The 219,451-nt window shown below is 41.7% G+C and overlaps 2 protein-coding genes across 11 annotated transcripts in view; one reads left to right on the top strand and one right to left on the bottom strand.

Annotated features, from left to right (window-relative positions):
* Positions 1-32,142: 32,142 nt before the first annotated feature.
* On the bottom strand, positions 32,143-170,557 carry magi1b (membrane associated guanylate kinase, WW and PDZ domain containing 1b). 8 transcript variants are annotated; one of them, XM_087840606.1, is made up of 38 exons: positions 169,750-170,557; positions 114,416-114,532; positions 89,286-89,405; positions 87,488-87,730; positions 84,414-84,639; positions 83,452-83,534; positions 82,843-82,878; positions 79,541-79,598; positions 78,490-78,623; positions 77,280-77,399; positions 74,722-74,907; positions 73,933-74,592; positions 63,460-63,491; positions 62,300-62,344; positions 61,824-61,868; positions 60,751-60,795; positions 60,301-60,345; positions 59,935-59,979; positions 59,684-59,728; positions 58,326-58,370; positions 57,127-57,171; positions 56,743-56,787; positions 56,377-56,421; positions 56,126-56,170; positions 55,682-55,726; positions 55,222-55,266; positions 54,940-54,984; positions 54,414-54,458; positions 52,139-52,385; positions 48,094-48,185; positions 47,149-47,341; positions 45,225-45,602; positions 43,371-43,574; positions 40,753-40,846; positions 40,570-40,654; positions 39,572-39,715; positions 37,376-37,514; positions 32,143-34,239 (listed from the first exon to the last, which is right to left on the bottom strand). In XM_087840606.1, exons 1-38 carry the CDS (start codon positions 170,057-170,059, stop codon positions 32,933-32,935), a joined length of 5,883 nt encoding a protein of 1,960 aa, XP_087696732.1. In that variant the 5' UTR covers positions 170,060-170,557; the 3' UTR covers positions 32,143-32,932. The 8 variants fall into 8 exon arrangements, with proteins under 8 accessions (XP_087696732.1, XP_087696725.1, XP_087696731.1 ...); XM_087840599.1 differs by lacking the exons at positions 54,414-54,458; positions 54,940-54,984; positions 55,222-55,266; ... (10 more) ...; positions 61,824-61,868; positions 62,300-62,344; XM_087840605.1 differs by lacking the exons at positions 54,414-54,458; positions 54,940-54,984; positions 55,222-55,266; ... (10 more) ...; positions 61,824-61,868; positions 62,300-62,344 and having other exon boundaries at positions 43,371-43,538.
* Positions 170,558-204,877: 34,320 nt separating this feature from the next.
* Positions 204,878-219,451, top strand: part of slc25a26 (solute carrier family 25 member 26) — a 60,235-nt gene continuing 45,661 nt past the window's right edge. Inside the window, exons 1-5 of one of the 3 annotated variants that reach the window (XM_006784608.3) lie at positions 204,878-205,031; positions 205,539-205,695; positions 210,091-210,209; positions 217,467-217,571; positions 218,303-218,350. In XM_006784608.3, coding sequence (XP_006784671.2) covers positions 204,999-205,031; positions 205,539-205,695; positions 210,091-210,209; positions 217,467-217,571; positions 218,303-218,350 — 462 coding nt within the window. In that variant the 5' untranslated portion in view covers positions 204,878-204,998. Of the gene's footprint in view, positions 205,032-205,538; positions 205,696-210,090; positions 210,210-217,466; positions 217,572-218,302; positions 218,355-219,451 lie in introns of all 3 variants that reach the window. The other 2 variants (XM_035905159.2, XM_087840598.1) reach the window with 2 other exon arrangements.

Here is a 219,451-nt window from a genome sequence, read left to right as displayed (position 1 = left end):
GTGTTATGATAAGAGTATTAGTAGTTTGGTCTTATTCACGTTTGAGAATGCTTTTTCTCACGTGAAAGTGACTCTGCATATTAGTACACATAACAAATGTTTCAGTCATGTGAAAAAGTCGGAACATCAGATGGAAATTGTTGGCTTTCAGGCCACCACTTCAACCTCTTTGAAGCCGAGTCTAAAAATAAAGACGGTATATCGAGACAAATTACATGTAAAACTGACATTTTATGGTGACTTTTTTATTTGACATGACACCAACTATGAATCGCACCGACTATGAATCTTGGTGGTGGAAAAGTCTTGGTTTGAGGTTGTTTTGCTGCCTCTGAAACTGCAGCTTGGAGTCACTGGTTTAACTATGAAATCTGCATTATATCAGACAGCAATTTAAGAAAACAAGACACTCCGATACTAACTGATAGTTAGTTTTGCCAGACATTTGGGTTAGATACTCATTTGCAACACCATACCAACACTCCTGTTTTAACTTAACTAGTTGATACACAGTTTCATACATCACAGTTGCAGACAGGCAGGCGCACAGCCCCACTAGCAGCTGAACACACGAAGGCAGCACAACAAACTTGGAATCTTAAAGATTGACAACCAGTATTGATGAGGAACTTTGCAAGGTTAGTAAAGCTCCTGTTTCAGCAGCATTTAAGTATTCCATAGTTATAATACATGTTAACCTGGCCAGCACACATGCTAATGTTAGCTGTTTAACTATTAGCACTTACCTGATAGTCATTATTAAGATAGTTGGTAGTAACTAGTAATAAAATGATAATATTAACATGGGAGCTAGGCAGCAAATATTTTCCTGTCCATCTGTAACATCAAGAGATAGCTTTTAGACAGATATCAACACATGATCTTAAATAGTATATAGTAGCATACGTTGAGATGTTTGCACAGACCAATATTGTTCTTTAATCGTTCTTTTTTTTAAATGCATGCCTCTTTATTTTGTCATTGTTATTTTTGTCATTAATTTTGATATGTTTCCTTGAGTTGTGATATAGCTGTGGCTCGAGTGGTAGAGCAGGTCATTTACTAAACAGAGGGGCCACAGATTGACCCTGGACGCATTCGTCGGAGTGTATGATTGGATGAATGAGACTTGTTGTAGAAAGTGCATTGAGTGCTTAAAATTTGTAGAAAGGTGCTATATAATTCTTGGTATCAATGGTACTTAGTATAAAATCTAGTATTGTGACAACTGTATTAAAGATAATGTGCAGATAATTATCTGTCTAAAAGTTGTGGTTAAATCGGAAGATTAAGGCGGTGTAAAGAAAATCCATGGATCACCTTGTTTTTGTTTTTTTTCACACAGAAGAGGACATCTTAAGCACATTAGCATATCCACCCTCCATTTCACCAGAAAGTAGAAATGTGGAGGTAAAGTCAAACACTTTTCAGTGAGGTGTTATTTGTCTGTGAGCCTTGTTCAAAGGGGGATTCCTTGTCTAATTTTTCCACATGACTGTATGTCAGAAACTTGTAATTGTGTTTAAAGACACTGACACTAAAATCTGCATACTCTGCATCACTGTATGGTTGTGGGATATATATGGGTTGTCACGTTTTCTTTTTTTCTTTTTTTTTCATTAACAAGCCACTCATCAGTCTGCAGTGAGATCTATTTCTCCTCTGCTTCATCTCCTTCTTTGTCATATTGGATATAGTTTAGTGTTCTGGGTCAAGGATTCTATTTTGTGCCTGTCAGAGCTTGTAGAATAGGCTAGCCTAGGTCCTGCTGGCAAGGCCACCGTATAAGTGGGTCATCTGGGACCTAGAGGAGCCAGCAGGCTCACTATAGCTGACAGGCACACAGCAGTGTGCACCAGTATGCAGCCAGATGTCAGGGGCAGTGCTTTACCACAGAGAAAATTTGCAATAATACAAAGAAATTTTCAATGAAAAGTGTATGAAAAAGGTGTGTGTGTGTGTGTGTGTGTGTGTGTGTGTGTGTGTGTGTGTGTGTATATAAAAATTCTCTCAACTTGTCACCTGAAATGTTTCCATCGCGGGGCCATAAATCCTGGTCTGCCTTAATCTAATCTTTCAGAAGCCATTCAGGATTAGCTTCATCAGCTAACAAAGAAATCTTTTTTTTGCCAAATCAGATTTCATCAATCAATAATCGCATCATGGAATTAACACAGAGAGGTGAATGGCACCAAGGCCACAGTGACTTTGACTGACAGCATGAAAGTGGAAAATATGAGCACACACACACACACACGCACACACAGAAATATCTCACTTGCATTACATCATGCTACACACAAAAGATTCATAATGCTTATAAATGGAAGCAAAACTTTAGTAAAACAAAAATGTAGTATTTTATTTGCAAAAATAAAAAAAGAACTGGTGGAGTTAAGATATGAAATCCAACTCAAAGAATGTAGTTAAACATATTTCTCACAATACAGTAGAACCACAAAAACCTTGTTCTACCACTTTTAAACAATCCAACATGATGTATGCTACACTGTAATTATGAAGCATTAAAAAATGGTAAACAAAAAGGCAAATTTGGTATAAACAACCAACCAGCAATGCAGCTTTTCAAGTGCGAACTGTAACGTTCAATCTAAAAGAATGAAGGAACAACCAATTTGTTGTTGTCAGCTTTGTCTTGGCTGCTCTTATTGGCTCCATATGCAGAAGCTGTGAGTCACCTCTGTAACGATTTCATGTTTTTCTGTTTTGCTTTTTTCAAACAGGATGTAAAGCAGAATATTCATGGGATATACACAAAAGCCAGCCATCTTTAAAATTAAATTAGAGCAGTCGCAGCAGGCTGATTCTGATTATATCTGGGATCAAAACTATAGAAAAAAACCCAAAAATCTCTGTGGCCAGAGGGTGCTGGATTAGATCTGGGCTTTGCTGTAATGTCATTAAAAGTCATAAATCTGCAGCTCTAACACAAATGTCTCTATATGTTGTTGTACGTGTCACTTTAATTTTGACTCTTGTTCGACACCTGGCCGTGCCATTTTGACAAATGAAGATCTGTGCTGAAAAAACTGTTGTAGAAAAATTGGTCGTCTTCTATACTGTGCCTTTGTTTTGTGTATCTTTCTGTTTAAGACGTCAGAGGTACAGGTAATATCCCATTTCAGAGATCTAGAATTCCTTTAGATTAAATCCTAAGGAAACAGCCATTCCAGACAGACACAAAGGTAAGAGCATCAGTCTATGGAGGAAATTGGGCACGGCAGACAGGGATGCTCTGCTGTGAGGTTGTAATAGAGATTTAAGAAGTTATTGGTACACTACAAACCCCACAGATTTCTACTTTCAAGCCATTGGATTTTTATGAAGCTATTCTGCGGTCAATAGCCCTTTTAAAAAGCACTGCACTGCAGCCAAATAAAAAAATATGTCACATGGACAGGCTATGACAGCTTGGCTCTTCGCGCAGTTCAAGTGAAACGTCCAAAATCTGCAAATGAAATCGCAGACGTTTCATATTTCATTGCTTCTTATTGCCTCCAGATACACAGGGGAAGGCAATCGATCCAACGAGATCAGGACTGCCTACACTTGCTCTGCTCTCTCCGTCTTCTTTGTCATGTTTTTTGCATTTACTCCTACCCGGATCACCCTGAGGTTCAGTTTCTATCCTGTTTAAGCGTTGGCGTCTCATAGCTGAGGTCACATCATCACACATTAGTTTGAAACTAGTTGTCATCTTATTCGAGCCTCACGGGTGACTTTTAATTCTAGTCGGTCTCGTTGTAAAATGCCTCTGGTTTTTGTTGTTGAGTAAATCCAGACATTCTGAAAGTGTGACTCATCGCAAACAACATACTCTATTATGGTACTCTCTTATTATGTGTAAGTGTGTTTTGTTGTGGGGGCCGTGAACATCAGCGAGCCAAAGTAAGGTAAAAATTCTTCATATCAATCTCATTGTGGCACCTGTTTCTTCATTTTTGAATGTCTTATTATGACAGGTATGACAAGTTAGACACAAAGCTAAAAGTTAAAAGGCAGCGTGTGGAGTTAAGAGAGATGGAAAGCTCCTCTGTTAATGGCTGTGTAGGCGGAGCAGGCCTCTGTTTTTGACATCAGACAGTGCAAATGTAACCATTTTCATAAGGAATTCACAAATATCAAGGAGTAGGGATGAAAGTTTTGGCTAAACCAAAGAAGTGTGCCACAATCGGCTTATGGTGGTCACATTTGGGCTGGCTTTTAATCTGCACTGCTGGGATTCCACAACATTTCCCATATGAACGAGCAACACTGATGGGTTTTTGGCAAACAAAGAGAAGTGAATTTGAACATATTCATGAGCAGCACTGTGGACGCAAACCAATTTACACTCCATTTAATGTGAAACCATATGAGAGGTAAGCCATTTCAGAACATAAGACTTATATTAAGCCATACACTCAGTGTTGACAGGAGCCAGTCCACAAGAAAATAACTTTGGGAAGTGAAAGATGGAGACGCTTTGCCTGCCTCTGTCCCAAACCAAAAGTTTGTTCAGCTGTTATTAGAATTAGAATAGTGTTTCAGGTTTTTCTACTCTATTTTATATATTTGGGTTGCTATTTTATCAGCCGTTCTTTATTAGAATTGGAGAAACTTTTTCAGAGCGCTGAAAAGCACGTGTGGCATCATCCCAAAGTAAAATCTGTGACCTGAGCGGGAAAGCATGGGCCAGTGTTAGAAACACAAATGCACGTCTGCAGTGAACCATACAAAGCAAAAGAAAACCTCAAAGCCAGATTTTTTTTACCACTTAAGTGCTTAGTGAGCAATTTTTCAGTAATTTCAATTGATCAGATGATTACTGGAGTGGTTTTTCAGATCATACTTTATTGTTATAACAGAAGCTCAAGCAACTGTGGGGAGAAAGCCTTGCTCCTCTGTCCTTCTCATGCAGGTTTCTGCTCTCTCCATCACTTGCTTGCCATCTGTTGGGCATCCTGCTGACACTATTTTAGCCCATTTCACAAGGGTGTGCTGACCACAGCCTTTGTAGTTTGTATACTAAATGCACAGCAGAGAGGGAGCCCTTTTGGACGCGTGGTTTTCTGAAACAAGCCATCTGCAACTGCTCTGCTCTCTGTGCATAGCCTGAGGAAAGAGGACAGACACAAACAAAGCAGATTCATATACTGTATGGCCCTCCACAAGGAATTCATTCTTTTTCTAGTCCTTACTTTGGCTCATAAAAACGCTTTTGTTTTGGGTTTTTTCCTCATCTCAATTAGAATCTCTGTTAGAAAAGTCCTTTACCTCAATATGAATATCTGCTTTAAAAAGAAAAGCTGAGGCACATGAATGGTCAAGGCCATCTCTCAGCTTTCACTTTGTTCCTTTTTCAGTACTTATTTCTTTATTCTTTTCTCTGTATGAGCCCAGTTTTAGTATTGATGATGAATGATGGTCCGTTATTGGTATAATTAAAGTCGTAGAATGGTGAGCAGTAGCACCAGGGAAACGCAATTAATGTTTGACCTCCTGGAATCAGCAGCCTCATATCTATAGTTCTAAAATATTTCAGGAGCTTGCAGTCTGGATTCAGATGTGCTGCGGGAAAACAGGGAAAAGTGCCCAAGTGACAAAGTGAGTGCACTATGGGAGGTGATGAGAAAAGAGTCACTGCTTCACTATTTATCCAGGAAAAAAACATCCACAGAGAACAGAAAATTACAAACCCTTTCATTTTGCAGCTGGGGCTTAAATTGAGTATCACTTGAAAACCACAGCAAGAAAAGATGTCATGCAGTCATTCCAATTGAGGACTTCTTGGTAAAACCAGCAAATAATTGTTTTATACGACAATAGCAGATGCATAAACATGTCAAAAGTCACTGTGGAAAATCATTTTTATTGTAACACTGTCTCCCCAAAGACTTTGGCCTCTGGGGGAAACGGTGCTCTGTCTCAGAGTCAAAGCAACTACAAAGACCTTCTCAGGTCATTTTAATTCTAAAGTTGCTGATATCAGCTGTTAACTCTGTAAAAGTTGGTATTTCAAAACCAAACAGAAAACTTGAGCTCCACAAAACTTCAGCCCACACTGAGTGAAGCAGCCACAGCTGGCTGCAGCTTTTTCTCTCTCATCAGTGTTTGCAAACTTCACTCAGAACACCCCACAGAGCCCAAGTGGCTACACGAGGACCGGTCCATCAAATGAACAACAGATGAACCTAATTATACAATTTCCATCTCAATAGCAGAAAGCTCTTAACCTGGTTATTCCTCTAGTTTTGTTTTGTATCTGATAAGACAGTCACTGAGTGCCCTGCAGGGTAAAGGGCAGATATGTGCCAGGCCAACTTCCCCTAGCACGATTACTAAGCTTCCCTCCGACATTAAGGCATCCCCAAAGAGTCAGTTAAATAAGCTTTAACAGATTTATTCGCAGGTTTTCACATTTGTCCATGTAGCTACGGATACCGAGGGGAAAACCTGTACGTGGCAGCACAGTGTTGACACAGAAACGGGTCTTGTTACAGTTTGCCAGTATTCATCTAAGTCTTCATTTGTTTCCCCACACTTCTGATGAAACGGCTTTGGAAAAACATTTACTGCTCTCAACATGAAAGCATGGATTTATCAAACACCCACATGTTTTAGGTCTCTCTGTTGTGGAATTTTCACAGCAGTTATCACACAAATGTCCAGCAGTTAATTCTAAAACACTATCTTTGTGTCATTTCCATTACTTCACCCTGCAAGTATGAAATTCAGTCATCATCTCTAAGTAAGAAAGTAGGAGAGGTGCTGCCAGATGAAGCTGCACTTTCATACTTATGTTACTGTGTGTCATAAACACCATCAGAGAACTTTCCATACGGGCTCCATGCGGGGCTCCAGATACTGACATCAGCCACCTTCTTTCAGTCTCTGGTTTCAATAAAAGTGCAGAAATCAACTCAGAATTCCCCCTTGAATCCGCGACATCTGTTTTTCAATGCTGAGATAGGCACAGTCGTGCTCTGCATGCTTTGATGTTGTTAGCGATACATGACATGTCGTTCTCTTTTACAGGTTTAAACACCATCCAATAAACAGGAGAGATGACAGAGATAATTAGGGAGAAAAAACACAACTGAATTTCTGCTCAACATTTAGATATAAAGGAAATGGGGAAATGAACACTCACATAAAAGGAGTAAAAATGTATCTGTAGTTAAAGATATACAGAATATACATAATGGAGTTTAATTTCATTAGAGTTAGTCTTTCATAGGCTCAGTGTTGTTGGATCTTTGTAGTGTCTTTTAGCCAGGCTGTCATTTCCAGCCTTTTAATCAGTGTTTATATGAGAATCTGCCTGTGCCTGATAAGGGTTGGATGTAGTAGCCCAGGGGAGCATCCTCCCCTCCCATCCTGCTCGCTGAATGGAAATCAATGAGATTACATCTTCAAACACAAAAAACGGACCATATTACTCTACAACCAAATCGCGTGGTCAGAGGAACTATGGATACTACTCATCATAATTTTTCACAGGAGTCATCATCCACTGCCACCCACCCCAAACACCAGCATCCCTCAACACACCCCTTCGTAATTTGGCAGGAGTGGCGGCCCCGCTCTGCCGGGTGAACAAATCGTTTCCAGCTCAGGTCCCATTCGGGATGTTTTAATCTGAGAATGACGGGGGGTCCAGATGTGCTTTCAAAACACATTGTAAGCCTCTTTGTTTATGGAAATCGCAATCTTCTTTGAAAAATGCTGATGCAGGGTTTTTCTTTCTTGAAAATAATACACAGAATCAGTGACTGTTATCAAAACCTCCTTGGTTTAGCAGCAGAAACATCAAAATGTGCATCTGAGCAAAACACAAAGTGTTCCAACTCCACGTTTCACTGCAGTCTCACCAGTGAGTGAAACATTTTATCGCTGAGTTTACAAACTGTATTTTTAAACGCTGTTAATTATGCTTTGCAAGTACCCTTCATCTCCTTAAGCTAACTCGACCCCATAAGGAGGAAAAAAAAATCAGAAACTCCCCCCCAGAAACGATACTTTTCCCTGTTAAGGAATGAAAAAACAAACAGAAAAAAATCCTGGGAACCTGGGTTTAGTCTTCAAAGAGCTGGACTGTTAATCCTTGCTCATAAAATGTATAATATTGCAGTGTTTTCATTCTAAGCTAGATTGTGTGTTAGTCTCCTTCTAAAACGGGTGTGCTTGCGAAATGCTACCATATGGCAGTGTTTCTAGGAAAGTTGAATGAAGGGACATGAGATGAGCTCACAAGTGGAGAGGAGCTGAGCCATATGGTCTGTCACACTAAAAAAAAAAAAGAAAGATGATATGATGGAAGTTAACATTTATAGTATCCACTGAAATGCAAGTGCAGATAGATGCGAGTGTATGTGTTAGGACTCATCACATTACATGTGTGCCAACACATGGAGGAAAACAAAGACGAAATCACTGGGTCAGAACAACTACTATTTAACATCCTTTTTCTCTTCAGAACATAGACTCTTGACTAAAGATTGATATTGTTTTTCTGGTTTAAAGCCTTAACATTAACTTCATGGCTGCTACACCCTTGGAGTTTTGGGGCTACGAATAAACATATTGGAGGAGGAGGTGTATATAACATCTATATTCTTTTGGCTTGTAACATATGGAGCTTTTAAAGAGTAGTTGCATGCCAGTCTGGTGAAATCTATATCCTTGAGACTGTCATTGAATCCTCCATTAGTTACACTCCAATGGACCCACAATGCATTGGGTGTTTCTTCTCCACTCACCTTTTTTCTCTGTCTATGTGTTTATACACCACTCTGCCTTTAATCATTTGTTTTTAATAATGTCTGGCTCTCTTCCACACTTCGCTTTGATCCCAACCAGTCGCTGCAGGTGGCTGCTCCTCCCTGACCCTGGTTCTGTGGAGGTTTCTTCCTGTTAAAAGGGAGTTTTTCCTTCCCACTGTTGCCAAGTGCTCGTTCAAAGGAGGTCATGATTGATGGGTTTTCTCTGTGTTATTGTACAGAGGTCTTATTATTATTGTGGTCTTTACCTTACAATATGAAGCACCTTGAGGTGACTGCTGTTGCAATGTGGCGCTATATAAATACAACTGAATTGAATTGAACAAGTGAACTGCAAATACATCAGAATGTAATAAGTGCTTTCAGTTGCTCGTTTATTCCCCAAGGCCACCACTGCAGATGGATCCACATGCTGATTTGGCCAGATTTTACAGATGTCCCCCCTTGACACAACTCCCCCATTTATCTGGGCTGCGGACCAGTAACAGGAGTACGCTGGGTTATGACCTGTGAGGCTGAGTTTATGTCTCCTCCTGGTTTCAAACCAGGGATCTTTTCCATGTAAGGCACATGTGTTAATCACTACAATACAAAGCCTCTGGAAAGAGTTTTTTTTTTTTTGTTGCTTATGGTGCAATCATGATCAACTGATCAGGCCTTTGGTGGAAAAAAAATGTCTCTGTTTATTGTTATATTTTCTCTTTTAAAGAAATATTGAGGTTTTGGAACTGACTCACTCACACAAGTACAGAGCGTATACACACATATCCACAAAGAGGTGTCCACCTGTGATGCCATTACCTACATGCTTCTTTAGCTGTAACTCAAAAATCCTATTCTATACAGCCTTGGAAAAAAAATCATTAGGGCAAATATGGGGTTAAGATTGTTGTGCTGACAGATCTTTATTTTTCAGTCAGATACATTTGACTGAGATTAACAATTGCTGGGTGTCATTTCTACAGCGTAGCCACCACTGGTGAACACCTGACAGCATATGACATCTAGTGCTACAGCACCTGGGGTGTGAAATAATTTATAGGATTTTCAAGTTTAAAGTCCTATAGGTAGAAATGGCAGGATCACTTGGGACCCGCCGTCTCTGCCTACGCCTACGCCTCCTCTGACACGCAGGAGAAGCTAAACAGAAAAAAGTATCTCCAAGAACACAAGTTTGTGGATTTCCGTCATGACTGCCATACAGCCTGTGGATTTATTGCCCAATTACTTTACTTATTTATTGTGGATTTTTAGATCTAGTTTGGGTATGAAGATTGATGAGGGTGTAATGCTTTTTTTTGTAAAGCTGTTTATTTACAGCTGCCTTCTCGTCTCCCACTGTTTTGGAGCTCAGCATAATAATAATGTGCCCTAAAGTTAGAATGACAGTACGTGTGTAAATCCAGTAAACAGGATCAGTTGACAACGAACGGAAGAAAAGGGGGAGAAAAATGGGAGGATAGCAAGTAGGAGGCAATGAAAGAAAATAGGAGGGAGAAAAGGAAGGCAAAGAAGAATATTCCAACTTCAGATGTGACAATAATCGATTTAATATAGTTATTTAAAACCAATACATTCACTTTGAAATAGGTAATTTATTCAATCAGTAACTAGGAAACAAAGTGGATGAATGACAGACTGTATCCAGACGTTTCAAATGTCTAACATGAAATAAAAACAAGGACTTTTTCTTGTCTTTTCTGTTTCTTGTTGCCAGTAAGTAAAGATGACTTTATCAAGCTGTAACCTCCAGGATTGAAAAATGCCACTAATGCCGAAGTGTGAAAAACTTCATTTCCGTAATGGCTGCTGGTCAGATGAATTTCAGTCAGATTTCAATTAGAAAGCAAACATTTTGTAGCACTGGAAACAACAAATCTTACAACATATTTTAAGACACACAAACATGGAGCAGGAACAGAAAAATAGAAATGTCCAAAACGGGAACACGACTGAATAAACTTCCACTAAACTGGCACTGAGAGCCAGATGAAAGCCAATACTGAAAGGACACCATGGACCCATGTTTGGCATCACCTGGTATCAATCTGCAAGTCCATGTTTTAGACTGAACCCCGTTGCTCCAGACTCCAGAAGATGGTTTGTTTATTATATGCAAGAAATGCTGTAGAACTTCATGTGTTTACAACTTCAAAATGAATCTGGGCTGCTATTCTGTCATTACAAAAACCTTCTGCCACACACTGAATTCCCTCAGATTTAAAACGGGATCTCCAGCTTCCTGACAAATACATCAGAACATATGTGCTCTGAAGATTGTTTGACCACAGCGTTGCTTGCGTGTCTGGGAATATTACAAAAACTACAAAAATGGTTCAAATGCAAAACTCGTTTGTAATTACACTGTTGAAAGGAATACAAGCATTTTTTTCTTTGCTTGTTTTTGGTTTTGCTTTTTGTCAGCACTTCCAACATTGCCCATGTGGAATCTGTGAATCTCCATTGTGGTCATTTCCATTTTTAGCACTGCTGTAGTTAGTTATATAATGAAATCGTTTTAATCAGGCATATTCTTTCATGTTGCGAGGGAGAATAGCCACATATGTGCCTCTCTCTGTGAGAACACAGAAGACTCACAGGACTGAAATTGTGCATAACGAGCCGTGATCATCGAACCACAAACCACCAATGGATTTTATCTGTCTGCTGCATCCATCAAGAAAACCCCGAACGAGGTCAAAAGACTGCCAAACACTACTACACTACTACACACTAAACCTTCTTTTTTTTGCCATCATACAATTAATTCCCTTCACCTTTTGCAGGAGCCGAGTCTCCTTATCTGTCAGTGCTGGTGGACCGTGCGAACAACATGCCCAAATATTAGCGAGCAAGAGAGTGTGGAAAAGCAAATGGAGCCAGCTGACTGACGGTAACACATTAACCAGGCTTAAATGAATAAGCGGATGTGTTATGTGTGACGATATGATGAACGGGGCCAGGGCTTTCTTTGGAGGATGTGTGGCTAATTCTTCCTTCCTGGTCTCACTACGGGCTGCTGCATTGTGTTAAGGCAGTTTTCATCAGCAGAATCTGGCTTCCACCACCATAAGTGGAGGTATGAGACGCATTTTTGACCTGAAGTTCAAGGTTAGCTGACACAAATCTTTAAAGCATGTACTTAAGGAAAAATAAGATAGGTAAAAGCTTCACACAAAGTACAGATAACCTTTAGGTAACCTTTATCGCTATCGAAACACCTACATATGGATGTGACCGCAAAGTTCTGTAAAATGATGAATTCTTTTTTTCAGTCACAGGTACAAGCGGAGGAGTGACGTTTTCAGCTTTTTACTTCTGTATTTTTGTAGTGCACACCCCAAAATATTTTTGCATTAGTCATCTACAAGCCACCTAACATCCTTGTTTCATTTCATCTCAGTGACAGCCACCTCTAAAGTGTGTTAGAACAGCATTCTCCGGGCCTGCTGACAGCATGTCAGACAAATCAGCAACCAAGGGAGAAAGATGAGTTCCTTGAGGAAAGGTTGAACTGATAAGAGCGACAAAAGCACAAAGATGGAGTTGGGATGTGCAAGGGAGAGGACAGAGAAAGTTTATTTACACTTTGCTGGAGCAGGGATGAGCTCACAGACCAGCTGCATCTTACGGGGTGTGCTTGAACATGAGTGAAAAGAGTGAGGGAGGAATGAGAGGGGTGGGGTGGGATGGGAAGTGGAGGGAGGGTCGCCAGATCAAAGATCATCCCTCATTCCCCAGACTTGGTCCTGCAAATGCAGCAGGGAAGTGAAGCCACAAATATGGCATCCAAAGCCATGGGGTGAAATATATCTAGTCTGTGAGCTTCTTCAACAAGACCATAAACACAAAAATGGAAATGATGTGAACATGTGCAAACATGGCTTGGGGTCACAGACAAAACCAAAACTGGAACGGTTTTGTCAAGTCTATGAAATGAGCACAAGCAGCAGTCTTTCTGCACTTCTAAATCTGTTTGAGAATACCCGATGAAAGAGTTCACCTGCATACAACTGCAAAACAGTGCATGGTGATAGTAGCAGACAGAAAGAGGTGACAGCAAGTGTTTGTGGCCAGTTATAGTACCGGCCATTTTTCTGCACAGGCAGACAGGACATGGTTATTCGTAATGAGCAGTTCTCCATTCTCAGGCCCTGTGTGATATTCCCACAGTGCAATGTTGTTATTTCACATTCCACAAAGGTATTGTCCCATTTTTGTGCCGAGGTATACACCAGAGATTTCCCAGTAAGTGGTGTAATGAGCAGGGGTTGACAGGGTTTAACAGGAGAATTAGTGCCTGCAGAGTCAGTCAGTTGGAGGCAGATGAGGTCCAAAGCTGTGGCCTTTTGTCTCCATCAGCAGCTCCCGGTTACCCAGTCGAGGCACTACAGGGAACTACTGAGCCCCAAGCATTTGGTATTTGCTCTAGCGCCAGTATTACCAAGAGGTCTTTTTTTCCCCTTTTTCTTTTTTTACATTTCCTCAACAGAAACTGGCTTCAAATCCGCTTAACCTTGTCTAAAATCTGGATCTCACCATAAACACTTCCTTCTGAAACCCAGTGGAGTGGGTGCAACACAGTTAAGCTAACCTCAACCCTTTGCACAAACACAAACACACTGAGAGCAGCCACGAAGATGTGGAAAGTCCGGTTATTTGAAAATCAGCTAATCCTATACACTGCCCGATGGGGAGAGCGGGGCTTCAAACCAAAGTCTCCCACAACTTCTCAGTCCAAATAGTCCAACGTACACTAAACTAACCTACACATCGTTTCCACCCTGATCTAAACGTCCGCCCACAAAGATGAAAGATAATTTGTCTAAATAGCTTCACTCCCGGGGTGGGAGGCTAAACTGAACCTGGTGGTGTGGCAGAGGACCAGAGAGTCAGATGAAAAGCTCCGTAGGCTGATAAGGAAGCCTGGCAGACTGCATGATGAGAAACCTGGCCTGTAATGGAGTATTGGCGATTTACCGGGTCTGCATGTGTGCAAATGGCTGCGGCAAGATTGAGCAACAAGACAAGGCCACCTACAGAGAGACAGCAATAGAGAGAGCGAGCAAGAGAGAAAATCAGAGGAAGGGGCTGTGCAGATAAGACGGGATTAGATTGTGAGAGCAGAGAGAGAAATTGGTCAGCTCAAGCAGTAGTCTTTTCCGCTTTGTAAACAGCTCTCAGAAAATACACAATATCCTGACTGTGCCTTCTTAATCAAGAGTGTTAAGCATACAGTACGAGCAGGTATGAATTTAAGGAGCAAACGTGAGTGAAGGCGTGAATATAAAAACAGCTTTTTTGATCCCTGAGACGTTGGAAGATTGGAAGTACGGTGAACACGGAACAAAAACGTGCCGAGCAGGAGGAGGAAGAGAGGAAAACTAAAAGTGGAATAACATAATAATGTTGCCGCGTCTTCGCCGCCAGTTTATCCAGTGTTCTCAGCCTGATCGTACCCGCCTCACTGTTCCTCTGTTTACGATCGGGCCCCATAAATTCACACATAGCACAGACTCACACAAGCTCCCACTCACCCGCTGTTTGTGCTGCTGGCATCCTTTTACAGTACTGATAGTTTGAACACCCAGGGATTATGCCTTCATAAAACACTCCTTGTCTAATTAACAGCCTGAGAGACTACGGAAGCGTAGAGCTGCCACCCAGGCAAAAGAAAAATACAAGTGTATCACGTTATAACGTGAAAAGTTTATTGTTCTAACAAGATAATTTTCCTGTTTGTACAATATACTATCATGTTTGTACAATATACTTTTGACGTTTGAACAACATAATATCACGTTATTACAATATACATAATTATCACGTTCGTACAATATATTTATATTGTACGAACGTGATAATTATATTGTACGAACGTGATAATTATATTGTACGAACGTGATAATTATATTGTACGAACGTGATAATTATATTGTACGAACGTGATAATTATGTATATTGTACGAACGTGATATTATGTTGTTCAAACGTGAAAAGTATATTGTACAAACATGATAGTATATTGTACAAACAGGAAAAGTATCTTGTTAGAACAATAAACTTTTCACGTTATAACGTGATACACTTGTATTTTTCTTTTGCCTGGGTGGCAGCTCTACGCTTCCGTAGAGAGACAGATGAAAGGAAAAGGATTTTTTTCCCCTGCCTCTCCTTCCCTTTTTTCTTTTTTTTGCTCCTCAGGCCTACCTTTTCTGGCAAATTTGGAAAATACAAAATGATAAAAGACAAAAAAGAGAAACAGCTATCATGTTAGGATACAACATAGGAGATGTCCATCAATTGCAATGTACACTTGTAATGTACACTTGTAGTGTACATTGCATGTTTTGTCACACTGTTGTACTCTGTAATCGATCCTCTCATTCACTTACTCAAACATTCATCTGCAGAGTCAGCCATATTATGTGCACTAGCTAAAGCTGCCTGTGTCAGCATCCGTGTGCAAAGTCAAGAATTCAAATGCATAACTTTAATACAATTAAAAACAGGTCACAAAGGGCGCCTGGCTCTACAGGCCAAAATTGTGTTTAGCCAGGCTAAACACAATTTCCACATAAAAAAAAAAGAAAAAGTTGTGTATTTTAACCTTCTCTGAGGATCTACTTGGTATTCACAGTTACCCTTGAATGGTCATAGAAGAAACTGTGGTTCTTGGCACCTCTACTGTATGTTTGCTTAATTTTTAAGCCCCCAGATATTGATACGTGGCTGCACTCCGTAACCTCAACCCACTCCATGTCATAAATAAGAAACTACAAAAGTGGATGAGACTTTGTTCCTCAGCATCCTCCAAAATGAAACAATGCTAAATGAAAAGATGAAAAATATATTTAGAAAGATAGACTGCAGACACTCTGTAGAGCCACACTCCAGACTCTTTTCATCTGGTAAATGATGGCTTTCCTCACTTCAAAGGGTAAACGCAACAAAACTCGATGACCCTTAGAAGCTCGACTCATCATCCACGCGGGCGCTCTGCAAGTTTACCAAGCTGTATGGGTGTTAAACATCTGAGGGCTCCTGGCAAACATCATCAGCTCCATAGAGAACTCACTTACGCCCAGGGCCTCTCACGAGTCACACCTAATTAAGATCAAAGGTCAAACGAAAAAGCCTTGTAGACCTTGAGAAGTAAAGTAGCGTACAGAATCACCACACAGACACACACAGAAAACATCCAGGGTTAAGTCTAGAGACTCCAAATCAGGAGGTCTGCTAGTGCTCAAGGGCCACTTCATCCCTCGTGTGTGTGTGTGTGTCTGTGCTTGAGAACGGGGGACGCTGACTCAGCGTGGAGCGGCTTATTTGACCGCAGTCAGTCTCGTGGGAGCGTTCAGAACATCAGGGGCCAAACTGCTCTGAGAGTCATGCGATAACCTCTGGTGACCTCTTTGTCTGACATCATCACTGACAGATAGATGTAAGCGGGGCGCTGGAGTGACTTCCCTTATATACACAAAAGGGAGATTTAGGGTGTTTGAAGGAAAAGAAGGACCTTGTGTCAGCTCGTGCAGTCAGGCAGTTTTCGCTCTAGTGTTTTTAGCGGTTTTTATGTTTCTTTCACACAAGTGGATATAGAGCATTTTCACAGTGGCAGTGACAGCTCTAATAAAAAATAGATGGGAGAACAACCTCTAACTTGCTGCCAAAGTCAAACCCCAGAGTAGGAAGCAAAGCCAAAACAACAAGTGCAACAGAATGTCTAATAATAACAAGGCCTAGCTACCGTAAACGCGTTGACATCACACTGCTGCTGTTCTGGGTGACTCTGTACCAGTGACACAAATCAGACCCCACTCCTTCACTCAGCAGACGTCACAGTGCTATTAGTCCCACAGTGCTTTCGCAGGCTTGTGACATCAGCAGGGTGAAGTACGGGCGGGGAAATTCTGGGTTGGGTACACTCTTTAAGAAGATACGATCTTCTGAGAAGCATCTCTGCGCTCTGTACTTTCTGTCCACACACAGAGGGCCGGACAAATACACAAAATACACAGCGATTAGAAGAAATGATGCACATAGCGAGCGTCAACATAAGCAGAAATTCTGGCTTTCTCTTAAATAAACGTATCCTTTCTGAGAGAACTGCTGTGTAAAAACATGCAGAGAGAAAAGCAAAAGAGGGGTTTTTTTCTGCACAGCAGGCAGAGCAGAGAAATGTCCTCTGGGGTTCTTCCTCTTGAGAAGTCCCCATCAGAAAGTGGACAAGCTGGTCAATGGGGGTCACGGAGCATGCTCAGTGCTTCTTTCCCACAGAACTGCCTCAGTTTATGTCCTGGCTCCTACATACCGTGTAATGCTGCCCAGAGAACTGCCACTTCCTTGAAACCACTGGTCAGCACAGGCCCTGCCAAGTCAGCGATTTTATAACACATTGTTGGCCCGAGTTTGCCTTGAGAATATTGCCAAAACACAAAACCTGTGATAAGTTGATAGCAGTGTCTTTCTATTTTCGGGGGGGGGGGGTCAGTAGTTATAAATAACCCCTTCCCGTGCGCCATTTACTCCCTCCGTCTCAAACTTGTGGCTCCGTGAGTCGCTCCAGGATGTATGTCCCCAGTCAGACATGCATGGGGAAGTACACGTTTGAGCTCACAGGCGTTTCACACAACGCATCCGGCTCCGCCAGGTATGACACAGACCACGTTCTCGTCCAGCCACAGCCCTGTCCTGTTAATCACCAGCCCACCACCCTTGCATTGTCCAACACAGGGTGGGATGTGTGTATTGGCAGTTACCTTTGACCCACTGGAGCAACTTATACACACACCTTTCAAGGTCTTCATTCATCCGTTGACTGCCGGGCGTCAGATCCTGGACACACACGTGCTTACTCACACTTACCCTCAGAGGATACCCTGGAGAACGGAGAAGAATTCATGGAAGGAACACGGACTCTCTCTCCTTTACACACACACACACACACACGCACACACACACACGCACAGAAACTTGTCCAATGCTCGTACAACATGAGAAGCATGCGATATCATCACTCAATAACTTTTATTGCTCAAGAAAATATCCTATGAATCAGAGTTTGCTGGCTTAAGATGCGGATTTCTAAACAGAAGCAGGAAGCGCTCCTGTTTGTTCTTCTGATCTTAGTACATGAAGTTTTTATGATTTCCCAACTGAAAGAGATCAGTCAGGATTTCTGGTACAAAACAGAGAAAAAAAATCCCCACCCCCTTTCCCAGCTTTCTTACACCCCTTTAAAAACTATTGAGACATCCTGTGGAGGATAACCATACTCACACAAAAATGCACTACAGTCACACGGTTGCCAATAACAACATTAAATCCACAAAGAAATCGAAAATATTAAATGCAGTTTCTTTTTCTCCATAGCTGTGGCCTCTGTGATTCGCTGCCATGCCTCTACAACTGCACTGCAAGGATTTCCCGTGTAAGGTCAGTAACGGGTACCAGGGAGATATTTTCTGTTTGAGCATCAGGTGAACTGATTCCTGAGAATGGCAAACTTAACAGTAAATGTGGACTTTCTCAGTCATTGACGGGCTATTGCCTTCTGTATTTTTACTGTAAATGTGGGCCTCTTACAATGGCAGTGATAATAAAACCACTTTTCACTCCAGAGATGAATAAACAAAGACTGTCTTCTCACTGCTTTAATTTGCTAATCGCTGTTATCAAATACAGAATTAAAAGGCACACATAATGCCCTCAAGGATATTTGTCACAGAGATGCATTCTTATAAACATTGCCCCCTCTCCCAAATCACAGCGACAGACGATGTTCTCTGTGTTCGTAGAAATCGGAAAAGAAGGGAAGATTAATGAAGAGCGTCTGGTAACTCCTGTATTTTACCTGTAAGCCTCCTTGATTTATCTCCTCTCGCTTGAGGACTCAAACCGGCCTCTGTCTTTCAAATTGAAACTGAAGTTATTTCTTTTGGGCTGCAGCTGCCATAAAAGGGTGCACAGATCACCGGTCCTTTTAGATTTAGGGCCAGGACAACTCCTGAGATGTGAAACCAGCTTTTTAGCTGTTAAGTTTTGAATTCAGCAGCAACTTTGACTCCTGTGTGGTTCTGGTAGGCAGTCAGTCTATCAGATGTGATGTCAATGTGTTTATGGTAACTATATTTGATTTTCTGAAAATATCGGAAGATGGAAAAAAACACTGAACTGAAAGATGAATAAATATTTTGTAGAGCTGAGGGAATCTACGAAGTGTTGTGACTTTTTTGTTCCGGGTCAAACCTTTTTCATGCTTGGAATTTTACTGGAGAAATATGAATCATTGTTCTGAAAGAATACAGTAATCTCTACATTTTAATGTTGCTGCCATTGATAATAGAAAAGTCATCTCTTTGCTCCAGGATCTTCCATAGGTATAACTTTACTAACCTTAGTGAGTTTGATTCACAGTTGTTGCTACTCAGTAATTAGCCAGTCATTCAGTTGCATATATAACTTAAGCTGACAGAGATCCGACTGGGATCAAAATGTTAAAGCTGTAAGTAATAATGCAATTTTTTCACAGGGAGTGATCCAGACCATGATGTTTAAAGCTCCCTATTTTAACTCTTTTTCACCGTTGGATGTGTATTAGAGGTAACGTTTGTCATATTCCACCCATGCTTCCTGAGCTAAATGACTGGTTGTGCATCAGAAGTTAGTGAAGATCATCTCTGGGCTACTCTTGGAAAAACCCAGAACCTCTTCCTGTGCCAAAATGTGTCACTAAGGGTACAGCGGAGCTTGTCTACTGTCATCTTTATGGGGTAAAGAGTCAACAGTTCAAAAAATTATTCATCTTCTACTGGGCCGCTGTGCTGTCCATTTATTCTACCTTCAGTTCGATGTTTAGTTCAGATCTGTTCTAAGGCCGCCCTCTCTTTAAGCCAGCTTTCTCCCAATTGGGTGTCCCTCAAATTTGTCAGCATTTAAGGCTAAGTCACCTTTCACAATTAATGTTTTTTGATCATAGCTAACCCAATGTATTTCAAATATACGCACAGCTGTAGCTCAGGGGTCTCTACCAATCACAAGGTCGGTGGTTCAGCCTTGGATGCTCCAGTCTGGTTGTCTAAGGAATTTTACTTGGACCTCAAGTTGCTCTCCGGTGCATTCATCAGCAGTGTGTATTAATATGTGTTAGATAAGTAAGCATTTGTGTGAATAGGTTAATGAGGCATGTTTTATGGAGCACTTTGAGTGCTCAAAAACAGTAGAAAAGCACTATATAAGAGCTAGTCCATTTACCATTTAAAAATTCTATAGTTAGGTATATATGCTGACACAACAGCTTCCTTTCTACAGTTAAAAAGAAAAGAAAAAAATAATAACTTACTAGTTTACCACTAGATCTTCCCAGCTCTAAATATCTACCTACTAGTTGGGATGCAGCCTGGTTTTCTGAAAGGACCGCCTTTGCGTGCCCACTCCAAAGAACCCAGTTTCCTCTGGTCAGCCACTTTACACCAGTAGAGCACACTCAGTAGGAAGTTTACAGCCACCACAGTCAACCCAAAGCATGCCTATCTTTGTTCAAGCAACCAAACAGTCTTTGTTCTGCGCAACAAAGAAGAAGCCCTAAAAACAGAGAGCACAGAGTGTCTCAGGACTGTTTGGTGCCATGATACAACTCAATACTGCGCAGAAAACAACTACAGTCTCCAGATCTCCACAGCCTCAGGCACACTGACAATAATCAGGCCACACTAACTCTATCATTTGTGGAAATGTTTATTCCAAACGTATCTTTCATTATTTCTGCTTTGTATTATGCAGCAAGCCATTCGAGGTCAGAACGCAGATGTATATCTGATTTGTGTTTTTCTTGGCCGACTGCAGCCTTATTAGCATGCTGTGGAACTTCTTGCAATTCCCTCTGTGGTGGAGATCAACTGTGTGTATGTATGTTGCACTGCAAAAGCAATTTAATTTGTGTACACAGTGTATATATATATATATATATATATATATATATATATATATATATATATATATATATATATATATATACTGTATGTGTGTTGTATATGTTAATGCATTCCCAGATTTGCAGCTTTAAGTCAGTTATTGCCTTATGTTCTCTTAACTTTGTGTGGATTATGCATTCCAACTTTATCTCATTGTGTTTATGGGGCTCTCTAATACCAGCTGTCACTCCACATGAATCTTTGCTCTTAACCATAGCCTGTGAACTCCCTACAAAATGGTCCTTACAGTGGAGCTGCTGTTATAATGGGAATAAAAACTCTGAAAGGGCCCATGAGAAATCACTTGTGTTGGCTCAGCATAATTTTGTAGTGGGTTCTGCTGATGACTGTGTGTCCGGTCCTCACAGCCTGTCGTTAACTCTGCCGTGTTAAAGATGAACTAGCACTTTGATGTAGTGATGCATAAAGGGCCATGGAAAACGCACCGTGCAGCGGTCGGGTCATAACTCAACTTGAAAGCAAACCATGTGTTAATTGTCCGTGAGTGTGTTTGCTGGATAGACGCACAGTGTATATAGGGAGGCATGCAATCATTCTTTTTCATGTGGTAAACACTGAATCGACCCACGCAGGCTTTCCAGCCCTCTTTGCAGCCTAAGCTAGAAGACTTTTATATCACTCATTAAAGGAAACCGTCTAAGAGGCCTTATACAACCTTTGGCATTTGGCAATCTGTGATTTGAGTGTGCAGAGCTTCCAAAAAAAAGAACATGTAGTGTGCTCAACTCCACTGATAAGATTCATCATCTTACCCTTTGTGCAGTGAGACCAGTGTATTGCCAGACGGTGTGTGTTCTTTAAAATCCAAACAGGTCAACGGAAAATGGGAAACCCTGACCCACCGAGAACTATGTGTACTTCAAGAAGCGCTTGAATATCCAAACACAAGCAACAGTAGAGGGCGTCTCACCACAATATCACTGACCCAGAGTCAGCATTTGCCCCAGTGGAATCTGCTCACACTCTGTTAGACTGAATCAATACTGTGAACAAAGAAGCTTCAGACGGTCATCTCCTCTCCAACCCTGGCTTTGATGAATACAGTCAAACACACATACATGCACAGAAATTCCTTCGGTGACATATTGATCCGTTTCTCTGATGGAGTCCTTGGCCTCAGATGTGTGACACACTGGCAGGGAAGCCAAGGTTTTTATAATGGAGAATGGGGGCGGGAAACGCAGATTGCTCTTCTTTTCGAGCATCAGTCACACTCAGCTTGGTGAGTTATGGTTGGCGAGGTGACGGCATGTTTACAGCATTTGCCACAAATCTGAAAACAGTCTGTTCACACAGCTTTGAGGGCATAAGACTGTGATGTCTTAAACTGGCCACAAGATGCCACTGTGGGACACAAACCTTAACTGATGATTTTCCCTATCGACGCTGTGCTGCTGAGACAGCATTTTATAATCACGCTTATGTTTATGTTTGTAAAATCTTTTCATTTATAAATCTGATATAAAGTAATCTGTCTTTTTTCAAGACAAGTGGTGGTTTAATTCTTTTTAACAAGTGCAATGTAACCACAGTCTTCTCTAGCAACTACAGTATTTAAATGAAAGTCTTTTTTGGCATATCCCACATTAGAAACCAAAGAAAGTTGTAGTTTTCACTTTATTTTTTTCAATTGTTACCAATACATAAACTGTCCAAATTGATTTTCAAGAAAGCTGATGCACAATAGGATCAATAATTTATTGCCTGTCTATTTTACCTTCAGAAATCTGAGTTTCATGTCATATTTTTCTTTTTTGGTTTTCCAAAAACCGTCTGATGTAACTCTCGGCTAAGAGTTTGTGAAAGTCTAATCTATTTTTATTAAAGTTTAAAATATTCCAAAGGAAACGTCTTAAATTTCCCGTATTGCAGCGGCTGTTTTTGTTTCCTATTTTAATTACTGTTATGCTTTCAAACCCTAACATACTTAACCAAAGAACGGGTTGCCAACCCAAAATTGCAACAACCCTGATGAACAACAATAGTTTTACCTCTGCCAAGAAAGCTTTGTGATTGATATGTCCATCTTTTAGCTAGAAGTGATTCATTTTTTGAGTTTATCTGAAGCCTTGAATTTAATTTTTATCATTGTGGATTATGGCAACTTTGTACATTTTGGATCGTATCTTTACAAATACAAACAGTGTATGTACTTGTAGTGCTGGCCTTGATTGTCTGAAGAAAATGTAAAAACTAATCTGCAGCTGGATATCCTTTTATGCCATTCATGGATAGTATGAGAGGAATCTTCAGTCTTGTTGGAGGTATGCTGCGCTTCTTTAATAATGTCAAGTTACCAGTCATAATATAATAATTGTACCAATTTAAATTACATGAGTCATTTCACAGAAGAATTAGTGGAAATGATTAACAAGTGTGGGATATGAGGATATTATTATTTGTTGCTCTCTAGGCCCGGATTTTATAACGGAAACCATAGCAACGTTGTGCAGGTTATACAGTTACAAACACTGAGTCGTTGCAGCTCAACTCCTTATGAAAATGTGTGTAAGTAATTAATTTATTCAGCTAATCAGCCAAGCTCAGATAAGCAGCCTTTTTGACTTGTAATAAAACACCTGCATTAAAGATAAATTGCAGCTTAATAACAGCTCGTTTAAATACATTTGTTTTTTTACAACATTTTTGCATTTTTTATGCATTTTCTAGAAGATATTGGGATTATTTTAGTGTTGTGCCTTTAAAACAAATATCCCTTTTTTCAAATGTTAGACTAGAATTTCAGCTAAATTATTAAATACAACCTGATTTATGACAGACTAAGTTAGGTGGCAGTGCAAAATTTTTCACACTGCCAGAACATTGTGATTTTGTGTCCTCAGCTGCTTCTTCTACTAAACCTGCTTCTCTTCAGCACTGTCTTTGAAGTGTCACAGGAGTGTTCTGGGAGTTTTCTGCCATCTCATCAGCAAAAAGGAAAACCAGCACTCATCCACTCAGAATAACAATAATGAAGCCACTTCAGCTGGATCCTCCACATCACCCAGGTCAAACTGTAGAGCTCTTACTCCCTCTACTTATGTGGCAAACCGGTGTTGTTTTTCTCAGCCGAGGGACAAATTACACTCTGTGAGAGCTCATTTGAAGACATGATTGTAAATCAAGGAGATTTTTTTTTTCTTAAACAAAAACCCAACATCACCGAGACACCTAGTGGCCAGCTAGTGAAACGGTTTAGTGTCTATCAAGACCCTGACATAGTTTATCACAACCTCATATAGCCTGAAGGAGCAGCAGCTGTTTGCAGGAGTTCTTATTAGGAATAACACGAGTTAGTCTTCAAACACCTGCAAGCCCATTTAAACACGCCTGTCATAGCCTAATTACAAAAAAGCAGTCAGCCAGTAGGAGATCCAGATAATTTTAAAGATTACAAATTCAAAACTTTGTGTGTTATATACAGTCCAAAAACGACTCCTAACCTAAAATACATTTTTTTGAACTTTGGACTCCAGTGCTGTTCTTAGTGCATTGGTTTGATGTACAGTAAGTATTAGAATATTTGATTACAATGTAAAAATGTCAGCTGAAGAAATTTTTGCTTTTGCTGGAATATATTGCAGCCCATTGTCCAAAGACAATTGGACCCTATACAAAAATTTACAAATTTTATAAACTCATATTTTATTAAGGAGAACATTAGAAAAAACATGAAATGTTTAAACGTAGAAAATATCCCAGTTTACAAAAACATTAAACATTCTTTAATTTAATAGCAGTAATGTGATTCTCAACTTTTTTGAGATGAAGTCACTAAAAAAAGAAAAAAGAGCAAGAAAAGTGAGCGGTACAAAAAAGAAACAGCTGGAGGGAAATTAGGTTAACAGGAAACAGGTCAATAACATGCTTGGTTGTAAAAAAGAGCATCTTTGAGAGGCAGCATTTCTCAGAAGTGAAAATTGGCAGCGGTTCAAGAATCTGCAAAAAATAAAAAGTAAACAAAAACAAACAAACATATCTTCAAATTTCAGAATAATGTTCCTCAATGTACAATTTCAAAGAATTTGAATATATCATCATCTACATTACAAAATATCATGAAAGATTATGAAAATCTGAAGAAATCTCTGTGCATGCAAAAAATCCATATTGGATGCCCAATATGGGAATGTACCAAATGTCCACAGTGACCTCTGAACATTGGCTCAGAAATCACTGTCCGTGAACACAATTTTCTATGCGATCCAAAACGCAGGTTAGAACTCAAAGATGCTATGATGTGAAAATGGTTCAGGAGAAAACCTCTGCAGTCAGTCAAATCCACACTCACTTTTGGTCCTCATAAACATAAAGCAACCACAACTGAAATATATAAAATCAAAAATTAATTACGTGGAAAATGTACATGTAATCAGATTACTTAAAGTCAACATTTAGGACATAAATGTAGAATTAGTTTTGGAAAATATGGATGCCCCATCCTTCCAACTAAAGAGGAGAATGACCATCTGGCCATCAAAATGACTATTTTTTCTTAAAATTGTAAATCTTTTCCTTTTCCTACTCTTTTTTTTTTTTGTGCCTGATCTAAAAACGTTGCATATCACATTTTTGGCATCCAATTCATAAATGTGTTAACATGTGTTTTAGGTACATTTTCCCAGGTTAAACATTTGATATGGTTTCAGTTTTCTATTGTGAATAAAATATGGGTTTTAGATATTTAATTGCATTGCATTCAGTTTTCAGCAATTTTTTTTTTCCTGCTACCCCGTAGTCTAGTGTCCTCCTCCACCTCTGGTGAAATATGCCTGCTGTCCATTTGGTATCATCTGCATGCCGAGTAATGGAATACAGGTGTTTGGTACTTGAATAAGCCTTGAGAAGTAGTCTCATCCAAAAGATGTTTAAGAACAAGCCCGGGTGTAGTTGTGAATTCAGTTCACATCATTAGAACTGCGAGCACTATTATCCAAGGACCACAACCTCCTGTGTCTATGAATTTGTATAATACTCAGAACTAATAAATCCAATGTAAAATGAATTACTAGAACTTGTTCAGCTCTATGTGTACGAATGAGAATAGTCTATCTCAGGTCTTTTTGTTTCCTCCTTTTCCAAATTCCTCACCCAGTTAGCAAAACTCTCAGTACTCCTTTTGTACGTTGCCAAAGTAACGCTCACTCCCTCTCTCCTCAGCTCCTTTGAAGCAACTTCAGAGCATCAATATTTAACCTGACATTGTCAAAACTAAAAAAAGAAATGATGCTGAAGGGAAGGCAGCGCTTTGAAGCATGTTTGCCTGTAGACCTGCGCCGAACATGACTGATTTCCTCTCAGAGTTTGTTGACAACACAGGCAGGCAGTGTGGATCATACAGTCGTAACACACACATTACAGTCATTACTGAGGGAGCGCTTGATTACATAGCAACTAATGGGATTTGGTGTTAACCTGATGGATTGCTCACAATGGCACAGAACAGGAAGGCTACATCACATGCGGGATGGACTGTTCATGTGTCCTCCTTCTGCTGACAGGACAGGGCGGCCAATCTCACATGTAATACTGACAGAAGGAGGCTTGACCACGATAAACAAGCAAGTTGCGTCCCGTGAGCCCATTGCAAAGTAAAACTCAAAGGTACCATGAACAGAAGTGGCAGATTTGACTCATACAAATGAGTGCGAATAGTGCGGCGCAGAGTAGAGGAGGAAATCTCGAATGAGTTTGCCGCTCGCTCTAGCTTCGCTCATTAAAGTTGAAAAATTAATGACCACCGACTATGTTGTAGTGCATATTCACCCCCCCCAACTAAGATGTTACATTAACTTTCAAACAAAATATTTCACAGTGAGCATCAGTAGCTGTGCACATCACCATTCAAATGCACTTCCCTGCACGTCAGCACTTTCAAAAGCACCAGACTTTCATACTAGATACTGTGGATCTGTTCAGAGTGCAAACGTGTGGGCGTGAATGCGTGTCAGCACCGCATCTGGATGAGGACATGAGTGAAGGTTACATGTAGGGCTACTGGTTCGAGCTTTGGTCTTGTGTGTGGTTTTAATCAGTATTGTCTAGTATTAATATTTCAGTATGCATTTCTCTTTTTTTTGTACAGTTGTTTGGGGTCTATGACACACCCAGATGTGACCCCATAAACCTTTGAAAACAAATGCATAAGACATAAATCACGTGCATCTTTTGAATGAGAGAACTACATTTTCATGTGTGACAACTGATATCTGGAACATGAAGGTCCCAGACCTAATTTGACAAGGGCCAAATTGTGGGCAACGTTCTGCTAGGAAACGTTGGGTCCTGCCATCCACGTGGATGTTACTTTAACCCATCCCACCAACTTTATCTTAGCCTTTTTGCAGACCATGTACACACTTTTCATACTCCATATGCATACTGTGCATACTCAAAATATGGTGTAGAAGAAAGTCTTTCTGAAGTAACCATGACCAAATGGCCTCACACAAAGTTTTTCAAATGAATCATTCAACAGTGCAACAGGAAAGCTGACATCTCCACATGCATTTCTTATGAAAGTATAACTATTTCATTGCCTCAGCTCAGAGCACCTTTCAGTGGGCCACTTCTCTTCTGAAAGGGAACAAGACAATCTGAAAATTCTATTATTCTTTCCATGAGGCGTTAGCCATACCTCTGATCGGGGGAACTGCTTGCATTCAAGGGGACACAGACCTGTAAAGGACTTGACTTTACGCACGCTAACTGCGCAAAGTGAGAGATTTATTCATTAGACACTCACGCATGGACACATTTGAGCAAAGGAAAGCCAGAGATGATGCCTCAGGGGCAGGCAAACGTTCAGTGTCTTGGCATTGCTGAAGGAGTGGTCATTCAGGGGACACGAACCCTCCACTTATGAAGTCACATATGGGACTTCAAGATCAAATCACAAGTGATATTTTGTCAACTTAAACAGTCAAGACTTCCTTTGGATGAGCCCTGATTCTGATGCATGCCTCAGCTCTCGCGTGCTATTACTGGAGTCCACTGATCCTCTTTTTAAGAAAACAAATAAACAAGTTTCAATATAATCACACGCCTCACCCACAGCAGCAACACTTGCACATAAATGAGTACTTACAGTGCTGTGCAAAAGTCTTTACATTTTGCTTTAATGGAGTCAGACTTTCTTGTACTTTTTAAAGCTGTCTTGAGCAACAGTTCTCCAGGCTTTCAGATCGTCTTTCAAAGTGTTTACAGCCATCTGTAAAACATGCTGTGTAATGGTTTGGGGCTGTATTTTGGGGAATTATCTTTGGACTATTTAAAACATTTTGGCCTTTTTAAAAGTATTGAGATAGTTTAGTCTGGAATAAAGTAGAAAATGGAGCAGGTCACCAACAATGCAACCTCAAATACCTAAAGTTCTACCAATGGGAAAGGCAGTTGCCACAGATGTTAATATCCAGGTCTGCATTCAAAATGTAGACCACAGAAACCACTGGGCAATGCCACGGTGGATATATCCATCTTTTATATACAGTCTATGTATTAGTGAGCATTTTAAAACACGTGGAAGAATATACACACCCTCAATTACAGAACTACTTCTTGTACTCAAAGACAGTCCGGCATGCAAAAATGAGCATATATAATGATTCAAAACACAGCTAGTAAACAGTTTTTTTGGCATATAAAATATTAATTTTGAAATTTTTTAAATGTCAAGTTCTATCTACAAATTAGCAAGTGTTAAATATCCCAATTCTTTGATTTTTGGGCTGAAGGAAGAACAACACTCGGTGTATAAATGCTCAATCAACAATCTCTTAATTCCATACAACACTTTGAGGATTACAAACGTCCAGACGGGAGACGTGGACAGGAGGGTGTCCTTCAGATCTCAAAGTGTCTAACCGTTTCTCACATTCTTATAGCTTCAGCCCCCCTCCAAAGTCATAAAACCTAAACATCCACATTCTTTCTCTCTTAGTGAGCCTAAGTTATGACCTTGGCTTCCTGTGCAGTATGTTCTGTTCTTTCTAATCAGACAAATAAGGCCATGATTCTCTGAAAACAGTATTTCTTATAAATCAGCAGTCATCATAAAACAGTGTAATGATTTCACAATCTTTATTCCAAGGCATAATGTGGCCTGTAGCCATATAATGATTCAACAATTCTTTGATTGGAAGTATAAGGTGGTATATGATAGTAGAATAATCTCACACAAGAAAACAGGACTGTTCAGGAAAAGGAAAGAAAACACCAATTATGTATAAACTAGCTCTACGCTGCTGATTATTTGACACAATGCTTGTGGATCTATTTTTTAACTGACTGATTACTGATCACAGCTGGGACCAGGCTCCTCACACTTTGCTTTTGAATAGATCCATCCCCACAATAGCCTCAACTCTTTGAAAAAGATAAATAAATACAATTGTGAAACTTTTTCTTTCTTCTAAGTGAAATCATCTTGATCCTGAGCACACAGCCAAAAATAACCCAGTGCTGTTGTTTTCTCTTCTCCCCCCCAGCCTTCGTATGTGCACGTCTACAATTCTTGTCTGCTCCTGTCAGCTTAAGGGAAGAGCCCGTTGCATTAGTGTTGCCATGGCAACAGGGCAGTAGAGGATCTCTAAGGTCAGAGCAAGAGCACCTGAAGCTTAGCTGATGGGAGAAAAGAGGCTGTCAGTGAACACTCATGTTGTTATTGGACATTTTATTACTGCTGCTTCCTCCTGCCTGACACTGACATGATAAATTGTCCCAAGACACGTGTTGTTAATCATTTCTGGGATAACACAAGAAATAAAACCAGGGGTTCTGCTCCTGCATCAGATGATGGAGAGTGGAATAGGTCTTGATAAAGAGGGGGCAGAGATATTTAAAGAGAAGGGAGAAGAGATTTTCGATGCTGGAAAGTGGATTACATCCATTATTTAGCAATGGTTTCCTCTTCTGTGAGGGGACAGGGAAGAGAAATGTGTTTGCAGGATACAAACTCCAGCCCTCTGTATTCTGTAGAAATACTAAATAACACATGCTTCTCTAATAGGGAAAAATGTCGGCATCCAATGAAAACAATGCAAATCATATCTAATAGCCTGCATTAAATATACTCAAATGGATATTTGCAACTTGGATTTTTGCACTTACTAAAAAGTGAGCTGAAGAATTTCCATGTAATGCTTCCACACTAGTGCACATCCCATAAATGTAGCTATGCAAAAACAGTTTCAGATCATTGCATCAAAAGGAGTGGAATGCATTGAGGCTCCCTTGAATTGCACAGAAACTGGGCCAGAAAAAAGCTCTGATATGTTACCGTTTGATCACGATGCTTTAACTCTGTTTCACATTTCCTCTTATGAGCTGCACAGATTGTGTCCACAGGGTAATCTTGAATGCACATTTTTGAACATATGGCATTAAGTACCTTGGCATGTGCTGCAGGAAAAAGCACAAACTTCATATGATGCAAGCTCAGAAAATCTTAAATTCTCCCCATATTTGTGTAAACATACAGTTGGCTCCATAACATTTCTTTTTCCTGGCCCATCTGTTTTTTTCAACAGCAAAGTGGGCTTAAAAGCAAACGATCAATGCGACTGAAGTGCAGACTTTTAGCTTGAGTTCAAGGGGCTTGCAAACAAACTGGAACGACAGCCATTTCAAAAGTGAGCTCTAAAGCGATGGGACGATTGACTGACAAGGGGTTTCATAGACAGGTGAGGCCTGCTGCTGCCATTTCATTTCATAGAGTTAATTCCAAGTCTTACATTTTGTAACTCTCAAAACGAGATTCAAAGTGAGGCTGACGCAAGAGACCGAATAAAGATAAATTTGGAATCGCAAAAATGAACGACAGAAGACAACTGAAGCAGATGACTGCAAATTCTTTCCTCGGTAAAGAAAATCATTCATAACTTTTGGAACACTCAGAGAGGCATATCACTGTAAAAGAGACACCTTCGGAAATTGGAATACAGAGTTTCATCTAAAAACAAGCTTTGGACAGATGAAACCACATGATGGGAAATAGTGGGAGGAAAACCGTATGGAGAAGGAAAAGAACACATCATGATCTGAAACATATCACATTATCTGTCAAACAAGGTGGAGGCTGTGCGGGCATGTGTGCCTGCCAGTGGAGCCGGGTGACTAGTGTTTTTTCCTGACTGTTGACAGCAGCAAGTAGCAGGAGGAATTCTGAAGTTGCTCAGATTCATCCAAATGCTGTGAAAAAGAACAACGGACGTTGCTTCACAGTGCAGATGGGTAGTAATCCAAAGCATACTGCAAAAACAATCCAAGACTTTCTCAAGGCAAAGAAACGGGATATTATTCAACTGCCAAGTCTGCCTTTACTACAGCCACCTTCAGCCTGAGGGAGGAAACACTTGGTGACATCTATGAGTTTTAGACTTGAAGGATTTATCATTAAAAACAATCAGATTTATTTTCTGTTTATTACCACAATTACCTTTGAGGCCTTTGAAAAGTTGGTGAAAATTCCTTTTTTCTTTTCTTTTTGTAAATTAAAGCTGAAGTCAGTTCAAATTAAAACCACTGTGGTGCGACACAAATTTACAAAAGAAAAAAAAAAAAAGGTGTCATTGTCCTAATGTGTAGGGACAAAACTGTATGACCATCTCATGCCTTAAATTAGATTATGAAGAAGGTAGATATGAGAGGTCGTCCCAATTTCTTATTGCTGAATGTTAGGAAATGTTAAAGAGGTTAAAATGCACTTGTGTATCTTTCAGGGTTTTTTTTTTTTTTTTTTTTTAATTGCTGTGGTGAAATATATTGTGCATTGGTATTTACCGCTCACCCAGGGTGACTACTTGGTTTTATCTAATCTCCACATTGTTTGTCCCAGCATCACCACCTTCCTTCTGCCGTCACCGTCCTGAAATAGACACGCAGCATCCCCGCTGTTTGTTCTGTATCAAATGACGAATCTTGCAACCACAAGAGTGGATGGAGGAGGAAGGGGAAGGACCGTAGAGGGCGATGGGAGAAAGAGGGCACTAAAAAGGCACAAATCAAAGTAAGCTGTGAAGAGGAGTGAAGGAACATTTTTAAGATCGTCCTTTTGGGCTTTGATGTTGGGGAAAGGACAGAAGCTCTTTGCTTTACTTTTCTTCAAAGGCTTTATCTATATGCATGCACTTTTGGCAGGGCTGAGATAACAATGTTAGTCTCCCCACTGTTTTGTTTTCTGCTTGGCAAAATGAGAGCTCAAAAGAAACAAAAAAACAAACAAAAAAAAGCTGTTAGTGTACATCTTTCTTCCCATCCAATATCTGCATTTTTTTGTATTACTTAAGCAGGTCAATCCATCCCAGAATGACTCCAATGGCAATAACAAAGGAGAAAGAAGCTAAAACAACTGTTCATTTGTTGAATATATTATTTTATTTTAACATCATCATCATAGTTTAACTTTTTCATTTTCCCTTCCTTCATTTAAAATGATCACCTCTGAATGTACACATACTGCAAACTGTCAAAAATATACAAACAAATGCAGGCTTGTGCTATAGTCTGGTCAAATGTCTAAAAAACAGTGGCACTGGAAGGAGAGAGAGTACGAAGGCAACAGAGAGAGAGAGACGGAGAGAGAGAGAGCGAGAGAGAGAGAGAGACAGACATTGAAACCGGTAAAGACATGCACAGCATCATTGTGAGCACCTGTTATGGTGACCCAGGTGCGCAGTACTTCCAAGGGATCTTTGTGGAAAAGTACATACATTTCATCATCTGACAGTGGGGCACACAAACTGCCCTCCACATATCAAACCCGAAACAAAAATGTTGTTTGTTAATGGAACTGTTGTTAGGCACATCATTGTTTTTTATGGTTTTATATTTTCTGGAAAAGTCTGAGTATCTGTAAATGTAGAATACTTTAACAAAACAAAGAAACAAACAAAAAAAAACCCCAAAAACAAAATGAGAAAACAAAGAAAATCAAATATACCATTTTTTTAAAAAAAAGAGGAAAAAAAAAACAGCTTTCAAAACTACGACCTTGTTAGTAACTCAGTGTTGTTACAGTGTGTGTGTGTGTGTGTGTGTGTGTGTGTCAGCATGTCTACACAAGTTGGGTGCGTTTCTGTAGAACAAAGTGGTAGTGATGGTGAGTATTTGAGGTGTTTTGTGGATGGTTGCTGTGATCAGCTGGCAGCTGTCCAATCAGATGCTCAGGTCTTTGGGATTCTCCTTGTAGGTCTTCTTGGGCTCAGGGAGCGTGGGCTTGGATGAGCGACTGGTGTTGGTCTTGTTCTTGAGCGTGCTGTAGTATTGCGTCACTTGAGCCGCCACAAAATTGTCATCGTCCTCTTCATCCTCCGAGTCGTCCCTTCTGAAGCTCCTGATCGGGGATATGTCTCGTCCGAGACTGCGGGAGCGGTACAAAGGTTCAGGGGTGGTGTCTCGGCTGGGGTAGCGCTCATCCCTGTCAAACCTCTCAGTCGAACGACCGCTCAGCTGTGTGCTGTCAAACCTCTCGGTCGAACGACCGCTCAGCTGTGTGCTGTCAAACCTCTCAGTCGAACGACCCCTCAGCAGCGAGCTGTACTTCTTGTAAGCTGAATCTGAATCTGGAGTGCGTACTCTGGGCAGGGTGATGTCTCTCTGGTTGCGAGACGCCATGTCCTTCAGCAGGTTATCGCCCCCTCTGTAGGACCTGTCCAAGGTAGAGGCTTTCATCAGCAGGCTATCTTCTCCATAGAGGCGGTCTTCCCTGCGCAGTGGCGGTGTGACCTCCCTGTTTAAGCGGTCTAGGGCTGGGGACTCTCGCAAGATGCTGTCTTCCAGACGGAAGGTGGATTCAGGAGTTTTGATTGGCTCCTTCAATACAGGCTCATCCACAATAGGCTTCTCGGTGCTGCGGGTCTGTCTCTCTGGGGAGCGATACCGGCGGTAGGGGTCTGAGGATTGGGCCCGGCGTCTGGTGGGGGACTGCTGCCGAGTGCGGTAGGGGGACCGATGGCGGTGAGGGGAACGGCGAGGAGAGCGGTAGGGCGAGCGACGGGGTGAGCGGTGGGGCGAGCGGTTGGGTGAACGGTGGCGGCGGTGGCGCCTGTCTGGAGAACGGCCTCGGCGCTGACCCCCATATCGGTCGTCCAGGACGTTATCTGCACTGCGCGACCGGGTGTGCCCCTTATGAGGTGACCGATGGCGGCTACGGTGGCGATGGCGGCCATCACTTTTCTTGTCATCTTTCTTCTTGGGAGTGTTCTTCCCTGTCGACTTTTTGCCCTTGTGTTTTCCCGTGCTGGTTTTCTTGCTGGGGGAGTGGTGGCGGTGGTTGGAATGTGTGTGCCTGCCAGTGCCGTGGGAGCGGCGGCCTGGCTCCTTCTTGCTGCGGGATGATTGTTGGGGTTCTGGTGGGTCGCTTGACTCTGATGGTGCACCGTTCGGGGGAAGAGTGTTCACTTCCGCAGCGTTTTGTACCCCTGAGGCTGGGTTGGCTGCGCTGATGTCGTTGGTGCTGTCGTCTGCAACACATTGGGACATACAAACGAGGGCAGGGGGATCAAACATGCATCGACACACTAAAAGCTTCTATCTGCTTTCACATTTATCATGCTGAGTCACTCAGACATGAAGCCGAGAACACTTTCAATGGAAGCCATTCTGATGTTAATACCAGCAAAGATGGCAAGTTGTTAGATGGCACAGCAGCAGCCAATGGTAAAACAGTGTAGCTTACACAGATTAAAAAAGGCAGTGACTGAGTTATGAAGCAGCCATTTCTTGAAGAAACCCACAACAAACCTGCTCCTTGGTCTAAAGGGGGAAGTCACCTCTGTGAAGCAGAACGGGACGGCTTCTCTGGTGGCTGGACCGGAGGCTGGTTACAGTCAGTGTAACTGCTGCTTCATACTGATGATGCTGCTAGATTTGACTCATTAGCCATGCTCTTTCATGTACTGTCAGGACACGTTGTAAATCTTTAGAACAAATTAAATGGTCGTGATGAGATCCAGAGACTAGAAGTTGCTCTAAGTGCATTGCAGTTGCAGCGGGTGAAGTTTAGCATTTTGCTAAGAAAAAACAGAACTGTATGGAGTGCTTCCTCTTGCTAAATCTTCAACAAAAGCTGCGACAACAATGCTTTGATCAATATGGCATTTTTAAGACAAAACTTTACAAGTGCTGAGATGGCAGAAGAACCATTCGCTGTTCTAAATACTTCACATCGTCGGCCCTGAGATATAGTGAGTGGGAGTAAAACTCTGGCTCCTGTCAATTGAGTAAATAGTCTCCACCTGTAGATATACACTTTTTAACATTATAGCTTAGTTTGAAAATGTACTGCAAATGATTCTGGAGACCTTCAACAATGGATCATGGACAACTCGAGGAGAAGAGTTGACTCCCAAAGAGAACCACTGGTCTGAAAGTAAAACTAATTCCCAAAGATAAAATAATCTCCATTTTCACTTTTGACTTGTTTCCAACAGGTTGACTGCAACTAGGACATGAATGAAGTATCCAAAAGAACGGCTATGGCAGCGGTGACACTGGAGATGTAGTTGGGTGAATGGATTTGTATGCATGAAGCAGCGCACAGGCACGGTTGAACTGAAGCGACACCACGCACATCAGGACATAGAAGAAGAGAGAGAGGAAGACAGGAAGTGGGAGAGAGAGCCGAGATGAGAGGGGAGGACAGCTACAAACCGTGGTCTGATTTTGGAGGACAGAGGCCTCCCCCATCTTGTCATTTCTCATACATGCAGTGAGATGGGGAGCGACCATCCCTGAAGGAAGACAAGAGCCCAGCAGAATACGAGAGGAAAGGGAAGATACACAGAAACAGAAAGGAAAGAAAAAAGGAAGAGCACAGTAGTTTAGAAAAATATGGAACCAACTAGAAGGAAGAAAAGGAGAATTATTCAGTGTTGATTCTTAATGAAAAAAAATGTGTTTATTTGATCATCGACTCATTCAGAATAAAGAGACAGTCCAGGAAGTTGCCAAAAACCCAGTGAAGACCATCAGTTACAGAGTAAAGTCCCCCGGAAACAAGCGTACACACATCGGACATAAGAGTTGCCACACCCACCCACACACAAGCGCACTCACACGCCTAGACACGTTAATGAAGAAGCAGCAGAAAATCAAAAAAATGAAACAGTGAGACTGGTGCACACACACACACACACACAGACGCGCACACACACCAGCAAATTAAGCAGTTTTACAGTGCTGATAGAAATCAAAAGAAATACTGGCGAGACTGTCAAAGGTTGTGCCAACTAAAAAAAATAAAATAATAAAAATAAAGATTTTTCAAAAGTACAAACAATGATCCAAAATATACAAGTTCACATGATGTCACATCGGTGCAGGTTTTGACAGCACATTCTCAGCTCAAATAAACTTTACATTGATGAACTTTTCAAAACAGGCAAATGTATCCACTCAAAAAAAAAAGCAACAAAATGAAAAAGAAAACATTTAAAATGACTTGTGACTATCAAAACTAATCAATACGATTAGAAAAACAAAAGGAAAACAGAAAAGAAAGAAATGTTCCATAAATATTATGGAAAGTAGACAATAGAAGGGGAAAAAAACCAAAAAACAATTTACACTTTTGACATGTTCATGCAGCAATAAACTTTTATCCATTAATATGTGGCTTTGATTCATGGCTCTGTACACTGAACAAAAATACTTGTAAAAATGCCTCTTTTTTTTTTTAAAATCATCACTATAAAAAGTTAATATAACTGGAACGAATCAACGTCTTTTTAAACGGGGATGGGTGGAGTCCCTATCTTCACAGCTTTTCCATAACACTGACAGTGGGTGCAAAAAAAAAGTCCATGGATGAGTGAGTAATGTCAAGCACAGTACAGTGAGATTTACTGAAAATGGCAAAGTGGGGAAAAAAAAGCCTTAGACTGTCTTTTTCTTCGCAACACAGTTCTCACTTAGAAAGGAGTTCAGTAGCTTACATTCACCTTCAATAAATATCATAAATATGTTTGTCACATCCTATCCAAAGCTGTGAAAGGTCCCATTTTATCACGGGATGCCACGGATCAAGTTTTCTCTTCCTTTTAATGCTAAATTAGCATGTAATGAGAAATGAGAGACATCCATATTACTTCTCACCCACAAGAAACATTGATTTTCTTTCCTTTTTCTTTACTACTCAGGTCAAACCCTGTAAACAGTTTCCTTTTTTTTTTTCCATGTAGCACTGAAAATCAGACCCACCACCTTCCTGTAAAGTCCCAGCAGAGTGCTTTTGCTCAGTGCCCAGAAGGTGAAAAGTGACAGCGAGATGACATGACAAAACTGAGAGCAGGTGACAGCAGGAGGGGGTGAGAGCACCCACAGGAGCAGCCTCGACCCCCCCGCTCTCCCACGAAATCCCAAAAAAGCCCAGGAGTGACCGCCACCACAAAGACACCAAAAGCGCAGAGCAACACCCCCAACCCCCCTGACTCCCCTCTCCCATCCCTGGTAGGTTTGCTCCAGGGAGGGGTGAAGGATCCTTGGGGAGGGGGAGCGATTTAGTTCCTTCACCTTCAACCCACCACCATCCGCTTGAGTGTCCCCTGGCTCAGGGTGTGAAGATGGGCGAGAAGGGAATGTTTTCGTAGATTGACCCACCATATTCAGGCACAGAGCCGTCACCCCTCTTGAGCACCAGATGGACTCGCCGGCCTCCATTCTTGATGAGCTCGATGGCTCGCGCGTGCTTCATGCCCTTGGTGCTCTCGCCGTTGATCTCCAAGATTTCGTCGCCGACCTAGTGGGAAGGAGACCGGGGGGGGGGGGGGACAAGAGTGACAGATGAAAATGGAAAAGAGAAGAGGTGAATCAGAGGGAAAGGTGAGAGACAGCAGGAGCCCAAATAAGGAGAGGAGACCGCAGAGCCAGACGCGGTGCAAAAGAAAACAAGTGAGAGGAGGGAAGAAGGTACACAAGGAGAAAGAGAAGGTTCAAAGGGAAACAATGACACGAAGGGAAGGGTGGAGGGGGTGAGGAGGAGTTAATTATCAAATCTGCTGAATGGTAATCTGCACAATAAGAAAACAAGAGTATATATGGAGGGCAAACTGCATCAAAAAGCAGCAACCGTGACACGGAGAGTCAGAGAGGGAGAACGACAGAAAAAAAAAAAAAACGAGAACTAGAAGAAACATTTTTGCTTCCTGATTCTTTGAATCCACTCCTCAGGTTATCTGTCAGTGCTGACTGCGTTAAGGGAATACTTCTCTGGCAGAATACAGATCTCTCGCTGACACCTCTCCCTGCCTCACAGAGCTGCGACTATTAATATCTCTGCTAACAAGGTGCACAAACACCAACGGCCGGGTCCATATATGCATATACTAATGTGCTAACGAATGTGCGCGCGCGCACACACACACACACACACACACACACACACACACACACACACACACACACACACACACACGCTCCCACACACTCCCTAACTGCAGCATATTAATATATATGAAAAACTATATCTCAGATTCAAACAGTGTCTGCCAACAGGCTCCCTGCGTGCAAACGCACAGTGAGAGAATAAATAAAAAACACCTCACACTTCATCAAGCACTCCGGGGAAAGTGCTATTATTTATGTACAATTAATCAGACGGAAAGGTTAAATATTGCAGTTTCATCACAGCTTTTGTGGCATGTATGAATGCCACTTTACAAGCTTGTCGTGAAACATAAATTAAAATGTGCATATTCTGTTTGTGTGTCTTAATATTACAATCAGTGAACCGTCTGCATGGCCGAGCCCGGAGGTGACTGTTTGCGAGTCAGTGAAGCATGGCTTGCAGTAATTGGGGGTACATTATGCAAAAGCAATTATACTGATAAATAATATTATTGTGATGGCTGTAAGGTCTACAAGGCTGCCATCAACCCCCCCAGCTAATCAATAAAGTCAACTGGCTTGTGCTGCACCTGAAGGCAAGGATTTATAAAATTATAATTGGTATTTATAACAACTGTTACAATCAGCAGTCGTTTTTCAGATATGCTGTTATGTGCACCCCCGTCCAAAGATAATTTTATAGCGTTCAGGCAAGCTGACGGATTAAGGGATGAGAAAATTTGACAAATAGTTAAATTAAACATTCATTTTAAAAACACTCTGGATTACTAAGGAAAAAAAAACCCGGAAAGAGACGTAATTTTTCATAGCTAAATTGCAGAGCTAATGTCTCGCACAGCTCCACCAAAAATAATGAAGTCCGACCATTTCTCATTAACATTACAATTATTCCACTAGAACGCTTTTTTCAGATGATTTCAAACTATGCTGACAAATGCCAAGACGACTATATTACAGAAAATTAACTAAAACAACCGAGGGAACTGTCCGCCGTTATTTCCAGACAATCTGTTGGGTGTTTCCAAAGAAAGTAGGCTGTTAAAAAATAAAACTTATTTGGAGGTATTCTAGCTACTGAGGGAATATTGGCATCCCTGTTGACACAGCTGCATATAACCTTAAATTGATCAAATTACATCACAGTTTTCCATAATTAAGTATAATATTAAAGGGGTACAAGCAGTGGTTACATTTCAATAGGCTGTCCAACATTTCCTGTAAAACAGCTCCATGTTATGTGGCTGCAAAAAAGGCTGTCTGTCATAAATTTGTGTGGTCTAAATATGAGCACAGACGACGAGATTGCAGTGTTACTTGGGTAAGTGCTGTTTTTCCAGCACTAGTTCTTATGATGGTCAAACTAAACTTCAGTGTTTGGTGGCGTGACCCTTTCAAGACCCCTAGAAAACAACCTCTGAGCTTCTGTGTTTCCCATTTGTGTGTCCATACCATCATCTTTCCGTTGCGAACAGCTGCTCCGTCCTCGGCTAACCTCAGCACGTACAGGTCCATGTTGTACTCGCGGCCTCCTCGCAGGCTGAAGCCGAAGCCTTTGTTGTCTCGCTCCAGGTCCACGGAGTAGAACTCAGAATCCTGATGGAGACAGACGCCATGTGTGGAGGGAGAGGGAGGGAGAGGAGAAAGGAGATGTTTGCATCAAAGTCACCTTTGTGATTCAGGTTTCAAGTGTGCGCGTGTGTCTGCGTTTGTGCGCGCTTGTGTGTGCGTGTCTCCTTTGAAGGGGGATCCTATTTCAGAAGCAAGGGACAATTGCCACCTTCAGGCAAGTCTCACCTTAACAGTTTGTGCTACGCTTTTCCCCTTCGTGTGTGCGTGCGTGTGTGTGTGTGTGACTGTGTGTGGACATGCATATGCTCAGGTGTAAGGACGCTGAATTATTGATGCCGTGGGCCCTGGCCTGAAAAAGTAGAGAGGGCGCAGACGAAGAGAGAGAAGGAGGTCTGGGAACCACACAAGGACGGGCAGACAGCCTCAGCAGCTCCTGTCTTTACGCCCTCCTAATCTCCTCTGCTGGAGGATCAATGCTATCTGTGAAAGCCATCTCCACACCAGCAGATTAATTCAGCGGTGAACAGAGTGGACTGAGGGGCTACTTTGAAAGCAAACAGGCTTTCCTTAATATGCACACTCAGATAACGCCAGAAGGTCGGCGTAAAGAGATAAATAAATAAAAATGCACTTGGTTTGTCCTTGGAAAGGTAAGTGGGTATATTAGTTGATAGATGGAGGGACAGGGGAGGGGATGAATGACTGTTTAGATATGGCGAAACAGCTGAATGGATGTATGAAGAGACAAATGTAGATTAGATGTGGGTAGAAAAGTTGATGGAGTGTAGAGGATCGGCGTGTTTTGATGGAGACATGAAATGGATGGGTGTCCGCATGACTGATGTAACTGCTAAGACTGCGGCGCCTCTCTTCCTCACCTGAGTGCTTGGGGGTTGCTGCGTGGGGGGCTGGGGAGGGGCGGCTTGCGGGGCAAATGACTCCTGTTTTGGTTTAGTGTTGGTCCTGAAATAGAAAAAGCGTGAAATATGAGGCCTAAGCGAGGGGTCGCTTGAAAAGACATTTCATTATTAGGCAAGTCTGTTTTCTGCCGTGCTCCTCACCTGGCCTCCGGTGCGGCCTGCTGCTGAGCGGTGTGGGTAGTGGTTATAGTGGCGATCTTCTCTGCATTCGTCAACAGAGATGCGTTCGATGATTCTGCGGAGGGCGGAAGAAGAGCAAGTATATTGTCACATGAGATAACACACAAAACAAAAACAAAGAACAAGAATGATTGTGTTTTTCAACCAATGAGGAGACAGGGGGGGGAAAGGCTTGTAATTGAATATGCTGTCATTTTGTATAGACATGCTCTAACAGAAGCCTCTCCAGTTTCCTTGAAAGCCTGGGCGACATAATTAAATTTCACATTGTTTTCCTTGTGTCATTTGTGCCCAAATGCACTAGAGGGTCCACCACGAGGCTCGAAACCAGTTTCCAGGCTTCTTTCACCACTTAGCCATGTTCCCGGACACTTGGGTAATACTGCGGTTTGTGCCATCAATCATTTGGTAAACGTCCAAAGGCTGTACATCACATTTAGGACTGAAACTAATCCTTTCTGCCTCTGAATTGTCAAGTAGGGAACATCTACGCCAGTGGCATTAGAGCTCGTGCTTACTCTGTCTTTTATCTCTGCACTGATCCACTCATTTTCAGTTATCAGTGAAAAACACCAGACAGGCGGTCATCACGCGACACCTGCTGCATAAAGAAACCTTTGTTTTATCTAACGACCTCATCCTTCTTGGCCATCTACAGGCATCCTACATTCGATTACAACTCTGCACCTCCCCTTCCCCAGTCTGCTACTCGCCATTCTTCTCATGGTCACTTCCCTTCTCACCTATTAATCTCCTTTCCCTCCGGCGCTCTCCTGGAGCCTGGTGGCTCAACCATTCCTTTGCCCGCTGCTCAAGATCTACAGTGTCGACCACTCGAGCGGGAGTGCGGGTGAGGTGAGCTTCGCTTGAGACGGCAAAGAGGGGAACCACAAGGAAAACCTTTGACCACTCTTCCAGTTTTGCAGTCTCACGTTTAACTCCTGTAAAAACACTATCACCATCTTTCCCTCTGCCTGATTTGCATGAATCACTTCCTTTTTTTGTCGCCTCTCGACTGCTTTCTCTCCGGATATTACTTCTATTCTGCGTGCGACCTACTGCCTGCTTTCCCCTTTCTCGCTTAACTAAATAAATAAGTAAATAAAACGTGCACAGAAAAGGAACTGAAGCGTTTCTGTAATTCGTCTGTGGCTTTGACCACACATTTGCCCTCCAGCCCTGAAAGGCGTGAGCTGGGAAGGACAGCGGGTACAATCAATTCAAGGGAGGTAAAGAAAACGAGCACTACAGAGGGTAAAAGGATACAACAGCTACAGATTACACGTAAAATACAATATGTGCTAACAATAAAAATCATATCACATACAGCATGTCTAGCTCTCTTTTCTCACACAGTGGAAAGAATGAGGGCTTTGTTTGCGCTCCAAATTTATGCTGCAGAGACATCAGCTCTGATGAAGGTATTAGTTTCTTGTACACGTATTACTGAGCAGCAGCAGGAAGACTCCCATGCTCGTTTCCTCGACACTGCAGGCGTACCGAGCATCAGCTACTACAAAACTCCATCTGTGCTCTCACACGGTGGGAGAGTTGAGCTGAATCAGACTTCACCTTTAGAGGAAGCTCTCGCTATGGCGCTTGTTTCCATCAGAAAGCTTAAAGATTGGACTGATCCACAAAGAAATTGGCGATGCTCAGCCATTTGTAAACGGAGGCAGCCAGAACAGTCATTCAGAGGCACAAGTTTAGAAACACAAGCCACCATCTCTGTCCGACACTCTTTCTGTCTCTGTGTCAGACGGCGTCTGGTTGTTTGACACATGCACATAAAAGCATATCCAGTTATTCCTCGCCAGCGCCTTCTCTCTTGCTTTATCTGTGTCTTCTTGGCAGAGCAATTTTGGCTCACTGTTCTCATCAACTGCTCTGAAGGGAGAAACAAAAAAGCCTCTCCATCCATAAGAAGCGAGGCGGAAAGCAACGAGCGGCGGACAAATAGCTCCTATTCCTACCAGTGTGCAGGTTGTCGGGGAGTATTGCCTTTCCATGTGCACACACGCACACACGCTTAATTAAATAGCATTTGTGAAGCACGCCAGGGTGATATGTCAGCACAAAGCACAGACAGTTCTCAGCTGCACAGCGCAACATACAATGCACACAAACTTTTCCTTAAGTCCACTTTGACAGAGGAGACACACCCACATGCACAGAGGAAATTCAGCATCTCTCGGTGCCTGTCTCGCTCACCCTCTCTCCACTCACGCACACATACACACCAAAACCTAAATGGCTCTTGCATGTTTTAAAAATGCGGGCACGCCAAAGGCAGGAATGCAAAAGCTAAAAAATACCAAAAAAAAAAACCAAAAACCCAGCAACCTCCCAAATATCCCCAAAGAATCACTCCTGTCAACACTGCGGAGGCGTTATAGTCACTTTGAAAGCCACTGAAGAAAGTGCAGACTTTACATAACGCTGAAGGAATACTTAATAACAACAACAACAACCCAGGAAAGTGAGAACAAGTCTCCTCAAACATAATCAGGCTATCTAATAATAGCTGATATGGGGAAAAAAATTCGGACCTGGTTTTGGATTCGCTTTTCTCTACTCACCATCTCCAGGAATGATGCGTAGTGTAACTGTGTTTCCAGCCTCCTTGATGAGGTTGACGATGTCCGAGTGGGACTTGTTGGTGATCGAGCATCCATTCACAGCCAGGATGCGGTCGCCGACTTTCAACTTCCCGCAGCGGTCTGCTGGGCTTCCCTCAATGATGCGTCCTATTTTGTGGGGCATGGCCACACAAGCATTTCCAGCTATGGTCAGCATCGATGTGGATGTGTAATGCATGCGTGATTGAGTGTGTGTTTGCGCGTGTAAATGTTGGGGGATTGTGTTTGGTGAGAGGAGGGAAACGGGAGGGAAAAGTGGGGAAGGAGCAGAAGAAGAGGACCAAGAAGGGTTAAGGTTAATTGACCCGCAGCCAACAGTCAGCCAAGCAAAAGTCACTGAGAAGAAGAAGAGGATAATATGCAAGCACTGGAAAAGAAGGGTCAATTTAAATGTGCACTGCAAAGAAATAGGAGGATTTGTTTTACTATTTTCTCTAAATAGTTTTTCCGAACGATTCTCAACATCTAAAAAACTCTTGTTAAGTTAGAGCTCTGTTTCATCTACATCCCAAACACCTGCAACTGCAGAAAGTTAGACTCTGCAAACATACATCAGAGCTGACATCTCACCAGCTACCCTGAAGTCTCTCTGTTTGTTTCACTCTGCAGGCCGACATCAGTCACTACAGACTGACGCCCCCAATCACTCATTACTCTCGCCACCCTCTCCCCTCCTTACTTTTCATTATTATTCTTCCATCCTTCCCGCTGCATTCACACTTTTAATACACAACAAACTCATCTGATCCCAACCCGTTTCTGTCCCCCTGAATAAACCTAACCATCTAGGACTGTGAAATATCAAGAGCAGCAGAGAGATAAATCTTCCTTTACACGTTAACTGAAATGAAAGCTCATCTACTAGCCTATGCTTTCTGCTTTGGCCTGTGAAAAGGAGCTTCACTTTAAAAAAAGAAGAAGAAAAAAAGCCAATCTGTAAAGCTAAGCGTTCACAGACCTTTCCAGTGCTGTACACCCACACAGGGAGAGAAGAGCATGGTGCAATGTCCTTCTAGTGTAGGTAGGAAGCCATAGCAGCTGGCAAAAAAACGTACATGGAGTACGAGTAGAAAAGATGCAGTGCTACGAGTTTGTAAAAGCAACGCTGAATCTGATTTACTTGCGTTGCTGTGCAATATCAAACGGAGAAAAACGACACCATTCACCAGCTAAGCAATGAAAAAGAACCTCACAAAAAAGAAGAGAAAAGAAGATAAAGTTTGAGTAAGCGAATATCTCTAATCATACGCTGGAAAATAAATAGAACCCATTCACGTTGATCATTTCCCCTATTTATCTTTCTTGCAGTGCTCATTCTCATTAAACTGCTATTAGGATTTTAGTGCCAACCTGCTCCGCACAAGCCATTTAAGTTCAGCTGAATAATACAAGTGGCTTTATGTAAGACCTACTTCACTTGTGATCAATTATGAAAGCCTTATGTGAGTGTGAGCAGCAGCTGCAGGCAAAGAAAGGGTTTCAGTGTCTTGGTTTGACAGGCTCAGATGAAAATGAGAAAGAAGAACCACTTCTTTGAAGAGTGTTGATATTGATCTGGTGGGACTGTAAATAGCCAGACTGTGCACTGGCTGTCAGGCTATTTAGCGTTCAGTGGTTTTTATAGAGGATTCAAAGGATTCCCGTAGTGCAGACGAGAAGATAAAAGGCCCGGTGATGAGGCAAAAGCCAAAGTGTGATTCGGGTTTTTGCTGAGTAGAAGTGATTTTTGAAAAAACAGCATGTGCCGCCATCAACTGTGCGCTGGTGGTGGCGTTTGCGGGTGCTCGCGCTTACCGAAGGTGGTGCCAGCTTCCGGCCTCGACACCGACGAGACGATGACGAAACCGAATCCTTCGTTCTCGCCGCGGCGGATCTCTACGTCGTAGGGCTGCAAAGCGGACGAGACGACAGCGGGGGTGGCGATGGGCGGCTGAGAGGAGGTGGTGGCGGCCGCAGCGGCGACCACGGCGCTGCCGCCGCCCCCGCCGCCCACTCCGCCTCCTCCACCGCTGCCGATGCCAGAGGTGGAGCCGCTGCCGGAGCTCACTGTGTTGAGGGAGTTCTGGCTGCCCTGTGGGGTGCGCTTCCCAATATCTTCTGTGAGACTGGGCGCCTGGGTGCTGCTGTGGTGCGAAGACGCCGGCGATGGAGGCATGTCTCCCTCTGCTTTAACTAAAAACGGCAGGAGGAGGAGGATATGGTGAGAAAGATGCATAGATGAGGTGCAAAGTGCAAACAGGAGGGTAAGAAAAACACAGATATAGAAGATTAACAGTAAAAGATCACAAGGGAAGTGAAACCAATGGTGAGACATCAGGAGACAATCATGTACAAAACAGAGTGAGAACCTAATGTAATGAAAGCAAAGCTGTACAAAAACATATGAGAACATCCCTAAACGTTACGTGAGCAGTACAATATTAAAGGAGGCAAATAACAGATATTTAGCTCCTCTAGCACACCTAGTTTATCTTATGATTAAAAAAAAAGGACAGCTTTGGAAGAAGGCCTCTTCACCAATCTCTCCTCTCATCTGTTTCCAACAAAAGATGAACCGAGGACGTGGTCTGCCTGCTCTATCTGGACATTTCATTCCACATTTCATTTCCTGTACAGCTGCTCAAGGAAGGCGCCTCATATTCTCGACGCTCTGAGGCAGACAGTGAGCAGCAATGCACTAATGTCTGGCTGCTGTCATTGGGCCGAAGGTTGGCCACCCTCTCCATCATATTTATGGGCCTTTTTTTTTTTTTTAAAGGAGCAGAGCTATGTTGACCGGAGTGAAGTCAGCAGTGGGGCGTGGGCGTTAGCTCGTGGTAGCGGCTGACCACTTCCACACCCACACTAAATTCTAGAAGGGCGAAAGGCTGACCTTAGATATATATTAAGAAGGCCTCTGGGCTCCTGATGGAAGTATGACTGACATAAACGTGGCTGTTGGTAAAGCAGGGAGTGCATTTCTAAAACTGAACAATGTTTTACTGTAAGCAAAGCTGCAAAAATCGAATATAAATGAAGCCATCTCAGACTGCTCTCAAAACTGATTCAATACACATTAAAATTCACTGACATGTTATCAGTGAATACACTATATGTAAACAAACTGATCAGTTAGAGATATTTATACTTTTTGCAATTTATAAAACAAAACAAAAAATTATGGTTCTGCTAATTCTGAATCCTGCATAAAGGAATCTAAATAGAGAAACAAATGATGGTCATTTTTGGACTATTGGTCAACAAAGCTACTAGCTTAACTTGAAACTACTTGAAATTGGATCCTGACTGTTTATAATAGGATGAAATTAACTGACTTAATAAAACATGTTCTGATTGGTTGCACTGTGGACGGATATACCTGGTTGTGTTTTGCAGTACACTTTAAAAGTTCTGCAGTATTATTTGTCACTGTTATTTGAAGTAAAATCAGTAGAATTCAATAATAAATGGACTGCCACATTCTTACGGTGCTATTTTCTATCCATCTGTGTATTTTCACAGAACCACATATTGGTGGATGATGTATCAGAATCAGTTTTCCTTTCAGCATCTTACAGACACTTTGCTATGTGGACTGGAGTAAATGACCTACTCTACGTCCTGAGCCACAATAACCTGAGTGTATTCTTGGACTTCAGTAAAAACCTTCTCTTGGACCTCTTAGGAGGTCTTTAAAAAGCTTAAACTACTCCTCCATCTCGAGCTGCTTGCTTCTTACCAGCGTAAGTGGTTTTGCGCCGCACTGTGAGGTTGACATGGCCCTGCTTGGCAGCCTGCTGCATCAGCTGGACCACCAGTTGGTGCGACTTTCCCACCACCGCCGTTCCATCCACGCATATCAGCTCATCACCGGATCGCAGGCGTCCATCTTCATCTGCAGCCCCGTACTTGACTATGTGGCCAATGTAGATCTGAAACGCACCAGACGAATGAGGTTGCCGTGCATTCGAAAGCACGCGTCGACAAAGACTGCGCGGCTATACGTTACGCCGCACCGTTGCGAAATAAATGCATGGAAAGCGATCAAGCGGTATTCTAAAAAGAAAAAGTATGACATTAAAGTGCATGACATATAAAAATGTGTCGATTTTCTCAGCGGCCATAAACTTGGCATGCTGCACAGCTACAATTTAAACTTCAGCATTAAATCTTTATTATTCTCTCAAGCCTGTAACAGTAGTAACCCAAGCCAAGCTCTAAAGTAAATCATTATTTTTTTCCCCCCTTCAAGAAAAGCAGGAAGGGGGCGCAGTGCAGGCTAGTGTAAACAAGAACAAACAACTTTGACTCTTTAAAGGAAAAGAAAAAAAGAAATGGTGTGTGTGCAGGGGTTTTTTTTTCTTCCCTGACTGGTTAAGGCTACATTGGTCAGATCAGAGAGAAGCAATCACAGATATGAAATTGCTGAATTCCAATACACAAGCATGGAAACGCACACAAGGGGAAGATAAGAACTGTTGTGTTGAGACTGTCGAAAGAAAATCCTATAGCTGCTGCTCCCACTAGTGCTGGGAATATAGCATCCTTTTCATCATTCAAGCTACACAATCTTGTCAGTTTATCCATTTCTTTGGAGATGTACGGTGAAAAGTGAGGAAATTGAAACGCAAACTGGAGAGATTTCAGCCGTGAGATTGAAAAAGATTGAGGGAGAGAGACTCACAGGCTCTCCTGGCTCGTTGCCTCCGAGGATCCTGAAGCCGAACCCCGTGTCCTTCCTCCACAGGAAAATGTCCTGCTCCTGGAAGTCTGGAACTGTGAAATCGACAAGCTGCCATAAACACTTATGCACAAGCACAGTCGGCCTTGTGGGATCTCTATTCCTGCACCGTGATGCCTTCAGACATTTCATTTAATACCCCAAGGTACACAATAAGCCAACCACAGTGGGATCATAATGGATACACCTGCTGTTCTGAGACAATCAGATATGTTTATTTATGTCAGCATGTAAATACTGTCATCATTTGTGCTCAAAGCTTTGTCACTGTGGTAGCACGCTGCACAAAGACAGTAAAAACAAACAAAACAAAACAAAAAAACGAGCCATCAACAGATAAAAAGGATCTATTTTGGGCCAAGAGTATAATTTTAGAGCTGAAACAAACTGAAAAGACAGGCTGAGAAAAAAAGATATCGGTGTCCATTGTTCCCATAATTAGAAACGATCAGACTATAATTCCCTTCTGATCGTTTCAGAGCATAGTTTCACTTTCTCGCAGCTTTTTGAGACAACCTTAGAGATGTTCAAATGGGCTACAGTGTTTCTCTTGTGAGGTGATGTGTGACACGCGATGCATCATTTGGCTATGCTGGAGTGCACCTTCCACCTGACCCCCCACCCTGAGTATGGCTAGTCACAGCACACTCGTAGCCACGAGGCAACCGTGTGCGTACGCTAGTAACTCGAAAGGTGTCGCGATACAAAAGAGGCATCGCACCGCAGCGAGTGACAGCTCATGGTTAATGTAGCAGGGGAGACTGAAGCGAGCTCAGAGCCCAGAGGACAGGAGGAGATGATTTGCATGCGTGTGGCCTTATCCCATTGTACATAGGAGCTTCTTTGCTTTAAATACGCGGCTTTGAATCCCCATATGAGTACGTGTGCATGCATTTCCATGGGCGCAGATGTGCTATGTGTGCAGACAAACATCTCTCAGGGAGATTTCCTTTTTTGCTCCAGCTGAAGCTGCTGCTGCCAAGGCCGCTAAAACCACTAAGAGAGGGTGGGGTGGCAGAAAGCATAAGCAGTGTGCTTCCAATCTGCTCCTTCAGTCAACACTTAAAATCCCCACGGAGCGCAGCTATCTCTTCCAATCTATCACAGGGTTACTGTGGAGGAACCGGAGGAGGAAAGAGTCAAAGGCTAACTGTCGCAATCTGCACCCGCACTCAGGAAGGTCAACTGCACACGCTGCTCCTGCCCATTAATAGACCCATAAGTGATCCCCACTGTGAGGCAACTGGGCATGAACGGATCAATATTTTCCCAAGATAGACGGCCCTATTCAAAGCTGTGAGTGATGATGTTACAAAAAAGGAGATAATATTTTTTAAAAAAACCCCAAAATAATCATAATGAAGCCCAACAAAAGCACGAGCAAGCTTCCTCCGCTTTTACAGCAGGCTAATGCTGTGCGAGATTTTGGGACGTTTTCTTCCTGCAAATGGAAATCACTCCCTGCACGGTAAGTTTAAAGACCTTGATCTCGACAGAGTTTTTCATTATAGTGAATGCTGCGTGGAAAAATGTCTCTGCCCAATTCAAGGCCTGAGCCCTATGGAGAGAGCTCAATGAAGCGTGAGGAAGTGGAGGTTTTACACCTGCTGTTCCTCCCGTGCTGTTCAAGGTGTTTCTCCTTGTGACGCTATACCTCAGAATGCTCAGCTTTCTCTTATATTTCTCTTTACATCCCCTTCAAATGTTTTGATCAACTGTCCTATTATTATTCTTTGTTTTTGCTTTTCTAACTTTTTACCAGATCAAACTGGCTGGGCAATTTAGAAATCCCCAATTGGGATGTCATCATATGAGGGCGGGTATGTAGACAACATCCCTCCCGCCCTTGGTTGTGGATTCTTTCACTCCATTTCTATTATTGTTATTCATTTATTTATTACAAAATCAAATACTATTGACTCTCAACTAATCATGGCAGCTTTCCAACAGGTGTCTGAACCACTGCCTACACTCAGCCCGTCATTTTTAATTCTTCTTCATAGCCATCTAAATAATGAAAATCCTCAACAAGTGCGCCTGGAAAACGGATTAGATCTTTAAAAAAATAAATAAATGAAAGAATAAAAAGCCTTTGCAGATTTCTCTCTTTCTGCTATTTATTCTTTTCTCTCTCTCTCTCTCTCTCTCTCTCTCTTTTTTAAACTTGACAATGAATATGATGGTTATTCTTTTTAATTAGTGCAATCCCCTTGCTTTGCCAAGGCGGGGGGTGGGGAGATTTACAATCTGCCAACATCTACTCCACTCTTGTACTAATTATACACCATGTGCCTCTTAAGGGAAGTCTAAAATAAAAGTGTGTCAGTGGTGCTGTTGTCTGGCACTGGGTGAAAGCGGCAACTAGTAATTTTAAAAGGACACAATCAACAACACACTGGAGGCCTATATGTCTACAGCTAGTAACAAAGTAACAACGTAGCATGCTAGCTCTTTTGGGAAATACTATTACTATTCAGTTTCTTGTGGAGTCTCAATTTCAAAGATTGACACCACTTTGATAGCTGAATGCTAAATGTAAAAGAAAAGCCAATTAGCTTAGCTTGGGAAAAAAAACCAAGAAGATGCTTGCCATGGCTATGCCAGAAAAAAAAAATACATGTACCTGTAGCCATAAAGCTAGATTCTAGTAATTTTACAAGACAGCCTATATACAAACAAATGTAAACGGCTTTCTTTATTAGCTAGGCTCCTCATCTACCATCACTGACATCTATCTGCAGTTTTCCTTCAAGGCAGTGACGGAGTACATGTGAAAATATGTAGGTGAATTTATTTTACATTCGACAATGTCCTCCCAATGTAAGGTTTATGCCCTAAATTAACAGTACTGATGAATATAAATAAAGATTTTGGAAGTTTTATTTATTTTGCTGTAATGGTAAATCCACCACCATACACAAGCTCTTTTATCTAAACCAGCAGTGGAGAACTCCAGGCCTCAAGGACCGGTGTCTTGCAGGTTTTAGATCTCGCCCTGGGTCAGCACACCTGAATCAAATGATTAGTTCATTACCAGGCCTCGGGAGAACTTCAAGACATGTTGAGGAGGTAATTTAGCCATTTAAATTATTTGCGTTGGATCAAGGACAGGTCTAAAACCTGCAGGACACAGGCCCTCGAGGCCTGGAGTTTGACACCCCTGATCTAAACCATATATTTAACCTCCTAGGACCTGGCATCCACATATGTGGACATCACATTTTGGGTTATTTAGACCAAAATACTCAATTTTGCTCTACAAGGGCCTGATATCCACTTACGAGGACATTATACTGCTACTGCTCTATCGAAATTTTAAACGAATATCCTCATATGTGGATCTCATTTTACTTAGAAACAAAAATTAGGTATAAAAAAAAATCTGGTAATTCTTTGTTTTTACATTCATCAGGTCCCAATCAGCCCAAATATCAAAGAGAAATTAAAAATGCATGCTGTGGAAGAGTTCGGGTCTCAGGAGGTTAATGCCAAGTGCTTTAAATTCAATATTTTACATTAAAAAAAAGCTGAAAAAAATAGCAAAGCTCAATTATGGTCATTAATTTGCATCCCTGAACAGAAGATCAGACTTTTAAAAAAAATGTATATATCATTTCTGACTTCTCTGTGAAGTCCAGTGTGCCAGCTCAAATTTGGGTATAAGAATATGAATTCAATTTGTCATTTGCCTAATAAATAACAACAACAAACAAATTTATTTGACAGACTCCTACAATATTTATGTTTTATTGTTTTATCACAGGCGGTATAATATATTTGTTAATCACTCTATGTGTAGTGAGGCATTTGAGTGCAAGCCAGTCTTTAGTAAAACATAGATCAATAAATATAAATATCTGACCCAGCTTACTTACAAGCACAAAACGTTCCCCAAAATGAGCAGTACCACCAAGACACCAAGGGTCTGCACCGAGCCAATACCCCATGCTGCCCTCATCCAACCGCCACCAGAAATGAATATACTTACGCCTACTTTCATACATGCTCCTGGACTGGGCCCAAATCTTAAAGGGGTCCGGTTTTCTCTGGATGGTCCCGTCTCCTGGGGAGTCCTGGATTGGGAGTCCCGGCAAAGGCTGTGAGGGAGGTGGGGGCGCGTTGCTCTCACTGAGAGCGGGTGCCAGGGAAGAGTGCACAGGCGAGTCTGTGTGCGCGCTCCGGTGGCTGGAAACACTATGCTGGGAGCTGTTCTGGCTGTCCTTTCTTGACAACTGCTGTTGGAGAAGCAGATCAATATCATTTGACTGTTTCAAATCTTCTGCACAGGAGCATGGAAGCTGAACTCAAAAATGACTGACATCGTCAACAGCGGAATAGAAAATATGAATCTGGGTTGTGGTTTGTGAGAGGAGGAACAGGGACAGCGGAGACGTGAATACAGAGCAATTCTGATTTAGAGTTCAAAAAGATTAAACATGGCTTCTCCTTGGGGTGAAAGGAAACACACTCTAAGAGTATAATGTCAACCATTGTCATGTTGCTCCCTTATTTAACACAAAGAATAATCAAGCTGTTTTATGCAGAGAATTCTTTTAAAGCTAACAAAGAAGGAGAGAAAAAAAAAAAAAGAGGACCTCAATGGTTTCTCATGATTAAGTCATTCAGCTATGGGAGAAAACACTGTGGAACTTACAAGAGTACATTGCCTATTCCTTTTGTTTAACAGAGTGGAATGTATTAACAAGGAGCTGCATTCCCTGCTGTATATGGAGGGATAGTCACAATGAATAAAGCACTCCAGGGGTTTAAAAAGAAGAGAGGACTTTACTGGTGAAGGTAGAAATGTAAAACTGCTTATAAATTGCCACTCGCCCCTCAATAACGTGCGCACTTAAGCATCTGTTCGAGGATTCAAGCTGAGTAAACCTCACAATCCCGAGCTCAGGCACAAGTGCGCTGCGAGTATCGGTAAAGATCCCGTTTGTCATCCTTGTCACAGCATCTCTCCTTTGCAAGCACCACATCGTCACCATTGGTCTGCAAAATCTCCACTGCTGCGAAGAAGCCAGAGACGTGAAAGGGTTACGGGGCAGAGCTCGGGAAAGAAAGGCCGATATTTAAGACGGTAAGCGAAAATGACAGCAGTTCAGTCTCTTCACGTCACGTGACTGCACATTACTTTGGACGGCGAGGACAAAAATATACCAGGAAAGGGTGGAGGCAAGTGGCTCGTCTGTTCTCAAATATCAAAGTGTTTGGCCTTCAAAGTGCAGTCATGTCTTCACACTCATTACTCGCTGAATCACTCTCCTACACCTCTGCAATTCATGTTTATATTCATCATCCTTGTTAGACATAAAATAAGCTTGATGCTTTAGCAAATATTAAGTCGGGGCTGTGGCTCCAGCTGGAATGCTTACTCTGCTGGTGCTGCAAAGAACCTCGCTGGGTTTTGTGGTGTACTTTAAAAAAAAGAAAAATCAATAGAGTCATATACTTAATCAGAAATGCGGGTCGTGTTGATGCTAAAGTCAGACCTGAGGACTGATGCTCAAAAAAAACAAACAAACAAAAAAAAAAAACCCCAGGCCAACCAATCTGTATTTTGTTCTTGTTGTTTGATGCACAGAAAGTCCAAATGCGATCCCCCTCTTAAATGAAAACAAATCTCCTATACTTGATGAATCTATTAGATTTTGACCTTCTGCAGTCATTGCGTGGTTCCTCGGTGGCCTGCGAGTAGTTTAATACATGAGTTTGTGCTGCTCCAATAACTTATTAAAGAGACAGAAGATGGGAAGCGAGAGGCATTGGTAGGTGGGGCAATGAAAGCAAATCCTCGCTGCTTCCCAAGACTCAGCTCAGTCCTGCTTAACGTGACGCATCACTGGTTTAGCACACATACAACTTCTTAACATAACATGCATTTAAAAAGCATACCCATCACCTCGATTATCTGCTATAGAAATCCCATTATAATCATATACCCAGCATTAATATCATCACACATCCCAACTATTTTCTTCCCTAGCTAACTGAAATCACATAGGGTGGTCTCTATATGTAGAAGCCAGTGGAAAATCATCCTGCAAAACTATTCTATATTATACTATACTATTACTGTACTACTGTACTTTCACTCAGACACAGCTAATAGTGACTTGATGTTTTGGCACTGGCAACTTTTCCATCACCTCTGTTACGCTTTCAAGAACACCATCACCATTACCTAATTGGCACCACCATACATGACATCAATCTCCCACCAAAATTCTGTACTGTATCTAAATTATATCACATACCCTTCTAGAGTAATCGTTGTATGGAGGAGCCATCGCAAAATCATCCTGGAAAAAAAAATAATGATAAAAAAAAATGAAAATTGCAAAAAGCTCCTGAAATATGTGCAGAAAGTGGTTTAGGCATTGTCTCAACAAGACATCAGATGGATAGCAGCTTCTTGGGTCGACAATCTGTTTATATTATACTCTACCCCGATATAAGGGCAAATTCTGGCTTTTAAAACAGCACACTTATAACTTGAATGATGGTCCCTATCTTATTAAGCCTTAAGGACAAGGCATCTAAAACAAATTGAACATTTTAGCTCTGTCCTGCTATGGCACCAATAGTTTTTCTGCAGCACCCAATCAGCCTCAGATATCCAAACATGTTAAAAACATTATGATTTTTCACATTTATCAGTGGGAAGTTGTTCATCAGCTCTATTATCTGCTGTAAGAATTCAATCACTGTTATCAACCCATCACCGTTATCCAAACCGGTCATTCCCAAAACCTTCACCTTCTCTAAACAAAGATCACATACCCTCCTTCCATAAGCTCTGTACCGAGGATCCATCTCAAAATCATCCTGCAAAACAAAATTGGCAATCACAGATTGAGTCTACAAAGTGCTTTAATAATCAAAGTTCTAAACTTCGAGCATTTTAGCCTCATACACTAAACGCAATATTAAACATTATGTAATGCTAAAATGATCATTGGCACCTTTTTCATTGTGTCATTTATCAGCCTAGGCTTATCAAACCAACACCAATATCACAACTTATTTCTAAAGCCTTCACCCCATCTGAACAATATCACATACCCTCCTACTGTTATCTGTGTATGAAGATTCCACATCAAAATCATCCTGCAAAACAAAACAAAGTTTAGCTCCTTGACTCTTTATTGAAACCTCTTGATCTTGTAATATGTGCAGAATTTGGTTTAGCATTTGAAGGGCATCATAAAACGCAATGTTAAATATTATGCTAAATATTATGTAAGGTGGGACGCTAAAATCTACATATGTCATTCAGTATTAGTAGTGCTGTCACAGATATACACTATATCTGTCCATATGTACTACTAAATTAAGAGCAATAACTATATTGCAGGGCCTCACATAAATAACATCTTGCATTAAAATATTCTATTGAAACTTCATGCATTAAACCCATGATCTTTGGCACCATGCCCATTCCCTCTATTGTTTTTATGAGCACCATCTACGTACACGAGGTTATTCGCAAAAAGTTTCAATGTATCTAAATGACATCACGTACCCTTTTTCTGTTATCTCTGTATGGAGGAGCCATCGCAAAATTATCCTGAAAAATATATATTTTTAAATGAATACAAATGAATACCAAAGAAGCTCCTGAAATACATGCAGAATGTGGTTTGGCAATAACTTGCTGAAATAAGCTATCTGGGTAGTAGCATTGGTTGCTTCCAAAAAAAAAAAAAAATGCATTATTGTGTACAATACAATCATGAACACTTATTTTTAAATTGTGTGCTTGTAGTGAGATAAATGTTCCTCTCTGTTATTGAACCTAAAGGATGCAATATCCCCCCAAAAATTCAAAGATTAGCTGTGTCATGCTAAGCTGCCAACATCATCACAAAACCAAAGAGTAAATACAGTAAAAACATTATGCATTAACACAGTTATCATTGGGAGCTTAATCCTAAAATCTTCACGTCATGTAAACAGCATCACATACCCTCCTAATGTTCTCTCTATATCGAGGACCTGGCTCAAAATCATCCTGCAAAACAATATTAGCAAACACATTTTCAGTTACATACAGTCTGCAAAATCCCTCTATTAATAAAGGCATTACATCATGGAGCATTTACACTGCTCTCCCAGGCACCTTATCCATCACCTCTCTTATGAGCTAAGAATTATAGAACCACCACCAATCACGGCTCATTCCTAAAACCGTCACCCCATCTAAACAATAACACATACCCTCCTAGTGCTATCTGCGTATGAAGATGCCACCTCAAAATCATCCTGCAAAAGAAATTGGCAAACATGTCCAGTCTGATAATGCCTGAATGACACTTCTAAACTGCAACAAGGCCAGTGTAGCACCCGAGCTCCATGCTATGGCTCCATGCTCATGTAATATGTACATTTATGTAGCACAGCATTAACAGTCATAAGTAGTTTGTTGAGTCACACATAATATCTTTCTGTGTGAGACAATTTAAGCCTGAATGCATTAAAATATGATCACTTTGTATTAACATTATAAGAATACCATCTCTATCATTTGCCCAGCACCAGTATGATTACACCTCACTCTCAAAAACTTTAAATGACATCACGTACCCTTCTTCTATAATCTCTGTTTGGAGGAGCCATTGCAAAATTATCCTGGAAAATAATAATAATATAAAAAATTAATACAAAAAAAGCTCCTGAAATACGTGCAGAATGTGGTTTGGCAATAACTTGCTGAAATAAGCAAGACTGTCATTATGTGCTTGTAGTGAGATAAATGTTCCTCTCTGTTATTGAGCCTGAAGGATGCAATATCTCCCCAAAATTCAAAGATTAGCTGTGTCATGCTAAGCTGGCATCAGGCCTGACTATCGCACACAGACAACATCACACAAGTAACCAGTAAATAAAGTAAGAACATAATGCATTAACACATTTATCATTGGCAGCTTAGTCCAAAAATCTTCACGCCATGTAAACAGCATCACATACCCTCCTAATGTTCTCTCTATATCGAGGATCCGGCTCAAAATCATCCTGCGAAGCAAAATTAGCAAACACATGTTTAGAATATAGGACCCTTTTATATTATCAAGAGGAGGGTTCTATTTTAGTTTAGCAACTAGCCTTTTTGCAATGTATTCATGATTGTGTAACATAGGCAGATTGTAGTTTGCTAACATCTTGCTAAAATAAGCAAGGTCTTCCATTAAAAAGCATCATCTCAATGATGGCATGCATTGCCACAACTGAGAAGCTAGCATTTGAACTCTAAATGGCTCCTTCCTTTTTAACATGATGGTATCGGCCTCAAACAGGAATGTTAAAGTTTAACTCTGTCAGCAGCAGGAATGACTCATGCTCACTGTCTTTATGCACTGTAACATAAGGAGCCATAATTTCTTTGAGGTGTGACACATAAATAGCCTCATACACTAAAGGCAATGTTAACCTCCTAAGACCCGAAGTCTTTCATGGCATGCATTTAAATTTTTTCTTTGCTATTCGGGGATAATTGGGACCTGATGAATGTAAAAACAAAGAATTACCAGATTTTTTTTTTTTACCTAATTTTTATTTCTGAGAAAAATTAGATCCACATATGAGGACATTGGTTTTAAATTTCAATAGAACAGTGGCAGTATAATGTCCTTGTAAGTGCATATCAGGCCCTTGTAGAGGTAAAATTAAGTATTTTGGTCTAGACCAGCGGTCCTCAACCCCCGGGCCTCGGACCGGTACCGGGCCGCGAGAGTTGAGGCTTAGGTGTGAAATGTATAGTTTTCAGGGTTTTTATCGGTTTTCAGCATTATTTTGTTATCGTTTACTCGGTTTTCCTGGGTCTTTTCACGTGTGTTATGAATAAATTTTCTTTTTTTCGGTACCGGTACTAGTTTTATTTTGTTGTATTTATCCGCAAAACCTTAAAGGCCGGTCCATGAAAATATTGTCGGGCATAAACCGGTCCGTGGTGCAAAAAAGGTTGGGGACCGCTGGTCTAGACATCCCAAAATGTGATGTCCACATATGTGGACGCCAGGTCCTAGGAGATTAAACATTATGTAATGCTAAAATGATCATTGGCACCTTTTTCCATTGTGTCTTTTGTCAGCTCAGGATTATGAAACCACCATCAATATCCCAATAACTCATTGCTAAAACCTTCACCCCATCTGAAGAATATCACATACCCTCCTACTGTTATCTGTGTATGAAGATTCCACATCGAAATCATTCTGCAAAACAAAAATTGGCAAAGACATGGTCTGTTAGACACAGTCTACAGGGTCCTTCTAATAATATCAGAAAGAAAGATCTGCACTGGAACCAGCCCAGTTTAGCACTTGGCATTTTTGATATAGAGTCATGCTTGTGTCCTTTGTTATTTCAGCATTGTCTTGCTGAAATAATTTAAGACTTTCTTAAACCCGCCTTGAATATTATCTGTGAGAAGAATCCATATCAAAACCATCCTGCAAAAACAAATTGGCAGCCATGTTTTGTCAGACAAAGTTCAAGCAGGCAAAGTTTAGCTCCTGGACTCTTTATTTAAGGCCTCTTGATCTTGTAATATGTGCAGAATTTGGTTTAGCATTTAATGGGCATCATCATGATGGTGGGATATGTTCCTCTAAAACCTAGATATGTTATTCAGCATTGGTGGGGCCGTCACAGATATACACTTATACATTGCAATACCATCATGAATGATAACTTGAACTGTATGCCGATAACAAGATGGAAGGTTTCCGTTTCATTTAGCCTGAAGTTACAGCAACCAAAGGGAGTCTTAGTGCTGTTCTGAAAAATCAGCAGCAGGCCTAAATTGGGTTCACTGTCCTTATGTACTACTAAATTAACAGCAATAACTAGAATGCAGGGCCTCACATAAACAGCATCTTGCATTAAAATATTCTATTGAAACCTCATCCATTAAACCCATGATCTTTGACACCATGCCCATCCCCTCTATTATCTTTATAAGAGGACCACACCGTACCATCTACGCACACGAGGTCATTCCCGAAAAGTTTCAATTTGTCTAAATGACATCACGTACCCTTATTCTGTTATCTCTGTATGGAGGAGCCATCGCAAAATTATCCTGAAAAATAAGAATGTGCAGAATGTGGTTTGACATCGTCTTGCTGAAATAAGCAAGTCCCTCCTTTAAAAGGAATGATGTGGATTGCTCTAAAACTTATACATATTATATTGTAATCCAATGCTGTCACAGAAACAGCTTTTTAAAACGATTTGTTTTTAATGAGATTGATAGTTCCTCTCTTAATTAACCTTGAAAAACATTCAAACTTCAAAGTTTACCATTGTCCTACTAAGCTAACAGCCAGCTTGACTTTGGTTAACCGCCTTTGTGTACTACAGAATTAACAGTCATATTTACTTTTTCTGACAACCAGACAGTTAGTAAAACCAGTATGGATGAACATGATTATCACTGGCAGCTTATTCATTGCTTTCATCTGTTATAAGAACACCATAACCATTGTCATTCATACTTCCACCACCTCTGAATAATATCACATACCCTCCGAGTGTTATCTCTGTATGGAGGACCCGGCTCAAAATCATCCTGCAAAACAATATTAGCAAACACATTTTCACTTACATACAGTCTGCAGAATCCCTCTATTAATAAAGGCATTACATCATGGAGCATTTACACTGCTCTCCCAGGCACCTTATCCATCACCTCTCTTATGAGCTAAGAATTATAGAACCACCACCAATCACGGCTCATTCCTAAAACCGTCACCCCATCTAAACAATAACACATACCCTCCTAGTGCTATCTGCGTATGAAGATGCCACCTCAAAATCATCCTGCAAAAGAAATTGGCAAACATGTCCAGTCTAATAATGCCTGAATGACACTTCTAAACTGCAACAAGGCAATTGTAGCACCCGAGCTCCATGCTATGGCTCCATGCTCATGTAATATGTACATTTATGTAGCACAGCATTAACAGTCATAAGTAGTTTGTTGAGTCACACATAATATCTTTCTGTGTGAGACAATTTAAGCCTGAATGAATTAAAATATGATCACTTTGTATTAACATTATAAGAATACCATCTCTATCATCTGCCCAGCACCAGCATGATTACACCTCACTCTCAAAAACTTTAAATGACATCACGTACCCTTCTTCTATAATCTCTGTTTGGAGGAGCCATTGCAAAATTATCCTGAAAAACATTTTTTTAAAACATGAATACAAAAAAGCTCCAAAATACATGCACAATGTGGTTTGGCAATAACTTGCTGAAATAAGCAAGGCTGTCTTTTAAAGCACATTATCTGGGTTTGGCATTGGTCGCTTCACAAGAAAATCATAATTTTTGTGTACAATACAATCATGAACACTGACTGTTACATTATGTGCTTGTAGTGAGATAAATGTTCCTCTCTGTTATTGAACCTAAAGGATGCAATATCCCCCCCAAAATTCAAAGATTAGCTGTGTCATGCCAAGCTGCCAACATCATCACACAACCAAAGAGTAAATACAGTAAAAACATTATGCATTAACACAGTTATCATTGGGAGCTTAATCCTTAAAATCTTCACGGCATGTAAACAGCATCACATACCCTCCTAATGTTCTCTCTATATCGAGGATCCGGCTCAAATTCATCCTGCGAAGCAAAATTGGCAAACACACATTATCCTGGTCAGTTTAGCTCCTGGTCTCTGATGACAGAGCCATGGTTATGTAACATTTACAGAGTGTAGCGTGCTATCAACTTGCTTTAATAACAAGAGGCTTTCTTTAAAAGTCATGATCGGGATGGTTGCTCCAAAACTTGCATATATAATGTATCATTGAATCTGCTCTCACAGATGTGTGGATCAACCATACTGCATGTAATAGCACCATCATGAGTGCTGGCTTTTCAACAGCGCACTGATAATGAGATCAATGGTTCATTTCATATTCAGCAAGAAGGACCCAGCATTCAGAAGGTCCAAAGCATGTTGTGTCACACCTAAGCAGCCTCGTAGAGCTGAAATGTATCATGCAATAACACCAGCACTACTGACAGTTTATCCATAACCTTTACTATTTGCTAAGGACACCAGAACCATCATAAACCCACCACAGCCTAAACCCGTTCTAAACATGATCACATACCCTACTAGTGTATTTTCTGTAAGGCTGATCCAGCTCAAAATCATCCAGCAAAACACCCCCCCCCCCCCCAAAAAAAACAAAAAAAACAAAAACATGCTCAGTTTACAGACTCCTTCTCACAATGCTGCAAGCAGGTCAGCACCTGGACTCTTTAAAAAGAGAGTCCTGCTCATATAATATGTGAGGAATGCTGTGCATTATTTTGCTGAAATAAGCAAGGGCTTTCTAAAAAAAAAAAAAAAAAAAAAAAAGGGGGGGGGGGGGGGCATCATCAAGATTGTCTCATGTGTTGCTCTGAAATTCTGAAATATGTTTTTGTTCTTCAGCATTACTGGTGCTTTGAAAGACGTGGGGATTACTCCTGCACTAATGCACTCCATAATGATTGTAAGCTTTTGAACTGTGTGCTGATAACAAGATGGATGGTTTCTCTCTTATTTAGCCCGAAGGTACAGCACCCAAAAGGAATTTTAAGTTTTACCAGTTTAGCTCAGTCAAACCTTCTCCCCATCTTAAAAAAACATCACATACCCTCCTAGTGTTAACTCCGTATGGAGGATCCAGCTCAAAATCATCCTGCAAAATGAAATTGGCAAACACATTTTGTTAGACACTCTCTACAGGGTCTTTCTGGTAATACCTGAAATAAAGACTTTTGAACTGTACGCTGATAAAACGATGGATGGTTCCCATCTCATCTAGCCTGAAGGTACGGCACCCAAAAGGAATTTTAAAGTTTAGCTCTGTACTGCTCTGTCACCTGCAGACTCGTGTCTTTATGCACTGCATTATGTAGTGACATAAGAGTCATGATTTGATTTGTCACACATAAATAGCCTCGTACGCCTAAACACAATGTTAATGTTAAACATTACGTAATGCTATAATTATCACTGGCAGCTTATCCGCCATCTCTTTTATCAGCTAAGGATTATCAAACCAACACCAATAATATCATAACACCTCATTTCTAAAAACCTTCCCACCAACTAAACAATATCACATACCCTCCTACTGTTATCTGTGTATGAAGATTCCACCTCAGAATCATCCTGCAAAACAAAATTGGCAAATACATGGTCTGTCAGACACAGTCTACAGGGTCCTTTGAATAGTGCCACCAAGTAAAATTACTGAAAACATTCTGGTAGCTCACTGCCCAGACTGTCCTGTATTTATAAAACAAAGTTTTGGTTATTCATAGATTTTTCTAAAAGTTGGTTATAGATATATATTTAAAAAAGAAAGAAATTAGTAGTAGATAGAAAAGCTCCTCTTTTTTTTTTTTACTAACATTTAACGGTTTATGTCTTACGTAACTGCTTTGGTGTAGTGAGAATGGCAATGGTGAAAGTCTTTAAGCTGTAAAACTTATGAAAATACAATTAAAAGTTTCATTCACATTTTCCCTTCCAGTGGGCTAGATTGGAGTCTTTGCTAGGCCATTTCTGCCCCCCTCGCCTTATGTTTAACATCGCTTCTCTATAAAACTGTATAATATCCTGCACCTTTAGTGGTGCCTACACAGTGGGGGGGCTTACCCATGCTGTGCGCACTAATACACTCCAATACCATCATGAGTGACGCTTGAACTGTACCACTTATGCACAGCTATGAGAATACCATTAACTACCCAGCGCTAATACTACAGCACCATCATTTCAAAAGCACCACTGCATATCCTCCTAGTGTAATCTCTGTGTGGAGAGTCAAAATCATCCTGCAAAACAATATTGGCAAACATGTCCTCAGTTGCAAAGTCTACAGGGGTCTCTCTTTTAATAAAGACATTACAGGATGGAGCAGTCTCTCAGCTGTGATCATACATCAATGCTCACACTGCAAACTTAGCACTCAGTGCGATGCGATCATCGGCGTGTTAGCAACCCAGCTCACGCGGTGCATCAAAGCTCCTCGTCCCATCCCCCGTCAGAAGGGGGGGGCTAATGTGAAGCTACAGGAATCCACCCCCACACGGTACAGTATCCCATGTCCACAAACCGACCCACAACATGAGCACAAGTTGCAGTTAGAGTTAGTGATGAGGTGGGAAAGGGAGAGATGATGATATTGAGACATCCCTCAGAAAGACGCACGCATGTGGTTAGAGGACTGAGGTGGACAGAGGTGGATGGATGTAAAAATTAAGATTAAAACAACTACTTACCAGTTTAGGGCTCTTCTTTGCAGGTGCCACTCCTGTGAAGCCAGACAGAGAAACGGAAGGGGAAAAAAAGAGAAAGAGAAAAATGTTACCAAAGGAGTTAGAACATTTATTTCACATTAAAATAAAGGGGAAATTAAAAAAAACATGGGTGGGGAAAAAAAGATTAACGCAGACTCCCCAACATTGTCACAACAGAGCAAATCTAGCTCTCGTCTCATTCTCTTTCCTTTCCTCTCTTTCCCTGCTTGATTTCATTCGCTCGCCCATCCGTGGCTTACGTTTTGGAGGAGGGGGGTGTGGGGGAGGTGGGGAGCAGGCAGCGCGATCTATCTGCATCGCTGCCGCGGCCAGCGTTTTGGCTTGACTGGTGCGGCAGAAGAGCGCGGCCAGCGCCGGGGGGGATAAGCCAGCGCTCTCGAGACCCTGGCTACCCAACGGAGGCGCGCACAAGTGAGCGTGTGTTTGAGGGAGGACGAGTGAGAGTTAAGGGGAAAGACAGGATCCTGGAAAGCACCTAAAGCCGGCGAATAAAAAGAAGATTGTCAAAGAGGAGAAAAGCAAGCTTTGCTCTGGAGTTCCTGGCCGTAGCATTACCCATGGAGAAGGAGTCCAAGATATTGAACATTAAATTATAGGCAACCGTCAGTTCCCCTCTTACTGAGACCATCTTCCTGTGTCCGCTGAGCACCACGCTCCGCTGTCAAAGGCTCCAACATCTATAGGCAGTTGGCGCGTCCTCCCAGTCTTTCCCTTCCCTGCTGCCTTTTCCTTTTTTTCCTGTCCCTGTTCCTTTCTCTCTCTCTCCCTCTCTCTCTCTCTTACTTCACTGCACACTGTCCTCCCTCCCTCCCTTTTCTTCCCTCAGCATCATCACCCTCCCTCCCTCCCTCTTCTTCTTCTGTACGCTCCATCCCAGCCTCCCCTCCCACCCCCACATGCTGGTAAACATCTATGCAGCTACACATGCACTCTCACAGGCAGGCGTCCGACACAAATCAAGGTGTGCTTAAAGTATGACAGCCACGCTGCTTCTGCCCAAGTGAGCAGTGACCAGAAAATATCGTTTGCAGCAAGATCGTTGACAAAGCGCGCACACAGACGGAAAAGACTGACAGATTACTGAAATACCAACACAGCTCGGCTCCGACCAGGTAAACGCGCTCCTTAGACACATCGCTCCCTCCCTCGGCTCCGCGTGAAAAAAGCGGCAGCACGGATATGAGAACGCGTGGAGGAGTGCGCGAAAGAAAGAAAATACAAGAAGTGTGGTTTTATTTCCATCTACAACGTTACAGTTCAGCAGCGAGTGGAGTGCTGGCCAAACACACGCTCCTCTGACATACAAAAGATGTGTTAAAGCACGCACAAGAGTAGGCTGTGCTTCATCTGCGAAAATGGGCCACTACTGTGTGTCAATCCTTTAGGGAAGCTGAGAGGATAACATCTTACATACACACACGCACACACACGCGCTCGTCTTCTTTATCTCTCAGACATCTGGGTTCATTCACAACTGACAGCTCCAGCTGTGTTGCGTCTGCAGTTCTTCCTTCTTTCCCCGCTACTCCCCTTTTCAAATCGATAGGAATCATTCATTCAGAAGTGCGAAACAATCTGATAAAAAAAAAAAAAAAAAGGATGCATACTAGACATAATCCCACTGAATCCCAAGGTTTTCTCTTTGGACCGAGGAGGCTGTCAGTCAAGGACTCAGGACAGTGTTTTACTATCCTTCATCTGTCCACTGCAATTGATCTGCCGCTGCTCCCTCTCAGTGCCTCTTAGCGGCTCTGCAGCCACACAAAATTCAGAATTTCATAATGTGCAGCACATGTTTTTTGCTTGCTTTTTTGGATTAACAGCTTTAAAAATTGAAAGACGAACTGAATATGTTTGTTATTTAAACAATAACAACATGAGAGGCGTTCTTTTTTGTGCTTGCAAGCTGCATAGCGATATTTCTAGTCTTTTAGTGATGCTGTACTCTAATTAGTTGCAAGATACTCTACTAGATGTTTTGACAAGCGTGCCACAACTTCCTCAGTCTTTTGTTGCCTTCGTCTCAAAACTCACTTAAACATCAAATTCCAGTTTAATAGAATGAAATCTGCAAGTGCATGAATTCCATTTAGAGTTTATGCTTTTGTTTCATATTCCAACTTTTTGGAGAAACTACATCGGATAGGAAAAACTGAGATAAATCAATTATTGAAATAAATGTCGGTTTCAATCATAAAGCAAATAAAAACAGGGAAAACACAACTGTGCAAAGGTTAGCTTTACATCTGTGGGCGTCTCTCAGATCAAAAGGGATTGTGGATGTTTGGGCCAACCTCCGGTCCTAATTACACACACGAGGAGAGAAAGAGCATTTTTAGACAGGTGGGCAATTTGGCCTGGCCGGCAGACTGACAGCCTGAGTGAGAGAGCTCAGCTAAATCCTCAGCGCCTCCAGCTCTCAAATAATGGACCAGAACCACTGTGGGCGCTTTTTCATTTCATTTTACTCTGCTTACCAAATCTTAAACACGAGTGGCACGAGACTCTTTTGTAAGAGCCAATAATCCAACTACTAGGATTTTTCTTTTTTATGATTGAAGATATCAACAGAGCGGCGTGAATTTCAAAGACAGGAAAGTAATGAACTCTACTGCATCTTTGAGGACTGTGACAGATTAATTTAAGTGGCTTGAAGTAATACTTTTGTTTGACTGCCAGAGGAAATAAAACACATGAAGTTGAGGGAAGATGACTTGGTTTTCTTTTCATATGAACACCCTGAGTTTACCATGGCAAAGAATTTTAGGCGAAAACTAGCACAGTTTAAAGTAAGAACTGTTACCAACAGAATCAATACATACAAATCGAAGCACTGACACACCAAGTCAAAATCTGTGTGCGAAAAATTCAGCAAAACAAGCTGCCAAAGGTGGGTACAGTCTGACAAAAAGCAGTACACCTTGTACACTACCCTGCAACAGATAGGAACTGTTGCACCAACCTGGCAACCCAGCAGTTACTAAACGGAAACCATTACTAAGCAGATTATGTTGTCTGTCCACGGTGCGTGTCTGTGTGTATGTGCTACTAGGTCTCGGCGAGGAGTGATGGCTTCCAACAGGCAGGTCCATCTGTCACCGTGGCGACAGTGCCTGGTGACCGTGGGGAACTGACAGATGGTCTCTAAGCAACGCTTGTTGTGGTGAGCTGCTTTCTGCTGTACAGTGAAGGAGTGAAAAGCTCATATCAGCCGTGTCCATCGGCATCCTGAGTGTGACAGTCATGCTATGTGCAGCGTTACTGAGGATCCTTCTATGTGTGCAAGTGCCAGTGTGGCTAAATAGCAAAGATGACCAGGTTGAACAGGTTAAAAAAAGAAAAAGAAAACACAGTGGAAGGTAACAGGTTTCCTTATGGGGAAAGAAACTGTCCTTTTTTCCCTCTTTAAATTAAAAATGGTGAACTGGGGAGTGTTTCTCTTCTAGAACTTTAAATCTGGGGTGAAATCCCCTCCTCCCCCAAATGCACACATCCGCCCAGGGGAGACGCCAGCGCAAATTATCTGCGGAGCATTGTCATGGAAACAAAAAGATGGTGCAATGTTGGAGATTTACGACTCGCCCAGTGGCTACAGAGGTGTGAAGACATGGGAGATTGGTAGGGGCTCAGGGAGCGAGAAAGGCTCACTTCGTCCCCGCCGCGCAACAAGCAATGATTCACCAACTCGAGCCCCTAGCGAGCCAAAAAAAACGAGCAGAGGTGAATCGTGGGCACCCGGTGGGCAGGCTGCTCCCGCGATCATTGCTTTTCTGAACTGCAATGCTGTTCGTTATGGTGCCACTGGAACGTTCAGTCAGCAGAATTTTTAATGCGAAGTGGGCAAAAATACAACACTTCCTGCCCATACAGTGAATTGATTTCCTGCTTTAGTCTGTGCAGGGAGCCATCATCAGCGTTTATCTCTTTCTAATGGCTGTGTAGAAGACTGGAGACACTAAACGAGTCTTATGAATGTGCGTGCCGGTAACTCTGAGTTTGTTTATGTAGGTTATGCAGTTTCACATAATTGTGTTCCCGTCTATCAGTGTGCGCCCTTAAAGAAAACAGATCCGTGGAGTGCTTTTTGACAGGAGGCACTTACAAGCCATCAGTGCACTTGCCCACCATTACGCCAATAAGAGCCATCTACTGTGACAAGGACCCACTTGGTGTTTTTACCTTCATACCTTCCTTAATCCTAAGGTTACCCTCCTTACGTTCCTTGCATGCTGATGGACAACACATAGGGAAACTTGTATTTAAACTGTGAGTGTCTTTAAGGGTACATGAAGTCACCTGCATGCTGCGTAGAGATAAATAAGGGGATTTTGCCCTCTTGCTATAACACCAAGGCATCGATTACAGTCTTTTGTGGACCCGGACATGCTGGAGTCACTCCTGTGACTTCTCTGACGTCCGTTACCCGGTTGGCAGGCACGCGGATGTTTTCACTGACCCTTGTGCTCGCTTTCAGATGAGGAAATTTACATCACTCGGTCCCAAGTGAACTCTAGTGGACTTGTGAATGCTGTTTCTAGGATGATTTGTAAGTGAATGCTAATAGAGTTTTCCAAGGAGCCATGCAGTTAATCTAAAGTCTTGGACACGTCTTTGGGCCCCTCATTTATTCAAAGGAAATAAAAGAAAGTAACTTTACAGGCAGCGGGGGGTTCATCAAATACTTTGACACATGAAATAATTTAAACCTCTTGGCTGTTTCACTCCTGTAACCCGTTGCTTGCTACGGAGAGAAAGGGTCCATATCTCACTTTGAGAGCAGAGACGCAAGAGGCCTGATTGCCAAGCAGGGACTGTTGTGTCACTGATGATTGATGAGTCATGAAGCAGAGGGAAAGAGAGGAAAAGACAGAGAGCAGAGCATCATGGGGGTTTCTACACTGCTCTTTCATCATCTCTCTGATCTTCTGACATCGTTCCTGCCACCATTTTTTTTCCCCCTTCTCCCCTCATCCACTGCGGCTCCAGTTAATTAAAGGAAAAGCCTAAAGCCTTGCCCCTACGGTAAGGGACTCCATGGGCTCTGTTATGCTTTACGGGTTTTTTGCTGGTTTGTTTTTAGGCCTTTTGTCCCCTTAGAGGAAATGGTCGCAGCAAATCAATACAAAGTTGTTTTCACTGATTAGATTTATCCTATAATTAAACCTTTCCACAGTGATTTAAGTGGTGTCTTTCAGCATGACAATGTCCTCATCCATAGAGCTCGAGGAGGTTACTGAATAGTTTGCAGACTATGATGTAAATGCTGGTAATCACATGATATACCTTTTACAGTCACCTGATCTCAATTCAATTAAATACCATTGAGTGACTTAACACGTGTTGCACAGCACTGTCCACCACCATCAAAACACCAAATGAGGGAATTGATTGATACACTGTATAAGTGGTTATTTAATGCTTTAAAAATAAGTAATTCAATAACCTATTTTGTTCTGGACATAAACTGCTGTGGATGCTGGGAGGAGGCGGCACTGAGACAAGAGCACGCAGAGCAGAAGGGAGAGAATTTTCTCCTCTAATGGTAATTTAATTGGAATACCAGAGGAAAGCGCCATCAGAACTTATCAACAGCCAAGGCATGTTGTTTTTAAATTTGTTGGAAGAAATTTTTTAATTTGTTGAAGCTTCCGAATCAAGAACGTCACAAAAGCCACTGTATCCAAACCTTTATTATTAACCTTATGATATTTTTGTCCTCCTTCTTATTTCTAGGACATCAAGAGCTTTAATAATCCCTCTCAAAGAAAAAAACTACCAAGAAATACATGAAACTGTCAGCTTAACAACATTCAAATGACCATTTTCATGATTTCATTGTAATTAGTATAACAGATTTCCACATTTCCAAAACTGTCCCTTGTATCTGGGCTTCTCCACTGTTCATACAGTCACTTTAGCATTCGCCTTGACCACAGTGGTGTTGAGAACTCCCTTTTTATGAGCCAGTTTAAAGTATTGTTTTCCAAAGTCGTTCCTCTATTAACACCTCCGGTTTTTCCACCATTCTTCCGCCTCCCCCTGGCCTGTGCTGCCAAGCTGCTTCCTGAGCGAAATGTGGGTAAAACCTACGCTTACATTATGTTGTCAGATTACAAGTAACAAGCTGTGTCTGTGCTGTTAGTCGATTACTCACACCCTCATCGGGCCTGCTTGTTTGCAACCCTATGCTCATTTGCGCTGCCATTAGTAAACTACATTAGGTTATTATTGAGCTGAAGTGGCTGCGCCTGTGTTTATAAATTTACACTCTGTTAATAGATTACCCGGAGGACTTTCCACTCCCATTGCTTCCATTTGCCCTGCTTAGTGAATCAGGCCCTTAATGTAAGTTGATTTTTCCATTAATTTGTCATCCAGAGGTACGTATCCTTCCCCCTTCATGTACATTGGTATGACCAGTTTGCTGCTAGCCCAGCGCGCATTACCGTGCATTCCTGCCTGGATTTTCAAACAGGTAAAAAAATGAAAGAAAATAATGCAACTCTGCATCCATGCTGAGACAAATAGACGTAATTTTTTTTTCCCTGAGCTGACTAATGACACGAGCTGCCGGAGCTGCTAGGAAGCTATGTTTCAGAAAAACTGCACCGAAACTAGTTTTCACTGACAAACAGCTATACAACAGGTGTATGCACTCCTATGGACAAAAGAGAGTGGGGTAATGGAAATTAGCATCTATGCAACGGCAAGACATCAGGGGCCAAAATGAATTATGCTGGTGCATCAGTGAGGGCAGGAGAAGACAGGCAGGGGAAAATGAGCCCATTACAGGAGTGTAATTAGACAAATGAAAGCACAATGGATTACAAAACCTGACTGAGGTAATAAATCATTCCTGCGCGCTTATAGGAAGTACATGACAGAGTGTCAAGTGTCTAAAACCCACTATTTAACCTACGAAGCACTGTTAAAGTGTCTCCACGCTGACCCGTTGCATGGCTCTTCCTCCAAATCTTTTAAATGAGGGAGAGAGGCAAGTGAGAGGAGGGGCATACTGTTGCACGCAGCGGCTTTAACGAGTTTGCTTCTTCGCGCGCTAGTCCTCAGGGATTGGCTCCCATCTTTACGTGGGCGAGCAGGTGTGAATCTCCATCCTGGCAGTGGGGGAACAGAAACGGAAAAGGAGGGATGGAGGGGCGGAGGAGAGGTGGATTTCCACCAATTAAGGCTGAACCAGAGTCTTTCTGCCTTTAATCTATAATTGGATGCATGACTGTTCATGTTCATGAGACTGGCTGAGTGAATGCCTGTAAGCAAGCAGCGTTTGGTTGGAAGGAGAGAGACACAGAGAGAGAGAGGGAAGCAAAGAAAAGACGTATGTGTATTATAAGCAAAGCTGACATCAGGACCCCAATTAGAGGCCGGTGTGCTTTGCTGCTACTGGTGGAGTGATCCTGATTGAGACAGCAGTGAAGAGAGTGTGAGCAGGACAGTAATTAAGGCACCATGACTAGAGCCTTAGATGATGTGCTCCCCAGAGTGTAAATGTAAAAAAGAAAAAAAGAAAGAAAAAAGAAAGAAATACACATGACAAGCGAATGATGAACAGCAGCACAAACACAAACACACACACACAAAATGTGCAGCCTAAACATGCTTAAAGACTCTAAAGGATGGGAAACGTGTGGGAGGAAGGGATACACAGTGGGACACAGTGTATATCAATAAGCTTTGATGGAGAAAAAGGGACCCAGGTATTCGCTCATTCTCTTAAACTGATTTAGTCAGCCATAATATCTAAACAAAGTCTACTCATCTATCCTGCCACAAAAAGGCCATAGGAAAAAATTATTTGTCCAGTGAGAACACATTGGAGATGTGATCAAAAATGGTGCTAAAGCAAACATTCAGCGAATCAGTTAGCGGAGAATTAATTAGGGAAAAATGAATTGTCAACGATTTTGTTAACTTCAAAGTGTCATTGCTTAAGTTATTTATCAAGACAATAAACATTAATAATCTGGGTCTTCCAGTATTGCAAAGGTCAGAATTTGATCAGAATTTGATTAAAAGCAAGTTACACCTCCCATCACGATACTAGATTGGCGCTACATCATGCTCACATACCAGTATCCCCTAAAAGAGCTGGAATTTAGTTTTTGGGTTTCATGTGGTTTATTCTTGACTAGCTAGCACCCAGGAGAGAACCACTGCTGTGCACCGGGTATTTTTAGTTGTCTTTGTGAGTTTATTCTGCAGGCTGCTGTCTGTTTAAATGAAAACTCATTATATATTGATTTCAGATTCACGGCCAGAATTCCAGGAAACTTAAACTTACATTTTTTTTCCTTCTTTTTTTTTTTTGATGACTTTTATTCTTGGATAGACTTCATAGCTTCACAGCTCTCAGAATTCAATTGTTGGAAAGACATGAGATTTCTCAGTACTAATGTCAACATGACTGGAGTATTGTCATTTCTGATGTCTTGCTTTTAGGAACAGAAACATGAAAATCAACATAAAATGCAGTCCAAAGTCACAAAGACTGATTTCATTTAAAAAAAAAAAAAAGTTTAGACGAAGAAGGTGAAGAACATGCACTAATCTAATTTGTACCTCTGCTGTCCTATTTCTACATTAAAAGTTAGATATCTGATGTTGGAGCCATCAAGTCAGCGGATCACTTTCTAATAATAATCTGAAGGAAATGTGTTAGTTTCCTGCTTTTGTATCCACCCCTTTGTACAAACTCTAGTGCAATAAAAGCCACCATAAAGAGCAATCAGTAATGTTGGTTCGCTTAAAATGCTCCTCATACTTTATCCATACCATCCTTGGGTTTCCTCCAGTATCATTCTACTGTCATAGTCTGTCTGTGTCGATCGCAGCCAGCCAATGCATTTACAGAAGCCCAATTAAACTGACGTCTGTTTCCTTGACAGCCCATTAAGCTCCTGCCTGAGATGAGATGAGGCCGAATCGCTTTACGCACTTGTGTACACAAGCGTGATGAGGAAATACTACTCATTACCAAAAGCCAGAGAGGAGGGTAGAGAAGCCGTTTGGTCTGTGCAGTTTTTGGAAGGTTTAGCCATTTGTTGAGAAGTCAGACAAACAGACTGTGGCAGAAAAAGATTGAGATACAACTTCAGAAAGAGAAAAAGAAAAAAGATTCCATGCGAGATTACAGTGCGAGCTGCCTGCCATTCATCTGACCAATTTCCCTTGGCAGTTCTGAGCACTTAACCTTATGACGGAGATAAACTGCATGCGTGTACACAAGACACACACAAAACCTTTTAGTAACTAGAATTAATAAGCCCTAAAGCAAGCAAAAGGAGAGTCTGGCAGAGAAAATGGTCCAATTACTTGTATCACACAGGGCGTTTAGAGCGGCGGAGGTCTGCGCGTCTGAGGGGGGATTGGAGGGAAAATACCGAAATTCAATCATTTCAGTTTTATCCTATTCACAGTTGCTTTGTTTTCATTTAGTGCCCCTGTGCTACCGTGATTTTCAATCAGAAGCCATGACAAAGGCTGAGTGGCGCACGGCGAATTACAGGCATTTACACGCGGCTGCACCATTTTCACAGCGCTAACGTTAACCGGCTAGCACCGGATCTTTTTTACGTTAAGGGCAAAATGTCGCGGGCTTATATCGAGGCGGAGAGCCAGGTGGGTGGATAAAAGGCATGCCGGCACAATTGGTGGCATCTTCAAAGTGATGAGCTTGAACGTGGGACTACACTAAAACCCCAAAATACACTAGACATTCTCTCTCCCAGCAAACACAGCAAACAGAAACAGAGCAGACTGCAAATGAACATGAGCAGAGACATTCTCGCCCCTTTTCTTTTTGAAAAGGGGCGAGAATATTCATACTCTGACCTCAAAACACCAACTAAACCTGAATTTCTCTCCTCTGTTTATCGCTCTTTCCATACTTCTCCCATCTAACCTTTTAGTCTTCTTTCTCCACTTCCGCCTGCCTTCCATTTCAGGAAAGCAGCTATAACTGGCTTGTCAGAGCCGATAACTGTAAACACCTCGGTCTCTCTTCACACTACACTACACCACATCCTCAAATGTTATTTCAACTTCCTCTGCGGCTCCTTCCTTACCGTAATTATCCTTCTATCTTTCCTCCTTTGCAATCCCTTGTATGCTTCCACCCTCTATTTGCATGAATAAATAAATGTGTGTCAATAAAAGAGCTCTGTGAGCGGGAACAGCCCGTAAGGCAGAAGCCTATTTTTTTTTTTTGTCAACAGCATCAAGCAGATGCATGCAAAAGGTTTGTTTTGTTTTGCGCTGCTTCAACATATGGGCACATAACTCAGAAACTGCTGCATTTCTACTTGACACCTGCTCCCAACACGTTCATCATCTCCATCTGCTGTCACAATTTACTAGACGAGTGACAAATTTACCGACACGGCGAGTGAACGCAAGGAGAAGTTAGCCTTCACTCACCTCTTTGCACCAGCATGGTGACCTCACTGCCTTTGGGACACTTGCTGAGCAGGTCAACCACCTGGTTGTGGGACATGCTCTGCACATTTCTCTTGTTCACCTCCACGATGATGTCGCCCTCCCTCAGGCCGCGGCAGCGTGGGTAGTCCACGATCTGTTTCACTCTTTGCCCCCCACCCCCGGGACTGTCAGCAATGGTGAATCCGAAGCCCTTGTCTCCTTTCTCCATGTGTACGGTGATGAGCTCTGGCTGCGTTGCGATGGATGAGGCCAGGGTGACTACATCACTAGGGTAGCCATGCTGGGAAGAGGTATCAGAAGCCACCTCTGTGGAGGGGCTGTGGGGTCGGGGGAGGCCGTTGACGGGGACCCCGCTGTTGGTTGGACCATTGTTGTTGTTCTGACTGCCGTGGCTGGACGGCGAATCGTAGCTGTTAGAGGTCTCCTGGCCGTTAACGATGATGGGCTCCTTGTTGTCAAGGATAGCCACTGAGGTAACCAGGCTGGTGTTTGGGTCGTCGGGGTCAAAAGGCAACGGGTAGCCACGGCACAGCTCCAAGTTGACCATGGAACCAATTGGAATCGATTGGAAGATCTTCACAACTTGAGCATGGGTGTAGCCGAGCACACAGGTGTCGTTGACGCTCACAATCACATCACCTTAAAGGGGTGAGAAAGCATGAAGTCCATTTATTTTTGTCAAGTAGAAAATCCATCCATCCATCAGTATCCAATTCAGGGTCACCTGATGCAGCTACCCTTTGTTAATAATAAATACAGGATACTTACCAGTCTCCATCTTGCCATCAAGGGCGGCAGGGCCATCTAGGACTAGGCTCTTTATCTGCAGGAACTCATCTGGCTCATCCCCTCCCACAACAGTAAAACCAAACCCCCTACGACTCTTCTTCAGTTTGGTATTTATGAATGTCCCCTTCAGCTCAGATCGGTTCCTGGTAAAGAAAGGCTTCCCTCCTAAAAACACAGACACAGATAGCTCAGCTTTCACCACACTGGATGCCACAACAGATACTCAAGAACTGGGTTTAGCAGTAGTTGAATTCAGTTTGCAAAGCCCTGGGGCTACTAAACCTCCTCAGGTAAAGAATTATTGCTACAGTGAAGAGCCTTTGCTCGCTTGTGTCAAACCATCTCTGCGCAACCATCGCAGCAGGTATCATTAAATGCACAACAAATCTTCTGATTGGTGTTTGTCTTGAACAGGCAAGGACAACTGTCACTGCTTGACGATTGCTCACATGGTGCAAACAGGTCAAAACAGACCTATTACAATAAAATGATTAATTAGGTTCAAGGGAATGAACAGAATCATAAGCATCAAGTAAAACTGACGGCTTAACTGATCCCATTTGGCAACTACATTAAAGGTTCATATAGAAAAGACTGAGTATGGTTGAATGACTTTCTTCAGCACATGCAACTCAGTGAAACATTGAGTAAGACCGGAAATAAGAAGCCCGAGTATAGACATGCAAAGCCTTTAAATCTGAACTCATCTACTGTCATCGCCACTGGAATCAGTCCATATTATCTTTTTGATAATAACGATCATTTATTACTTATAATTTTAATTTACAACGTGATGATGTGATGGGACAAAAACAGTTTAGACAGGAACTTATTTCAAAATAGTATGACACTTCAGCTCTTTGTATGTCTAATATGCAGGCTGCTGTTTGCTTTCACTGGCGGTTTGGCATTTGAAGACACAACAGGCGCACCAGATATCTGTAGCCTGAATAGCAATGACATTGCTTCAGATGAAGGTCACATGACAGTCGTGTTCGCATAAGCGATGTCTCCGGCTTGTTTCAATCAGCTGCTGAAATCTCATCTGAGAAGACATCTGTATCACTCCACACTGGTTGTGAGGGTTTAACTGAGACACATCTAAATGAAAAAAATTTGACAGTGATCTTGTGAAAGAACAACTGCTCAAACGACATCTAAACTCGACTCTCTTTTTCTTGACTTTGCTATCTAAATATACGGCATTAAGGATAAAATGTATCCTTTCTATCAGGAATGAAAAACAAACATATGAATACACAGGCACAGGCTGAGCTCCGCTTCTCTATTAAAGGACACGATGCATGCCAAACGCACAATACTTCGGATACACAAATGATTGAGAAGATGTTGGCAGAAAAGAAAATAAGAAGAGAGAGGATGATGAAGACTAAAGGAACGTCTGTGTGGTGACCTGCAGCACCACATTAGGTTATGGCAGCGCTACAGCTTACGCATTCAATGAAAAATGCATTACCCTTGGAGTCGGTCTGTGCCCTTGTGTTTTATTGTCTACGTGCATGTGTGTTTTCATGCTCAGTGCCTTTTGAATTGGATTTTTTTCCCCTAGACTAGGGAAAATGTAACTAAACTGTGTGCTGATATGGGTGGCTTTATCCACCAGGGATCTAGAGATGTAAGAACAGACCAGGAAGCGGGAGGAACATAAAAAGCAAGTGTGTTAGATTAAAAGATTTCAAAAGTGATGTCTTTCTATGGAGTAATATGGAGTGCCGGCACAGTCGAGCTAGCAGGAGTTTGAGACTGGGGGTGTGGGGGGAGGGGTAAGACAAAAAGATGGACAGCACCAAGCACCTAAACCAAAGCAGAAAGCTGGGTGGGACCAGACAAAAGGCAGCGAGACGGCAAATGTGCGCTATAAAATAAAGAGATCGATGAGGGAGAAGGAAAAGGCTGCCGACAAAGCAGCGAGAGAGAGTAAGAGGGAGAGACAGGGTGAGGCAGTTAATTCTCTGCCATGGCTGTGCTAATTAGACAAGCTGCTAGTGGGAGGCCGGTATAAAAGGAACTGGCAACCAGGAGAAGGAAACCCACTGTAACGGCGAGACTCTCTATTTGTGTGTGTGTGTCACTAAATGATGGGTGAAATCAGGCCATTATGTGGAACAACACAGCAGAGGTTTCCTGAGAATCAACACGTTGCCACGATAAACACAGGCAGAGGGACATTTATGGAAGGGCACTCGGCAGAGCGTGTCTTCGTAAAAGTATGCAGACTGGACGAAATTTTGTTCAGTGCACGTGTCACGCGAGTTCAATTTGACTTATAAAAAATGCACGATGTGATTTATACAGAGAGAAGCTTTATGGTGTCAGTTCAGTTCTGGTCCTCCATCACGACAACTCAAACAGGGCCCGAGGCGCTGGCACAGGAAAACAAACTAAGCTGTAAAAGATGAATTTTGTTTAACTTATAATAAGTCGCTCTGGGTAACGCCGCCTGGAAACAAAAAAGTTATGCATAATCCTCATTTCGCTTGGTTGCGGGCTTTAGCTCTCTGAGGATGACAACTTACGTTTTTGTCCCATCGCGTTGGGCACTGCGGGCCCTGTCTGAGGGTCCCTGTAGGTCTCCTGGTGGTTGGCAGCATAGCTAGCCAACGGAGCCCCTGCCATCGTCGAGTCTTCGATCCATTCTGCAACAGCGAGAGGCACATATTCTCGAGATGGAGTCTAGACAGGTGCAAAGTTGTCCTACCTGAACGAAACTGAGGCTAAGACAACACGTCCTGCTGTGCTGTGTGCTTGCAACAAAGCAAACGCAGCTCCGATGAAGCCGACAGAACTACTGTGCAGCGTGTTAATTACAGCGGATGAAAGATTGATGTGAAGCCTTCTACCCACTACAGATTCATGTTTCACTACTGAGCTCAGTATGAACACAAGCATTAATATGGTTTCGCATCTCTCTTCTCAATAAAACTGGTGGTGTGGGAAACCAGAACAACTGATTCCCTTTCTCTTGACTGCCTACCACCTTTGATTAATCACCTTGCTAGACTGCAGTTTGTCATAATATTCATAACAGATAGATGAAGTAAACACGTGTTTTTTTTTTTCATTTTTATCTTTTGCAGAGAGATTCATCCTTCAATTGGGGGAAAAAAAATCAGCAGGTGAATCTAATGTTTTATGCTGAATGAGCAGAATGTGGAGTGCAATAGGAGAATTCCCTCTTGAGTTGACCTGCATTTGCAATTAATTTCACTGTAGGGTGTCCTGTGAATATGCAAAGAAAGGAGGGTAAGAGCATCACTGAGCTACCCGTTGCTTGGTTTTGGGCAGCTGTCTCAGAAGAAGTGTTTGGGAAGAGTTCTTATTAGTGTTACAACTGGCAGCAATTTATTAAGTAACACAAAATTAAGGGTCTCCACTCCAGCTCTTAAGCAGGCAGGTGGGAGCCAAACTTACCTGTCGCTACCTTCGTCCAATTTATAACAAGCAAACAAGAATCAAAAGGTAGCACAGAAAACTGAAATTAACTTCAAAAAGGCTGCGTGGTGCAGCCGCAAATAATAGTTATGCCTTTATGGGAGGGCACTTAGCAAATCATAAGGCAGGAGCTGGCAGCAAAAATAAAACTGTAGCAGTAATAGGCATTGGCAGATAAAGTCACACTCGCTCATACTCACACAGACAGACACGCAGAGCATGCAGGCAACTCATTTATACACATGAATAAGAAAGAAAGAAAATGACGCCCCCGGTGGGGGCTTGTGAACGAACCTCGGATGTAGCGCTCACCTTCAGGTGGCTGCTGGCTCTGGGGCTGAGGCTGCTGAGGCTGCTGCTGTTCCAGCTGCCTGCGCTTCTTAGCCTCTAGCACCGGATTTTCATACTGGGTCTTCCTGTTGATATGACTTTGGGACGGTGGACGGAGTGGATGAAAAGAACATAAGAATACAGAACAAGATGTAAGGGGAGGGGGTAAAGATCAGCAGGAGAGCACAGCAGGGACACGGAGAAGAGGATAAGGTAACAGCGGAGCGGGAGAGGGTCAACAAAGGGCGAGGGGATTGGGGTGGGGAGTGGAGAAACATGGCGATAAGCTTTGATTAATACATGGTGGCACAATGCACACACACCCACGCTTACACAGAAACCTCTCTTTGAGATGCACATGACACAGCCGTGCCTACAAATCACATCAAATAAATCCTTTTGTGCTGATGGCTTAATTTCGCTGAAACCACAAATATCTTTCACATTACAGCCTGGGAGGTTTCCTACTAACCTAACTAGCACTGAAAAATGGAACCTGAAAGCGCCACATTATACAGCAAATGAAGGAAACTGTGAATAATGTATATTAGAAAAAATATTGCAGAAACAAAGAGAGAGGGGGTGGGGGGTGGGGGGGGAGAAATGCCACAGCCTTGGGCCCACAGGTGCTGCTTTGAACAACAAAAAAAAAAAACAAACTAAAAAAACCTGCATGAAACATATTTGTATTAATGCTGAGGCCCCAGGGCGTCACACAATATGAGATACGCACATATGTGCTCGCACAAACACGCTCGCTGCGTATTTTTGTTCATTTTTTTACGAATGTTAATGACACAAACAATGGCCTACATTTTCCAGGACACAAAAGGACTGAAATAGCTGAAGCAAGAATCTGGCTGTGATCTCTTCCATTAGCAGTCAGGTTAAGAGTTTTTGTTGCTTGAAAGAAAAAAAAAAAAAGAAATGTGTGGATGTACTTCTATTTATGCACACGAAGAAGAAGCTGGGAGCTATTTCTAGATTTTTCTGCGACGTCAGCCTGTGCACTTACTCAACATAGTAGACTCCATACACTGGATCATCTATTTTCTCCCATCCTGGAGGAAGTTCTGTAAAGAAAAAAAAAAAAGATAATGAGACAAAGGAAGTAAGTAAATCTTGACTCGCAGGAAGCCGTGTATTGAGCCATTTGAGGCAAAGCCAGGAGAGACCTTTTGCCACGTCATTGTAATCGGCCCGTCAGTCAGTCTCCGAGGCCAGAGCAACTCAACAGCTTCACAGGCTGTCTGGCTGTTCTCACCTCTGTCCCACTCACAATGCTGACATTTCCACCCATCAGATAAGAACAGAGCAAGACCCCCATGGGCACAGGTGGATGTATGAATGCGGGAAGGGGGGTAGAGAGATGAAAGGCACATGAGAAGGAAATCATGAGAAGGCAGTGGACAGGAGCACGGGAAGTGGGAAGAAATACAGGGAAAAAACGGCAATGAAGAAGAGGCGGGTAAAGTTATAAATGACAGGAAGCAGGTGGAAAATTCCAGGCTTAGAAAGCTTTGTGCAAAATACATTGAAGCTAAAAAGACATGTACTAAATTCTGTGAGATGATTGGTTGGTTTCTGAATGAACGACTTCTCTTCTTTTCTTTCCCCTCATACAGAAGAAAAACAACATTGTACAGAATATCACACAGAAACACACGTCTCTAATCAGTGCGCTGGAAAGGTATGGTCGAAAAGTACCTGTCCTTGGCTAAACAAAGGCACCGAGGCTCTTTAGTTTTCACATGGATCGCTAAGTGTCTGGTAGAGATTGTTGCAGATTTTACTTCACATTGGTCTCTTTGTGGGCAGAATTAAAACCGGCTTGAGTAGAACTGAAAGGGACACTGTTCACACTGATGTAAGCACACATGTGCGAGCGCTAAAACACGTGAAAAGGTGAAACTCAAAAAGATGACCATAGAAAGACATGAATATGGTGCCAATGTGCAATCATCCAGTGGTGCAAACTTGCTGCAGCGCAAAGCTGTTATCTTCAACAGAGCCATCTGATTCACTTCTCCAGCCTGATTACAGCAGCATTGATTACTGGCCATCCTCCACACAGATAATGTCACAGGCTTCTAATTGGCTACAAACGGAGATTGTCCGGTAATCCTCTCCTTTGACCAATAAGTTCTACATATTATTATTATTATTATTATTATTATTATTGTATATATATATTTATATTTATTCATACATTCTTATATATTTCTATACTGTGTATTTTGTTGTACAGTTATTTTATTTTCAACTTTAATTTATATATTTTATCTTATTCCTTCCCAGTTAAATTTACCCTTTTTAATTTTCATATTTATTTCCCATCTTATTCATAGCCTTTTTTTCTTTAGGTCACGAGCAGTTGTGTAAGCATTTCACTGCATATCGTACTGTGTATGTGACAAATAAAATTGGAATTTGAATTTGAATTACCCCCAGCCAATTTCTGCTCTGCCCTGCGTGCAAGTAGATGGTAATTACAATCATCCAACTTGGAGAGCTTCCCTCTGCTTTTTAATAAGGAGGACCTCGGCTAGAGTGGAATCAGCTGCAGATGCAGACACACAGAAACACGCCGCCGCGGTCTACATATTAATTTATCACTTGTTAGTAAAACCAGAGCCAACAGCTCCGTGCGTGTGAGCGGCTCGGGCTTCTGTGGGTTCCGTCTTTTTCTACACCTGCTGAAGTGCATCTAAAAGCACAAGCGGCAAAGAAGAAATGCAAGGTTACGGGAAAGAGATGTCGCGAGGGTGAACGCGCAAGGCGAGCACGGTAAATTATCATTTAGATGTTTTGAACTGGAACGTTAAATGGAATGCGGTCCCGCCTGGCGTCACGCAAAAATTCTAATCACCCACGTTATTTCACACTGCACTAGTTCCACTCCGGGAGGACCACCTGTGTGTGTGTGTATAAGCGCAGAGAGAGGACGTTCTGTGCTGCAAACCTACTAAAAGCCTGGCATTGGTTTCGCTGTGTTTGCAAACACAGATGACAACAGCAAAGACAAAGGGAGAGAAAGTCGTCGCTCATTAAGCCGTGTTTTGCTCTCACCCCGTGTCCCTCTTCCCACTTTCTAGAACACATTGTGATTTCGAGGGGGAGACGAGCGTGATGAGTTACGCGTTTAACTGTTCGCATCTCATTCTGTTGATATAGAGCTGCGATTGATTTCTCCGGAGGAAGAGTCTGCCACAGAGAGGCACTTCTTGTGCACGTGGGTGTACGTGAGAATTTGGGCATGCGTGCCGGCGTTCATAAAAAGGCTTTCGTCTGCTCGTCTCCTTCGAGAGCAGGATTTAATTGCGGTTTCTGTGCCCACCTGCATCGGAGGGCGCCGATCGATAATTATTGAGCACGTTCATCCAGTTGAGGATGTCTTGTGGACAGGGTTGGGGGGGCTTGTCTGACCTGAAGATTTAAGCGCTGTTGATGCTTAGCAATTGGAGTGGGTTTAAAAATAAAGAAATAAAAGGGTGATAGATTCTCCGTTTTCCTTGGCAGCATCTCATCAACCTGTTTGGATCTGGTGTGCTCTCTTTTTCCTGCTTTTATTGCTTTTTGCTGGAAACACCTTCTGCTGCTCGGGGGAAAAAAAAAAAAGAGCTGGAGAGACTAAAACGAAGCAGTTTCTCTGTAGTTGAACCCTTTCATATTACATTTAACCATTTTAAACAGTGCTAATATAGAATATATATTTACTAAAGCAGTAATGACGATGATGAAAACATACTAAGTTCATCCAGATTTTCATCACAGTATTAGATGTGGGCGTTTATATTTTCCCCCCCTTGTATTGCACCATGCACCCCATGACCACATGTCAATCATTATTCTGATATATTTCCTCTAATGGAATAATTCATTACAGGTGCATAACAGTGCGGGGCATCATCTCCAGACACCATTTATCCTGCACAGGTGGCCTCACCGCTCTGTCTGAGAGGCTAGTTAGTCTGCTGATGGGCATCAGAACAAAGAGCCTGTAGCTGTCTGGCTCAGACAGGCACATTAGGAAACCATCATTACAACAATCTTCTCTGGATCAGCTTTTTGCCTCTTATGTCTGATATGATGGCCTTCTGATGTGGGACTGTTTTGTAAGGCTGTGTAGTGTGCACCTGCATGGCTGGTGGCATGTGGGTTTGATGACAATTATGTTCAAGGCCGCATACGAATGCACATTTAAAAATCCCACGTACTAATGGAAGGGCAGACAATTGTCATGATGTGTCATTTCTGAATGATTAAAGTCACAGTCACCTAAGTGATACATGTCAAAAAGATGAGAGAAGTTCCTACCTAGGTCATTATCCAGCTCCTCTGTATGTACCCCTTCTACTCAGTCGAGTGGACGGCACAGCAGCGCCACAGGATTGTTGTTGGGAAGGCAAAGGCAGGAGGGGTGGATTGAAGCAGAAAGACAAACATCTGTGAGTTAGGCGGCTGTAATAACAACATCTGGACACTGGGTGGCAAGATTTAACCAAAACCAGAGCAACAACCTCTGAAAAACCATGTTTACTAAAATCAGGCGGCACTAAAGACTGGATCTCTGAATGTGGTTTGACACCATAATGGAGTTGAGCTTGTGACCTTTTCTTTTTCTGTATACTGTAACAATAGACTACAAAATTGGGGAAGGCAATTAATGGAAGGTGTAGGTCTTGTTGCTCCAAGAACCAGCTGGAAGAAGAGCAAAGGTGGCACCAGCCAGTGGACTGCACACCTTTTTCTGTGACCCAATACTGACACCTAAAGACTAAAAGGGTGAACCTCTCAGATGTGTTATGAGAGTATGAGGTTTTGGGTACGGTGTAGAAAAACATGCTCTAAACAACGGAACAAAACAAATGAAAAAATTTTAGCTTACAGAAGATTTTGCACAAACATTGACAGACAGACACATACCATCATCTTCAGATTCTTCCAGGGGTTTCTGAGGTTTGTCCAGGCACCGAGGGTCTATCCAGGAGGTCGTCCTTGTATTGTGGCTAAACAGAACACACAAGACAGGCCAGACAAGACAAATTATTAGAGGGTAGCTAATAGACGTCGGAAATTTGACCCTGAAACAGGTGGAATGAATGATTTATAAAAAAGGAAAACGTGACACACGGCACTTGATCATTAACTGAAAGCCCTGAAAGTCAGGTCAATATTGCTGAGATTAAACAGGAAACATTTAAATCTGAGCAAAGTGGAATGCTTTTACCATGTTAATAATAGTAAAAAAGAACATTATGATTGTTCATTTTAATGGGTGTAGAGAAGAATAACACAGCTGGAAGAATCCTAAAAAGAAGAACAATATAAACATAAGTAAGTTACACTGGATATTTAAAGTTTTATGCCTAATATTAAGGAATTTCAAATCTATTAGAATCTGTTTGGCAAGTAACAACAGCAAGGAGTAAGGCATCATAGATGGAAAGCATGACCAGGTAATCTGTAATAAATTTCTCTCTAATTCTCTATCTTGCAGACTTTAAATTGGTTAAAGGTTCATGGCTGCAGGAGCGATGCAGGAGGAACTCTTTGGTATCCTGAATTATGCTTCATGCAGCCGCTGGTAATGTACGCTGCATTCGTTAAACTTTCATGCTTCCTAAAGCCTTCGAGTACTCTCCACAGCGACACACGTCTGTCACATTAAGATGAAACCTGGATCTGGTTTAGACGGTGCAGACGACGGTTAATACAGAAAGAGAGTCAGCCATGAGAAAATGTGTCGCGTTAGATAAAGTCATGTCCCATTTTAAACAGAGTTTAATCAAAATGAAAGGAAGCTTCATTCAGCCACATTGACAGTGAACACTGATAATATCTGATTTAAGAGTAAGCACTACTGGAATCCGACCTTTGGTACTTACTCTATAAAATAGACCTCTCCGTTCTCGGTATAGGCCATCTCCCAGTTGTCGGGCAGAGGTCCCAGCGGATCCTCTGGGGGAGGATGGCTCAGGTGAGTGTGTGTCTGCTGTGTGCTCTCCGTGGTGGCCGGTGGTGAGGGGGTTGTCCCAGCGTAGGACAGGTCACTCTGGCGGGGGGCGAAAGGGAGCACCGAGTGATGAATCTCGTCTAATTCACTAGAGTCTCCTGGAGGGACAAAAAACCCAGAACACACACACAGCCTGGTGTCAAAAATCTTTCAACTAAAGGACGCCAGTAACACTTTCAAGGAGCAACAAGTAGCTGTGAAAACAATGAGTTAACCTTGGGACAATGGTGCGCTGCATTTCAAGCTTGGATTTCCAAGCTACCAGTTGTCAACCGGAAAGCTCCCACCAAACCCAACTCAGCAATCCAACATGGCAGCAGTGCACGTAAACATGAGTGAAACTGTAAAACTTGCAATCTGCTGCACTACTGTTGTGTATCTGTGACTCGCTGAATGAGCCACACACAGAGCACTGACCGGACTTTACTAGGATGTACTCAATTAGGAAATTCCATTTGCTCTGGAAGATGGGTGACGCAAATGGAACGCATCACGAAATCAACTAAAGAAAAGACAACTGTCTTCAAACAAACAAGTGCTCCTGTTGATTACACCGTTTTTTTTTAAGTATCGTCACAAGATACAGTCTATTATGTAACCTTAAAGTCTGTTCGCTAATAGAAAAAAAACATTTCCTAATACATTAAGAATTACTGAAACATAATTTAAATGGGAGTTTGGAAGAATTCCAGTCATTTAGTGTATTTCTATAATGTTTTAAATTTCAATAGGAATAAAAACATCGCCTGCCTGAGCAGTCTGAATAATTTAAAGACTAAAAAAAATTTGAAAAAAGTTTCATGAGGCTGTAAAAATCCACAACTAGATGACAAGAAAGCCTCATGTCAGTGAGTTTTTGCACCTATTTATTGAATGAAATCAGTTAAGTTGCTATAGCATGTTTCCATTTAGCCCAATAACTTCCTACAGACAGAAGTACTTTGGGCTTGTTTCTTTCCTCCTTCAGTAAAGAATGCTGAGTGGGCAGTTCACGCCTTGAAAGTGCTAGCACCTTGCTTCCTGCCGGTTCATTTCCACACTCACACTTGAGTGGCACTTGTCACACAATCACAGAGAGTTAAACAACTTCTGGTGCCACATTTGAAAAACACATGTCAGCCACAGCTTTAAGGCTGAAACTCCTTAAATTTCCTACTCGCCGACTAACAAGGAAATCCCAGAAATTACTCCAGTTCATTTCTTTAAATGTCAAACAAGCAGCACTGCTGTCATTTTACCAACTTAAACTTAATTTAATGGACTATTTTCCCCCAAAATCAATTTCACATATGGAATCTGCTCAGGTGTCTAATGCTCGCAGCCAGATGGCACTATTTTACATGTGTGAATGCAGATACGCAGGCAGCAGATGCAGTCAGAGCCAGAGACCACTTACTCACCAATCAAAGAAGTTCTTGTATTCTGCAGCCCCTCTCCACAGCAAAGGGCTCTTTCTCTCTCCACTTCTTTTGTGCTTTCTCCTACTTCTTTTCTGAGCTTATCCTTTTTCACAGTATAAAAACCTCCCCTGCTTGTTTCTTTCTCCCTTTTCAGTCGTTTCTTTTTTAGACTTGCCCTCTTTCTCAGTCACCTCCTCTTTCTATTTAATTTCCTGCTACCTTCTCTCCACTTGCATTCGCCTCCCACTTTATCCATCAGCTCTCAAATGATTTTTCTCCCCCGCTTCTCCTCTCCCAAAAACTAAAAGAGTGAAAGAAAGTGATTCTCAGGCTGATCTGCAGGGTCTGTTTGCTTTGGTGTCCAAATCAGCTGAAGGAGCGGTGAGTCCCGTGAAACAAGGAGGAGTTAAAAACAACCACAGCTGCTAGCTGGTTACAGGCAAAGTGTGAGAAAGAGGAAAGATCTCTTTGAAAATGCAGATAAGCATTTAGAAGTGTCAGATGTGATGTATCACTTTGGGTCTTCTCTGTGAAAAGAAGGCAAATTTAATTTAGCTTTGGGTCTGCTGCCAGCCTTCTGGGTCCATTCTTTTATCTTCTGTCCAAAGTTGTATTAAAATGAATGTGAGACAAAAAAAAATGCTGCTCTTAACACCTGGCTTCAAAACATGGCTTACACGCATCTTGAGTGACCATTTGCTTTTTGATTTCAGGTGCCAAGCTCACACCCTGCTTGAGAGAAGGACACACACATCTGTGCTGAGCTGGCCAGAGAAGATGAGTGCACTGTGTGGTGCCACAGCTTGTGTACACAGCTACCAAGGCGTTAGTGCGGGCAAATCAACAGGTTTGGTATTCACATTATTTTATTTAGTATTTGCTTTTCTGGCTCCACTCTTATAGTATTCAATACTATATTGGATAGAAATCAATTATCAGTTCCTCCAGGAAACACTTTTCAGATTAATAATTTTTTATGGAGTTAAAATGAAATAAAAATGAACAGAAAATCTTTTGAGATGCTGATCTTATTTTGTCAGATCACTTATCTGAAGTCTAACGCCAATTTATGTAAAGGAGCGTTATCAGCAAGCAATCAAGTATTAATGTACTCAGTGTACACGCAAAAACAGTGCTCTGTCAGTGTTCCCTTCATGACTCGATAATGAAATATTCTCGTCTCATCAGTTGAAAATTTTAACCAACTATAGTTGTTATTCATTTAGAGTTATTCACTTCAGTCTCCCTCATGTCTTGCTAATCTGACTTGAGTAAATGGAACTTTGCAGATGGTTTAAACCGTGGCTCTTATTATACATTTGTGTCATAGCAGAGGGTTATTTTCTTCAACATGGCAGCGTCCTGACAGAGCCATACATGGTCATTTATACACGTGCTGTTGTACTCTTCACTAAAAGCAAACAGCAGAGCGCTTCTTCAATGCACAAAATCATGGAGATACAACGCTCAGTGTTACTCGAGTGTCAATCTAAACTTATAAGAGACTCTCCACCCATCCGATTTCCTCTCCTTCCTCCGCACGTACCTGTAAAGCTGCTGTTCATGTCATGGAGGTCCTCGTCGTCCTCCTGCTGCTGCTCTCCAGGCACTAATCCAGCATTGTGCATGTCATTGTAGGACTTGGAGCGTCGGGGAGTGGAGTGCTGTGAGCCCGGCAGGCTACTCCTGAGCCCGTCTGGCAGTGGGGCATCACCGCTGTTACCACTACTGCTAATCACTTTCCCACTGGGGGGCTGCACTGGTGGCTTGGGTGTCCCATAATAGTTACCTAGGTGATGAAGGAGGCAGAAGGGAAGATGGGCGGGGATCAGAAAGACACAGAAAAGAGTAGTGGGAGGGCATAAGAGGAGGGGTCAAAGGGCCTATAGTGTGTGAGTGAAGTGTGTGTTGAAGGGGGTTTAGTCACAGTCTTTGTATGCAAATTGTCAAGTTGTGTTTGTCTGTGGGAGAATGCTAATCTCCAAAGCAAAACTGCTTTTGTTCTTTTTTTGTGTTTAATCTCAAAAAAGTTTCACAAGCATCACCCCCCCCCCCCCTTTTTTTATTTTTTATAACTAAACAGTTACTCTATTTCTCAAATCACTTTTTACTGCTATAGCTTAATTAGACTGATATTTTCTAAGTCAACCTTAAACACCAGTTTCTCAGATAATAGATACTCTGACACAGCACAGCACCTGCTTTCCTCCATAAAAATCCATTTCTTCAGTGCCAGCGAAACATTTTGGTTCAACTAAAAAATTCAAATTCAAACATACAGAAAATCACTCATGCTCGTCCAAAGAGTAACCAGGCAGAGGTAAAGAGACTGTACCATCTGCAGACCAGCATCTAAAGCCACAGTCTTAATGAGCGAATGGTGTTTGCTCCAAAATATAAGTAAGCTATACTGAGCTAGTCTAATTATTTTGCATTGGCTTGAGTACAATTAATCAACCGTGCTCACAGACCTAAAGGATAAAATAATTAAATTCTAGAAGCCGATAGAGTTACAGATGATTCATAGTTTGAACTTTACATTATCAGACGTGAAGATATAATAACAGCGAAAAACCTGCAGTCAAACATGATGGAATTATCCAAGATGATAATGTTTCTGCTTTTCTGTAAGAGCAAAACACCCAGGTTTACACCATGCATAGACTGAAGAAGGTGGACGGATGTTTACATACTGTAGTTTCAGTTGTCAGTTCTTATACGCAGTCTCGAACCACATTTTAGATCCTAACCAAGCTTCAGACTTTATTCTCACACACGTCAGACCTGTCTGAGGTCCATAACTGTATTTTGACAGGCATTTCAAAACATTACGTAATAGATATGATGGGAAAAGCAAACTACATGACAGTTGACTTGTCATGTTGCAGAGCTCTGTGTGTGCCCTCTGCTTAGTAGAGACACAGAGGCTTTTGTGCTCTCCGCAAGTTTCATTATGGGCGTATCTTTGTGTGGAAATAAATAAAGTTTAAAAACTCACTCAGAATAAGAGTAAAAGCTGTCTGAGATTTGTAAAATGGGTCCGTGTTGAACAAATGTGCTGTGTAGCACGCCTGTGCCTTTGTATCTCTTCCAGGAAACTGTTAGCTCAGTACGGTATCTAAATGTTATTCAGTTAATCTCACACCTTTACACTGTGTCGCTTATTCAGAAAAATAGCAAAAGCTCAAACAAACTACAAAATGAGTCTTCTAATACAATACAAGCAGCAGGTTTTAAAGTGATTTAAACCCTGTTTGTGTTATATTGTTGTTGGTAGAGATGGGAGGCTCGATCTGCTGGTTCTACTTCTAAGATTCACCTGTCCAGCAACCTTTCTAATTTACCATCATATGTTCCTATCTCCAAGAGGGTCCCACTTTTCTCCAATTCCAGGAATTGCTCTACTGAGAGGAAGTCGTAGTCCACGCCAGGAACTTCTCCTTCGCGTGGGGCACGGGTAGTACCTAGACAGAAAAACAGAGAGAAACGTAAAGTTAGACGACTTCTTTTTTTCCCATTTCATTATGTGACATTTCATCACCTTGGGAATCTGAATGCTATGATGTCAAATGAACTGCCATGTGCACCCTTTGGGATTTCCCACACACACTTGTTCCACCTTCCTCCCCATAATCCTAATCTTTCTGTTCCTATATCCTCTCGTTTAAGTTGTGCATATATATCCACATGCATTAGAAGCCTCCATCGCAATTGGTGCAGAGCGAGTTGCAAACAGCAGAGCCTAAAAGAATGATTATCAATTGTCTGCTATGATGTTATTTCTCGGGTGGGGTGTGAAGTATTGTAGTGGCACCTCAGTGAGAGCCTGCCATATGTGCCGGGGTGGAATGGGAGTGTGTGTGTCTGTTTCTGAATTGGCATGCAGCCTGTGAAATTCTAGCACTTGCCTTTAATGGCTGCAGACAGTTGGCCGGTGTGGCACCAGCGGTAAACAGCTTTACACATGAAACGCTGTGTTTCTATTTAACCATTCAATGTTTGCCTGACTAATGTGATTTCCACGCTATTGTACACGCCGCTCTGAAGTTCTCTTTAGCGTTATCTCACTCTCTACCTAATTGATTTTATCCTACTCCAAAAATCGAATTATTCTGGCACAAATAAAAGCATCCAGTGCCCATGGCAAAATATCTTTGTCTTCTATTTAGTGACAGCAGAGGGCTTTCCCTGCTTTGCCTACTTCCCTTGAAACCCCTTTCTTCCATCTCCCGATCTGTCTTATCTTGCAATCATTTTGTCTCCAGTGGGCTGCTAAGCAATAAGCTGGTAAAAATAGATGTGTGAGAATACGGGGAGAGGCTCCCACTGCAGCCACGTTCGGTGACACTGGTGATAAATCACAGATGCGCACATCCTAACTCGAGCAAGCGTACAATGCACACAGAGTTTCCACGTCTGAAGATAATGAATCTCTTATACAAATATTCTTGACATGCATCAACTCAATCATCTATTACAGTATATCGCCTATTCTATCACGGTTATATGCCATTGTATGAAGGACACAGACAGGGATAATCTTCTTGTGCATTACCAGAATTCGCAAGTAGCGCCCGCAAACATCTAATCGCTTGCGCACCAAGAGGAAATTGATTTAAAGTCAATCAGATACCAGTCGCTCTTTGCGCGTTCCCAGGCAGAATTTCTTTTTGCCGAATGTCAACCGTAAAGAGTGCTCAGACAAGCCGGAGTGTCCAGCCGACTGTCAGTTCACTTCGCATACAAAAGCGGCCATTGATTCGACTCCATTTAGACGGTGCTGCTCTTAGAAAACTAAATAGGAAGAATTGTGACCAGTGTTTCAAAGGAGGTGTTTAAAAAAAGGGAGAGAAAAAAAGCAGAGCCTTGGCTTATACCCAGGGTTAAGACACTGTTATCGCTATAGGCCTAATTAATTCAATATCCCCTCCCCACAAAAGCTCCATTGACCAAACTGTGGAATGGTACGAGCAAGAAAGACAGGTTGAGAGCCGAGCATAGAGACTCCTGCGACTGTGCTAAGAGTTAATGTAATCCAGCTACTGGTGCACACAACGAAGCCTCCGAGATTTGTTGTGAGGGTGTTCATCTAAAGCTGGCTGCCTTGGGGCTTAATGGTTTCAGCGTATTCACGAGTTGAGTTGGGTAGGCGGGTGTTATGTAGAAAGAAAAAAAAAAAAATCATCGTTAGCATTTCAGGAAGATGATCAAGGGAAAATGGTAAGACACTGGCAGTAACACTATAATGCTGGTAGTTCAGAGCTGCTGCCGCTGCATCAAAAACATCCCTCCAAGAAACTTAAAGCATTGCAGCCTGCAACTGTATGACACACACAGCAATGAAATACTGTTTTTTATAAGGAAAGAATAGAAACATTTAAGTCATTTATGCTTCTACAAGCATCCCGGGCCTGAGTTTCTGCTAATGAGAGGAATAATACAATGTGGGCAGGAAAGTTGCTAACTTGTGAGAGAAAGAAGTTTGTTTTCCAGTGACGACTCCTTTAGCTTCACAACTTCCTTGTCAAAAATAGGACCACATAGTTATGGCTCCATTAGAGAAAGCATGCACGATGTAAGGCTGATACTGAGCACTACCCATTAACGCGTTGCATCCCACTTCAAGATACTGCCACACTTGCCTTGAATACTGAACTTACCACTAACTGTGTGCAAATTCAGCAAAACACTACATTTCAAGCAATGTCAAGTTTCTTTTTCTGAAGTATGCAGTGGCTGTGACTAGTCAATCCCAAACACCTTACCTAATATCAATAGCTTCAAAACATATGTATACAACAGCCATCATAGAGGTTGTACACAACAAAATGAAGGAACTGAAGTCTTTTTAAGAGAACAGAATTCATCAGCAATCCATTTATAAAATTAGTGAGAATAAAAAGGTCTAAAAGCAAACACATAACCTCAACCTCCAAACACAATCTCGACAGAGCGAGTAGAAGGTTGTTAATTTTATATTAGATTAGTGTGTTAACTACCTTAATCTCCCACAGCTGAGCTAACACTTATTTTAGGTGAAGCTGCAAAAAAGCCAATAAGCCTGTGTTGGAGGGTCAGCGCGGAGGCTTGGGACTAGTTTTATTCAGCAAGGGGCTCTCTGCTGTGATTGGTGAAAATATAATAATACATGTCTGACTGAAAACCCAGACAACCATCTAAAGATAATGTTAAACCTTTCTACATTAACAAGTACGCAAGGGTATTCAGACCTGTCCTCACAGACACTTCACTACAAGGGCAACTATCACTGCTACTACTGCAAATGGAGTCAAAGAAGCGGTACTATAATAAGAAAAAACACTTGCCCATAATGAGAGCAGGGGTCCGTGTGCATGTCTGCACACAGAGCAGGTCAACAGCCTCAAAAATACTGTCACTGTCATAAGTGGGGTTTTTTTGTTTTTTTTTAAAAAAGTGTGGCTTTAAAGCTCTGCTGGTTTTTAATTTCTCCATTACCTGAAAGTGCTTTCACTAGAGCTTATATTTGTGTGTTAATATGTGTATGATTGTTGTTTAGAAATATGTACACAAATTTTATTAATTACACTTGTTCAATTGCTCTTTAATTCACATTTCTAATCAACCAATCACATGGCAGTGCATTCGGGTGTGTAGATATAATCAAAGCAACCTGCCTGAGTTGAAACGGAGTGTCAGAATGGGGGAATAGAGGTGATTTAAGTGGTTGGTGCTGCCAGATAAACTCTTGTGAGCATTTTAGGAACTGCTGATCTACTGGGAGTTTCATACACACAACAATCTATAGGATTTAAAGAAAATAGTCTACAAAAGAAAAGATTTAATGAGCAGTGATTCCCTGGGTGAAAAGTCTTTCTTGGTGTCAGAAGAGAAAAACACAGAATGAAGCAGATGGTCTAAAAGCAGGAAACCGAGGCTACATATTCACATGGGCTAGGACATGAGAAGACGGGAAAAACGTTGACTGGTCTGATGAGTCTTGATTTCTCCTGCAACATTGCTGGGGTCAGAATTTGGCATAAACAACACTGAAGCAACCGGTTCATACTGCTGGTGCAATCGGGTGGGAGATATTTTTTTTTTAAGCACACGTTGGGCCCCTTAGTACCAACTGACCCATCTTCTGATGGCTGCTTCCAGCAGAATAACACACCATGTCACACAGCGCAAATCATTGGAAAGTGCTTTCTTGAACATGACAGTGAGTTCACGGCACTCAAATGGCCTCCACAGTCACTGATTTCAATCAAACGGGGCTCCTTTGGGATGTGATGGAACGAGAGATTCACTTCGTGGATGTGCAGCCGACAAATCTGCAGCAGCTGTGTGATGCTGTCATGTCAATATGGATCAAAATCTCTGAGGAGCATTTCCAGCATCTTGTTGAATCTCTGCCATGAAGAATTAAAGCAGTTGTGAAAGCAAAACTGGGTCCAAACATGTACTTGCAAGATGTAACTAATAAAGTGGCCATTAAGTTATATGCAGTATTTTTTTTAACTTGGGGCCCAGTTGCAAGCAAGATCTTGATCGCAATTAAACTTCTTAATTAAATAAATAAAATAAAAATACATTTGCATATCCTCCTGGTAAAACAAACCACTTTGTGTAGGATCAAGACTTTTTGCGCATGTTTGTGTGAACATATGGAGCTGTGCGTAACCTTTATTCCTTCCTGTCCGTCTGACTATCCGATTGTCTGTTCCTTCCCACAGATAAGAAACCAGCAAGCTGAGCCCAGCAGAAGGTTGACTCAGATACCCACAGTCGCAAGCAGTCTTCTGGCTCATATGTGAATGGCAAACATGCACACACACACACACCTTTTGGCCTGTAATAGTATAAACAGGTTTGAGAAGGAGACACTTCCTACTCAGTGTCCTTGTCATAATCAGCAGCTGTTCCCCCTCTGCCAGCCAAAACATACATATGTAAGTGCCCGCACACAGACAGTGGGGAGGGAGGTGTCACCAAATGGCATGGTCTACGGATAACGGGGGTGTGGGTGGAGGGTAATCACCTAATGGAGCTTTATGCAACGATCTCCTTTGCAGCACACACATACACTCATAAACACCGCTTCATTATCATAACAGCTACAGAGGGGGCGCTGCCCTGTCTAAGCCGTGTACCACCTATGGTGACCGGATCAGACTCTACGAGGAGAGCAACTTAAATTCAGCACATCTGTACTTATTGGGTGCGGGGTGGAATGGATATTGGCCACCTTTCCTAAAAAATGTTTTTTGAAAAGTCAATGATCATATTGCTTCGATGCCCCTTAACTTACTGGCCAAATAATTAAGAAAAGTAAAAGCAGAAGGTAGACAAGAAGCAAAAAGGGAGACAGAAAAGATATACTGAAAGCATTCAGATGAGGCAAATAGTCAACATAGCACCCAAACTACAACAGGTATTTCCACCCAAAAAATTTGATAAATTAAATAAACAAAAGTGTAAGGCATGGTACTAATGATTTTAACTAATATTGGATCAAGACATGGCTTATGGCAACTTAACTGTGTGAGAGCACAACAAGATGAAAATCTTTTGAAAAGGAAGTTCTAAGGCTTTTGAAACATGAACACATTTATTATCGGCTTACCTTAAGTATTTCAAAGCATTCCAGCAAGGCCTTTAAAACACCCTCAACAGTTGGCAACATCATGTCCACTATCAAACATGGCCATGGCTGGCTTTATCAACTGTGAACCTAATTGTAACCAAGTGACAAACTTCACTTTGTACGTTGAGCTTAAAAAAAAAAGGTTAAATACCATTTTCAGGTATACAATTGTTCCTGGCTAACAGAAGGCCCCTTCAGACTGAATTTCTCAATCATTTCAAAGTGAGGACATTCTGTCAATCAGACATGTGTCACTTTCACTATAACAATCTTCAGTAGTGTCATCTGTTGTTTGTGAGATTTCATAGGACTCCGTCTGACCTATAACGCACGAGGTCAGATTTGTCAAACCTCGGCACCTTAATTCTGATACCAAATTTATGACTGAATGAATTTTGTACTTTTTGATGGAAATGGATCCATAAACTTTAGTAAATGGATTAGTCAACTATAACTGACAGCTCAACTGTCTGTAGTCAAATATATAATCAGTCATTTTCTGTTAGATATGAATTGATGCTGTCTTCATGACGGGATTAATTTAACCTACACAGGGATGCTGCTCAGGGAGTGCAATTATTTCCCTGTTGTTTGGTTTTCTCTGTTTGGTGCAGCAGGTATGGAATACAGTGGTTCCTCGCTGTTTCGATTGCCTTTGGTGCAATTTTGCACTTTTTTGGTGGTGGTGGTGGGGGGGTTGTTTGGGTTTTTTTTTTTTACAGCACATTAGGGCTGCCACGATTAGTCGACTAGTCACGATTACGTCGACTATCAAAATCGTCGACAACTGATTTAATAGTCGACGCGTCGTTTGAAGCTTTGTAAGATCCCAAAAGACGCAGGAATAAGTAGTAGGATTTAAGAGTGTAATAACGGACTGAAACAGAAGATGGCAGCACTGCATGTACAAGGATGCCAGCTGCCGTTAAACACCGAAGAAGAAGAAGTAGCTCTGTCCCAGAATTCATAGCGCAGCCCTGCTCAGTTTCCAACAATGGTGGCAGCTAGTTAGTTTTAATATTACTCTTATTATTCTTTCTGGGTCACAAAATAAACGTTTAACATATTTTCAGGCGAGAATGTAGCTGTGTAAACCTCAAATATCTGCTCAGTTTATCAAGACACCACATATTTTCTAAAGCGCTCCGACGTTTTCGGAGACGTCTGTTACCCACTAGCTCGATAGCTAGCCGGGGGCAAGGCTCACTAGAGCCCGTGAGAACACCGGACTCCCGGAAAATCGTTTTCAAACCCACCGCCATCTTTCGCTACTCAGGTTAAACATATAAGTCACTTAGATAACTTCAAAATGTTATTGTTTGGCTTTTTTTAGTATTTTATTTGTTCCTGAGTAAATCTGTTTGGCTGAGATTAAAGTTATAGTTTTTACCCAGCTGAATAAACGTCAAGCAGACAACTGATTATCAGAAGTGTGAGATGCTCGAGAATATTCTGGTGTCCCGTTATATTTTAGATAGCAAGGAGTTTATTAAACTTCACCAAAACAATCTGCAAATTTCATTAAAATTTAATAAACTATCATCTTGTCTTTATTTTTAGTTAGCACATACCTTAAACACTTAAAGCTGTAAGCTAATGATAGTTATATAAGAGCAGATGCTGCTGGTGCAATAATCTATACGTTTTACGTCCAATGCATGCATGATCTGATTAGTCGACTAATCGCAAAAATAATCGGTGACTAGTCGACTATCAAAATAATCGTTTGTGGCAGCCCTACAGCACATTGTGTTCTGCGTCCTGATCGGCTGTAGACCATTTTCAATCAATCTCGTGCCGTGTCTCCTGTACAGAACAGAATCCGTCCAGCTTGTCAAATTTACATAAATCTTTGCTAGCAGAAGACAACAAACACAACAGTGTTGACGTCAAAGGATTATAAGGCGCATTAAGTTAAACCAAACAGTCAGATAAGTCAAACTTTACTCATTCTTCTTGCTTCCTCAACTTCCGTACCATTGATTCATTAATGTTGAATTCTCTCACAGCTGCTCTATTCCCATGTTCTGGACCTGAAATCAGGGCTTGATCTTTGGTTTCATTCTATAATACTGGACTTGGATTGAATTTTGAGAGCTTTTAAACAAGAAACGTGTGAAAATGTCAACGCCTGTCTGAGAAAAGTGTAGAAAGTGTGTAGTGAGGGGTTTTACAGCCTTAAAACATCTATAATAATTGTAAAAAATAAAGTTTGCTACTTTGCGGATTTCACGTATTGTGGGTTATTTTTAGAACGTAACACCCGCGAAGGACCGCTGTAAACCCAGAGGAACTATTTCTGGAAACAAGTGTCAATATGGCTTTGTCAAAACTCAGATTGAACGTCATTATTCTGAACTGTTGTAATGTGTGGAAGTTCCTTCCAGGAAGTTTGTTTTTCGGGGGGATTTTTTTGTCAGTGAGTGAGCAAAAGCAACATACAAAAGGTATATGGTGAGGTCAGTGTGTGCCTCCGTCAACTAAAAGTGCACAACGTTTGTATTCAGTTGCATTTAGGCACCAGCGTTTATAACATGTTCATCTTTGCCGTCTGAACAAAAATTAGATTTGTCTCTAAAGAAGGCAGTTTGGACAAAGTGAGACTGTGAGAGAGGTTAGAAAGCAGTCATTTCTTTATTTTGCTGCGCTCTAAATCAATCATTTCTGTCAGTGAGCTGCGAATATCAAGACAAGACACACGAGCACAGCTGCTATCTTGTGCACGCCAAGTTCTTAATGAGATAGTGTTCAGATGTGCCGTGCTGAAAGTGATGTGTAAATGTTCGTAACATACTCTTCCAGAAATGTATTTAGGGTGTGCATCCAGCGAAGAAGCAAGAAGTGTTCAGATAGTGTCAAATTAACCGAAATGACTGCACGTTCTTACAGCAAAAACATTGAAGTCCTCTGACTTTGAACTTTACTACATTCTAATAGGCACGATCAAAAACGTATTCACTCACTACAACAGTATCTGCTTCAGGGTCTACACAGCCCATCACCAACGAAACTAGATCACTCCGCTCTTCATTCAAGAAACACTCCCTGTAATTCTTTCCATTTTCTCCATGTTCCTCTTGCATTACAGTTAGAGGTTTCACAGGCAGATAAGCTCATGAACTCGGTGACCTCCCAGTCATCATCCTGAAATGTTTAATATCCCTCTTCCACTATAGCCTCAGACTCCACATTCCTCCCTGCAGCAACTCCCCCAGCTCCTGACTCCAAAACCAGCCCATTGCCATTTTCTCGTAGCATTGCAACACTCAACATTAGTCAGCGTTCCTTGCAAACACTTGGGAAGATATTTGCACTGACAATTTTGTTGTCAGTGCTTTGAATTGAATTGAATATTGAATTGAATTAAGTGCTGTCATGTTTCCAGTGTTGTCCACCTTACGGCTGCACTGAAAACTACTGATACTAGCCTAAGTTTTGTATAAGCCCCCCCTAGTTTCACTATGTTAAAGTTGCTAAAACCTTAGCGATGAATTCCTAACTTGGTAAGCAGATAACATTTCAGGGCTTCTTATTTGAGTTGCTCTTGAACCTTTTCGTGAATGATGCAGTGTTCAAAAGTTGTTTATAAAGCTTTTAAATCAGCTATTCAGCTATGGATTGCACATGTATGTTTCTGTTGGCAAGTAAAAGTAAAAGAAACCTTCATAATTCTTGAACATCTGAAGTTTAATGCATTTACAAAACAAGTGAATGATGACTACTTTAGTGACCTTAGTAATAATCAGAATTTCACAGAATCGGGTTTATCAGCAATCAAGGGCATAATGTTGCACGTGCACGTCTTTCAAACCACAATCAATAGATGACGGCAACTAGCCACGACCCTCACTGTGACCTTGGCCTGCCCACTTTGTCTAAACTGTCACTCGGCTTACAGCAGATCAATATCAGACTGCCTCCTTTTGTGCCAATGTCCCATTATCCAAACTGAACCGGGGTGTTCAGGGTTCATATTTTGGTTCAACGACGAGGAGAACAATAATATGATGTGTAATGGTGACACATATTACATACCAAAGAAAAAAAAAATCAAGACTTCACACAAGATGACTAACAATAACTGTCTCTTTCACAAATACACGGCCTAAGAATTTACATGGAATCTCATTACTTATCAAACAAAACATGCATGCAGTACACCTTATGATTTTCTGCTCTAAAACAAAAAACTGATATAATGATCTTTACAAACTAACTTCAAGCACAGCTGACACTAGTGCCAGAGAAATCCAAGCAGCTCATCTATATTTAATTGATGGTAGACTATTTTGAGGGATCGTCTCCCCAAAGCAACCAAGTTGCCAAATAAGTTGGGACGCTGTGTGGAGACTGAATCAAATGTTTTATAATAGTTTATAAATCACTCGTGTATTAATTGGGAAAAAAAAAAAAAATTTAAACCACCTCCTTGAGAATATGCATGGTAGACTTAACTGTTGACGAGCATGGTGAACACTTCCACACCTTCACCTCTAAAAAGCTCAACCTTCTATAAGACACTAACCAATTATTGTTACTGACCTGTTGCTTATTAATGTCATCAGCTGTAAAATGTCCAAATAGCTGCCGTTTTGATCATTTGTCTCCATCTCACCCTATCCCTAATATCCTTTCTCACACCAGCCCTCTGCATGTCCTCCTTCACCGCCTCTCTAACTTTATCTTCAAACTGCTCAACCTGAGCTGTCCCTCTGATGTACTCATTTCTAATCCTCTCCCTCCATCACCTCCAGCTCGGCATCCTGTCCAAACCACACATCATAGCAGGTCTCACGACCATCATGTGAACCTTCTTTTTCGCTCTTGCTGCCATCCTTCTGTCGCAAATCGGCACTTGCACTCATCTCCACCCACTCCACCCCGCCTGCACTCTCTTCTTTACGCCCCTTGTGGACTGTCCATTGCTTTGGATGCTTGACCCCAGGTATTTAAACTCTTCTACCCTCACCACCTCTGCTTGTTGCAGCTTCACTGTTCCCCCCATCTCCCTCTCATTCACACTCACAGCTACATGTATTCTGCCGACGTTCATTCCTCTTCTCTCTAGTCCATGTCTCCATCTCTCCAGGCTCTCATCCACCTGCTCTCTCCTCTCACTACAGATCACAGTGTCGTCTGTGAGCATCATAGTCCATGGAGACTCCTGCCTGGCCTCATCTGTCAACTTGTCCATCACCACTGCAAACAAGAAGGGGCTCAGAGACGATCCCTGACGTAATCCCACCCCACCTTGAATCCATCCGTCACTGCTGCCCCAGACCTCACCAATGTCTCGGTGTCCTTGTACATGTGAAGTGTCATCTTTGGGGTATTTTTATAAACCACTACATTCAGTTTTAATTATATTTAATGTAGTTTTTTTCTAACTTTACTGGATACAAGGTTGGACACTAGGTTTAGCAACATTTGAGAAGTCAGTGCATGATATCTCCGTTAGATTTGACAGTACAATGACACAAGAGCATGACAACACTGTTTAATTATTCTTCACTGAAACATATTCCACAACACTATGAAGGACAAAAGTCTATGAGGACTTGAACCTTGATGGATTATATACGAGACAGAAGACCTAACATAGGAGATGTTCTAGTAGTCAGTAGCTGGGCAACAACTGAGTCAAATGATAGTCCGTGACAAAGTAAAAGACAAAAGTAATCTTAGCCATATTTCCTTAACACAATGGCATTAAGGCAGATGAAAAAGAAGTAGAAGGAGGCTCTACAGGCATGCACACAGCTTCTAAAAATAGCCACGTGTGATAAATCTGTTTATTTCCTACACTTGCATTCCCCCAGAGCAACAGAGGACCCTGGGCACATATCCCCCCAGGCCGAGGCCGGGCCTTTCATTTTGGTGGTGACCTACATTTAATTCCTTCCACAAGGACAACGCAGGGCTTGACTCCATGGATGACTTTGTCATCATAGCTGGGAGCTGGGAAGTCGCCCTCCTTGACATCTTTATTTGATCCAGTTTGAAGCTTTAGTTTGGCAAAAATCATTAGGGCATCTTCAGCCCGCTTAAATCTTTAAGCTGTCATGGTTTAAAAAGAGGCAAAAGAACAAGGCTGAAATATACTTCTTTGATATTACTATCAGCTGGTCTTTTAACTCTTAACCCCTTGGACGCTAACTTGGAGTAACCCTTGAGCTTTTTTCCAAAAGCAGTTTCAGTCATATTTCAGGCCTATGGTCTCTGCCTCTGCAGCTACCCTTGGAAAAACTCTGAAACTATTCTAATGATCATTAAATCATGTCTTTACTGATATAGCAATAAAGGGTATGGAAGAGTCTTCAAATGTTGTCCTTAAAGGGGAAAGATTTATAGCAAGAAGGTTCTTAGTGCGAATCTCAGGGTTTGAGCCTTTCTAGATGATGGTGATGATGAAGGTCACCATGGAAACATAAGGTTCAACTTAAAAAAAAGCAGTGACCCAGGTCAGGATATCCAAATAACACGATTATAATAGTTCTAACCTCGAAAAACTGTTCCAAACAATTACTGTGTACCTGATATTTGAATTAAAAGACTTATCGGTCAAGCCTGTCCAAACGGCATTTCTTTATAAATTCTTTCACAACGACATCCAAGACAAATTACTGCCGCACACGTGCCGACTTTTTAAACATGTTTTTGCACGTGATCAATACCTGCCTAATCTGCAACAGCCACACCAGAAAGCAGAAGTTATTTTGTCACTGCTGATGACGCAACAGTATTGTTAAAAAAGCAACATGAACTGGGTTAATGCACACATGTCACACTGTATGGTTATAATTAGCAATAGTGTGCACACCGCAGCAATTTCTGTATAAAAAGTTTGCAGCATCTATGTAAAACTATGATGTATTTGATTACACACACGCACCCTTTCAAAATAAAATGATTTTTGATCAATCACAACAATAAAGACATCTTTTTTTTATTCAGTGCAATTGTTTAGATATCAGACATATCAATAAAGGATACCGTGCCACAGACAGGCACAAAGGAGTGTATTTGCAGGCTGTAGCAGTTCAGGTGAGTGGTTTAGGAAGCATGCAGAGGGTTCTTTCACGTAGAGATAGCATGAAAAAATACATTTAATGAATTTTTTCGTATGGAGTCATTTTAAAAACTGACAGCATGATTTTTGTATTTTTGGTTGTTGTTTTGTTTTTTTGTTTTTTTACTGGAAACTGTCAAATTGACTCCAACTAATCTGTATTGGTGCTGAAAATAACTTATCAGTTTTGTAATGGGGCACTTCAGGGTATGCCCACACTATATCAACAGAATGACCAGTATGACCTAAAAAACAAATGTCATTCAAACATCGAGGTTCAGAGAAACAACATACAAGGTGAGGTAGAAAACACTGCAATTCATAGATTAGTGGTTTTCTGGATTTAGGAATAAAAGCAGCATATTAAAACAATCACTGTTTGTTTCAACACTTTCACCACTGAAGTGATCAGTGCTGTGAGTGAAAAGTAGGCCATCATAAATGTGTTTGGCAATGATTCATTATCATAATTGTTCTATTAATAGAGCCAGCTGTTCTTATTCGGCTTCTGTGCTGCCATTCAGGTCACTCAGGACACGAGTTATTTGAAACGGTGCATTTTAAGTGGTCTGTGACTGACACGGAGACAACGGCGCCACTCCTAAACTCTGACAGCATATTTGGACAAAATGTTGTTTTTCTACACGTGATAAGACACACACACAGACACAATACAAGGCACAATGTATGCCAGGTTATATGTATGAGCTAGGGTAGAGCAGAAGCGGTTATCTGCTTAAGTTGGTTAAAACTTTCATGACACGACTCAGTGGATAGTCCACAGGGACTTGTGATGTTCACTCCCTCTGCTTCCATTCCCTCCATCACTCCTTTCTGCTTCCATCACTTCTCCAGTTCATTGATTAAGACCACAGGCTCCACCCAGTCTCTGATCTGCTCATTTGTGATTTCTCTGTCTCCACTACGCTTGGCAGTTATAACAGCAGCTTGTGTGGTCGGGCAAAACTCTTCCTGTTTCGGGTTTGAATGGTGGAGAACTGTGGTTCTCCTCAAGTCTCACACCGGGTCCCACTGTGGGCCCAAATCTGTTTTGCTGCTCTAATGTTGCTGATGTCATACAATCCAGAAGTATAATTACAGCTTAATTCCTTTTGGCTACAGCACTTATGTAAATGACCAGTGATACCGAAATCCAGATGTGAAGGATAAAGAGGATTCGCTTACGGTTTGCGTCAAGTAAAAGAGAAGACATTGTTTGTGCCTGGCTACTGAGATTAATACACTGCATGCTACCAATATTAACTCTTTTCCTATCAGATGCCTGCTAGATGTAACCTTTGTCCCTTTTCTCAACAGAGTGTTCCTATTTCATGGCTGCTTCACAAGTTAGTATAGTCCAGGGGTGGGCAATTCCACTGATCTTATGTGGTTATGTGAATGAGCAGCAGGAGTTATTCTCCATTAAATGTTTTATGTCTTTCTAAAAAAGAAGATTCAAAGAACTGTAACTGTGAAATCACAAATTATTACTGCCAAAAACTGCAGTTCCTCTTAGGTCCACTATAGTCTAACCACAAAAGTGAGACAATTCACACATCGTTCGATGCTAGAAGGCCCAGTATTTGTGAAAAAACGATTTTGGTCTCCATGGATAGTCTCCCTGTGAAGAGGTCCTCTGATTGTTGGGATTTGGTGCTATATAAAGAAAACTGAAATGAATCGACATTAATAGATTTTTATTTTTTTTTAAATCAGGTTATTATCGTTACAATGCTTATTTTATTGTGTCTTACTTTGTCTTTGTCTTTGCTTTCATAGCACTTAATGTTCTTATTTCTTTTACTCTTTTTGTGTACAGTATTTTGTGACTGTTTGTGAAAAGCACTTAATAAATAAACTTTACTTATTTTATTTACTTACTTGCTTACAGCTACAACCAGTGGACAAGGGTCTGGAAAGTTCGTCATAGAGCCTACAAATGGCCAATGCACTTTAAGAACCTGTAGTTTTTTTTTTTTTTTTCCTGTTTTTTTTTTTTACAGTTAACATGAATATGTGGAAGCAAATAGCCCACCGGTAGAAGTGTCTTGAATCTTCTGCAGCCAGAGTCTCATTAATGGTCTAGTGCAGGGGTGGGCAACTCCAGGCCTCGAGGGCCGGTGTCCTGCAGGTTGTAGATCTCACCCTGGGTCAGCACACCTGAATCACATGATTAGTTCGTTACCAGGCCTCTGCAGAACTTCAGGACATGTCGAGGAGCTAATTTAGCCATTTAAATCAGCTGTGTTGGTTCAAGGACACATCTATAACCTGCAGGGACACCGGCCCTCGAGGCCTGGAGTTGCCCACCCCTGGTATAGTCAAACCACAACTTTATTGATATATATCAGGGGTGGGAGAACTCCAGGCCTCAACGGTCAGTGTCCTGCAGGTTTTAGATATGTCCCTGATCCAACACAGCTGACTTAAATGGCTAAATAACCTTCTCAACATGTCTTGAAGTTCTCGACAGGCCTGGTAATGAACTAATCATTTGATTCAGGTGTGTTGGCCCAGGGTGCGATCTAAAACCTTCACGACACCAGCTCTCGAGGCCTGGAGTTCCCCACCCCTGATATATAGTTATGTGCCAAAACTTGGGGGAGGTTGCCAGATGTCATCTTCATGGGGGTAACAGTTAACACTAAAAGGCATTCTGGTTAAAAATCTACACCAAACATTTCAGATTTTGGTCATTTTTTTAGTCATAGGATGCTAGCAGCTGCAAATGAACTCTTGACCAGCTATCTTCTAGCAGCAATAAATAGCAGGCTAGAGAGGTCATGCAAGTTCATGTCCTTAAAACTCGATACACCGGGATCTTTTTAAAACATGTTCATAGTCAAATATCATTGTCTTGAGGTCACATGAGGCTGATTTTATGTAGCCTCTTTAGAGACAAAAGCCTTTATACCAGGGATGGGCAACTCCAGGCCTCGAGGGCCGGTGCCCTGCAGGTTTTAGATCTCACCCTGGGTTAACACACTTGAATCAAATGATTAGTTCATCACAATTCCTCTGGAGAACTACAAGACATGTTGAGGAGGTAATTTAGCCATTTGAATCAGCTGTGTTGGATCAAGGACACATCTAAAACCTGCAGGACACCGGCCCTCGAGGCCTGGAGTTGCCTACCCCTGCTTTATATGTAGACCTTTTTACTTTTTTTTTTTTCCTTCAAACGGGCCATTTTGTTGATTCACTGTGGTTTATTAGAGCATCTGCTTTGATTAAATAGGTGCCAATTTAAAGAATACTGTATGTAGCTGGTGGAAAATGACAAGGAAGCAGCACGGATTATGGGCCTGCCTCAGAAATCTGGCTACAGTCTTAGACCCAACTGTTGTGCAGAAGCTATTACAAAAGCATTTCCCTCAGTCTCCACAATAAACATGCTCTCATGTCAAAGCTAGCCGGCTAGTCCACATTTTCCAAGAAGATACTGAGGCATGTCTTCATGGATAATTTTCAAGACGCGCACAACCGCATGCACAAGCACACACGCACACACACACACACACACACACACACAAGTGGGGGGGTAGCAGACTGTCGCTATAGTCCAAAACCAAAACAGAGCCATCCACCATCTTGGCCAGAGCAAGCCTGCCAGTGTTTTTTTTTCCCTTCTTTTTTCTCTTCCCCTTTTGGTGTAAGAATACACACACACACACACACACACACACACACACACACAAATGCAGGAGGGGTCACAAGCTGACTGGGGTTTGTCACCACGGCAGGGGGATAAGGCCATCTGTCTCAGTAAAGGGTTAATCCAACCAAAGGCACAAGCCACAAATTCCAGCATTTTCCAATCCTCACGTTTCGGTTTACATTACATCTTTTTTGTTTGTTTGTTTGTTTGTTTTGTTTTGCTTTATGTTTTTTGGCTTTTTTTAGGTTTGAGGAGAGGAGCAGTTGCAGCCCATTGTCCAGGCTTTCAAACAGCCCCAACACCCCAAACAATCTCCCTTATGTGGTGATGATGGGCAAACAAATATTAAAAGGGGACATTTTTGTTGGGGTTTTCCAGACCTATAGTTGCTTTTCATTTGCGATTGACTGCTTTGAGTCAGGGGAGGTAGTTTTCGCCACTCTGGTCGGCTGAAAGAGGTATGCAAATAAGAGACAACGCACACGTAAACATACAAATACACACACCACAATCAGATCAAAGCAGGATTTCTCTTGACCCGCTATGTTCTCCATTCTTTCCCTTTATAAGAAATTCATTCAGCCCCATATGATTCCCATACAGATAGATGAGGACCAGGTTAAAAGGAGAGAGCTAATAAAATCCACTGCCAGTAGTGCAGTGTGAAGCTAAATCAGGCAGAAACCTGCCTGAAAATGCCCCTGCGCACACACTCACAGCCGGCCTTTGTCTTTTTTATTCCACCCATAAAGGAAAAAAGCACCATGGGCTAGCTACTACCTACAGCAACATGAAAATGGAAAAGAAAGGCTCTAAAACGATCCATTTAGAGGGGCGGGGTGGGAGCTGGGATGGGGATGGGGAGGGGGTCATCCAGACATGAGATCGAAGAAAAGGAAAGAAAAGAAAGGTTTGGGGGGGGGGGGGGGGGGGGGGGGGGGGCAGAGAAAGAGGAAGGATGAAAGAAAGGCAAAAGCTAACCGTAGCATCCCAGAAGCTCCAGACAGACAAACATACAGGCAGTTTGCTGCTGGAGGCAATGGCTTCCAATGTGATCACACATGTCAACAGATCACACAGCCTTAACAGAGCCATCACAGGGCTGAAGAGCTTCCACCACAAACACACATACTGTACATTCACAAACAGGAAGTGACACTTTGCACAAACACACACACACGGGTGCAGCGAGTCCATCCACAGACAAAAATACACACAGACACGAGCATACCTGAGACAGACAGACACAGACACACACAGCTTCCGTTTGACCACAACACATCAGCCTCCATTACTGCCAGCGATGTGCCTCCGTCTCCCTCGCTCTGCTCCTCATACCTTCCGCCTGATGCACAGCCATCCCCATCGCCTGCCTCTCCATCCCAACCCCCAACCATTAAATCACAGCAACCCTAGGTGTCTCTTCTGCAAAGAAAACACAAATCAAAATACCTCAATCAAGGAGCCTTTGAGGGGGGGTGGGGGGGCTTCTGCTCCTTCCACTACAGTCCACAGAACAACACCACGTCAACAGGAGACAGGAGGAAAAAAAAAATCCAATCAGGTGTAGATGAGGAATGAGGAGGGGGGGGGGGAGAAACAACCCAAAAAACAAACAGTGCAGCTCCACCGTTCCTTCTCCTTTCCACCTTCTCCTTCCTTCTCCTGTGTGTCTGTCCTCTGTCCAGCTTTGGCTTTGTGATGCTAAGCTAACGAGAGCTAAGCTAAGCAGCATCCACACACTGGCTTATAATGCGCTCCCGTCTCATACCCACACACACCAGCGCTGAGCTGAGCTTCAGTCTCTCTCTCGCTGACTGAGCCCCGCTGTTTCCCGTCTCGCAGGCACCCACATGCACCCGCCCACTTCCCCCTGCTCCCTCCCCTTCTCTTGGCTATTCACCCCTATTCTTTCTTGTTCTCATAGATCCCATCGGATCCCAACGACACCTCTAGTTTCACTGCTCCTCTCAGGACACTGATGTTCTACACACAAACGTGTACGCTTGCTCTGGCTGTTGAACAAGTTCCTGGCAAGTCATCCTTGACCGACATGTGACGAGGAACCTTTTGCAGCAAATAAGGATGTGGAGTTAGGAGGTGAGATGAGAGCTGGCCACAGAGGAATGGACTGAAGTGAGACTGAAGCTGCATAAATTTATATGTCAAACGCAAAAGCAGGAGCTAAATAGCCCGATTCCTACACTGCTGCTATTTATAGAGGTTACAAGTCTGCTAGATAGATAAGCAAACTATAACACAACTAATCAACCGGGATAACTGCAGAACAATCCCAAAAGAACGAGTTCAAAGGTCCTTCATGTGAGAGTCAAGCTGAAATATGGACAAACAAGAAAAAACATATTTAAACTTTCCAAGTTGAAGAAGCTGTTATGTTGTGCTTTGCTGTTAAGGAAGGGGGCTGGGAAATGCAGTGCAAAGACATACAATGGAGTAAGGTCAAAGGTCAATAAAATTTGCATGCATGGAAATCTCACTTTATTTTGAGTGTGGTGTTGATGGACTGCAGAGCTCAAAAGTTAAATTTTAAAATGTAATGAAGGAGCAACTGCCATCAGGAAAAAAACAAACAAAGTAAATCACTGCTGGACACTTGCATTGGTGCGAGTTTTAGCAATAATATTAGCATTTAATCTACAAGGTGTGCTGCTTCTTATGCTCCAAGAGACTTCATCTATCACAAATCCCCTTTATGGCAGCAATCCTTTGATCCTGATAATGGTTTTGTACCCCGGAGAAAAAAAAAACTAAAAACCATTTTGCCTATTCGGCAGTTACTGTTTCCTGCACAGTTGGCTTCATCTACCTGCAGCATGCTGGGAACCCCCCATTTTAAGTGTGCTCCAACTAATACAGAGATGCTGTTTTGTGACCTAGAGCCCTACCCCTGTGGTTTAAAAAAACAAAAGTCAGCAAAAACAGAAAATAAATCTGTACAACAACAATGTTCCTATGTCTGCATGAAGCTACACCCAGCAGCTGGTTAGCTAAGCCTTGCAGCCGTATTTGAAATGAGCAGACACAAATACTGTTTTGGCTACCGTTTCCTCCTCCTCCCAGTTGTCGGGCTAAGCTAACTGTCCCCTGGTTCTATAGCTTAACTTCTGACATAAAGAGATAAATGTATTTCAGAAGATTCTTTTAATTTGCAGATGTCAGCAGGTGTGGTGTGGATGGACTACTGAGATAATGCCAATGTATAGTTCTGTGTCAGTACAAAAGTTGCACTCAAGTATGGCCATGGTGTAAGGTGTTTGGAGAAGTCCAGCGCGTGGCAAACTTGGCTTTGAGAGATGAATTCAACAAAGAACTGGTTTAACAGGAAGGATCGAATACACTTAGGAAAGCTTTCCTTACATAGTGCGTGACAGATACCAGACACATGGATTATTTGACTGACATGCATCCTCTTCTCAGAAAAAAAAAATAGCCTCAAGTTTAGATCTAGATCTTGTTTTTACCTTGTAGTGCCTTTACTTGACTTCGTGTGCTGCTTAGAAAGGGCACCACCACTCTCAGAGCTTTGTGCATTTCTTTTGCGTTGTTGAGGTACCACTGTGTGATTGCATCTCCGACTGCAATTTTTAAAGCATGACTAGAGAGGTGGCTTGTGTGTCCGTTGTTGACACAGACGAAAACCCGCTCGTATTGGACAGGACAGTGAGCTCTGATCCAATCACAGGTTATACATCTAAATGCTTATTCATGTTTCTGTTAGCTTGACTAGCTAGCTAGAATCCACACTGATATGAGTGTGTTTGTCCCCCAATCTCTCCATCCCCTCTCTCTTTTCTCCTCTCTGCCCATCCCCCCCCCCACTTCTTGCCCTCCTCCCACACCCAAACTCCACCCTACCCCCATCTCGATCCCCACAGCTTCAGCCCACACCTCCCTCCAAGCCGTCCTCTTAGCCTATATACGGGTCGTCCAATTGTCTGCACTGCCAGTCCCGCAATTCATCATCACACACACTCGCACAGACAGACACACGCACGCACGTGAACACAGACTTGTGCAAACCCTGTCCATTTGAGGAGCGATCCCCAAGCCATCAGCATCACAACAACTACAGCAGACAATACTGCTTACTTGCCTTGATGCAGGCGAGATCAGAGCTCCCTTTTCAAGGCTTGTCGACACAGAACGGCGAGATTTAAATATCAGGTATTAAACCCACAGAGCAACCGTCTTCTTCTTGCTACTGCTCCGATCGTTGTAACTGGCAGGGAGGAAAAAAAGAAGAGGAAGACAAAGACTGATACAGAGGGAGAACGGGAGCAGCAGTGGCAGCGGGAGGACGAGAGGCAGTGGTGTCATGAGTTGGGGGGGTCAGGAATGAAGAGGAGGAGGATAGAGGGAGTGGAGGGTCGGTGGGGATAATGGGAGACTGGGAATGTTTGACGTACAGATGGGATGACCACAAGGGAAGCAGATAAATGCCTCGGCAGATGGGGGAGGGTGGGAGTGCTGTGCCTCAAATATTAACAGGGTAATAGGGAGAGCTGACTTTTTTGGACATGCGAGTGAGGAAACTAGTTTATGAACAAATGACAACAACAACACAACAAAGTTCATTTTTATCTGGTTTTTACCCCTTAACTATATAATTAGTCCAATTCCACTGTGCCTTTTTAAAACTGCTGGTTGGATGGTAAAATAGCCTCCAATCATTTTTCTATGAAGCGAGTGTGTCTAACAGTTTTTTCTGAAACTGAACATTAGGATATTTACACCAGCTGCTTTTGGTTTTTTTAATAAAGCTATACTGAGGTTTAAGATATAGTGAAGTGGCGTATGGACAGCAGACAGCAAACACGCACTGAAAAATGTTACAAAATACTGTTTAATCCCTCCGTTGTTGCGTAGTTGTTTAGGGAACCAGTGTGTGTGATATTCTTGCTGATATCCAGAATAAATCTTAAATTAATTTTTTTACCTTGCTAAGAACCAAAGCAAAACCTGTTTTTTCATGTTTTTTCTAGAATGCACTGACTTTGGAACGACGTCACTTCGACGAGAACGACGGTTCTCTCTCCATTTATTGTACAGTGTACCTTACAATGTAAAGAACCTTGAGGCGACTGTTGCTGTGATTTGGTGCTATATAAAGAAAATTGAACTGAGCTAAATGTCAAGCAGCTCACAGGTAATACATGGATTTTGACCTATAGTGCTCTGACAGTGACAGGAGGACTATAAAAGTGTAGAAAGGTTGATTAAGCTGCGATACAATTTTTGCCAAATTACACCAGACCTCTCTCTCCTTCTGTTTCTCCACCTGCTGCTTGCTTAAAAATCACACGAGCACAGTAACATGTGAAAGCACCTTGATCAAGGATTCGACCATTATAAACAAAGATAAACACTGACCTCACCCAACTGCAGGTCAAATGCAAACACGCCCATTTCACAAACACATGCTTTTTGCTCTGACTGTGATGGGCATAAGGATACATTTAGTCACTGCCCCATGCAACATGACCTCAAATAACACAAAGAAATCATTAAGCTGTTGCAAAGCATCTCTGAATTCAATATTCTGGTAAAAGATGGACTCTCCACTACGAGCCATGACAATGAAAACTTTAGAGTCCTATTAAACATGTGGCCCGGAGAACACCTTCATGCACCGTTTGCTGCCAACAGCAGCGAGGTTTTTACTGGTGTGCCTCGGACCCACTCCGTAATTAAAACGGCCGGCCCCTCCCACCATCTACCAGTGTCTAGCTGACATATGGCAGTGGAGGTAATGCAGACAAAGTCAGATAGTAATTTGTGTGAGAGACCATGAATAAACTAATTAAAGAAAGCCAGCTGATAAGAACCATGAACATTTTCATCCTTCGGCAGATCCTTTTCAAATCCAATTCCAAAAGAATGAACTTAAAATCCAATATGGCGAGGACATGGAAACCATTTAGCTGTTGAATAACGCTGATGAACGCTTTAATTGCAATTTGCATACTGTGGATTTTAATTTATACTAAAAAACAAAACAAAAAAACAAGCAAAGTTTTTATTGTGGAGATTGTGAAATTATGTAATATTGCTATTGTGAGACTGATGGATATTACTAAAGATCACTATATCACCGCACCACAGATGCAAATGTTAAAATGCTGAGTAGAGACATTTGCAGACAAGCCAATCATTTATGCAGTTTTGCTCTTTTCCCCTCGCTTATTATAAGTCAGGCATTCTGTAACCACAATAAGTAGGGATTTCCAACTCGAGCAGCAGGATAATGATTCACTATCCTCTGATTGGTCCAACTGGACCACTTTCAATGTCATGTGCAATTCAAGGTTAAGTCAAAATTGGCATCAGGCATCAATCTACTCTAGGAATATCATCTGTCTATAAGAATGCTATTATGTTGTTTATACAGTAACGCCACATCATTAGCACCAACACTGTATTCAAGTGTTTTTTTTCCTGGAGCAGAGAATGAAACTTCAAATGTCTAATTCCACTTTGAAGCAGTAGATATGAGAGAAATATGCGGCATTAGAAAATAAATGTGCTTTCAAATAGCCGCTGCTACATCAACACTAAGAAAAAAACACATCAAAGACACCAAGGCCTATTCCTGGATTATCCAACCAGAGAAGATACTGGTTAGTGATAGAGGGATGCTGATGAAGCTACAGGTACTATATTTACTGCCTTTATTGATCCAGTGGTCATGAGATACTACTAGGCTATTCATCGTCTTATATGCTGGTATAAAGAAGGCAAATCTACTTTTTGAGGTTTGCAAAGACATGTTATCTCTCATCCAAGAGGCTTCTTAAGTAAAAAACAAAAAGGTGAATAGAGGTGGTGGCTTATGATACCAGCTATCAGCCACTTACAATGCAGTCTTAAGACCTCCTCCCAGGTTCTTTAACTCCAACACTCACACCTCACCTAAATGAATCTCAATAGGCAATATCATAGAGTGGGGCAAGGCCCTACATTGGTTTCACCTTTAACCCCTGGTTATGCTAATGACACGCCTTTCTTCACACCGTGGCTTATGTGATGACTCACATGATCGATAGGTCAAGACCACCTCCAAAGACCGCAATCCCCACTAGGGGTTAACGCTGCATTCCAGAAACCACAGAACTCGGGAGTGACGCCACTCCTGAGTTAGCATGTTCCCAAAAACACGAAAAACAAGGTAGAGCAATCCAGGCATTACTAGCAGTTCAGCAAAACACTTGTTTTTTGCACTTAAAAGCACATTCATGGATAGGGATGGGTACCGGTATGGCACCGGTTCTGACATAAACGGTAGTAACCAGACCGAAAAGCAGAGCACATTTCGGTGCTTTATTTCGGTGCTTTTTTTTCCTGAGATGTCATACACTTTTCCAAGGATAGTAGGCGTGCCCAGGTACGTACGTACTTTTAGAGCAGAGCTACAGATTAAAAATGCCCAAGACGAAGCGGTCAAAAGTCTGGCTGTACGCATAGCGTTTTTTTAAAAGCAGAAAAATGCGCCGTATTTGATAGCTTGCTGCAAGACCTCACACCGAGCGCATCTACTGCAGGTGTGGTGGTGACGGATGATGATGGCAGCAGCAGCCGTTCTTCTCTGCGTGAGTAGCTTAATGTTGTTCGTGTGTAATTTACGTTGAGTAGGCTCACCACGTTATTACATTAATGCATGTAAGGTGAACTAGCAAACACCGTCGTAGTTACATGCAGCTGTCTTCTTGTTTGATGGCAGATACTCCCTTCACCCTGGCCAAAAACGCTAAAATGACCAAAGAAAAAGTGGAAAACAGTTAAACATGAGAGGTTTTTGGACAAAGTTTGTTTTTTCCATTGTTTAAGCACTGCTTCCAGCCAAGAGTGATATCATATATGCCCTATAGCTGCAGAAAAGGCTAACATTGTTATCTTTTTACAAAAAAAAACAGCTGAACATGAGAGGTTTTTGGACCAATTTTGTGTTCTCCATTCTTTAAGCACCGGTTTGAGCACCGTTTAAGCACCGGCACCATTTCAAAAGTACCAGTTTGGCACCGGTATCGGATAAAACCTAAACGATACCCATCCCTATTCATGGATATGGCCTGGTCAGTGCTCTGAGTATGGCTTATTTAGTGAGTCACAAACACACAACAGTGCCATTACAGAGAAGTTTCAAAGTTCTGTTCAATGCCGCCATCATGGACTGTTAACTCTGGGCTGCTCAAACTTTGTGAGTAGGACATCCGAGTTGAGAGGGTGTTCCTACTGGGAGCAGGAAAAATCCAACTTTCAACTTATTCAGGAACCATAAATGTGCAAATAAGTGAAGAATATTCTTGGATGAGCAGTAAAACGTCTTCACAAACTTGACCCCACACAGACTACACTCTCCATTGTGGAAACGGCAGATATTGTTTCCCTTGATCTAACTGGACGTTACTTGACAGGATGGGTGGTGCGTGCAGCATGCCTAACTTTGTGTCAACTAGTCGATGATTAGTTTGGAAAGAAGGCAGAAGAGCGGGATGAACAGAAACGTTGTGTGATTAAACAAATGAAGCCATGATTAAGGTTTTTCAGGAAGAGGATATGAAGCAATCAGTCCCGCTAATTGCACGGCCAATAATGGTCTAAAGACAAACAATCAGGCTTAATTAGAAACAGCGGTAAAGGGTCTGTGTGAGGCAAGCAAACTCATTCATACATGGATCTAAAACTAATGAAGCCTGGATGTGAGACGGTGGTTTGCAATGACCTAAACAAAGAGTTTTCTGATTTTGTTTGGATGCTTACACAACACTGTCTCCTAGTAATGGTAAAACGCTACTGCTTAAACAGTATTTAGGGATGGTTAATCATGTGCATAAGACTGATCAATAGCGATGTTCTTTAAGAATATCGTTGCTGATGTGAGGAAGAGGAAGAGCACTGGATAAATGACTGATGGTCACGTACCCTAGAATCTTCTGAAGATGTATACTGTACTTGGACAGACTTTGATGTATGCGTTTGTATGATTTGTTTAATTATGTGTTTTGATGCAAGTCTCATACATTTCTTGAATGCATACTTATTAAAAAGAACGGACTGTGAAAGACACAAGAAGGATTTAGCAAAAGACATGTCATGGACTCACAAGGCACGGCGTGACGGTAGAGGTTGTCTCTGATGGTCTGCTGCAGTTCGTGGTCAGGCGAGGACTTCTGGAAGCGCTGGCTCAGATACTGCTTCAGGTCCTTGGTCAGCTTGCTTCCTGTGATTGTGAACACAAATGTATCAAAACAACTGAAGTAAAAACCAGGCCAGCACACAAAAACATCACAAGAGCCAACATGACACTGTTAATCCACAGCGGAGCGTCAAATGACCACACCGCTTGGCTCCAGTGAAAAGAAATACACAGGTTTATCCTGCAACTACAGTAAAGCTCGATGCTGAGCGAGTGCACAGCCGTGAATTGTACACTTGCCATCGTCACTGAGAGGGGGTAGCTGGCCGCTCACTCTCGCTCCAGCAGGCCAGGACCAGCCAAATCTAAGACTGCTAGCACCATGGCTAACACAGAAGCAGCCCTCCTACCGATTAGCCATCTGCACCTCAGACACACATTAGGCAACTAAAGGGCAGCATGGGGGGAAAGTGTCCATATGTGTGTGTGTTTGCTCCCGAATCTGTGCCTGTGTGTGGTTATTACAGATACTGTCCACGTTAGTGGCAGTTCCACGCCTGTTCAAACGTATCACATGCAGTCTGAGAGCATAACAGAAAAAAAGAGAGCCGAGATGTCTGCCGTCACCCTAAACAGACTGAAAAACTGAGTTTTATACTCAATTTATACTCAATGACAATTTCATGATCGAATTTCGTGACAAGACTTCTTCAGGCAACAACAAACATCTTATTTTCTTCATTAGTGTATGTCCCATTACTCATTATACAAATGATGTATCTCCCATCTTTGCATGGCTGCCGAGACCATTTTTGGTTGTCTTGGGCAAACAACCAATCATAAAAGGCCCTGGTTTCTGTTTCCATGGAAACTGTGTGTACGTGCGTGTATGTGTGTGTACATGCGTGCCGGTGTGTGTGTTTAATAAGATGATTGAGATTGTTACCAAAGTACAGAAGAGCATTCTGCATTGGTTAGCAGAAAATATTGTTTTTGTTTTTAATGATATGAACCTACAATGGAAGCACAACATGCACAGGCCCACCTATGGTGCGTCTGCCTTTTATTTGATTGTGACCAAATATGTTGTCTGTGATGCATGACAATATACATGAAGGAGCACAAAGTAGATGCAGAAACATATGGGCAAATTATTAAATTGTGGTTTGGAAGCAGTCGGGTAATTAAAATGTCAGCATAGAACACATTTAACTGTTGTTCCTCTGAATTCGTCGTTTTTTTCTCATCTTCATTTTTCTATTTTAGATAAAAAGTTCACATTTAATATTTCTCTTGATTTCTAAAAAAAAAAAAAAAAGCGTCTGTAGATCACACTTTTTATAGCAAGGTTGCTTACTAGGAGTTAATCCAGCTTTGTGTATTGAAATGTAATTGACTCAGTTATAAATAAACTGGGGTCTTCAACCACCGCAAACGTGTACCGTTATAAATCAGTTTTACTAATCGATGATGCGTAAGCTGTCTATAAAAAGAGGTCAAGTCTTCCATCACTATCTGAGCTTGCTGTTGGGAGGGTACGCTGCTCCTGGCACCGTCCCATACAGACATATCACTCAGTTGTAATCCTCACAACAGGTCACAAGCTAACTCTCACGCCAACAGAGAGCCTAACGCACTCTCTGATGTGCTCATGCACACAATTACTAGAGAGCTGTGGGTACTCCTTAATGCCAGACTTCAGACTGATTGTGTGACCCAGTGTGAAATTCGGACTGGGCTCCCTGCAATATCACTAAAAGGTCACCCAAAGTGAATGATGGCACAACATAGTACAATTTAGGTTTTTCCTAGTAATGTTAACTCAATATTGTGGCATATTTTTAGCCATAAAGAGGTGTAGCCACTAATATGAATCAAGATCCAAAAATGCTGAATTCTACAGTTCCAATCAGGCTCGAAACCAAGTGCTCATCAAACTCAGCAGCAGCTTTTGTGCATCATCAGTACACATTATTTTGGCTGATTAAAAGATGAGTCACTCTTTCAGATGAAGCAGGCAGGCTTAAGAAAGCTAGCACAATCCTTTTACGTGGTTGGTGATGGGTGTGCCATCAACAGCACCTCAAGGAACTATTGCATAAGAGCTAATCCAGTTACGTTGAGTCTGTCCTCCCCCAACTCTCTCTTTGTGTGCCATTATCTTGATGGAACAACGATGCTTTCGTAAAAATGAGCAGCCATCCTTCAAAGTCACAAAAGTATGAATAACAAGACCCTAAAGGACTGCCAGAGTAGTAAATGATAAGAATATAATTACATTGGGACATGTTGATTAAGTAGATAGCGCTATCTGTCATCCTTCTGCTCCTGTACAGAGCTGACAATTAAGGCTATCCACTGATCCTCACCTGGTGTCAAAATATGGCATTTAACAGTAAGCATTTAGGGAAAAGTCTGACCCAATTTCAACTACCTGCATAGACCAGGCTGGTACTAAAGCTCACCATTACAAGGAAGCTGCTTAAGCCTTTTTTCCCTTAAAAATTAAATTACCTGCTAGAGCTCCATATTAGGACTATATGCCAAAGCTCAAGTCCTAATATATTTCATCTGGCACATCTGCTCTTGACTTTCATTTAAAATCAAAAAGAATGTCGAGTATGTAAACACAATAAAACAAAGCAAAATAAAAATACAATTAGGATTTGTTCAGGATACAAGATCCAGATGTGAGAAGCAAATCAAGTCAACTTAGATGTTACTTGCCTTGGAACTCAAAGCAAATACAAAATAAGGAAAAAACAAAACTCTGAATCAGTCTCTTTTCAGAAATCACAAGGCCCACAAACGATTTTTTTAATCTAAAGTCTGCATTTGGCAGCCAAAAGAAACATACAGCTAGCTAACAGTAGAACCTGGCTGAAGGAGATGCTGATAATATTTACATCTTTTCACACTGTCGAGCACAAGCTTCCCATCACGGGTTAAATTATTCTTTTCTTCTAATGTAGTTGGACACTACGAATTCTCCCGACATTTAAACCATGAGTGGCGAAGTTAATCTTAAGGTCCACCAGAAAGGACAGTAGAAGTCCAGCCAAACCCCCAATCTTCCTGCACACTGTGGTACTATTACTTCCATGCTTTAAACGCAAGCCAAATAAAAGCACACCATCTTGAACAATGTTCTACAAGAAGTGCAGGATGAGTGACCACTAGCTTTTCCTTGGCCGGTACTTAGATGTCTGCTGGGACCAAGTATGCATGAGGTTCGGGAGTCAAATGAACCTCTTTCTGCAGCTACACGATGTACTCTGTTGTTTCTGGTATGAGGTCAAATACCATTCGACCACATTTCCTATTGCCTTTCCCTTCCCAGCTGAGTACTTTAAAACCACTATCCTTAAGTGATCCAACAACGTGAGATTCTTTTGAGTCTTTTGCCTCCAAATATGTTTTGGTTGATGAAACGGTAGTAAAAAAAAAAAAATCCACTGTTATTGAGTGGATAGTGTACCAGCAATCTGTCAGGTCAACATGATACCTCTCATGATCACCTCTCCTTAAATCTTAAAGACAGCTAGTCAGCTCCTTAAAAAGACTGCCAAGTATACATTAGTTTTGAGCTTTAATTTCAGATAGTTTTAGTTCTGATGCCCTGATGATTTTACCTGTAATTCAGTTATTAACACAAAAACATCACCAAACTCTATGAACATGATGGAACAAAGAGCAGGCAGGCAGCAGACTAGAATTCAGAGACCATTTAGCCCAGAGGCCACCCACCCAAATCATACTGCAAACACATAATTAGAAAAGACGTATCCTTAAAACAAAGCCCACCTGTTATAGATTTTCCATAATCCCACTGAAACAAGCGAGATTTCCTGACCGGAGACGTGCAATCTACAACAGAAGGGAGGTGAGCGAGAAGGTTTTTTTATGCAAGACAGAGAGAGGCAGGGTCTGTCACACAGAACGTGAACATCAGAGTAAGCCAGGCAAAACATCAAAAGAGTTTTTAGACATAGCTGAAATGTGGAAAGCCCCTCTACTTTCCAGGCATCTTCCCCCACTGAACCCAGCCCGGCACCCCTCGGCTGTGATCAGCCAGCCAAGTCCCTGCTCAGACATGCATAGCCAGCCGTGGCACCAGCTAGACCCTCCGCTGGCAGTTGACATCTGTATTCACAGCATGGAAAAAGCAAACTTCATTGAAACTCGATCCTCCTTGCTCGCGGGGCAGCCTTAGTAAGAAAGGAAAGGTTTGACCAATTTCTGCTGATTTAGTAATGGGAGGAGTCACGCACCCGTTACACTCTAGACAAGGAATGGCATTGCATAGTGGGGGAGCCCCCAAAAAGCTGGCTCGATATCCAGCAACCTACAGCTACACGTTGGCTACATAACCCTGCTGCTGATCCTAAAATTAATCTTACATGTTTGCACAGTTTTAAAGTAGCTGAGGTTGTCCATTCAGGACCTGGGCTCAGGCCAAAATCCAAACGTACTTAAAGTTGATTACTTTTACTGGAAGAATCCCATAATGGAAGTTTGACATGCTCTACATGTAATTCCAGACAAGTACTCGCATAAGAGAGTGTGTTTTTCCCCGCTCACATTACTCTCAATAACTTGCAGAAAACGAAAACTATCATTTCTAATTTTCTCCGATGTGGCAAGAGGAAAAAGATGTCAAAACAGACTGAGTGCTCATGCCACAGCTCAAGGAAACATAGCACTTATAGGCCAGTTGGTACATCTTTCTGTCCACTTTGATACAGAGTGAGAAACCTCGGCAGCCGTTGGATTGATCATCAGTTTTCATCAATGCTCCTCGCAGGTAGAACCCACCATCTGATGGTGATGCCCTCACCTGATTTTTAACATTTTGCAATAGTTTGCATTGTGATTTATCACCTTTTTTTTCCCAATTGCAAATTATGTCCATGAAGTTATTTCATAGCTGCAAAATGACTTTGTAAAACATACTAACCCTGGTACTAAAACCTGCAGTAAGATTTAGTTAATTTACAGTTTAGAATTTATAGTTGGACATCAGGATGCAGGTCTTATTATAACCATAAATTCCCCACCGCTCTGAATGAAATGCATTTCCGGCACTGCTTATAAGGCTCTTTGTGCAGAGGAATCTAACGATTTTGACCGCAGGTTCGGTCTTCGCAGCGGGCAATGGTAGATGCAATCTTCCTCTTAACACAAAGCAACACAAAGTGACAAAGCAGAAAACACTGTCATATGCCAGCGAGGATGCCAGCCTGTTTTACACTTAGCCAAGCCAGACTTGGCAGTGCCACCATGTTTGGCTGGGCACTGGGTGTCGTATCGATGTAGAATACACAAACAGTCTGGCACACAAGGTAACAAATAACTTTTTTTTTCCTCCGCCGTCCTCTCTCGAATTGTCTTTTGAACATCAAGGGGCATGTTGCCAGGCAAAAGCTATGATTAGAACTAAATCCTCCCTTTCTCTGGGCTGTTTATTGTTAAATTTAGTTCCTCCAAAGTGGGACATAGCCGGCTTTAAAGTCAAATGGATTCATGCCATCCCAACTTGACCTACTACAAGTTAAATTTAGCTATGTACACAAGCTGCCCAGAGTCATGTCTTATATAATCATCTCTTAAGTGAGCAGTCCATCCATGGCTCTAGTTAATCAGATAATCGGGGCTAATCAGCATTTAATTGATTTAACTCAGCAGCTATCTACACTTAACATTTTCATCACCCCTGATCAAAGCTTAGCCATATGTCATAATGATTAAGAAACAGGCAGAGAAGTCAGAGAGAGACGAATGTGACCCTCGACCAGTGACCTCTAGATAGTTCGCATCCATATTATCACCGATAACTAAACCACCATGGTTAGGTCTGTGTGCACCAGCGGAGATTATGTAGATCCCTGCGGGTGAAAAACATGGTAAAATGAGGATGGCAGAAATACTACTTTTTTATTAAGGTCGTTGTCAAGATATTACTATAATGAACAGCCCTTTGAAAAAGAACTCCCAAACCACCAGGCAGAGATTTCACATTCACAGAGCAGACAGGCATGTGTGTCTGTGCGAACAAGCCCGTCTTTGAACTCAACACTACCCCCTAGGTTGCTCTATTAGATGTGGCTTGCATCACAGCAATAGATGGGCTCTGTATCCATAGCAACAGCTGCCAGATGAGTACAGGCTGTGGTAAAAGGTGGTGATGGGAGACAGCAAGGCATAGTCTGCTGCCCCCCTCTGGACTATCAATGCTTTACAAAAATACAAGAAAAAAGCAAAAAATGGATCATGAGCCACATTAAGAACAGTGACACATGGAACTGAGTTTTTAATGTAAATGTGCTGCTCGGTGCAATATAAAGAAATTACGACTTACTCTAAACGTATGCATGGCTCCTTCACATGTAAAATATTGCTTGAACTGATAAAAATGTCAACAAAGAGACTGAAATATCACAGCTACAAAGACTTCAGACTAAACAAGAACTAAGATGAAGTTTAGAGCTTAAAAGGTAAATAAATAAATAAATAAATAAAAATCTGCCGCAATAGTTACAAGATGAGCTACATGAACCATAATCTGAAATGGCTGTAGTGAGACAAAGGTACTATAACCTCACGGACAAATTACCGATGCAAAACTGATTGAGGTGTGTGGATGCTAAAAAGATTAGTTGAAAAACAATGTTGAGATGTATACGTTACAGTTAACTGAAAAATGTAATCAAGTCTGCACATCAGAGGTACTGTGAAACTCTGAAACTCAAAAGTGGTCTTTGCAGTGACTAACTGAAGTGAAAAGATCACAGACTGCCTTCAGCGCTCTGAGACGTGAGTTTAAGTCAATGTGTTGGGTTTGCAGTTTTGTGTCACGATTTCTTTAAAAAGAACTGCTAGCGGCCCCGCATACGCAACCATGCAATTGTTAGACACAGCAATATGGATACTGTTGTTGCTGTTGTACTCGTGCGTTTGCAACAAATCGCGTGAATGTGTGACTGAATGAGTTTTCGGTCGGAGGTAGGGGTACGCCGCTTCTCAATCAATGCCTGCATGAGACAGCGGAGATCTAAATTGAGGACTAAATGCACTCAGACGCTGAATAATGTATCTGGATATGACTTTGGCTGAATGACAAAGCCATCTGTTTTCTCAGAGGAAAATCCATTTTCACCAGCATTTTTGTTCCCCCTAACCAGCCCAGTATAGCAAGAAAAACATCAGAGCCCATCAGGAAACATAGGTTGTCCTCATAATGTCAGAAACGGTACTCAATTAAGTGCAAATCAGATCTTTTTGTGAGAGGTTGCTACAGAAATTGCTTGTTTGCTAGCGTGTTTCTTGAAAATCTTCACAGCTGTCGGTATATGCGTCTCAAATTAGGTGCATCACTTTGCACCCGAGGCTGTGAAAGTGCAGAAGATGCAGGACGAGATATGGTCTTTTCAGTGCAGCGGTAAAACAACAAATACAAAGTTTGCTACTTTGACAGATGCACCTCGTTGAATCCAGATCAGAAAAACAAAGCAGATCCAACACGATCAGGGTTAAGTCTCTGACACATTTTCAATCCTGTCTATATGGTTGCGTGTCCAGGAGCTGCTTGCCTGTTTACTATATTCCTAGATTGCTTTCATTGATTGCAGTTCTTCACAGAGGGGAAAGAAATCCTCAGAGGATTTACATCAGCATGTGGGGCGGCAAGAAAAGGCTGCAGTAGAGATATCACTTCCCCATCTGCAATCTGACAGTGGACTGTGAGAAGCACATCATGTGACCACATTCACAGGTTTGAGCACTGTGTGTGTGCTGCATGCATGTGAGTGACGTCGAGTTGGTATTTGTAAAGGCCATTATTTACACAATACGAGCACCTGTCTGATGTGACAAACACCAGCAATCCGCTAGCCAAGGACTCAGACACTATAAATAATAACAACAGGGGCTGGATCCAGATTTATGTGGGTGCTGAACAGTGCCATAAGTTCTGTGTTATTAATATTGCTTTGACGCCTCCTACATACAGTATGAGCCTGTGCGAACAAAGAGGCTTCCAGATTAGGCTTGTGAGTGAGAGGACCCATCATGCATGGATCTGTATATATTTAAATGGGAAGTCCTTTACAGTCTCCAGGATCACCACAGAACCAAGAAAACAAAATAAAGTTAATATGCAAAGTAAATCAACATCATAATAACTGCTTAATTAAGAGGTTCCTTTATTTAAAGCCAGGATTTACTCAGCTAACAATGAGATTATTGACTGACTGACGTAAAAGCCTCTGAGACAAGTATTTTGGAGATAATTGCCTCTCCATCACCGTCCCTAATGCACTGACAGGCAACATTTCAAGACCAATGAGTGTTCTAGTCTCCTGTGACAGTCCAACTGATTGGCCCTCTGATACGAATAAGGTCCCCGGCTGGAAAGGAAGACCTGTGCTTTAAGCCAGAGACAGACAAGGGAAGCACAGGACTGTGATACGAAGGAAAGTGGAAGATGGCAAAAACGTGTAAGATAAATAAGAACAGGCAGTAAAATGTTTACACTCAGTGAAAAATGTGATGGCAGAGGTCTCTGTGTGCACATAGGGAAGACAGACACAGAGATAAGGGGGATCCTGGGACGCAGCCACCTTAAACCTTCAAATACAACAACTGTCATTTAGCAAAGTGCTCTTCTTGTACAATCACAACCACAAAGACGTGGCAGCTGAAGAAAAGCCCATTTTAGAACAACTCGCCACTATAAATAAAAGCCCTGCTCTGTTATTAACCTGGTTACGGCATGACACATGAATTTTTCTACTCGATGATTTATGCAAAATAATACATCACTTAATGCAATAAAGGACAAGTTATGAAAAGCAACAACGACCATCAGGACCAATCAGACACAAATTGTACAATTTTTAACTACAGCATCATCGGTATCTCCCACCTCCCGGCTCTGCAAAATGCATGCACAAGCACAGAGGTAACAGTGCTAATTACATGCCTCGTTGTGCTGCGGTTTCTCAGAGGTCCTAGATTTAGTCTGTATGTAACTAATATAATACAACCATAAGGATTATATCTGATGACACGAGCAACACCAGATTGTTGAGCTTTGAAAAGAACCTCCAGATAATAAAAATAAACCTTTGGTCGTTATCAAAATAGCTATACAGAACAACAAACTCCACAAAGGTCTCTAAGCTAACTAACTTAACTATGTGCTGACCAATAAGCACCACCAAAGGCCTGTTTCCCCCCCACCCCAAGTCCAAAATTCCCATGTATGCAGCAAAAGCGTGACAGTAATCCAAAGCAAAGATGTGCTCAAAATATCAAGCACAGACCACCAGAGGACTTGCTGGCAATTTCTGTGACTAAGCTGAAAATGTCCATCTTTATTGGCCCTTTAGATTGCTGAGATGAATTACCATAATACGTCCTGGCCTCTCTACACGCTCTATTCCATTTCAGAGAAAGATAAATTGGGCATCTGCTGGGGTGTAATCAGAGTCAGTGTGTGAAGTCACCCCAGGACCACAGTGGGCGAACACTGCATCGACAGGCCAACCACTGGTCAAAGCCACGGATGGATTAAAGGGAGGAATAACTTAAAGAATGGGGTGAAAAGCGGCAGAATTACAGCCGTGTCACAAGCAAACTAGTAAAGCAAAACACAAAAAAATGTAAGCAAGTCAGGAAAACATCAAGTCATAAAAAAAATAATAAAGAAAAAAGCAAATCACAGAGAAATGGGAGGCTTATTGTAAGCGTGTTCATATTAAAGACAGACCCAGAGTGAGGTACGTCCCTCCTGCCTGTCTACAACTGTACAACCAGCTGTTGGGATTCCTTGTGTTCATTGCAGATTTCCTGGCTTCTAATTGGCCACATGGGGAAGACTCAGTTATTCTCTATGATTAAACAATGTCTGCCACAGTCGGCCTCACCTCGGAGCCCAGGGCGAGCTCATTAAGTCTGCCACCAGGGGGCACATGTCACTCAGGATCATTAAGTATGAGAGACTGTGTGTGCTGTGGCTGTACAGCCTGTTTGCTTATACTGATTGTTGGCTGTGTTTGCTGATGCCTTCGGTTAGAGGTGTGGCCACGAATAACAACTGTAATTACAACAGACACCTAAACAGATTCCCCAAAGGAGTCTCCTGAGCTGATCTGACAACATGCCGAGTTCAGAGGAAGAGGAATCCCACAGAGCGTTTTAAGTGAATGAGAATTTGTTTTTATATAATTAAGCCTGACCACCCTTTGGACTCTATCCCAGCTATTATTGTTTGATGCACCCTTTTGTTTGCTTCTGCTAAATTGATTTAATAAAACATCCTGCATTTAAAAAATCTCCATCGTGGACATTCACTTTTAACTCTTTGTGAAACAGGTAAAACTTGTGCATCTAGTTAAGTGTTTTTACAGGTTACAGGTTTCAAAACCCAAAAACTTTTCGGGATTTAAATCAAATTGGAGATAAGATGCTATAAATGCAAACAAGCTGGTATTCATTGTTGGCAGGCACATTCCCAAAAGTAGACAAAGTCAGTATAAACAAGAAGGTTCTTGTCATGCAAAATGTCAGTTCAATGTCACGTGTGCCCTTTCTGTGCTGTGCATCGTAGATTTATGGATATAAACGTCTTTCTATTACATATCTTGAAGAGCAGACCAACTCTTCCGGTTCTCTCTCATCTCTTTCCCCTCTTATGCAATTCCTTACTTGACCTGCCTTCCATCATTAAAATACAAATTTCCTTCCCTCTGCCACATCCTTTGAGCCATCAACATCTACATCCAATCCTTCTCTTCTTTTTCCATCCATCTGTCCATCCATGTCTCATGCCTGAAGAGGGCATGACTGACCCACTTTCCCGTCGCACTGCTGACTCAAAACGCGCTCAAGATGTTGTGTGAACAGAGGCAACGCAGCCTTGCTCATGCGGATGAACACTGAAACAAACTACATCTGCTGGCCGATCTAATTTTAGAAACAGGATGAGAACGCACACGCGCGCACACTTAGAGACATACAGTGTGAACGCGAGAAACACAAACTTATCCGATGTGCATCATGCCGATCATCACTTTGTCCACCTTTGTAACGCTGTGTGTTATTCTGTTGTGGAAACGCTGACAAATGTTATCTGAATACCATAGTTAAAAAAGAAAAAGTATTAGAAAATACCTACTTACACACACACACACACACACACATTATGAAATTTCAGAGTTGTGGGCTAATAGGGCAGCAGTCACTGCCGGTTACGTCTACAGTCGTTTCTGGGTCAGCATCAGGCATGGCTCATCCAGCCCTGCATCCCTTAACAGCTGACTCCAGGCCAGACAGGATGACACACACACACGAGCATGAGCAGTGCATTGGGTATTAACAAGACATTTACTAAACACTCAGAAGCAAACTGTCACAGCAAACAGCAGTACACCAAGATTCATTAGGTAAAATGCGAGGCGCTCTCATGCATTCAGCACCAAACACACACACACAAAAAAACCAAACTCTTAAGCCCGAGTGCCTGCACAGGCAGCAAGCTCTCATGCATCAATTACTCCACATCACACTCCTGCCTCGTGAACGCATGTGTCCTTGCATGAGGCCGTACGAGTGCATCATGCGTGTGTTCATCTGCTGCCCGTACGCTTAGCTACGGTTATTTCCCAGCTCTAGAACACAACGACCAAGATGAAGCCCAATGAACCATGTGCTGCACTTTGTCTATGTGTGTGTGTAAGGAGACACTTAAAGTGAAACTGCGTCTATCTGCGTATGTAACTCGAGTTGTTCTAACACACCCAGAGCAGGAGGAGAATGTGCAGAATCCGACTGCACACATGCACGCACAGAGACATGTGTAGCACTTAGCACCACAGTATTACACCAGAGGCTCAGGCTGGAGAGAGCCCAGGTTTGAGGACACCAGTTCACCGCCTTAATCCACTGCAAAGGTCCAATTCCAAACCACGGTGATGAAGCACTGACGAACAGGACACATCCCCCCCAACACCACCGCCGCCCAACACTGTGCTCTGCCCATGTCGCAGCTTCTTCTCCACTGCTTCCTGTCAACAGGAAAAGCTGAACTGCTCGACTGGCTGTCAAATGTGAAAGCTCAGATCTTCCTTTAAAGTGTGCTTATCATGGACAGACCATTTCATAACCGTAATTTAAAAACTGCTGCATTTCTACCACCACCACGTTTTTCTTTCAAGGAAATTACTGGAAGAGGCCAAAAAGTAAACACAAAGACATGCATTCAAGGCCAACACTTTCTCACCCTCTGAGATGTAAATTACCCTGTGGAAGGAGACCACCAAACTGAGACGGTATGCCTTATCCAACTGAAAAGAGCCTGAAGGTGGGGCATCATGGTACCACTTATCACAAGCAGATTTAAATCTCCCAAACCCAGGCAAACACCATGCTCCGGCATGATTATCAATTTTAGAGCCAAGACGTGACCATGTGATGAATCTTTGTGATCAACAAAGACGAGAGAGAAAAGAAACTCCTTGAAAGTATTTACTCTGAAAGTTTCTTTAAAAGGAACCCCGACTATCATGGCAAGTTACAATATGTTACAAATGATCTCCACTACATAAAAACATACTTGAAAATATCTACAATTTTTTTGTTAGTCATTAAATCTTTGTTGTTTTATTTTGGAGCCGTCGGAGCGGCCATGTTTTTTCGCACACAATGCATTCTGGGATGATGACATGTATTGGTTTTCAGCAGTATAGGTGCTTTTGTTCAGCTAACCTGTTTTGTTTTTTTTATAGTGTAGCAACGATATTAATTAACTTGCCTATTAGTGACCTGGTTACGACTTGGTAGACCAGTACTATACCGGCCATGGAGGCTAACAAGGGCTGCCCAAAGAACATCTGGATTAAGACATACGGATTCAAAGTTTTGGTGCACTGTGTTGCATGGAGAATCTGTAAAAACAACGATATCGTAATTTCCCTGTATAATAAAAATTAGAATTATATTAATGTTCTTATCATGTGGTTATATGATACCATGGATAGTTGCTGCCATAAAATTGAGCTCTTTAAATACGGTGCAACCGTATGACGTCACTACCCAGAGTGCATTGAGAAGTAAATAACAATGGCGGCCTACTGGTAAACCGGTTTTATATAAAATGTGCTTAAAAGGAAAACATTTGGAGTATTTTAATACCACATATATATTATTGAAAGCACAGTACATATTTTAGAGCAAACATGTCTTAAAAGCCGGGGTTCCTTTTAAGTTCTAGTTGCACAGGCCTCAATCATCCGCTGCATATACTTTATGTATGATTAGAATCGTTGTGTGATTGCTGTGTCTCAGTTTGCTGTAGTATAAGGAATAATTCTTCATGTATATAAAGACCTTTACAGCTACCTCACTTGAAGTTGAATTTCCTCCTAAAATAAACTTAAGGACAGCCAATTTAACCCATTAAGCTGACTTTTCCTTGTGTTGCTGGCCAGTGGTTTAACATAAGTGGTTATGGTTCTGCTTATTATAATACATTTAACCCATATTCAGTTATTATCAGTGCAAACTGCTTAATAACTATCATATTCCTTGAGATGATTTAACTAAAATAATTTTGTGTTCACTTTTGGTAGAAACGTAACAAAGAGGCCCAGAGCAGATGAGCGAGCAGAGTCGCATGGATGATGGATGATGTTTATGTTGTCATTAATGGATTACTTTTTAAACAAAAGGCAATCTATTATGAAACGGTGCCCTTTAAATTTCTGCAACAAAAATGCTGGAGCTAAAATACTTTCAAATAAGGCACACTCGGTCTTAATGCAGCCCGATAAGTCGAGAGTCCTGCAAAGCAGTGAGCCACTCAGCCGTGGGAGAACATTAGTCAAACTTGAGGATGAAACAGAGTGGAGCACGGCAGGTCTACGTTATTGGCAGACAGAGAATCAGCGGGCTGAGAGCCAGTCATCACCATCAACTCTTTACATCGTGCACCATCACGTGTTTGAGCCGTGCAAAAGCATCCTAACGCGTGCAGCTAAACGTTAACAGCTCATCTTTCACTGCGACGGCTCGGCAGGATAAACACTGGATCGATGCTAAACATCGCTCCTACACACAGATACTATGTTACATTTTTGCATCAGTGTGAGATATTGCAGGTCAGGTGTCAGTATGATATCATCTAAAGCCTCCAGGTTTGAATCAGTTCATATGCGACAGAATTGGTCATTCAGTGATGTTAAGTGGTGCCTAAAGTAGACATTTTCTACCTCAAGTCCATCCACGGAGCATTTCCAGATATTTGGTGAATGACAAGCAAAGCAAGGGACCAAAATTGAAGGTCTCAGCTGCATGTTTCATTAGCAACAGCTTAAATTTTAATTTTCCTCTTTGGCTCTCTATGGATGAGGAGCTGTGCTAGCAGCCTTTTCAAAATTAGGGTCCGTGAACCAGTGAAGCTCTGGGGATTCTCATGAGACAGCCCAGTTTGAGGTAGATGGAGACTGGAATCTTGTATTTGAGCTTTAAAGTTTTAAAGTGACTACTTCCATCTTGCACATGAAGCTGTGAACAGTTATATACTGTTAATCTCTAAAGACAGTCAAACTGGTTCAGGCTGGGAGAGCACTTGGTAAATCAAAAGTTATCAGCAAGGCAGAGCAAGTGAAATATTTAAAGAGAACAATATCTCAAAGGGTGCCAAACAGGATGGAGTTGCTGTTGGAAGGCAGTAAAAGTAAAATTGGAGGGAGAGGAGAGAAAAAAGGCAAAAGCAAAAAAAAAAAAAAAAGTGAAGGACAAGCAAAAACAGAGGAAGAGGAAAGCAAAAAGCCAGGGAGGAGAAAGCCTGGAAGGATGCCAGGAAAGGGAGTGTGTCACAGATGTGCCCCCGTTACTCAGGGGAGGATGCGATAGGTTGACCGGGAACGCCCCACAAACTTTACATGCCGAAGCTCCCGAGGTTCTCGTGTCGCTGAAGTCACCGATTGGACGAGAACAACTACATTACAGGCTGTGTGTGTCTGTCACACTGTTAACTGCTGCTCAGGCTTTACCCGACACACAGCACAAGTTGACTAATAATTGACTCTGAATAAGAACTCGCTTTTTAACTCTGAAACCAGTGAGATTCAAAGTGAGAACCAGCATCAGGCTGCCACCTGGTCACCTGGCATTCAGTAAGATCCCCGTAAATATACTAAGAACGATATTTCTCCCAGTTTACTTTGTTATACAACAAATGACCCTTAATGACTTTTAATTTAAAAAAGATAGAGTTTAATTTATTCATGAATGTACAATAATGATCATTAAAGTGTCTTCAATTGAAATTCTTGACAGATTTTTTTTAGCTGTCCCAGATGCCGAAAACTGGCTTCTTGGGATCTCTCAAACTGCACTGAAATTGAGAGATGCGTTCAAGGTGCTATAAATGTGTAGGCAAATGCTATATTCATGAGATAAATCAGTGAAAACTGCTGTATAATTCGCCTCTTCCCCTTTAGACAACTCCCCATTGAGAGCTTTATCATGCTGCTGCCCAATGTTGGATTTTTCTGCAGTTCGGTGGCCAACCTTGAAAGCTCAATTCTCATAGAGATCCTGGATTTCATGAAGATCAGAAGAATGGCATAGAAACTGTACTAAATATCAGTAACGGTGACAAAGTGAGCATGGTTGCAGGCCTTGTCACTGGATACAGGCAGATACAGTCTAAATATTATCATAATCCCCCCACTGAAAGATAAAGTACGGAAAAATCTGCTCATGTTCACAACTTCCTTTCATTCTTCTGGATACAATTCATGGAGTGAAGTAATTTCTACATTGTTCTTCCTGTCACAACATGTGGATTAAAGGAAGCGTGTTCTGCTGAAAAACTGCATTCGTCACAGTTTATTTTCACCCATCTTACATGTGCAGGTGTGCCAGATGTGCAAGTCAAAAACAATTTCTCTTACCTGATCGCGTGATTGAAGAGGAGTCATGGTCATTTTCGAGAATCAACAAGAAAACCAGAAAAATGAAAAAGAGAGAAAAAAAGTCAGGTTAGAGTTCATGCCGAACCGAACTTACAGAAGCTTCTTCAAAGATTCTGTCTCAACACATCACGTCATCAGTTATGCGCGGCATCGTGAGCAGCTGCGATTCTAGTTTGCTGACAAAAATCCATCTTCAAAGTATTCAAAGCTGCTTTTGTGGTTGTTCTCACTAAAGTTGTGAAAACATTTAATTCTGCGGCAGAAAAATCGCCAACAAATTTATTAGAATTACGCCACTGAAATATATTTTTCCTTAAATCAGGCTAAAAAGCACCATATTCCTGAAAATTCAGAACCAGAATTGGAAAAAAATATAAATAAAAGGTTAGCAGCAAGACAGAAAGAAAAGTGCATCTTAAAATTTTAAAAGAAATGTTTGATAATGATTCTATTACAAGTTGATGTAGATGGTTGTATGTTCTGTAACATCAGCATCAGCGGGATCTACCGTGGGAAAAAAACGTAATTAACTTACATAATAACTTTGATTTACTATGATTGTTTTTCTCTGCACATTTTCACTTTACTGATTTATACAAGATGAATTTGGATTTTTTTATGTTTAAACTCTCAGATCGTTATATTTGTCCAACCAGTTTTATTGTTTGCTGTGTACTTTTGATTGACAAATATCTGCCATTTTCTGTACATATGTTCAATAAGGTTTTCTAGGGGGGAAAAAAAGTATTTTCTGATTTGATTGATTGATTTCTGCTGGGATTTTCACAGCTACAGTCTCTGAAGTTTACCCAGAATAGTGCAAAAGCAAATATCCAGTCATGAGCAGTTGCACATATAGACAAACTTGTAGTACCTGTCCTACAATTGTTCTCACTTGCAATTTACCAACTGTCTGCTTGCGTGTTCAGAAGCTCTAGTAAAATTCATTGAAAAGGCCACAATCAGCAAAACTGCTGAGGAAAGTCATGTTTACACATAAACTGAGGTGTCACGTGGGCCATACCCGAGTTCCCATTATGCTGTGGTTCAACACAGCAAAGAATATCAGTTTCATTTCAGAAAAGCAGAATTTTGAGGGAGGTAAGTGAACAAAATCCCATTACAAATCTTCACAGCCTAAGAAATTCTAGCCTAGGTGAGCCAAGACAAACACTTAACGGATCCCTGCAGCGAACGCCATCACAGCATGTCATCACCGCGGGCCCTGGCGAGCCGGAGGAACGGCAGATGAAAATGTAGGTCGTGCTGGAAATTGAATTTGTTTTAATTAGGTGGTGAGGGCTTATGGTGTTGATGTTAGCGCTCATGCTAAGTCCCGGATGCAGTCAGAAGAGTTAGCATTAACTTGAGCAATGTGCGGGAGCCGTACCCAAAGCTAACATTACACAGAGCCAAGGCTGCTGAGGCTTATAGCTGTGTTTACCTTGGAGTCTGGCTGGGCAAATGGAGAGTTATAACTCAGCAACGCTCGGCTCATAAAAGCTAAAGAAAGGCACAAAGATTCACCGGCGTGAAGAAAACACAGTGGCACACCTACAGCAATGACACAGTGATGTTTAAACAGTAGCCGACTGAAGCGAAACCACTAGACATAGACAGGTCTTAAAAATCAAAATGAATCTGCCTCCCAAAAAGTAGAGAATAGATGTCATTGCACTCACATATCAAATCCACTAAAAACACTAATTAAATAAAAAAAGACCAAACAGAGAGGGAGGAAGAAAAATCAGATAGGGAGAGGTAAGTGCCTCGTTGATGAGAGCACGTTATGAGTGTTTACGATTTAAGCCTTGTTCGAGCAATTAATATTCTTCCAAACTGGGGCACGCTCACCAGCTCTGCCTACTCAAAAAAAGGTGGATCGTTAATCATCGTTTTGGAGGGGAAAGCAATCTTCCGCCAAAGAAAAACAAAATCTTCTGGCAACTGTGGGCAGGTAAGCCCCAATAAGTGTTGGGGTATTGTGACAAAAGACACAACACAGCCGATGAGAGATTGAAAACCAGGAAAGAGGAACAGACGGAGGGAGAGAGGAGGAGGGCGCCGGCGCTGACAAGCCAATCTAGAGGATTCATCAAGCAGACGGGGAGACAGAGAGAAACAGACGAAGGAAAAAGGAGAGACAACCAGAAACACAAAGAGGTCAGGTATCATATCACTTGCCACACGCTGTCCGTCAGAAGGATCCCCCCCCCCCTTCCTCCGCCTCCTCTGAGACAGTCAATTAGTGGTTTAAAATGTTGTCAAAATGACACTGAGTATTAATCAGTTTATATAAATGAAAGACAACATGAAAGAAGCCTCAAAGAGTCGTATTTGAGTGAATATGAACTCGGGTCACCACAGGCTTGCTTGTACATAGCAGCTTCCAAATATTAACTATGGGACAACAAGGACCAAACCCCTCTTCTTTACCTCGCTCTCACACTTGATTTCTCTTTGTAAGCACTGGGAAGAAACAGAAAGAGAAAAGCCCAGCACCAATAACATATGGCAGAGTGAGCAATACTTCTGGTTTTCCGATTCTCTCCTCCTTTGCTCTGACTGTAATAACACGTTAACCTCCCAGGAACATCAGGTTGCACCCACGATTCATAGGTTTCTGAGTGTCTGTGAAGTGGAAATGTGTGCAAAGTGCGAGGTCAGGTCACTAATATGTACCCAGAAATTTGGGAAGTAAGAGGAAACAAATTGTTCCTCTTCAGGAGAAGTTTCCTAAATGTTTAGCTACTATTAGGGCAAAACTTCACTCGGGTCATCTGAACACCACAATGTTACGCAGGCTTTACAAGCTGGCTACTTTCCAGCTCAGAGGAGCGGATGTTTTCACTCCTCTGCCATGCTTCACAGAAGCCATTGAACTAAAAATACTACAATGTCTTAAATTAAGTCACTGCATGGTAAAATACAGAGCTACTGCTACCAGAAAAAGGACTTGCAACTTTGTTTCCGAGAAGCGAAATGGTTTTGGTGACACAAAGAAAAGGACGCAGCGAATGTTGGGTGAGGAACAAGAGGACGAAAGAAGAGAAGGAACGCACAGAGGATGTGAGTCAGAGAGCAGGGGAGGAAAGAGAAGAGCTGAGGAAGAGGGTGAGGAGAGCAAGCCACTTGTCCCCAAACAACTGGAACAACCCAAAAAACAGAGCAAGCATGGCAGCCTACCATGGCCTTGCTAATGGAGTCTTATGAACCACTTTAGCAGATACAGCCATAGACACAAAATAAACATCTCCCTAGTGCACTTCTTTAGTTTATTTCTTTGGGGTGCGGTGGGAGTGGGACTTTAATTTGAGGTCAAACATGAATACGTGCCTGAAAACTTTGCAAAAGCTGTTTTCTTTTGTGTCAAAATCTTTCAACCAAGAACTATTAAGGAGGGAAGAATTAGTTGTCCATTTATATGCAAATGAGCTTCAATCAGCGACAGCTCACTGAAAAGGATGAATGCAGTGAGGTGTGGCTAACCCCCGAATCCACTGGAGAACTTTTTGGGGAAGGGGTGTGGATGAGATGGTTGGGTGAGGGACGGGAGGTGAAACAGAGCACACAGTGATGGAGTTCTCTACTGATGAACCAAGACTTATTCCAGGCAAAACAATAATGCTGTTATTGTAAAAGTAGCGGGTCTAGGACATAAATGCATCAACATGAAAATATTAGAGAGTCATATACGCAACTGATCAAGGAACTGTTTTCTGCTGGTGAGATTTTTGTAATTAGTTGTCTTCAAAGGTTCAAGTGCAATAGCTGAATAGCGTATTTATTCATTTATTTATAACTTGTCTGCATGTACTCACTAACTACTAGTTAAACTGTGAAGAGCGTGACAGAAACTGCAAATGGAGACAGAAACCTGTTGATTTCAGTGGCAATGCACAACTTTTACTTTTCGGTTTGCGTTGCAGTTTTCCACGTTTCGCTACAGCTCTGTGATTAGTTAGCAAGTGTTTGCAGGCCATTCGATGTCTTGCATGCAAACTGTGGGTGACTGTGGAAATCTGCCTGCAACCAAAGCAATCAAGCAGTTTTGGTGCAGCAACATTTTAGCCAAACAACAACCAGCAACCACTCGCCAACCAGTCAGGGAATATATTCTTGACAAACCCTCCAATTTTCTGTTAGGTGTGAGTCACTTGTGTGGATGGTCGGCAAGATATGGCAGTGCTTCATAACAAGTATTTGATTCTGTTAAACTAAATATGAAAAATTGTCTTTTCTGCCCCATCAATTATTTTAAAGAAAAAGAACAGAATTTTCAAAAATTATATCGCCATTGGCAATTAAGCATACAGCATGTCCATCAATATTGGTCAAGAATTGTACAAGTGAAAAAATGTGTTCATTAAAAATCTATCAATCACAGATTTTGAAAACAATTTCAAAACTGCATTTGCAGATGCCCCTCCCCCTCTCACCCTACCTGCCCGGTGAACCTAAAAGAGTGAACCTCCCTATCAATTTTAATTTACTGAGGAATGCAGGATCACGAGACACGCAAAAGATGTAACTTCACAGCATGCAGTCCCCCATTACAGCTAACTAAGCAAGTCAGCAGCAGCCTTTCATGACGTAAGATGGCAAAAATAAAAAAAACTTGAGTGGAAAAATCACATCTGATCACATAAATGTTGGAAAAACAAACATGGATAAACATAACAATTTGGGTTCAACTCGCTCAGGAGGCAAAAGAGGTGTTTAAGTGTGTGTGTTTGTGCGTGTGTGTGTGAGTGAGTGTGTGGATTAGTTGTGGTCGCTCATTTATCCATGCGTGCGTGGTAAAGTATGCATTCCAATGAGTGGGGAGAGAAGCACTGTGAGGCAAGAGATGGAGTGAGTGAGAATCAGTCACCGTTAAACCACATTACAACAATTAGGCAAATGTGCCCCCCCAACCCATTCTCAACTGTCGTAATACCCCCTCCCTCCAATGTTCGCACTCTGCCTGCAGCAGAGTCTGTATGCAAGGCTGCTGAACTAGAAACAGCTCTTCAAACAACCCTCTACCTCCTAACACACACGTCAGCTACCAATGGTTTGATGACCCCGTGTCTTTCCTGGAAACTGCATTAGCAACTTCAGCAACACGGTGGAAGCATCTGTCTGCACATTCTTAAACACTTAGTGGTTCAATTTAGGATTAATACAGCGCATTCCAACAAGTCAACAAATTGGTGAAAAACCATATAAAAACCAAACCCCCTTCAAGGTTTAATCTTTCTTGGATCCATTTCCTTGATAGTTTTAACAAGTTGAAGATGTATCACGACAGAATATCGCACACAACATTAGGAGGGTTTTCAAGAACTTCAACCTGATCGGTCAGTGCAAAACTAAAGTTGGCACCACAAACCTGAGAAAACTGCTCATCCATAAACCCTTTAAGGAATTCTTCATAAAGCAGTTCAACATAAAAGCGTATCATTAAAAGCTCATTTGGCCACTTGATCATTTAGCCTTGTGCCTTCTTAATGAGTTCTTAGTCTGGCAGGTACTTAGGGTAGAAGTTTTTGATAGCCTGCAACAGCAGCTCAGTAACGCAATGACTGATTAATAAATTAATAAACAAGTGATGACAGACACAGCATGGTTTGTGGGACTGCGGAGAATTTTTAGCGAGTGATTTATCGGTGGCGCCCCATCACAGTGGCCTCCATGCAATCTCCCCACCTCTTGAACTGCCAGGTTTCAGAGAAAGATGCCAAGCTGGAAATAAGCTGAAGATAAAGATGTAGAAATATGTTTTTGGAAAGGACTGGCAGAGTGGTGCGTGGGCAGAAACTAAAAGATCGCAAACCAAACATGTACAGGAAGGCTTGGCAAAACACCAAGAGTTCCCCCACATAACTTCATGATGTTTAACAGCAACGAAAGGAAACAGAACATCAAAATATCAGAACAGACCTTTAAAATGACCAGCCTGGCAGGTCAAATCGGTCAACTCACAGAAGAGAAACCAGTGAAATTACTGGTCGGAGGTCAAGAAGAAAGGAAAAGCACTACTGAGATAGGAACCACGTTACCACAGCAAAAACCAACAAATGGTCATGTAGTCTCATTCTCCACAGTAATAGTTTTAAAAGAAAACCAATTCTGGTAATAGTTTATTAGAATCCAGTCAACTGCAGCACAGTTTCACTAAAGCATAACAGTCACAAATTCCTTCTCTCCACAACATCCCAAAATCTAGGCCAACCAACAAGTCCCGTAAGAAAAAAAAACAAAAACAAAAAACCCACAGTCCTCTAATTTGTTACCCAGTGACACAGCAGTGGTGCCAATGTAAAAGTCTGTGGCGAAATGCAACTGAAAACTGGATTTCGATTAATTACCACATTTGACGAAAGATAAAACAGTTTCTCTTATCTGTTTTCTAAAGTTCTAAAATCATATATAATCCTTTTAATGCATTACTTACTTCAAATAGACTCCTCCTGTGGTATTTCACTGGCTCAGTGGTCTGAAACCCTGCTAATAAGCCGACATTACTTTCAGACTCTCTCTGAATAAAAATATCACCTCCAGTCCTTTCCAATGTAAAATGCGAGCCAGTTTGAGAGCCGCTTCTAAATGTCATTTCCAAATCTTGGGGTTTCTAGGTGAGGTTTTGCATAACAAGACAAGTGAACGCCTGGAATCTTTATTCAGAACACACACGCACACAAAGGAGCGCCTCACAGAGATGTCACCTACAGTGCTAAGTGGCTGTTTTGTTACCCAATGGTTTGACACAATAATCCTTTGTAAAATTATCCAAATGCTAGAGTTATAGAAATAGCACAATATGCCATTTCTCATAAGTGTCATATGGCAGGGTGGGATTTGCAACCTTTAAACAATATTTGCATGCATCTATAGCAACCCTCCTCCTCTGAAGCTACAGGTAATATCCTTAAAATAAAGACGTGGCAAACGCATGATGTCACACAATTAAATCCGAGCACACACAGACGCTTTCAATAAAATATTGGCTAAAAGAAAAATCATATTACATATGCAACAGTAAGTTAGAGTATGTGGTCATACTTCGGGTGTGTACTGGACAAGGACATAATGCAAACCAACAGAACTATGTGACGCCATGTCTCTTATTGTACCCACTGTTTTTCTCCTTTGTCTAATTACTAACCCTATTACATCAACAAACAGCAGCTATTAGAACTATTTAAATGTCATTTGAATATTTGAAAAACTCAGAGTAAAGAAAGTTTCTCTAAACTTTAGTGGCCGTCATTACTTTTGAAATTTCACTAAGACTTTCACTTTTCTTTTGAGGAGGTGTGATTTTTTATCATTTTTATTGGTTATTACAGTGTCTTCATCATCATAATACTCATCTACTAATCTGTAGTTAGTAAGCATGTCTCTGACCCTTTCATTACAGTTGGGAAAACAAAACTTAAAGTCCTGTGATCTAGATCAATGCTCCGGTCCAAAGAAAACAAAAGGCACCACACACACGTTTGCCAGTGATCACTCAGCGGCGACCACATTAGGCCATCAGCCTCATACTTGGCTAGCAGATCTATGCTAACAATGTAGCTGCAGGGACCTCGCAGAGGTAAAAAGGTCATTAGAAAACAGAAATCAGACTGAAGCCAACAGCTGTGAAGTAAAAAAGAAAAATCAATGGCTAACTGAGAAGTATAAGGAAAGAGTGGTGAGCCAGAGGTGGAAAGAGGTCAGGGTGGCATGTGGTAGGGAGAAAGATGAGGGATACAACAAGGAGCTAGGGGGAAAACTAAATAAAATAAAATAAAAAAGCACCCAAACTGAGCCAATCAAATGTGAGATCAGGACAAAGAGAGAGTAGATGTGGGTGGGAGCCTGCTTCTTAAAAGTGAAAGAATAAAGAATATTACTGTCCACGAATTAGCTGATACGTCTTTCCCAAAAAGCTACGCAGCATCTGAAGCATGAAAACATGATGTTGAAAGAACAATTCTCACCTCTGAGAGTCACACCAAGAAGTAATCTGACTCTACTGTAAAACTGGGAAAAGCATCTATTATGCATTGGCCTGTAGAGTCTAGTTAATGCTTTGATAAATGAATGAAAACCTTCTATTGGTCATCAGGGCTGTGATTATTGCCAGGCTGAACCAATGTGTACACATTTCACCTTCTCAAGTTCCTCGTGCCTGAAGGACTGACATGCCGTGAAACTTAACTTCTTTGCAGGTTTGGAGGAAGTAGCAGCTTTGATGGACCAATCATTTGAGGCACATGGTATAAGATGTTTCATGACCACCTCTACGTCTACCAAACTGGTTAAATCACACACACAAAAAAGACACCCCTCCACAACACAGTTGCTTTTGGATTCACTGTAAAGTTATTTTATTATCGAACTTGGGGGGGGGGGAAAAAAAACATGTGGAGAGACTAGAAGTTCCGATTTAATTAGTATGCTTTCGGTGCACTCACACTCCATTATTTGAGAGGCTCAAAGAGGTCTATCGAAGCCAACGCTGGCACCGTTTGCAGTTAAGGAAACAATAACGGCAGAGATAACGCTCTCCATTACAGTCAGAGCTGGAGGAATCCGTCTCCAGATAACCTCCATTTGATTGGACACTTTAATCAAAAGGACCAAATGTCTGTGTTCCAATCTCATTATGCAGCAGAGCAGAGGAGAACACGCTATTGAATTAGCTTCAAAGTCAGCCTGGAGCCTTCGTGCAGCATTGTGTCTGCACATGCAGAGTAGCTCTGCCATGACTCTTGCTTATTAGCGAGTACCGTCTGGCACAGAAAGGACCGAGCACAAAGTGCATCTAAGAAACTTTACCAGAGACGCATTTTTGTCTTGGATCACTCACTTTTAACCTTTGCATTTATTGTAAACTATACAAATTGAAGCTGTCACCTTTTATGCATTTACATGTCGACTACTCTACCCTATTGAGATGGCCATGTAGTGTTACTGAGACAAAAAGCAAGTTATAAAACATGAGCTGTAATTGCCAGCTTCTAGGTGCCGGTGTTACCATAAACAACAGGCTCAGGGCGCCTGGAACACTCTGCAGCCATAAACAGAAACCGATTGAAGGCTGAGGCAGGGAAATCGCTGGGAGGACAAAAAAGAATGCTGCTGTCAAAGTTGGAAAGCTGGCCAGTAAATAAAGTTAGCTTTGATTCCTGTCCGCCGCGCCAGGAGGCTAAACTGCGGTTTCTCAGATGTGTGAACTTAAAGGTTGGAAAGTGAAGATGAATAGTGCAAACTCTGGGGCTGCCTGAATACTTTTCACTCTAATGACACACTCTCACATAAAAACTAATAAAAGAAGGTCCAATGTGTCTAATATCAACATGATAACATACTGATAAAGTACTTTTGTTTATGTTTCTGTGAGCTGAGTGCACTCTGCATGCCAACACAAAACTTGCTTGTTATCATCATCCCCTTATTACTTGTTCACTTTAAAAAAAAAAAACGTGCAGATATATTTGTGTCGGAAAAATAGGAAACCCGACTCATTCTTCTCCAATAGTATATATGCAAACTGATCAAACACAAAGCAGAACCATTAAAGCCAGATAAGGAAAACAGCCTAAGTAATGCAGTGTGGAACATTATAAAGCATCCAATACATCTCGTATATTGCTTGTGCAGATGGTCTGCCAAGGGGCTGCTGGAAAAAGGGCCCTTACATAGGCCTTTGTGTCGGTGTGCACTACTATGGGATTTAAGCTTTGCGAGCATATACTGATAACATAAGAAAAATGGTTACGCCAGACACCCTGCATATGAGGTTAAAATGGGAAATCATTGCTTTTTGCTTCTACTTTATCAAATTTGGGATTCAGTCTTTAAGAATTTATATATCAGCAAACCAGTAAAAGATGTACCAGAGTTCATCTATTTGAGCAGTAAGGTGACAACAGACGGTGATTTTGACAAGGAGCACAACATCATGACTAAGGCTGCCACAAACGATTATTTTGATAGTCGACTAGTCACCGATTATCTTTGCAATTAGTCGACTAATCAGATCATGCATCCATTGGACGTAAAACGTATAGATCATTGCACCAGCATGCATCTGCTCTTATATAACTATCATTAGCTTACAGCTTTAAGTGTTTAAGGTATGTGCTAACTAAAAATAAAGACAAGATGATAGTTTATTAAATTTTAATAAATTTGCAGATTGTTTCGGTGAAGTTTACTAAACTCCTTGCTATTTAAAGTATAACAGGACACCGGAGTATATTCTCGAGCATCTCACACTTCTGATAATCAGTTGTCTGCTTGATGTTTATTCAGCTGTGCAAAAATTATAACTTTAATCTCAGCCAAACCGATTTACTCAGGAACAAATAAAATACTAAAAAAAAAAAAAAGCCAAACAATAACATTTTGAAGTTATCTAAGTGACTTATACTACATGTTTAACCTGAGTAGCGAAAGACGGCGGTGGGTTTGAAAATGATTTGCCGGGAGTCCGGTGTTCTCACGGGCTCTAGTGAGCCTTGCCCCCGGCTAGCTATCGAGCTAGTGGGTAACAGACGTCTCCGAAAACGTCAGAGTGCTTTTGAAAATATGTGGTGTCTTGATAAACTGAGCAGATATTTGAAGTTTACACAGCTACATTCTCGCCCGAAAACATTTTAAACGTTTATTTTGTGACCCAGAGAGAATAATAAGAGCAATATTAAAACTAACTAGCTGGCGCCATTGTTGGAAACGCGCTATGAATTCTGGGACACAGCTTCTTCTTCTTCTTCGGGGTTTAACGGCAGCTGGCATCCTTGTACATGCAGTGCTGCCATCTTCTGTTTCAGTCCGTTATTACACTCTTAAATCCTACTACTTATTCCTGCGTCTTTTGCGATCTTACAAAGCTTCAAACAACGCCGACTATTAAATCAGTCGCCAACAATTTTGATAGTCGACGTAATTGTGACTAGTCAACTAATCATGGCAGCCCTAATCATGATAAGGTGATGTTTGGAGATCCACTAGAGAGCTCTAAAGTCGAAGGCTATTATGAGCAATGTCCTTCGTCAGTGTTCTCCCATCTTTAGGTCAAACATCCTCACAAATGAGTCTCTCTGAAGGGATTTACACTCACTTTAAGACAGACAGTCCTTCTATGCCATGGAGAGGACTTGACGTGTCTGATATACACTACCCAGCTCACTAGCTAGAATTGCTCTGTACAGGATGCCTTAAATGTTGCGTCTACAATGTTATTTTCTTCTGTCTGTATAATAAAAAAATAATAATATATCAGTAGTATATCAAATTTCTCATTTCAATAAGCAATTGCAACATTCCTGCAAACCCTGAAGCAGATGCTAAGAATGCTTGTGTTGGCCAAACTATGTGAACAGATAAGATACTCCAAATAAACTGTTACACTAACTACCCCTTTATAGATGTGAGGAGTTACTTTCCTGTCTAGCAATCTCTGAGAAATCTAAACACAGTAATGGGAGGCACTGATGGCTACAGTCAGATGAATCACCAGACTATGAGCAGAAAAAGGGACAGTGAGTAAGCTGAACGAGGTTAAAACAAAGAAAAATGCTCAAAATAGCAGTAAGGAGAATACATTAGTCTGTTAAATGTATCCTGCTTCCAGCACATTTGTCAGAGATAAAGAATATTCAACAAGCCTATACTTCAACAGCAGGTGTTGCTGTCAGAGTACGCATCAATGGTAACAGAGAACAAAAGAAATGTTGCAGAAGAGTCAAAATGTTCCAGAGAACTTTAAACCCCGAGTGTAAACCACTCTGCTCTGGGCAAGATGAGTGAAGCTGGACCGTCTCTGCCCATTCAGAAAATCAGCCACCGCTTTCCAAATGAGGCTCTTTAATTGGTCTTTCAGTGGGGACTGGGCATGGCTTTGTTGCCCCAATTCTCTCTGATCAATAGCATGACATTTCTGCTGTTCACTCTTCTAATTACATTTTGGGGCCAGGAGAGTTTTCATTCTGCAGCTGTTCCGATTTAGCTCCAGTAAAAATATCAAGAATAAGAACTGACAGTTTGATTAAAATATAATTTTGTGCCATACTATGCAAAAAATATTACTAAAAAAACAAAACTTTTGAGAAGCTAGGTTCCTTTCCTCAGCGATAACCAGTGTTACGGGCTTGCATTGAAAGTACAATGTGTTTCAAATGTTTCACATCATTTAAACACGTGAAATGTCACAACTACCTTAGGGCACCACACTATTCCACTGAAGTACATTGCATTCAAAAAAGGCAAAAATCCTTTGCAGAATTGCACGACTGGAGATAACAAAAGGCTGCGTAAGAACTTTAGTCCATCTTGATCCTGCATTTAATTACATAAATCTATGGATGAGCATGAACCCGATGATGAATGAATGCAGACGTGCATAAAGGAAGGGACAACAGAAGAATGTGAGAGTGTGCGAGTTTTATATACAACCCCAACAGCTCAACTGACACAGCAATCAGAACTCGTGGGGACACCGATGACCGTGACACACAGGTAAAGAAGTCAATTACAGGTGTACCAGTTGCACTCTTCTTGGTCGATTCCAATTTCTCATTTTTTAAAAGTCTGACATAATCGAGCTCTTACTGATCGTCACAAATTTTATATTAACGCTCATATCAAACGCTTCATAGCATAAGCTCTTTTTCCCAAGTCATCAACAGGTTATCAGACCTTTTACTAGAGGTGGGAATCACCATACATCCCACGATACGATATTATTGCAATTTTTTAAAATATTTTGCGATATTCAGATTCTGTACATAAAGGTAAACTTTATCAATATTCATTTTATCTAATAACAAAGTCTCACACTCAGTCTTTCTCTCATTTCAGTCAGTTTTATTGTTGACAAACTGAACGGTTTGTATTACAGTATAGTCCAACTTAACTGAATGCAACCATCTGGTACAATTATAGCTATTCTGAACTATGAAATTTATGAAAACTATGCAGCCCATTCAGCAACTGAAGAATTTGAAAGTAAATTAAAACAAAATATAATTTTACATTAAATAAAAAAGTTTTAAACTTAATTAAAATAAAACATGTCTTAAATTAAAATAAGTAAACTGTCATGTTTATTGCTGCCAAAAGAAAGTTAAACACATTTGGACAGTGAAGGAATGTCAGGATTCTTGCTCAGAAAAAGGATCAACATGCTCTGAAGTCAGAGCATGTTCCAGTCCACAAAATCTTTTTTGTAACAAAATATTGATTTCTGCTGTCCCTGTATCGATACATTATTAGCAAACACAATATCACGATACTACACAGTATGGATTTTTCCCCCACCCCTACCTTTTACCACATCTTAACTACTAGACAGAGCTTGAGACACGACTTAAGAACTAATTTGCAGTATACACCACTTCATCTAACATGTTTTACATGTCCACATAAAAATCTTGAACTACACCTCCAGAACACTGCTGACTGCTCTGAGCAGATTAGTCACTTTAAAATTACTGATATGCCAAAAAAAAAGGATTTATGAACCAACTGAATCTAAACTCCAGGCCTCGAGTGCCGGTGTCCTGCAGGTTTTAGATCTCACCCTGGGTCAACACACCTGAATCAAATGATTAGTTCATTGCCAGCCTCTGGAGAACTTCAAGACATGTTGAGGAGGTCATTTAGCTATTTGAATCAGCTGTGTTGGACACATCTAAGACCTGCAGGACACCGGCACTCGAGGCCTGGAGTTGCCTACCCCTGCACTATAGCCACTATATTGTATTTACAGGAAGACATGTATCAGTCCCCTCGCCAACAGTACCCCTTTGTTTTGCTTTAGATATTTATATTGCATGTTCCTACTAACGGGCGTTGCTGACCACCTAAAAACGGTCCGATTCAGGTCAGCTCACAATCAACTGATGGATCTCTAGGGGTGCACGGTCCATTTGTGATCTGTGATCAACAGTGTGCACAAACACACCCATTAATTTTCAATTAAGTGAGCCAAGAGCGCCAGCGTGAAGCATTAGTATCAAGTTAATGCTAAGTCAACCCTTTTCTCCTGAGACAAAAATCAAGCTTCATATTGACCACATTACATCACCGACCTCATGAGGCTCCAAAGTAATCATGTCATCATAAAGCAAAGTGGAGTGAGACGTCTGCCTTGGGATCAATTACAGTATCAACTTACAGATGAACACACACACACACACACACACACACACACACACACAGCAGCTCTGAGCTTTATAGATGGTAGTGGTAACCTACTCCTGACCTCAGCTTGACTGAATGCAGTGAGCCACTGCCAAGTCTGCAGCTTTAGTCACAGCTGGAATAATAAGTCACACACTGCAAAGACACAGTCATCAAAAAGAATGCATGGAAGCCCAGAAAAGGAAAGATGAGCACAATATGCTGTGATTGGGGGGGGGGGGGGGAGTGTTAATGGTCTTCTTCATTGAGATCCCTCAAGGAGAGTATTGGCATTGACAGAGACGTTACACCGACACATCTGGTGATTCCCTTTCATTTTTCCATTTCTTCTCCTCAACCGGTCCGGCTAACTCAGAAATGCTGAGGCACCATATGGCTGCATGCTGCGGCATGTACTACTGGGGAAAATCATTTGGATAGCCTCTGTGATTGGAGCGTCATTTATATTCATTTGATATGTGGCAGAAAAGGAGATGGGATGGAGGGGTGAGATCCTCTCCGAGGAAAGCTGCTGATGAATATCAAGATCCAACACCAGCAAGCAGATGAAAGCAGGTGACGGAGTCCGTCTGAATTAGATTGTTAACAGCAACTAAATCGTAGAAACAAGCATAAAGTGGTCGCGTGCAACTAAAAATAAATAATTGGGACGAAATACAGACGAAGCTGTAGGACTACTGCTATGTCTGGTCTCATGTTCCCCAACATAATAATGACAGCCAGCAATAAATGTATTTTTGGAAGTGAGAGAACCTTTTATTAAGTACAGTCTCTCTTCACGCTCTTAAACAATAAAATCACCAAGGGAAGGGCAAACAACAGGATCCTCATCGCAACATAAACCAACTGTTTTTATTGGGAATGCGGGTTGAGTTTGCAAGCACAACAAAAAGCCACCGTTCTCAGACAGAGGTCCTTTCAGCAATGATCTACATCCTTTGATTTATCCATTTATTTTATTAACTCAAAAGCTAGTTAACAAAAAAAACGTCAGTTAGATTTGGCAAAGTTACAAACTTCCTGAATGCATATCTCCATTTCTCTGAAGCAACTTTCAAACTGAAAGTGACACTGATACTTGAAAACTAAACGTGGCAAACGGCTGCAAACTTTCGATAACAGAAAAATACGCGGGACAGAAACTTCAGCGCAGGCTAACTTGCACCTTCCCCGTACCTGGGCATCCACATTTCCTAACCACCGTTCTCATCATAAATATAAGCAGGTGAAGTTTCTCTGCCTCGCAGCACATTTATAGACCTCGTCAACAATTACGTCTACTTCAGCATTATGTCAAGCAATAAGGCCCTCGTAAAGAATATAACACCACAAGGCCTTCATTTCTGAAATGTTGCCACTTCGCCTTGAAGAGCGCAATAAACACAAAGTAAAAGCAGCTTAGTATAACAGTGCTTACAATATTGAGAATGTCCCATAAGCAGCAAGTTAGTTTTGTTAAGGTATTTTATTCCTCTTTTTTAGGAAAAATAAATAAATAAATGAACCTAATAACTGCTAAACAGCTTGTGAGGTTTCTCTCTGGGGGGGGAAAAAAAAAGAGCCAGAGGCCCGATCTTACCTTCACCTCAACTTGTCCGGTGCAGATAGTTATGTGCAGTGCGGGAATTCAGGAAGAGATCGGGCACTTTTCTGTCTCCTCAGCAAGTCTAGTCTGATTAAACCTGTATGGGACACTTGCTGCGAGTGTGTACAAACATGCACACATAAGCATGCACGCTCAGCTGTCACATTGTCTCGGTGGGAAGGGCAAAGCACGGCCATGACTGTATCATCGCCAAAGTACTAAAAAAAAAAATTGGAGAAGCCATTCCGAATCTCAGGAGCCATCAGCCCACCAACACACGAAGGTGGGCTGATGTGTCACAGTTTGAACACAAAAACCATTTTTCCGCCCTTTTCTCAACATACTTTGTTAACTTATGTCAAAGGCTGGGAACATACCATTCTTTCAAAAATGGATGTGGCGGCCTGGGATCAGAGCACACATCTGTTGTTTGTACAGCTATTTTTTTTTTTCCAGAGTCCAGAGGCGTGGAGGAGACAAGGGGCTTTGAAAATGTTCTGCAAGTGCCCTGACAGTAGATGTGGAAGATCAAAGAGTAAGCAGAGGGAATTAAAACACACGTATGTATGCTGAAACCGAAGCGAGGCGGCGCGAATGGGAAGACAGAAACTGGCCGCATGTGTAGAGGATGACATCAGACCACCCACAATCCAACTGAGCAGGTCCGACCACATGCGTCGCATTGAGAGCCCTTTTCATCTGCTCCGTTTCACTCTGCCAAACTACCCCTGATTGCTCATTTTACATCCAAGCTTATAAAACTGTTTCTTGTTGCATTCCCGAGAGTTCACCAATACAAAGCCCTACCCAAGACAAAGTCATCAACTAAACAGATCAAACACTAAAATATGTCCGGGCCATCCTTTTACTTTTTTTTTTTTTTTTTTTCTTCTTTTGGGTGGGGGGGGGGGGGGGGGGGGGGGGGGGGGAGTTCTATAATTCTATAGTTCTATATAGTTCTATAATGCAGATGGATGTCCAGAGGAAAATAAATAGTTGATTGGTAGACTTAAGAAAATCTTGTTTGTCAAAACAGACTGCAGGCATGATTAATGCAAAGCTATTAGCCTGGTAAAAGCAATCCATCACAGCCTCAGAAGAGAAAGCATGGAGAGAGAAGAATAAAAGTGTGAAACTTCAGACGTGGATGAGTTATTGAGCAAAAGTGACCGAAGGGGAGGAGACCAACCAGGAGAGAGACAAAGACAGAAGGTGGAAGGGAAGAGCAGAGAGAGTGATTATGCACGAGACACAGGTAGTGTCAAATGAGACACACACCAAGTCACCATCTGCCTGCCTGCCACAGTAGTGGGGTGCACCGAGTCCTCAGATAACCTCTCTTTCTAACTGAACCTCGTGGAGCAGTGATTCATCAGCCAGTCAGTCCCACACAGAGCAGCACACAATGCTATTTCCACTATCTTTGGGTAACACTGAAGAGGAACACAAGGGCCTAACATCTGGAGTCCTCTAAGTACTCTAATGAGAACGCACCCTGACTATTTCTCAGCAATGCTTCAGGAGAAGTGGAGGAGCTCCAGGAAAGTGAGGTAGGTCTAACCAAGTATCCAAACAAACATTACACTGAATACTTTCTTTTTTTTGACTAATCGTTATTCACTAACAGTCTTTCTGCACATGTTCCAAATCAAAGGATGAAGTGCACGGCTCTTCATCAGACACAGTTTGTCCATGACTAGGATTAGCTATTCAAGCAGACAGTCCACCACTTTTGGATGAATTATCATTGAAACCTGACACTGATTACCTCGATCCCCAGACTTTTCAGCTAGCACCACCAACAGGTGTTTTTCTTAAATGCCTTCAGTAGACACAAGCCACGAAGACAGGAATGTGGTGAACCACAGCAACGGTTAGATCAAACCAGCGAAAAACAAAACAGTCATATTTTGACAGTATTTGGACTCTTGCAGTATGTGCTCTAACTCCATGGTCATCTGGATGCAGCACTAGTACCAGTTTCAACATTTGGATCATTAACAAGTACACAAACACACTAAACTATGTGATAAACACAGTACCGAAGAACACCACTGTGCCAAAGTACACTCTCTAAGAGAGGCACGCAGACATGTCAGTTTCCAACTATGGAACAAGGTCAACATGATTTGGGGAAGTCTTTTGTCTGTTCAGTCAGCATTTCTCACACGGGGCTCCCACAATCCTCTGAAAACCCCGTTTCCAAGCTGATTCCGACACTCCCGAGCACAAGTTGGTTCGTTCATACGCCACACTCCTGCCTCCTCAGGTGTGATATGAACTCGAAAGTATACTGAAATATGATATTTTACAGGCAGTCTGTCAATTTCAGGTGTTTCAGCCAAGTAATTCAAGAAGCTTGCTAGCAGATTGGCTGTCACATTACTGGCAGACTGTAGGCGGGCTGAGGGTTCAGGTACCGGGGACAGGAATGCAAGGCATATGGTTGTGATTAAACCAGGGGCGGCAGGGCGCAGCGTTTACATTAGCATGCTGCCTATGGGGCTGTGCAGCTTTATGGAAGTGCTGTGCCAGTCACCGCGCTCACTCTGCTGTGCTCTGTGTTTGCAGAGGCAGAACTGAAAACTGAAATAAGAAGCAGCAGCAGTGTGTTTGTCTACCTGTGTGCTGTACAGACCAAGTTTATTCCTTTGCAATGACTGGCATCACAGCAGTTTTGAGGTCTCCAGACTGCAATTATGTTTAATTTGTTTAAAACAAACAAACAAAAAAAACCCCGAAAACAGTCAATTTCGCTGGACAATTTATATTGGAAAAAAAGCTTTAAATCTGAACATCAATTCTTATTACAGTCACCAGAAAGGTGTTGAAAGGCAATGGTTTGAAGGCAATAATCTTATGCAGTACTGCCAAAGAAGGCCTTATTGTATCGACTTTGAACATAAAAGTGAAACGAGACCACCCCTGCATGAAAATTGATTCTATTACCACAGAAGGAGAAGAAGAAGAATACAAGTGAATGTAACTGCAAGCCCGCTATAGGACTCTGACAGAAAGTAGAAATGAAGGACAGATAGATGGAGGAACAGAGGGAGTGAAGGATGACCAGGGGAGTTAGTTTGAGTATGTTTACACTCCTCCTCTTTGAGCAATGGGAGGGAGTCATTAATACAGACGAGCATTCGCATCTGACACGAGAGCATGAATCAAATCCATCTTTCTCACACACACACACACACACACACACACAAATAGAGATTACACCCAAAATCCCTAGAAAGTCTCATGATCCATTTCATCAGCTAGTCTGTGACACTGACATTGCTTCACCGAGGTTTGCTTTCTTCTAATATACTTCAGGCAGAAAAGGTGGATGAGCGTGTTGCATTCAGGTGTGAGCTCAGTGTTGGAAGAAAGAGCATTCGTGTCAAAGCAAGATTTACGTTAAATAAATGAATAAATATACTGCAATTACAGAGTGAAACACATGTTATAACAGGCCTACAGCCGACTCCTCTGAGACTTTTTGGTTTCTCTCCATAGTCCAGCTACTAATGACCAGTCGCATTTAAGCAGGCCCAAGAGGTTTTCAGGTAACAGTCAGTGGCTACCCAGACTATTACTAGCATGACACACAGAATCTCTGAAGTTTTGTTGTTTGTGGGTAATCTAAGAGCCTCGTTTGGGTTAAAAAAAAAGAAAAAAGAAAAAGTCTACAACAGTCTCTATTTTGACATTAAAATGCCAATAAAATCATCAATCATAAAACCGCTTGTGTGAATAGTTTAAATGTGAAGAATACTTTTAGTTGCCCACCTCCACCACAGTACCAGCACAGATAAATTAAGAAAGAGCTAAAAATGAAAGAGTTCTGGTAGTCATCTGCTAAACTCTGCTGCAAGTGGACGGCAATACCTGCACGGGTGTCTGAAGTGAGCGTAGCATTTACTCCACTACTTTTTCTTCTAATACAGATGATCTATTGACCAGGTGGATCAGTGGGGGGAAATATTATATTAAACAATGCTGTAAGACGGTTGTTGAACTTTCCCAGTATGCATGAACATTTGGAGTGAATATGAACTAATATGATGCTTGTTATTCAATATAAAAAATAAACAATACCCAAACTGAGTGTTCAAAAATCAGTGGGTGTTTTAGTACCCACTTGAAGCCATAAGCAAGCATCTTCCCAAGTCTCAAGTCATTATTTTCATTTTCCAAATAACACCACAGAGTCCTATATTTAAATGAAGCCAATCCAGTTTTACATAAGGAACAGATTTCATTAGGTTTATTTTGTCTAACATCCATCGGAAAGGACAGTTTAGTAACTGCTCTGACAGAGATTGGACACCATCTGGTGAAAGATGAGGGGCACAGTGCACCTGCAAAACCATTTTCCTGCTTTCTATCACAGTCTTAGATGAAATCTTAAACGAAACACCAGGCTGACGTTTTTTAATATCATTCCACTGTTTTCTTCCTGAGCATTAGAAAGCATTTTAAGTCTTAAAAACACAGCCGGCAGAGGTACTTCTGACAGCTGGATTACGAAAAACACACGAGTTTAAATGGATTGAAGTCGTATTGAAGTTTCTGTGCAGCTGCTTTTAACTTTCCATCCATCCATCAATTGTCTTCTGCTTATCCAGGCCCGGGTCATGGGGGCAGCAGCCTAAGCGGAGAATCCCAGACCTCCCTCTCCCCAGCCACCTCCTCCAACTTATCCGGGGGAACACCGAGGCGTTCCCAGGCCAGCCGAGAGAGGAGTAATCTCTCCTCCCCTTGAAAAAGAGACATCCATCCATAGCCCACACTGTAGGTACCAGCAGATTTAAATTAAATTTATGTAAGCAATTACATATCATATTAATGGCAAACACGCATATATAATCTCTCAAAGAGAATTCAAACCGTCAGTCCCTGTCGTACAACAACACACCTGAAGCCAAAACAGGACTTTAGAATGATTTGTAGCTGCTGTATATTAACACAGTCCACTTTGGGCTGATTAGACGGGGGATCGACAGCACACAACCGTTCCTTTGGCCATGAAATATAGAGGTAATATCTGCTGCCTTCGGTTGGAGGATCCTGACAGCTTAACGATTCAGTAAGCGCTGTATGACAAACATGGAGCGTAACCACCCAATCCACCTCGCTATAATTCCTGTCAAATAAAAAATACATTTGAACAATGTTGTTCTGCTGCTTTTGCTTTATTTTTTTACTTGGTGATACTTGTATTGATGGTTTTCAGTGGTTAGGACTTAAGTCCCATAAAACTTTTCTCACAGTCCAAAACAAATGATCAAATCTAGACAATGCAAATTCCACAATGTCAACTGGCTGGGATTCTTACGCAACATCACCACAGCCACCATCCATCCAAGCCATGCGTCCAGTGTCTTGTTTTGGCCTTGCTCTCATTCAAGGTTCACCTGCTGTGTGTCAGAAAACATGAGAGCTCCACCACAGTGTCAACAAAGGATCTGTTTGGTGTGGGAACACAACGAAAGCCAGGAGCCCAGGGACAACAGAAGAGGGGCTAGGAGGTGGACCAGGAGAGAGTGACGAGTGTGAGTACCCAAAGTACACAAAGACAAAATGAAAAAGCATTTAAGACAGAAAGATCTGAAGGATGGAAGTAGTAGCACTACACTGGATATATCCTCATGTCATGTAATTGTATTCATGGCAATGTATGTTTAGAGGGAGACAGGAGCATGTGACTGAACACAAAGATAGACAGGGATGGAGATGAAAGGAGGAGGGGTTAAGAACAACAGAGGAGAAGGCTGATTTGGTTTTAACACTGGAATGAGTCTCGGGGGAGAGGAGGGAAGGAAAGGGGGCTCCAGGCCACCTCAGAGCTGTCTTCTCTGTAAGGTTTGTTCAAGCTGACCGTGGCAGACGAAGGAAACTACGCACGCCCGGACTTTATGACCCGTGTGGATTCTGTTCAATCAGTCGAGGAAACAGACAGATTCCAGGAGAGACTGAGCAAGAGAGCAAAATTAAGTTAAAATGGGTGTGAACTAAAATGCTAATGAGAGAAGAATGAGGCGATCCTTCGTCATCCTCACGGTTCCCACGCCTCAGGCCTCAGAACTCCCTGACCTCAGCTGGTAATTTTTATTTTTAAAGTGTTAACAAACTAAACAAAACTGGGATTTGCTTTTTATTAAAGCACAAAATGAGGAGCTGCGAAGATGAGTTTGGGGCTGAGGCATTGCGGAGGCATCGGTGGAGCTGGGCTGGTCTGTGTGACTGCAGCCAAGCATGAAAACTGGCACAGAGTTACAGGTAATGTAAAGATCATATTGAAAGTGACAGATGTTGCCAGCTTGCAACTGAAACAGCTGGAGAAATTTTCCAGGAGAACAGATCACCCGATACTAGCCAGTCGTGTCAGGAGGGCTGACGTTAATGAAGGAAAAGCTCAAGCGAAGTCTCTCTAATTGGATTCTGAATTATTCACAATACAAGACTGAGAGACTCTTTAATTCTAAGATAACAACTTCTGTTCTACAAGACGCTGCGCTGACACTGATGAGCATGAACAAACTCTCCTCCGACTCTTCATCGAGACCTACGTTGTCCTCTGCCTGTCACTCATCCTACTATAAATAGAGTGATGGGCTCTGTGGTTAGCCTAGCTGAGCTGCTGAACATCAGGTAGGCTGAAAAACCTCCCTGTACAGCTGGCACTTAGCAGGGCAGAAACGCATCAGAAATGGACCAGATGAGCAGGTACACACAAACACGCACGCTTAAAAAAACAAAACAAAACTCTTGTCTCTCATTCCGTGTCTGCTCCAATTCATCCAAGTGTCAGACAGATGGGATGTGTATGTTTGTCTGGGTGCGTGTCTGCCAGGAACTGAGCGGAGGCTAAGCCAGGATTGCAGTTTGAATGGGTGACTTCCCCACAATACTCGACATCTGAGGGACTATGTGCTTTTAATAAACTTCCCCTGGGAACAGTGACATAGAGCCAAGGCGCATGCGTTAAAGCCTTAGGTTGACATTTCATTAGCAAACAGTAGCTGAATACAGATCCATTGCTGACTCACATCCAGCAAGACACAACCGCCTTTGGAAAACAGTATGAAAATATAGAGCCGATCCTATGTTTGGGACAGCAAAGCAAAGTCACTTTTATGACCTTGTTTGTGCCTCCTGGCGCTCGATGATTTAGGCAACATTAAAGAGCTGTATTTAGACCGCACAAAAGCATGTGTGCCAATGCACGGTTGCTACACTACACACCCTGTGGTCAAGAGTCTGGCTACTTAGGGAACAAAGCAACACATTTTCCTCTGTCGTCTTTTACAATGGAGCGCAAAGTATGACATCATTTGTTTAAAGTTGCATTCAAATACAACTGGCTTCCCTGCAACTGTTTTCCGGTGGAAACTTTAATGCCTTCCCCATAGTTATCTGCTTCCCTTCAACTCTTTAAAATAAACACTGCCTATTTTAAAGCGCACCCTGTAGTTTGTATGCGTTCACTAATTATGATCCCAGCAGCTCTAGTAATAATTACACCTCTATGCTAAAGATTAATCATGAGTGAAGTAAGTTGCCATCACAGTGTTTTCCAATGTTAATCCCTTAGTCTTCTCTCTTTGGCGTGACACAGATGAACAGAGGCTGGGACTAAGGAAAGCCAGCCTCCCTTTTGGGGAACAAAACTACAGGAAAGCACAAATTTCCATTCAGAACTGCCGAATAAGGAAAAGTAAAATATACAGAGCTTAGAGCAGCAGTCTCCAAAATGCTGTAAAATAATTTTCAAACTTTTCTGTTTTGGTCAAGAGACAGAATAGCCATTTCATTAGGAAACAGAATGCACTGACACCTCAGTGGAAAATTCCAATTTTGGTGACGTCTGGCACATTCAGGTTCCCCTCTGCGAATATCAGTCAGCCCACCCCAAAGCGCTGAGTACTTAACCCAAAACAGACCATTCATAAGCTCAGAACCTGAATACTTCACCCAGTAGGCCATCTCTACTGGCCTTAATGTGCTTCTGTTTAAAAAAAATAACACAAATGTCCACAAAACAACAGAGTGTCTAAGACCCAACTCCAGCCAGATGTGCACAGGCTCTTGTACCCTGCTGTCTGTGAAGAGATATGGCAGGAATGTGCTCTGTCCATATTCAGGCAGCCAAACAAAGTTATCTGCCTGCAACATCATCAGACTAAAAGCTTCTCGCTCTCCCCACCACTGTTTATCTACCGCTTTTCCAAGGCCCTGTGTGTGTCCGGAAACATTTTATTTAGCAAATTAGCCATGCCCCCGGAGATGACCGGAGCCTTGGAATTCAGGACCCCGTTGCCAGGGCAACATAAAGGTCACCTGACACCAATCACCTCGCACGTCATGTTTACCCAGTTCAGATGAGCAGCTGGGATAAAAGTGGAAGGGACGAAGAGGGCTGGAGAGTGGCATTTTAACCAAAGCTAAAGCCACGTCGGCCTCATTTAAGTGCCGTCCACAGTGAACATGTGACGCTTACACTTCAAACTACGACAATTCAAATATCACGCCCGGCGCGGTTTGACTGCCCGCAGGAATTTGCATTCCCCAGCATGATAACATGCTGTGGAGGGAGGCAGGGGTGAAAACAGGGACGTATCTAGGCGTGGCCACATTGCCAGGAAGCGTAGCAGTCTTTCTAGTCTTTATCTCGCTCTTATAAGGCTTCTGTGACGGAGCACCTGCCGACAGGTGCCGCGCAGGTATGCCGCAGTTTCACTCCAACCTGTCCAACTAGCTCAGCTACAGGAACAATGGCAACATATTACACACCACACACACCACCCCTCAGGGCAGTTTAAATTTGGAATTGTTTTCTCAGTTTTGCTCACTGATGAAAAACTAGTTCAGGATGCTGCTTACAAACTGAATCCTTACTGAGAATAACTTCTAGTCCGTCTTATAGACTAGCGTTCACTTATCCTGTTCCTACCACTTTCTTCCATTTAGCCTCACCCTCGATCACCCAAATAGTTTTGTACTGAACTTAATGTCTGACACAAGCCAGTCCCTCTGCTGTTAACTAACAGCAAGTCAGAGAGGCTGATGATGAACAGAGAAAACAGACCCGACTGGCTGTAAAAGATTCCAACCATTCCTACCAAAAGGACAATGAACTGGCTGTCAGATGCGTGACACTAATAAAACACACCAACGCTCCGGCAGCACAGGCGGAGTCTTGAAAATGTGAGAGCTCAGGGTGATTTCAGACAGGTCTGGTGCTGTGTCTTTCATTTAGGTATAGGGGAATAAGCTCAAACTGCAGCCTATAAACCTTGGTACGAGGCATTTTATGTTGAACTCTCAAACGGATATGGTCTTCAAAAAAAATAAAAAATAAAAAAAAATGCAGAGATAAAATTGGGACATAAAAAAGGGAAAGTTATGCAAGGAGAATGTTCTGAATGCTCAGTCTTGACGTGTACTGTGGCGAATCTTTTATCTGTCCAGGAAAACAATCTGAATAGAAACCAACCTGTGAGTCACATCATTTCATTATCATCAGCCAAAGACAAAAATAAAACAAACTCATGGCATGTGTCAGGTTTCAGATGAAAGCCCTGTAATTAGCAATGTCAGGCAGTTGGCAGCTTTTATAAACACACCCCTTCCGGATGTTTCATGTACTGTGAAACAGTGCCCTATCGATGAGTTAGGCAGGTCGCTGTGGTATTTTACCAGTCTCAAAGGGCATCTGGCAGCTCATTTTGCCTTTATACTTTCAACCTATCCAAAAGAATGACGCCATCTGCTATCACTTTGCTAGTGGACAACTCCCTTGCTCTTATTTTGACAGTTCAGTCACAACTAACTGGCTAGACCCAGCCCATTTCTAACTTCCTTGGCTCACTGGCCAGGTTTGCCGTCGTGACTGTCTTTGATATCTCCGGACTCTCTTCGCTTACAGTCAGACAGCATCCAACTCCACCCTCTTGGACAGCAGCTGACAGTAGTCCTTGTTCTGCTCTGGGGACTTTTATCTTTATTGGCCAACATATATAAAAGAGCAGAAAAACACTGAATGCAGCTGGCAGCTACTTTTAAAGTGGAATGTTTTTTCTAACAGGTTTTATTTAATCCACGAGTCGATGCTGCGAGTTTCACTCCAAATAGCAGTAGAACTCTTCAGTTTGTCTTTATTGGCTCTCATGCATTAAATACACCTCACACGCTCACAGGCAGCATGACAATGCCATATACGGCAAATACCTTGCTTGCCCTGATAAGCAAGGTAATGGCTTTGCTATGATAACATTGTTCAAATGTGTGTTTGGCACCTTCTTTGACCCTCAAGAGACTTGAGACTAACACAGTTCAACACTTGTAATAAACTCTCACAGTAACACTGTCCCCAGTTGTGAGAAGTTGACTCCAAAACGTTGACTCCACTCAATGTGACAGAAAGCGTGTACTACTTGTCCACAGTGACTCAGCACGCAACTAGGCCACAATCCAGTTCCAACTGTCCTCTTATCAGCCCATTTACATCAAGAAGAATAGAAATCAACTACCCCTGAAAAGAAACAGTGTGTCTGCGTGCACTCAGACCCAAGAGCCCCACAGGGAAATTAGATTTCTTGTCTAATTTATGAGCTCTGGAGCCCAGTAGAGCATGAGGACATGAAGGGCCTTCAAGTGCTCACCAGCAATCTTCCCCCTATTTGTGCCAATGAGTTTTTAAGAAAATGGTGATTCTCAGTGTGTTAAACAGATTGGTGCAATACATCACCAGTATAGGAACTGTCATTTCACAGCAGTTCACGGTAAGGTGCATTCATTGGGAACATCGCAGAGGGAGGAGGAAGGGCTGGGGATCTCAAAGAGACATATTAAAAAAGCATGCTGATGCTGCACATTGCTGTTACAGTGATGCAGCTGGCTGAGGAAGAGTCACTTCCAGGAGTGGTGAGAAAGAAATTCTGCCCAGCAGTCCGTATGGCACTTACTCACAGTGCATAGACTCATTTTTATGGGTTTTCTGCAAGAATACGCGTCACATTTGTACAAAGTATTTACGCTGAAGGCACAACTTTATCAACGCGCTAAAAGTTTTTATTCCCCTTCTTCTTTTAAACGGGCCACAAATCTTTCTGCAACAACAAATGCTATTAATTTGGAATCTTTCTATTAATTCAGAAGATCGGTGGCATTTGGTCAAGGTGCAGCAGCATTGGCTGGAGTACTGACTATACTGTGGCCTGTAAAATAACTGCTACTGACACACAGCAGACACCTGAGAGACCAAGTTACTGATATGGGCCAGGCCTGGCTATGTAAACACTGCATTCCTGCACACCGCAGAGCACGGGGAAACTGTGGGAGGGGGTGTTTGTGTCTGTGTGTGTGTGCGCTCATGCAAACTTAATGATGTCCATTTATTAAGCAGAAAAAAAAAGTTGTGTAATTATTTTCATGTACGTTTATGCAAGTGTATGAATTTCACCCCACAGAAAAGGTAGTAATGGTTCATTACTTAGCGACAAGAATGTAAACTGAACATACAGGCATGATAACACAGGTTTATGTTACCATTTATGTGTATGGGTATCTGATAAGGCTCGATGCAGTGCACACCACTGGACACTCTGCATACCATCACATCTGCCTGGTTTTTTTTCTAGTTTTCTAAGAACCCACAATATGGGCATGTACAAATGTAACACTAAACAAAAGTTTACAGCCTGTTTTCAATGAGTCTACATTGTTTCAGTTAAGTCTATATTCAAATCTGAGCAGTAAAACAAAGCTTATGTCAGTATTTGTTCAGTGCAGTGTAGGAAAGGAAACAAAGCCAGTAACACGAGTAGTGGATGGTGTGAAGCCTATATAAGATGGAATGAAATATAAAACAAGTTAATCAATACAAAATACATTTCAAGTAATCCTCTGCACTTTTTACTGACCTTGCAGTTGCAAGGACTTAACTTAGCTGTCATCGTGCATTTGTTAAAGGCATTCCTGGGGTGGCTTATTTTTGCTGCATGAACCCATTATACTTTAAATACTACTTTTTTTTTTTTAACTTTAGTTCCAGTATTCTGTACCTTATGAACCAGGATGTAATCATGTATTTGTTTTGCAAGTTTTGCATGTTGGGCCCCCCCTTCACCCAGCTTATAACATAAAGTGGAGACTGAGCCTGACCAAAATAACTTTTGCCAACTAAAGCAAAACAACCTGTTGCATATGTTTGCCTGATGTTTCATTATTACGAGTTTACGATACGAGTGTAAAGTAACCAATTCCGTATCAAACAGCGTGTTGTAAGCTCCAGCTCTGTCAGAATGCTGTGATGAATCCATATTACACCTGCTTTGGGAGGTAGTGCAAACTCTACCTAAAGATTTAACTGAGTCAAATGCACACAGGAACTATGGAGAAAAAGAAAAGAGAAAGTCATGGCAAAGATGTGCACTCTGTCTTTAAATAAGTGGATTATCATAATTGCAAAGGTGTTTAAGTTTGCATATAAAGTGCTACAATACCAGCCTTAAACTTCTAATTCCTACATCTGTCACGATCGTAAGGAACTTCTGAAGTTTGACGCACGTGTATAGAGGGTGGTGGAGTTCTCAAATAAACAGACGTTTCCGACGTTAACATCTGTAACTGATGACGACAGCAGTGAGAGTAGATGGACACCAGTAACCTCTTAATTAAGACTCAATCCTTTTCCTGTCTTTGCTAATTAGTCTCCGCTTGTCTAATTAAGATGCCATCATTAAGCTGTTACAATTTTACTCACTGCCTGAGCAGGCCTGTTGAAGAAAGTGGAGGACAAAGACTTTAGAACGTAGCTTTCATACCATATTGTGTACTGACCTTTAAGGGTCCATATGAATTACTGACCTTTATGTTCCACTATCACACACACAAATGTTCAGCATAACTTTGTGCTGCTACGGTGCCCAGCGACACAAAGACAACCAAAGGAGCCAGCCTGTCCCAGAGCTGTACTGTGCTCTCAAGGCCGTGCCCAATCACTCAGAATCAGATCAGATGCTATCTGCAAATTATTTGTATAATCACAAATGAAAGTTTTGTGCCTGGTTTACTCAAGATCGCACCGAGTCAAAAAGGTTTATTAGACCTTCCACCTTGTTAGTTTTCCTCTGCATGTAGCGGGCAAATTACAGTGAGAATTTAACAAGTCAAAATTATACAAAAGAATTCCCAGAACTACAAAAAAATAAATAATTAAATTAAAAAGTCAGTTTAACTACTCAAATTGAGGCCTTTTAACTGAAACAAAGTGAGCTCATCTGGGTCAGCGCTGCATGCAATTCCATCTGAGCTCATTAAGTTTTAGTGAGACTTTAAAATATCTCTAAATGGTTCAGAAACACATTGTTTCAGAACTGTTCTAGACATTAGTAGTCTGCCTACTTACTGATATTTAGAAATTCAGTAGTATTTCTAAATATCAGTTCATGAATAGTTTCACTGAAGTGTTTGATGGTTCTGTTGATACGTATTGAGCCACAGGACCCCTATATTCAAATAGGCATAATCCTAGCTATGGTGGCTGCTGTAGGACATTCATCTCTGGCCACCATTGATCTGTATTGCATGCAGGCTTTCACTTCGCTGTTTACCTCAGCTGTAAATATATCTACATTGTCAATATGCCAGGTGTCCACATCCATGTACTCTGGATGAGGCTATAAAACTTTGTGACAGGAGTCCAGTATAAACTGATAAGTAACTGAAGTTAGTATCACTGTTATTGGACAGAAGTTAAGTGAGTTATTGAGAATATCCTGAAGTTTTCTGCTGGGAAGTGCAGCTGTTTTAGCTGCTGGTAGCTGGCGTTAGCTGCTGTTAGTCACACTAGTAAAACTTTCTTTCCAGCGGCTGTAACATTGTTGGACTCAGACACTTAAACTCTCATATGATGTGAGAATGTAATCGAACTGTTTATCAGAGTGAGAGTCTGACTTCAGGTCATTCAAGCCCCTTATTAGCTGGCATGATGTGCTGCTGTTTAGCTGACTTGTGGTCAGCCATCTGGAGATCAGAGTAGGGAGGGCTACATGTCTAATTGGCTGAGAAAAATTAACTGCAAAAATATTGGGAATACATAAGCATGTTTTATTGTGTTAGAGCAGCGGCCCCCAAACTTTTTTGCACCATGGACCGGTTTATGTCTGACAATATTTTTAATGGACCAGCCTTTAAGGTGTTGCAGATAAATACAACAAAATAAAACTAGTACCTGTACCCAAAAAAAGAAGATTTATTCATAAAACACGGGAAAAGACCCAGGGAAACAGAGTCAACAATAAAAAAAAAATAACAATAAAAACTGATAAAAACCCTGAAAACCATAAATTTCACACGTGAGCCTCAACTCTCACGGCCCGGTACCAAATGTGGCCTGGGGGTTGGGGACTTCAACTCAGAAGAATAAGCCTGAGGTGGGGAGGAAGAGGATGAGGTGGAAATGAACAAGGAGAAAAGAGAGCAGTGGTGGAAGAGGAGAAAGACACTGAAAATATACGTGTTCAAATGTTAAAGGTAAAACTTACATTTTGAATTGTGATTAAATGCAATCACCCAGCATGTGTAATGCCGTAAGGGCATTAAAAATACCAGAAACCTGAGTTTCACTTGCTTCTGAAGTGACTGAGTCATGCCGTGAATGCACTGCTTTAGGGGGATACACAAGCACAGCCGATGTAATCACACAATCCAACCAGAAGAAAGCAGATAGTTGTGATAGTTAGAGGACGGCGTCACTTGGCTGCTAGCTGCTCAGGAAGTTTGCTGCTGGTTATTGCTGAACATCAGAGCTACCCCGCCATAATAAAAATTATCAAATCCACTTGGCGTCTTGAAAGTTTCCAGCTAATTGTAGGAGCCACATGCTTTTCTAATCAAGGCTGCTTCAGCACCTGTCACGGTCACACAATTTCAGATGGGACTGTCTGCATCTTCTTAACTCTGCATGTTCAAAGGAAAACAGCGGGATGTACAAATGGTTTTGGGTTGCGAAAGCACGTGTTATTAAGTAGTTTTCTTGACAAAAGGTTGCTTGTTTAAAAGAAATTTAAAATTCACTGCATTATTCTTCACATTCAAGTAGGGCTGCTCAATTAATCGAATTTTAATCACGATTACGATCTGGGCTTTCAACGATCATTAAAAATGACTGAGCCGATTATTAGCCCCTCCCTCGTGCTTTACTCTCGCGCTGCTCCGTGTGCCAAATCGAGCGCACCTCTCTGCATTTCGAACACGTGTCACAACAATTAAGAGCAGCGGTCTCCAACCTTTTTTGCGCCACGGACCGGTTTATGCCCGACAATATTTTCATGGACCGGCCTTTAAGGTGTCGCGGATAAATACAACAAAATAAAACTAGTACCGGTACCGAAAAAAATAAAATTTATTCATAACACACGTGAAAAGACCCAGGAAAACCGAGTAAACGATAAAAACTATAACAAAATCACGCTGAAAACCGATAAAAACCCTGAAAACTATACATTTCACACCTGAGCCTCAACTCTCGCGGCCCGGTACCAAACGACTCACGGACCGGTACCGGTACGAGGCCCGGGGGTTGGGGACCGCTGATTAAGAGGACCCGAGAGAAGCTCGGAAAGCTAAGCAGAAGTTATTTGGAGAGGAGAGTGACTGCTGTTGGTTGAAAAGAGAGGTAAAAAAAACTTCAGTGGTGTGGAAACATTATGGGTTCACGGAGTCAGACGTGGATCAAGTAGACATAGTGTGTAAACTTTGCTACAGTGTTGTAGCTGCACCACAGAGCAACACTGCAAAGTTCACTAAACATAGATATTTATATTTTTCATTTATTTTTTATATTGCAAACATTTGCACTGTTATCAGCATTTGCACACTATTTTATATTATTTTTTGACAATCTTTAAAGCCATTATTCAATACATTGTTATTGTTAAATAAATATCGTCAAATAATCGAGATCTCAATTTTCAGTGAAAATAATTGTGATTATCATTTTTGCCATAATTGAGCAGCCCTACATTCAAGATATTAGGTATGAGTTAGTGAGCTTTAGATGCTTTCAGGTTGGTTTTGTTAGCTCAAGACAAAAGCCAGGTCGGCTGCTAAGACAACCTTCTCCAGCTATAAACCACTGAATTAAATCTTCGTCTTTTTTGCCACGATCCATCACATTCTCACATCCCAGTGACTTCTAGCCACATGAGACACTCCTGAATGCTTTTCCATATGCTACCATCTGCAACTACTGAAAAATTTCAACTTCTTTTTTCATTAGGATACTTCGACAGAAAAAAAAGAAAGTTTTTTAAAAAAGGGTTAGGCTTGGGGAGGGGATGTCTGTCATAACAATAAGCAGGGAGGGAGAAGAAATTAAGGCTTGAGAAGGAAAAGATAAAGAGAGCAAAGGAGGGGAATGGAGGCAGGTAAGATGACCAAAAAGGCAGCAGCTTTGAGAAATGTTGTGTGTCATGTAAGTCCTAGTTCAGGAACACTAAGACTTTAGGGCTGTGAACATGGATGCGTGCTCACAGCCGTGGCCAAACCGACAGACTCATGTCTAAATCCCCTTAATCAGGGCTGGACCGTTCCTTAAACTGTTTATACCCCCTTCTTTTGTCTACTTGTGCATGTGAATGTGCGTGAGTAAGCTTCCCAAAGACTTGACTTTAATGGGATTTGTGTAAACGGACCCCACAGCTTCAACCATAGTGTAATTAAAGGTAAAGAAAAGAGGAAACAGGTTGGGGAGGGAAAGGACCTTTACAGGAGGCTTAGAGGTAAAGGACAGACATTCTCGGTGCAACCACAACTACAATGATAACAAGCTGATGATTCGCTTTAATGACAATAATTAACTCCTTAAGTATCTCAAGAAGTTTAATGTGAGAAAGAAAAGTTACAGAGCCCCAACGTAAAATCATACAGTCTCTGTTGATTTAAAACAAGTTATAAAACCAACTTTTCAAGAGTCACCCTGCATTTTTTGTGGGCACATCAACTTGCTTCTAGGACTAGTCTCAGCCATATTAATAATGCTCACAGCCACTACCGATCTCGTCATTTCGCTTCCAAGTTACGCCAGCTGGAGGCATAACCACATCTCATCTGAGCTTTACAGCAGCAGAGCTGACAGAAATACTTGGCCATGTCAGCCAATGTCGCACACAAACACACAGATGGGGATGCAAACAGACACACACACGTTCGCATATTATCGAATTCCTGACACAAACAACAACAACAACAACAACAAAAAACAGAACTGATGTGACAAAGTTGGCATCTCGGTACAAAGTTTAGATAATATAAATAAATATATATACATGTATACACACACACACACACACACACAAGTATTTACGTACATATGTATATACACACACAAACACGTGTGTACGTATGTGTACGTGCGTACATAAGCACATGCATACATACACATATGCTTCATTTATGCAACTGTAATAAAACGTCTTATTTAATGGAACACGGTGCAGAAAAAGAAAGACACATGATGCCGTCACACAGGTCACAAACCAAATTGCCATAGTTTACAATGCAATACTCCAGACTGCATGCAGCACATGCAGAGTAGCATGACAGCTGAGCAGAGTCAACTATCTTAGATAATTCATTGTTACAAACAACTTTAATGGACCCATTTATCAACATGATCTTTTTTTTTCTTTAAAATCTAGCGCTGGTTGCGCTCTAGCAAAAAGGCAGATTCTGTAAGGCCAAGCAGTCTTAAATTTACAGACGTTTTCACCCATCAGTCCAGACACTAAAAATCTACAATTTAAAAAAAAAATACAAATTTAAACACTCAGCTTGAACCATATTGATATAATAGCAGAATCAGAGTATTAGTATCACCCTTTACAACCACCAATATGTGACTTTTTTGTAAAAAGGTAAAGGGTGATGCGAGAAACACCCGTCAAACAAGTTATGAGTGTTGATGTTGTATAGTTTGTCTACCTGTGGGCGCTCAGCAATGCCCCTATTGGCAACATCGCAAGTGTAAATAAACAACATGTTGTGACAATAAAACTGAAAAACTATTTTTAAACTGCATTGTTGTAATATTTTTAATAACTCATAAATAAATATACATAATGATGACATATGTTAGAAAAACAGTTTGTGCTTCATGTCTCTGACAGAAAGCAAAAAAATAAAAAATAAAAAAATCAGCTCATATATCAGATTTTTAAAATCACCAAAATATCGGTATCATTCTTAAAAGTCATACACGGGTCAGGCTCTACCCTGTGCACTCCACGAAGAAAGCATTTTATGAAGATGTTCACCTACTCTGATGATGGATTATGTTAACCAGGTATTGGGAGAATTGGTAAAGAGCTTTTGGGCAGATTCGTCAACTCATCCCACACTTCGACTAGGTCAAGAGTTACTTCACTGAACCAAAGCAGCACAATATTAAGCCTGTGGCTTTCCCCTTCAGTGTGTGTTATGAAACTCATGAGCAGCTCATTATTTCATGGTTTGACAAATGACTCTGTTACAAACTGTCAAGCAGAAACCACTGAAAAAAGAGCAAGTGGACTGGTTTGTTAGAACTGGTTTGGAGTTAGACTAGTATCCTGGAGGAACTGGGTGAGCTCTTCACCTACTTCCTAAATAATAGCTACAAAAGTCACAACTCTGCCTAAAAGTTTCCATTTCCTGTGCAGAGGACACGTGATAAGGCAGTGAACTAAAGCTTAAAAGACCCAACGCTCCTGACGTCACCTTTGTTTAAAAGTTTCGGAAACTTTTCCCCCATCTCTATTGTACATTTGAGAAGGATGGATCAGGGCGGTCTTCAAAGACAACTTCCTCTCCCACCCTGCTGAACTACCATTAATTAGTTGCCCTTTCTCTTTTCCTGACAGGCTGTGAAACTGCAAATGCCAAGTGTGACCAATGCCCATTCATTGTCAATACAACAGACTACAATACAAACAAGAGAGAATATGGCACATGCATACATACGTGCTCCTCTTAGCGGGATTTTAAAAAGCGCTGCTTAAGTGAGACAGCATTTCATGGTCTATTTAGCTGGTGAGGGAGGGTTCCTCCAGTGCATCTAAATGTAGAGATCAAGCTGAGCAAACTCAAAGTGTGCAAGATGCTTACACTGTACACACACGACTCCTCTCATAGTCTCCTTTTCGCCCTCACCTGCACACACACTTGAGCAAATACAAAGACCCTGAAATTAACGCTGAAATTCCCTACGGCACGCTATAAGGGAGGAAATGAAGTCGCTCCAAGCCATCAGGAAAGAATACAAAAGTAGAAAACGGGTGTGGGCAAAGAGGGTTGTTCAACACCCTGCTGAGAGAGAGGAAATAAACACTTCCATATGCGATCCCTGCCAGAAACACTTGTGCGTGCGTGCGCGCACACACACACACACACACACACACACACACACACACACACACACACACACACACACGGGGAGTCTGGAGTTAATGCAGTGACACAGTGTTGTAAATTTGAGCACGAGAGTTGTAGTTAACAGCTCGCACCTCCATACGAATGGGGATGGAATATTTTCTGCTTCCAGACATTTATAGCTAGTAAGGCCTCATCCATCATGGTCAGCTCTGTGATATAATGAAGCTTGGAAAGAAATACACTGCTGCAAAGCTGTAAGACTGGAGTTTCCTGATTAGCCAGGTAGCAAAATGGCTGGTGAAGAAGAATCCAATCTTATTTCTTGTGTGTGTGATTGTGCGGTCACGTGCTGACTAAAAGGAACCCACACACACACACAGCATAACTCCTGCCTGGGGAAACCCGTGAACTCTGGGCCACTGTGCCATTGGTCACGTCCAGAAAACAAACATTAACAGTCACTTGCATTACAAACGCTTCTGAGGATCGTCACTGGCTACACTTCCTAGCATAACACAATTAGGATTATCAGTATACACTTCATCCACCCTCAACTTTAAGCCTAAATACAATCCCGACTGTAGATCATATACGGTATCGTTAAAGCGTCCAGCTTACGTACTAACACCAGCGCGGGCACGGCATTACTCTGGTCCCATCTCAAAGCCTCTCTGATGTGATTGTGTGTTCCTATAAGCATGTGTGTATCATCCATAGTTTGTTTACATATGTGGAGCAGACGGTCATCTTCTTAGGAAGATTAGCCATAAAGAAGTTCCAGGGTTGGTCAGCTGGAGAAGTCTTTATTATAATGTGCATGCTTGCTTTCAAACAGAGCACTCTGTCACTGCAGTACATCTGTGTGTGTGTGTGTGTGTGTGTGTGTGTGTGTGTGTGTGTGAGCATTAAACTGCATTGTGACAGAGTCATCAGCTGCTTGTTTCGAAAGGATGAAGAGTTAAGAGTGCATGTCCATGTTTGTAATAGTCCCTAATTACATAATCCAGTTATTCTCCCACAGCTTCAGTACACACTGAAGTGGACATCTGATGGTTTGGCCTCAGCAGTGGTTCTAAGGGTGTGTCTCCTGCAGTGTGTGTGTGTGTGTGTGTGTGTGTGTGTGTGTGTGTGTTGCTTTCTCACCGATGCCCAGAACAAACATAACATAAAAAAAACTCAGCAGTGGAGCTGGTTGCAGCTCCTTATCAGCTCAGATTAGAAATGCCCTTGTCCAGACAACACAGTATTCAGTTGGAAACCCTACCCCCCCCTCCCCTCCCTCCTCTTTATAGAGCTGGCAGTCAACATGAAAGTCTGAGTGTGTATCACCGAGCCAAGACAACGACGCAGTACCTCTCCTTACATCTCGCTTGATTAAAGTGAGAAAATGGCACAAGCTCCGGGTAAAATTAGGTGACTTAGATTTTACAGATGGCCCTTGTTGCCAAGCATATTTTCTCAATTAAGGCTGATTAGGGAGGGGAAATTCCCTGACAGCGTGAATTATTAAAAACTTGAAATGGAGTCTGATCATGTGACGTTGTACAGCAGTGACACCCGACATTCCCAGATGAATGAAGAAAACGGAAAAGGGATGGGGGGGGATGTTCTGATTAGCCCAAAGTGAGAACACAATCTCCTTCCTATCCTAATAAATCATTACAAACTAGAGAGAACGGGTCTGGACTTGTGCAGGTGATTCCCTAGGAAGTGATTTAAAAAAAAAATTGACCAGTTACTTCCTGTTTACAGGAAGGAAAGATCTTAAAGGCTAACACTCCACAGACAAACTACTGAAAAAACACACGGGCACCAATCGCATCAGTTCCTTCACTTTTCCTTTCTATTCCACGCCCTCAGCAGGGCGACGCATGGTAGCGAGGCTTCTGCTGCTACAGCTCGACTAGATTTGCTTCTTTGCTGGAATCCCAAACATTTTGTTTACGCGCGTTTGACAATCCATTTCAGTTTGTTTTTGCTTGTTCACAGCGGCGCCACTGTTGGCATTAATCGGCATGTGATTTCATGGCTTATTTCTATCTAGTTGGTTACTGGATTCAAGCAGCAATCACACTGCGAGACAGTCAGGCCTAGAATTTCACCACAAAAAAAAGAAATCGGGGTGTTAGTCAGCACGTCAGCTGCCATATTTTACCTTTCGACCCCACTTTGGACTGTGTGAGAATACACAGACTGAGAATGATCCAATTCTTCTTCTTCTCTCGCTGTTCTTGTATTATTGTTCCTTCTTAAACGAGTCATTTGGACACGACACAGAAGGGAAAACATGGGCGTGAACTATAAAAACTGTATTTGAACAGAGACATTGTTAATGATATAAATAACACTCAACAGCTTAAAATGGCTGCTGTGAAGTCAAGCCAACAGAATTCTGTGATGTTTTGGAGTCACCGGCAAAGCTACCCGCCCACCTCCAACCTGAACACAGGTATAATTTAGCTGGTAAGTGAAAACAAGACCTTAAAATTTGGAGTGTCAAAAATATGGTCCAGGAGCCAGAATTGGGCCAGCAAACACTCCAATACAGCTCATTGGATGGCTTTGGAAAGGGAACTTTTGGAGTTTTAATTGACTTTATTTAGTTTTACAGCTTAATATATTAACAAAGACCTCCCCCGTGGCCACACTGTTGAAATAGCACTTCTTTAAATGTGTAGTTAAACTTCTGTATAGTGGCAGAGAGGGCACTTTCACTGGTCTGGCCCGTGTGAGATCAAAAACAGGCTTTCTGTGGTCCACAACATGATATCAGTTTGACATCCCTGCCTAAATAAATAAATAAAGTACATCATCTGTGCCACAATAAAGATGCAAAATTTCAAAGACACGTTTCTAAATTTAAAGACCAAAACTTTAAAGTCTCACTTCAAACATTACCACTCACAGTTAATTTGACTTGTTAGCCAAACCTCAGTCTGAAGGGAGGAACTAATCGGTGGAACATGATTGAGCAGCATTTGTTTAAAATGAAAATCTGCTCTCGGAGCACGCTATTGTAAATAAATCTGAGCACCCAGAGGTAGCAGTGGCCTTTAGCATTGTTAAAATAAGGCCTCTGCTCCCCATCTCTAAGAGGATGTTCAGATATTCAGCACTAGGTTTCCTTTATGATAAAAGATGTTGCGCAACAACAGAGCACCACACCTTAAGAACAGTGCATGGTGATGATCGGAGGACTGTCCTGAAATGAATGAGAAAAGCTACACCTTTACCAAAGCAACCTCAGAGCAGACCCACCAGCACGGCCGGCGGCCTTCACAGGTTATCTACATGTAAGGTCGTCCTTGAAAAGAGTTGTTGCTCTTTTGTCCATGTCTAAAAGAAGTCTCTGTGTGTCCCGGGCTGACTCCCGAGCATCCCTTCAGCGGTTTGCGTTGCCACGCTGGGAGCCTGTCAGAGCGGCTCAGTGTCAAACCTCCCAGCCCCGCTGAGTCAAGATGACCATAAACCGAAGGCTAGAGCAGCCACACTGGCCGGATGCTCGCATTTTTGTAAGGTGCCTGATGTTACCTTTCCTGTTAGGTGTTAAAAGAAGTGCTCCCTGTCGAGCCTGTTTGAGAAGTCATCAGGTAAAGTATAGGAAACAGACACATCTTAAGAAGGCCTAAATGAATTTAAAGTAGCACCTCTAAGCATTACTGCTCCTAGTGCTGGATGTAATTCTCCAGTAGGTTGGAATGTATGCAATATTTTGGACTTTCTTCACCATTTGTGCTTCCTCAACAGCCGGGAAAGTCAGAAAACACAAAGGAAAGCTGAATAAACAACGTGTGTGAAGCCTGTGGGGTTTCCATGTCCCTGAACCAGACAGGTGGCATTCCCTGTTAGGGAGAAAACCAGGCCCGGCTACTTCAACTTAAAAAAAGAAAAAGCCATTCACAAATCTGCCAATTAAATGTGACATTAAACGGTTCCGCAGCTATTAAATGTCACAACTTCCTCAAGTTTTAGTACTCATTGTAAAGTTCTATGGGTTTATTTCAACTTAAGATTAACCTCAATGAATCAAAAGTTTCCATTTAGATGAAGCTGTTTAAAAAAAAAAAAAAAAGAAAACAAGAAATCAAACTTGGCACAAAAGCCGTTAAACGCACACCAATAAAAGCGCAGAAGTTTTGCAGCCTCACCTTTTGTCTTACCTTGCCTGACAGTTTTAAACCTGACGGGTCCTTTGCAGTTCTTTATCACGGTGTATATGTCGTACAGGGGTAATCCCGAAATCGAGAGATTCTCCACTTCGAGCAGAAGCTCCCCTTCACCCAGTTTCCCACTTTTGTACACCACCGCATTGTGGTTCAGCGGTCCAATGTAGGCGAACTCTCCGTTCTCCGCGCCGCCACGCAGCGGCACGTTGAGCTCACCGCGGGCATCTTTGGACACGGAGACCTCGTTCACCCTGGAGGTCCAGTGGTTCTTCTTCAGCGCGGGTTTGGACATTGCGAACAGTTCACGAGCCGACGCCAAACCGGTCGGACTCTGCCACCGGGATTGGGGGGGGAACACAGTCACAGCAGTCCCTTTCTCTCTCCTGCTCGTTAAAAAGTAGATTTGTATCCGAGGGACGCGCAGAAAACTTTCTTTCTCTCCCACAGAAACATGAGCGCCTCTCGACAGTACAGGTCCCGAATCAAGCCATTCCTGCCTGCGCTGAAATCACTCCTTGCTGTGCGGTTATTCTTCTCATCACTTTTCTTAACATCCCCTCCGGTTTAATCCTCCTTTACTGTTGTCATCCTACATCTGCCACGCTCCCACTCACGGCTCGCGTCCACTTCTTAAATCCTCTCGGTTGTTTTCAAAACTCACTTTTAAAGGTTTTCCTTCCTCTCTTCCTGCTAAAAGAGACTTCACTCCTCCTCTGTCCGTATCCACAGAGCCCACTTTATCCACGGTCGACTGCGTCCAGAACTCCTTTAACCAGGTACGTCGCTCTGGTGCGTGGAGCTGAAAATCATTCCCACTCTGGTGCTGGGGATGTGTTGCTGTCCGTGCTGCGTTCAGGTGCTGTCGGATTTTTATGCGTTCACGAAGAGGTCACGTGAATAACCTCCGCGAACTCTTCACTCGTTCACAAGCCACAGATACCACAGGTCATTTCCCAGTGTTTCAGCTTGGTTGTAGTTTGAAATTTACATTTAACTTACATGTAATTATGATGGAACTTATAAAAAATATGGTAGAAATAAATATTCGACACATTTAAATCACAACTGTAACCTAACGTAGCGCCTAAATTGACGCTTCACTGTGGACTCACGTACGCGACTTAAATAATTTATTATCGGGCACAAACTGACAAAATGACCCTTCACGTGTTTTCTTTAAAGCCCTCTCTGCGTGATTTACAACATTAGTATTTACAGTATCAACATGGTCACGGTGAGTTGAAGTGCTGTCAAAATAACTTCGAGTACCGAATGTCAGACTCCACAAAGGGTATTTGAACGCAGCGCTATAAAGAGCGCATGCGTGCTGCTGTAGGGAGAAAGAGGTTTTTGGCTTTCCCTAAATTAGAGCCTGGTGTCAGTTTGTTTATTTCAGTCGGTTCAAATTAAATTAAAGCGCGCTTCCTGGTAAAATTATAGAATGTGCAGTATCCATCGAGCTGAATCCATCGATAATGAATCTGACTGAAATGCTTATTTCATAACATAGTGAGTCAGGGGTTAACCCTGTGATCACACATACGTCTGGAATTCTTGTATTTCAGGTTAGACAGGTGTCAAACCATGTTTTAATGTTTGCCTGAAACCTCCCCTCTCTGCTTATGCAATCTCTTTACGCCTGAGACGGTACTATTTACATACTTAGTTGTATCCCTAGCTACTGTTTTTGTTAAACGCAAATACTTGTTGGCAACCACATCTAAGAATCTGAGAGATGCTTAAAAATAATAATGGAGATGGACATATATAGAAAGACTGCGTAATGGAATCACATGTGCCGGGCTTCTCACCTTGGGAGCGGCAGATTAACTTTTTTTTCCAACCTAAAAATAACAGTAAAGCACTCTTAGTCCCAGCAGATAAAAAAAAAAGAGAGAAAACTAGTGGCCTGGATGGGACGGGAAATAGTAAATGCACTTATATAACTCAAACTGTAGCTTTCCCTCATCTTCATCCATTATTAGCTGCTCATACATGAAATGCACGATTAATATTTGTTCCGTTCAGTGCAGGTCAGTTTCCAGGGGAAATTCTCTTTGCAAGCAAGTGATGAACAACAAACATTAATATGGAAAAAGTACTTAAAACATGACACAGGGCCCAAGTGTCATAAATTATGAACGCCTTCATTCATCCACAGTGCACCATTAAACTAAACAGCCCTAACATTGCATTGCTAACTATGCCATAAAAAATGCATTAACCAGAGGTAAGCTATTATGTAGTACAAGAAACAAAGTTTGTCCTTTTCCTGAGAGACACGGTTATTCTTTTAGTGGTGCTGATGAACTTAGAATAGGAGAGGATAGCACTTCTTCTTTTGTCTTCCATTTGACCGTCTTCTTCAGTTTTTTTAAGAACACACTACGAAAACACTGGTTCAACCCTTTAGCCCAATGTTAAATGGCTTAACAAACAAACAAAAAAACGTTTCCCTGGAAAGGGTCAGGTACAATGACTGAACCGAACATGAGGTAAAAGCAGCTGATGTACAAAGAAACACTTTGGAAACATCCCTGACCTGCCACAGTAGGTGATTGGTTGGCCCGCTGGCCTCCAGGAAAATGGAGTAGGGTTGGTTCATGGAAGTTCTATTCATGAAGTCAGGGTTAACTCTGAGATCATGTCTGCCTGAAGTCCAGTAAGAAGGAGGATGCTAAAGGGTTAAAAGAACTTTAAGTGGTGGTGACTGGGTTTATGTATGCATGTTTGTGTCTGCATGTGTATATGTGCCAGTAACTTCTAATGTGACCTCCGTGGGGGTCAGCCAGCTCCTCTGCCAGCTTCCTGTCACACAGTGTCACCCAAATCAGATCGACAGAGGCAGACACACTGCCACGGGCCCAAAATTTCCTATTCCCTTTCCACACATCCATCACTCTGTATATGTCAACATCTTCTTCCTTAGCTTCTGCAGCCTCTCTATATTTGACTGCCACGTTCTCGCTGCCTTTCACTCGCTCGCAAACACGAACAAGCCACAAACCATTGGTGGCATCACAGTCATTGTTCCGGTATACCTACGCAGTCAGACAGCCATTCTCACGTTCGTCGTTTTGCAACCGTGCATTATAAGTCTACAACACGTCCAGTTTCACACATGTAACACAAACCTGCTGATTATGTGCAGATTCTGTGGAGTTATTTATAAAAGTTATTACCTTGTCACTGAGAGCTCTCATTAAAACAGCACTTGCGTACGCTCGCACTCTGCCGTTGTGGCCACTTGTTATGACAGCATTTAAAGAAGAAGACACAGATAAGAATGGTTTGCGTGTCGTAAACTATTATTAGCCACCGTATTCATTCACTCTGCGTGATGAGCTTAGCGATACCGCTGACAAGTAACGGCAGCTCGCGCTTAATGGCCAACAGTAATAAAGCACCCTTCAAATTTGACAGCTGTGCTCAAATGACTTTGGGACCGCTCTGTGGCAGACCTCCACTATTAGTAGCTTTCATCGTGTGCACAGCGGCCGAGCAATCCATCACTTCTGATTTTAAGTTGTGTAATGTGACGCATGCATCGTGGACACAGAGGCTGCCCCTGTTGTAATTCAGCAGAAGTTTCACTCCCAGATGATTGTATAATGTAGACAGAAACAATGTAAGTCTTTGGATAGGACTTTGAAACAAAACCAGCAATAAAAGGTGACAGATTAGCAAGTAAAAGGAGGAAAGTTGCTGTCATATCGCTGTTGTTTATATCTCTATTAACATTAACAAGCAGGAGAGAAAGAGAGAGAAAAATGCTTTAACTTAACAATGGCCGCCACAGCTGTAGAAACAGAGTGGAGTGTATAATCTGACGGGGCCCACCACGCGACCTTTCAACACATTCCTTCCTGTAAGCGGCTTCTCTTCTCTGGTACATCTCATACCTCAAAGCTTCCTTCGATTTGAAAATTTCCAACAGCTTTCCCTCTGACATTCAACATCTCAATCTTTAATGATTTTGCTATCTTTGCACACTTTGTGTATGTGAATGAACTCCATATAAATATTTAACAGAACTCCACATTTCTTTTTAATCCTTAGGATCTCTAATGGGTTAGCATGATCTCAAAATCCTAAGTCTGTAAAGTTTTTCCGAACCTGTTTTCTGTTTTGAGGGATGAATTCATCTGTGCACCATCCTCTATGCTAGGGGTGGGGAAACTCCAGGCCTCAACGGTCGGTGTCCTGCAGGTTTTAGATGTGTCCTTGATCCAACACAGCTGATTTAAATGGCTAAATTACATCCTCAACATGTCTTGAAGTTCTCCAGAGGCCTGGTAATGAACTAATCATTTGATTCAGGTGTGCTGACCCAGGGTGAGATCTACAACCTGCGGGACACCGGCACTTGTGGCCTGGAGTTCCCCACCCGTGATACATGCCAAGAGGAAGAAAATGAGGTTTGGGGGATGGAAACCTAGCAGCACTTGCTTGTGTATATCTGAGCTGATTGCATACTGATGTACAAGTTTGCACATCTGCATCACTCATAATTCACGAAAACCGTGCAAACCTTCCCTGAGGTCTACATCACCGCATCATAGTCGAACCCACTGAGCAGCTCCCAGCATTGTACAACAAATGGGTTTTGTTCAGGTCACGTCATAGCTGACCTGTGACCTTCCTGTGCTCATCACTTAACGGGCTCCGCAAATGAGGAGGATCATTTTTCTGCTTTAGATGTCACTTTAATCTGTTTTACCTCCGTGCTCTGATAATGCCTCATTCATCATAATAGCCACAAAGCGCTGATGGCAAAGCGAGAGAGACGGAGAGCGAGGCAGGCCAACAGGGAGTGAGTGAGAGAAAAAGAGCGCAATCCTACTTTTAACTAAAGCAGAGCTGCAAAGCTCAGTGTTGCCCTGGAAGATTAAGGATGAATGGCTCAGCACAAAAAGGCCAACAGATTATCAACGGGGCTGCAGAGAGCTGTCATATCAAAGCTGGTGACAGGAGGGGAAGAGGCTGGGGAGTCAGTACAGAGACTAATGAGTTACTTGGAATAGTTACTGTAAGCTGTGCTGTGCTGGAGCTCTACTGTACTAAAATGCACTCTGAATTGAGGTCTTTTTTTACTAAGGGCCAGACAGGAGAGGAATGAGTAAATTGTCCACATTCAGCATATTAAGGAGCCTAAATAAACGTCAGCACATTCTCAAAGTTGGCTGTCATCCCAAGAAATAAAACACAGGCTGGATCTGGATGCTGCGAATATTTGGCTCAAGCGTCACTTTGATATAGGAATAGCCCAGGCTTCCAACCAGTGTTTTTAATATCTGCAGGAAAACATCGTCTTTAAATTTCTTGTGTGCATAATTGTATTTGGATGCAGGAATGGTTCCATTTAAGCCCATCTGGGTTTCGAATATGCATCGCTCTAAAGGAGATAATTCAGTTGGAAGGTGTGTTTGTTTTGTCGCTACGACAAATACACCTCGGCACGCTCAGGTCTACAATTGAGTTTTACTCTTGGACACCCTGAATATAAGAACCTCCAGCTACTGTTAACTTGCTAAACACTACTACTGCCTGCTTTGATGATGCCTTCAGACGTATGCCATATGGGTCATCATGTCAGCACTCTGTACTGCCCTCCAAAGCTCGTCCTGTCAGTGGGAACCCAGAGAGCATCATCTCCTTTTTTGGACTGGCAGCTGAGCAGAGTTAAGTATCTTTTTCTCTTTTTTTTTATCTGTATTTTCAGGACCTTATGAAGGGGGACTGACTACATTTAAATAAAGAGACCAGGGCATTGGTGCATTTACTTCAAATTAAGAAGTTCTGCTTGTTGCGCTGACATTTCTCATTTTGAAAAAGAAAGTATATGTTCTGCACCAGTGCACATGTGGTTTTATTGTATTGACATTATCCAGACAGTAAAGGCTGTCACTGATGCTACTCGCAGTTGTGTTTGGTAACAGTGAATTTTTGGTGTTAGCTTTAATTTAATGTTAGCAATCACAGTTCCACTTAAGCTTGAGCTGTTACAATTGAGGAAAAAATCCTAAGTTCACCCACTTCCAAAGAAATGAACAGTCTCTATTTTTTATGGAAGTTTTATTTTAATGGATAGAGTGAACCCGCACAAGGCTGGATAACCTACAAGACCATCAGCAAGAATGTTGGTGCAAATATTCAGAAATGAAATAAACATAAAATGACCATCAGTCACCCTCAGTCTGAGCTCCATGTAAGATCTTGTCTTGTCATGTAGTAAGGATGATCAACGCCCAAAACTACATGGGAGGGGCTTGGGGTCACCAAGAACACCACTAGTAACACTACGCTGTAATGGACTGAGCTCTTGCAGCACCCTTTTAAAGTTTGTTAGTGAACATCTAAATTAATTAGAGAAAGCTTGGTAGGAAATGCTGTGGTCGGATGAAACCAAAATGAGACTCTTTGGCATCAACTCGACTCGCTGTATTTGGAGAAAGACAAATGCTGAGTATGACATAAAGAACACCGTCCCCACAGTCAAGCGTGGCAGTGGAAGCATTATGCTTTGAGGCTGTTTTTATGCTAAGGGTACAGGATGACTTCAGCTGATTGAATCTCGGACAAGAGCCTCCTTCTCTTAGCCAAAAACAATGAGGATGGGTCGTGGATGGGTCTTCCAGCATGACAATGACCCAAAACATGCCACCAAGGCAACAAAGCAACAGCTAAAGAAGAAGCACAATAAGGCCGTGGAGTGGCCTGCCCAGTCTGCAGACCTCAATTCTGTAGAAAATTTGTCGAGGTAGTTAAAGTTTCGAGTTTCCAAGCATTGTTTTTGCTTGGGGATCAAACAATTATTTTACTTAATGACATGCAAATCAATTTATAACTTTCATGTAATATGTTTTTTCAGGATTTTTGTTCAGTATTCTGGGGGAAATAATTATTTGATAGAATAATTAGGGTATGAGTGGAGAACTACTGAGCTTCAAAACACTATGCAAACCTTTCTGTTCTGAAACTAAGCATGTCCCTAAAATGTTAAATGGAAGACAGTTTGCACTTATACAGGGTTTTTTCTTTTTATAACCTTAGCAGCAACACAGAGCATGTTACAGTATGATTCTCATTCACATGCAAACTCATACAACAATGATCCCGAAAACAAAAAGGAAAAGGAATAATGAAAGAAATAAAGATAGAAGAAAAGCGCAACATAAAAGCGCGGGAGCGTTGATGATGATATGTGCTGATGAGCTGGATATGACTGGGTCAGATCACGTGTGCCGTGTTAAAGCATAACTGAATAATTCAAAACAACATAACGTCTGCACAGAACAAGGCTTTTCTTAGTGCTCTGCTACAGATCCCAGCACAGCAACCACACTGTCTAGAATAAAACAGAAGGAACTTAAGTGGACATTTTAGGGTCAGAGCCCAGCTGTACAGGCTGCTGATACTCTCTACTTGAAATTGTGAATGTGCTGATGGGTGAAGCACAACCGTGAGGAACTATGTGTCTATCAACTAGCTTTGATATCCTGTGTTCTCCTGTGGTATGTTTCTAAGCCCGATAAAATACAGAAGAATTTGTGAAAGAAAAAGGCTGATTAAGGGGGTTGTGAGTGGAGAAGTGTGCTGTATTCACAGATGGATAATTCACATTAGGACCATATGAGTCCCTCCCAGCTTGCCCTCGATGCTCCCCCTCTCTTGCCTTTAGCAACTGTTTTGTGTTTCCTCCTGATTTCAGATGTGATTACTTAAAGCCGCTTGGCCAGGCCACATGAGATGGCATTTGCTCTCCTCCACCTCCTTCTCTTGTGCTATTCCTCGGCCTCTTTTGTTGCTGTCTACTCTGTGCAGCGGCATGTTTCTAATTATCCCAGCCGAAGAAGGCTGCCCAGAGAATCAGTGGAATTAGTTTAAAGTAACTGATTCCCTGCAAGCGCAACATGAAGGAATATTTTCGTGGGGGCTATGTGGTATCAGCTCATGTAAATGAAATGTGCATTACAAACCTAAAAATCTCACAAGGCTTCACATGCAACCAAAATGGGAAAAAAGGGGAAATATTTATTGTTATGTGGACTTTTATCTTTATACTTTTTATTCTTTATTTTCTATATTTGCTCCAGTATCTATTTAATATACTGTGCTGTGCAAAAGTCAAGCAACCCCTCATTTCTTTATATTTTGCTGGAAAAATGGGTACTAGGGGCAGAGATGTATTGAAATAGGTTCAAACATACAGGAACACAGCAGGCAGAGTAGTTACTGTTCTATTTTTGGGCCTGAAAGTCGGTATTTGGTACGACCAGCTTTAATCTTCACCACAAACTTGAGTCTTTTGGACAAGGTTTTGTGTCATTTCTTTAACTAGCTTTCAGGAATAGTTTTCCAGGTTTCTTAAAGGACATTCCATAGCTCTTAATGGATGTTGGCTGCCTTTTGTTCTGTTCTCTGTCAAGATGATCCCACTGCTTTAGTAACGTAGAGGTCCGGGGTGTGGGGCGATTAGTCCATGACCGATGGCGTTCCATTGTGTGTGTTTTATCCAGGTATTCTTTTACACCACTGGTAGTGTGTTTGGGATCATTTGGGATCAGCGGCCAGATGTATCGCTCAGGTCCTGTGTCAGGTCTGTGCTGGATATTTCCAGTTTCTTAAGAACATGACTTTTATCTCCAATTGTCTGCTTTCCCCAGATTTTAAGGACACACAGCACACCAAGCTGAGATATGCCAAGTTTTGAGTCAATAGGTGTTTGGAAATCACCTTGTTGGTGTAGAAATGCTCATTTAGACTTGTGTCAAACTTTGCTATCATTAGTGATTTTGTAGAAACAACGAAAAAATTGGAACAAATGATGTTTTTGGCCACAGGCTGCTCGAAACAAAGATACAATTTAAAATCAGTTCTTTTCCAAGTTGTCTATTGTGTGTAGACTCAACACTAGTTCATCCCTAGAGTTAGATGTCTTTTTATACTTGAATGATTCATAGGTCGGTGTTAAGTGGCTTAAAAAAATCCTCTGAAAATGGTCCGGTACATGGACTGGACTGAAAATTTAAAAAAGCAGCCAACATCCAAAGAACTACTTAAAAGACATTCAGAAAGCCTCGAGACGTTTTGCTCAAGACCATTTTAAGAATTTACGAGACAGTCCGACTTCCTTAGGAAAATATAAAGAAATGAGAGGTGGCTTTTGCACAGTACTGTAATTATTTTGGATCATTACCACCAGTCCAACAAGCTTGTTGTTGCTTGGAAAATGAATCACTTCTTGATACAGTTACTGCTCCAGTGTCAACCTCTGGAAACCGATGATATGACACTTTCATGGATGAGGACTTCTTCATTGTTATATGGATCTCAGGAAAATGTCTTCTAAAAAAGCTTTATCATTAAAGACTTGGTGAACAGCTAGCCTTATCCCAGTGGCGATGTTCCCACACTCTCTTCCCCCTTTCTGTATTATACAACAGGATATTAGAGTAGCTAAAATGCAGATAAAAGTTCTTTAATCCAAAAAACAAAAATGCCACACCTTTTCCACAGAGTGACCAGAAAATTTGAGTCACTGAAAAAGTCAGTTTTCCTTGAAATCTGTTGTGAGTGATTTAATTTTAATTACATTTCTCACATGGGCTGTTTCCTGGTACTGATAGACTGTGTTTGTGCTTATCTGTGATTTTATTCAAATGTCAGTGACTCCAAAGGACTTTTCTTCCAGTCTGCTGTCAGTGTCAGCCTTGAAATACCTGTCATGCTGTCACGCGGCGCCAAACAAGGCTGCTATTGTGTCCAGGTGCTCCTTTGTTTGCTTGACCCTGCTGGGTTACTCTCGATGACGAAAGACCGCGATACACAATGGGGAAAGAGAGCTAGGCAGCTACCAGTGGCCTTGGGATATACACCACGTTTGTTGTGACTATTCCACACCACTGCTATGTTTAGATTTGGTGGGAAACTTGCCTCAGAGTCCCAGGATTACAATGACCGATTGCTGATTTCACATGCCAAGCTTCAATGTTTACGCTATATTTGGTATCAGCTTGCAAACTGTAACTGATATCCTGTTATTCCTTCAGTAGGTAATGTTCACATTGTTGATGCTCTGCACTTTTCAGTATTTTATTCAGCTATAGACCCTCTAAACACAGCAACACACATGGGTAAAAATGTCAGGAGAGCCCATGCACACTTAACACTGAATCCAGTGGAAACTGGATTGGGGTCTAGCGCACCCTGAAAAGAATAATCTTTATATTTTCTTCATGTATTATGTCACTAATAGTATTTACCTCTGGGTGCACCAAGATGGACTTAAATCCAGACTTTCAAATCTCTCTTTGTTGTTTAGAAACAATGGAGTCCCATCTATGAAAGCACATAGGTCCAATATTTTTCCACTGAAGTAGACTGACTAGCTGGAAAGACAGGGTCACAAATGAAAACATGTGTTCAGGTTATAAGGGTTCTTAAGCTGGCATGAATTCAGAATGGGGAACAAAGCCTGAGTGCTTATTACACTCTAATGGAGGAAGCATACGATCCCTTCTGTTGGAGTGCAGGTGGTTCCCCTCTTGCTAACTCAAGCAGAATGGACCTGCTCCATCAAACAGACAACAAAGCTTTGTTCCACAGTGCTGGAAACTGATCCAGAAAGGTTACATCGGTTCTATGCGAAATAAAAAGAAACAAAGTTGATCATTTTTCTGTCTCAAGCTGATGAATATGTACATTTCACAATAAAGTGTAAAGTCATTCTGTTCACTCTCTGGTAAGCATTATAAGTCAGAGTAGTGTATTGCAATCCAACAGCAAATACCAACTGATTTTCAAACAAAACATATATATATATATATATATATATATATATATATATATATATATATATATATATATATATATATATATATAGATGAAGACGAGCATCAATGGACCAACATCCAACATGACTCCACTCAGCTGACCTGCCTGGAGCAGTGTGTGGCACTCAAACCATCCTCAGTCTGAAGCTCAACACACAGAGCCAGGCTTTGTGCCTGAACCCAGTGCTGATTACGGAGAGAGAGAAAAAAGATTGTTGTCATGGGTTCACTGTCTGGAGCAAAGGATGCCATTGATGATGATTATTAGGCTAAGAATGTCCTGTTGTCTCTCATCAAGAGTTTTCAGACATGTTTCGGGGGGGGGGGGAGAGAAAGATGTTAGCTGTATAATTTGTGGAATTACTCAAATTATATAACACTATGTCAACTGGAAAATGCTGGTGACGCTTAAAGCATTTACTTTGCTTGCTCTTATTAATGGATGGAAGGCCACTGAGCTGCAGACAAATCTTTACTATGTACTGTGTTGAACTTTTGTAATTAAAGACCCAGTCATAATAAATTAAAGCTAGCACAATGCTAACCCTACAGCATAAAGCACCTGTAACAAATTTTGGCGTCCAGCATCAAAGACAAATCAACTACTGGACAAAGTTATGCATAATGTCGTTGATGCAAACAGCTTCTTATTTGTCAGATTTCAAAGTGCTGTTTAGCATTCACTCAGGCCATTTTCACACATTAAATCTGGACACTGTTAGGACACTGAGTTAGGACAGGTTGTTGTCCAAAAGTATGTTTTCTCATCTGTAGCATACAACAGTCTGCCTCAGGCTATGTCCTCTATATCTCACTACTGCCTATTACACCTTCAATACAGAGCACACTGGTTATTAAGGTGGTATGGGCTCTAAGGCCTGATTTAGACTTCTGCAGGGAGTCTTTGCAGAGCCTACAATGTAACCTACATAACTGGCTGCTGTCGTTCCTGGCATTTATACTCATGCTGGTGCATTACGTGTTAATTGCCTTGTGCGTGTGTCTCAGTGTTTTATATTTGGTGTGAGCCGACAGTAATATAACATGCGGTAACTTTTTTCCCTCCTGGGTCTCTGCCCTTTGTTGTGGTCAGGATTTTTTTGTGTGGCAAACATATTTAACCCTCTAGTTTTTCCACTTCTTTGTACGATACCTCACACCCATTCGGATAATTTCAGCAATCTACCTCAAGGAATTTGATGCCATATGTAAGTCCTTATATCAATGCTATGATTAGTTTCCCTTATATTAAGTTGATTATTGACACTCTCAAAAAACTGAGATGAGAAAATAGCCGGAAAGGACCGACAGTGATAAACAGGTCAGTCACAATTGTGCATGGGCTGCACTGACCGGACATGTAGTTACATTTCTAGGGAGGTGGATATCCAGTGAGACCCTAAGTTAGATCGAAGGGTTTCAGAGGGGTCTGCAGTTATGAGGTAGCTAAGGCGTAGACTTCCTGCTAGGACACAAAATTCCAGTATGCAGAGTGGACTGGAAGCAGGACACATGACAGTTTAATATCTGAATGAAGGGAGAATAAGATTTCCACTCTCACATTCAGCTCTGTTAGGCATGTTTCTAAAAGTTTAAGGATGCATTGCATGTGTGGAACTGTGAGTGCGAAATATTAACTCTGTTGTGTACTTTAAGTAGCTACTTGATGACTTTGTCTTTGCATACAGTTAGTTTAGCAGAGATTTGCCTCTTAAAATGTGTCTGCAGATATTAAATAGCAGAGGGAATATTTTTGTAAGGGTGTCAGTATGAGTGACAACTTTCACAGTGCATGTAGTCACTCTGAGCAGTTGTTAGTGTAATAACATCTGTAGGGACAGCTTTATGTTCATGTACTGCAGTTTGCAATTACAGTTCAGTTTTAGCTCTTCTTATTTAGGCGTTCAACAATAGTCAAAATGTTCTTCTGCTGCTGACATGAATGACAGTTCGGCAGAAGTCCAGGAGATGTTGGAGTTAAACTAGCTGTCCCCCTGAGATAGCGGCTGTGTGCTGCTGGGGTGAGAGCCAGAGGACCTGGGAGTGCCTGGCTGTAACTATGCTACATTTCTGTATGTCAGAGCTGTATAAGGTTTCACAGGGAGAGGCAGGGAACTAGTCTGGGAGAACATTCAACGGCAGGGAAGTCTACAGTCAGGAAGTGAACAATAATTCAAAACAGAGCTCCAACAGAAGAGGGCCTTCAGATATGTTGACTTTAAGCCATGTCATCTATCCATGCATTCAGTCATAAAAGAAAACAAAACAAGCCCGCAGGAGCTTTCAGATGGAAACAGTACATTCTAATGTATTTTGGGTGGGTGGAAAAAAAGGAATATTCTTTACATATGCCTGGAAAATGACAGATATATTATGCTAAGGAATCTCTGGGCATTTCAGCACTTCTTGTTGCTACTGGAAGTCACTGTGACTGACATGTTTCATCAGTGATGCTGTATTCCATGAAGAATGAAACTACAAATGCTGCAATGATTGTTCTCGAGCTACGAGAGGTGAGATTTAGTAACCGGATTTAGAAAGCTACGCTGTTTACCTGTTCCCCAAACAGAGCTGTATCTAATTAAGAAGCACTGCGGACCTTTTCCCTCTCTCTCATCGGAATTAATTAGAAGTTAGAAAAAGAGCATTAAAGTGAGCGGGATATTGAACTTCATCATCTTTTTCTACTTTTCTGACGACATATAACCTACTTAAACATCACCACAAAGGGGCTTCAAAGCCATTTGAGTCCACTTTGACACAGCAATGCATGAACACACACACACACACACAAAACCCCCCATCTTGTTACGCTTTTTTTGTGTGGCTGTGCAAACAAAGTGATCCATTTCAGTGAGCAGCCAGCAAAGCGTGAGCAGCTCTGTGGGTTGGGAGGACTCAGTTGTTCTCTGTGTTGAGTGGGATCGTCTTGGTCAGACTGCGCTGTGCTGCGTTTACTGTCCTCAGCAGGAATCTGCCTCACCCAGAAGCGGATTGGGCTTCAGAACTGCATGTCTTCAACGACTGATTCAAAGTGGCACTGCTGCTGCACCAACTCAGGGATGCACAGTGTTCGTGGGTGTCCGTGCATTAGAGTGCTTGTACATTCACGTGAACTGGTAGATGGTGCGTAATTCAACATGGAGGTTTTGCGTCTGTGTGTGCTTCAGTTCTAAGAAACACAGACAGGATGTGTCTGCATTAGCGCAGTTTGCTGAAATGTGAGTTGTTTAGGTCAAGGTTTATCACCATGACAACGTGAGAGACTGTTATAACTGCAGGAAGGTTGTGATGATTGTGTCATTTCTTGGAGGACTCTCAATTATTAGTACACATGTTGGCATCAGAGTTTTGCACAAATTAAAAGTTTTGATCCTAGTTACATCCCTTATATGTTTGGATACAGGCAGAATAATGCATGTTCAGAGTTTGACACCAGAAGGCTTGTTTTCATGTTTAAGACTTGCACATTCAAGCCTTATTGGACTTGGAACCCAATCGTGGTCCTTCAGGCAACAGGACAGATGTTCAGTACTGTCTCCAGATGAACTTTTGAAATTAAAAATATTTCCATATTCATAGGTTTTTGACATTTTGGTTGGATAATAATTTCTGCCCAAACAGATTTATTTTATGGCCAAACTGCCAGAGCGCAAAGTATTTCTGAACATGTCTAGAGGGCATCCTTATATGACTTCGATCTCACACAGACTGGGTGTCAAATTTTAGTCAAGCATGACTTTTATATGGAGGTGACGCAGAATGGTGCATGGTGCATACCAGGGCAAGTGAAAATGGACTGTTAAAAACAAGTAACTGACACACTAAAGACACTATTGCCTCTAATGCACTTTACAGGCATCTCCCAGAGAAGGAAAGTAGTATGAACATAACAAGGCCAGCAAAAGCCAATGTTTGACCCTATGGGAAGGTTTTCAGCAGTTGAAGTAAATTTGTAGCTGTGCTGAAAATATTTTGGCATGACCTGAGGTCATTCACATGTCTGGCCTCTCGTATATAGGAGGAAAGAAAGTGCTTTATTCAACAAGATCACAGAATACATAGCTGGAATACCATTATTATGTCATAAAACTTTTGTACAAGGCATGGAGGCTATGTCCTCTATAGCTCACATTTTGGAGTCTTGGAGCAAAATTTTGGCCTTTCAGTAGAATAAAAGTCTTTTTAGTTTTTCCACATTTTCTTAGCCCTCCGCCCTATCAGGCTTACGCTGTGTCACTGGGGCTGTGGCTGGCGATTACACAGTTTATCTAATAAGCTTTTTGGGAGCATCTTTGATTCTGCTGTTTAGATTTCTGTACATGAGTGGTCAGTATTCACATCTCAATACTACATTTTACGTGATTTACTTGTTCTCATCTTTTTTTGCCTTATCCTCCCACTGCCACCATCAAAGTAGAAGCTCAACAAATGGGCAAACGAGTACTTAAGTACTTCACCCTTAAGTGAAGCTTAAAGGCAGCTGTAGGCAAACAATAGATGTGTAATGGGTGTGTATGAAAGGCTACCATGTGTGAACACCAAAACACACCCTCATGGTCTGCATATTGCTCATGTTGTGGGGACCTAAATATTTTTATACACCAGGGACTTGTCTTGTCTTCTATCCCTCAAGGGGATAAAAAGCAAGTCAACATGACCACCCATTAAGTCTCAGTCAGGTAAACTATAGCTGAATACAAGTCATTTCCATCGGAAGACAAAATATTTAGCAGCATGTCTTTTTATTGGGACATTACACATGTATACATGGGAAGCCAGAGGTGGCGAGAGCAGCAGTGAAGCCCCACAGGACAGAGCAGACACCAATAGCAACTGATAGGACTCAGATTAAGCCAGAAACTGCATGAAAGGAAGAGCAGAGGTGGGTTTCAAAGCAGCTTGCAGATGTGCAGAAACTCTTGGCAAATTGAAGTAGCTTAACTACCACATGACATATGCCTGCTGGATATGTAGGAATCAGCTAGGTATCAGCTGAACCAGTAGCTAATGATGGCTACCACTGAGATCAGCTGATCTGACCAGATCAGACCAGTTCATGGCCTGCCTGAACTAATGTTGAGCTAAATTTTAGGGTTCGTTGTTTTCAGGTGAGTGGAATCGTAGATTTAGATCGGGGACAGTGTAGTGTGTGTGTGTGTGTGTGTGTGTGTGTGTGTGTGTGTGTGTGTGGTATCAGGTATTAAGTGAGTGCATGTGTTTTTATGCATGTGGATTTTATGAAAAAAGTCTACCATTAACCAAAAAAGGGGTTTCCACCCAGTTGTGACCAGACAGGTTAAACAAGTAAACAGACTGCTGTGTGTTGTGTGCTTTCATTTTGTGAGCGGTAGATAGTAGTTATATAAGGCAGTAAACTGGGAGGCGCGAATGCAATTGATATTCCCAGGAGTTAATGAAAACCCAGAGTAAATGAGATCCCAGTGGACTGAGTTTGCTGTGAAACTGGTCATCAATGTAGATGCTCAAAGAACAGACCAATTCCTCTGAGGCCTGAAAAACTGTTTTCATTACAGGGGTCTTTCAGAGTGTTATCTATACATTATCAGATAAAAATGTTAGGCTCTGCTGGGGCCTTTATGTGGATGCTGCTGGAGTGTGTTCATTTATAATTCAGCAGCCAGCTGTACTAGCTGTTTATAAGTTCAAGATTATCCTGGTTTTAAGATATTGGCTGGAGACTTCCCATTATTATGTTGCACCACAACACGATGGTGCAGTGTTGTAGCACTGTTGTTTCACAGTATGAAGGTCCTGAGTTTGACTCTGACACCATCTGGCTGGAGCCTTTCTGTGTGGCGTTTGCTCTGTATTTGCGTGGGTTCTTTCTCTGTATTCTGGCTTCCTCTCACAAAGGTAGTGGGGTTAGATTAAACTGGTCATTCTGAATTGCCTATAAGTGTGAATGCGACTGTGTATGGTTGTCTGTTTCCCTCTTGCCCTATGGTAGCTGGGACACGCTCCAGCCCCCCTGGAGCCTGTTCCAGCAGAAGCGAATAGATGGATGTTTGGATGGATGGATGGATGGATGGATGGATGGATGGATGTTTGGATGGATGGATGGATGTTTGGAAGGATGTTTGGATGGATGGATGGATGGATGTTTGGATGGATGGATGGTTGGATGGATATTGCACCACACAGACCAGAAAAACTTTCAGGGATGAAGTTTATGTCAGCTTGCTAATATCCCTTTGGAATGAAGAGTAATTTGTTATGTAGTGCTACATCTCAAACATTTGTTGCTATTCTACCTAGATATGAAAAAATAACACAAAAATAGTCATGAAAAAAACATGACTCTTTCAATTCTAAAATTTTATGCATCAACATATAATAATTGAAAAACAAATCTGGTCTAGCAGGTATTAAAACTATTTAAATACAAGCTCAAACGAACACCAACACATAACTTCTTACACTATGTCATCATTTATTTAACAGAAAACTGAGCCAAAATGTAAAAGCTGTGTTTTAAAAAACTAAGTGCACCTCCTGCTAATTAAATGCATTTTCAATAATTAATAATCAGCAAGTGTGTCTGCCTCTGTAAAAACACAAATTTGCGCTGTTTGCTGGTCCGGAGCATTCATCTGTATCTTAACACAAAAGAGGACCGACATGAGCAAAACCAACTATTGCTGTTTACAAGGCCATTACCAAACAATTTGAACTCTATATTTATACAGTGACAAAAATTATTCACAAAACATTCAAGACAGCAGCTAGTCTTCCATGGAGTGGGCATCCTAGCAAATTTACCCCAAGGTCAATGCAATGCTCAGAGAGACTGCAAAAAAATCCAAGAGCGATATCTCAGACTCTACAGGCCTCAGTTACCATGTTAAATATACCATTACAAGTCAAAAAAGACTGAACAAGTTTGGCATGTTTAGAAGGGTTGCCAGGAAAGAGCCTCTCCACTCTAAAGAGAACACGGCAGCATGACATAGCTTTGCAAAGCTGCATCTGAAAAAACCCATAAACGTCTGGAACAAGGAGGAGATGTTTGGGAGTAATGCACAGAGCCATGTTTGATGAAAACCAAACGCAGCATGTCAGCACAAACACCTCATACCAGCTGTCAAGCACGATGGTGGAGGGGTGATGAGTTGAGTTGTTTTGCAGCCACAGGACCTGGGCACCTTGCAGTCATTAAGCCGACCATGAAGTCTTCTGCATACCAAAGTATTCTAGTGTCAAATGTGAGAACATCTGTCTAACAGCTAGAGTTTGGCTTTAACACAGCAGCAAATCAACAAGCCGGAACCTGATGGAAATGCTGTGGACCTGGAGAGAGCTGCCCCCAAACTTTACTGAACTGAAGCAACGCTTTAAAAAAGATCGGTCTAAAAGTTTCCAAATCATGGTGTGTACTTTTTTATGTCATGCGGTCCAGGTGATTAGAGGATCATCAGGGGGTCCTTTTGTCCCTCTTTGGGGGGATACTCCCACTGGGTTTCAATCTGGGACTCTCCGCCATTTGACCTTAGAACTGAAGAAGCTTCTCGGATGAGAGGTGAAACGTCTTCAAGCAACTTAAAGAAGTCCAGACGCTTTTCTTTGCAAGCCACTTTGACTACGATGACCTGGATGACTGAGAACCTTCACAGACAGATAAGGACAACATTCACAGAAGAGAGATGGTGAAACAAGAAGAGAAGCTGAACCTTTTAGAAGGCAAAAATCCATATGTAAAACATGTGGAAAGAGGTGGGGGATGACAGGTGATAATACAGTGAAACCTCTGTAAAAAGTAAGAACACAGACAATGACATACAATGAAAAAGAGAAAGATAAAAAGATAATTATGAATGGCCATGCAGTCTAGATGGCCAAGAAGCAGGATCGCAGACAAACACAAACTATAGCGTAGTTATAAGGCCTAATGAATTCAGACTGAAACTTGAGGACTAAAGAGGTAAGAGGCTTGAGAGAGAGCTTTTAAAGCACAAGATTACAAAAGTAATCATCTGGATGGAATAAATGCACAAATTAAAAGGACAAACAAGAGCAAGGTCTTTTAATGTGTTCATAGAGTTGATTTCAACACCAATAATCTGGACTGTCAAATTCAGATAAACATCTCTGTTTGGGAGTCTCTTTTATTTAATGTTGGTGTTCTGTGTCACACACATTATAGTTGAGAATAATGAGTGTATTATAGGATTCTGTCATTAATGTTGCACAACACTGACATACTTAAAATTGCTCATGAAGGTAATCTGATACTACAGGAGAGATAGTCAGGGCAGAATGCGATTATCCCATGTGATATCTTAAAGTCAACAGTGTTATCATTGTGGCGAGGGGCTCATGCACAACGTGGGGAAAAATATCAAGGAGAACCTGAGCTGATTTAATGATAGGATGTGTATAGTGCACACGTTACTGAAGTGTTTATCGGCTTTCCTCAGATGGAATGGTTCAATCCAGTTCAATAAATCACTGCAATAGTAGTTGAGATCATTTAAGGAAAACTTAAGGGTTTGGATTCATGAATAGCTTGTGTAACCCAATCCTTGTGGTTATGTCTGTGCATCTATTGTTATTCTTTCATGTGCTATAAATTCAGTGTTTCTTCCTCATATTAGCTCTCTGGTTGGGGTCCACTCCAATCCAAAGGCCATTATGATGCCTTGAGTTAAAGACAAGTTATCCCAAATCCTGTCAACACCCCCTCAAGTGGAAATAAATTAGTGAATCTTTCTTGGACAAGAGAGGACCACATTCCCCTCTTTGTCCACAGCCTTGTGATAGGATTACAATGTGAACCAGTCAAAGGAGGATCACTGCATATATTTACTATGGAAGCTGTTTAATAAGATTGGCTTTATTGTATCCCATCAGTCTGAGACCTAAAGCTTTACTGGCTCATTCTTTGCACAATCTGCTTATGCACTGATGCAGCCTTAACAAGCCAATGCTCTTGAAATCAAAGGAGGGAACCACATGGAGAAAGAGCATGAGAAAGGTTTGACCAGCAAGCTTTGTGTCTTTAAATATTCAAATTAGTTCTTGGAGCATGCAAAAATGGACACCCGGTGATGCAGTGCTGCTCTCTGTAAGGAATTCCTCCACATGAGAGACGATAACAGTCACATAAACCAATAGAACTCTTCTTTAGATCAGGTTTGGGAGTGTTTTTACCCACATGATGGAGATGCAGTGTCAGTCTTCTGAATGATCCAAAACTTTGCCTCAGACTCATTAAACTGCAATCATTTTGATTTTGTATAGATTCATCAGCTTTTCTGTTTGATATTTGTCCAACACAAGGGTATGCCTGCCACATGGTATTCCCATTGGTCCCAAATTTAGGCCTATTCTTTTTTACTAATTTCTCATAATTTGTAGAGTTAGAACTCAAAACTGGACAAAAGCAGATTAACTAAGGTCTACGGTAAGCTTCAAAAATTAACAGTCCAAAACATAAAGACAGAATAAAATCTAACATAGACACAAAAAAAGACGACTAGGAAGGACGACGGATAATCCAACATGGAGAAAGAGTGAGGTGGGACCATTTATACACTGAGTGTTGATTGGGAATGACAAACAGGAAGGGAACGAGACAAGGTTGAAGTTAATCAGGACTATCATAAAGAAGGAAGCAAAACTGACACAGGTCATGAAGGAAAAGCAACCAAAGTAAAACAGGAAATATCCTAAAGACGAATAGTAAACGGAAACAACAACAAAAAAAATACTAGACATTACACGGGATACAGGAGGATGATAACATCAACACAGGAAGACGAAACAGGAAGAAACAGACATAGAAACACTGAGTACTTAGAGTTGGTTATTACACACACGTAATAACCAAGTATAAATGGAAACTGAAGGTACATAAAGACCAAGAAATCACAGCCACTACTAGAACAGTAAGTCAAGCAAATACAACTCCATGAAAAATGAACATTGAAATTTGACAGTAACTAGAACTTCAACAACCCTGTTAGGCTACAACTCATTGTAGCAATAAATTCCAAAACACAGGAATGCAAAACAGAAACTTCTCCGAAGGGGAACTAAGTACCAAAGACGGAAATCAGATCCTCATTAATACCACAAGATACTAAAGTCAAAACACAGGTCCAAAACTGTAACTACTGTGGAAGTCAAATACCTAGAACTAATCACCAAGATTCCTAGGGTGATACTGAAATCCAAACCAGAAACAAAACCTCAACTTATCAATAATCAAAAACTAGAACAACACTGATAATGAACAGAAAACTCTCAAAAAGAACCACAAAGACTCCAAAGCAGCTCAAAACCCACAGATGAAAAACCAGGGATCAGCGAGCAGGGACATAATTATGGTAATTATAGTAAACATCTGTATCTGCTTAACCTGTGTCTTTGTCTTTGAGCACACATTTCTATCTCAGAATTTAACTGAAAGCATTATAGCATCTAACTACAACTTTATACTCATTTATACAACTTATTTTACAACTTATGTTATCTACAACAAAAGTGGCTCTATTTAAAATATACTATGTACCGTGCTCTATAGAATGGACGTTTCACAATGTAATACTTTCAGCTGTCATAACACTGTTGCTTTAGTATTTTGAATATAGTCTCTATAAACAACTTATTACTTTAAAATCCATAAAAGAAGAAGATGATGCTGGCCCACAACCTTTACAAGGTTCAAGGTTCAAGGTTCTTTATTTGTCACATGCATAGTCATACAAGTATAACACACAGTGAAATGTAGCCTGACACGTTCCCCGACATGTGCAAAAATGGGGGTGGGGGGTGGGGGGGTAGAGGAAGAACATCATATATATATAGTATATACATTGGGTGAATGTGCAGTAGTAGCAGCAAGCAGGTGAATTCTGTACATTAATATGAATAGACATCTGACTATTTTACAGAATAGACAATATAAACAAATTTAAAATTAAAGGAATTTGGAATGTACATTGTGCCTAGGTTTAGAGTGTCTGGAACCGAGTCTTGTCTCAGTCAATTATAAATGATGTGAGAGGGCGGGTGTGTGTGTTTAGGGCCCGGATGGCTTGGGGATAGAAGCTCCTCTTGAGTCTCTCTGTCCTTGCCCGGATGATGCGGAACCTTCTGCCGGATTGCAGAAGTTGGAACAGTTTGTTGCCAGGATGGGACGGGTCCTTCAGTATCTGCGCTGCTCTAGTCCAGCATCTCCTGGTGTAGGTGTCCTGAAGCGGGGGGAGAGCAATCCTGCAGCAGCGTTCTGCTGTACGGATCACTCTCTGGAGAGCTTTTTGGTCCTTCACACAGCTGTTCCCAAACCACGATGTCATGTTCTGTGTGAGGATGCTCTCCACAGCGTCTGTATAGAAAATCCTGAGGATCTTTGGAGAGACCCTGAACTTCCTCAGTTGTCGTAGGTGATACAGGCGCTGCCTAGCCTTTTTGGTCTGGACCTGAATGTGGGCAGACCATGTCAGGTCTGAGGAGATGTGGACACCAAGATACTTGAAGGACTGCACCCTCTCCACTGGAGCTCCATTGATGATAATGGGCTTGTAGTCTCTGTGCTGACTCCTTCTGAAGTCCACCACCAGCTCCTCGGTCTTGGTCTACAATGTTCTCAACCACACAGAGTGAGACTCAAGCTTGAACTACATTGAAAAAAAAATAGAATAGAATAGAATAGAATAATCCTTTAATTGTCCCACAAGGGGAAATTTGGTTGTATCAGCAGCAAAAAAACAAAAAAACCCCCAACAAAAACCACACATATACAAACAGAACAGAAACACAATTTTTACATATTTACATCATGGACAATAGTTACCAAAGCAGAGTACTGTACAGTTATTAAAATTAGAGTACAGATAAGTGGCAAACCCAGGTTGTAGTGTGTAAACAGAGCAGGATACTGAAAGATGTTTAAATAGTTACGAATATTTAGAATAATTAGAAAAGTGCAGATTGTGTATTGCACCTGTGCCTTAAAAAGTAGACATGTAACTTCCGACAAGTTAGTGTATATATAAGCTGAGAAAAGTAATGTGCAGTTATAACAGTAGCAGTTGTTACAGCGCTGATGTAAACATCTGTGTTTGTTGGGAGCAGTTTTGATTGTACAGTCTGACAGCTGCAGGGAGGAAGGACCTGCAGAAACGCTCCTTAATGCATCGAGGATGCAGCAGTCTGTCACTGAAGGAGCTCTGCAACATTTACATGCATGGGGTGGGAGACTGTCCATCAAAGATGTTATTTAACAGAGATGTTATAAAACCGTATAATTCTGCATGATTCCACACTTGCATGCTGTTTACCGTTTTCCTCACATGCATCAGCATTCAGCATATTCACAAAGAGCGGTACATTACTGCACATTTTTTATTTTATTTATTTATTTTACAGCAATTTATTCCATAGTAGCATGCTGGTAGACTTGCTTTAGCAGTTTAGTATGTGGCTGCCATGAGATTTACCATATCATGCCTGACTTTCTTAATATGAAAAGAACAGAACTATAAAGTACACCATAAGTATTTAAGATACTTTAAATTAAGCATGAATCCTTGAAGGAGAGTGGATTGGAGATGAAAGAGATTAATCTCTTCATACGCTAAACTGTCTCACTGCACTTACGTCTTCATTCGTGTGACTGTAACCCAAGTCAGTCCCTTCAACTCGTACTGTAAAATTCTGTGAAATTTATTAGTGGAGAGGAAACGCCTTTTAGGCAAAATGCCTGCGTAACTGAACCACGAAACTGTTCTGGCTTTCAGACTTTATTTCAGCATGCGAACACTCCAACTGACTCTGGAGCAGGACGGTGACAGCTCTGTCATGCCATTAAAAGATCAGCTCTTCACATATCCATTCATCTCTCCCTCGTCTCTCCTTTTACTGTGCCTCTTGCAGGTATAAAATAATCCTCATATCCAGCCTATTAGTCACAGAGGATTAGACCCATAGTAGAGACAAGCTGAGATGAGAGGTGAACGGAGCAAGAGAGGCAGATTAAATGCCTGTGGTATTATGATGTAATGCTCAGGCCCCACAGGAAAGTGTCCATGGAACGTTTGTGTGTAGATAAAGGCATACATTTTGATGAACAGCAGTATTTTACTAAAGTAAAACACAGTGATGAAAAGATGAATTTGCCCCATAGCATCAGCTGTGTAGGATCGCAGTTTGCATGAATGCACTTTCAGAACTCTGTGCGTGTGGTTGAGAGCACATGTGTTTGTAAACAAATCCTCCCCAGTGTTCTGCAGAGGCCCTGATCAATTGCAGATTAGACCCAACTTTATTATCAGCGTGGATAGAGATCTCTCCACCTCCAACCCTTTCAGGAGCTCATTTGAAAGTCGAGACTCATTTATCAGCTTTTGATCTAATTAAACAACCTGGAGCTTAGATGAAAGCAGGGACAAGCCATTATCTGACTCCATTAGCCACAGGCACGGCATGAAAAATCACTCCCCCATCCTTCACAACTTCAAGCCAACTTTCTTACTCTTTCTGCTCCTGCAGCAGCTTTTTAAGAAATTTGATCTTGTTTTTATCTCACCTTTATTGCCTTTTCTGCTTATAACTCTTTCCCTCCATTTACCTCTCATCTCTCCCTTCGTAGCTTTCTCCTGAGAAACTTTTCCATCCTTGCTGACTTATTGCATTTAGACCTTTTAATTCTTGTCCCACAGGTCAGCCTTTGGATTATGACTTTATTATCTGTCCTTACATCAACCTTCGATTCAGGCAGATGGCTGTAAATCTTCAGTTATGATTTGTTTTCCTAACATCGGTGTGTGTGTGTGTGTGTTCAGGACAGGAGTCACCTCTCCATAACTAGAAAAATAGATCTTCATTCATCCCTCTGCTCAAGGGACTTGAATGACTGACATGAACATTTATGACTATTGATTGAAGCAGATCAAGAAAAGACCAGACTGAGCCGGAAACTGGATCAAGGATTGTTTTCCCTCCAAAACTTAGTTTTGCATGGGCACTGCGTTTGAGAGCATCTTGTGATCTGAAAGAGCTTTCTGTTTGCCAGGTAATGCATGATGCATAGGTGTCAATTGGATCAAAAGCCTGAGGAACAACACGTGTTAACATAGCCTGCAGTCAAATACCCTTTCACCCTGCACGGATTCAGCATCGCAACAGAATGACATGGGCCCTCCCTGCTGGTGCTTTTATGCATTGCACTTTACAAACATCATGAGGGACCTTCAAAAGTGAACAGGTAAAGCAAACGTAGTGGAAAAATGAATGTTTAAAGTTGCTTTTTGACAAATATCCTATGTACAAGCCCTGAGATCGAAAGGGGAACTCTTTACTTATGAGAAATAACTTTACTGCACTTCTGATTTTAACCTTGAAAAAGTAAAAGAAAAGCAGAATTTTTGTAATTTAGTTTAAACAATACCCCATCCCCCACCTCCCCTAGAGACATTATTAATATTACTTTGCACAGTTATACTGTCAGGAGCCATTTCTAATGTATCTAATGCCTCTCGTCTTGATTGCCTTCCCTCAACCACAGCAAAGCGCCGAGCATATTCAGTAATCACTGAAGACATCATGGAAGTCATTTTCAGTAGGCCTGCAGGCGTCTGGGAACATTACCACTGGGAAAATTACATGGCAGCAGTTTCCTAAGATGGGAGATGATGGGGGGACCAATTAGGATGGAAAGACATATGGCAGTCCCTCAGTCAGAAAAAAAAAAACTAGGGAAATTTACTGTTAGAGTGTAATTAGCCATGTTTACTGTCCAAGCCATTAACACTAATTTGTGATGCTTGCAAACAAGCTGTTTAAGGTAATGGGGCCTCGCCTTGTTCAGTAGAGTTAATAATACTATTGCCATGCAATTACATGCACAGTTCAGCAAAGTGAATTGTGGCCTGGAGACGTGATTTCAAATTGCTGGACTCCATAATAGAGCTGAAATGGGTCTGTAATGGTAAGTTACACAGTCAATCCATCATCTGTCAGTTTGGCAGGCAGGTAAGTCACAGTGGTGGAAGAAGTCCATTACATGACAGGTCCTCCATTTAAAACCCCACTTGTGCAACAATAGGGTAAGAAAGGAAAGGACTAAAATAGGTAGACTTTTTTTTTTACAATGCTACTGATAGAGTACTGATCGATATTATGTATCTAACTGTTGTATATTTAAACACAACCCAGGGATATCGCTTATCAAAAGGTCACAGGCCAAATTTGAAAAGGTTACTACATCATCTAGTCAGAGCAACATTTTTCACTCGCTGATTTGAGAAGGGGAGGCATAGCAGAGCTGTGTTTAGCACTGCTGTTATAGCGTGAAGGGTTGTGTTCAAACCTTTATGGTTTGGTTTGGTTCTTGTGTGGTTGGTGCTGGACCTGTGGATAAACTGGCAATCAGGATGGAACTCCCACTCTCCCCACCATCAGGATAGAACAATCCAGGATCCAGGTTTTCAGGTCTGTTAAGTTCCTTGTGAGTTCTGAAGCCCTCCCGAAGCTGCTCACTCCACCATGCTCTTTGCGCTCTATGATGAGGGTCTCTAATGTGTGACATTGATGCTGGGTTTAGCCATGCAAACTCTGTGGTTAGTGAATGTAGGTGGCCATACACATGCTGGTGTAAAGCTGTAGTCTTATTAAATGGTTTTGCAGATGTTTATAGTACATCTGGTGCTGCTGTAAGCAGTAAGAATGTGTCATTTTTCCATTTGCATCATTGACGCTAGAATGAATGACTATACTACTTTTGTGCCTATGGGATGGTAGTGATTCTTTGTCTGTTTTGATTGATAACCATTGATATTTAGCTGATGTCAGTAAATTAAAATTGGATTGAGAAACAAAAGTCTTTCAAAAAAGTTTGGAAAATATGGATGCCTGGAGCAGAGTTTACAATTCCATTTATCCATCATCTATTGATCTGTTTCTTTCAAACCAGGAAGAAAAATGAAACAAGGAAGAACTCTGGATTACAGCACTTGAGGTTACAGCTTATAATTTGACAAATAAATAGCAAAAAGTTATGCAAACATGCAGAATTTTGTATCTCAGTAAAGTGGGTGTTTAATCCTTACCAGCAGAGAGACGTGGAGCAGTTTATCGATGAATAAGGCCTGTTGTGTTCAGGATTTTCACCAGTGATGACAAAGCAATTTAGAAGAAGTCAACCACAGTATATGGAAGCTCACCTCTTTCATGAGGAGGTTAGCCATCACAGAAAAGAGGCTATCGTGATGGATTCATATCAACTGTGATATTAGAAACGGTGTATAAACGTGGATCACTTCTTACATTGCCATGGTAACTTATGCTGCAAGCCAAACTTGCTACGGAGCAGCTTAGAGATCAGCAGGTATGAAACCACTGGCAAAACTGATCAATCAATTTTACAGAAAAATAGCATTACCATTCCTAGAAGATCCTGCAGACCTCTGGCTCTGACTACTGTGGTGGTCATAGGCTGCTTGTTCAGTTCAGAAACATATGAGAGAAGCTTGTTCTTACTAAAAAAAAGGATTTAACACTACTAGGTTATTAGGTATTTGCATATGACAACCGCAGAAAAGTGAGAAAGACACAATTTGAGACACTGGGACTTGCATTTATATGCTATGAATAATAGATATCCTAGAGTCACTAATTCATCCAAAGAACAAAGACAATCACTCACGGTGTGTTATCGGCCCCTTCCCTGTGCCATCCATTATAAATCATAATTGATGTTTAAAAAAATCCAGTTCTACAGATGAAGGCTGCACTGTCTCAATTATATTGATGGAAGCAATTATTGCAGTGATGCATGGTGAAATTAGCATGTTAATTGGTTATTATCACACAATCCAGTGCACTGGTCCCAAAAGACTTCTATCATGCGTTTGATGGAAGTTTTCCCTTGTGTTGAAGAGGGAAAAAGGCACAATACATAATGCTCAACAGCTGATAAATTGAAATAATATGAATTATACATGCAGGCATAATGGAGCTACATGATATTTTGACTTCAAAAGAGCATCTCAATCAAATTAGACACATTTTACTGTAATATGTCTGTGCCCTTGAGTAATATTATGCAATTATTTACCAAAACGCGAGCTGTAATGCATATTTTAAAGTGCAAAATAATTGCTAACTGCAGATGGCCACACTGAGTAATCAAATATTATTCAGGTTACAGCCAGAGCACAGGCTCAGTGAACCATTCGACCACTAGGTGGCACTCTGAGACTGTAGAAAAGCACCCCAAGCTGTCCAGATGTTATTCAAAACTAAAGGTTAGCTTCTCCCTTAGCGCTCACTCTGCTATTTAAAGGTCATCATTTGCAGGCAGAGGACAATCTGATGTAGCATTTGTGTTGCTGAATCATAATCACTGTCTGCAACCGGGTGAAGAGTTGATCACTATCACAGTTTAGATGACACTCTAATTTCTAGACCCTCGCAAAGTTTCTCAATGTAACATAAGGTGAATGTGGTGAGAAGAGAAGGCCACATGACGTTAAAGTGTCATCTCTCCTGTTGTGTCCGGACAATAGGGCCTCTTTATGAGTTTTTCAACAGCATGAAAATTATTTTCATGTGACTAAATTGGAGCCAGAGTGTAAGCTCATGAAGGGATGAATCAAATGTCAGTCTGACAGGGGCCGCATGAGAGCAGATTTCTATCAGGCCCCGCAGTCAGAACAGATAGAACTGGATTGACAAGCATGTTTGTGCATATTTTATTTGTAATCCAATTTCTCTATCTTCATTGGCCAACAGAAGTGATAGAGAGGCCTACACAGAGTATGGCGGGCATGCACGGATACACACGTGCACACTATCCCAGCCCTCTGCTCCTATTTGATGTGCATGTCCTGAATCGATCCATACAAAGTGAATGGTTTTGTACATGCTTCTTCTACAACAGCCACTCCAAGACTTCTCATTCTGGCTGAGACGGGGGACCGGTATTATTGATCCATCTGCAGTTCCCTGAAGGGCATGACTGCCAGAGAAGATGAAATCCTCTGTTCGTGGTCACATCTGGTCTGTTTCTGGCACGGCGCGGCCTATCGGCAGGCCACACATCAACTGGAGGCTTTTCAGGGAACTTTTAGTTTGATAATATTGAATAAGTTCAGCTTAGAAGTAATACATGTATGAACTAGTTTTTCAGCATCACCTATGTGTGTGTGTTTTTTCTTAATCCCTCAGGAGGGAGTAGCTAATGAGTCCATTATGGCTTAATGCACCACAAAGGTAAATCTTATTTCCAGACTTGTTCTGTTTTTGTTTTTTCCACTTTAGGGGCTTCAGCCACTAGAGGGCCATTTAGAGGAAAATGCAAAGACTGCATTAGTAAATACGTGGCTGACTCACTATTATTTACTTTTTAGTAGTGAAGGAGAATAATGCGCTGTAGAAAGCAGAGAAAGGGTGGAAATATCTGTGTTTTAATAATGTCCAATCTGATTGTTATGAAATCCAGTGACCCTGTTGATCTCTTATGTGTGCAGTCCATACTGCAGAGAAGAAAAGTGTGCTTGAATAGGAAATGCAAGAGCCAGCAGCTAGTAGAATTATAAAGAATTGAGACTTGGTGGACATATTTATCAAAGGAAAAAGTATGCTGCAAACAAAGCTGCTGTGACTCATTTTCCCAAGTACCACGAGCTAGTCTGGATGCTCTCACCTTCTCCCTCGATACGCTCAGGCAATGACAAATGCAAGTGTCATCTGTGACTATGAGCCAAAACAGCAAAAAGCCAGTCAGTTAATACCTGCAGAGGGGAAAATTCAGCCACACTAGTTGTGATGAATAGATACCATATATTCTTTAAGGTAATTTCGTGGCTTTCTTTTCAGTTTTCAGTTTTTCAGTCAGCAAATTTCTTCTGGGAAACTTCAGGCTGTTGCCGTCTCTCTGAGATCACACTTCCTCCCATTTCTCAACATTTACAGCTACACACTACTACATGAAAACCAAAGGAAGACACCAAGTGGGCTGCATTAAGACAACTACAAGATTCTCCTAAAGAACTTATTAAAAGATGTTATGATGTACTATTTATTATATGCAATAGCACTCTGATTGACTGAGGCACCAAGAAAGTAAAGCACAAAATTTAAGGGGTTTGTCCTAGTCAAGTTTCAATCTTGATATTAAAATAAATAAATAAAATATAAGTTAAATGTTCATATGTTTACAGCCTCCAGGAAGTCTGGACCCAAAACAGTCATATATATGTGTGTCTGTCTGTTCCCTAACTCCTCCTACACGACTTAATCAATGTGGATGAAACTTACTATATAAACTGCTTAGGGTAGCAGGATCTTCAAAATGTCTCTATTTTGCTTTTGGGAATTATTTTTATGACACTCAAATCCTTACAAATTATATGTATTTGCTGATCAAAAAAACAGTGGTGTCATTACATGTATGACATAATGAATATGTAGCTAGCACAGATGAAGAATATATCTCTCTCGCTGTCTCTCTCGCTATATATAATGTATTTATTATTCATTTGTTTGGTGTTTATGAACAGCTGTTTTTGTCATGTGACTATCTTTATTTATCCAGGTAAAAAATCTCATTGAGACGAGAGACCTGGCATCATGGGAACAAAAGTCAAAATACACATACCACATAAGTATATAACATTTAAAACAAATACAATATCCCAAACCAACATGTGTAAAATATACAATAACAGAATTATACATCTACAGTGATATAATGAAGATGAAAAGAATAACTTAATAAATTATAATGAATCTGTGTTTTTGTACATAAGCAGAGCAAACAAGTGCTGCAGACTAATGATACTAAAAGTCAAAATGCCAACAATGTAAATAATTTTCAGTATGAAAAATCATCCGTGGTGATTTGAGCTAATGTCAACATGCTCACAGTGACAATACAACCATGCCGATGGTAAACAGCTGGGAAGTATAGCACATTTGCTTGCACCAAGCACAAAGTGTAGCTGAGGCTGACAGGGATTGCGCTGTCTAAGAGATAAGACTGACTTAAAGTTAGAGTGGCTAAGGAGTCCTGCATGTGTTGCACTAAAGGTCTCAAGGCTTAAGCTTTCTCATAAGTTAAAACAAAATTAGCCAAGTAGCAACCTAACTTGATCAGATACTGGGCAGGACTTAAGACAACTTGGAAGAGCAGAACTCATTCATTTATAACGACTGAACTCATTCTGCTGTATAAACAAGGTTTTAAACTAAGATTTTATCTGCAAAGTCTGAACATGGCCCTGACAGGTGATGCTTTGACTGTGGCCACTGAACAGCTATAACGCAAGGGTGATTACACACCTTCCAACCAATCCAAATCCATCACAGGTCACTTGGTGTGACAGCCCTTCTCTCAGTTTACCTGCACATGCTGACCCAACGATAACAAATGCACAGTGTGCGCTGTGGTAAAATTGATAACAACAATCAATATCAACCACTGAAATCATTGGCACGGTTGCTTCTGCAGAAAAGAAGGTGTCGACCGTTCTCTGCCTCGTCTGTCTTTTGGCAGGAGCAAAGCATGGGATCAATATGCTACAGGCAGCTCGCTGGTGGCCCGGCAGGGATGAGAAAGCAGACGGGGGGAGAAATAGGAAGGAAAAGATGGGATGATGACATGGCTTTGCAAGGCTCTAGGGGGGTCAAAACACAAAGCGTGGTGCAGAAACAGGTGATAGGGATGCGTCCAGAGGCGATAAGGAAGGAAAAGTTTTGTGTGTAACGCAGGAGTCAGTAGTTTAGCAAACACTTAAATGCAGCATGGACACAGGACAGCCTGACAGCTTGTCGATTCAGTGAATTTATAATGAATGTTCTTTTATGCTCCACTTTCTCTCTAACCTTTCTCCTCTCCTTTGCTCCCTTTATCTCACCTCCCCTCCTCTCTTCATTTAGAGCATCAACACCTCTCACCCACCCCACCCTGTCACAGGCTCATGTAGCCTATCATCCCGAGAGTAAGAACAAAGAGTTATACGAAAGGTGCTTAGTCGCATTTCTTTCTACCCCTGCTGTTGTGGTGTCCTAATGATGCAAATGTTAGGCCAGCTAATGAGCAGGAGCTATGTTTGGGCTGAAGCTCACCTTGCCGCCTCATGAATAAAAGCACCGTGTCAGAGTCAAGATGTGTGTTTCTCTCAGCTCTCAAACAGCGACCATTACAGATGGTGCTTTCTCACATTACATCCATGAAAAGAAGACAACTGTTGTTCCATAACAGTGTCCAAAGAATAAGCTAGGCCTTTGAAATGAAAATTTATTTAAACTATTAAAATGTAAGCAAGCTGTCCTGTCTAAAAAACCACGCACACAGAAGCAAGAAAAAGTATAGAAAACTTCAGCTGGAACTCTGAGCAGCCTCTCACCTGTGCAAGTCACATAACCTTTTGACTCAGAGTTCATTCTGGCTGTCACCGACGCACGCCTCTAAAGGGGAGTGAAACCAATAGATGTTAGCTCTGTGTTATTGCAATAAACCTCATGGCTGCTTGCATTTCTCTCCCTCCCCACCTCGTGGCTTAATCCTCCGTACTTTTGCCCTTCAGTTTTTAAAGACAGCCTGCGGGCTAGAAGTGCCCTTTGCTGACTTGTGGCTGACAGTGAATAAGTTCCCCTCTCGTCTCCTCCCTTTTATCTCTGAGATCATACTCTGAGTGGGTCAAGATCAATGGTGCTCCCTGCAAATCTGCCCAGACTCTGGGTGATTCTCATTGACCTTACACGGGGGTAACTGAGCGCTCCTACTCTCATCCTGCCGCTGGTTTTTGCATCCACTTCTATGGAGAAATTCCCCTCCTGCTCGCACTGTTTTTATCAAGAAACATGGAGCATACTGGCGCAGGCCGTTGCTAAGTTCTTGTCTGCCTCAAACTGAAATGTATCTGGTTGGAGATTTGCGGTCCTAAAACCAACCACGTTTCTAATGCTACAGAAGGGAAAACTGTGGTTGGAGACTCAGGCAGAGCTGAGATTAGGTTCTGTCTGAGGTGAGGGACAACCAACTTTTGTTGTCCCTCACCTCAGTCCCTCAGGTTAGGCTGTGAGGTGAAAATCCCCAAAATACAGGATATCATTCGCATCTTAATTGGGGAAATGAAATCCAGAATTTAAAAAACAAAAAAAACTTACACGTTCATCATGTTTTTTAAAGTGTTCCATCAAGACAACATAAGCACAAGTAGGGCTGTTCGATATAACGATATATATGGGATGACGATATAAAAACGTCTATCGTTTCATTTTACGCAATCGTTTGTTTCGTGGTGTCGCAAAATAAACCGTTTACGGCAATATTTTTTCATCGTTTTGATGGTCACTGTAGTGGCTATATTAATTTCTTAAAGTTCTCTCTTTCTCTTATATGTAATATAACCACACTACCCACGGACAAGCGCCTGTTTTTATGCGTTGTGGTTAGCAACAACGACGGTAACAGCATCGCGTGTCCGCTTGTTTATGTTCCACATATCCTTTCACAATAAAGCTCAATTTTGCTCAATTATTTTGAGACTTTTCAAAATAAACTGAATCACGTGAAAGAGCAGATTATTTACGGATGAGAAGTAGAAAAGAGCCGTTAGGTGCTAAAAAATAAACCTTAGACTCAAACGTTAGAACAGGCTTTTCCCCGCAGCACGCCGTGTAATAAATACTCACAAAGAAAACGGCGGCCGTTACAACTTATGTCTAAAAATGTATCGTTTCATGCATCAGTTAAAACACTCGACTCCAGCTACATGACGCACAGCTGGAAACACTTCACGCAAGTCGAGCTGCCCGAGATTCACAGAATTTACAGAAAATGTTACATTTTTGTGATTTATATCGTTATCAGGACGATAGAATTCTTATATCGGGATATGAGATTTTGGTCATATCGCACAGCCCTAAGCACAAGAAGGAGAGAGTAAGTGGTGCGACTGCCATCCTCAGGCCCATGGATGAAGAGAACAAGTCCATCCAGATCCAGCTGGGGCTCTCATCCAATGGGATCCCAGTGAGACCACCTTCAACAAGATGGATGGCGCACGCCGAGCTTCAAACTGGGCGCACCCAGCCCAGACATCATTGGGTCCGGGCTGAATAAAGAGGTGGTGGCCCCTCGCCTGCTCTTCCCTAATAGGAGGCGCTGCCTGGCTGACAGCAGCCCATAAATAACCCAGTCGACGTGTCACTGGAAAAGAACACACTCACCTGAGCGTACTCACTCACTCACGGGCACCACAAGGGAGAAGCAGGGTGCAATAATACAAGGCCATACAGACACAGAATGACAACACGAATGTGTGAAGATAGGGAGCAAATTATTTGCTCCCTAGCACATATTATGTGGTCTGATTAAAAAGATCAAACAGGATTTGTGCCACACTTTCAAACCACATTAGGGTGGCTTAAATTAGCCACCAGTTCATCTGTGTTTTTGTCAGGTCACCATAATGACTGAGCAGAGTTCTGGGGAGCTGAGGACAGAGCAATTTCTATTTTTATTTACTTCTTATGGGAAAAAGCAAACCTGCAATCATCCACTTAGGCTGTAGATGATGACTATTTGTCAGGTGTTCATTTCATCTGAGCTAAAAGTCCAAATCGTCACATTTTACAGCTTTCAGACAATCGCACATGGTCACCCAGCTGTAACCACGTTTCTTTTAAAGCCTCGAAATTTTTCACTGCAGTCATTTTAATATAAATTCGTACATGTGTTATTAATCACACTAATTACAACAGAACCTTAATTAATGTGATTAGCAGCACCGTAGTCTACCTACTATTACCTCTCAAAATGGCCATCATACGAGGACAGCTGTTGCGTTTGCGCTTTTTCCCCCTCCAAACGCGCCAAGCTGTTTGTCAGAGTTGTCTGACATTTTCAGAGTATGTTTTTGTTTCAATTAGTCTTTAATTGTTTTAATATTTCGATATTTTTTCAATTAAGCAGGCAATAACGGCCAGCAGGAGCCAATCTGCTAGCCAGAACATAGAAAAGAAAAAGTGGGGATTTTTTTTATAATTTTAAGTAATTTTACAGCATCCCTCAAACACCTCAGAGCCTCAAACACGTGGAGGACTTACCTCATCAAATGACACCACAGGCAAAGTATTAAAAGGCACATACTATACTGTTATAGAGTATGTTACAGTCAGAGAGTCTGATTTATTGCTTTATTTCCCTCTCGTTCAGACACTCTCCGAAAAACAAACACGCACGTGAAGTTTCGGCTCAAGCCGTCGACGTCATATGCGTCGTGACGCAATGCGGAAGTAATTTAACCAAGATGGCTGCGTCCTTCACAGGCATGATTTGGTTTCACTGAAGTGTCAGATAATGTGTAGCAGTTGCATTTTTAAGAGCTAAAAGACCACAAGGGCAGCTTTGAGAGCGGAAACATGGAGAGGCGAGAGTTCATGGCGTCTCTAGTGGTAAGATATTTTTATTTACACAGAGTCGTACTTTAAATACAGACAAATATAAGCTGTGAACCACCCTCTCATATATCTGGATTAAAAAACGCCACTTTGCCGGTTCCTTGTTGTTCAGACAGTATAATGAAATCTGTTTGAACAGGTAAAAGTCCATGACGCTTTATATTTAGCTCGAGAAAATAAAAGAACGGCACTGAAATGAATATAAGTAAATGTTATTATAATGTAAATATAAATATATAAATATAAATTGATAAACTTCAGTTAATCTTCTAGCCAGTCGGTTTTCGGTTGGAGTTTTGTGGAGACTTGAACCGACCTTGAAGAGTCGATTTTAAATGCTCTTACAGACACAAGCAGCATTTTCTCAGCTCTCCTTGTTTTGCAGTCAAATATTTGCTAGACATTAACGTGACAATATAGCAGTGTTTTATGTTTCCGAAGTGGACAGTGAGTGAGTGTTGCAGCATTACTGTACATCTCACAATGTGACTGTCACCGCAGGCAGGTGGCTGTGCGGGGATGTGTGTGGATCTGACCCTGTTTCCACTCGACACAATAAAGACCAGACTTCAGAGTCAGCAGGGTTTTTACAAGGCTGGAGGCTTTAGGGGCATCTACGCTGGAGTCCCATCTGCTGCTGTCGGCTCCTTCCCCAATGGTATGATATTAAATTGTGACAGCTGGATATGTATTCCCTCTGAACTATTGTTTGCATTATTTCTGTTCTTGTGTTATTCTTTCAGTGTCTCACTGTGTATCTGTAAACATAAGTCACGGTGTAAATAATAATAATATTTACACCGTGACTTATTCAGCTCATTCATCTTGAAGAAGATATAAAATTATATCTCATCTTAAAAAAAATCTACCTTAATCTCACCTGATTCTGTGTCCATGTATATGGAGGGCTTACTGAGTAATGCAACCAGAAATGACAGCAACATATCTAATTTTTTTTTTTTTAAAAAAACAACAACAACAAAAAGAAAAACTTCCAAACTGCAGTCATAGCTTATGTCTTGGTCATGAGTTGTTTTGGAACATATCTTTTCCTACACTTCCTACACCTGTCAGCATTTAACAGAACTTACCTGTTTGGTAGTATAATCTTTTACCGTTCACACATAAACTTATTTTGCTCTTCTGATAGACGTCTGGTTGGATATTTTAGTTTGGTAGTTCACAATCAGATTCGTTTGATTAGAGGCCAGCTGATTTATCAGTGGGCCGATATTGTCAGTCGATATTAGTTTTTTGTTAATCTATCAGTATTGGCATTTTCAATGGCCGAGAAGTGAAAACTGGAAAGGTAAAAAAGACGGAATAAACACCCTTGAACCATGTTATGTGTGTTGATATTGTACAACTTCCCTGTTGGCAACAACTGTTTGGAATGCCACAAACACAAAACCCAGCTGACTTACATCAGCAAGTGACACACATTTTAAAGAAATCTGTTCATGTTTTATGGAACTAGGGATGTGTATTGATAAGATTTTCACGATTCCGATTCCATTTTTGATTCTGTTTAACGATTCGATTCTTTATCGATTCTCTTATTGATTCTTATTTTTAAAAAAGGAGAACACTAAGGTCGAATAGCTTAGAACTTTGTTTTATATCTTCTCTTCGAACAAGAAATTTAGGAGTAACATGGCCTTACAAACCCAACAGTGAGATCTTAAGAGATCCACAGCCTACGGCTCTTCCATGGGGCGTCACAGGGTCCCCAGGAAAAAAAAAATGTAAATGTAAAATAATAAAATAAATATTCTTCTGTAGCAATAACAAAGTATAACATAAATTATTCTGTAGCAATTACGCAAGAATATCCAGTAATGTCCCTGCCTACAATTAAACACATTCACTTACCAAAAATCGGGGCATGGCAAATGGGTGCAAGCCTTTTACCACAGACTTAAGTCACTGCTCGGTGACATTCGTCTATCCTGGCTTGAAAGGAGACGCTACCGGTAGACTGCAGTGAGAACTTCCAGCATCTGAGCCAGACTCTGTCTCTCTCATCATGGTCACCTAAATGCACAGTAATGGCAGGTTTTGTAATAAGGCAGATCGCGCTAACATAATATGCACTGTTAGTTGATTATTTACCTGCCGCATTAACGGGAGAGGACGTGCAAACGTTACCGCTGCTGCTGGGTTGAGATTCACGAGTCTGGAGCAGAATTAAAAACACGACATTCATTTAAGGTCATCGCGTGTTTTGTGAGCAAATGCTTTTGCATTTTCGTAGTGTTTCCTCCCTTAAATGAAATATCTACTTTGCAAGTATTGCAAGTTGCCCCGTTGTCATCCATTCTCGTAAAGTATAACCAAACTTTTGAGCGTTTGAGCCGCTTAGGCGGCCTGCCAGGTAAATGACGCTCCGCAACGTGGTGACGTCATTCGGGGCGACTGGAATCGATAAGGGAATCGTTTGCAAAAATGGCAAAAATTCCAAGGAATTGAAACAGTGGGAACTGGTTCTCAACAAGAACCGAGTTTTGATACCCATCCCTACATGTTACTGAAACAAACAAACAAAAAAATAAAATCAGGTGATGTATTGGATTTTTAAATAGCTAAATATTTTCACCAGTATTGGTATTGGCATTAAAATCATATGTGGGTTGGGCTAAAAGATTCATAACTTTTTTTGTAACACATTTGGATAAAAAATGACTCGATTCTCTTTGATGAAGTAGCTGAAAATAAAGGCAAAATATTCAAGAGGGTTGCCATCGACAGAAAATTATTCCTAATCTATTAATACTTATTAGTGCCAACCCTTAGTTGACTAATTAACACTCACACATGGGGGTGTATTAGCAGGCAGCGAGAGAGAAGGAAAGGTAATCCACTTATTCCACTATAAGAAAGTCTACTATAGGTGAAGTAAATACGAGAACCTCAAACTGGCATGAGCAGAGGTAGAAATGCTGTAGTTTGGAGTTCTTTGGCTTCCTTCCATAAACTGGGACAACGAAAATTAATGCGAGGCTGTATGTCTGAAAGTTGTGGACCATAGAATGATAATGGTCCTAAGCACATGTAACCGGTGTGATTCTGCGTTGTGTCTGATCAAAAAAGGTAAAAGAAAGAAAGGCCTCCAAGTAAATAATTTGCCCACTCCAGCTCCTCTCCCACGGGAATTGTAGAAAAGGGGTGGCATTTATTTTTACATTGAACATAAAGTATGGATTTACACGTAACATATTTGACATAAGATAAAACAAAAACAACAACATGAAATCCGACATACCTGATCAAAAAAGGTAAAAGAAAGAAAGGCCTCCAAGTAAATAATTTGCCCACTCCAGCTCCTACGACCAAATACAAACAGTGGGGAAGAGGGTTAGCTCAACCCACCACAACTTCCAAGCTAGCAAGAAGTATATATCCATGCTAGCATTTATGGCGCCTAAAACACATTTATGATACACACATACTACACACTTATAACATCTAACAAAAACAGGCTTAATAATGACAATAATTGAACTAAAATCGCAATCAGAAATATCAGGGTGGCTAAATATGAATTATATGTGTGTTTTACAGTGTTGGGAAAGAAATTATACCAACCTCTCCCACAGGGGAATTGTAGAAAAGGGGAGAGGCAAAAGGGGTACACTGTATTTATAGGGTTGCACCAAAGAAGAAGAAGAAAAGAATAAGGAGGGGCTCTAACTGATAATGAACATAACTACAGGCTTGGAGGTCCTAAAAGTCAGGTATAAAAGGAACAGTTTGGGGGTTTAGGACACATTTTGTGTAATTATAACAATGTGATTTATGACCCTGTTACACACAGTTAGAAATTTTAAAATCCTTTAAAATCCTGTAGGATGATTGGAAATGGGCAGTATCTGTAAGAAAATCCTCAAACTTGACAGATTTTCATGGAAGAGTTCAGTAGGCTAATTAAGAGGCTGGACTGAATTATACAGAATACCTACAATACAACCACAACAGGTATTTCAGCTAAAGAGGTAAAACACTTGCTTTGGAGGCCAGGGGTCTACTAATATTTTCCACAAAAGTATAATTCATCAATTGATAATTTTGTTGAATAAGTTGTTTTATAAAGCTACTTTTTTTTTTTTAAATTGTGGTTGTGTTCAGGCTTTCTAACTTTTTCTACAGTGAAAAAGAGGATCAAATGTTTAAAAAAAACCCTTCAAAATCTCCATGGGATGCACTTGTGCTTTTCTCACAACTTTAAGTGCTGCCAATTGCTTGTTACTCCTTTAAACAGTTGCTGAAAAAAGTACCATTAATAACACTGAAGCTGATTAATTTATTTGTTGAGCTGCAGCAAATTAACCATGCACTCAAAGAATTTACCACAAATAACACTGTAGCTTTCTGAAAATTTAGTGATTATTTGAATTCACTGGAACCTTAAACTAAATGATGCTCAGAGGCTCTCCTTTTAGCATTTCGATCAATTATTTTGCTTTACAATCCTATTTAAATATCCCTTTTATATCCGTTTGTTTTCTTAGGATTTAATTTGGGAACTTTGAATTGCCTTGTAGTAGAAGTGGTCTGTAAAGGGCCTATAGATGTAAACCTTTCTAACTGTAGCTTAGTGTTCTCCACACAGGCAGTATCCTAGTCAAGGAGAGCATTTGAGAAGGTGCCAAGCTCTGTCTTGCAGGGTAGTAGCTCCAACGTACCTAATATTTAAGCATCAGTTTAAAGAAAGTATGTTTTTTCTGCATGTCTACCACTCTCACAGTCAGAAATTGGAAATACAATAAGCATCTCTTTATTTGAGTAGAGTAGAGTGTATTTGATGATTTCATCTGTATACTTTTGCAGAATAATGTGTTAACTTTCTTTGGGTTTAAGTGCAGGCAGACACACACACACACACACACACACACACACACACACACACACACACACACACACACACACACACACACACACACACACACACACACACACCTCAGTTCCTCCCCTGTCAGTGGTAGTGAGGGATATTAATTGCTCTATGCTGGTTGACTAATGGGCCTTAAACGCCTGTGGTTCTGCTTGGTTTCAGCCGCTGCTTTCTTCGTCACCTACGAATACACAAAGGCCCTTCTCGGCACCGGTGGAGTGTTTGCATTACCACATGTGGCACCTGTCACTCACATGCTGGCCGCCTCCCTGGGAGAAGTAGTAAGTCAGCCTGTCCCTCATTCTCCCATCCTTTGTCTCCTCTCATGTGGATTTATATCCCTGTTTCACTCTGGCAGTAAACTGTTGAGTCATTTGTATTCTTTTGTTGGTCTAAATGATTCCCAGCACTTCCATATTTAGAAGGCCAGCTGTCTTTACATGCATATTTTTGCTCTTCTGTGTTCTTGCCCTTGTTGTTTCTTTCCCACCAATGTATGTCCCAAATGAAAACCAATGGCATGTCTCTTAATGCTTTCGCCTTTTAAATTTCGTAGACAGCTATTCAATGGAGTGGCTGGAGGGAGTATGTGGTTTTGGCTGTAGGCCTCAAGGTCCAGCTGGGTGAGTTAAGGGGGCTTCCTCGGTACTGTCCCAGCAGTTCTCTCAACCAGCTGGGTAAATAAGACCTCATTACTGCCTATTGATTCATCTACTTTCCCATCTCAGACCCCCAGACTCTGACAATTTAGTCTGGGGAATTCACGCTAGAAACCAATGAGAAGCAGCGCAATTTCCTCAGCCGAATCCTCTCCCAGTCACTTGTAGTGAACCGCAGGATTTGAGCCATAAGGGGGCCATGGGTATTCACACTGGCATGACATGGGGGATATGGAAAATAGGATGCCCCCCTTGGTATACCCTAGGCTGTCTGCAAAATGCTAGACATTCAGTATTCATGGCTTTTGGATGGGTGTAATTTAGCCAGGTTTTGCATGTTTATGAAATGGGATTATTCCACATGGCAGGTTGTTCACTGTACTTTAGGTTACCTACGAGGTGCGATCAGAAAGTTCTGAGACTGAGCCTGTTCTGCAAGAACGGGGCGAGGCATGGCATCATGGTTTAAGACCTAGAGCCCAACAAGCCTTCTAGTGGGAGAGTTTCCTAGGAGCAGCTTGATCTGATGCATCATTCAGATGTTTCTTCCTCTTTCCCAGAAGGAAATTCAAGTTGAAAGCTTGACATTTTGACATGGTGGAAGAGATCCAGCATGGGTCGTTTAAGGCGCTTACAGAACAGAACTTCCGGAGGGAGCGATCCGAGTGTGGCAAAGCACAGAGAACAGCGCGGTGCTACACAAGTTGTTGTTTTGTTTTGTTTTTTTAATTTACAGAAGTCTGTAGCCAAACTTGGATCAGGGAAAAGTTTTTGCCTTTTTTAGATGGAGTCTCTAAACTTTTCAGGCCTCACAGTGTTCGCAAGAGGACATAATGATACTTGAAGATGAGCAAATCTTCCCCTAGTTCTCAGAATTAGTGTATCAGTTATTGGGGTTACCGTATGTGTTTAACACTTAACAATCAGAACATTTTTTTTTTTCAGGTTTTTTATGTATACTACCGTCAAGTTGAATGTGAAAGGTCAGGCAGAGGTTGCCACTACCTCTAACCTCATTGTGGATTTGAGCACATCAAAGGCACAAATCCACAGAATGGAGCCGAGCAGAGCAGGGGCGGTATCCTCCTGCATTCTGCCAGCTGAGATCGTCTTGTTCAAAGAGGCTAATCTTCAGGCTTAGCCATGAAAGGCCTACCCTAGTGCTGCCCCGAGTTAGATACAAGACCTAAACTTCTGCACTGTGATGCAACAGCAGCCAAATATGATTCTTTGTCTCAGTAGGTGCTAATGACTTTTTATAACAGTCTTGTTTTGAGTGTCTGACAGAAGTGGTGACAATTTCTTACATTTCTTAGTATTTGCCAAGAAAATAATTAATAACACAGGCAGCAGAAAATGTGTGATTAACAAACATTCTGGTAATCCTCACTTCCTGAAGTTTTGTTTGATGAGAGGTGTATCTGACTTACTTTAGCACTCTTTTATTTAGCTTCAGGAGACAAGACACCCTCTTTATGATGAGCATAAATCTTTTCTTTTTAATTGAATTTATAGTTTGGTCTTGATAAGTAAACTTGAAGCCATCCGTTAATTAGGCTGCTATGGCTGCTGTAGTACTGACCCTTCCTTATTTTCTAGTCCTAATGTATATAATGTTGTGGGCATTTAGTTTGATTTTGTCGGTTCTCTCCTGTAGTTTTTCTCCTTTTGAATGTTCATGACCTCACTATACTCCACTGTTGTCTCTTCTCCTTACACTGGTCATGGCCTGCTTCTGCATCTTGTTTCTTTCTGTAAAATTCAGATTTTTCCTCACCACTCTCACCAAGTGTGTGCTTAAACAGGCTACTTTACAATATAAAGTGCTTTGAGATGACTGTTCTATTGAACTGGCAGCATATGATTAAAATTCAATTAAATGTAATTATTAATTCATTTCAGCACACTTCTTATGCACCTTTATAAGGATGGATGAACTCCCGCTATGGCGAGCAATCAGTTGTCCATCCGTCCATTCATAACTCACAAGAATTGCTGCTCCTCCTACATTGCTCAAGATTTGATCAAAGTTCCAGGCATTGATCTCCAAATGCTTCTTCACTCAAACTGTGCTCAAGGTCAAGGTCACATTTGTCTTTTTTTATGGGCCCTTTGCCATTTTCACAGCTTCACCTTCATGCACACTACCTACAATTTCACTAAATTCTCTCTCCTGATGTACTGAACAATATTCAGTTCAAAATATTTAGCAAAGCCGTTAATATGAGATTGTTTTGCAATTCCAGTGATGGTAAAGAAAGACCCGCTAGGTGGTGATCATGATCATTGTACGGTATTGGTCGATTCCCACACCAGGGAATCACCATTATGATAACATCAGCATTACAGTGAAAACTATGACACACTGATGTGACACATATTTACTATCTATGGTCATAATTACTAATGACCGTATAGTTGTAATATTCCCGTTTTTCACACATTAACCTGTGAATTGCGATGGATTGTAAGCAGTCAGGTTAAAAACTGCTACCTTCGAGTTTTTGTTTATGCAAACAACTTCATTACTTTCTAGTTAGTCTGTTAACTCAACATAATAGAAAATAATACAGAATAAAACCCAATTCTTATCTGCTGACAGGTTCACTTGAATCTTACATTATTCACTTGGTTTCATCCAAAGTTCCTTTTTTTAATAGTCCATCTCATCTGAGCTGAGATTATATCATAACTGGCCAATCATAGCTAGGTATGTTTTTCACTTGTCCAAATGTTTTATGAGTCAGTGCCAGGCAACAGGTTAAAACAGAAGCACATCAGTTCTGTCAGATGTGTGTGAGATGGGTGACAGAAAAACACAGTGAACACGGTCACACAAGACTTTATTTTCTATTTTGGCACTTGTGTGCTATAATTTAATATACAGTGTGCTAAAAAAAAATTGTCCTTTAAGCCACAAATAAAAAGTACATTAGGCAACAAATTGCCAAAGGAAATTTTTGAGGGATCAAGGAAAGTATTTCACAAACAGATTTTATCTGTGCAGCTTCCCCATTTTCATCCAAATGTAATATGTCAAACAGATCGTAATGACCACCTATCTTTAACCAGATCTAATCAATCTTCATTTTTTCACCTCTTTACAAACAGGCCTGACTTTAGTAAGCAGTTAAGCCGGTGGGATGGATGGCGACTATAGATCAGAGTGACTCGCTTTGATTGTTTCCTTATTGCTCTACCTCCTTCTCGTTTTCTCTTGTGGAGACCAGAGCAGCAGTTGTGTGACACACACAACTTAAAGAAGAGGCAACTTGTTATTTGGTCCTCGCCTGACTTCCCCTCTCTAACCCACTCAGTCTATGATCCTTTCCCCCAGGAGGCTAGTGTGTTTTACCAACTGTTTCCACTCCACAACGTTCACAACAGATGTTTTACGGGCACTTATTGCTTTGCTACTTTGATGTCCAAGCTCAATGGATGATGTGCTTGACTTAGCAATGTCTTATTAATAAATGTAGACTAAATCTATTATAGCCATACCAAAGGGAGTTTGCTGCTCAGATTTTATTCTGTACCAACGTATGATAGTGGAATTAAAATCCTTTGGTCTAACAAGTGCACAGTCTTTGTGGACGAAGCCAGAAATTTACTAGAGCTGTTGAATCTTACTCTTCAAGTGTCAGCTAATACAGTGTCTATATTAACCTAGTTACCACTGCATTCACCTGCAGGCAATAACAGACAGACAGAGCCCGAGGACAGTCACAAGTTGTAGAGAGAAAGAACTCGAGAGGGTCGAGACAATGAGAGAAAATCCCCACTGCCACAAACACCTCGGTGTTTGTGCGACCGCAGTGGTGGGACGCTCCCATAAAGAATGTGTAAGCTGATGGCGTCTGTCAGGCTCTAGCAGGCTGTTATCCAGCCATTAGATCAGATTTATCTTCATTCCCATTCGCTCGACGTCTGCCCTGAAAGCTCATTTGTCAAGGCCAGGCAGCAGGCTTCTCTCGCATCTATAACCCCCCCTCCCCACACCCTCTTACTGCCACACATCTGTGGGAGGATGTACTGGAAAATACAGTGTGACATGACAAGATAGGGGGGACATTGAGAAGGAGGGAGCACAAGGGAGGAGTTTCTTTTTTTGGGAGGGAGGTAGGAGAAACTGGCAGCCACTTAACTTGGCTCTGAGAAATAATCCATGCATCGCCTTCGAGGAGCGCCACGCTCTGTGATTTATTGGCTGTTGTTTCAGACTTGGAGACATGCAGTGTCCTCATCTCTACCCTTCTTCTCCATGACCTTTTTCTTCTCCATCTTCCTTCTTTCTTCCATTTTCCTTGCTTACTTTATCCTTTGCGATACTGTAATGCATTCGAAGTATAATGAAATCCAAAGAAAGCAGTGGTTACAGACAGTATTGTCTTTTTGAAAGGGCAGCTCAAGGCACTCTTACTGTTTGTTTTTTATTTTTTATATTGTGTTAACTGCACTATAGTTGCAGCCAAATGTCAACAAAGAAAAAAGATTAAAATTTACTATTGTCCACAAAAGGGCAATCTTGTTTCTTGGTGGTGATCGCACTGTTTTTTAATGATGAATAAATCCAAATAAGTTAGGCCCAATGCAGTTATTACAGCCTATATGTTTTCCCACCTGTTGTTGCTATGGTGCCAAACGGCAATCCGGGTCCCGATTGACCGACCACCGTGTCCTGATGGCCAGACGTGGTAAAAGAGGCATGGGGGCAAAGGCTTGCCGGATGGAGGGATGTAATGACTCTAATGTGCTACGAGTCTCTGCTAATTTCCCATCCCTTACTGTGGTTCTCCCATGACTGAGTGCTGGACTTTCACTTTGTCGTATGGCGGCCCGAGCTACAAACAGAAAACATAGTCTGTCATTTGGACTAACGACAACAGGCCAAACTGAAGAGCTTCAAACACAGACAGGCAGCTTCCTAATGAAGGCTGCTTGACATATCCAGCAGCTTGTAAATAAAGATAAATGGTAGCAGAAATTTAAAAGGCTACCGATAGATTTCTAATAAGTTTACGAGCCGGAGGAAAGTGTTGAACGCTTGCATGCTTGCTTTCTTTCCCCTTCTTGATTCTGTGCTCCTTTCTTTTTCTTTTTCTGCTTTGATTTCTTTGTATCTCGCTTGCTCTCTGATGAGATATTACCTCCGCATCTCTAGCCATTATTTAGATTTCCTTCATCCCAGCCATACCTCATAGTGTCCTCATTCAGCATCACTCATTTCCCTCCCTCGTTTGCTGCCGCTTCTGATACTGTATCTGAAATAGCCTCGGAGACCACACACTCGATCTTTTATCCACTCAGAATCATCGCCGCCACCTCTAGTTGCACAAATTACTCCCAAATAAACAATGTTCCTCATTTATTTGGTATAATCTGTGTCTCATTCTGGCCTCCTCGCTGCAGTGACAGGAAAGGAAAAGGCCATCTTAAGTCCAAACCCCCAGCCAATTACATCAGTAATTACTTGTCATAGCCACTTTCTTTCCATTTAGCTGCCGTTTTCTGCTCCTTTGGAGAGTTGGTTTGGGGTAAACATGATGTACAATGTATTAGAAATTCTAACTTGACCAAAGGGGGAGGGTAAATGAGATCTCAGAGGCAGATGCAGCAAGCTCAGTTGTTGCGAATGGGTGATGCAGGTGCGAGTTTGGGCACTTGGTGGTAGTGTTGCTCCGTGGTTGTGCTGCAGCTGGACACACTGATGTGAAACACCAGCAGCCTGCACAGAATTCCTTATAGAGGCGCATTCAAGTCGTTTGTTTTTGCTGTTACGTATGGAGATTAAGACTGCTGTGTTCACTGTGTGCTGAAAAGAGGAACAACTTGCGTAGCCTACAGAAAATGTGATGTAGTGAAAGTCAAAACAAAGTTGAGAATTGGTCCATCTGTTGCTCAACAGTCAGCAGGTATTATAGCAGTACAGAAAAATAAGAGACGACAGAGAGAACAAGTGTCCACCAGAACCCTTTAACAGCTTGCGGTGTATCTTTGCCTTCTTATTTACAGGGTATGGCCCAAAAGAGCCTAAAGAGCCCAAATGCTAAATCCAAATGCTGAACTGGGAAAGGAGCAAAACGGGAAGCGTCTTTAATACACTGCCTCTAACATTCCTTCTCTCCTTGCTTGGTGCTGCTGTGGCGTCTGGCATCTGTGCGACTAAGGGAAGTCACAGTTGGGTGGGGGGGCTCACAAATCGCTCTCAAAGATTGCTTGCTGTTAGCCGGTTTTTCCACTCCGGTGCAGGATAAGTGGGAAATCAAGCCGCCAGGTGGGCAGCTGTGCTTGCCTGCCTGCCTCTCCTTGCCTTTCGGACCATGGGAGTTATGAAGCATAAATATTCATGTCTGTCTTCACTAGCTGTTGGCAGTCCATATTTTTGTTGACATATGGTGGATGGGTTGGGACTTGAGCAGGCAGTGTGGCTGCTGGGGTGTGCATGCGTGTCTGGATCTATCAGGGTGTTTGACGGAAGCATGTTCCTTGGACACAGATACACAGTCAGCCTGATGACCTTTTGCGAACATGACAACTGTTGCTCTGGTGTCATGTCCGCTCTGTGTACCAGTTTGTTAATTGGCCCAGTTGCGCACTAACTAAAGCAGTCGTTAGCCTGCCAGCTTCATGTAATTGCTCTCCTCGAGCCGTGCCACATCATGGCCACCTGCCACGTAGCAGAAACATACAGAAGGTGATATCATGTACAGCAAAAGGGCATCTAGGGGAGTGGCGTGGGTATGTGCGAACTCAAAGATGTGGGTTTCCTAACCTCCAATTAAGCACAACATGGATATAAAGGGTCTATAAAATGACAGTATAGTGTAATACAACAACTACAAATTCAGGCCTTTAATGTTTTGTTTTTTCATCCTGTAGGTGGCGTGTCTGATCCGGGTACCCACAGAGGTGGTCAAACAGAGGGCCCAAGCTTCCCTCTCGTCCTCTACCTACAACATACTGCTGGCTACTCTTAGAGAAGAGGTATGTGGCAATCAGAAGCTCGTTTTTGGCCATTAAATTTGCGTTTATGTGTGTGTGATTTTTGGCTGTCGTTCATATCAGTAACGCTGCTGAGATATGGGATCTGAGGACATTGATGAAAACAAGCCTGTTGCCAAGAAATGCAAGCAGATTATCAAAAAGCAAACTTATCTGAAATCCAGAACTAAAGTACTCGCACTGTGAGTTTACAAGTAATGAAGTGTACTGCTAGTTCATGTGAAGCCATGATTCACGGCTGAGGTGTTGATAGTAGTTCCAAAAGGTAGCTGATCAAGGTGGGGTGAGTTTAAATGAGTATATAATTGTCCATATTCATATGTTTGAACATATAAGTAAATTAAGTTTCTGAAGTCCCCTCTGCTTTGAACCAGCTGTACCGATCAGATCCACCAATCACTGTTTTGAATGGGTGTGGATGTTGGGTCACTGATTTCATAAATTGTAATAAATTGTTAGACTCTGCCGCTCCCATCTAAACATTATGAGTGTTGGGTGGGTGTGGGATGTAGGGTGGGGGGTTTAAGCCGATGGTTGGAGCATACCAGCACCTTAACCCTAACAGCTCTCTGTGAAGAAGCTGAATAAACTTTGTTCCCACTGATGAATTATACAAGTGCTTGATCTGTACATTGACTGATGTGCATTCAAGCAAAAATTAGATTTTATTTGTTAGATTTAAACATTTTTTTTCCTGTTGTTTCTCGGGGCAGGGGGTTCGAGGCTTGTACAGAGGATATGGCAGTACGGTTCTCAGAGAGGTAGGTTTCATTCACGGGTTATCTTCACACTCAGTCCCTCGCTTGTGTCTGTCATCCACTGTTGGTACCATCATCAGTACCTGTTCCACAGCAGATCCTGCACTTGTGTCTGTCTTTGGTAAAGTTTAGTTCCAGGTAATTACAAAGTACGTCGTACAGATCATATTGAAATCAATACTAAAAACAGCTCCTCAGCTCTTTGAAAGATGTGTGGTGGATTTTTTTGGATAGGTTGAACGGATATTGAGGCTTTCCACGCTTGTGACTGAAGACAATTTAATTTCTCTTGGGTTGGATTGAAGTTTGTAGTATTGATTTACAGATGTTTTTTTTTCCTCCCTCACTTTCATCTCAGTCAATTACTTGCACAAGATGTGTGCTCTCCTTTTTAGAGCTAAATCTGATTAATTAATTCAATTACTCTGGTTATAAATGCAAAACAAAACAAGGATAAATGAGTACTGGGCTAAACTCCCTTGATAGGCGCTCACCTTTTTGTAATGGAGAAAAAAAAGCAGCTCTAGTTCTTTGATTCATGATCCTCTCCCTAATTGCACCTGCAGTGCATGATATTGCAAAATAATTGCGGGAAGCATTGTATGGGTGTTTTGAGTTTCAATAGAAGTGGAAAAAGAAAATGGAGAGGGAGAAAGAAGTATATGAAGGTGACACTTGTCTTTTTTTTTTTTTTTTTAGGGAGGTGGGTGAGGGCGTAATCTAGTCCCCTCTGCTGTGCTAGCCTGTACTTATTTTCTGCCTCACTAAACTGATGTTATTCACGCAAATTCCATCTGGACAGCCAGGGAAAAAAAGGACAACAAGACACTGTGATTTCTCCGAGGGGCTCTGAATAAATGAATACATTTGGAGGCTGGCGCACGGCCTGTGTGCATACTAACACTGGCAGATGAAACGCAGCGGTGGCGGCAGGGATTTGGGGCACGGGAACGGCAAAGGATGCTTCGTGGTGATTGGCTTTGACGTGTGTCAGGAAGGTAATTCATTTTCTCTCAGCCTCCGTCGCTATCCGCCCATCTCGCTCCTTTGGCCAAGAGACCCTGTCAAGATAAGTTTGTTTATGTGGTACGGCATGGCGCCTCC

The sequence above is a fragment of the Neolamprologus brichardi genome, chromosome 5, assembly GCF_056152115.1.
Source record: "Neolamprologus brichardi isolate AB-2024 chromosome 5, ASM5615211v1, whole genome shotgun sequence".
Lineage (NCBI taxonomy): Eukaryota > Metazoa > Chordata > Actinopteri > Cichliformes > Cichlidae > Neolamprologus > Neolamprologus brichardi.
The sequence above is the reverse complement of the archived record's forward strand: the minus strand, read 5'-3'. Positions and strand labels throughout refer to the sequence as shown.

Coding starts and splice junctions, on each gene's coding strand:
- magi1b (XM_087840606.1), bottom strand. CDS start 170,059: ATGTCCAAACCCGCGCTGAAGAAGAACCACTGGACCTCCAGGGTGAAC. Junction 83,535..84,413: donor GGAGAGGTCTATTTTATAGA/GTAAGTACCAAA, acceptor TGTTCTGTTTAG/CCACAATACAAGGACGACCT. Junction 54,985..55,221: donor ACACAGATAACAGTAGGAGG/GTATGTGATATT, acceptor TTTGTTTTGCAG/GATGATTTTGAGATGGATCC.